Here is a 288,358-nt window from a genome sequence, read left to right as displayed (position 1 = left end):
TGATTCTGAAAAATAAAGTAAATTTGGGGATTCTGCTTACGTATGATGCATGATGATGGGTAGAAGAAGCAGAAAATAGAGGCTGTAGTTTAAAAAAAATCTCACATGATCCTTTAATTTGTTTGAATACTACTAGCCTGACAAATCTCAAGATGTGTAAAAGGATAATCCTGTGGTTTAAAAACTCTCTCATATAAGGTTTAGATCTGTAAAAGTTACCCTGAACAGACCAGAAAGAGAAAACCGTGTTTGCCACTTTTACTGTCACATGAACAGAAATGTCATTTGGTACAATGAGATAAGGAAAGAACAAACTGAGGGCTATCTGTTCCAGAATTTTTGCAAGTTAGCAACATTTCTCAGGCTAGACAGCCTCTTCCGGGTATAACTTTGTAATGTGCAAAACATTTTTGTATTTTTGCTCTATTTTTGTCTGGTATTTAAAAAACTGTGAAGTATAATGACTGCTGATGAAAGGGATGGACTGACAATTCTGAATACTAAAAGTAGAATGTAGCCACAGCAGCATGAAAGGCTAGCCACCCCAAGTACATGCCTGGGGTCTCTGTAGGTACTGGATAGATACTCAGAGTGGCTAACTCATCCCACCACTTGTGTTGTCATGGCTAACTTTATTTTTAGCACACTAGCAAGATGAGAGCTAGCTCAATCTGTCTCCTTGAGCTGGGAGATTCCCAGCTGCAAGTGTAGATATGCACATATGTAAGAGGAGCTGAAAGAAGAGCTTGGGTTGATTTCCATGGTCACTCAACTTGGTCTCTCATCTGCATTATCATTTAAAACTACCACTTTTCACCTTATGGACACAACTCAAAGAAATAGGTCATGTCTACACTACGAGGATTATAGGGGCATAGTTACAGCATCATAGCTATGCTGGCATAACCCCATTGCATAAATGCAGAACACTGTGGTAGAAGGGGTTTTTCTGTTAGTGTAGAAACACCACCTCCCTAAGTGGCAGCAGCTAGTTTGATGGAAACTACATCTATACTGAGTTAGGATGGCATAGCTATGGCAGTGGATTTTTCACACGCTGACTGCCATAGCTATGTTGACCTCAATTTTAAGTGTAGACCAAATCCTAGACTCCCAACTCATTTCTCAGAGTGCCACACTGCCAGTAAATAATAGTGACTTTCAGGCCCCTCTTTGTTGGTCAGGGTGTGAAAAATCCGAATCCCTGACCGACATAGATGTGTCTACGCTGGGGGTTAGGTTGTGTAGTGCGGCTTTGCCGCGGTTCGTCCCTCAGCGGGGCTGTGGGGTATCCCACCGCCTCGCTCTACCTCGCCGTCTGTCGGCTCTGCGGTCAGGGGGAATAACGCACACTCAGTTAGGGGCTCAGGCACTTGGAGCGGGGGCTGAGTCAACAGGCAAATGGCGGCCCAGGCCCTAGGTCAGGGCGGGGCAGCCAGCAGTCAGAGACTCAGGCCCTTAGGCAGGGGCTGAATCAGCAGTTCAATAGCAGCCCAGGCCCTACTTCAGGGCGGGGCAGCAAGCAAACAGTCAGGGACTCAGGCCCTTAAGCAGGGGCTGAGTCAATAGTTCTATAGCCTAATTGTCTTAGCCTCTCCAGGCCAGGAAAAGGACAAGGGGGAGCCTGTCACCCAAGGAGTGGGTGGCGGGGGTGGGGACGCAGGCCCTCCCTCTCCACTGCGTCCCAGCCCGGGGCCCTAGCAGTGGCAAAGACTCGCTGCTGTCAGTGGGGATCCTGGCCGCAACACATTGACATAGGTTCAGGCAGTGCTGCAGCTAGACTGGGGTCGGCTGCCCCCGGGTTACTTCCATAGGCAGCAGGTTTGTATAATTTTTGGTGGTGCCCCAAATGGTGGTGCACCCCGCTCCCACCCTGTAAGCCGATATAAAATGAAGCTACAATGCGTTGGCACCACAAGATTACAAGGGTCAATTAAAAGTGGAAAGTCAGAAGCAGCACTTGCCTGCTTCAATATACGGTATTATATTTTGTTGCACCTGTTGTGACAAAGTGGGAATGTTCTTAATGTTTTCTCTGAATATGCGTGGGTGCCTCAGTTTCCCCTGCAACGTGCCAACTGAAGGTGTTAGGGACAAAGAGAATAGGTGGCCTCCTTGTCCAGAAGAGACACAAAGGCCAGAGGAGGGAGTGTCAGTTTGGAGCTGGCTGGAGAAATGGGGAGAGGCCCAGAACTTGGGTTTGGGCTCCCCATCCCCTAAGATGGACCTGACTGAGAGGTCCTGTTTTCTGTACCTACAAGCTCTGTTTTAGACTGTGTTCCTGTTGTCTAATAAACCTTCTGTTTTATTGGCTGGCTGAGAGTCACGACTGACTGCAGAGTTGGGGTGCAGAGACCTCTGGTTGCCCCAGGACCTGCCTGGGCAGACTCGCTGCGGAAAGTGCACAGTGTGGAAGGGCATGCTGAATGCTCCGAGGTCAGACCCAGGATGGTGTAAGCTTCTTGCCCTGGAGACAGTATGCTCAGAGAAAGGAGGCTCCCCCAGAGTCCTGACTGTCTCTGAATGAGTAGTTCCAAAGCATCTCAGCATCTCCTTCCACACTGTACACTTCCCGGAAGTCTGCACAGGCACTGACACTCCCTCCTCTGGCCTTTGTCTCTTTTCCAGGCATTAGGAGGCCACATGATCTCTTTGTTCTCCAACACCTTCAGCTGGCGCCTTGCAGGAGAGCGGCCCAGGCCATCAGTTGCCTGGATACAGGGTTTCGGCCATTGTCTGTGCAGACAGCATCACACTGGCCCTTTAGGGCTCTACAACAATCACACCCCCTTATCCCACCATCTAGATCCTTGAGAAATGCATAGGGAAAACGGAGGCACCCACACAGTATTCAGAGAAAACATTAAGAACATTCCCACTTTGTAACACCTGTGTACTTTAAAGGGTGTAAAATAATCAAGTATTGTGCTAAACACAATGATACTCCAAACTGACCACCAAATTTAAGTTGCATGTTTTTCCCCTCAGGTGAGGGCTCTGGGGTGGGGCTGAGGATGAGAGGTTCACAGTGCAGGAGGGTGCTCAGGGTTGGGGTTCTGGGGGTGCAGGCTCTGGGGTGGGGCATGGCTGGGGATAAGGAACTTGGGGTGCAGACAGGCTGCCCCAGGGCTAGGGCCAGAAAGGACTCCCCCCACCACTAGCAGCAGCAAGCTCCAGGGGAGGGGCCCCTCCTCTCCCCCAGCCCCCCCAGCAGCACACTCACTCTGCACCACGGTCACTGCACATGCTCCTAGGACCACTCTCAGGTCCAGAAAGCCTACTCGCCTCCACTATGGTGGATACCGGGGGTGGGGCGGGTTGCCGTCATGTGTGGCCTCCTCTGCTGCTGCCCCTCACCATAGCCTCACTGGGGATGGGGGATGGGGCTGCCTCTTGCCCAGCGTGGGGCAGGAGTGGGGACTGCAGGGTGGTGGCTGGGGGGAGGGGGGAAAGGTTGTCACAAAATTCACCCAAGCCCCAGCTGCTCAGGTCTAGGAAGCCCCCCTCCCCCATCTCCCCTGTGGTGGATGGGTGGGAGGGGGGAACTGCTATCACATGTGGCTTCCTTCCTCCCCTGCTGCAGCCTGCTGCCCCTCACCCTAGCCTCACCAGGGATGGGGCTGCCCCTTGCCCAGCATTGGGCAGGAGTGGGGGCTGCGGCGGGGAGGGGGTGGATCACAGAGGCAAACCTCACCGAATCCCCAGCAGCTGCTCAGGTGAGTGAGGTCCACTCCAGATGTCCATCTCCTGGCCGGAAGTCCCCTTGGCGTCTCCTCCAGGTGAGCGCTGGGGGGCGGGCGAGAGGGCTCCCAAGCACGTGCATGCCTCCTCCCCACTCCTCTCTCCTTCTCCCCCTCCCTCTCCTGAGGTGCTCCAACAGTCTGCTGGCCGCTGCTCTCTATAGCCTTAGGCAGAAGCAGCACTAGGCAGCTGGCAGCACAAGCAAGGGAGAGAGACACGGGCTGTTTTTTTTCAGGCAGGGAAGCTCCGAGGCGGAGGAAGCGGGGGTGGAGGCTCCGGGACAGGGGGCAGGGCACGCTCCAGGCAGGGCCAGGGGAGAAACCCAGCTCCAAATATTGATGGAGCACAGCCCCCAGCCTTGAATATTCCTGGTGCTCGGGCACCTCGAGCCCATATAACCTGCCTCCCCTGGCTACTTCCACACTCCCCCTCGTAGGGTACCTGGGTCGTGCTAGCGTCCTCGGCTGTCTCAAACACCATTGGTTCCTCTGGGTACATGGCGAAGGGCAGGCTCGGCTCCTCCTCGGGGTAGCTGGCACGGGGCAGGCTCGACCAGTCCAGGGCCGGCTCCAGAACCCAGCGCGCCAAGCAGGCGCGTGGGGCGGCATTTTGTGGCAGGGCGGCATTTGGCTCCGGCGGACCTTCCGCAGTCATGCCTGCGGGAGGTCCACCGGAGCCCCGGGACGAGCGGACCTGCCGCAGGCGTGACTGCGGAGGTTCCCATCTTCCCACGACTCCGCTTGAGCTCCCGCAGGCATGACTGCGGCGGGTGCACTGGTCCCGCGGCTCGGACGGAGCTCCACCGGAGCCGCAGGACCACCCGCAGACACTTCTGCCCCGGCCGCAGGACCGGGGAAAGGCGGCACGGCGCCCCTGCTTGGGGCGGCGTAATTTCTAGAGCCGCCCCTGGACCAGTCCTCCTCGGGGTAGCGGGCACGAGGCAGGCTCGGCTGGCCAGGTGCGAGCTCAGGCCGGCTGCGGCCTGCTGCTGTCTCCCAAGAGGGAGCTCGGTCGCAGACGTCTGGTCTCTCCAGCGGCTGGTTCTCCACTGAGCTCTGCGGGTGAGCTTTTATACTTCTGGGTCTGCGCCGTGACCTCTGAGGGGTGGGTGCAGGACCCAGTGGCTCCGCCCATGTTGGTATTAGGGGAGGTCCGTCCCTCAGCGGGGCTGTGGGGTATCCCACCGCCTCGCTACAGGTTGGCATAGCTATGTTGATGGAATAATGCAGACTTAACTAGTGTTGTTTGGTTAGGTGATATGCCTACAACGATGGGAAAACCCTTTCTGTCAGTTTAGGTGGCATCTACACCATGGGGTTATGCTAGCATAGCTACGGCATCATCTCCATAGTGTAGACTTAACCTCAAGTCTGGTCTATGCTTAAAACATAGATCGACATAGCTATGGTTCTCAGCGGTGTGTGTGACATTCCCGAGTACCATAGCTATGTTGACCTAACCTTTGGTGTGGAATGCTTCTGTCGACCTAGCTTGCGTCACTTGAGGTAAAAAAACAAACCCTTTCAGCACTGTAGGCTGTGACTATGCTGTCAGTTTACAGCAGCATAACAGCAGCACCATAGCTAAGCCACTATAGCACGTGTAGTGTAGACACGGCCTCAGACACCAACAGTCTGGGTCACGTTTAAACCAGTTACTTAATAAATAAAAGTAATACAGGACAGCTCTTTACACACATTAACGAAACTTCACAACACCCCATAGGCTAGCAGGCATTGGTGTCTTTGTTTACACTTGCCTAAGGCCACACAGCAAGCAGTGAGAAAGCCTGGGTTTGGGCTTACCTGGCTCTAGGTCTGAGCTCAGTTCCTTAGAATGTGCTGCTTCTCAGACTTGAAAGGGATTTGTCAGTGAGATAGGGCATCTGAACCAGCTAGTGTGCCACTTACGTCATTTTTTAAATGTAAAAATTGTTAATTTAAAAAATAACGGGGCAAAAAAACCATGAGATTTATAGAGTTAATTTTGGGCCTGTTCTTGGAAATCCCTCCTGCTGAAGTCAGAGGAGCTATTTGTGTGACTCACGTGAATAAGGACTTCAGTAATGAGTCCTTATTTTTAAAAGAAGCCAGGAGGATTGGTCCATAGAAACTTGAAAACTCAGTGGTAAAATATCAAAGGCATCATTACAGGTGTTTGTTTTGAGGTCTTGATGGTTTATTTTAGTGCAAACTTATTCCTATTTTAAACATCTCTGAAAAATAATATTCAGGTGTCAGATTCATTACCCTCATCTCATACTAGCGTAAATCAGTAGTAACTCTGCAGAAGTCAATGGGCCTGCGCATTGGCTCCATTAAGGTACTGGCACAAGGCAGTCTTAGCAGGGGAATCCCCAGGTGGTATAGGACTAGCAGCCTCCTGTGTTACCCCTCTCTGCTCTCCCTGGTGTAGGGGGACACAGACAGAGCATCTTTGAGCTCCAGCTATCCTAGCTGTAGGAGTTGTCCTTGGGAACACTGGTAGCTCATAAACTAGTACAGCCCCTAGCCCGGGGATCAGCAACCTGTAGCACGTGGCTTGCCAGGGTAAGCACTTTGGTAGGCCGGGCCGGTTTGTTTACCTGCCGCGTTGTCCATAGGTTCGGCCAATTGTGGCTCCCACTGGCCACAGTTCGCCGCACCAGGCCAGTGAGGGCAGCAGGAAGCGGCTTGGGCCGAGGGATGTGCTGGTCGCCACTTTCCGCTGCTCCCATTGGCTTGGAGTGGCAAACCGTGGCCAGTGGGAGCTGCAATCGGTGAACTTGCGGACGCGGCAGGTAAACAAACCAGCCCAGCCCGCCAGAGTGCTTACCCTGGTGGGCCATGTGCCAAAGGTGGCCGATCCCTGCCCTAGTCCATCAAAGTTGCTCATGAGGACTGGATCAGCAGTGGGGGGAGGGGGTGTGGAATCAAAGGGGAAAGAGGACAGCTTTCTCTCCTCCCACCTCCCTTGAGCTCAGATGGATTCTACACAGCTGGTCCTGAGTTGATAGTGGTGTGAGATTAGAATCAGGCTCTTAATAGTGCTGCAGAGAAAGAACGTCAGCATTTAAGCCCAGAACAGATGTTCCCAGAAAGGACAAGTTTCTCACCATTAGAAATTCTAGATCAAAATTCTAGATTAAAAACAAATCTTATTTGGTTTGATAGTTAAGAAACATCAGACTAAACAAAGATTTTAAAGTTTTTAAATAGTTATTTTTCTTTTTTCATCTAGACAAGAACATGGAATGAACATGAGCAAGTTATGGAGATCCAATTTATGATCATAGAAAAACCAGGCGAGAACATATCCGAGCACCTATGCTGGGTTCCCTATTGTGAAGAATAATCTTTAAAAATCTGGTGTGTACTATGTTTTCAATTTATAAATTAAATGTATTTAAAATTTATGGACTCTGACTGCATGAGAAACTACTTCCCTAGACTTTAAGGCCAAATGTTTCCTTGGTTTTTTCCCCTCTGGGTAAAGTAACCCACATTTCTAATAAACATGGAAAGAACTTTCCAGATAAAGTCACTATTTTTATGTAAAGTACCCTCCAGACTCATTATAAAAATGTTTACAACCTAAATTGTGCAAGTATTTTGTAATTGTTAAACTTATATAACCTGTACTATGAAAAACAAATCAGCCTATTGTAACATGTACACCTCGACATCAATGAGCCACATACAGTAAGAGTTGCACTATAAAGGAAATTAGCACATAAAACTATGTGTTTCAGTTAAGCTGAGCCTCTAACATGAATCAAAGAAGCAAGAGAACACAGGGTTTCACTCTGCCATTAACTCTTCCCAATATATATATATATATATTCAGATTCCTAGAGGAAAGATCTAATCTATTTCAGAGTGTTTCTGTTCACCACTGCAGCTTCTTGGTGGCAGCACAGGAGCATTTGGGGAAATCAGAGGTATTAAAAGTTACAGTGAAGTTCAGTGAAATGCAGCAGTATGGATGTACACAACACTGAGAACACACATTTAGAGATTTTTCAAAACAATGTGGCCCTTATGGCAGTAGCATTTCCCCTAGGAGCAGGCATGAAATCTAGGGGTTTTATTTCAAATATTTGTATTCACATTGTTTCATGGACGTTTAATGCTTCAAGTGGTCAGTTATGGAACTGAAATAATACAAGATCTAGTCTTACCACAATATTTAAATTCCTGGAGTAAAAATTCCTTAGAAAGTCCACATCTAAGGTTATTTTAACTTTGTAATTTGCCCATCAAACCATCAATAAGCCTATGAAAAATGCAGACACAAATGCAAGAATATTCAGCTTTATTTGAGTTTACTCAAATACAGGTAATTTGGGGGTCACTTGTAGTTCTGTGTAACTTAGACGCTCAATCAATTACATGGAATGCTTACAAACACTGTGGAAGACAATGGAAAGGCAAACACATATGTTATAATTATTGGGATTGATCTTTATGTGAAGCATTTGTTAGTTTAATCTCTAGATGGTGCCAAATATGTATTTATATCTTTTCAGGTGATGAAATTTCTCTTCATGTAGATCCAAGCTTCACCTTTGTCAGAAAAACCTCTTTCCTCAGCTTTTGCCCGTGTGGCCTCAGCAAATTCACCCCCAATTTCCCTTGGCCAAGGTTCGCTGGGTGAGGCCTTTTGACCTCTTCAAAATCACTCCATGTTGGGTCATAAGAATTGCTCAGAATAACACAGGAAATCTGATTTAATGCCTTTCTCACATGACACTAAGCAGCACTAACCACTGAACAAAGCGTGAAAAACTGCAGCAATCCTATATTTGCAAGGGATAGGTTGTGAACTAATAGATCTTTTCCATCTCTAACTTCTATGATTCAATGACCATGTGGGCCACAAGGTTGGTTCTCACTCTCTGAAGCTTTGTCTTTTAGGTATATATTAAATGTTCCTTTAAAAAATAAAAAAAAGCAAGCTAGCTCACTAAATGAAACAAGTAGGTGAAGTCGTGCTGCATATGGTACTAGTAAAAACGTAATAATAAGAGTTGGCTACAGCCAAGCAGCCTTTGTATTACTTCTCTGGAGCTTAGAATATAGTCGAATGTAATTACCTGCTCTACTTCTTAACATTTTATGAGAAAAGTGTGTGTTTTAAAAAGTGATATTTCCATATAAAACATAAAACAAACAGGTCTGGGGTAGACAAAGGGCCTGATTCTGTTCCCATTGAAGTCAATGGCAAAACTTCCATTGGCATAAATGAGAGAAAACGCATGAAATAAAAGTGAATTTATCAATGTTCTTTTTTAATTTGGTGACTAGAGAATCAGGTTTTATTAATAAGGTTTCTCTAATTCATGGTTTCTCTATGTTTTTCCCCTACCCACAACCCCCAGATAACCCACTTTTTTCTTTTGTGATCACAAACCACCCTATATTTTCTTCTGCAACCCAATATGCCAGATTCTTGGATGTCTCTATCCCAGAATCTCTTGCATTGTTTCAGTCAAAAAAAATTAAAATATAAATACATTTAAAATGATCAATTTTTAAAAGTTCATTTTATCATAGATTGCCAAAGGAGAAATTTACATTCATACATTCTTATTGAAAAGGTCATGGACTGCACATTCGCTGGCACAATATATTAAAAAACCCTAATGACTGAAGCACTTTTCATTTGTAAAGTTATCTGTGCAAGCAAAAGGGGTGGAATGCCTCTTTCTTTCTTTGTGTAATAAATGGATGTTTAGATTTTATAGAGACATTGGTGATCCCTAAAAAAGTCTTCTGACCTGCACTGGGCTCATCATCCGAAAGGCTGAGAACAATAGCTCACGCTGAATTGTTTGTTTCTCTTAGCATGGGTCTTGCAAGGAAGGAACTTCTCCTGCCAGCCGCCTCACCTCATTAGTGATATGTTCCCAGCACATTGCTCTTTCTATATGATGATGGTATTTCTAGCATTTTTATTACATACATTTTCTTTGACCAGTTTGTAATTTCAGCGTTTTTTGAAAATATTTCTCATTACACCTAGACTAAAGGTTTCCGGGTTTCACTTTAAAGTCTTGAAAGGTAGAAAACATACAAACGCTCTCCCTCGCCTCTCCTTTCTTTAATCTTGCCACACTGCTTGTCAGTGTCATGGCCAGAAGTGAAACAAAGCTGAAAGTGAGAAGCATGCGGAGCCAGTCTCTACATGAACACTTGCTGAAAAATACTCCCCCAAATCATGCCTTGTTATACTTCAACCAGTGTGTGAAAGAGGCCTGATGTATCCATTTTGTGCCAGAAGAAATCTTATGTCAGTAACAATTCATCCTCTCATACTATTTTTATGTGAAATACATTTTCCACATGTTGTTTTGTCCTCTTGTTTATTTTCATGTGTTTACAGTCTCTAATAAACACCTACCTTTACCATACTGGAGTATGTCCCCCAGTTGTGCTAAGTTTTTCATTCCTAGTTCTTCTAGCCTGCTTTTCATCTACATAGTCACATGTCTTTAGAAGGAGATTAAAAACAGATCTTATTAAATTGACATAAAATGCAATAAAGCTGCACTAAATTGTTTATTCCTATCAAACTCAGTGTTTATTATCAAGGTTTGCTTATTGAGTCTCCGTGGGAGACTTACTTTTAAGCACGGAAGGCAGGATAAAATGTGGTCTGCTGCTCACAACAGGTGGCTGGAGATCAAGACTTCTGAGTTCTATTCACACTTCTGACACTGAATCTGCGTGACCTTAACCAACTCACTTACAGCCAGATTGTGCCACCATTATTCACTTTAGGTAGCACCCACTCCATGAGCAGTCCTATTGAAACCAACAGGACTAAAGGCCCAGTTCAGCAAAGCATTTAAACACATATTTAAGTACTGGGATGAATACAGATGGACTTCTGAATTGGGACCTAATTGCTGAATAAAATATTATTCAACACGTCAGAAAGGAAAATTCTAGGCTTTAATCTCTTCATGCATTAAATCTGTAAAATGGACATAATTAATACTTCATGAGGATTGCAAAATATCTTGAGAGCCTAGAATGAAATTGTATTGTATCTATTGTAATTGTAAACTTTTATTTTTAAGATCACGTGAATTCTGAAAATGGATGAGTATTCACGTAACACGCTGATGTACTGAAAGCATCTGGCTTGTCAATAGGACTATATTTCTTTCGACTTACAGCCTATGCTACTGCTTTCATCTTTGCAAGACTGACAACATCTTATACTACTTAATAGAAAGTGCATCACTTCTGACAACATCAACAGCTTTTTTGTTTACCCGGAAGTAGCAAATAAAACCTTCCCACGATAACAACCAAGATAATATCTGGGCAAATACTGCAAAAAAGTAAAGTATGAATAAAAACCATGAATTCATTTCAGAGATATTTGCAACCCATTTTTTGGTTTCCCGGACCGATTGTTTGTTTGCTAGAATGTGTTCAGAAAGCAAAAGGCTCATGAATACATGTGCAAATACTTTTGCAAATTAATGCTGGAAGCATTTGCAGAGTCCAGAGGACGCAGTGTTGTTTCGTAGTTAGAGTTCAGATCCAAGGCATATTTTAGGCTGGATAAAAGCCAGCTGTGATTTTTTAAGCATCTGTTCTGATAACGTTTATCAGCTTAAACTTAAATAGAACTGTGCATATGTAAGAAATTGCAGAATAATCATGTTTGTGGGAAAAACAAAAAGATCAAGTAATCATAAAGCTAAACTTGTTTTGAACGAGCACAAAACGTACCTATTGACAGATGGAGAAGTGATATGAAAATGAGAAACGAATCCATATGAATGAGAAAGATAACAAAGTTATAAATAGATCAGCCTAAACTAAGGGAAGCTGAAGCAGTGTGTTGTCCGTTGCTGGAGGTGACTGTGTGGTGACCATCCTGATGAGTGTCTTACTTTTGAGTAACTGATCACTACTTGCTGAGCATTGTGCCTTAATAAAGATTTGTTAGACCAATCTGCTGAGCAGTGAATTTCAGTCCCAACAGTTAGTGACAAGGGAATGAGGACTACCATACCCTGGGCTCTTCTAATCCAGGCTGACCCACTCCCCCAGTATGGGAACTGTATGCCCTTGGCCAGTCAGTTGGCCTTATCCTACTCTGATCAAGTCAACTGAGCTGAGAAACTAGGTGAAAAACAAATATATCAAGTTTCAGAGTAGCAGCCGTGTTAGTCTGTATCCGCAAAAAAAAAAAAAAAAACAAACAGGAGTACTTGTGGCACCTTAAAGACTAACAAATTTATTTAAGCATGAGCTTTCGTGAGCTACAGCTCACTTCTTCGGATGCATAGAATGGAACACACAGACAGGGGATATTTATACATACAGAGAACATGAAAAGGTGGAAGTATGCATACCAACATGCAGAGTCTAATGTGCCAGCATGTGCCAGCAATGCCCCTCTGCCATGTACATTGGCCAAACCGGTCAGTCTCTACGCAAAAGAATAAATGGACACAAATCTGACATCAGGAATCATAACATTCAAAAACCAGTGGGAGAACACTTCAACCTCTCTAACCACTCAGTGACAGACTTGAAGGTGGCAATTTTGCAACAAAAAAACTTCAAAAACAGACTCCAAAGAGAAACTGCTGAACTTGAATTAATATGCAAACTAGATACAATTAACTGTGGGTTAAACAAAGACTGGGAATGGTTGGGTCATTACACCAATTGAATCTATTTCCCGATGTTAAGTTCTCCTCACACCTTCTATGGGCCATCTTAATTATCACTTCAAAAAGTTTTTTTCCTCCTGCTAACGTAGCTCATCTCAATTGATTAGACTCTGCCTGTTGGTATGCATACTTCCACCTTTTCATGTTCTCTGTATGTATAAATATCCCCTGTCTGTGTGTTCCATTCTATGCATCCGAAGAAGTGAGCTGTAGCTCACGAAAGCTCATGCTTAAAGATATCAATATCAACCGAACACTGCATCTGGATAAAAAAATATTTTCTAAATAAAAGAACTCGCGCCCTTTAAATGCTCTGCTGTGATGCAAGCAGTGCAACTTCTTAATGGGCCACATAATAGGGAAAATGATTTATGCATCCCAAACCTATGGTCTTGCTTGCCAGCTCTGCAGATATTAGCATTTACTTACAGAACCCAGCCAAGTTTCTGTAGTAATTTTGTATGCAGGATTAGGAAAGGACCCTCATGAGAGACTTCTTACAGGTAGAGAACTCCTTAACTGCACACTGATTTAGTCAGTTCACTGCCAGCTTCCCACTGTTCATATCATATGGACTAGTTCTTGCTCATTTGTCCCAACCCTCCTTGTTCTTTGGCTTTCTGGAGTGCTCCCTGGTTTCTCAGCAGTCCTGCTTATTCCCTCAGCTCTCTCAGACACTGCCCAAACCAGTCCACTCTTTTCTGTTCCCATTGCTCTTCAAGCATCCCCCAGCCTCCCAGACATTTCTTGGAGATGATCTTTAATTCTACACTTTCATAGAGAAGTTCTTGTGGAAAAGCTCTTCTTGACCTGCTGCTCACAAACAGGGAAGAAATAGTAGAGGAAGCAATAGTGGATGGGAACCTGGGAGGCAGTGACCATGAGATGGTCAAGTTCAGGATCCTGACACAAGGAAGAAAGGACAGCAGTAGAACAGAGACCCTGGACTTCAGAAAAGCAGACTTCGACTCCCTCAGGGAACTGATGGGCAAGGTCCCCTGGGAGAATAACATGATGGGGAAAGGAGTCGAGGAAAGCTGGCTGTATTTTAAAGAATCCTTATTGAGGTTGCAGGAACAAACCATCCCAATGTGTAGGAAGAAAAGTAAATATGGCAGGCGACCAGCTTGGCTTAACAGCGAAATCCTTGCTCGTCTTAAACACAAAAAAACAGCTTACAAGAAGTGGAAGATTGGACAAATAACCAGGGAGGAGTATAAAAGTATTGCTCAGGCATGCAGGAGTGAAATTAGGAAGGCCAAATCACACTTGGAGTTGCAGCTAGCCGGAGATGTTAGGAGTAACAAGAAGGGTTTTTTCAGGTATGTTAGCAACAAGAAGAAAGTCAAGGAAAGTGTGGGCCCCTTGCTGAATGAGGGAGGGAACCTAGTGACAGAGGATGTGGAGAAAGCTAGTGTACTCAATGCTTTTTTTGCCTCTGTCTTCACAGACAAGGTCAGCTCCCAGACAGCTGCACTCTGCAGCACGGTATGGGGAGGAGGTGACCAGCTCTCTGTGGAGAAAGAAGTAGTTCGGGACTATTTAGAAAAGCTGGACGAGCACAAGTCCATGGGGCCGGATGCACTGCATCCGAGGGTGCTAAAGGAATTGGCCAATGAGATTGCAGAGCCATTGGCCATTATCTTTGAAAAATCATGGCAATCGGGGGAGGTCCCGGATGACTGGAAAAAAGCTAATGTAGTGCCCATCTTTAAAAAAGGGAAGAAGGAAGATCCAGGGAACTACAGGCCAGTCAGTCTCACCTCAGTCCCTGGAAAAATCATGGAACAGGTCCTCAAGGAATCAATTCTGAACCACTTAAAGGAGGGAAAAGTGATCAGGAACAGTCAGCATGGATTCACCAAGGGCAAGTCATGCCTGACTAACCTAATTGCCTTCTATGATGAGATAACCGGCTCTGTGGATGAGGGGAAAGCAGTGGATGTGCTATTTCTGGACTTTATCAAAAGCTTTTGATACAGTCTCCCACAGTATTCTTGCCAGCAAGTTAAAGAAGTATGGGCTGGATGAATGGACGGTAAGGTGGATAGAAAACTGGCTAGATGGTTGGGCTCAACGGGTAGTGATCAATGGTTCCATGTCTAGTTGGCAGCCGGTATCAAGTGGAGTGCCCCAAGGATCGGTGCTGGGGCCGGTTTTGTTCAATATCTTCATTAACGATCTGGAGGATGGTGTGGACTGCACCCTTAGCAAGTTTGCAGATGACACTAAACTGGGAGGAGTGGTTGATATGCTGGAGGGTAGGGATAGGATACAGAGGGACCTAGACAAATTAGAGGAGTGGGCCAAAAGAAATATGATGAGGTTCAACAAGGACAAGTGCAGAGTCCTGCACTTAGGACGGAAGAATCCCATGCACTGCTACAGACTAGGGACCGAATGGCTGGGCAGCAGTTCTGCAGAAAAGGACCTAGGGGTTACAGTGGACGAAAAGCTGAATATGAGTCAACAGTGTGCCCTTGTTGCCAGGAAGGCTAATGGCATTTTGGGTTGTATAAGTAGGGGCATTTCCAGCAGATCGAGGGACGTGATCATTCCCCTCTATTCAGCACGGGTGAGGCCTCATTTGGAGTACTGTGTCCAGTTTTGGGCCCCACACTACAAGAAGGATGTGGATAAATTGGAGAGAGTCCAGCGGAGGGCAACAAAAATGATTAGGGGGCTGGAGCACATGACTTATGAGGAGAGGCTGAGGGAACTGAGATTGTTTAGCCTGCAGAAGAGAAGAATGAGGGGGGATTTGATAGCTGCTTTCAACTACCTGAAACGGGGTTCCAAAGAGGATGGATCTAGACTGTTCTCAGTGGTAGAAGATGACAGAACAAGGAGTAATGGTCTCAAGTTGCAGTGGGGGAGGTTTAGGTTGGACATTAGGAAAAACTTTTTCACTAGTAGGGAGGTGAAGAACTGGAATGGGTTACTTAGGGAGGTGGTGGAATCTCCTTCCTTAGAGGTTTTTAAGGACAGGCTTGACAAAGCCCTGGCTGGGATGATTTAGTTGGGTTTGGTCCTGCTTTGAGCAGGGGGTTGGACTAGATGACCTCCTGAGGTCCCTTCCAACCCTGACATTCTATGATTCTATGAAAGAGACTGCTCGATATTACCAAGCAGAAAACCAGCTCCTGCACTATTACCAGAGAGAAAGAGAATGAATATATAGAAAATGAGTATGTGGTTTAAGCGTGAAGATCAAATTTTGTTCACATTTCCACCACAGTAAATGTGGAGTAAGTCCACTGCAAACATATTTTGATCTCAGTTCTACCACTGAAGTTAATGGAGTTACTCCAGCTTTACACTGACAGCAGTATTATGAATAATTTTGTTCTAGTAATGAGCAGAGCTGTGTGAAAGTCCGAGGTTTAAGTTCATGGGGGTTAGTCCACATTTTTTTCTCAGTTTCGCTTTGAGTTCATTTGACCTAACCCTGAAATTCAAAGTGGAAACTTGCCTGAACCTATTAAGGTCACTTTATTTTTTTTTTTAATTTGTACACTACTCAAAAAATGTGAGGCATTTTACAGAATAAGGAAATATCAGGTCCCTGCCCCAAAGAGATTACAGCCTAAATTTTAGGCACAAAAGTAAGGGGGGGAAGTGATAAGGTAAAACAAAACTAACAACATGATCACACACTTACCCCCTTTAAGCAGGTGCATATCTTAATGACTGTATTGCTTTCATTTATTTTAAGTCATTCCTTCTATAGTAAGGGGAAGGGTGCTTAAGGGAAGTGGCCAGATTTCCGTAAGTGCTCAGTGCCCATTGTTGTCAATTAGAACTGATGAACACTAAGCAATTTTGAAACACTGGTAACTCCATTATGTGCTTAGGCTGTTTAGTGCTCAGCCTTTTTGAAAAGCTGATGATGCTAGGTGCTGTGGCAGAAGAAGAGTTTTATTGGCTTTCCTCCACAAACCACAAAATAGCCTAGCTTCATTCATAAATTGGCCCAGGCTTGAGAAGTTCAGAGAATCTGGTTTGTGTTTTGAATCTGTAACAAAATCTCCAACCAGGGGGGTGGAATTAGGTTTTGTTTGTTTGCACAGCTCTATTAATGACTGTTAATTGTTGCGCACCAATCATACTAGGCTCTGTAAAGAACAATGAGGAGATAAGGCCCCCCCCTCTCAAATAATTTACAATATAAAGGCTCAGTTCTTCCTCCATTAATCATACTGAGCAATAACTTATTCCCCATGTTTAATTAAATAGCCCAGTCACAGAGTAAGTATTTGTAAAGATTGGGGATATGCCCCTACTTGTTAAAAATCCTGCACTTAAACATAGAAGAGATTCTATATTTTACAGATTTTATTTCTTTCCTGCTGTTATAGATGTTTTTGACTTATATTTCTGTAGCTTTAGTCCTGTAAAAAGGGTGGAACCAATTGCATAATTTCACTCACAATAATTGGATTAAATGCTGAGCTCTGGTGGCATCAGGGAAGAGCTTTACCTTTACTTTTGCTGCCCAAAAGTTGAGAGATGAAATATTATGCTGAAATGGTCACACAACTTACTAAACAATTTGTTGTATTTATAGACACAAAACAATGTCAGATAATGATAAAATACAGATGAGAAGTGAATGTTTTTGTTATGTTACAGTAAAGAAAACATGTTGTAGCGGGCTCAGTTGACCAAGATCTGGATCTCTAGTCTCCTGGCTCAGGATGTAAGTACCTGTACAGTAATGGAAGTTACTGGTATTCTGTGGCAGGTGAATCAGGCCCCTGGATGGTTTATTCATGAATCAAATATGACACTTCCAGTAGCTGGAGGTTAACAACATTCAGACATATGCAATCCAAAGAGTCCACGGGTCAGATTCCTTTGATTACATGTTTATGGAAAAAAAAATTTTTTTTTCAAAAACATGTACAATAAACATGTCATCTACTGTTAGGGATTTTATATATTTAAAATTTTGAATTTAAAAGTAACATCTGGTGTGTAATTAATACTTGTTAGTTGTCTTTATCAGTTGCCACAAATGGTGCTGGAACAATTTTTATAGTAGGGGTGCTGAGAGCCATTGAACCAAACTGTAAACCCTGTATATAATGGAAACCACATCAAGCCAGTGGGTGTGGCAGAACCCCTAGTTCCTGCACCCGTGACTGCCACAGATTTTTATAACAGCACTGGATGTACCACAATAGCTAAGATTGTTAATACACTATAAAGCCTTTGTGTGTGGGTGGGGGTGTGTGGGGGTGGATGGTCTCAAGCCTGTGTAAATGACCCCACTGGAGGGCAGCGCTGCGAGTGCTGTGCTACACCAGTCCCCTCGCTGTCTGGTACCACTTGGGATGCACCACACACTCAGCAGCAAGCAGCATAGGTGCTTCAAGCACTAGGCCTTGAAGGCTGTAGCCCTTGGTGGGTTTCCATAAATACTCATTGCAGCGGAATAACAAGGATTGCTTTACTAGCCCTGCCAGAAAGAAACATTGCAGATACCCCAGGCAAGATGACTTTAAATGATGAACCAACAGTTCCTAACTCAACCAGTAGGGCTACTTCAGAACAGGAGTATGAAGACAGCGCTCCTCAGGCCTAGTGCCAGTGATACACACTCCAAGCCACCCCTCTCCCACAGGCAATCATGCACTGCCCTGCAGATCCCCAGCCAGAGTCAAGTCCCATGTCTGGCACCTGTAGTCTCATTCAGCCCCCCTGTTTGCAGGCTACTCCTGACAGTCCATCAGCCATGGCTGCCAGTGGCTCCCTTGCAAGCAACAGGCTGCTTCCCATCTCTCAGCTCTTCAGTCCACGCTCCTAAACTGCTCAGCCTTTTTTCCCTCCAGTCAACTCCCAGGCTGCTATCTCTGACCTGTTGCTCCTGCTCACCAGCAGCCTACCCTGCATGTCTCCAGTTATGTGCTTCAGGAGGTGAGGGCAGCCCTGCCGCCTGCTTCTCTTGCTTTCCTCAAGCAGGTACTGAGGGAGGGTACTCCCTGCCCACCCCTAACCCTGGCCCTCTAGGGCTTGTCAGCGGGCCCCTGCCTCACAAACTTCCCCGGCTACCCTTGACACACCACGTGAGCTGGCTGCAAGACATCCAGTGGGTACGCCTCTGAACCACACCCAGACAACATCTGTACGTGCTTGTTCTGCATACCAGCCATTTCCTCACCCTCGTGTCCTATCCTGACACCAAGTGCTGGGACCAGCTACCACCTCAGGAGGGCAAGGACCCCCAGTAGGCCAGCCTGTATTCCTCTCTGGTTCCACAGCCCACAAGGGATGTTAGTTGGCAGCTCCTCCATGCAGCCGTGAGCACAGGTGTGTACCTGGCACGGTTCATGAATTCCCCCGACGGCTGTCCCTTTTGCAGCAAGGAGACCCTGGCACACGTCTACCTACGTAGGGTGTGTCAAGTTGCATCCACTCTTCCAGCTCCTCCAGAACCTCTCACTGAGCGTCTGTGCTTTTCCCCACACCTCCTGATCCTAGTACACCCCAGTCATGGCCCCACAAAGTCCAGGGGCCTCCTCATCAACCTCCTCCAGCTCTGGCCAAGAGAGGCCATCCATCTTACCAGGAGGAGGAAGCTGGATGAGGGGGTGGGGTGTTCTGCGACTATGGGGTCTATTCCCATTCCCTGGTTCAGTCACATCTCCAGGCACCATTCCTCTGGGCATTATCCACTGACTCCTTAGATGGCTTTGAGGAACAGTGGGTGCTGTCTGGGGTTCTCTGCTTGGTGCCCCTCTCTGGCTCCCTCATTTTTAACCTCTGACCTCACTCCAGCCCCTGTTTTTTCATGTGCTGTCCCAAGAACTTAATTGTAAACTGGGCTTTGTGGTTCCTCCCCCCCCCCCAGCTGAGGGGGCAGGGTCTTTAGTTATGGGAGGCCTAGACCACCTGTCCCAGTACTACAGATAGTACCAGCAGCCTCGAGCTCCCTCTTGAGAGGGGTTCCCCTCACCTCTGGCAGTACTTCCCTTTCTTATGCTGGAGAGAGATTACAGAACTCTCTGATGGCTGGGTTTTGCACGGGTGTGTGTCCGCGGGGGGAAGATGTGTAACACAATACCCAGTAAAAAGCCACCAGAATCATTTACACCTGGTTCAAATCCTCAGCTAACATGGAATAATTCTTTTCCACAAAATTGGTTTGGCTCATTTAATTTTGGTCCATTGGCTTCCCCTCCCCCTACATTTATAAAGTGCCCATCTTGTGCTACTTCACTACAGAATTACACAATTGACCTGCAGAGGATCATAGACAGATCAAAGAAACCACTTCCTCTCCCCACTGTCAACATGAATCTGCAAAAAGGAATGTTGACAGCAGCTTGTCATAACACCCAAACAAAAACAAGTTGAGCAAAAGTAACGGTCATAAGAAACATGGATTTGTTTCAGCAAACTACTTAAGCACATGCTTAACTTTGAGCATGTCAGTAGTCTCATTGACTTTAATGCGACCACTCACATGCTCAGAGTTAAGCAGGTGTGTAAGCTTTTCGCTGGATCAGGGCTTGAAGCTGTTAGTTATCATACTAACTGCACAAAGTTGTAATAGCCATTGATGAAGGAGCCAACTTTTCATTGTCTGGTAGGTACTCAGGTGCAAGATGCACAAGAAGGCCAGGTGCCACAAGGATGACACAGTATTGCCACCTCTCTCAAAGCATGTGATTTTTGCCCCCTTACTTTAGCAGCTCTCTTGATGTCAGGAAGAGTACCTGCACTCACATGATTTGGGAGGAGGTAACTGCATGCTCCTCTCATCCACTTCCAGCAACCACCTGATTCCCCTCTGCCTGTTTACAGAAGCTACCTGCTCTCCTCCTCCTCCCTGCTCCCAGGGGGTAGCTGCTTCCTGCCTCCTTCTCTGCCTCCAGCTCACCCTACTCATGGCTCCCTTGAGTTCCTTCTCCCCCTAGTCCTCTCGCTGCACTCCAGCCCCAGCTGGTACTGGCTATGTGGTTTCTTCCCTCCAGCTCCCAAGCACTCCTGCTTCTCTCCTCTCTCTTCCATCTCACTGACCCAGCCCAGGAAGGTGCCTGCAACCTAAATTCCATCCTCTCTCTCCCATAGCAACAAGATCTCCCTGCTTGCAACTTCCAGCCCTGACAGATACCTGCTACCTTCCCCTCCCTCCACCCCAAGCCACGATGACTCCCAATTTTCAGTTTCTGCTCTCCAGCGCTCTCCACCCTCACCACTTCCCATCAGCTCTGACAGGTCCCTACTACCCAGCTCCTTCCCTCCTCACTCTGGGTTCCAGGAAGGTACTTGCTGCCCTGAGCCCTCCCCACCTCCTGCTGCCACTTGCTCCTAACCCCTCAGAGCGTCTCCCCCACCCCATTCCCACCTGGTCCCCGCTGCCCCACCTCCCAAACTGCTCCTGCCATCCACTGGAGCCTTCTTGGAAGGGCCTGTTGGTACTGACATGCTCCCCCGCTCTCTGTATGCTTCTGGGAGTGACTAGCTGGCCTCTAGCTGGGAGTGACTAGGGGGCACCTGCCGGGCTGTAACCAGGTGGGGCAAGCAGCGCAGTGGGGGTTGGTTGGACCAGCCTCGTGCAGCGGTATGGTGGTGCTTGGTGGGGCCAGGCAGCCCCGCATGGCAGGGCTTGGGGTGGGAGCACTACTTCCACCCCCTGGTTCATCTCAGAGGGCCACCCAGCCTGTGTGGCTTAGGGGAGGTACAACCAAAAAAATCTGGGGGGCATGTGTGCCCCTGCCCCACACATCGCCTCTCGCAGGGGGTGCAAATATGCTTGCTGGCCCCAGGCAACCAAGTTAGTTATGGCTCTGCATCAAGGGGAACCACTGACCCCCCCCACACCCGATATACAGTAGAACGTCAGAGTTACAAACACCAGAGTTACAAACTGACTGGTCAACCACACACCTCATTTGGAACTGGAAGTACGCAGTCAGGCAGCACAGACAAAAAAAAAAGTGTACAGCACAGTACTGTGTTAAACAAGCTATTAAAAAATGAAGGGAACGTTAACAAAAAAAGATTTGATACGGTAAGGAAACTGTTTCTGTGCTTGTTTCATTTAAATCAAGCTGGTTAAAAGCAGCATTTTTCTTCTGCATTGTAAAGTGTCAAAGCTGTATTAAGTCACTGTTCAGTTGTAAACTTGAAAGACTAACCACAACGTTTTGTTCAGTGACGACCAACCTCCATTTCCAAGGTGTTCGTAACTCTGAGGTTCTACTGTAGTACCTCTGTTATCAGGGAGGGGCCCTTCCCCACTTGCTGGGACTGCATAACCAGCCCCCACTCTGACCCAGCTGAGCTGTAGACCACAAGAAAGGCAGAGCCAGGAAAGCCCAATCTTAGCAGGGTGGGGATTCCCGCCAGGAGAAACCCATATATGCTCTGGGGGAAGCCCCTGACACTGACTTTCCTAGCTGACTGACCAAGGGTTTTTTGCAGACCAGCAGGCTCAGGGACAGAAGCAGAGCCCACAGAAGATAGGGGGACACTAATTGTTTTTTTGGAGGGAAAGGGGTACCAGTAGCCATTGACATTTGGGAGGAGTGAAGTTTTGTGCAGCGCCGTGTGTAATGTGTTCCTCATCTCTAAGGGCTTGTGTATACAGGAAGTTCCTGGGGATGGTAAAACAAAATAGCTAGGCTGTGAATTTAAAGTACAATGGCTATTCTGTGCTAGCTCCCTATTTGGACACTCTTATTCCTCACTAAGAGTGCCCATGTGTGGTTCAGTATAATCCACTGCCAAAATGGATGAACCTAATCTATACAAGGGCATGGGCGGTGGCTATCATAGGCTGGGGAAAGCTGTGCCTTCCCAAGCAGCCAGGCATGGCCCCCACCCACACTCCACCCCCAGACCCCCTCCTGCTTCCCACTCTGGCCCACTCTTCCCAGTTCCTCTGTGCAGTGGCCCTGGCTCGGGCTGGCACTGGGGCCACAAGTACTGCCCACCCGCCTGCCTGACGCTCTTGGGCTGGGGCCATGCCACCCATCCTCCCAGCACTTCAGGGTTCAGGCTGCTCCAGGGCTGGGAGCACTAGCCTGGGGCGGTGGCCGGCGGCTGCAGTGGGGGGCTCTGGGCTGCGGTGGGGGGCTCTGGGCTGCGGTGGGGAGGTAGAAGGGGCTGGGCTAGTTAATGCAGAATAAGTGTCCTCATAGAGAGCTAGTATGGACTAGCTATTCTGCATTAGCTATTCCAGGCTTTATCCCCATGTAGCCAAGCCCTAATTGTCACACTTACGCACTGGGATGGGCAGGGGGAGTACAGAAGTAAAAAAAAAAAGAGACTAAAAACTACAATATAATATTTTGGTAAACAAAAGTCTCATTATTTTGAGGGGATCTCATTAATGATTATTGATCTTTTGAGGTTGGCATATTGGTGGCAGGAGGGAGGAAATATGGCTTTCCCCTTATAAGCGAATATGCCTCTTACTATATGGTGATATGGTGTAAATCAGGAATAGCGCCATTGAAATTCCTGGAGGTTATACTGTGTGATATTCAGTGATCACTTGGTGCATTGATTAAGGAGCTTGCAAGATAGCTGGTTTATTCTGTGTACGGTTTCAACCAGCTGTGCATAACACCACCACGAGCTTCAGAGCACCCTGCCCAGACTCTGGCTGGGAAACTTAGCCCTGAAAGGCACAATTCCCACTACCACACAATCCTATAAAACTCATGTGACAGGAGAATGAGATCTCTACATTTGAAATGCCTCATGGCAGTGACTGTTTTAATATTTGTCATGGTTACAGGCTACTTGCATTTCTGTCCCCTTTCTGATCTCCCTGTGTGCATGTGCTCAGGGGTTAGGTGTTCTGTGTCTTGGGGTGGGTTTTTTCTGTTCTCCCACTCTCAGACCAGGATCTGGGTACATCACCCCCTCTCTGCCAACCACTTGGTACTGTGCAGAGCCAACCTGACACCCACATTTCTTCCCTTCAGGAGCCAGTGACCAGAGCTATATTGTGATGAACAGCCTTCTGATAAGTATGTTTATTAGCAAAGGGAACAGAGCATTAGAGAAAATGATTTAAAACACAAACAGCCTACATGCATGTTTAGACTAATCTAATCTTACATTTTACCATGTGCTAAATTAGAGTTGGAGATGAGAAAGTGCTGCTAGATCCCTGGGTTCATCTCCCTTCATATGCAGAATATACAGCACCATAGAGAGGCTGATATCAAACGGAGAGTACTGGAAAAGGATTGAGTGGATTGGGAGTCTTGTTGCCTGGTTTCTAATCCTGGCTCTGCAATTAACCTGCTGTTTGACTTTTGACAAGTCACTTAACTTCTTTGTGCCTCTCTCTCTGTGTATAGAGCCTAGGCAATGGGACTCTAGGTATGGTCTGGCTGTCCCAGGACAAGCTTATAGGTTATATCAGCAGGGTGGGCAGAGAAGAGGAGAAAATAAAATAAGAGTTTCAGGTATTTTGATTGCAAATATTCAACTGCAAAGTCAAAGAAGTGGCTATAATAAGCATCTTTATCTAGCCCCTCCATATAGCAGCAAAAACTAGCTATCAAGCCATTGAAATCTCCAGTTGTCTTCATTCTAGTAAATGCTAATCTTACTGACTCGCAGGAGTTGGTATTTAAGTCAGATCTGTTGAGGAGAATGAATCTATAGTTACAGTTAACTCAATTGAATGTTTTCTTTTAAATCTAATAAGATCATGACAATTGGGTCATCTCTAGTGAAACTGATTAAATAAATGATTTTTTTAAGGTCAGTTCAAGTAGTCAGATGACTAGTGCACTAAAGAGATGGGAAATTTCTGGGGCTTTTGCATTTACCTCAACTTGTGAAAGCATTGCCCTTCTTGTCCTTTTGTATTCCCGTTTTCTATGAGATAATATATGACTCATTCCAACACTGACCAATAAGGACATCTGGATACTCCAGAGTGAGTACATCTGTTTATAAATGGTGATAAGAAGTTTGGACAGTAATAATACACACTTTTAATAAAGGTTTCTAAATATAATATGAGAGTTACTAGCCAAATATTAATTATTTAAATGTATTTGAGGTTGATCAACAATGTATGTTACTATACCAAATACAGCAGTACTACATCACATTAAATATGACTGTAGTAAGGAATTGTTTTTGTAGAGAAAATACAAGATAGAAACAGAACTAGATGTGAAGGGGTGGGTCTGTACGTCAAGAGTATTTACAAGGTCAGCAAGCTAAATTCTGATATTGGAGAATCTGGTGGTGAAATTCTTTGAATAAAATATGAGTGAAAAATAAAGTGGAAACAGCCATCTGATTGAATATTTCTTAGGCATGCATCACTATAGTAGTCAAGCAACCATGGACATCTGCTACAGAATATGAATGTTGGCAGACAGCAAGAACACAAAATTCCTGGACTAATTTCCATGGTGCTCTAAACCACAGGACATGGGGCTAATGGGAGAGTTTAATGGACCGTGATATCTGTTGAATAACAAATACATAGAAAAACATCTCTTCAAAAAAGTTTCTAAATCACTCAATAGGACCAGTTCTTTGTTCTGTCTATTACTTGAAACCTAAATCCTTCTTTTTATACTTAATAAAATCACTTTTGTTTATTAGTAAACCCAGAGTAAGTGGTTAATACTGTGCATATCTCTGTATCAGTGTTACAGAGGGCGAACAATTTATAAGTTTACGCTGTATAAGCTTTATACAGAGTAAAACGGATTTATTTGGGATTTGGATCCCATTGGTGGCTGGAGTCAAGTAACCTGCTGAGCAGTTTTTAGTTAAAAAGTCTGCAGCTTTGGGGGTGTAGACCAGATCTGAGTCTGTGTTGCAGCAGGCTAGCGCGTCTGGCTCAACAAGGCAGAGTTCTGGAGTCCCAAGCTGGCAGGGAAAATGGGCTCAGAGGTAGTCTTAGCACGTCAGGGGACAGTGCCAAGGGGGTCTCTGTGACCAAACCCGTCACAGATACGATGCTGATTAATGCCATATAAGTACTTAGGCAGGTTGATGTAAATATTCTTTACCCATGTGAGTAGTGTCATTGAAGTCATTTGCAATTATCACAGAATAAGCAGTACTCATGTAAGTATAGGCTTGCCAGGACAAGGTCAGTGTCAGTATTCTGAGCTGAGTTTTTTAGAGCGACAAGGTTGGTGGGGCTGGGGGGGTGGTATATTTTATTGGGCCCACTTCGGTTTCTCTGCTTGAAAGCTTGCCTCTTTCACTAACATAATTTCATCCAATAATAGATATTACCTCCCTCAGCTTGTCTCTCTAATGTCCTGGGACTAAGGTGACTGTATTTCCCAAAGGGATAACGGGACACCTCCAGCTGCTTGTCTGAGTGCCCCCTCTCCCACGTGAGGCTGTTGCCAGTCACTGGAACCCTGCCAGCCCCCAGCATGCTGGAACCCTGCCTCCCCACCAAGTCCTGACTCCCCCCCGCCCACTTTTGGAAAAAAAAGTTGGGACGGCCGGGACAGTGTTTAAAAAAAGGGACTGTCCCAGCCAAAACGGGACATATGGTCACCCTACCTGGGACGGACACAACACAATGTGTTTTAAACATTGAGCCTGACCCTGCAACTGCTCCATGCTCATAGCTCCCACTGAAGTCAATGGATGTTCAGCTTGCATAGCCACTGCAGCATCAAGCTTGCAACTTTTCATTGTTGCTGAATGGGATGTGGGTTCCTTGTTTTATTGTATTGTGTGGTTTTGATTTCTGAGTGCAGCTCCATTTCTCTGAACATAGGCTCATGCAACCAAGAAAAGCTTAATTTTGCATTCTTCTTTAGAACCATCTCTCTCAATTGTCACATGTTCGGAAAATGCCGATGCAGGGGCTCTTACAATTTTCTTCTATAGTTTTGATGGGGCATTCAGAAAGGTCTTTGCTTGGCAATACAGTAATATGAGAGTTCCCTTTTGGTGCAGTCCTGTTTATTGACAAAGAACGTACGAAGTCCAGCGTCCTTGAACACAGGAGGAACCAGAACAAAAAGAGAGAGTTTCTTTGCTTACAGCCCCAAGCCTCTTTAGCCAGCATCAGATTGAGAAGCCCCTTCACCCGTCAAACACCATGCTTGTCCGCATTGTATCTGTATCTATCTCAGTCTGTCTTGCTTCTGACTACACTTTCAGTCACTTCTTTACAGTCAAAATAAAGTCAACCTCAGTAAAAGGTCTGGTTTAGCCCACCCCATACTAACAAGGTTTAACCCAACCCACAACAATAATAATATGGGGCTAAGATTTGGCCACCCTATATGAGTGCACTAGAAGTGACTACAGGCTCAGTGACACTTTCCCCGGGGAACCTAGGCAGAAACAGCCATAATTTGGTTGCTAAAGCTCTGGGAGTTTTAGGAGGGAGACCAACAAACACTCCAGGCCCCAGAACACAACAGTGGGGAAGTAAAGACGTGTCTTAACATAATATTTAGCCAAATTACCATAACATCCCTGGATACTTAAGATACATAAAAATGGCTTCAGTGGGATTTTAACTACGAGCCCTAAAAGGCATAGTTTGTTATAATGTTTGCTAAAACAGTACAATACAGTAATTTAAAGCATTGCTTTTTAATGGGTTGTATTCAGTAAATCATATCCTAGTCCTTGGCCTTGTGTATACAAGAAAGTTGCACCAGTTCAACTAAACTGATTTTAGGTACAAGCTTCCTATGTAGGTGCTCTGAAATCATTTAACCCTTACTTAGGCTTTACTTTGTGTTGGTAAAATATGGAATTAAAGTACATCGATTATAAGCCAGGGTCAAACCAGTTGCACTGGTTTAACTAGATTAAGTTGAAATGGATTTACTTTAATTGATGCAATGTGTTTCATGTAGACAAGACCCTGGTGTTAGCTACCAGAAGATAGAGAAGATGGCTATAGTAAATGAACATTTACAGAGGGGAGTAATAATGATGCCCTTAAGGAACCAGTTGATGTTTAAAAGCCTGAAATTTACAGCTATAGGTAATTAATTCAAAGCTCGGAGTAAGTGCAGTTAGGGCAGGGTGAAATGAGCATCAGGAATAGGAGGGAGCTGGAGGAAGGTACAAATCATTGGGACCTAAAGCAAGAGGTAGGAGGCAACAGCAGAACAAAGGTTCTGCCAGAAAAAAAAGGACAGAATTGGCTCAGAGAGGAGTGGGGGATGTGGAAGAACAAGGGACCATGAAGGAGACAACAACTAATCAGGGCATCCGTTAAAAAGGCTTTGGCACCATCAGGAATGCTAAACATTTTGATCTCAGTCTCTCACTGCAGTAGTGAATAGGAATAAGGAGTGGTAAAATGTGACCTTTCCTAGACACAAAGGAATATCAACCTACATAGGGTTTATTAGAAAAAATATTAAATTAAACAAAATAAAACCAATATTCCCAGAAAAGTAGTTTCTTTGCAGTCTTGAGGTAATTTTTTTTGTATGAACTGCAAAGCAAAAATGAAAAGTGAGAGATTTCTATGCTGTAGTTTCTTAGCCATTTAGCACAGAAAAATATTTTAATTCCAGTTTTTCCTTGCAAAATCCTTTTGGTACCTAGAGAACTTTGTGTCTAACTGGATTTTCAGTTTGCTTCAGTTCACTTTTAAAATGGTGGATTCTGTTTCATTTCCAACATATGTTTAGTGCTTGTCTAGAGTGGGGAAATTTGTCCCCATGTAGATATAGCAGTGAAAATCCCTATTGTAGATCCACTGCTCTTGGACAAAATGGTGCTTGCTCTAGGCAAGTCGTGTTTGTGCATGCCACATTTTACTCTGGTGAGCATTATAGTTGGCACTAATAGCACCATCTATTGTTAAGGTTGCACAAAACTTTCCATTAGAAGAACCTGCTTTCAGTTATGTCTAACTTTGCCAAACGTTGACTGCATGTGCTGAAATTTTCTGTGCTGGGTGTATGCCTGAGGGTGAATGTTTTTGAAAAGTTTCACTAAAATGATTTATCATTTCTCAGACCAAGATTAGGGGGAAATACAATGTTGAGCAGGACTTTCAGCATGAGTGCCAGGGCAGGAGGGGGCAGCTGTGGTTTGATGCTAGGCACAGGAATTGAAAGCAAGGACACTGTCTCTCTTGTGCTTCTCCTGCTGCTGCTCAGGCAGCATGGATGCAATGGAAAAAACAGCCTCATTGAAATGCAGACACACGAGAAATCAAGGTGGGGCAGAAATGATGTGGGGAATGGGGAGAGGGGTTTGCAGAAACCAGTGGGAGGGTAGCAGCCAGCGAGCAAGGATCGGAGGGGTGAAAGAGCCAGTAGAGGGAGGGGGTTGGACAAGGGAAGGGGCAGGGGCAGGAGCCAGGGGATGGGAATTTGGATAGGAGAAGAGAAAAGGGAGAGGGAATCTGGTGCTGAGAAATGGGTGGTTGGAGAGGAACTGAGCAGGGAGGTTGTAGGAGGTGGACTGGGGACACACAGAAGCAAAGCAGGGACAGGAGGATAGGGACAGGGATCAGGAGCTGGGATGGGTCAGACAGATAGGAGGAGAAGGGGACAGATAGGGGCCACAGGGGCAGAATGGTCTATAACCACTGGAACAGATTCCCCAAATTTGAGTGAGTGGTGTAGCAACCTGGTGCATAGCGTCGCAGCATCACTACTCAGGTTTGGCCCAGCTGCCCCTCTGTCATGGAGAGCAGCACCCTGAACAGCCGAAAGAGGAGCAGCCAGTCCTGTCGGATTCACCCCAAGGCCAGTCCAGCCGCAGAGAGTGTACTGTATGACTGTTTATTGTTATTAATGAGAAGGTAGGGGCCCAGACATGTATGTTTGCCCGTGACAGGTTAATCCAGCCCTTCTGAGCTCACTCACAATTGCAACTGAAATCGATTGGCGTTATGCTTATAAAGTGCAATAAAAATGCTAAGTACTCTGGAATATCCTATTCTAGGGGTCTCAAACTGGACAATCAAAATTAGTGGACACATTTGCAGTGTTGATCTTCATCTCTCTGTGCTTCAGTTCCTCAGATATAAAACAGGAATAATCCACCTTGTAGATTCCCATCTCACAGGGAAGACCTTAATACTGGCATTTTGAATTCTTGCCTTTGCATCATGGGATTGCTTTTAAAGTAGTTTTTTGGATGTAATATATACATATGGGGCACACAGCACTGGGGAAAAAAATCCCCTACTATAGACAGAGCCTCAATCCTCCACCGTTGATAAGCATTTAACTGTCTTTGTCAGAAGGGTTCAACTATTTTTTTATACCACAGGAATCAGATAATGAGAAACTTTCATCTTATTTCTATAGAATCAAAACTGAGTGCAGGAATGACTAACTTTGGTGCTCACAGGAAGAAGTTATTTCATAACATGAATTTCTTTGGTATTTCTACAACTGGGGTGCCCATACTTCAATTTGCATAACATGGAGCCAACTGCAGCCACCTTTATCTAATACAGAGGCAAGGAGATCACAAGTCCCAGTATGCAATATGGCCTATCTGCTAATGCTCAGGTAGAGCACAGACCTGTATTCGCTGCAGCCCACACAGCTGTATTAAAGGTGAGAGAGGTCAAGGGCCACATTGTAAAACTGTTTGAGTTGCACTGCAGCAGCCTTTAATTTTCAAGAGACAAGGTGGGTGAAGTAATATCTTTTATTGGACCAACTTCTGTTGGTGAAAGAGACTTGCCTTCAAGCTTACACAGAGCTCTTCCTCAAGTCTGGGAAACACTCAGTTTTCAAGATCTTGTCCAGGAACATTTTGGAATTTAAATAAAATCAGCTCCATCACTACCTTGCAGCATTGCCAGCTCTTGCAATGTCTTTGTGAATCTTATGATTTTGATCACAATTTTCAGAGTCTTGCTGCAAATACAAAGAAAGGATGGCTAGAAACAACTTTTAAAACTTTATTTTAGATGGTCTAAGGCTGCGATGTTTGGATTTGGATCCAGATTAGGTTTCAATGGTGCCAAAATCTCAGGAGCTGTTTGAGTGGGTTTTTTCTCAGCAAATGGCAATGAAAGCTGCTGTCCCTGGGAGATTTTCACTATCTTGAGCCAAAATCTCTCAGATACTGTCCTCCCAAGATTTCTGCAACTAGATCTGAAAAACGGCTGCCTTCGAGTTTTGGTTTTGTCACAACCAGAGTTTCAAATCTGATAAACCCTTGTCCTTTCCCTTTGAAATTTGAAGTATTTGGATTTGAGATTCCAATTCTGGCTAGTCTCCAGGTTTACTGCAAAAGTTTTTTTGTTAGAAGTAAAAAAGTGAAAGAAGAAGAGAAAGAAGAGACAAGACTAAGATGGAAAATATCTTGTACAAACTTCCAGCTGTCTCTTGTACACAGTATTACTAGAGTATTTGACAAGGTAGCTAGAGATGAGTTTCAGAGTAGCAGCCGTGTTAGTCTGTATCCGCAAAAAGAACAGGAGCACTTGTGGCACCTTAGAGTAACAAATGTATTTGAGCATAAGCTTTTGTGGGCTACAGCCCACTTCTTCGGACGTGGGCTGTAGCCCACGAAAGCTTATGCTCAAATACATTTGTTAGTCTCTAAGGTGCCACAAGTACTCCTGTTCTTTCTAGAGATGAGTATGAGCCAGCTCCCCCAGATCCAAAATACCCCTGAGTTTTGGAGAATTCTGTTTGATCTGAACTAATTTACTGTGGTTTGAATCAAAATTCTGGGTCAAAGCACACCCAAATGTAGGTTGAGTCTTGAACTGTTTCTCAGCATGGGACCTTGGACCAACTCTGATATTAACAGTCACAGCCTGGAACCACTTGTACAATAAAGCTGATCTTATATTTACATATAGTCTTTAGTACACACGGATCTCAAAGCACTTTATATATTTTTCTAGCTGATTATACAAACCCTCTTCATCCACCAATAAAGTACAGCCACCGGCTATGAACAATGGCAACCGTTAATATTGCATTATGTTATGTTCACATCATACACACAGATAAAACAGAACAACGAATTCTTCTGGTAGGTTGCAATGTAGCATGACTTTATTTCTTAGAATCCTGGACCCTAGCCCACAGCAACCACAACAGAGAGACAGACATAGCTGACTGCTGCCTAAAGCAGATAGGCACAACTCAACTCACGTTGCTCACCTTGCTCCAGGCTGGCTCCTTCCAGCCTGCCCAAGCCCCAGACAGATACAGATCACATGGCTTTCCCAGAATTCCATAATCTGCAAACAGGACTCTTACAAATTAAAGTAATAGCTTATACTTTTAACACAGTGTTCAATACACCACACACTAAACTGAAACAACAAAAAATGTAGGTAGCAGAACGTAACTGTCTTACACAAGTTCAGAGAAGGGCTAAAAAAATCAGATCAGAGTAATTGGAACATGGATAAAACTAGTTGGAGGCAAAAGGTTCAGATCTCTAACAGTCAGACCATTGCATAATACCCTTGTACATGGCCATCATCTTGAGCTATATCCCATCATCTCCACTGAAGTTCTTTTAATGATAAATTGGTATTAATTGGTTGGAAACTGACTTATAGTGTCCGTGTAGAGGGGCAGACTCACCCCTGCAGCACCTCCTGCTAGTGACTTCTGGGAATTAGCTCGGTTCCAGCTCCGAAGCGCCCTCTGCAGGCCAGTGATCCACCTGTCCTCTGGCTCCCGTGTCCCTCCCTGGACCCGGTGCCCTTTTACCTGAGATGCTACCCCCTGGCAGTAACCCCTTTCTCTCTGGGTCTCCCCTCCCTGGGGAACCCCCACCCACTATACCCACCTTGCCTCAGTATATGGCTACTGCCAGTCATTGTCTAGCCCCACACCCTGGGGCAGACTGCAGTATCAGCCTACTCATCACTGGCAAGGAAAGTTTGGACCTGCTGCCTTGGCCTACCCCTGGGCTGCCCTCTGCAACCCCCAGTACCTGTTAGCCCAATGGTAGACCACAGCCTGGGGCTTCCCAGGCTGGAGCTCCCCAGCTCCTCTGCCTTTCCCCAGCCCTGTTTCACTCAGGTACCTTGTGTCTAGCTCCCTGCAGCCAGGCCCTTCTCCCTCTACAGCTAGAGAGAGACTTACTGGGCCTCTGGCTCACAGCCTCTTATAGGGGCCAGCTGGGCCTGATTGGAGCATGACCACAGCTGAGCCTACTTTCCCCAATCAGCCCAGGCTTCTTGCCCCAGCCACAGTCCTGTCCAGGGCTGGTTTAAACCCTTCAGGGCAGGAGCAGGGGACCACCCACCCTGCTACACACCTCCCACCTCAAGATCCCCTCCACCAGGGAGTGGGGTGTTGTTCTACCAGCCCAGCTTTCTCCTCAGCCGAGCCCGCAGGGAATCCCTTTCCTGCTGCAGGCTCTCTAGTGTTTGGAGCAGCCTGCTTCTTTCCTCTAGGGTTTGGGTTCCCCTGGTAGCCTTTTCAGCTCCCCCATGGGATCCCTGGTTTGTCTGGGGCCTCTCTGCCCCTGGCAGTCCCCTCTTTTGGGCCTGGGTCATCACCACCCCCTCCTTTGGGGCAGTCTCAGACCCAGTCTGGTCCTCCGGCCTCCCCCTCCTTCTCTGGGGACTAGGCCGCTTGTGCCCCTTGTGGCAGAGGCAGCACAGCCAGTGCTCACCTCAACCACCTCAGGGCTAGCCTGGGCCCTGCAAGTTCCATGAGGGCACTTCCTCTTTTGGTGCCCCAGTTCCCCACAGGCCCAACAAATTTGCAGCCCCCCTGTTGGCTTCACAGGGGGCACTCGAGTCTGTCCACCATGTTCCGGGTGGAGCCTCTCTACTCCAGTCCGGTAGGGGCACTCCCTTCTCAAGTGTCCCACTCGCCCACAGGCGAAACAGTTTTTAGGCCCCAGCACTGGCCTCCAGCCCAAGGTGCCTGGCCCCTGTTGAGGTCCATGTGCCCGCCCCCGCAGCAGCTGAAGCAGCCCTGCGAGCCAGGCCACACAGGCTCTCCAATAATAGTCCCGCATATCTCCACCGTCTGTTCCTCAACTTCCCAACTTGGGCAATTGTCCAACAGTCCTTGCCCTGGCCCCTTGTATCAGAGGCAGACTGCTATGCCCCCATTCTCCACCATGTGTAGAGGGGCGGACTCATCCCTGCGTGCCTCCTGCTGGTGACTTCTGGGAATTAGCTCGGTTCCAGCTCCAGAGCACCCTCTGCAGGCTGGTGATCCGCCTGTCCTCTGGCTCCCATGTCCCTCCCTGGACCCAGTGCCCTTTTACCTGAGGTGCTGCCCCCTGGCAGTAACCCCTTTCTCTCTGGGTCTCCCCTCCCTGGGGAACCCCCACCCACTATACCCACCTCGCCTCAGTATAAGACTACTGCTAGTCATCGTCTAGCCCCATGCCCTAGGGCAGACTGCAGTATCAGCCTACTCATCACTGGCAAGGAAGGTTTGGACCTGCTGCCTTTGCCTACCCCTGGGCTGCCCTCTGCAACCTCCAGTACCTGTTAGCCCAATGCTAGGCCACAGCCTGGGGCTTTCCAGGCTGGAGCTCCTCAGCCTTTCCCCAGCCCTGCTCCACTCAGGTACCTTGTGTCTAGCTCCCTGCAGCCAGGCCCTTCTCCCTCTACAGCTAGAGAGAGACTTACTGGGTCTCTGGCTCACAGCCTCCTTTAGGGGCCAGCTGGGCCTGACTGGAGCATGGCCACAGCTGAGCTTACTTTCCCCAATCAGCCCAGGCTTCTTGCCCGAGCCACAGCCCTGTCCTGGGCTGTTTTAAGTCCTTCAGGGTAGGAGCAGGGGACCACCCTGCTACAGTCCTCCACAGGACTTCTCACAGTGTAATAAATGGTATCACTTTTCAGTGTGATTGGTACCACCACAAGCAGGAGGGTCAGAAATGCAAATAGCTGTTCCAAAAGTCAGACAGTGTTATTGAACCTTTTTACACCAGGTCCGAATCTGGCGCTCTTGTAATATATCTCAAAGTGTATTCATAATAAGACATGCTCCTTACTTTATGAACTTTGGTGAGGCTGCCACAAATAGGTGGAGCTTACTTTCACTATTATTACAAAGTACCTGTTGATCAGCACATGGGACCATGTTTTGTTCAAAAGAAGAAGCCACTTCCTTTGACTTGCTTTATTTTTTTTTAACAAAGCAGAAACGATTTTTTGTTTTGCTTTGTTTTTGCAATTCCTCTTTTACTCCAGTGCCTGGCAACATTGTATGTGTACGTGCTTGTGAACAGCTCCTTCTGCTCATCATTTAGCTCTTTATTCTACTTTCTAGGTTGAGTTTGCCCAAACATATGAGCCTTAGGGCCTTCCTTGCCCTTGACAAAGGCATTCCCATACCATCTGACACATGGGTAACTTGTTTTGCTCCTGCACCTGTTGAAAGGAAAGCATTTCACAAACACAGGCTAAAACCACAATTTCATCTCTGCTCTCTCATCTTCATCTGATTTCTGATCTAAGGCACACTGCTCCATAACAGAGGTACTACAGAGCATAATGTTCACAGTGGCATTCAGCAAGCACAAAGGGGCATTTTCAGTAATCATTCATTGTGGAACTAAACAATACCATTAGCAGCATAGATCAAAGATTCATAGATTCCAAGGCTAGAAGGGACCATAGTGATCATTTAGTCTGACCTCCAGCCATCGAACACAAGCCATCGAACTTCCCCAAAATAATTCCTAGAGCATAGCTATTAGAAAAATACACAGCACGGATTTAAAAATTGTCAGTGATGGAGAATTCACTACAACTCTTGGTAAATTGTTCCAATGGCCATTTACATTCACTGTCAAAAATTTACCCTTATTTACAATCTGAATTTATCTAGCTTCAACTTCCAACCATTGGATCATGTTACATTTTTGCTAGATTGAAGAGCCGATTATTAAATATTTGGTCCCACTGCAATCAAGTCACCCCTTATCCTTTTTTTTTGTTAAGCTAAATAGATTGAGCTCTTTGAATCTATCACTGTAAGGCATGTTTTCTAATCCCTTAATCATTCTCATGGCTCTTCTCTGAACTCTCTACAATTTATCAACCTCCCTCTTCAATTGTGGATACCAGAATTGGACACAGGTTTCAGAGGGGTAGCCATGTTAGTCTGTATCCTTAAAAAGAACAGGAGTACTTATGGCACCTTACAGACTAACAAATGTATTTGAGCATAAGCTTTCGTGGGCTAAAACCCACTTCATCAGATGCATGCAGTGAAAAATACAGTAGGAAGACATATATACACAGAGGACATGAAAAAATGGGTGTTGCCATACTAACTATAACTAAAGTAATCAGTTAAGGTGGGATATTATCAGCAGAAGAAAAAAAATGTAGTGATAATCAGGATGGCCGATTTCCAACAGTTGACAAGAAGGTGCGAGTAACAATAGGGGAAAATTAGCATGGGGAAATAGGTTTTACTTTGTGTAATGGCCCATCCACTCCCTGTCTTTATTCAAGCCTAATTTAATGGTGTCAAGTTTGCAAATTAATTCCAATTCTGCAGTTTCTCATTGGAGTCTGTTTTTGAAGTTTTTTTGTTGGAGTATTGTGACTTTGAGGTCTGTTATCGAGTGACCAGGGAGGTTGAAGTGTTCTCCGATTGGTTTTTGAATGTTATAATTCTTGACATCTAATTTGTGTCCATTTATTCTTTTGCATAGAGACAGTCCAGTTTCACCAATGTACATGGCAGAGGGGCATTGCTGGCACATGATGGCATATATCACATTGGTAGATGTGCAGGTGAACAAGCCTCTGATAGTGTGGCTGATATGATTAGGTCTTAGATGGTGTCCCCTGAATAGATCCTGAACATAGTATTCCAGCAGTGGTTGCATCAGTGCCAAATACAGAGGTAAAATAACCTCTCTACTCCTACTCAAGATTCCCCTGTTTATGCATCCCAGGGTCTCATTAGTTCTTTTCATCACAGCACATTATTGGGAGCTCATGTTCAGCTGATTATACACCACGACCCACAAATCTTTTTCAGAGTCACTGCTTTCCAGGATAGAGTCCTCCATCCTGTAAGAATGGACTACATTCTTTGTTCCTAGATGTATATATTTACATTTAGCCCTATTAAAAATCATATTGTTTGCTTGCACCGTTTGCCAAATGATCCAGATCGCTCAGAGTCAGTGACTTGTCATCTTCATTATTTACAAACTTTTGTATCAACTTCAAATTTGCCAGTGATGATTTTATGGGTTTTTTTCAGCTCATTGATAAAAATGTTAAATAATGTAGGGCCAAGAACCAATCCCTACAGGACCCCACTGGAAACACACCCACTCAATGATGGCTCCCCATTTACAGTTACATTTAGCCAGTTTTTAATCCATTTAATGTGTGCCATGTTAATTTTATATCATTCTAGTTTTGTAATCAAAATGTTGTGTGGCACCTTCTCAAACACTTTACAGAAGTGTAAGTATATGACACCAACACTATTACTTTTATCAACTAAACTTGTAGTCTCATAAAAAAAAGATATCTAGTTAGTTTTACATGATCTATTTTCAATATACCCATGTTGATTTGCATTAATTTCATTACCCTCCTCTACGTCTTTATTAATTGAGTCTTGAATCAGTCACTCCACTATTTGCCCAGGATTGATGTCAGACTGACAGACCTATAATTACCCAGATCATCCTGTTTACCCTTTTTAAAAATTGGCACATTAGCTTTTTTCCAGTCTTCTGGAACTTCCCCAGTGTTCCAAGACTTATTGAAAATCATCACTAATGGTCCGTAATCTCCTCAATCAGCTCTTTTAAAACTCCTGGATGCAAGTTATCTGGACCTGCTAATTTAAATATGTCTGACTTTACAAGCTTTTGTTTAACATCCTGTTTAACATCAACATTGTTACAATTTCAGCAGGGCTTCCAGGTTTGTAGCAATCTTTTATTAAAAACATATTTTGTTATATTAGTTGTGCACAGAATAACTGAATTATAACAACGAAGAGTCCAGTGGCCCAAATAAATCTGTCTTTAAGGTGCCACCAGACTCCTCGTTGTTTTTGTGGATTCAGACTAACACGGCTACCCCAATACTTGAATTATAACAGGAAGGTTTCATATGTCAAGAAAGTTCCTACTATGAATTACCACTGCACAGTATCACACAATGAAAGGTATGCATTCTACAGAGAGCAAGAGAAATCATGCTGTCATTACTCGAAGTTTAATCTTGCAAGGTACCGAGCAACTTTTGTAAACTGCTGAGACACTTTGTCTCCCATTGACTTATGGAACCAAACCTTCTCTTTACTCCATCAGTGTTAACTGTCTGAGTAAGGAAAGCACAATTTATGCTGTGAAATGTGGGTGAAATCCCGGCTGTTTCAAAGTCAATGGCAAAACCCACATTGACTTCAGTGGCGCCAGAATTTCAACTTTTTGAAAACACATTATGTGAACGAAATATTAAGGCTTCACAATTAATCACTTGATAATCAGTAAGTGCCAAAGTTATGGTTTCAAGTGCACCTTAGCTCTGTTTCCTGATGGGTGTGTACAGTATAAAATAGACTTTTGTTATATAGTCACAGATTTCTTCTGAAATATAATCTAATAGATAATTTATTGTACAACATTCTTGTAATTTTTTATGCTTCTATTCTTACAGTATTTTCATTGCCATGTAAAGTGTCTCTCACATATTACAGCACTGTACAAATAAAAACAACAATATATTTACTGACAGAATTTGTATATGGTAAGTTTATTTCTCACTAAGATATGGGTTTTTCAGAATTTAGTCAGCAGTTAATCAACTACCAGCAGACTCTTTCTTAGATTCAATACCATGATGAGGCATTTAACTATAAAAACATCTTAGTTAGGAAGATGAAGTAAATGCCATATACACTGCAAATTTTCGATATTACTCTGAGCCGTAATATGTAACCTGCATTGTACTAATTTGTGTTGAATACCATTAGCTGTTCAGTTTTTATATAAATGACTCATGGATCCTGTCATAGACAGAGTAGTACTTGGTAGTAAAATATGTTACATGTAGGCATCTAAGTTTGTACATAAAATGATATATTGTATTTCAGAAGCGCTATGTGGAGCATGTAATTAACAACTGTATCATGCTGTATGTGCACAAAGGGGCAGAAATAAGGTTGCATTTGTAATCTTCACTTTGACATTTCATGACTCGAGTATTTATCATGCAACCGTAATGTTCTCTCCATGCAATTTTTTGTCTAAAATTTCCTGCTTTGCAGGGAGGATTTTAAAGACAAAGGACAGAAATAAGACAAACAAAGAGAAGAGTTTTACTTTTTTTAATTTCAGAGTTCTGCTGACTTGCCAAACATTCTAGAAGTGCAGTATTTTGCTCACCATCACACCAATGCCTGGCTCGCAGGCACCTTAGCATAGGCATGGGGGGAGATTTCTTCTTCTACAAACTTTCAGAGGTATGCAACTGTGGAAAGTGCTCTCCTCAGCTCTAAAGTTCCTAAGGTGCCTCAGGTTCCTAAGATGTCTCCCTTCAGCCTGCCTTATAAATGGTACAGGAATCCTCTTCCTTGCCCCTTAAAAGATATGCAGTTCCTAAAGACAGCATTCCTGAAGTGCCCTCAGAGCTCACACCTCAGCTTCTACCCACCTTATACAGTATGCAGCAGCTCCTCCAACCCCTCGTTCTTTTAATTTTCACTACACCGTTAAGTTAGCCACAACCCTGGGTGCAGTGAGACAGTGATTAATAAAGCAACAAGCCCAGCTCCAAATTATTTTGTATTATGGCAGCACCTAGAGAGCCAGGCCCTGTTGTGCTAGGTCCTATACAAAAGAACACAGAGACAGTTCCTGCCTCAAAAAGCTTACAGTCTAAATAGGCAAGTCAGACTAAGGCTACGGCTACACTTGCACTTCAAAGCGCTGCCGCAGCAGCGCTTTGAAGCGCTAAGTGTAGTCAAAGCGCCCGCGCTGGGAGAGAGCTCTCCCAGCGCTGTCCGTACTCCACCTCCCTGTGGGGAATAACGGACAGCGCTGGGAGCCGCGCTCCTAGCGCTGGGGCTTTGACCACACTGGCCCTTTGCAGCGCCGCAATTTGCAGCGCTGGAGAGGGTGTGTTTTCACACCCTGCTGCAGCGCTGCAAATTTGCTAGTGTAGCCATGGCCTAAGTGTGGGAAGGAAAATAGCCAGAGGTGCAGTGATTTACCCAAGCTCAAACAGCAGTTCAAGCAGAACAGCCAGGAATACATCCCAAGTCTCCTGACTTCCAGTCTAATGTATTAGCCACTAGACCAGGGGTAGGCAACCTATGGCACATGTGCCAAAGGTGGCACATGAACTGATTTTCAGTGGCACTCACACTGCCCAGGTCCTGGCCACCGGTCTGGGGGGCTCTGCATTTTAATTTAATTTTAAATGAAGCTTCTTAAACATTTTAAAAACCTTATTTATTTTACATACAACAACAGTTTAGTTATATATTATAGATTCATAGAAAGAGACCTTCTAAGAATGTTAAAATGTATTACCGGCACGTGAAACCTTAAATTAGAGTGAATAAATTAAAACTCGGCACAACACTTCTGAAAGGTTGCCGACCCCTGCACTAGACAATTCTGTCACTCATACATGCAAATGTTCTGCTCCTATGCAGAATAGAACTGTCAAATCAAAGTCAAATTTCCATTGGAACACAAAAGCACGTCCTATCTCTAAAGAGTGACCACGCATCACAGTTATTTATTCTGTGTGAACAGGCCAGTGGAGTGCCCACTTAGTGCTGTGAGAAGTTTCCTCTCCATTCGCACAGCCTCTGGCAGCCGCTTCTTTCTCTTTTCTCCAACATATTTTGCTGTCTGTTATTCTGAACATGCCTGTTGCTTTGGTCTGTTGATGACACACACTTCCTAAAATAATAAAATTAATACCCAGCATGTATCTAGCACTTTTCATCAGTTGTTTTCAAAGCGCTTTGCAAAGGGGTCAGGATTATTATCCCCAGTTTACAGTTGGGGAAACTGAAGCACTAATTAGCTTCACTATAATTAGGAGTAACCACAACTGAACTAGAATAACTGAAGGAAGTAGTATCAGAAGGGTAGCCGTGTTAGTCTGGATCTGTAAAAGCAGCAAAGAATCCTGTGGCACCTTATAGACTAACAGACGTTTTGCAGCATGAGCTTTCGTGGGTGAATACCCACTTCATCGGATGCAAGTGGTGGAAATTTCCAGGGGCAGGTATATATATGCAAGCAAGAAGCAAGCTAGAGATAACGAGGTTAGTTCAATCAGGAAGGATGAGGCCCTGTTCTAGCAGTTGAGGTGTGAAAACCAAGGGAGGAGAAACTGGTTCTGTAGTTGGCAAGCCATTCACAGTCTTTGTTTAATCCTGAGCTGATGGTGTCAAATTTGCAGATGAACTGAAGCTCAGCAGTTTCTCTTTGAAGTCTGGTCCTGAAGTTTTTTTGCTGCAGAATGGCCATCTTAAGATCTGCTATTGTGTGGCCAGGGAGGTTGAAGTGTTCTCCTTGAAGGAAGTAGGCTCATGTCAAGAAGGCTTACTTAGCAGATAAATCCTACTGAAACCCTATTTTGAAGACTTAAATGGGACTTAGGTAGTACACAAGTCTAGTGCTGATATTTCCACAGGCGTACATTTCACCGTAAGAATGGGAAGAGATGCTATGATCCCCTAATACTCGACAATTGGTCAGTATTTCCATTACAAATCCTCTTTCAGGAGTTTGCAATTTGCTAAAAATATTCTCCAGGCTCAAACTTGGCATGCAAAAATTCTCAGTCATTCATTTATGTTTATTAAATTTTTCAAAAATATTTTGACTGGGTTTTAACACATTTTCATTGTTCAATCCCCAGACATGTACTCAAAAAGGGGCAGATCCTCCAGAGAGCTTTGAGAGTTTATACCAGCTGAGAGTTTACTCAAAACTGTCTTCCTTAAGTTCAATGTTGTAGTTGAATAGGCTGTAAAAAAAGTTATTAACCTTCCATAACTGTTGTTCTTTGAAATGTGTTGCTCATTTCCATTCCCATGTAGGTGTGCGCATGCCATGTGCACTGCTGCCGGAAAGTTTTCCCTCGGTGTCATCTAATGGGTTGGCTCTGGTGCCCCCTGGAGTCATGCCCTCATAGCACCAATATAGAGGGCCCTGACAACCCGCCTCCACCTCAGTTCCTTTTTGCTGGCTAAGTCCAATGGGGGAAGGGTGGGGTTGGAATGGACATGAGCAACACATCTCGAAGAACAACATTAACGGAAGGTTAGTAACTGTTTTTTCTTCTTCAAGTGCTTGCTCATGTCCATGCAAATGTAGGTGACTCTCAAGCAGATGTAGGAGGATAGTTCAGAGTTCATTAATGAACAGACTGTAGCACTGCTCTGCCAAATCCAGCATAGTCTCTGGCCTGCTGAGTGATGGCATAGTGCAATGCAAAAATGTGGACTGGCAACCATGTAGCCACTCTACAGATGCCCCGGATTGGGACCTGTGCCAGGAATGCAGCTGAAGATGCATGTGGCCTTGTGGAATGTGTGGTTAGGGTTGGGACAGGGACCTTTGCTAGGTCATAGCATGTGCAGATACAAGAAGTGATCCACAATGAGATTCTCTGGGCTGATATTGAAAGACCTTTCATCCTGTCCACCACCGCCATAAAGAGTTGAGTAGTTTTCCAAAACGATTTAGTCCTTTTTATGTAGAAGTCAAGCACCCATCTGACATCTAGTGAGTGGGGTCTTGGTTTGACCATAGGCACTGACTCCATGGGTGCTTCAGGGCTGGAGCACCCATGGGGAAAAAATGGTGGGTGCTGAGCAGTGTTCCCGCTAATTTTTCCCACCCAGGTGCGGAATGAATTTTGTTATGTGCACCAATATGGAGGTGATGTGTGACAAATCATCTTTATATTGGTGCACATAACATTCATGTGGTGGGGGTGGGGTGACCAGACGTCCCAATTTTATTGGGACAGTCCCGATTTTAGGGGACTTGTCCCACGTCCTGACCTTACATTGGTCGGGACGTCTGGTCACCCTATATGAGGGGGACCGCGGCAAGCCGGTGTTGCCGGTGCCACTCACCTTTCCTCCCTGGGCCCTGGCGCAGCGCGCAGCTGAGCTCCCAGCACGGCGGCACCACCCCACAGGGCCCGCCGCCCGGCCGGCAGGAGTCTGCGGAGCACAGCCCTGCCCTGGACACACACACAGGCAGCGAGGAGGTCTCGCTCCGCTGTGTGCTGCAGCGGGGCGGGGCTTGTAGATGCGGGCAGCGGGCGCCGGGCAGAGAGCCCCCCCTGCCCCCTCCCCTCAACCTGACCTGACCCTAGAAAGGAGCCAGAGGGACTGGGAGGGACCTGCCTGCTGGATGCTTCCTGGGAGCCGCTCCAGGTAGGCACTGCTGGCTCACCTGGCCCCCTGGCAGGTCCCTCTGGGGGGGCTCCCCTTAGACCCACTGCCCTCAGCCCCCACCCTCATCTTGTTCCCTCAGCCTCCCCCGCAGTTCCCCCTGTATCCCCCCTCAATCCACTGCCCTCAGCCCCCTGACCCTGTTCGCTCTGCCTCCCCCACAGTCCCTTCCCTCCTCCCCGATCATCTCACCCCATGGATGTGGAAATCTGTCCCGGATTCCAGGCTGTCATTAGCCCCTGGGGCAAAAGATCAGCAGAGGTTTCCAAAGGGAAGTTTGCAGCCTTTGCTCAGACCCAAACATTTTCACTTAAATAAATAAATAAATAAATAAATAAATACCCAAACCCATCCTGACACCCATCAGCTCTGTCCAGATTTGCTGTTGTCCCTGTTGAGGCCAAAGTGGTTTGAAAAATTAAAAATCCATGACACCATTATGTTGCTTCCCCCTGTGTTGCTCGTTAATCTGATGGACCTGCCGATAATGAATAAAGATGAATGCCCTGGGAGCAATGTGTCAGGCAGACAGTTTGTCATAAGAACATAAGAACATAAGAAAGGCCGTACCGGGTCAGACCAAAGGTCCATCTAGCCCAGTATCTGTCTACCGACAGTGGCCAATGCCAGGTGCCCCTGAGGGAGTGAACCTAACAGGCAATGATCAAATGATCTCTCCTCTCATCCATCTCCATCTCCATCCTGACAGAGGCTAGGGACACCCATTCTTACCCATCCTGGCTAATAGCCATATGGACTTTAGCCACCATGAATTTATCCAGTCCTTTCCCTTTATGTTATTATAGTAGCCTTCACAACCTCCTCCTCAGGTAGGAGTTCCACAAGTTGACCTGTTGTGCTGAGTGAAAGAACTTCCTTTTATTTTTTTTTTGTTGCCTGCCTATTATTTTTTTATTTGGTGACCCCCTAGTCTTGTATTATGTGAATATAAAATTTCCTTTTCCCTTTTCCACTTTCTCAACTCATCATTTTTATATATATACTCTATCATGTCCCCCTTTTTCTCTTCTCTCCAAACTGAAGGACCTTCTCTAAACCCTAATCATTTTTAGTTGCTCTTTTCTGAACCTTTTTCTAGTGCTAATATTTTTTTTTGGAGGAGAGATCACATCACAGTACAGTATTCGAGATGTGGGCGGGATTGGATATATATATATATTATATATTCTCTTCTATTCTCTCTCCTATCCTCTTTTTCTATTCCCCCATTTTGTTTTTGCTTTTTGACCGCCTCACACCACTGCACGTCAAGTAGGAAAGTGAATGCTGAAGCCCTCACAAAATGCAGAGGCTTTTCTTAACCTGAGAACTGAAAAAGAGCCATATACCCTGCATGGGTTTGAAAGTGACAAGAGCCTAGCGACTGACCAGAGCAGCGCCAGGTTTGAAGTGAGAGGAGGGTCTGTGTCACGAAGTCTGCATTTCCACTGAGGACTCTTCCATCACCAGGGTAGCGCTGGTGCAGGTCTGCTGCCCGGCCCAGCAATGCCGAGAGGTGCCAGTGCCCACCCAACCCACTGCCCTCAGCCCCCACCCTGACCCTGTTCCCTCAGCCTCCCCCACAGTCCCCCCTGTACGTCCCACCCTGAACCCACTGCCCTCAGTCCCTGCCCCCATTCCAACAGCCTCCCCCACAGTCCCCCTGCTCCCCCAACCCACTGCCCTCAGCCTTGCCCTACCCCAAATCTCTTCTTCAGCCTCTCCCGTCATCCCACCCCCATCGCTCTCTGCTGTCCCACCCCCTCAACTTCCCCTCATTCCAGTCCTGCTCCCCTCTGTCTCATCCCCTCCAGACCCTGACCCTCTCCCCAACCCCCTGACCCTCCCCAGCCCAGCCCCATTGTCTCCCCCACCCCGCCCAACTCTACACAGCTCTCTACCCTGTCCCATTCATGCTCCCCTCAGCCCCTACCCTACTCCCCATCCCAGTCCTGTCCCATCCCCTCAGCCCCCATTTTTGTGATTCACACTGAATTGCCTTGTGCCACTGTCTAGTAGTAGAGGCACACAGTTCTCTGACATGCAGGTTTATAAAATTGTAGTTAATATACAGTTTAGAGCATAGCAATTTTAAAGCTCTGCATGTTCAGACCAACTGAGCTGAAAATTGTGATCTACAGTATTCAAAACTATTAAGATGTGGGCTGAAATAAAATCAGCATGAATTGCTCAACAATATCAATGGAATCAGCATTGCGCTGCTATATATTGTAAAACATTACAGTGAAATCTTGCAAGTATTACATAGAACGCCGCCTTGCCCAAGTGGTAACTAAGCATAACATCTTCCTGTTTCAACATTCTTAACTTGTATCCCATAGCTCCTAGAAGTTGTGTTTTTTTTCCGAACACTGAATGCTGCTAAGTTATGAGTTTTAACAGGTTTTTTTTCTTTTAAACCACAGCACTGAATGTTATTCTAAAATTGTTTTCCAAATGTGAAAGTTACTGTTTATCCCAGTTTATCCCCCACTGATGTTCATTGTGAAAAGTATTGTAGGTCTAATAATAATATTTGGCACTTTTGTAATTCACTGTCCAACATGTGTTTTGTGCCCTCCTCTGGTGGATTTTTAGAGGATAACTGTATAGCTACCAGCTAAAGTTATATCTTGAACTCAAGTAGTAGAAGCTCATGCTTTTAAGTCTGGATGACTCGGGTTCAATCTTTGGTGACTAGCTATGATGGAGGTTGCTACTCTTATAATCCCTTTAATCAGAGGTTCTGAATATGCTTTGTTGTAGGCAGAGCTAGCCTATAGTTAAGCAACTGAAAATTTAGAATGGGAAGTGTTGAAATGTTGGGAACGATTATAATTTTCCCAGTCTGGAACAAACATCCCATCTGAGGGATGGGGGTGGGGAGAGAGGAGAGTGAGACAGGACCAGGAAACTGGGACAAAGAATCCAGAGCGGTAGTGGGGGGCAGTTGAAATCAGATGAGGAGCTGCGGGGGGTTAGACAGCAAGAGGATAGACATAGACTGGAGGGGACGGGGAAGAAGGGTCTTTGACTACTAAAGACCACTCCGTTCAGGAGCCTGGAATAGACCCAGGATTCCTGAATTTCACAGTTCCTCTTCTGTCAGCAGCAGATATCTGTGAAACCCAGTGGCAAAAAAAGTGTCTCATCCCCCTATAGAGCTGATCTATCACATATAGGATGACAACCTACTGCCTCTGCCATCACTTACTCCATTAGCTCAAGTGGCAGAAGTCTGTGCAGTGGATCTAAAGGTTCATTGGCAGGGTTGGAGCCATGTGAGTTTCACGATGATTCCACAAGACAGAATTTCTGGGACAGTTCAGTTTTGATTTTTACAAAAAAACCTGGAGAAATGCATACAGAACTAGGGTGACCAGATGCCTAAATAGGGGAATCTCAAGCAGGAGTAGAGAGGTTATTTTATCTCTGTATTTGGCACTGGTGCAACCACTGCTGGAATACTGTGTCCAGTTCTGGTGTGCACAATTTAAGAAGGATATTGATAAATTGGAGAGTGTTCAGAGAAGAGTCACAAGACTGATTAAAGGATTATAAAACATGCCTTATAGTGATTGCCTCAAGGACCTCAATCTATTTAGCTTAACAAAAAGAAGGTTAAGAAGTGACTTGGTTATAGACTGTAAGTATCTACATGGGGAACAAATAGTTAATAATAGGCACTTCAGTCTAGCAGAGAAAGGTAGAGCATGAGCCAACAGTTGGAAGTTGCAGCTAGACAAATTCAGACTGGATATAAGGCATACCTTTTCAATGGTGAGAATAATTAACGATTAACAATATACTAAGAGTCATGGTGTTTTTCTAAAAGCTTTTTCTAAAAGCTATCCTCTAGGAATTATTTTGGGAAAGTTCTATGTCTGTGCTATACAGGCGGTGAGACCAGGTGATCACCGGATCCCTTCTGGCTTTATAATCTCAGAACTAGGTACATCAATTCACATGCAAAATTCTCATTGAATTCAATAGGTGTCCTTGCCCTGTGGCTTGTCGTGCGGGCTGCAGCAGGGGCCGTACAACCCCTCTCACAGCTTTCTAGGGCCCCCTCTCATGACTCCGTGCACCTGTGTCTGTCGTTGTCGTCCTCTCCGCCGTCCCGTCCCCCTGCTCGCCCAATTTATCCTGATATTTCACTCTTGCGAACTGGTCACCCTAGGTGGGGGTGGGGCCGAGGGATTCGTAGTGTGGGAGGCGGCTCAGGGCTGGGGCAGAGGGTTGGGGTGCAGAGGTGTGAAGGATCTGGCTGAGGCTGTGGGATCGGGGATGTGGCTGGGGATAAGGGGCTCAGGGCTGGGGCAGAGGCTTGGGGTGCAGTGGTGTGAAGGCTCTGGATGGGGGTGTGGGATCGGGGGTGTGGCTGGGGATAAGGGGCTCAGGGCTGGGGCAGAGGATTGGGTGCAGGGCGTGAGGGCTCCATGCAGACTCTGGGGTGGGGCCAGGGATGAGGGGCTCAGGGCTGGGGCAGAGGATTGGGTGCAGGGAGTGAGGGCTCTGTGCGGACACTGGGGTGGGGCTGGGGATGACGGGTTTGGGGTGAAGGAGGCTGGTCTGGAGCTATGGCGGGGAGAGAGGACTCCCCTAAGCGCTCTCTCCCCACAGCAGCACTTGGGTTGGGGGGAGGGGAGGAGCACTGGGCTCCAGGATAGGTACCCCTCTCCCAGCCCCAGCAGGTCTGAGCTGGGGGAGGGCTGCCTCGGCCACGCCTGGGTCTGGGCCAGGCTGCTCCAGGGTTGAGACAGACAGTGCTGCCCCAACCGCGCCTGGGTCCGGGCTGGGCCTGGGTTCAGGCTGGGCCAATCTGGCCACAGCTGGGCCCGATCCTGCTGCTCTGGCTGCACTGCCCCGGCCATGGCAGGTCTGGGCAAGCAGGCTGAGATGGGGCCAGGGGAGGGACGCCCTTCCCTTGGCAGGTTGGGGGCTGGGCCAGGTGGAGGCCGGGGGAGGGATGCCTCTCCCCCGGCTGGTTCCTGGGCAGTTTCCCTTAGAGCCTGCGTGGCGCTAAATAGGCTGCTGCACGGCTGTCCAGATTACAGGGAATTTAGGTGCTGAGCACCCACCGGCAGCCCCCGTATCAGCATCTCCTCCTCCCCCCAGCACCTCCTGCTCGCCGGTGGGCCCTGCCAATCAGCGACTCCCCCTCCTTCCCAGCACCTCCCACCTATTGCAATCTGTTGTTTCGTGGCATGCAGGAGGCTGGGGAGCGAGGGGCCGGAGTGAGAATGCGGTACGCTCGGGGGAGGGGACAGAATGGGGCAAGAAGAGGTGGGATGGGGGTATAGTGGGGGTGTGGCATTGAGGGAAGAAGTGGAGTGGGGGTGGGGCTTGGAGCAGAGCCAGGGGTCGATTACCCCCCGGCACAATGAAAAGTCGGTGCCTGTGGGTCTGACCATTGATCAGCCAGTCATTGAGATAAAGATAAACCTGAACCTTTTGCTTCCTAAAGATGGCTGTGACAAGTGCAGGCTGAATGGGAGCAGGGCAAACTGGTAGTGTACCTGGTTCACAATGAATCGGAGTGACCTTGGAAGACTGAGATATGAAAGTAAGTGTCCTTCAAGTTGAGGGTAGCATACCAGACCCCCTGGATCCAGGGAAGGGATAATGGAGGTCAAGTAGACCATGTGGAAATTCAGCTTCTTCATGAATCTGTTGAGGTTTCACACATCCAGGATGGGTCTGAACCACCATGGGCCTTCGGGATTAGGAAATAGTGGGAGTAGAATCCTCTGCCCCCTTAGCTCCAGAGGAACCTCCTCTACCACTTCCATTTGCAGTAGTGTTTGCACCTCCTAGATTAGAAGTTGCTTGTGAGAAGGGTCCCTGGGGAGGGAGGGTGGGAAGGAGAAGAAGAACTGAATTGCAGGGTATATCCTAGTCCTATCATGCATAGCACCCAGTGGTCTAAGATGATATGGGCCCACACCCAATAGAAGGGTGATAACCGGTTCACAAAAATTGGGGAAGGTGGATCCAGACACTGTCCTGGTATGCTGTCCTCAAGCATACCCTCAAAAGCTTTATTTAGACCCGTGGGCTGATGAGAACTGGGAAGGAGACCTCCTTATAGCTCCTGCCCTGCCTCTTATTGTAGTCTTGCTTTGACTGAGGCTGATAGAAATGGGGCAATGGTTGGGGCTTAACATTCTTCCTCATAGGAGCTGGTGTGTGCAACCCTAGGGATTTTCAGGTAGTCCTAGAGTCCTGTAAGCTATGGAGCTTTGAATCTGTTTGCTAAAAAGGGAGGTCCTGGGCAGTTTGCTGGACCTTGTAAGGGAGGGCCGAGGCCTGTAGCGATGAGCTTCTTTCCATGACCACAGTGGAAGCCACAGTTTGAGCAGCAGAGTCCGCTATGTCCAAGGCAACTTGAAAGGATGCTTTTGTCACCACTCTCCCTTCCTCTACTAGAGCCGAGAATTTGGCCCTGGACTCCTGTGGTAACAACTCTTTGAACTTGGACATCACGCCCCAAAAATTGAAGTAGTAGCAGCTCAGGAGCACCTGTTGGTTGGCAATCTGGAGTTGGAGCCCTCCCAGTAGAGTATACGTTCCTGCCTAGAGATCCAACTTTTTGGCATCTTTGGCCTTGGGGGAAGGTCCTTGCTGCCCTTGTCTCTCCCGTTTGTTGGCCGCTGACACCACTTGCGACCCCAGCGGAGGACAAATATATAAAAATTCGAACCCTTTTGTAGAGACAAAGTACTTATTCTCCATCCTCTTCGTTGTGGGTTGCAGCAAGGCTGGAGTCTTCCAGAGGGCCTCAATGAGTTCTAGAATGACATCATTCAGGGGCAATGCCACTCATGACAGACTGGAAGAGGCTGTGATATCCATCAAGGCATGGGAGGTTTCAGAGATATTCTCTGCCCAGACCCCTAGGCTTTGAGCAACTATTCTGAGGAGATCCTGGTGAGCCCCAGAATTGTCCCGAGAGGGCTCAATCAAGTCCCTGCTACTGTCTCATCAGGTGAGGAAGATGAAGATGCCTGCATGGGTACAAGGCCTTGTTCTCCCTTGGCCCTGGAAGGATCCTGCGGTATTGGGTTCTGGGGTCCCTTGCTGGGCCTTGTACCAGCTTGAGGTTTCTGCACCAAGGATGGTGGCGAGGGGAGTTCTACGCGCCAAAACAATAGAGAGTATGATCTCCTCCACTATAACTCCTCGACTGATTGAAATGCTTAGGGCTTCAAGAAGGGCCACATTGCACCAGCATTTGCCAGTGTGCTGGCCAGGCCATTGGCAGGAACCCTTGGCTCATGTCAGCCATCAGGTAATGGCAGTTGGATCAAAGCCGGCTCCTGTGGGAAGTATAAGACTCCCGTACTGGCCGGTACCAGAGAGCAGAGGAAGGCAACCGTCTCTGTGCCAATCATTGCTGGTTTCCCTTTTAAAGGCACCTGAGGCCTCTGTGCTGCAGGAGCTCTTGCTTCTGGTGCCAGTTCATGCCCAGGGGATGGCAGTCCCAGGTGTGATAGTAGCTTCTTTGCTGCCTCGATTGCCTCTGGCATAGATGGTAGTGCCAGAGCTGTATCCTGATGGTTTGGTCCCTTCCTGCGGCCAGACTCAGAGTCAAAGGTACTATACTGGCAGCTGTTGAGTTTGAGTGGCCTGGCATGGATCGCACTCTGCTGACTTCCCTGTCAGCAGCAGACCTTGGAGTTGGTGAGCGCCCCCCGTGCATCTTCTGCTGCCTCCTCCTCGGCACCGATGATTGGGAGCAGGCTGAGAGTCCCATTGAGGTGTGGACCTCCTCTGCACCGGAGATGCCTGATGGTGCTGAGAGTCCCAGGACACAGAAGAAGAGTCCTTTCTCGGTACCGGATGGGCAGAGCAGTGCTGTCTGTGCCTCAGAGAAACCAGAGAGCTTCTCACCAAGGTGGAGGTGCTCAGTGCCGAGTCAGCATGATTCAGCTCTGATGGGGGACGGAGAGCTGCCTCCATAAGAAGGAATTTGAGTTTTTGATCCCTGTCCTTGGTATGGGGCTTGAACTCCTTACAGATCCTGCAGTGTGCTGGTCAATGGGACTCTGAGGCAGCTAGAATGGGATCACTAATGGGCATGGGCTTGTGGCAAGCCACACACAGCTTAAACTCCAGGGACCCAGGCATGTCCTGATGCTGGATAAGGAGGAACCCCAATAAGCAGGGTTCCAATCTACTAAACAAACTAAATTCTAAATTCCAACCACTATAGCGAACTATATACAGGTACAGAAAACTAAAGTCCACTGAGAGAAATACTCGTGTGAATGCAAGGACAAGCTGAAGTTCCAGCAACCCTCACAGGCAGCAAAAAGGAACTGAGGAGGAGGCGGGTTGCAGGGCCATATATACCAGCGCTATGAGGGCGTGACTCCACAGGGCACCAAAACGAATCCAACAGATACCAATGAGGGAAAACTTTCTAACGTGTGCACACCTACACTGGAATGGACACGAGCAAGCAGTCGAAGAAGAACAGCGTTGACATCCTTTGTTTTTTTTTTCAAAATAAAAGATGGCTAAGATGTACAGATTTTAAAAGCCACTACAGGGCAAGCACAGTTATTTCCCAAAAAGTTGTTCATGTCAAGAACACGACACCATTTGCTGCTAAATGCCTGTCACACTGTGTAGTAAGTTAATACAGACTGCACACTTTTATTAGTACAAAGAATGGACCCTGGAGTGGTCTTGTGCTGTGAATGAATAGTCAGGAAAATTACTAACGTACTTGAATCCCTTGGAAGAACCTCAAACCCAATTGTATCTAAAGGGCATGCAAATGTGCGCGCACACACACCTTGCTTCTTCCATTTTTTCAGATTAAACCTGAGCTACTGATCCCGATTCTCTCTTCACACAGGTTTTGCATTGGTGTAACACTAGAGTTTTCTACTGACTCACAGTCCTCATGGCACCTCACAGCAGTGTCGGGGAATCAGAGAATTCTAGGAGCAATCACATTTAAGAGTGTGATTTAAGAACACAACTATCTGAAAATTCAGCATAAAGGCACAAATTACACCTTTAACTCACTTCATTGGTCTTCTAAGTACAGCACATGTCTCCAGTCATTGTCTTGCACAGCACACATGCAAGCAAAACCCAAGCACAGTGTTATAGATAATATATAGTTATTTTAGTCTTTCCTTACTTTGGAGAGTTTAGAGCATTAACAATACATGCTTGTGGTTTAGTGTTCTGGTATAAATCACTTCCTTAACTAGTGAGCAAGAATGAAATCTATTTCTTGTAATAAAAGAAAAAGGAGGTGGGGGGAGGAATGATGAAATCTTCAAAATATTCAGCTTGGGGAATTTGCTGGGTTTTTTCATTCCTTTCTCACAAATTGCAAACAAAGAACTGCATAAATGTTATTGTGCTAGAAAGAGAAGCCAGATGAAAGAGCATCGCCTTGTCTCACAAGGCTCTCTGCAGCATGAAGCGGAAGGGGAGTATGAAGAACCACTTACCTGTTTTCTCCAGCAAAAAGTATCTCACAGCTGACAAGTGATACAAAGGACCGTTTGGCTCTCTTTCAGTCACCACCCAGACAATGATGACTAGATTAGGAAAGGCAGAGCAGTCTTCGTTTTTGGTCTTCTCTCTCTGTTTCTGCTCGCTGCAAGGCACAGAAGGGTTTTTACTGAAGCACTAGAAGGGGACTTTTTCAGGGACTATTAGAAGAATATTACATTTAATAAATGTACCACTAATATAGCACAGGAGAAAGAGCTGAGACAAGAACTTCTCAACAGCCACCACCACCTCTTGGCCATCAGCCCCTGGTAAGCCAGCTCTCCTTGTCTTATTTTCTTACAGGTATTGTACTTTCAGAGACTGACTTTAGCAGTGCAAGTCAAAAAATGACTAAGTGGTTTTTTAAATAGGACCTTATCAGAAAAGCATCTCTAACTAACTAATTGTATTTTAGATTCCTTGGGAACAGACAGCAGTCCAGTTTTAATAAGATGGTATAGTGTCTATTTTCTGCAGAATGACTGTCTTTAAACAAGTTTTCTACTAGGCTGTACTGTAACCATCGTGATTAAGAGGTAAATGTACCTACAAAATTACTTATGTAACACTGCTTGAAAGTTTCATCTGCTGAATTTGCACAGGCTAGAATACATGGGATTTACCTAGAGCATTTCTCCCAGTTTGATCTTGGCTTGGAGGAGAGTGTGTGTGTGTGTGTGTGTGTGTGTGTGTGTGTGTGCGCGCGCGCTGTTCCACAATGCAAGTGAATTACTGTACAGCACTGCTCCTCCCAAGTAACCAGGAAAGTGTCAACTCTGATTTGCCATGTTTTCAAAATGTTTCAGGGAATTTTTAGTAGGCTTTGATAGCCTTCAGCACGATTCACCAGCTCTGCTCTGGAGAGGCTGTTGCTTTGGCAGAGCGGTGTGGTTAGTTTGCACAGTGCCTACCTTTGCTATGCCTAGCCACTGTTACACACACACCTACTCACTATTGATTGAATTGAGGCATCTACATGTGGAGTCATGCTAGCAGCAAGGGGAGAAGGTGCACTCTCCGAGTGGCAGTGGCAGCAGCAGCAGCAGGCATCCTGGCTGCAGAGGTGCTCCCCAGCAGCCCTCTGCAGCACCATTAGTAAGTGATAAGACCAGAAAACCAAACCACAAGTGTGACATGATAAAAAGATCTAATTTAATCCCACCAAAGTCAGGAAATGGGCACGTTCTGTGTATCATCTACCACACTGAGCTCACGTTTTGCTGCACAGACCCTCTGTGATGAGAGACAGTTTCTAAAGACACATGCTATTGTAAAGTCATTGTGCTTTGGCACAATGAGGGAGGTGAAGGGTGGAATTCAAGTTTAAAGATGCATTTCTCTGACATCGACTTCTTGTTTGGCTTTGGGCAAGTTTGTGTACCTCAGTTTCCCCATGTGGAAACTGGAAATAATACTTACCTACCTCAGAGGGATGCTGTGAGCATTATTATGTAACATGCCAGATAAATACTGAGGGGACAACATTTAAATATATAAAAAGACAGAAGAGAGAGAATAAAATGAAGGATAAATACAAACAAAATAGTGGCGCCTAAGAGTTCCCTGTTTAAAAGGAAAAAGATAAGGAAACAGAGCTAAAGCAAGAGAAGGAAACAAAGAAACAGCCCTTCTCCCACCCATGGAGGCACTCAGAAAGACGATTTATTTTTCATATTTATTTGTATTACAGTAGTGCTTAGAGATCCAGCTGAGATCCATTGTGCTAGGCATGCAGTGAGAGACAGTCTCTGGCCCAAAGACACTATGGTCATGAACACAGACAGGCCAAACCAATGCTGGGAGGAGATACAGACGCATAGGGCAGTGAAGTGACTCACTTCCACAAGGTCTGGAAACAGGTCAGTGGAAGAACCAAGAAAAGAACTTGGGTAGCAAGACCCCCCTTCCTGTGCCTTATACACTTGATTATGCTGCCTCCTGTTGCAGTAACAACAGTAAACAAAACAATATTAATGCCTCACATTTGCTCCCATAAAATTAGAGATGGGTGGAACTTACAAAACTAGGGTATGGATTTTACAACCTTCAGAGTTTGGGGTGCACGGTTCTGGAGTTTTGAGCTAGCACGCTACTAAGATAAAAGAGGTGTGAAAAATCTGGGTTCAGCTTCTGAACACCGCTGATCCAAAATTCAGGGTGGGAGGGGTTAGCTGTAGGTTTCAGTTCAATCCCCTCTCTGCCTACTGAGGACACAAGGAAAAATCACATGCGGTAGAAGATATTTTGTTCAACGACTGGTTTGCAATGTAGATCTTTCCAGTGGGCTTGGGACCCAATCAATTATTAAGAACCAAAAAAATACATATCCCCGCAGTATGGCAATTACAGTAATTATATTTTAGCAGCAATACATAAAGAATAGCAGCAGTGTGGAGCCATGACTTCTCATTACAGAGACCCTCACAATAAGCAGCTAGAAGGCAACTTTCTCAGTGTGCTGGTTAAAAGGCAGGTAAGGACCCATCCAATTTCAGCAGCATCTATTGTGAAAGGAAACCACAGCAAAAAAGAAGTAGTGCAAGGTTCATTTTATAATGTGTGCAAGTAAATAGCCTTACTTTTGTAGTGCAAACAAAGGAGACTGGCTGTAACCAACGTTTGAATTTGTCTCCAAACCTTTATGTGTTGGCAAAATGATACCAACTAGTTTTATTTGGCACCTAAAAGCATAGGTAGGAGCTACAGACTCCCAAGCCAACCTGGAACCCTGGTGTATTAGAGCAGCAAATGGGAAATCAGGAACTGTACTAAAGACAGAACAACATTATTGTCTTGGGGTGCTTAGGTGAGTAAGGACCACATTCAAACTGAGTGGAGAACTCAGGATCTGGACATATACACTCATCTCAGGAATAGTGTTGTTATAATCTATAGGTATTACAGTTTGTAATTATAAAAGGTTTTTAAACAACCACAAAAAATGTAGAGATATGGTTCTTCAAATGGATATTTTGATCCTTGCTCCCTTTTCTAGCACAAACTGTCAAAATGAAAGAAAGATATATTTTATTGACCTTTCCCGTCTAAATTTCCCCTCCTCTATCATGTAATTTTCTATCTGAATTCTACATCTCCCTCTCTATAAAGATACCATGTCTCATCCACCAAACGTGTTTAACAGGCAGCAACAATTTCTGACACACTGTGACACAACACCCCCTGCTATTGGTTTCCAAGCTAAAGAGTTTTGAAGAAAAAAATAAGTCACAGTCTTTGTTCAGAAAGTTACACTAGGAACTGAGTTTCCCAAATGACTAAACCTGCTCATCATGGCTCAGAATGTACTCAGTGTGTGGAAATTCGCTGTTCAAATGAGAACTCTCACTTCTTTTCGTATGAGAGTCTACTAAAGTACAAAGCCTAAGTAGTTTTGTTATCTGTCAAAACAGAGAGTGCACATTATTAGTAAGCTGCTAATGTCATGTCTTTTCTTCTGCCAAGGAGAAGTCCACAGAATGGCTGCCAGTGCTGCTACTGCTGCATCTCAGCTAACTGTCTTCACTTACAGCAATGAAAGCAGCTGCGACGTGTATAACCACCACTTTGCAGCGAAAGTAATTTTTTCATTCTTTTACACTGTCCTGCTGGTCTTTGGCTCTTGTGGAAACGTCCTTGCCCTTTATGTCACCTTCCACCGAGGGAAGAAAATCAACTCAACTGATCTCTACTTAATCAACCTTGCTGTGTCAGATGCCCTTTTCACACTTGCTCTGCCGGGAAGAATTGCTTACTACATCTTAGAATTCAACTGGCCTTTTGGAGACTGGTTCTGCAGGGTGACGGCATTCATCTTTTACATGAACACCTATGTGGGCATCTACTTTATGACATGTGTGAGTGTCGACCGCTACATCGCCGTGGTCCACACTCGACGGCTTGGCAGATTTAGGAAAGTGAGCCGAGTGAAATATATCTGCATACTGATATGGTTCATTGTGTTCCTGCAGACAATATCATTGCTCTTCAGGCCCATGACCAAGAAGATAGGAGATAAGCTGACCTGCATGGAATATTTCAACTTTGAAGAAATTCCTAAGCTGCCATTTATCCTTCTGGGCGCTTGCATGATTGGATTCTGCCTACCAGTGGGGATTATATTAGTTTGTTATGTGCAGATCAACCTAAAACTATGCAGAGCAGCCAAAGAAAACCCTCTGACGGATAAGAATGGGCACCACAGAAAGGCTTTCACAATCATACTGGTTGTGCTCCTTGCAGTTGTGATTTGCTTTAGTCCTTACCATTTAAATATCATTCAGTTCATGATCAGAAAGATACTGTACCAGCCATCTTGCTCAGCACAGAAAGCCTTCAAGATGTCTCTTCAAATCACAGTGGCTTTTATGAACATGAACTGTTGCATTGATCCAATAATTTATTTCTTTGCATTTAGAGGGTATAAGAGAAGACTCCTAAGACTATTTAAAACCAGTGGCTCAGCTCCATCCTCCTCCACTGGAAAGTCATATTCAGAAAGTAATAGCAACAGCCACAACCAAGGAGTTTGCTCATCTTCAGCTTAGCTATAAATTTTCAATGTGTCCATGTCTACTCAAAGCTCTTATCTTAAAATTACCCATTGTTGCACTGGAGAAATTCCATAGGTGGCAGCAAAGGTGGGAGCATAAGTATAGACAAGTTGCTGGTGTCTTTGCCACTGTATCATCTAACACTCGCCAGAACACAATGGCATGGTACTAAAACCACCAGCACCTCTTCCACACTTATATTCCCACCGTTCAATGGAGCTGACCCAGTGGCAGGAGAAGGGTGGAAGTCTTAAGGAAAGAGCTGGGTATCGACAAGGTCTTAGACCAAGATACATATTTTTACACACACACACACACACACACACACACACACACACACACACACACAGTATCAGAAGTCTGAGCAGTCATTTTATGATTTCTGAAACTTGTTATAACAACATGGTATTAGAAATTCATTACAATTTGAACATGTATTTCTTATAGAAGATTATGACTTGGAATTCAGTAGATGTACAAACAAATGGACAGAGTGAGATCCTCATCTTCTCAGTAGTCATTAAAATAAACAATTAAAACATATTCACAGCCCTTGGAAATGGCACACATAAAACTGTGCTTTATATAGGGCACAGCTTCTTGAAAATGGTAAAAAGTTTGTATGTTTGTTAAATCTGGAATGATGCTCTGAAATAGTAAATATCTGGGTATTAATCCAGTAAAATTAAAGTGATGAAGCAGTACTATGAAACAACTAATCACACCCAGTGTTTTACAGCTATTTGACATGAAGCCAGTCTTCCATTTTCCTGTCTTGTGATTGAAATTTTACTTATCAGCATCCACTGGACCCTGGGAGATGATTAAAATCAGTAGCAGGAATGTCCCTCTTTCAAAAGTCTGACCTCATCTGTATAATCCCAGAGTATCTACAATATATTTTAAAACTGAAACTGACTCAAAAATTTCTCAGATGATCTAGTGACTTGATATGTCTGTACTGTGGAAAAAGACAAAACAGAACTGCAACTGGCCACAACAATTCCTGTAACAAGTGAATGTAATCTAATAATTAGCAGTGGTGAGCTGCTAAAAAAAGAAGTTTGGACATGAGGGGAGCTAAATGTTTTCATTCTACTTTCGAATTTAAGATTGTAAATATATTTTGAAGATTAGGGGCTAAAGCATATGTTGGATTGTCAAGTGTGGAATATTTTAACAAAACTTAAAGGTTTTCAGAAAAAAATAGGTCCCTATTTCTGCCCGCATTCAAAATGGTCAAAAGCAGTTTCATTGTCTCAAGTTATTCTAGACAAACCATATGTGACAGGAGGTAACAGTGCAATACTCTGAAGAATGTAGATTTTATAAATTATTTGGGGTCATGGATTCATCAAAGATAGGCGCTCACCTTACAGAATACACAAAAAGAACTTTCCATTCCGTTTGGTGTAAAACTGGCCAGCTAATGTTGTTGGAAGCTATTTTAAGCTATAGATGTCTTTGCAAATGAGAGTCATGTCAGAGAAATAGAGACAAAGAGTTTATGGGTTACATATGGGTCTAGATGTATATAATCATTGACAGTAGAATAATAAAAATGTAGGTCTGGAAGTGACTTGGTGAGACCAGCCCACACTGAGGCAGGACTAAGTATACCTAGACCACCCTGACAGAAGTTTGTCTAACCTGTTCTTAAAAAACTCCAGTGATGGAGATTCCACAACCTCCTTAGTAACCTCTTCCAGTGCTTAACTATCCTTATAGTTGAAAGTTTTTCCTAATGTCTAACCTCAATCTCCCTTGCTACAGATTAAACAGATTACTTCTTGTCCAACCTTCAGTGGACATGGAGGACAACTGATCACTGTGCTCTTTATGACAGCCTTTTAACATATCTGAAGACTGTTATCAGGTCTCCGCTCAGTCTTCTTTTCCCAAGACTAAACTAATCCAGTTAAAATGCCCATTATGAGGATAAGCTCCCTAGAAAGACTTTGGCCCAATCTCAGAATCTGAACAAAGGAGGATAGGTAGTAGTGTATGCTTTGCACATTGCCTGTCTTTAACCTTTTTAAGGAGGAGAGTGATTGAGATCTTTGAAGTTCCTCCATAGAGTTAGTTTATGACTATTCTCCTGAGGAGTTGGAAAGGTAACATTACAATTTTTATCAAACATCAATATTTAAAAAATGTATATGTCTAGCTGCTTTTCAAGACTTTACATTAGAAATGTCAGATTCTGTATAAGATCCAGTGACTAAATTACTTTGGAAATCCATTCAAATAGTTGGGTACAACAGAGAGCACAAAACAATGTACACATTTTCTCTCATACACACACTATAAGAAACCTGAGGGATTAAAGAGTCTTAAAAATTCTTGGAAAACCTCACACACACTTTGCTTTGTCAAACAAGACTTTTGCCCCTTGATTCTTAGTGATGAGTAGTATAATATTCCCCCCCCCCCCAAAGAAGCCTTGCCTTTCAGACTGGCTCTGTTCTTCATTGCATTTTCTTCTTCAAATAAAAACTTTGTTTTGTGAATTGCAAACTTTATTTTTGCATGTAATAAAGCTTCCAGGTGCTCTTAAAACAATCTGTTGTTGGAACAGTAGTTAGATCTGGTGTCCACGTATTGCTCTTGCACAAAACCTCTCCTTAAAATGCACTTCTTCCACTGAACCTACTAAATTTAATCCCCTTAAATTAGAAACACGATTACACTTCTTTTTATAAAATTGCAATCAGCACCTAAGAGGATCATGATCTAAATGACAAACCAAACCAAACCGAGGTGATGATTACCCCATGCAAGGGGCACTCTCTATTCTCACTGAAGTCAACGGGAAGTGAAGCTAACAGCACCTTGCAAGACTAAGCCCTCAGCTCGTAAAATCAGTGAGGTAAGGACAGCACTTTCCTCTGTGTTTTGTACCTTACTGATGGAGTCATTGGAGTTTTGTTACAGCTGAATGCCCTGTTTTGGAGCGAACACTTACGAGATTACAACATACCTGTGATGGGTTGGGTCACAGAAACCCCCTTGGGACGGCCAACTGATGTGCTGGGGCTACCTCTGAGCCCGTTTTCCCTGCCAGCTTGGGACTTCAGTGCCCTGTCTTGTTGAGCCAGACACACTAGCCTGCTGCAAACACAGACTGAGGTCTAAACCATGTCCCCCACAAGCTGCAGGCTTAACTGAAAACAGTTTAAGAAGTGTTCTTGTGTCCAGCACCCAGATACCCAGTTCCCAATAGGGTTCAACCCTAAATAAATCCATTTTACTCTGTATAAAGCTTACACAGGATAAACTCAAATTGTTCACCCTCTATAACACTGATAGAGAGATATGCACAGCTGTTTGCTCCCCCAGGTATTAATACTTGCTCTGAGTTAATTACTAAGCAAAAGTAATTTTATTAAATATAAAAAGTGGGATTTAAGTGGTTCCAAGTAATAACAGACAGAACAAAGTAAATTACCAAGCAAAATAAAAAAACACACACGCAAGTCTAAGCCTAATACAGTAGGGAACTAAATGCAGGTAAATCTCACCCTCAGAGATGTTCCAATAAGCTTCTCACACAGACTAGACTCTTTTCTAGTCTGGGTGCAGCAATCACTCACACCCCCATAGTTACTGTCCTTTGTTCAAGTTTCTTTCAGGCATCTCTTTGGGGTGGAGAGGCTATCTCGTGAGCCAGCTGAAGACAAAATGGAGGGGTTTCCCTGGACTTTTATATTCTCTCTCTTGTGGGTGGAACCCCCTTTTTTTTCTCCTGTGCAGAATCACATCTACAAGATGGAGTTTGGAGTCACATGGGCCAGTCACATGTCCATGCATAACTCAGTTCTTTACAGGCCGACACCGTTGTTTACATGTTGGTTTGAATGTTCCCAGGAAAGCTCAGATGTGGATTGGTGTTTCCCAAAGTTCATTATCAGTTAAGTGTTTCTTGATTGGGCACTTACTGAGAATAATCCTTTCTCAAGAAGCTGACCAAATGCTTCACTGAGTCTACTTAGAATCAAAACATATTGAGATACAAGTCCATAGCAATATTAATAACTTCAACTACAAAAATGATACACACATACAGATAGCATAATCAAAACCAGCAAATCATAACCTTTCCATAGACACCTCACCTGACAACCTTTGTACAATATTTGCTGCAAATATATAACAGAGATTGCAACAACGATCTATATGGTCAGAGTTTATGTCAATTACGTCACAACACCTATTTATTATTTATTTCTGCCCCAAAGAGCTCAGATTCAAACAGACAAAAGGAAAGGGAGAGGATTTTTTTACCCCAGATGGGACATGACCCCACAATCTCTGGTTTAGGAAGCCAATGCCTTAGCCGTTAGGCCACTGGGGCTCTATACTATATATACTACATGTCAAGTGTTCAAGGTACTAAATTGGCAATATTAAATGACATAATGGTGTGATAACACAATTAATTGTCCTGTTGTATTGTAAATATAAAGATTATCCCAGGGTAATCACAATTTAATCCTAGGGCTTGATTCAAAGCTCACTGAAATCTATGGAAAGATTGGCTTTGGATCAGTTCCATAAATCATTCCGTTTTTAGACTGTAAAATACTCTGAGAAAGGGCACAAATTCCAGCTCTATTTAGATTGTACAAGCTTTGGGATGCATGCTGTGTCTTCCTTTTTCATTTGTAAAAATGTAACGCAGCACTGCCATGCTGGTCTGCTCTCAACAAATAACTAAGAAATAACTAAAGTACAAAAACACTTTGCTGAGAAGCAGTCAAGGTGGCTACACGCACAACATACCTGACACAAACCCAAGAAATGTTACACCATTCAACTGTACATATCCTCTACTCCACCCACAGACATACTTCTTACCATTACCACAACGACCGTAAACCAAAGAGCATGCAGCACCACCTTACCCCAGCCTCTCAATTCTGCAGACCTCCTGCACACTTCCGTTTACCAAACTACGCCCTTCCAGCACTAATAGTTGTAGATCTTTTGTATCTTGGAATAGGGTAGTTTGGTAGAGGACATGATGAAAAGCTGTCATCACTAGAGGTGTGTATTAATTTCCTATGGTGTCTACAAATGCCTTGTAGGGAACTCGACAAAGGACCCTGGGACCCTGGAGGTTGGTTCTGAACCTGTGCCACAAAAGTACAGCATCGTAGAAGTGTAGGGCTGGAAAGGAGCTTGAGAAGCCATCAAGTCCAGTCTCCTGTGCCGAGGCAGGACCAAGTAAACCTAGAACATCCCTGGCAGGTGTCTATCCAGCCTATTCTTAAAAACCTCTCTTGAAATTCCATAACCTCCCTTGAAGCCTATTCCAGAGCTTAATTACTCTTATAGTTAGTCAGTTTTCCTAAACCTAAATCTCTCTTGCTGCCAATTAAGCCCATTACTTCTTGTCCTACTCTCAGAAGATATGGAGAACAATTGATAACTGTCCTCTTTACACCAGCCTTTTACATATTTGAAGACTGTGACTCGGTTCACACTCAGTCTTCTTTTCTCAAGACTAAACAAAAACAGTTTTTGTAACTTTTCCTCGTAGACCACATTTTCTACACCTCTGATCATTTTTGTTGCTCTCCTCTAGCTATTCTATTTTATCTGACTCAAGTTATTTTATTGCTCTCATCGTTGGGGTATCTGAACACTTTCAGAAATGACTTAATCAATGTAGCTAACATCTGTTACTTGTGGTTTGTCCTTTCTCCCATCCTCTGCCTAGGAGGAAAAGTGTATGAGCTGATGGAAAAAAAGACATTATCCATCAGGAGCTGCATTTCTTTGACAACTAAAATCTCCTCTGTCAGAAGTTGAAGATAAAACTTCTTGTTGTAGAATAAAATTTGACAGAAGAATGCAGCTTTTATGATGTTATGCACTGGGTACTCAGGGTGCATACGTTTTCAGTGGTTGAATAACAGCAAAAAAAGGCATTTAATTTCTAACAATTTCTACTCAAAGACTACAGAGTGTACCAGATCTACTCAAGGTTCTTTTGTATGTCCATTTGTGTGCAGAGAGCCAAAGTTTTTTAGAATATATCAGTTGATAAAAAAGTGCAGGGAAAGGATCAACCTGACATGGACAAATTTCAGCAGCAGACCAAATTCAAACAGATCTTATTAAAAGTTTATGAAAAGAAATCAAACAAACAATACTTGGAAAATTGAAAGGGCATAAACGCTAACACTGGATGAGATTTCACACTGAAGGGCTACCTACATGTAAAGAAAAACAGGCATTTAAAATTATGACCCATGTTAAGCCCATCTCAGGACACAACCCTAACTAAGGAGCCACAGTAAATGCCTCTATAACAGGGGTCGGCAACCTTTCAGAAGCGGTGTGCCAAGTCTTCATTTATTCACTTTAAGGTTTTGTGTGCCGGTAATACATTTTAATGTTTTTTAGAAGGTCTCTATAAGTCTACATATTATATAACTAAACTAGAGTCGTATTGTATATTAAACAAGGTTTTCAAAATGCTTAAGAAGCTTCATTTAAAATTAAATTAAAATGTTGATTTTACGCTGCCGGCCTGCTGCTGGTCTGGGGTTCTGTTCACCTAGGCCGGCAGTGGGCTGAGTGGGGCCTGTGGCCGGGATCCCGGCTAGCAAAGTCCAGCAGCCAGAATCCCAGACCGGCAGCGGGCTGTGCGGGGCCTGGGGCCGGGACCCCAGACCGGCAGTGGGCTGAGTGGCTCAGCCCACTGCCACTCAGGGGTTCCATCCTCTGGCTCCTGCCAGCCAGGATCCCGGCTGCCGGACCCACTCAGCCCACTGCCGGTCTGGGGTCCCGGCTCTGCCCACATACAGCTAGAATGAGGGAGGGGGATCAGGGTTGGGGCAGGAGATTTGGGTGTGCGGCACTTACCTGGGCAGCTCCCATTTGGTGCGAGGGGTGCAGGTGGGAATGTGGGGTGTGTGTGCAGGAGCTCCCGTTTGGTGCTCAAGGTGGGGGTGGGGATATGTGGGGTGCAAGAGTCTGGATGTGGGGGGGCTGAGGATGTGGGAGGGTGCAAGAGTCAGGGCAGAGGATGGGGGCATGTGAGGGGGGTGCAGGTGTCAGGGCAGGGGTGGAGCTGGGTATCTGTGGGGGTGCCAGAGTCAGGGCTGGGGTCGTGGAGCGGGGGGGGGGGAAGGAGTCAAGCAGAGAGCTGGGTGTGTATGAGGGGGGGGGAGGGGTCAGGGCAGGGGCCTGGGGTGTGTGTGGGGCACAGGGCTCAGGGCATGGGCCTGAGGGGCGTGGGGGGAGGGTCAGGGCAGAGGGCTGGGTGGATGTGAGGGGGGTCAGGGCAGGGGGCTGGAGGGGATATGCCCCTATTCCACCCCCCCTTCTCCAAGGCCCTGCCCCCATTTCTTCTCTGCCTCCGCCAGGAGCAGCGAACACACTGACTCTGCTCCTTCCCAACCCCCTCCCTTGCAGCTGATCAGCTGGCAGGGAGGGAGGGTCAGGAACCCAGCACACTACAGGAAGAGGCAGGGGAGCCAGCAGGACCAAGCTTCTGCTCCCTGCCCCTGTGGAGGGGGCGGGGGGAGCAGAGGGTGGAGAAGAGTGGGCTGGGCCGGGCAGGATTTTTAATGGCACGCTGCTGCCTGCCGGGACTCCAGCAGGCAGCAGCATGCCATTAAAAATCAGCTTGCGTGCCGTCTTTGGCACACGTGCCATAGGTTGCCGACCCCTGCTCTATAATAATGAACTAAGAATTATGTTAAATACCTCCCTGAGTGAGGAGGGGTCAATTTCCTATGCCACACAATAGCAGTTCAGTGTCAGTTAAGTAAAAGACTCGGAGGTTTACATTTTGATACTTATATGGTAAATTTTTTGCATTCGAGTCATGTATCCTTCATATCCAGAAGTTATAGATTTCACATGGGAAAACAGAAAATATCTAATGAGGTACTTATCCAGTCTCCATCTGCATGGCAACTAAGCTCCTCCCAACCATTGAAATGCATAAATGAGACATCACCATCTCTCTCTCTCTTTCCCTCCCACTCCTTAGAAGAGAGATATTGATTAGTGTATGGATTTTGTGAATGAATTGGTAAGTTTTGTGTGTGTGTGTGTGTGTGTGTACGTAAAGAACTTAGTGGAGGAAAGCCAAGTTGAAGAAATGTGTTTTCCATTGAATTCTGACAGGTAATTGCTCCTCCGTGTCTCTTGTAGGAATGAGTCTCATGGTCCTTGCTGTGAAAGTTCTGTGTTTTGCTCTGTTGCAGTTGATCTTTATGGAGAAAAAGAACAAAACCTCCTTGTAGTTAGTGGTGCTAGATCAGAAGTGGGCAAACTACGACCTGTGGGCCATATCTGGCCCACAGGACCATCCTGCCTGGCCCTTGAGCTCCTGGCCGCTGCCAGTGCTCTGGGTGGCGGGGCTGCGAGCTCCTGCCAGGCGGTGTGGCTACCAAACATGCTGCTCTGAGCAGCATGGTAAGGGGGCAGGGTGTGGGGGGGTTGGATGAGGGGCAGGCGGTCCCGGGGAGCAGTTTAGGGGACAGGGAGCAGGGGGTGGTTGGATGGGGCAGAGGTTCGGGTAGAGGTCAGGGGACGGGGAACAGGGGTGGTTGGATAGGCGTGGGAGTCCCGGGGGGCCTGTCAGGGGGCGGGGGTGTGAATAGGGGTGGGGGCAACCAGGGGACTGGGAGCAGGGGGCGTTGGATACTGGGTGGAGTTCCCAGGGGGCGGTTAGGGGTGGGAGGGGCCCGGGAGGGGGCGGTCAGGGGACAAGGAGTTGCGGGGGTTGGATGGGGATGAGTTGGGGGGGATCTGAGGAATGAGGGGGAGAAGTGGGAGGGGGCAGACAAGGGCTGGGGGCCAGGCTGTTTGGGGAGACACAGCCTTCCCTACCCGGCCCTCCATATAGTTTTGGAACCCCGATGTGGCCCTCAGGCCAAAAAGTTTGTCCACCCCTGTGCTAGATCCTGCTGTGGACTTCAGGTAGTCCAGGAAGAGATTCAACCACCCCAAATAGCTCCTTGGAACATGTTTTGGTGGATAAGAGGGAACTCTTATCTATAATAGAGCCTCAACATAAACCTGTACAAAACCTTTGTATTTCAATTGGTCTGCTTCAGCCCAAGTGTTTTGTTTTTTTATTAAAAATGATCCTGTTTGCAAATTAATTTAAAACAACATAGTAAAGAGTATAAAATTTTTTAGGCACAATAAACTTTTTCTGTACTTCATTCGCCTCTATGTCATAATATACTAATAAAATGTGTACTCAGTTAACACATGAGCACAACAGTTATTCTGTGGAAATCTATTTCCTGCTATTCAGTTTTTATGCTAAGTATATTTACTAAGAATTGATTTAATTCCTTTTCTTATCAGCCACTATATGTAACTGAATCTCTTCTGCTTTTGCTCTGAGCCTGACATTTTTCAGTGCAAACATACCTTAAATTACCATCGAGATTCTGAGATTAGATATAGGATACCTGCATAGGGACGCATATAAAGGCACTCATACTAAAGCAGCACAGAGATAACATCTGAAGAACAATGTTCGGAATTTGTAAACCACAGGGTTATATGTATAGTGTGCATATATAAAACCTCCACACTTGCAGGGAAAAAATTAAGCTGTTTTAAAACAAGATACATACCGTACTTGTAGAGTCGAAATACTTGTGCCCAGCCACCCTACTCACTATGTGACTTTATAAGCTGCCAGTCTAATCCTCCACCGATAATTTTTACATTCCTATGCTGTGGTTTGACGGGGGTAAAGAGAAATTTCTTCTCTATAAGAATCCTTTCTGTAAAATCAGTACGAATGGAGCATTTTATTATCTTATTTGCAAAGGTTTGAAGCTATGTGTAAAGGTGAATGGGGAGTAGAAGGCTGAAAGAGCTAATTAAAACCTAATAGCTATCAGTTTACCTTTAAAACCTTGTTTCTTCTAGGTAGTGAACCTGAAATAGAAGTGCAACTATTATTTGTTGCCAGAACTAAGCCCTAAAACAGTATTGCCACCTAGTGGTCATGCTTGAATCTTTTAAGTAACAGCATAGTACAGTAGAATTATTTAACTGGAGAATGCAGGGTGCATTTTCTTTTACCATTTTTTAATTGCTAATTTATAGTTAATCATGGCAATCTGACAGAAAAATAGGTTCTTACCAAAACCATGATAACTACTTAGTATGAATTCAAAATATCTTAAACATGATTTTCATGGAGCAGACTGCAAAATTTACTTGTAAAGAACCCTGGTTTCATTTCAAGAAAATACCCCAATTATATCAACTTCATATTCTTATCCAGACAAGAATATAACAAAAAAAGTAAGAGTTTTAAAAGGCATGCCATCAACATGAAATCAAGTCAATGAAATAAAAAAAGAGAGAAAAAGTAGATTCAGATATTAGACCTTACACCTGCTAAATTTGTGATTTTACAACCGCTTTCCTTTTTTGGGGGGTTATAAATATTCCCCTATTGAAAATCTTCCTACAGAAAGTGATTTTTAAAGTTGATTTCTGTGACTCTGCTCCCAGGGCTCATTTTCTGGCCCCTCTGGCTGGCCTGGCTCTGCTCCCCAGCTCAGCTTGGGCCCCTAGTTTCTCCTTAGTTCGGCCCCACGCTGTCTGACCCAGGCAATTCCAGCTCACACGGCCAACACCACAAGGATCCCCCTTGTCTCCTGACTCTCTGATTAGCCTGCCCGCCCTGTCAATGAGACTGACCTCTCCCCATTGTTCCTGGGAACTGTCAGTCTCAGGGTCCTGATTTCCCACTGATCCCTTCCCCTTTCTTTCGGTACTAGGAGCTAGCCAACCAACTGAGCTAGCCAACCCCCACTGAGTTTTAGTGTCCCCTTACACAAGGGCCATCTCTCCCTGAAATTATATGGTAAGATCAAGCTAATCAATACCAGGTTTTTCTCTCTAGTGAACTGACAATTGATTTCTATTCATTTATCAAGGTAGGTACAAATACAAAAAAATATTGTGCATATTCACAGACAAACTAGATTGCCAAGTGCCAATCGTGGTTCCTAGTGCTGTAAAGTTTGGACACCTCTGATATATAGTTAAACATAAGTACAATAAATGCACACACACACTAAAAGAGAGAGGATTCCTGGAATGTATCTTTTTAATTTTCTTGTAACAAACCCATATTATAGCCACAATGAGACTTTCCAGAGTAATATACAGCATTATAACCACATGTAAGATGGCTGGGTATTTTGCCAAGTGTCTCAGCACTCCTAGGATGTATTTTGCTTGTTTTCGTACAAAAATAACTGCACATAATCTTTTGCTTAAATAATTAGTTCCTTAAGGCATCAATAGGCACTATATACCACAGCTATGTATATAAGAAGCTAAATATTACTGTAAATTTAATTATTTGAGAGGTAGTAATCTCTGTCCCCTATGCTGTGAGAGGAGGACATTTCTGAAAAGAGCTCCACCATATTGCACCTTAAAAGAAAGGGAAGACCCTGGGAACCTGCTGTTCCCACTCTAGAGTTCTGCAGCCATCTCATGGAAAGCTCTGTGCATTTCCCAAATACCATACGACAGTTAAAGATCTCACTCTGATAAATTAATCTGATCAACAGAAGCTTCATCATTAAAGAATGTTCTTAGCCTTAGTGAAATCTGTAATAGCAACCACTACTTGAGACTCTTAGTCTATATGTCTATACTGCAGCTGAGAGAAAGCCTCCCAGCCCGACTGGATGGACTCGTGCTAGCAGGACTCAAGTTGGTGCACTAACAGCAGCAGAATGGACATCGAGGCTTGGACTGCACTCAGGCTCCCAACCCACCCGACACCCTGGGTCTGAGCTCAGGTGGCTAGCCCATCTCTGCCAGAGCCATGTCCACCCTGCTATTTTTAGCATGCTAGCTCAAGTGAATCTAGTGCAAGTTTGCCTACCTGGGCTGGGACGCTCCCAGTTGCAGTGAAGACATATCCTCTGGGTGAGACTATGGCTTTAATAACGTCAATAACAATTTTGCCACTGACTTCAACAGGGCCCAGATTTCGTCCTTGCAGCCTTTCCCTATAGAAAACTGATTTGTATTCTGCTAAAGGGAAAGGGCAGACACTTTCTTTTGCCTCTTCAAAAAATGTCTGGAGTGCACTCCACATGGAAACCATATCATCTGTGACATTTAAAATTAGACTGGACAAAGCACTAGTAAATATGCTCTAAGGAACTATCTTGCACACACATGGAGATGGTCTACAGCAGGTGACCCAACAGATTATTTCTAGCTCTAATTTCTACAAGTCCCACTTTGCTGAATGAATCACCTTGCAAATTTCTTCAGTAGTGTCTGGGATCAAAAAGAAAAAAAAGTTTTTGTATGAAGACTATAGAAGACTGCAAGCATTTTAAGACAGGGGCCATGGGTGAAATCCTGGCTCCTTTGAAGTCAATGGGAGTTTTGCCGTTGACTTCAGTGAGGCTAGGATTTCATCCAATATGTTTGTACATTCTTAAGAGTGCCTACCACAATGGGCCTAGGCCTGAATGGTATCCAGGGACACCTGGATACCATTGCAATACAAAACAACAAAAATAAAATATTTAGACCTACAGAATATGAATCTGCAAATACTCTAGTAAAGTCCTGAATTGCACTCTAATTACATACTTGCACATTCTGAGTGTAAAATTTGTATGGAATCTGGATGCAGCTCTACTGGCCCTTGTTTCTATAGTAGGACAGTATCTGGAAGTGTATCTGTTATATTTAATGTTTTACTGGGTAATATATAAATAAATAATTATGTACATGGGTAACTGATTCTATCTGCAATTATTTATCACCCTCTATGGCCACCTATTATACCAGGGGTTGGCAACCTTTCAGAAGTGGTGTGCCGACGCTTCATTTATTCACTCTAATTTAAGGTTTCGTGTGCCAGTCATACATTTTAACGTTTTTAGAAGGTCTCTTTCTATAAGTCTATCATATATAACTAAACCATTGTTATAGTAAAGTTTTTAAAATGTTTAAGAAGCTTCATTTAAAATTAAATTAAAATGCAGAGCCCCCCCGGACCAGTTGCCAGGAGCCGAGCTGTGTGAGTGCCACTGAAAATCAGCTCACGTGCCGCCTTTGGCCATAGGTTGCCTACCCCTGTATTATACAATTATTCTGATCGTGATGGGGAGACTTTACACCTATTTTAAAATAAAAAAGTATGACCTCTTAGACGTATACTCCAAAAGTTTTAACTGAGCTTCAAATCATCATGCCATTTTTTAACAGATTCTTTTTAAGATTCCGGGGCTTCTCTTTTTGATCCAGTCAGTTTTGAGACTTAACTGACTCCAGACATCTCCTTAACCCATGCAGGAAAAATGCCAGTCATCTTTAAGTGAACAAAACAATCTTTCACTTAAAAATGCAGGAAGAGTCTACAAAAAGACTGTAGCTGTATGCAAATACCTCACGTTACAATGTTCACAAGCTAAAATAATGACCCACTCATTTCAAATCTCTTAATCAGTCCAATGGAAATTAAGACATGAGCAAAATAATCTGTATTATTATAAGTACATTATGTACCTAAATGTGAACAAAATCTGATGTTATTTTCTGTTCATTTTGCAGAATACAGTAGCTGCCATTTTTAGAAATCCCAATTATCCCCTCATTTTGATTTCTAAAACACAGTACTCCCTCCTCTTTCTCCCCTCTGTTCTCTTCTTTCCTTCCAACTTCTTACTCCTCCCACTTCATTCTCCCTGACATCTTCAGTCCTGTTTTCAATCATATATGTATAATACATACAGCATGCACATATACAAAATACATGCTACACATGTATATATGATACATTTAAGTGCAAAACTCAACTTAACTTTAATTATGGAGCCAGAATTGGCACCTCCATAATAACTGGCTTGATTTGTAGAGGTGCTGAGTATCCAGAAACTCCCAAGCTGGGGAGGCACAGAACTTCTGAAAAAGAGGTGAAATAGGTATATTTATCATTTCAAACTCTAAAACCCATTTCTTGCTCCCCTGCCATTAGACTCCTGTTGCCTTGACTCAATCCTTCCAAAGGCCAGGCTTACAGTCAGTGACTGACAGTAAGTGCATCCTCCCATAGTACACCGAGGGTGGTCCGGATCTATAACAGCAGAAAACTAAGACCAGACAGAACCAGAAGAATGGTCTTTTCCTCTGCCTGGTTTGTATTTTTCTTTTAAAGAAATGTATAGGCTGCTCAAAACACCAAAACTAACACGCAGCATACTAAACATTCCATCATGTTACCATGGAAACATGCCCAAATCAGATTAATGATGTCAGGTCTGATCTTATTGTAATCAGCAAATTCCCTTTTACTGCTTCCATTCAAGTATTTTTACACTGTCTGATCTGTAAAGTTATCTACACAATTTGTATAGTTTAAATTTATACCAGTCACTTAATGTAACCTGCAATACGCATGTAACAGTTCTGGTATCCTACATGAATTATGGTACTGAATTACAACTTTTATTTAAAAAAGATTTTGAGAGAGAGAAAATATTACAAACATTAATCAAACTTATTGATGAATGACATGTTAGTCCCATAATTCTTTATGGAAATGACATTACCCACCACATCTGAACATTTTCTCATTATTGTGATCAAAAATCAAAATACTGTAAAATAATGTAGAGTTACAGTTTTAGAGCAAAGAAACTGAGAAAAAGAATAGAATGATAATTTTTCCTGATAGGTAAATTTAGCTGTTTGCAGTAGTTTGAGTTGCTTCTGTAATTCCTAGTTATTAGGAATGATAATATGTCTAATACTGATTTAAAAAAGAAAGACACCAAATTTTTTAAAATAAAATTTGAGGATATCATATAACATATAGAGATAAAAGTTACTTTTAAAGAATAACCAGAACAGTAACCACCACTTTATTTGGGGATTTAGGAACAGTCAGTGCCATCCATTAACACTACTTTGAAACATCGCGTATAGTAGACATTTCTTCTCCTTGGCTTTTGCTCTTTATGAGTCTATCCAGCAGGTGGCTTTGATCCTCTTGCTGAAGTTTTTCTTCACAGGCAATCATCAGTGCTGCAGTAGGAAGTTGGTAGCTACATTAAGGTCATTATTTGAAGCTCTCAGAGCTTCCAAAGCATCTACCCTGGAAAATCCCATTTCCATAAGTCGTGCAACCTGTAAGAAAAATAGAAAATAACACCTTTAATCACAGTTTTATTCATTTTTCCTTTTAGAGTTATCATATAGCAGCAAAACTGTTCAGTTTATTACTGAACACTCTGTGAAATGGTATATCTTTTTTTTTTAAATATCAAATCACTTATCTGATATGGTGTGGTTGGATGAGCCAGAAAACATTACTGCAGTTGAGAAAATACAGTTTGCAATAGAACAGTAATTCCAGTGGTCAGTAGGTACTTGAGAAGCATCTTTCACATGCTACAATATAATTCTGATGGTTAACTTTTTGTCTGCATGCCAACTTTCTTTTATACATGTTGACTCAAACGGTACTGCATTTAAATCCAATTTAGTTTTATGTTATAACACAGTGTGCCAGACTCAATACCCAAATGGATAAATCATACCAATTTCAAGCTGGAGTAATTGTAAAACCTACATTTTTTAAATTGTGTTTAGTTATAAGTGAAAATCTAACTGATTTCTTCTGAAATAGTTTTATTTTTATCCAATCACAGCTGAACAGTAAATTAAAATTTTTGGCAAAATTCACCAAATGGTCATGGCAGCAGAAGCACTCACTATTACCCCCTTACTGGGGATAAGGCCTGAAACCAGACAGCATAGCCCCAGAAGTGGGCAGCCACGAGCAGGCTGGGAGATACTTTGTTTCTTCCTCCTCACTGGCAAGTCCCTATGAAGCCTGCAGTGAAGATTAAAACTGCCCTTCCCCAAAAAGAAACACAGAGAGAAGGGTAGATATCAATACAACTGCCTGTTCCCTCTAGGGCACAACAGCAAATACGCATTTTCCTGCGTCACAAGATTAATAGATTTCCAAGGGACATTGTGGTCCCTAGTCTGACCTCATGTATAACACAGGCCACAGAACTTCCCCAAAATAATTCCTTTTTAACTAGAGCATATTTTAACAAAAAAAATCCAATCTTGAATTAAAAATTGCCAGTGATAAAGAATCTACCATGACCCTTGGTAAGTTGTTCCAATAGTTAATTACCCCCATTTTAAATATTTATATCTTATTTCTAGTCTGAATTTGTCTTCTTTCAACTTCCAGCCATTGGATTTTGTTATACATTTCTGTTAGACTGAAGAGGTCTTTAACAAATATTTGTATATAGTCGCTGCTTAACTTTCTCTTTGTTAATCTAAATAGATGGTGCTCCTTGAATCTATTGTATCACCATCTAATCTTTTAATCATTCTTATGGCTCTTCTCTGAATCCCTCCAATTTATCAACCTCCTTCTTGAATTGTGAGCCCCAGAACTGCACACTGTATTTCAACAGCAGTCGCCCCCGTGCCAAATACAGAGGTAAAAATAACCTCTTTCCTCCTACTCGATATTCCCCTGCTTATGCATCCAACAATCACATCAAGCCCTTTTGGCCACTATGTTGCACTGGGAGCTCATGTTCAGCTGATTATCCACCGTGACTCCCCAATTTTTTCAGAGTTACTGCTTCCCAGGATAAAGACTCACCATCATGGTAGTACGGCCTACATTCTTTGTCCTAGATGTGTATTTTTACATTTAGCCATATGAAAAAGCAAATTATTTGCGTGTGCCCAGTTTACAAAGTTATCCAGACCTGTCCTCTTCATTACTGATCACTTCCCCAACCTTTATGCTGTCTGAAAACATTATCAGTGGTAATTTTATGTTTTCTTCAGGTCATTGATAGAAATGTTAAATAGTGTAAATAGAGTGAATATTGCATTTGTATCTGGAAATGCAGACTGTGCATATTCTGAACATAGTTTTGACTGGATGTTGGCAGTACTTTCAGTATTGTAACATTTATCCTGGATTTCAAAAATCTTTTTCTTGGATTTAATCTATGCATATATTACTAAAGGTTTTGAAAATTAATACATTGTCAGGTTGTCAAATAGGATACTGATAATTTTTGTGTGGGTTTCCCTTTTAAAGCCAACGTTTATGTCTCATCTTTATGGAAAGAATGAATTATGCTACTTTTGACATCTTTGCAACCATAGTCTCAACATCAACTAGATTTCCTAACCAGCGGCATCTAAAAGTCCCTGTGCAGGGAAAGGTGACCAGATAGCAAGTGTGAAAAATCAGGATACGTTTTTTCCCCCAAATGGGGGTGGGGATAGTTGTCTATATAAGAAAAACCCGTAATATTGATCAGGACGGAATAATATCAGGACGTCTGGTCACCCTAGATGGGGTTTACCAGGTCTTCGTGACCCCCTGCTGGAGCATCCACTGCTCTGCTACATCCACCCCAGGAAAAAGCTTTCTGAGAGGAAAAGGGCAACGATTATTATACCTCTGGGCATAGGTGCCAACTTTTACATTTCCCAGTAAGTGCTCCACCCACGCTCTGCCCCAAAGCCCTGCCCCCACCTCACCCCTTCCCCAAGATCCCGCCTTCTCTCCACCTCTTCCTGCCCCACTTCCCCGAGGCCCCACCCTCACTCCACCTCCCGCCCCAAGGCCCAGCCCTTGCTCTGCCTCTCCCGGCCCCGGTTCCACCACCTCCTTGAGGCCTTTGCCCGCCCACCACTCACTGCTCTCCGCCCTCCCCAAGCCATCAAACAGCTCGGAAGCACCCACAGAGTTGGTGCCTATGCCTCTGGGCTTGCTTGCTTAGAGAAGCATCCCAAGAGCAGCCATTTTGGGAACCACTGAGATCTGGTCCTCCAGCAACTAGAAGGGCAAGAGATCAGCAATAGCCAATCAAGGCCCAGCAGGTTGAAATAAAACAAGCTGCCTGCTACTACCAAGGCAGTTCTGAGCTGGAGCTTGTGGAGTGAGGAGAGATGCCTCCTAGGCCAACAGCCAAGGAACCAGGTCAGGTCAGGGCCTATTGCTGGCCATGGTCAGCGACAGGAATTCAGGGGGAACCTTGCTGATTTAATTCTGGAAAGGGAGTTAAACCCAAGCCGGGTAAAGAAACTATTTTATTTATAATGGCCCAGAAGGGTCAGGTACTTCTTCTATTTGAGTTTGTTGTGCCCCAGAAGGGGTTTGAACTGACCCGTCCAGAAGGCTAAGCCACGGAAGACCCACAGAGGCAGTCTGACAGCCTGCAGGAGGCACTGGGAGCTAAAGAAAGCAGCAGCACCATGTCCGGACACTGGGGAAGAGGGCACTAAAAACAGGTGAATGCAATACAACCAGTTCTTACTTTTTCATTGGAGATTGGTCCAATAGGCAGGATGAGAACATAGCAATTCCTGTCTTATGTTAATGAAACAGAACTGTATTTACTGAGTTTTATACTGCGCATGTGTAGCCATTCACAGCTGGCATAAAAATTGTATTGGTGTTATTTATGTGGCTTGATGTGTACACATGATGGAGTATGGAAACTGTAGAGGGCAAGCTCAGGTAAAGAGAATCAAAACTTCCATAATAACAGCTCCACCCATAATCAACATGAATAATACAAACTATTTGCCAGTCTCCATTTGTTTACCATATTTGAATAGTAAAACTAGCTGGTTGTTTTTTTAAAAAAAAGCTATATACAAAGCCAGAAATTCTAAAATAAATTTGCAGCTCTCATCCATAAACGCAATTGCATTAGTTCCATCTGTCTTCATGTTGTAACTGTCATTTAGTATTCTAGTTTGAGCTACCAACATATTAACTGTATAGAAGGTTACCACAGGTTACAGATTATGATAAATAGTACACGTAGCCAACCCCTCATCTGTTTAAATTATGTTTTAAAATACAAAAATATTTACCTGTTCCTCAGAAACTTCAGCAGGTGGAGGTGCCTCTTGCTCAGACTGGCCATTATCTTGATAATTTGCATTATGTCTACGACGTAAAGGAGGAAGGAATCGATTCCAGTTAATCACCCTGCCCTGAAACCAGATATTTATTATTAGTTCTTTAACCCAAAAAGGATATAAAAAACTCACAGTTTTGTATAAATTGTATTATGAGTTCAAACAATAACTTCTATAATATCATAGTCTTTAATGATTACAGTACTCAAAAGGGTATATTTTCTTGCTTTACTAATTAGTCAAAATGTTTCTGCTACATTAAGGAAACATATACTAATAAATAGGAGCTATTTGTCATATGTATTTCCTGTTGAAGCCTCCTGTTAGTGTTCCATATGTTTTGAAGGAGCTGCAACCCACTACCATGAAGGAGAGCAACTTTGAGTTCCGGTCTCTTGTTCCCCAAGTAAACAGAGGTTTGGCTGCTTCTGTTGCAACAGACATAAAACCTGATCTTTTTCTTGCTCTGTGTAGTTGACAGGAGTTCCATTCACTGACTGCAGTATCAAGCCCATAACGTCAAGATGCGTGAGCACTTTATATTACTTAACAGCAGCTCTGCTCACCAATTAAGGCTGGCATTGATAACTCTGAAGTCTAGTTCTCCCTAGGCAGAAGGATAGTGGCTGAAACATTGATCATCACAGATGGGAAAGGCAAAAAATGCAGGAGATTAAGGAGGAGGCAATGAGTGGATTTCTCAGGGCGCCAACAAAATCACAGAGGTAAACTCAGGATAAAGCCTACTGAGGATGTCTATGTAAAAGTTTTCTACAGCCATCACTGTACTAAGTGACTGTATGAATCTAACACCAGTTGAAATGACTTTGAAAACATCCTCCTCCTTGCCTAGATTTACTCTATTAAATATCATGTTTCACATTTTGGCACTGTTCCAAAGTAAATGCATTTTGTACAGAGTGTGTTACAGAAACAGAAATTTAATTTTATAATGTAAATGTAACCAAACCACAGAAAAAAGAACGGTAAGGTGCTTACTTTTTACAGTATAACAAATACATACAGTAATGTCAAGTGTTATTTACATAATTGCCCAGAGGTAACACTGATGTATCAGCAAAGTTTTTTTGATGGATTATGGGTAATATTAGAACTACTGCCCATGAAAAAAACATCTGTTCCTTTACAATCTGTTTTATGTGTTTTTTCCTGATGCTTCTGTGTCTATAAGGCAGCTTGTTAATCCCCCACTCCCTGTGTCTCCCTCTCTCCTCTCTCACTATTGTGGAAAGCATTCCTTCTTCCTTTCAGTTTGTATGGAATCTGGGTTTCCTTCCTGCAGCTGCTCTATTTTGGGCCTAGAATTCTTTCTCAGAAGACCTTCCTCTTAAAAAAAAGAGGGTTTTTTTTTCAGCTTTGCTTTTCTCTTTAAGCTTCTTTGGGCTCGGGCAATTAACTTAAAATGTAACTAGAATATTGCATTCATGCAGTTTTGTTTGTATTTATTTCCTTTAAAAGATCAAGGGGAAAAAAGACACCAGTGTGTTTAACTGAATGTATTTCAAGAAAAATTGATGTATTGAAGAAGGTTGTCTGTTCTATGACATTTTTCTTCTATGCACTGGAAATCATAAGGTATCAGACAGTCAAATAAATGTGCTAATTTCTAAATGTATTGGTCTATCTGATGATTGAAATAAGTGTAGCTGCCTTTCCTGCTGTACCTATAGCATTGTTAGTGAGTTCTTTATTCTGTTTGTCTATGAAATCTTCACAAGTACATGTTATTTGTCAACTGACACTACCAAGGGTCACCTTTTCCTCTCAGAAATGAGCCTTCTATTTGGCACCCGCAACACACAAAAACAAAGTGTTGTCAAGCTTTAAAAAAGCAGTTTCTATACTAACTATGCAGACCATCACTTTTGTACCAGACATCTTACTAAACTACGGATGCAGATAATATAGTAAGAACAGATTCAGGCAGATACCACAGTGACACATTTCCTAGAAATACCTACATCAGATCAGACAGATCAGATAAGTAATTTTTCACAGCTTTAAATTGCTTTTAAAACATTTCAATGGCCTTTGGATCTAGGAGCCATTACCCAGTATTCTTTATTTATTAATTATAGGGAATACCATAAATGCAGCAATAATATGATCAGACAAATCTGCAATGTGTTTAAGGTTTAGCACTGTATCAAAAGCTGAGAATTTAACTAAATCCAGTCCCAGAGCAGGTAGGATAAAAAAATCATCATGAAGTCAAGTAATCCCACATATACCAGTTTTTAAAAATAGACAAAAAGGGGGGGGAAAGACTACTGCCAAGCCTTGCCTTACAGGAAATCATTTTCAGACCCTCTCCCTGCATTCATACACAGTGTTATGGCAAATGTTAAACTGCAGTGTATTTTATGCCCTCTAACATACTTAATATGCAAATGTCCAGGTACACTTTAGAGGCATATCTGCACTAAGGTGGATTGAGCTGACTGAATGGAGCTTCTAATCTTTTTAAGGGTCATCTGTTTATTAGCATACAATTTCTATGCAAAAGGAGCATATTTCATGGTAGATTTGCAATTGGCCTCTCCGCCACTTTCACTGACAGTGACATCTACTCCAAGCTGTCTGGTGACATCCAAGCAGAGCTTGTGAATTGGCTATTTATTATGTGAACTTAATGAAAATTTAATGATAAATAAGGGAAACGTAAAGGTTTCAGAACAAGCAGTTCTAACCGTGCTACACCGCTCACGCCCAGAGTCAATCCCAACAACTTTTTGAGATCTCCCAAGTGTTTTGGACAATGGTGATCTCAAGACCGTCCCTAGGAAGATGTATACAAAATCTCCCCTGCCTTTCCCCATTCATGGCTCTCAAAAGTGGCTGCTGCTAGTGTTTGCAACAGGGGAGATGGGACTACCAGCTTGTCCCTCATTTCTTAGCTCTGGTTTTAGTGCTCAGATGGCAGTCATGAAAGAATTATTGGAAAGAAGGAAACTTTCCCTTTGACCTCCCTACTGGTACATCCTCTTCCTCCGAGAGTCCGTGGGATGGCTTTTTTCCCAATCTGGGTCTCAAAGCAGCAGAAAGTTTGTCACAGTGAGTAGGCAGGAAGTCGCCATCAGCATTCAAACACTGGTCCCTAGAATTGAACGCTATGAAGAGAGGAGCTGTAGAAGGTCTATTCCCTATGTCAGAAGCCACCCCCTTTCTCTTACGGTTGACCTGCATTATATAGAAACTGTTTTAACTAAGGACTAGCTTCTTAGGCCACAGCAGAGAAGACGATTAAATTGCATCACCACTAAAAATCAGTGTTAGGGCAGAAATGATCAAGTTGCTGACAGTGCCCTCCCTACCACTGTCTCGTAGCTGGGAGAGGTTTTGTCAAAGCCAGCAGGGGAAAGAAAACCGTTGGCCACTTTAAGGAATGCACACACCCTCCTCATGGCACTCAGCCTTCCTCATAGGTCTGAGGAGGGGAGCTCTTTGGCTGATTGGTTGGACAGAGAGATGCAGCAGAAGTTTAATGGCTCCACAAACAAGGGGAGGACTTATGAACCCTTCCTCATGCCCAGGGCACCATTCCTCACTGGGAATGAAAGCCCCCCTCCTTCTGCTCACTGGGATTAGAATAGGAGCAGGTTTGGGGGACTTGCTGTGGACATCGTGCTAGTTGCCCTTTGGGGGCTGGGAAGGAATTTTTTTCTCACTGCCAGATTGACCTGGGCAGTGTGGCTGGTTGGTTTTTTTCCTTTCTCTCAGCACCCCAGTGACCCAGTGGGTATATTAGGTTGTGAAATGTATTTGGTCACAACTTGGCAGGTACCCAATGCAGGTACTCTTTCAATCGGGGGTCCTGTTCCGTGATAAACTGGAATTGGAAGCAGGTTAGGAAAAGGCATCTCCTAGAGGAGGTAGGGAATGTGTTTGGGGCTCCAAATGGTTGGAACAGTAAGGAGACAATCCTCTAGATTGTCACAGGAGAGTGGTAGGGTCCCAGCAACAGTGATGGGAGCATATTAATGAGATGAGGGCTTACAGCATCCCTCCACAAGGTGGTACAGATTACAAATGAAGGATGACCTGCACAGGACAAGTCATTGCTGGATGGTTCCCAGATGTGTTACTTAATAAAGCTGTGATCTAGTTAAACCACTTTCCTGGTATCTGATCTTTCTGCAGTATACAAGACAATGCATGTTGCATATAAAAGACATACACACCTTTTTGTATAGACTCAGGTAGAGTCATTTATAGTAATGAACCTGTTTTGTGCCCTTATGTAAACAAGCAACCTTCTGACTGCATAGCCTACTAGCTCTCATTTAACCTTCTAATTCATACAATCCCCTTAGTCTCTTTTAGGGACGAGGACTGTATTACTTACTCAGATCTCTCTCTCTCTCTCACACACAGACACACACACACACACACACCCCCCAAAAAAGCACAAGCTTTTTACTCAGTGTTTGCAAAATCAAAAAAACCTGTATTTTGGGTAGCTACTAATTTTCAACTAAAGTAACTAAATAGCAATTAAACGTTTGTCAATCCCATTCACTTAGATAGAGAAAGAAAATGTATTTTAAAAGTTTTCTTCAAAGCTCTGTATGCTATCGCATGTGCCTGAATTAATGCCAACTTGCCATCTGTTTGCACAAACAGGAAACACCTCCTAATATCTGACCTCTACACCTTTTCTAAAGATGTAACCACATAGTGAGAGATGGAAAAAAGGAAACAGCTTTTGCATTTCATTTTTTAAATAACACACAGTCTGCCCCGTACTGATAATCTACACAATAGTAGATATTTTGGGCAGGGTCAGATATTCTGATTGTCCCAGTTGTTTTATGCAAGATTTTAAAAAAAAATTAAGGCATCTAATGTGCTAAAAGTAATGTCTCAAATACCTCCTTTCTGATAAAACTTCATACACATTTTCAATTCTACTACTACCTCATTCAAGGAGAGGATAATAATCCAGGGTGGGGGGAAAAGAGACTATATGCTTTACTACAGAGTGAAAGTTTTAATATTTCTTGTTTTAAGACAGATGTAAAAATAGTAGCATTAACTCTCGGTAAGAATTTTATATTGCCACCCATCATGGTATCTGATTACCTTCCATGAATAACAATAGCAAAGTTTCTGGTGAACTTCATGGAGTCTCTGGCACTTCTCTCATTTCAGGGTCAAAACTTTGCTTGGGATAGGATCTTAGTTTTGATTTTTTTGTACCCTAAGCCTGTAGAGATTTAGGGTACAAGGAAGTGTTAGTGTTGTGATTGTCATTCTTATGGTAAAAATGCTTTTTGAAAGAGGAAAGTTTTGCAGTGATTCCTAAAGATGGTCAGACTGAATTTGGCTGATCTCCTCCTCTTATCCCCTTTGGATAAGAATGCTTTGTCTCCAGTGCTCACATGCTTCATTCTGGGTTTTGTGATCAGTGTTGCCCCAGACAAATGCAACTGTCACACAGATTCATAGATCAACATTCGGTCTTTGATGTAGCTGGGGTTTGATCCATTGATTACTTTGAAAATTAGGACCAAGGCCTTTAAACTGGCTGGGAGCTAGTGAAGAGACTTGAGCACAGATCTGATATGCTCACAGTGGCCTAAGCCATGGAGAAAGTAGGTAGCCACATTCTGCAGCACCCTTGGAGTCTGTCCAGCATCTTCACACTCAACTCCAAATATGGTGAGTTACAGTAATCCAGACCAGAGGTGACAAATGCATGGACCACTGTGGCCAGGTCCTTGTCCAGGAAGAAGGGATGACTTTTCCTAGCAAGTTGGAGGTGAAAGAAGGCATTTTGGGGAACTGCTGCTTCCCAGTCATCCAAGCTCAGTGTGCAGTCAAACAGGACTTTGAGGCACTGCACCACTTTGACAAATGGGGGAAACAATATTTTGGCTATCTCGGAAAAGCATTTCTCTTTACAACCAGCATCATTTGGGTTTTGCCAGGGTTCAGTTTGAGCCAGCTCTTCTGCACCGAAGAGTTGATTTCCTGTATGCATTCTGACATCGTAACAGTGGCAATGATTGCATCAGTTGAGAATGAGACATAGTTGAGTGCCATTGGCATGCTGTTGGCAGCTGAGCCCACAGCATTTCATTCTCTGTGCCAGTGACCTCATATATATAGAAGAGAAGAGGTGACAGTATGGATCCCTGGGGGATCCTGCAGGTAAGGGCCTTTAAAGAAGAGGAGGAGGAGGAATTGCCTACCACCAACTCCTTGAATTCTGCTGGAGACAAATGATTGGAGTAACTGTAGATTGGAGTAACTGGGCCATCTACCTCTGCTACGTCAGCTAGATGGATCAGCAGCATCTTGTGGATTAATATGTCAAAGGCTGCTGATAGATGCAGCAGTATGCACAGGGAGATTTTGTGTGTCCAAGGTCATAAGGAGGTCATCTTTTAGTGCTACTAGATCTATCTCTGGTGATCTCTGCCCTGGTCTGAATCCTGAAATGTGAGGCAGCCAGGATGTTGACTGATGTCACATGTTGTTGAAGCTTGGTGGTTAGATATTTAACTTACCTCTACTCACTTCCTGTACACAAAACCTGTTCTTTTAACAGAAATAAAGACTGAGAAGAATCGAAAAAAGTAGATTCTACAATTGTGCTTTGAGGAGTAAATTTTGTAAGACACTACCAATGAAAATGTAAAACAAAATACATTGCAATAAACGTGTACAACTGTCGTGTGCATATAAAGGGCCTGTAAATGATTCAATGAATGGGTGCATTAGCCTTTCAGCTCTGGAAACCTAGATTCTAATTCTGTCTTAAGCTACAGATGGAAATAAACGTTGCAGTCTCATCCTGGATGCCCAGTGGTTCATATCAGAAAGATACCGCAAAATCTGATATGAATGGCAGTCTCTCCTCAAGAGAGGCATACAAGCAGAATAGCCAGGGGGTTGCAGGTCAGAATTAAGAGAGTTGTCTGGGGAAGCATGCATAGCACTTGCCTATACTGTGCTTCTTAAGCCAGTGCTATTACTGAGTTTTATATATAAAATCTGACACATTTTCCAGAAAAATATAAACTAGTTAAGTGACAGGAAATAGAAAAATACAGATAATATCCATACCCTATATAAAAAGCTTATTAACGGCTAACATAATTGCAGGGGTAACAGTTTTAGAAAGACAGTTACAGCATCATTTGATGCGGAAGTTCTTGATTCCTCTAACTATATTTCTATAAAAGGCAAAAGGCAAACTTAACTATTCTATCCCATCTAAATTCCAAATATTAACTTATTAAACACTGGGAACCTATACATATCTACTAAAACAAATGAGCAGCAAACACAACACTGTACAAGGCAGAAAATAAGCATTCCTAAATAAATCTGATGATGAAAAGGTTTAAACACTTCGCAAAAGAATGGCCATAAAAACCTAGCCATAAATTAAATCAAATTATCACCCATCAACATCGTGAGGCAAAACCCTGCAATTTGTTGAAAGTAAGAAGTGATTGGTGTGGCAGATGAGGAGCTGCTATGTAATAATTTTATGAATATTGTATGTGACCTAGTTATTGAGATAGACTGTATAGCTATACTTGGGTTAGTGGAATGTTTATCATAGGCCTATATTGCTTTAATTCAATGGGGGCTGTCACCTGGAACGGAAGACAGTGGCTCCCAGATAGGAACTGGGGAAAACTGTTAGATTTGAGGATTCTACATCCTATCTCCAGCAAAGTTGCAAGCCTTGTTTAGCCAATGTTGGAAGCTAACAGATCAAAAGGTTATAAACAGCTAAAAAGTTATTTGGTTCCAGCAAGGGCGTATCAAAGACTGAGCAAGATCTGAAGATAATCTCCCCAAAGCAGTGAGAGAGAACTGGTTTGTGAGTTAAGGGATCAGATTGTGCCATCCAGACCACAGAGGTTTTGGGGTGTCTAGTGGAATCTTACACCTACCAGGAGCCCCATGTGATAGATGGATAGACACCTGGTAAGCTAGACTTATGTAGAGAAACCAGGAGAGGTAGAGGTTCAGTAATCCTGGTAATTGTGACAACTGGCTACTAATTTAGAGTATTTTCTATGTACTATAGTAGCACCCACTAGTGCTTCTATACTTACAGGCTTGTCAGTTTCCATGAATAAGGTTTAGAAGAAAGAGTGAAGTCAGCAGCAGCCTCATTACCTGCATCAATACCCAGAAAATTTAATATTTTTAATTAATTAAGCACCTAAATATTTAAAACTATGAAAACGTGTCAATAAACTGTAATCAGAAAAGTGGGGCACACTGATCTGTAAAAATCACCATCTATGGACTTTGACACATTTGAACAAACAAGTAAGAAACACCTGAGTAAACTAAGTTATCTATGGTTGGGAACATTTTTATTTAATATGGTGCATTTTAGAAGCAAGCACAAAAGAAGCCAACCTCAGTAGCACCCAAAGAGTTTTCATACTTGGCAAGCTTTGAGTAGCAAGCCCCTTTTTGGAAAAAACTTCTGCTAAAAAGAGAGGTCAGGGAATAAATTTTTACACAGCTGGATAAGTAAGGAGGCAGCACCACTGGCCACACAAATTGATATTAACTACAGTTATTAGAATGTATAGTTTGCTCCTAAAGCCCTATATGTTACAGTACTCAATGCAATGATAGCATATGAAAAGGGTTAAAAGAATGAGTGCATGCCCCTCACCCAGGGTGGTTGTGAGCTACAGTATTTAAGGTTTTATTGCATGCTCAGCTTGGAGGCACCCAAGTGTTTTATTTGCACAGGATAGAATAAAGTCCTTCATGTGCTCTAGATTCCTCTGGAGATAGCTGGTGCATGCATTTGACTATCATCTTTTCAGTTATTGTTGCTGTAGGAAAGGCAGGCCCCAGGTGGTGAGTTTTGCATTTCTCTCTGAAAGTGGAGAGAAATGCAGTCACTCTTCCCCTCTGGAAGGTAGTTCCATAGTTTTGGCCCTGTAGCTGAGAAAGATTTGTCTCCTGCTCTCATAGGGTGACCAGATGTCCTGATTTTATAGGGACAGTCCCAATTTTTGGGTCTTTTTCTTATATAGGCTCCTATTACCTCCCACTTCCATCCTGATTTTTCACACTTGCTGTCTGGTCACCCTATGCTCTCATGAGCTTCATTCTTGAGGATGAAAGATTTGCAGTTCCTGCTGCTGCTGAGAGAAAGACACCAAAAAGGCCAAGAGGCTGGGTGAGTGAAGAGCACATTGAGGAGTGATACAATCAATGAGATGAGGCGTGGAGTGTTACTGTGCAGGGAGAGAATGAGAAAGTTTAAATTTAATACAGGAGGCAAAGTGAGAATCAGTGGAAGAATCTGAAGAGGAAATCACATGCAAGCAAGACAATCTTTGCATCAGGCTTTTGGAATGACTGAATTAAAACAAGATGGGTATCAGAGAGGATGAGATTACAATAACCAAGAAGGATTATAAACGAGGTGTGAAGAAGTTATTAGCTGTGGGATCAGATTTCAGAAAATCTGTAGAGAAGAAAGCAGCAAGATCTGTTAACACATGAATGTGCTGGAAGGAGAGACAGAAGACATGCTAAGGCGTGCAGGTCTGAATGGTAGGAAGGATGGCAGTCTTGTCCACAGTAATGCAAAAAAGTGAAGACGGAAAAGGGTTAAAGAGGGGAAATAATAAACCTGTTTTCAACCAAATTGCACTTGAACCTCAACATGCTGCACTGTGTGCTGAAAAAACAGTCCTTGTTCGCCAGCGCTTTAAAAGTCTCCAACTGCTCCCTGCAAGTTTTGTGCCTCCACTCTGCAGTTTTCTATCTCTTTGCTACACCTTATGTGCCTATTTCTGTGTTCAGAAACAGTGTCACCAGTGGCTGGTTGCAAGGCAGATGCTCCTCATCCAGCTATTTGCAGCTCAACCACCTGTCTGCTTGCAAGTTTTTCAGTGGGAAATGAAAGTCATATCCAGTCTCTGTTCAGAGGCTGATGTACAGATGTGGTAGCTCCTCCCCTCTTCCAACCAATGCTTTCACATGAGCCTGGTACCTAGCAAGAGGAACCTCAAGGGGCTGGAAAATGGAAGATATGTGGGAGGAGGAGACCTGAGAAAGGGAGGGAAAACAAAGCAAGAAGATGGAATAGCCATAGGAAAATCCCAGAACCCTTAAAATCCCAGAACCTACCTTGAATAGAGGGAGGAGAGAGGCTGAAGAGTTAGAGAAGCAGAAGCAACCACCCCTCCAATCCTAGAGCTCCAGAAGGCACCAGCCAATGGACCTAAAAGAACTTCCCATGCTTGCTGGTTCTGCAGACTGACTTTGTGGCAAGAGCAGGACACTCAGGGAAAGGAGGGAAAGGAAAAAGAGAATGAGAACCAGAGAGTAGCTGGGGAGAAGAAAGATCCAAAGAAGAACCAGAGATTAAAAAGTAAATGTGGGGTCCAAAGGGGACTCTGAGATATGGGAAAGACTGGGGATGGGGACAAAGAGACACTCAGATAACGGAAAAGAACACATGGGGGGGGGGACTGTGATGGGGAGTACAAGCCCCTGACTGTCCATGAGAGGACTGTCCCAACTAGCCCCACTCCGAGACACCTGGAGCATGCGTCAGGAATGGAAAGGGGAGCTAAAAGAAGAGGACTTAATTAAGTTAGAGGCTGACTAGGAAGGAGAGCAGACCTCCACTTCTCCCTCTATGAGAGAAACCTGGGACTCCTGGCCAGCTAGGCAAGCCGCCCTGCAAATAGGGAGACCAGGCCCAGGAAGACCGACTGAACAACTGCCTGTTTGAAGACAGGCCCTGGGTAAAAGGCCAGGGTCCCAGCGAAGACTTGCCAGATGAATCTCTTTTGAATTCCTTGTTTCCTGTTGTTTTTGGGACTTAAGAGGTGGACCTGGAGGGTGTTGTAGCCAGAAGGCTAAAGCTCCACAGCACTGGATCCATGAGAGGCAGTGGCTGCCTTGGAGACCCCAAGGCAGAGTGCATACTGCCATGTCAGTCACAAGCAGCATGAGAGAGATCCAGGGGAAAAGAATATCGACTCCTAGAGAAAAGAGGAACAGAAGAGAGAGACAGGACACCCTACTTAAAGAGTGAAGGGTAAAAATGGACAGGAAAACAAAGCAAAGTAGAAGAAAAAGTGGGAGAGAAAAGATAATAAAGAAATTGAAAGAAAGTAAAAAGCAGTAAGAGAACTTGTAGGCTAGTACATTTAATTTGTTTTCAAGAGTGTGAATATATAAAACAAAGTTTATATTAATCTTTCAGAATTTTGGTGAGGGAGGAAGCTAAAGAATTCTTCATCTATGGAGCAAGTTCACCAACAGCCAGCATTATGGGGGTGAAAAAACAAACAGAAAATGCTGTGGTAATTGTATAGAAAAGAAATAGCTAGCAACTGACATAGCACCAGTTGTTTAAGCACAGTAACCATAGTAACCAGCAACCAAGACAAGGCCAATCAATTAACTACCATAACAACTACAGTTTTTAAACAAATGGAACTGGATTCTCCAGACTGCTATATGCAGATACGAGTATCAATCTATCAGTAACAATTTATACCACCATTCAAAAGGAGGTACATCAGGTAGCAATCTTGATGATCCAAGCTCAAACCCTACTGTGGGTTCATTCTACTCCTCCAAATGTTCGAGTGTCCAAGAGTACAGAAGTTCTGTGAGTTATTCCACTGCACTCCATGTTACCCTGGATTTGGGGCATAACAAACCCCAAGAGAGAGAATGGGAAAGGAAATGGAAATTTTCAAAGAATAAATGGCCAGTGAACATAACTGTTTCCATAGAAAGTACTACAAGAAAATCCTGCTTTAAACAAACCATTGAACAATACAAGAGGAAAGAATAAGGAGTTGAGAAAATCTTTTACACTCCTAATTTTTGGGGTAGTAGAGAGTAATCAAACATATTTGCCAGCAGCTGAATACTTTTTTTCCCAGTCTCTTCCACTGTGATGTTCTCTTTTTTTCAGTTCTTCTACTCTCTTTTTTTCAATTTTTCTCTCTCTTCTCTTATTTTTTCTTCAGAGTTATTTTATTTTGGCCCCTTTGGTACTTACTCTACAGGCTACTGCATTATCCTGTTGTTCACTAATTTTTGCTTTGGCTCTTTCCCTTTTCCCTTCAGTTTATTATTCTTTGAGGTACTCAAACTTAAAGAAGAAAGATGAATTCAAACTCCCCCTTAAATCTATTCTAAATTTTGGGATTTAAAGTTGAACCTCTTCTCTTACCTAAATTGCAGTCTTATTGTGTTGGGTTGTCTCAACTTGCTGGGCTCATTACAACAGTTTCTGTATTTCTTCTAGAGAACTGAAGTATAGATTTGCTATGAAAAGTGATTATAAAATTGGTGCCTTCTTAGGGATAGATCATAGTCTGTCCTATTTGCTGGGGTAAGGGAAAGGGCATAAGGCAACACCTTACTCCGTCAATCTGGTACACCATATCTTCCTGCATGCAAAGGGAAATTGGCTACACCAAACTCCTGTGTTCCCCACCTTAGGCGAATGGGTGGGAATGGGCAGGTAGGGTCAAGAAGAGCATGGAGCCTTGACATGGTGATGTAGCTGTACTGGTATGTAGGGGTGAATATGCTGCAACAGGTCACACCTGTCACAGTTTACTGACTCCTGAAGCAACATGGAGATCAGGAGGGGGATTGAGAGTCCAGGAGTCAATCTTCCTCTTGGGCTGGTTTGGGGGCAGCATAACAATGTGCTTGCTCTAGACTACCTCACAAATTGGCATTCTCCCAGTGTGAATTCAGAGCCATATTTGCTAACTTTAATTTTTTTTTACATGTATTTGCTACCTTTTACTCCTTGGTAGTCCATCGATCCGATGATGACAAATCTGAGCAAATCATCTATTGTTGATCTCATGGTGTGCCCTCTGATGGCCAATTCTAGAGGTGCACATTTGGCTGCAGATGGTGCATGGGAAGTTCGCAGTAAGTGGGTTGTGCGCTGCTGATGCTCTGTGACGGCGTTCGCGTGCCTCTTGTAGATGCCGGCAGCGGTCTTCCTCAAAGGCGATGCAGGTATTTCTTACTGTTGCACGCCACTGTGTTCTGTCGCTGGCGGCGTCCTCAAGGTCCCTGGGTTTGATACTGCTATACTGCAGATTGGCTTTGATGGTGCCCTTGTAATGTTTTCGTGGATGACCTATATGCCGGATGCCCTGGGAGAGCTCACCATAGAGAAGCTGGCAGGGGATTCTGTTGGCATCCATGCGGCTGACATGACCGGTCCAACGTAGCTGTGACTTCATGATCATCATTTCGATGCTTGTCATCTGGGCTCTCTCGAGGACCTCAAGATTGGGCACTTTGTCTTGCCAGCGGATCTTCGTGATGTTGCAGAGGCAACGCATGTGGAATGCTTTGAGCTGCTTGATGTGACGCCTATATAGTGTCCATGTTTCGCACCCGTACAAAAGAGATGAAAGAACAGCAACTCTGTACACAAGCAGTTTTGTTGACATCTGGATGTTGTGGTGGTTTAAAACTTTGACACGCAGACAGCCAAGTGCCTGGCTTGCTTTGGATATTCGTGCGTTGATCTCATTAACCAGTGATCCATCACTGGATATGACACTACCCAGGTATTTAAAGTTCTCCACTACTTTAAGCTGAGTGCCATCAATGGAGATACTTGGGACAGAAGCATTTTGATCCAGGTACAGGTTGATGGAGAACTTCTGTCTTTCCGAGGCCGATAGTTAGACAGAAGAGTTGCGAGGTCTCAGCAAACTTGTTGACAATGTGCTGATGATCATTTTCAGTGTGAGCCATTAGGGCACAGTCGTCGGCAAAGAGTGCCTCAAGAAGGAGTTTCTGCACTGTCTTAGTCTTTGCATTCAGGCGACGGAGGTCAAAAAGTGAACCATCCTGCCAGTATTTCAAATATATACCTCGATCCAGATCTTTCATTGCATGGTTGAGGACGCATGCAAAGAACAGGTTAAATAAGACAGGAGCAAGAACACATCCTTGTTTCACGCCGTTGGTGATGTTGAAGGGGGCAGATGTGGCTCCATCAGACAATACTTTGCCTGTCATGCTGTACCTTTTACTACTGTCAACCTTACTGCTCTGGGAGAGTGAACCAGATTCTCTTATAGTTTGTACATCACAAGTAGAATTATTATCTAGGTTCTAACTGTAAGGCCACCTATACAACCCCACTGTCTTCAGATTACACACACAGTTATACCTGTGGAAACTCACTGAAGGCAACAGGTTTGCACAAGAGTAACAACATAATCCGAGGACAATGTTAGACCTCAATCTTCTATTTATTCAGGAAGTTTTAACAAGTTTACAAATCACTGCTATGTAAATATCAGAAACAACAATCATTAGAGCAATTAGCTTTTTTTCAGAGACATTATACAGGAATATAGCCATCAGATCTTTCTATTAAATAGGATGTTACTATATTACACAGCAAGAATCATTACAACACCCATGATATATTGTTTCTAGGGATTTTATTAAACTGAGTGAAATTGCTCTCTCACTCTCTTTCTCGAATTTATTTAGCAGATCAGGCATATCTATCAAATGTTAACATTCAAAAATATTGGTCAGATGTGCTTTTTTGTTGCAGGTTAAAATACTTTGGTTAGACATATTTTTAAACAGTCAAGTATTCTATCATGAATTGGATCATTTTTCATTTTTGCATCAGCCCATACTGGAATCTCTGAGCCCTGCTTTTGGTGATTTGACTGGCATCCAGTAAATTGTATGAGTCAAGAAAAACTGGTTACTAGCTTTGCATACCAGACCTTTCTAAAGTGTTGATAGATTAACACCATCGCCTTCCCTTCGTTGACTTTGCTGGGCATTCACTAATATAGCAATAAGGGACTCAAGGATATGAGTAGGGTATCGGTGAATGTGTCATGTGCATGATGAAGAGGTAAGCCAAAGGCTAACTGCCTTCTTATTTGACTGAAGTGCACCAATAACCTGGTAATGGGAACAGTGGTTGTAGTGGAAGTATAGGGCAAAGAAAAATTAAGATATGCTATTAAAATATGGTTCATTTCTGTTTTTTAAAAACTTTTTCAAAAACTATTTTTGGCATAAGGTGGATAATTCAGTGCATCCTTCCACAATAGAAAACAGTTCTTAGGAGAAGGACAGGACAAAACAACAGGGACACATTTTTTCACCTACTATTTTGAATGTATTTACTATTTCTTTTTAATTTTTTAAAATCCTTTTAAAAGTTCTCCTGATTATTTGGGTCATTTCTGCCTCCTCTTATTTCCCAGAAGTTTAGCTACCCCTTTTACAGCAGTTTGTGGCCAAACAGCCACTTTCAGTTTAGTTTCTATTACAACAACTAACTTTGGAGCATTGAACGGTTCCCAGTTTAGTTTTTACAATAAACACTAGGTTAAAAGTGATTGCTGGAAGGGCAGAGAAAAGGTCATTTGCAACTGTCTGGGTTGTACAACAAGACAATTTAATAAAATTGAAGTGAAGCTAATTGTGAAGAATAGAATTATGTTACCAGGAAGGTAAATGAGGGACTGACTCTAGAGCTGTTCTAAATTGCCTTAGGTAAAATTCATATAGTGTTAACACACGGTACAGGACAATCCCTCAGTACATTTCTGCAAAGGGAATCATAGAATCATAGAATATCAGGGTTGGAAGGGATCTCAGGAGGTCATCTAGTCCAACCCCTTGCTCAAAGCAAGACCTAATCCCCAACTAAATCATCCCAGCCAGGGCTTTGTCAAGCCTGACCTTAAAAACTTCTAAGGAAGGAGATTCCACCACCTCCCTAGGTAACCCATTCCAGTGCTTCACCACTTTCCTAGTGAAAAAGTTTTTCCTAATATCCACCCTAAACCTCCCCCACTGCAACTTGAGACCATTACTCCTTGTTCTGTCATCTGCTACCACTGAGAACAGTCTAGATCCATGCTCTTTGGAACCGCCTTTCAGGTAGTTGAAAGCAGCTATCAAATCCCGCCTCATTCTTCTCTTCTGCAGGCTAAATAATCCCAGTTCATAGAATCTCAGGGTTGGAAGGGACCTCAGGAGGTCATCTAGTCCAACCCCCTGCTCAAAGCAGGACCAAACCCAACTAAATCATCCCAGCCAGGGCTTTGTCAAGCCTGACCTTAAAAACCTCTAAGCCTCTCCTCATAAGTCATGTGCTCCAACTCCCTAATCATTTTAGTTGCCCTCCGCTGGACTCTTTCCAATTTTTCCACATCCTTCTTGTAGTGTGGGGCCCAAAACTGGACACAGTACTCCAGATGAGGCCTCACCAATGCCGAATAGAGGGGAATGATCACGTCCCTCGATCTGCTGGCAATGCTCCTACTTATACAGCCCAAAATGCCATTAGCCTTCTTGGCAACAAGGGCACACTGTTGACTCATATCCAGCTTCTTGTCCACTGTAACCCCTACGTCCTTTTCTGCAGAAAGACTAGCTTACCCAGGAGTCCTTTTCAACCCAAGCTGTGATTTTTATCTAGCATTTTATTTAGTGTATTCCCTCAGCTGAGTCATTCTTCTCCTTTTTAAATACAAAGATATCTCTGATATAAACTATCTTCCCTTGAAAATGATACCCAGAAATGCCAGGAGAGCTGAACCTCTCATGTTTTCCCCACATCTTCAGACTGATATCATCCTATTGACTAGGCTAAATTAAATTCAATAGTAGATATAAGAGAAGTCTATCAGTGTTTTCAACCCTATTGCAAACCACACTTTTAAAGCAACTAGTTTTAACCTTTTACATTAGCACATCTTGTTCATTCAGATCAGATCTTTCCCCTCCCTTCCTTTCCATACTAGCTCCACCCAGCATATAACATAGCAGCTGAATGTACTACTATATGGCTAAAATTCACAGGAATAAAATGCAATTCAGATCTCACACAGACGATTATTCATTCTCATGTAACTTGTAATTAAGTTACAGAAACCAGAGGTTCATATGGAGCCCACATGTTCAGCTGGCTTTACTAGACTGCCAATATATACTCTCTTGTATTTCTCCTAGGATCCTAATCAAGGCATCAGCTGCTTTATTTTACTGTCTTACAGGGACAAGTAGGTGAGTACCTGCCCTTGTCCACTCCATCAAAATTGAGAAAAATAAAGAGACTAACAATCTAATTTATAGGCAATAAAATGTAAGCACTAAAAGCAGTAACAGGAAAGCACTGTGGTTGACGTCTATAGGAAAAGTATAGATCGAGAATTTTGTGCGCTTTCATAAAGAAACAAACGTTGTGCAATATGGGTGATGTAATCCCTCCTATTTACCCATGCAAAACACTGAACTACAGAGCTGACTTCCAAACTCTCTGAAGAGGATAGTAACTTTTCTGACTGACAGCATGGTCTGGAGCATCAAGACATGCTGAGTTTTAATTGTGGCGTTGTCACACACCCTTGTCAGCCAGGCCTACTGGTCCAAGTAGTAGTGGTCAGAGGCCAGGAACAGCACCACAGGTCAGAGCTGTAGTCAGGAACCAAGAATCAGAGCCAAGGGTTACAGCCAGGGCCAGGAGAGCGAGCCAAGAGGCAGGTCCATCGGTAAGGCTGGCAGGGGAGTCCACCTTGTTGCATGGACATTTCCTGGAACTCCTTCTGGGCTTAAATACAGTGCATGGACCAATCTGGAGCCATGAAAGAAGCTGTCAGTACAGCCTCCTGAGGTAGTACTTCCTGTGGTCTTTATCTCTGTAGGATCATCTATGTGACAATGTACACAGGTCCAACATGGCTGCTGGGTAGCAGCACAGAGGTAATGGCCATCAAACAACCTGCAGTCCTGGGTTCTAGTCCCCGCATAACCTCACAACTGTGGGCTTTGTTAAATCACTTCACACCTCAGGCTCATTTTGCTACTGGTAAAACAGTGCGATGCCGCCTACCTACTCCTAAATTGCTTTGTGAAAATTAGTTCATGTCTTGTAATGAACTTTAATAACATAAAACCTACGTAAATGTTCACTAACATTACAGAAGTCTATGAAATAGTAATTACATAATTCCAATAGGGAATTTTTTTAAAAACAAAACTATACTTGTTCCTAAATTAGATACACAAATTATGATTAACCAAAACCACCTTCCCTCCATATTTCGATTACTCAGCATAATCATACACTTTAACAAATAATTTTATTTATACCTGCTGTTGTCTTTGCCGTCTCATCTGTGCAAACTGAGACATCATGATTTGACGATCCAGTAATTCCATTCTCTGCTGTCTCTGGATGTCCACTGTTGCTCCCATTCCTACTCGAATCTCGTTGGATGGTTCTGCAGATGAGAATATTGGTTCAAGAGTCCAAGAAAGTATCTTTGCCAGCCAGCTGGGAACACAAAGCACCTGATGAACTTTTAGCACACTACTGCTGTAGCACATCCCAGAAATCTGAAAGCAAAAGCAAAATGAAAAAAAAAATTACCACACAAAGCCTTAACTGGCTGACAGAGGTATGTTGTTCTTTCACTTTTTCAAGGCAAATTTCATCTGGTGTATTTAGCCAGAGTCTTCAGTGGAGAATCCATGCCTCAGTGAATACGGCTATAACACTATGAGATTTCTTCACCCTACACTTCCACTACAACCACCAACTATTAATTTTAAAAGTCTGCAGATTGCATTACTTGTGACTCAAGTGTATTTCTTGTTTACGAGTAAAGCCAAATACCAGCACAGTGACCTAGCTATAGGCAAAATTCAAATAGCTAAAGCTTTTCATCTCTGGTAAAGCACATTATCCTGGCTGGCCCTAAAGTGGATGTGGGGAGATAGGACCTTGATACCACAGTATTGTGAAGATTTTGGGCACTTGCTTTAAAAAACACCCAACAGTACCCCATGGCCCGTGCTCCACGTTAAATCCCTGGAGCTGGGGAATGTGAGCCAATCAGCATCCCTCCTGCCCCTCATGACCAATGGGTGTCAGAGCCTCCAAAAGGGGGAGGGAAAGGGGAGCTCCCTGGTGCCTCCCAGAGTCTCTCTCCCTCCCTTTCACCGCTGGCACCATCAAGTTCCCCAGCCTGTTGAGACAGGTGAATGGCATTTCTGCTTAACTCCCCACCCCTCACCCCCACACAGAGAAAAACTGATATAGTCAAGTTGAAGCTTTAACAGTGGGGATTTCATAGGGTCACATAACTAAAATGTTACCTGTTTCAGAGTACACAGACTGTTACTTAAAAAAAGACGGTTACTCACCTTTGTAACTGTTGTTCTTCGAGATGTGTTGCTCATATCCATTTCAATTAGGTGTGCGCGCGCCGCGTGCATGATCATCGGAAGATTTTTACCCAAGCAACACTCGGTGGGTCGGCTGAGGCACCCCCTGGAGTGGTGCCCTTATGGAGCCGGATATATGCCCCTGCCGACCCAGCGCCCCCTCAGTTCCTTCTTGCCGGTTACTCCGACAGTGGGGAAGGAGGGCAGGTTTGGAATGGATATGAGCAACACATCTCGAAGAACATCAGTTATAAAGGTGAGTAACCATCTTTTCTTCTTCGAGTGCTTGCTCATATCGATTCCAATTAGGTGACTCCCAAGCCTTACCTAGGCGGTGGGGTCGGCGTGAGATGTCGCGGAGTGAAGGACCGCTGAACCAAATGATGCATCATCCCTGGATTGCTGCACTATGGCATAGTGGGAAGCGAAGGGGTGCACGGATGACCAAGTCGCTGCCCTACAGATCTCATCTATGGGCACATGGGCCAGAAAGGCGGTGGACGAAGCTTGAGCCCGAGTAGAATGGGCAGTGAGGCGGGTAGTTGGGACACTAACCAAGCCATAGCACGCACGGATGCATGACATAACCCAAGACAAGATTCGGTGTGAGGAGACTGGGAGGCCCTTCATCTGGTCTGCCACTGCTACGAACAGCTGGGACGTCTTTCTAAAAGGTTTTGTTCGTTCAATGTAAAAGGCGAGAGCCCTACAAACATCTACGGAATGTAGCTATTGCTCTCGTCGTGAAGCGTGCGGCTTTGGAAAGAAGACTGGGAGGAAGATGTCTTGGTTGACATGGAAGGCAGACACCACCTTAGGGAGGAAGGCGGGGTATGGTCGCAGCTGTACCTTGTCCTTATGGAACACCGTATATGGTGGGTCCGCTGTGAGGGCCCAAAGTTCTGACACGTGCCTTGCCGATGTGATAGCGATGAGGAAAGCTGTTTTCCAGGAAAGGTACAGAAGCAAGCAAGTGGCCATCGGTTCAAAGGGGGCACCCATGAGTCTAGATAGGACCAGACTGAGGTCCCACGTAGGGGCCGGATGACGAACTTGTGGGTACAGATGTTCCAAACCTTTGAGGAACCTACTGACCCTAGGATTGGAGAAAACCGAGCACCCGTTCTCACCAGGGTGGAAGGCTGAAATCGCTGCTAGGTGTACCTTGATGGATGAGACAGCTAGGCCTTGCTGTTTCAGGGACCAGAGATACTCTAGAATGGTAGGTACTGGCACCTCCAGATGGACAGTATTGCTCTGGGCACACCAGCAGGAGAAGCGCTTCCATTTGACCAGGTATGTGGATCTGGCTTTCTGCTACCCAAGAGTACTTGCTGCACTGAACTGGAGCAACGCAGCTCAGATTGAGTTAGCCATACAGCATCCATGCTGTGAGATGGAGGGACTGCAGGTCTGGATGACATAACCTGCCGTGTTCCTGAGTTATCAGATCCGGCCACAACGATAGAGGAATTGGTTTGGTCACCAAAAGATCGAGGAGTGTGGTATACCAATGCTGTCCGGGGCACGCCGGAGCGATTAAGATTAAAAGGGCCTTGTCCCTGCGTAACTTGAGAAGGACCTTGTAGACCAATGGGAACGGAGGAAAGGCATAGAGCAGGTGGTCTTTCCATGGTATCAGGAAGGTGTCCAACAGGGAGCCCGGGCAGCGTCCCTGGAGAGAGAAGAACACCTGGCACTTCCGATTCTCGCGAGAGGCGAAGAGGTCTATGTGGGGAAACCCCCACTTCCGGAAAACAGAATGGATAACGTCTGGGCGAATCGACCACTTGGGAGCTAGGAAAGACCTGCTGAGGCGATCTGCCAAGGTGTTCTGGACTCTTGGGAGAAACGACGCCACCAGGTCGACTGAGTGGGCTATGCAAAATTCCCAGAGATTTATGGCTTCCTGACAGAGGAGGGATGACCGCGATCCACCTTGCTTGTTGATGTAAAACATGGCTGTTGTGTTGTCTGTGAAGATTGTGACACAATGGCCCTGAAGGTGTTCACTGAATACCTGACACGCCAGGCGTACTGCTCTCAGTTCCCTTATGTTGATGTGTAAGGTTATTTCTTGTGCAGACTAAAGACCTTGTGTGCGAAGGCCCGCGAGGTGAGCGCCCCAGCCCAGAGATGATGCATCCGAGGTCAGGGCTAGAGAGGACTGTGGGGCATGGAATGGCATCCTCCCGCAAACCAAGCTGGGGTTTAGCCACCAACCCAGAGAGGATAAGACCTCCGTCGGCACAGTGAGAATTGTGTCCAAACTGTCTCGGCCAGGACGGTACACTGACGAGAGCCATGTCTGTAGTGGACAGAGGCGTAGTCTGGCATGTCTGGTCACGAAAGTGCACGAGGCCATGTGGCCCAGAAGAGCAAGGCACGTGCTTGCTGTCGAGGTCGGGAAGCTTTGGAGACCATGAATAATGGTCATCATGGACTGGAAGCGGGCCCGTGGTAAGCACGCCCTGGCGAGATTCGAGTCCAGGATCGCCCCGATGAAGTCTATTCTCTGTGTAGGCTCCAGAGTGGTGCTGAGCAGCAGGCCCAGCTGCTTGAACAAGCTCATGACAAAACGAACATGAGACCACATCTGTAGCTTGGAACGACCTCGAATGAGCCAGTCGTCGAGGTATGGAAATACTTGTATCCGATGTCGCTGAAGCAAGGCCGCAACGACAGCCATACACTTTGTGAAGACTCTTGATGCTGTGGACAGGCCGAAGGGAAGGATGGTAAATTGGAAATGCTGCTGGTTGACTGCAAAGCGAAGGAATCGCCTGTGTGGCGGGTAAATCGCTATGTGGAAGTACGCGTCCTTCACGTTGAGGGCGGTGTTCCAGTCTCCATGATCCAGGGAAGGGATAATGGTCCCCAGGGAAACCATGCAGAACTTCAACTTTACCATGAATTTGTTGAGTCCGTGCAGGTCCAGGATGGGCCGTAGTCCCCCCTTTGCCTGGGAGATTAGGAAGTAACGGGAGTAAAAACCCCTGCCCCTCAAATCCTTTGGGGCCTCTTCCACCGCTCCGATAGCCAGGAGCACCTATATCTCCTGTAATAGGAGTTGCTTGTGAGAGGGGTCCCTGAAGAGGGATGGGGAGGCAGGGTGAGAAGGGGGGGGGGGCGAAACAAACTGAAGATGGTATCCAGTTTCCACCGTGCATAGGACCCAGCGATCTGACGTTATGCAGGACCACACAGAGAGGAAATAGGAAAGGTGGTTGAAGAAAGGCGGGAAAGGATCCTGCAAGGAGACTGGTGCTCCGTCCTCGGGCACACCTTCAAAAGTTTTGCTTGGGTCCTGCCGATGGTTTCTGGGGGCCCTGATTCTGGCCTGATTGAGGACCAGATTGTCTCCTCCTATTACCACGGCCAAGCCTTCTAGTGAAGTCTTGCTGCGGTCGAGGGTTAGGGTAGGTGCGCTGCGGCTGTGGCCGGAAGGGCCTATGTTGCGTCACTGGGGTACGCATGGCCAGTGAGCACATGATGGCCCAGTTGTCCTTCAGACTCTGAAGTCTGGGATCAGTTTTATCAGAGAATAGCCCCAGGCCATCAAAGAGCAGGTCTTGAATGGTCTGCTGCCGCTCCAGTGGAAGACTGGACACTTATAGCTATGAGATGAGGAGCATAGCCACGCCCGAGGCTAGAGTCCTAGCCGCCGAGTCCGCCACATCTAAAGACGCCTGTAGGGATGTCCTTGCCACTTTCTTGCCCTCTTCTAGCAAGGCCGCAAACTCCTCATTGGACTCCTGGGGAACCAACTCCTCGAACTTCCCCATCGAGCTCCAGGCTTTATAGTTATAACGGCTCAGGAGGGCCTGCTGGTTAGCTACCCTGAGCTGTAGACCACCAGCTGAATAAATCTTGCACCCGAATAAATCCAGGCGCCTAGCGTCCTTGGACTTAGGGCGGGCGCTTGCTGGACGTGTCTCTCCCTCTTGTTCACAGACTGTACCATGAGGGAGCAAGGTTGGGGGTGAACATACAAATATTCACAGTCCTTAGAGGGCACTATGTATTTCCTCTCCACCGCTCTGGCCATGGGAGGAATAGACGCTGGGGACTGCCAGATCGTATTGGCAGTAGCCTGGATGGCCCGAATGAAAGGAAGGGCGACACGTGTGGAGGCATCGGCCAATAAAATGTCCACCACTGGATCCTCAACTTCCACCACGTCCTCCACCTGGAGGTTCATGTTCTGTGCCACCCTACGTAGCAATTCCTGGTGTGCACGAAGATCTACAGGCGGTGGGCCACAGGAAGACGTGCCTGCTACGGCCTCGTCAGGCGAGGATGAGGAGGACACCTCCGGTACTAGCAGATCCTGGGGAAGGTCTGGTTGAGGAGGGTCCGGTTGCCCTGGGTCCCCCATGCTAGTGGCCTGGGCCCCCCATGCTAGTGGCCTGGGCCTGATCTGGTGGCAGGGCAGTTGCTTCTGAGGCTACTGTGGGAGGGCGGCTCACAGTGGCCTCAGGCATCCGAGGCTCTGAATGGGCAGATCGAGAAGCGCCTGAGGGGACACCTTGGGCTTGGTGGTATGCCCAAGGAGTCCAGAAGAACCATTGTGGGGGTCCCTGATCAAGATCCTGTCCTTCATCTTGCCCCTGGCTAGCACCATCAGCGTCATGGCCCTGGATGTGGTAGCCGCTCCCCGCTTGGGACGATGTCGAATTCAGTTGCAAAGGCCAAGGTGGGGCTGAACGCCCATGCAGCGTTGCACCATCCCACTCTGTCACTCCGCACCTGGGAGCTGGAGACCGGTGCCGGGATCTCGGGAGGTACCGCAATCGGGATCGGGACCGACGGTCATAACGGTGCCAGGAGGCCAATCTAGATCTCGACGAGGATCTACGGCCCGGGCGGTATCAGGAGCGGCTGCGAGACGATTGGTGCTGGGACTGGTGCCGGGAGCTGGATCGGTACCGATCGTACCGGGAAGGAGACCCGCGTGAGGCGGAGAGGCACCGCGAGTACGATCGGCACCGAGATGGGGATCGGTGCAGGGACTGCGAGCGGTGCCGAGTCCGGGATCATTGGTGGGATCGGGACCAAGATCGGTGCCGAGCTGTCTCACTCTGCGAGGTAAGTGGCATGAAGGCAGGTTTCCCCATGGATGGAACAGTCCACACCGGCGGTGCCGGGAGGTGAGACGGTCCAGGCTCAATCAGCGCGATCAGGTCGCAAGCGGTGGAGGTGGTCTCCAGAGTGGACGGCAGGCTGATCTCAACCACAGTGTGCACCAGGGAGCTTGTGTGCACCGGACTCAACGGCCCTTGCGGCACCGGAATCAACGGTGCCGAAATCGACGGTGCTGGAATAGGAGCCTTTGCAGGACGGTCCGTCCCGGGCTGTTGCTCCAATGGGGGCACAGGTGGTGTCTGCAACTGTACAGAAGCAGCCGGTGGTTTGTGCTGCTTCTTGGGCCGCGGAGACAGCAAACGATGTCGCGTCTGTACCGGGGCCGGAGACATCCGGTGCCGAGAGTTTTTGCTGGTGCCAGGTCGTTCTGATACCGGAGGCGTGCTTCGGACCGATGGCACCTGGTCTGCGCACGGTACCGAAGGCACCGGGCTAAGTGCCGCTTCCATTAGGAGTTGTTTTAACAGAAAGTCCCGCTCCTTTTTTGTTTGAGGCTTGAAGCCTTACAAATGAGACAATTATCTGGTTGATGGGATTCCCCCAGGCACTTCAGGCAGGAGTCGTGGGGGTCTCCCGTAGGCATCGGCTTGAGACAGGCCAAGAAAGGCTTGAAACCCAGAGACCTGGGTATGGGCCCTGGTATCAGGGAGGAGGGAAGGGGATAAACCCCGTTTCCTCCAAGCACTATCTACACTATATACAAAACTTACTATTAACTACACTATAACTACTAAAAACTATTAACAACTACACTAAACAACTATCTACAGTACAACGAGTAAAGCTAGGGACTTGGAGATCAGCTATGCCGCGCTCCACAGTTCCAACGACCTTCACGGGCAGTAAGAAGGAACTGAGGGGGCGCTGGGTCGGCAGGGACATATATCTGGCGCCATAAGGGCACCATTCCAGAGGGCGCCTCAGCTGACCCACCGAGTGTTGCTAGGGTAAAAATCTTCCGAAGATCGTGCACGCAGCGTGTGCACACCTAATTGGAATCAATATGAGCAAGAACTCGAAGAAGAATAATTAAATCTAGCAATTTTTCTAACAATTTTTTTTAAAGTTTATCAAAACCCTATTCATTTTTTAAATGGCAGCACTAGAGAGGTTAATGAGTCTAACCAGAAACATCCTCTTCCTAAGAGATTCCTTCTGTAATACCCTGTTAATGGGCCAGGTCCCTATTCCACTTTCAACAAAGTGCACAGCCTATAGGGTCCACATTTACCTACTCTCTGGAATTTTGCTTTATTGCTATCCCAAAACCAACACGAACTTCAGCCTATGTTTCATCTATAAGAATGGCTGTTTTTACGGTTTTCTCCAAGGTCACCTCTGTCCTAGCTCCTTACATCCCACTTGGCACTAACTCAGTGGTTCTCTAACTTTTGTACTAGTGACCCCTTTCACATAGCAAGCCTCTGAGTGTGACCCCTCTTATAAATGAAAAACATTTTTAATATATTTAACACCATTATAAATGTGGAGGCAAAGTGGGGTTTGGGGTGGAAGCTGATAGCTCATGGCCCCCCCATGTAATAACCTCACAACTCCCTGAGGGGCCCCGACCCCCAGTTTGAGAACCCCTGCACAAGTCATCATAATTGCCACCTTGAATTCTATTACAGGGCTTTAGCCCCTGCAGCTGAGATGACTCAACAGAAGAGGCCACATTCCTTCAGAGAGTCTTGGAGTCTGCATGACCCAAGAAGGGCACTGGGGTGTAGAGGGGTACAGAGATTTCTAGGGTTCACCAAAAGAATGTCATGTAAGGTCGCTAATGAAAGTCACCGGTCATCATAATCATTGTGAAATGTATGTATGGAGAATATGTGAAGAATTATGTATATATATTAAAGTTTATGTTCTCTAGGTCACAGTTAAAAACAGGTCACTCGTAGTCTGTCTTGAGACACATTCTTCTAGGCATCTGATAGGAGACACTTATCTCCCGGGGGGTGGGGGGGGGAACCACTGTGTAGTGTGTCCTACAAAAGGAGTCTACTAGCATTCTAAGATAAATGCTAATGAAGAGATGGTGGAGACTTCAGAAAAAATCTAACAGGAAGAAATAAACAGGTGATGGGGGGAACCTTATCTTGAGGTTAACATCAAAGGTCTGTTCTGGTATATTTAGAGGAGCAAAGAGACATCCTGGTATTCTTCATCTAGGAAGTAAATGCATGGTTTGCTTTATGAAAAAAGGGATCTCTACCCAATCTTGGTGGAAAACACTGGAGAGAAGTTTGGGTGAGAAACTTCTTTAGACTGGAGGATAACTTCTTAGTTAAATTTAGGCTTTAGAATATGCATTGTGGAATGTTGTTTTACATATAACCTTTTGTTCCCATCTCTCACTGCTTTTTATTTGAATCTCAATTTTTTCTTAAATATATTTCCTTTTGTTTTATATCTGAACTCAAGTGCTGTGCATATGACTTGGGCGGTGGTGTAAGGTAAACCCTGTAAACTGTGGTATAGTGTCCAAGTACCATCCTCCCTCCAAGAAGAGCATCTCCCTTTTCTCCACCTTTTGTCTCTTTTTCTAGTGCATTCTCAATGAAATTCTCATTCTCAATGGATGAACAATAGACATTTATGTAATCAGAAAAATGCCAACAAAGTTGATTCACATGTAGTTTTTTCTTTACTTGCAGCAATAAATTCTACATTCCATGCAAAGGTTAGTAGTGTCCAAGCAAGTAAATATTGAATGAATGTGGGGTGGTTATAATCCTTTAACATCCTTGTTGTGATGATCATGTTTACAGTTCTCTTCTGCCATCACTGGTCTCTTCCTGTCTCTGTCACACAGTGCTATCACAGGTTACTGCTTGTGGCATAACAGATCAGAAAGGCATGTCACAAACACTGACATTTGTGATGTCACAAATGCTGAAATGACTGTAATACTTCTCAGTGCATGAAGGGATGCGCATCATCTTGTTACCATCTGCCTGCAGAGTGAGGGAGTCTTACTGTACTCCTTAACACAACCAGCCTGATCACCACTTAGGCAGTCTAAGTGTATCTAGCCCCTGTTCACTGGATACTCATAGAAATCCCATATCCTGTGTTCCCAAAGGAATCAGAACTGGAAGGGACCTCGAGAGGTCATCTAGTCCAGTCCCCTGCACCATAACATGAGTCCCGCTCAACATTTTTCTTTACTATCCAGAACAACTAGTAGAAACTATTGAGCACTCATCTGTCCATTTTTAAAAAAGCATTGATTTTCAAAACAAGCTAGAACTTAAATGAGCTCAGCAAGTAACAGCATAATGTTACATCCGCAACAAGAACAAAAAACAAAGCAAATGATGACAGTTAAAGGAAAATATATATCAAGCTTGACAAATCCTGCAGTGTGACTAATGGTGTTTTAACCACAAACAGAATAATCTCCATGCCGATTTCAGATACAATCATAGCTCTGAGTCACTAACAGCACACAATCAAGGGACAGCATGTATAGTTTCAGTACCTTAAAATGTTTTTGTCTCAGATGGGAAAGAGTGCACCAAAGAGAGTTAGAAATAACTATCCTGACAAAATTTTATATAAATTTATATAATTTTTATAGTAAATGGTTATTACCATAATGTAAGATCTATACTAAACCACAGAACAAAAAGCACAGAGTGAAAGAGAAGACTAGTAGGTGAGGGAGCTAGAGGAAAAAGAGTGGAATATACCGCTTGTGTGTCCAAAATGTGTGTGTGTGTAACCTGTGACTAGCTTGGTCATTGGGTGTCATTTTCATGATGTTTTAACAGGTGGTTTTTATCCTGGCAGTTCCCATCTTCCTCCCTCCCCCAATCTGCAGATGGGGTACTGAGGCACAGAGAGGCTAAGTGACTTGCCCAAAGTCATACAGAAAGTCAGTGCCCCCACAACTGGGTCATCGTTCCTCCTGTGTCCAAAATATACTTCCTGGCAAATATAAAATTTGAAGGAAGAGTTCTCTGCAGCACAGTGAGCCTGCATAGTTGATCTGCAGGACACTAAAATGTCTCAAAAAGTATAAATGCATGGAAGAATGCATTCAACTGTGAAAAACACTGTTTAAATGTACACAGTTTTAATTCATCCTACCACTTCCATATTTGTTAATTTTTTCTTTAATGTCACTTCAGATCCGTTGTGATTTACTACTGCCGTTATATAGCTATTAGCTGGACGTGCACGCACCTTTTAACACATCATTCACTTAGTTCTAAAATATTTTTATGAAGTCTAACCTTTTGAGGAAGAGATTATTTGCATATTTCCAACAAACTCTTCAACAGTGGAATTAGGTACAGTGAATACATCTTGTGATGCAGCTTGGTTTAATGTCATGCCCACATTTTAATGTCACATATTTCCAAAGCACTTCCTCTTCAGCTGATTCACATGCAGAGTTTGGTTTGTATCATCTTAAAAACAAGACTTGAAAAAGTGTAGGTATAGAAATTTTGAGTGACTCTTTTTGTAAAAAAAGATTTTATTTTTGTTACTGACCTTTTGAGAATCTCTTGTGGTTAAGGTCTATTAATTTACCAGTAAATTATGTTAATTACAGCGCATTCAGTGATCAAACTGTATGTATCTGACATTAAACAATATACGTCTCATTGTTGAAAGGCTATTGCCCACATAGCAACAAGTATTCAGAAGTTTAAAAATTTTAAAAAGCAAAATCACTGTGCAAGTACTTGCTGGCAGTTCCTAAAACAAAACAAAAAACAGTAGGAACATAAAACATTTGGGATTTTGATCTGCCAAAGTAAAATTTATCTGGGTTGATTTACTTTCTGGTAGCTTGAACATCATCACTTACAATGTTTTCCAACACAATTTTAGGACCCACTTCTACAGCGTGCTGAGAGGACACTCGCCATGTTGCAAAATATTTGGCACACTGAAGATGTGGGGCCCTTGCTCTGAAAGGATCTTTTATTATTTATTATCTTTTACAATTTCTTAACTTTATGTCTTTCTGCTAGTCCTTAACATAAATTTCTAAATCCCTCCTCCCTACACACAAAGTCAACTACCTCCTAAGGCTTTCCCCCCAAACATTTGCCATTTAAGAAAAAGGAAATAGCTGTGGTTTCTTTTACATTCAGTAAAACAAACACAGACGCTTTAAGACGACATTCTACGTGACAGACATTTCTGTACTATTTTACTAAGTGAAATGTTTACAATTTAACTTGCTTTATGTGAAATCCATTTAAAAAGGAAAACTAAGAGAAATAAGCAATGGATAGACCAGTGTGGAAAGTTCTGCTCATGGAGAGTTTTTCGTATAATGGTCCTGCGTTCACATAGATTCAAAGATTTTAAGGCCAGAAAGGAACATTTAATGATGTACTATGACCTCCAGTATATCACAGATCAGAATTGCAACAGTAATTTGTGTATGACTAACGCATATCTTTCAAAAAGGCATCCAGTCTCGATTTGAAGAAGTCAAGAGATAGAGAATCTACCACTTTGCTTGGTATTTTGTTCCAGTGATTAATCACATTCAGTGTTACAAATGTGTGCCTTAATACTAATCTGAATTTGTCTGGATTTAACCTCCAGCCATTAAGTTAAAGAGCCCTTTATCTTCATGGGGAAAAAAATACCGGGTCCTACTTATACATCATAATCAAGTTGCTTCTCAGTCTTCTTTTTGATAAACTAAACTAATTGAGCTTTTTAAATTTGTGATTGTACGGCAGCCCTCAAATCATTTTTGTGTCTCTTTTGTTCAATATCCTTTCAAAAATGTGGACACCAGAACTAGTCACAGTATTCCAGTAACTGTCTCGTCAATGTCGTATACAGAGGTAAAAATCACCTCCCTACTACTCACTACTCCCCTTTTTATACATCCAAGTATTGTGTTAACCCTTTTTGCTATAGCATCATGCCACTATGACCCCCTAAACCTTTTTCAGAATCACTGCTTTCCAGGATATAGTTTCCCATTCTGTAAGTATGACCTGCATTCCTTGTTCCTAGATATATGACTTCACATTTAGCTATATTAAGAGCCATTTTGTTTGAATGGGCTGAGATTACCAAGCAAACCAAACAATCCATGTGACTGCCTGTCTCATCATTATTTACCACTCTGCCAATCTTTGTGACAGCCACTAATTTTATCAGCAGTGATTTTATATTTATTGACGAAAATGTTGAATAGCATCAAGCCTAATACCAGTATCCATGGATCCCCATAAGAAACCCGCAGATTTGATGATTCCCCATTGACAACTACATTCTGAGATCTATCAGTTAGCCGTCCTTAATCCACTTAACATGTGCTTTATTAAATTTGTATAATGCTGACATTTTAAGCTGAATATTGTGTGGCACTAAGTCAAAGGCCTGGCAAAAGTTAAAGTGTATTACATCTATGCAGTTGCCTTTATCAAATTTGTAATCTCAAAGAATGAAATCAGGTTTGTTTGACATGATCAATTTTCTATTAAACCAAGCTGATTAGCATTAATTATATTCCTATCTTTTAATTATTATCAAATTAATCGTGTATTATCTTTTCCATTATTTTGCCTGGAATTCACGTCAAGATAATTGACCTATAGTTACATCTTGATCATCTTTTTGTCCTTTTTTAATATCAGTACAACATTAGCACTTTTCCAATCTTCTGGAATTTTCCTGGTATTCAAAGATTTATTAAAAATTAACATCAGCAGGTCAAAGATTCCCTCAGCCAACTATTTTAGTACCTTGGGTTCCAGTTATCTTGGGCCTGCTGATTTAAAAATGTGTATCCCTTGCAAATGTTGTTTAACATCCTCCCTAGTCTAATGGAATAGGAAGTATTTCTTCATCCTCATGTGGTACGAGTACATCATCCTGCTACATCCCAAATACAGAACAGAAATATTTACTGAACGCACCTGCCTTTTTTGCATTATCATTAACAATTTTACCATCTCCATCTAATAACTGGCCTGTATCACAGCTAGGATTTATTTTGTTCCTAATACATGTCCCTTCCTTTCACCCTACCCTTTTTGCAGCCACTAACTTCCCAGACATCTGAGCTTGTTCTCTTCTGGAGACCATTCTCTTTGGAGTCCATTCTTTTTGGAATCCATTAATGTAACTCCTTTAGTGTATGGTGGGGTCACTATTGAAAGACCAAATGCAATCCCTGAGCTGAATGTACTGCCCCCACAGCACATTCATCCATTCGTAACCTGTATTTGAGACCAAAAGTGGTAGTTTAATTTAGATTTCTTCTATCGCAGCACAGAGCACTATCTGCATGCCTATTGGCCAAGCTTTCCTTACATAATAATTGGAGATATACCAATCTCCTAGAACTGGAAGGGACCTTGAAAGGTCATTGAGTCCAGCCCCCTGCCTTCACTAGCAGGACCAATTTTTGCCCCAGATCCCTAAGTGGCCCCCTCAAGGATTGAACTCACAACCCTGGGTTTAGCAGGCCAATGCTCAAACCACTGAGCTATCCCTCCCCGCAACATAAAATCTTGTTGTCTATTCAACACAGGTTTTTCTAAATACACATTTCTGTGGGCGCCTCATTTATGTTTTGATGTAATTACAACAGACATTTGATGACTAGAATGTGTTTCCTTGGGAGGTGAGACTGTATCTGTTGTCATCTGCCTTGTTTGCCCTTTTATCCTTTAGTCTTCCAATGATGACTTCCAACTCTAACACTCTCACTCTCTTTGTTGACTTTCCTCTCTCAAGTCGATAGACATCTTTCATATATAAAATATTTATAATGTATAAACCAGAAAAAATAACAAGACACTGGTACTGTAACAAAGCATGTGTGTGTATTTTAAGGTTGTGATGCCTTTCCTTCCCCATATCTGACTCTCTCAACTTTTTCCATGAACTATTATTCTATACATTTCTCCCTGATGTACTTCCCATTTGGTTATTCCACTTCCCCCAACACTCCCCTCATTTATTTTTTCATTTCCCTGACCTTTGATTTGCTTCCTCCTCTCACATCCAATTATTTCATACATTGTTTTCACTCATCACTTCCATTCCTCTGTTTGTGTTCAAAATGCTAAGTTACAAGTTCACTGCTCTAAAACTCTCCTAGGCAATACTTTCAGAGGCTGGAGATCACATAAATCACTCTTTACTGCTTAAAAACAGACGTTGCAATTTAGAAAAATACATAAGCAAGTGAGAGTAGATATTCTGACTTCAGTAGAACTACTCTCATGCTTAAAGTAACATATACAGTATTGCCAACCTCAGGCATTCAAAAATCATGAGATTCGCTAAAAATCATGGTCTTTTTAAAAATCGTAAATTTGAGGTTCTTTTCTGGTTTCTGAAGCTTTCAGATACACATTGTGTCAAGTATCAGAGGGGTAGCCGTGTTAGTCTGGTTCTGTAAAAGCAGCAAAGAATCCTGTGGCACCTTATAGACTAACAGACGTTTTGCAGCATGAGCTTTCGTGGGTGAATACCCACTTCTTCTTGCATCCGAAGAAGTGGGTATTCACCCACGAAAGCTCATGCTGCAAAACGTCTGTTAGTCTATAAGGTGCCACAGGATTCTTTGCTGCAGATACACATTGCTTCACATTTTCAAGCTTTTGTCCACAAGCATAAAGGCTAAAACTTACTTTAAAAAAAGAAAGAAAGCTAAGGTACTCATGCAATCCCCAGATTCCAGCAACTGGGGCTTTAACAACTACATAAAATATCGTAGACTCACGATAAAATTGCAAGAGCTGGCAACATTGCCTATGTGCTTAACTACTCTCCTGAATAAAAGCCAGAATAATATACACAAACAAAAAAAGGGGCTAGTGTACTGTACTGTTGCATATTGGCCTCCTTTAAACTTTAACAGAATGAAAGAATTGTGTGAAAATGAATCTGAATGTCAGAGCCCTAAATATGAATTTCCACATATGTATCTTTTCACACCTTTACTATACATAAATTAAATCTGCTGCCTCAGTTTTCAGTGCACTATCCACAGCGATATACAATACCATTTAACTTTGGAAAATAGAGCCAATATTGTGCCTTCTGTTACATCAGTATAACTCTAAAGTACTGAAGGCAAATGTTTGACAAATAGTTTCTAGAACATACCCTCATCCTGAGCTGCACCATTAAAGCCAATTCAGACTCCAACGCAAATTTTGTTTGGCTTCAGAAGTCAATGACAAAAAACATTATTAATGTATACTTTACTGTACATTTTGATAACCTAGGCCTATTGTTATTCAGCTGAAGCTTCTTTAATGACCTAAGCCTAAAAGGCTGCATAGAATACCGACCTAAATGCAAGTAGAATTATCTTAAGCATAAGTCCTAGAGAACGCCAGGAAAATTCATAGCTGCATGTGTTCTGATTTTGCACCAAGATACACATATATAACTAACTTTGAAATATTTGATTTCAGGGTGGGGAAGGATTTGGGGCAAGACTTACTTGTGGGGGTAGATTTAGTCTTTTAAATACACATTAAATAGCACAAACAGCCTAGTGTATTATTTTGTACCATAATCAGGCCTCCATTTTAGCAGTAGTTTTAGATTTGTTGAAGGCACATTGTAAGTACGTTCATGTCACTAGAAAGTACTAAAAATGTGTTTGAACCACACTTGGGAAAATAATTGCTCTTCTTATGGAGAGCATAAACAAGCAAGTATTCTTCAATTTTAATAAAACAAGCGTATTGAAAAACAGCATCTCCTTCCCTCCCAGGCTAAAAAGACATGCCTTAGGTATGTACTGTTCAAGGTGTTATTTCAAGCCATGACAAATTTTCAGTCTAAGGCTTGGTCTACACTTATGCCAGTATAACTATGTCACTCAGGGTATGTCTACACTATGGGATTATTCTGATTTTACAGAAACCGATTTTAGGAACAGATTGTATAAAGTCCACTGCACATGGCCATACAAAGCACATTAATTCGGCGGTGTGCGTCCATGTACTGAGGCTAGCGTCGATTTCTGGAGCATTGCATTGTGGGTAGCTATCCCATAGTTCCCAGTCTCCCCCGCCCATTGGAATTCTGGGTTGAGATCCCAGTGCCTGATGGGGCAAAAAACATTGTCACTGGTGGTTCTGGGTACATCTTCTCCCTCCCTCCGTGAAAGCAACGGCAGACAACTGTTTCGCACCCTTTTTCCTGGGTGAACTGTGCAGACGCCATACCATGGCAAGCATGGAGCCCGCTCAGCTCAAGACAGCAGTCATGGACATTGTAAACACCTCGCACATTCTTGTGCAGTTTATGCTGAACCAGGACCTGAAAAACCAGGCGAGTAGGAGGCGGCTATGGCAGCGCGGCGACGAGAGTGATGAGGACATGGACATGGACACAGAATTCTCTCAAACCGCGGGCCCCTGCGCTTTGGAGATCATGCTGTTAATGGGGCAGGTTCTAGCCATGGAACTCCGATTTTGGGCCCGGGAAACAAGCACAGATTGGTGGGACTGCACAGTGTTGCAGGTGTGGGACGATTCCCAGTGGCTGCGAAACTTTCGCATGCGTAAGGGCACTTTCATGGAACTTTGTGACTTGCTTTCCCCTGCCCAGAAGCGCCAGAAAACCAAGATGAGAGCAGCCCTCACAGTTCACAAGCGAGTGGCGATAGCCCTGTGGAAGCTTGCAACGCCAGACAGCTACCTGTCAGTCGGGAATCAATTTGGAGTGGGCAAATCTACTGTGGGGGCTGCTGTGATGCAAATAGCCAAAGCAATCACTGACCTGCTGCTACCAAAGGTAGTGACTCTGGGAAATGTGCAGGTAATAGTGGATGGCTTTGCTGCAATGGGATTCCCTAACTGTGGTGGGGAGATAGATGGAACTCATATCCCTATCTTGGCACCAGGGCAGCCAGTACGTAAACCGCAAGGGGTACTTTTCAATGGTGCTGCAAGCACTGGTGGATCACAAGGGACGTTTCACCAACATCAACGTGGGATGGCTGGGAAGGGTTCATGACGCTCGCGTCTTCAGGAACACTACTCTGTTTAAACGGCTGCAGCAAGGTATTTACTTCCCAGACCAGAGACTAACTTTGGGGATGTTGAAATGCCTGTCGTTATCCTGGGGGACCCAGCCTACCCCTTGATGCCATGGCTCATGAAGCCATACACAGGCAGCCTAGACAGTAGTCAGGAGCTGTTCAACTACAGGTTGAGCAAGTGCAGAATGGTGGTAGAATGTGCATTTGGACGTTTAAAGGGAGGCTGGTGCACATTACTGACTCGCTCAGATCTCAGCCAAACCAATATACCCATTGTTATTGCTGCTTGCTGTGTGCTCCACAATCTCTGTGAGAGTAAGGGAGAGACCTTTATGGTGGGGTGGGAGGCTGAGGCAAATCGCCTGGCCGCTGATTACGCACAGCCAGACACCAGGGTGATTAGAAGAGCACATCAGGAAGCGCTGCACATCAGAGAAGCTTTGAAAACCAGTTTCATGACTGGCCAGGGTATGGTGTGAAAGTTCTGTTTGTTTCTCTTTGATGAAAACCCGCCCCCTTGATTGACTCATTCCCTGTAAGCAACCCACCCTCCCCCTTCGATCACAGCTTGCTTTCTAAGGAAATAAAGTCACTATCATTTAAAAACCATGTATTCTTTATTAATTTATTATAAAAAGAGGGAGAGAACTGACAAGGTAACCCGGGTGGGATTTGGGAGGAGGATAGGAGGGAAGGAAAAAGCCACTAAAAAAGTTCAAAGTAATGACAGCCTTTTGCTTGGGCTGTCCACTGGGGTGAAGTGGGTGGGTCCACGGAGCCTCCACCCCCCCGCGTCCTTATACGTCTGGGTGAGGAGGCTATGGAACATGGTGAGGGGGGAGGGTGGTTATACAGGGGCTGCACCGGCACTCTGTGATCCTGCTGTCATTCCTGAAGCCATCCCGCCACCGCTGATCTTCCTGCTGACACCTCTGATCTCCCTGCCGCCATCTCTCATCTCGAGCATCCCTCCTGTCCTCACGTTCACTGGCATCTTTCCTGTATTTTGATACTGCGTCCTTCCACTCAGTCAGATGAGCTCTTTCATTGCGGGTCAATTCCATGATTTCAGTGAACATTTCGTCTCGCGTCCTTTTTTCCCTGCCACCTTATCTGAGATAGCCTTCGGGACGGAGGAGGGAGGCTTGAAAAATTTGCAGCTGCGGGAGGGAGGGAGGGAAAAAAAAGGAAGAGAAGATACATTTTACAGAACAATGCTTATACTCTTCCACGGTGAACAACACTATTCACATTACATAGCACATGTGATTTGAGTACAAGGTCGCATTTTGTATCTTAATACTGAGTGCCTGCGGCTTTGGTGTTAGAGATCACAGACGCAGGTCCGGGCAATAGAATTTGGCTTGCATGCAGCCATGGTAAGCCACTGTCTTTCGGCTTCTGCAGCCTTCATATATCCAGTGCCCTCCTTTCCCACATACCAAGCAAAGCCCATTGAGTGCTGCGGCTTTCCTGTTAACGTGCAGCAGCAGAAACCAAACTACCCCACCACATCCAATTCTCTGGGATGATCGCTTTACCCCTCCCCTCACCGCATGGCTGGTATCATGGAAGATCCCTACTAACCACCCCCACACCGCGTGGCTGGTATCAGGGAAGATCCCTGCTAGCCAAACGCGAAAGAGCTCAGCGCCAATCATCCTCCCTCCCTCCCCCCGCTTGGCTAACTGCAGGGAAGGATTTCTTTTCAGCCACAGGCAAACAGCCCAGTAGGAATGGCCACCTCTGTCCCCTTAATTAAATTCCCGTATTTCAACCAGGTTACCATGAACGATATCACTCTCCTGAGGATAACACAGCGAGATAAAGAACGGATGTTGCTTGAATGCCAGCAAACACCGGGACCATACGCTGCCAGGCTTTGTCATGCAATGATACCAGCTTACTTGCTACTAGCATGGTGTGCTCAAGTGTCCTACCATGGAGGACGGAATAAGGCTGCACTGCCCAGAAACCTTCTGGAAAGGCTTTTGGAGTACCTCCAGGAGAGCTTCATGGAGATGTCCCTGGAGGATTTCCACTCCATCCCCAGACGCGTTAACAGACTTTTCCAGTAGCTGTACTGGCCGCGAATGCATCTCAAGTCCTCAGGGCAAATTAATCATTAAAAAACGCTTGCTTTTAAACCATGTCTTATATTTACAAAGGTACACTCACCAGAGGTTCCTTCCATGGCTTCATGGTCTGGGATAACGCCTTGGGAGGGTTGGGAGGTTACTTCAGTCAGGTTGAGAAAAAGATCCTGGCTGTTGGGGAGAATGGAGTGCTGTGTGCTCTCTGCAAGCTCGTCCTCCTCATCTTCCCCGTCCACAGAATCCTCAGGTATGGCTGAGATTACCCGCTCCTCCGAATCCACGGTCAGGGGTGGGGTAATGGTGGCGGACCCCCCTAGAACTACATGCAGCTCAGCGTAGAAGCAGCATGTTTGCGGCCCTGCCCCAGACCTTCCGTTTGCTTCTTTGGTTTTCTGGTAGGCTTGTCTGAGCACCTTAACTTTCACGCGGCACTGTAGTGAGTCCCTATTGTGGCCTCTCTCCATCATGCCCTTGGAGACTTTTTCAAATGTTTTGGCATTTCGTCTTTTGGAATGTAGTTCAGCTAGCACGGAATCTTCTCCCCATATAGCGATCAGATCCAGTACCTCCCGTACAGTCCATGCTGGTGCTCTTTTTCGATTCTCTGACTGCATAGTTATGGTTACTTATGCTGATGAGCTCTGCATGGTCACTTGTGCTGATCAACTCTCCACGCTGGGCAAACAGGAAATGAAATTCAAAAGTTCATGGGGCTTTTCCTGTCTACTTGGCCAGTGCATCCAAGTTCAGATTGCTGTCCAGAGCAGTCACAATGCTGCACTGTGGGATAGCTCCCGGAGGCCAATACCGTCAAATTGCGGCCACACTAACCTTAATCCGAAATGGCAATACTGATTTCAGCGCTACTCCCCTCGTCGGGGAGGAGTACAGATATTGATATTAAGAGCCCTTTATATCGAAATAAAGGGCTTCGTTGTGTGGACGGGTGCAGGGTTAATTCGGTTTAACGCTGCTAAATTCAAAATAAACTCGTCGTGTAGACCAGGCCTCAGAGGTATGGATTTCTCACACCCCTGAGAGACGTAGTTATACCGAACCTAATCCGCATGCTCTCCCCTTGGTGCAGGTAACATCTTCACTAAGCACTACAGCAGCGCAGCTGCAGTGCTGCAAGCATAGACAAGCCCTTAGTAAGGTTTATGCTTTCATCTTCAGTGCAAGGGAAACTGCATTACATCATAGTCAAACTATTTTGAGAACTAACCATTCCCCAGATCTCTTCAAATAATTAGTTTGATCATTTCATTCTTACTACCACAGTAAGAAGTCTCAAAACATGAAAGCACTGATTAAATGTTTTGCTTCTCACCCTTCCCAGTCTCCTCCAAGAAGGAGGGACCAACCACTAAAGTGAATGCCACTAGAAAAAGAAGCCTTGGTGCACTCGTTACTAAATAAACAGAAAAACCAACCCAACACCCATCCCTAAATATGTAATCATTTTTATTTGTAGTCCATGCAAAAGAATACTATTAACGCAATGTCAAGGTTGAGAAATCAAGCATTCAGAAGTCAGGAAATGCAGAGTTAAGGTAGAACATTCTACCTTAATTCTGTCCCCTTGTGCTGATGTCTTAAAATACAGCTTTTATATCATTTTCCCAAAACATACAATATATAGTACAATGCAAATATAAGATTGTATAAGAACGTTCAATTTAGTAAATTATAATAGAGTACACACAGACTTCAGAGTAGGTTTGGTTTTTAAGCCTCAATGATATCTACAAAGCAAGTCAAATTTCAAGGAAATTCAGTACTTTTAAAGTTAAGAATGTTGAAAACTAAATGCCCCAGAGTCTGAGACAGTACCCAATTTGGTGATGGCCTAGAGAAGACTCAGACTATCCCAGATACTGAGATGAATGTAGTAAGCAAACTTTCTATTTAGAAAGCAAACTACTATGAAATTGACACACGTTACACTGGGTGAAAGACAGACAGACATTTCAACACTCACACCACAAAAAGGGAAGAGGCTCTAACAGACTCAATTTTCAGCTAAATACAACCCCTTGCAACATAGATAGCAGAAACCTTGATATGTGGAACTGTGTGACGATAATGTTATGTATATGTACAGAGGGAACGCCACGTTGCAGTTGGGAAATCTCATCTGTTGGTACCAACCTGAGTTTAGCTCTTGACGCAGTTATGGTGTAGCTAATATTGAGTGAGCCTTGACATGCCCCTCATATTTCAATCCTGCAAGAGTATAACAATGAGAAATATAAACTGACAGCCAATCAGAAATGTACTTCTTCAGAGAGAAGCTGATTTTCACTTGTTTAATGCAGCATATAAGTAGACAGGCCATTTTAAGAAGCAGTACTTGTTTACAAAAAGAAAGAACGAACGAACCTTTTTGTTTCCAGGCTTAACTAGGTTGGGCAGTGAGATTAGATAAACCAGTTGAGAAGACTGTTCATTGAAAGTAAATGTAACAAAGACAAAAGTCCATGTTCTAACGTTAAAAGTTAGAGTATGGTGTATCACCTGTATAGCTTGCAGCTGCCTGTTTTGATGATATAAATTGCTACCAGAAATATGTCTATCCATATAAAACAGTTTGAACTTACACAAATCTGGAGGCTCAAAAGGGGCTTTCTTCAATTTTGTGGAAAACATTTATTACCCCCACAACATCTAAAGCTTTGGCTACACTGCCACTTTACAGCGTTGAAACTTTCTCGCTCAGGGGTGTGAAAAAACACCCCCCTGAGTGATGCAAGTTTCAGCGCTGTAAAGTGGCAGTGTAGACAATTCACAGCACTGGGACCTACTTACCTCATGGGGGTGGGTTTTTTTAAAGCGCTAGGAGAGCTCTCTCCTAGTGCTGGTCCTGCAACTACACAACCACATTAAAGTGCTGCTGTGGCAGAGCTTTAATGTTGGCAGTGAAGACATACCCTAAGTATTTCTTTTTTGGATGCACCAAATGTATTACACCCCTGACAAAGCCAATTACAAGAAACTACGTTAAAAAGTAGGTGCCTAAGTTATTGAAAGATTAGCATTATATGTTAATTTTTACATCAACACTGTATACGTGTTTACAATACTTTTTTCCTATATCGTACTGTTTGCAGAGAAACTTCCATGAAACTTGTTAGTAACATTCTTTACACCACATTCTGTCCTCTCAATAACTGAAAAGACCAGGCACATACTGGTATACAAGAGATGTGAGTAGGATTCTGTATTTTAATAGTAATTACAAGCAATGGTACTGAGAAATACCTATTTTGATCTTGTAGAGTAAAAAAGTAGCCTCTAATGTGTATTCTACACCGATACAAATTCAACAATCCAGAAAGATGTACTTGAAGCCAAGCTAGAAACAGGATTTTTTCCCCCTTCGATTCTGATGATAGAATGTATACCCAACTCGCAGATACTACACCAAATCCGTCATTCTGCTATTAAAGATGTTGGGAGCAATTCAACTTCATGCTACAAACTTTCCAAAATTTTCCAATAACTATACATGCCGTATCCATAGATATATTTGTAGATATGTGTATTTTTGTCACTACTGGGTCCCCTCAAACTAGTCAGTAGCCACTGAGAAGGGACACAGGAGGAGGAACAACTCGAAGTTGTATTACTTCCAGTTTGTCTTTTTTTGCGCAGAAACCTAACAGTTTTGCAGGGAATGGTGGTGCAGAGAGGAATATCCTCCCGACTCAAGCTCAAGTATGAAGAGCTTCAATCAAATAATATCCAGACAGGGCAAGGAGAGGAAGAAACAGAGTTGCATAGGTAGCGCTACTCTCACATGGAAAGAGGGAAACTTGTGTGTGTGAAGTGCACCTGCGCTTGTAGCTCTTTGGGGGCTGACCTGGCCCAGAGTGAGAAATTTCCCTTAGAAGGGAACTAGCTCATCAGTTTTGCTTGGTAACTTACATATGTATCTCATCAGTCACCATTTAGTTGAATGGACTCATTTGGTTTTGTAATTGATCTTTAACTTGTAAAAGAGAACTTAATTGGCCTAAACAAAATATATGAGAACTTGACAACTATTCAGAAATGAAGCAGAACACATGTTGATGCTTGATAAGAGCAGAATTTCAACAAGAGCCAGATTTCAAAATGACACTATGCTCAGGCATTTGGGCACCTAATTTGTCTTTTTAATTAACACAATGGGCACTTAAGTACAGTAACTGTGTGCAAATGATCAGTTACACATCTAACTGGCTGTCAAGACTATGGACTCAAATACATGACATTTTCAATGTGCAAGTCTCCATGCACAGTTCTGAAAATCTGGCCCAAATTGACTAATCAATTACAGAAAATCAAGAGTAGTACAATTGTCACAAACACACAAATATATAGTTTGCCAAATCAAAAATATTAAATACCTTGCAGAAATATCCAAACAGATGTTATAAAATGTTTTTGCAGTGTTAAATGGTGAAATATGAACCACTATAAATGCAGACTTTACATTTAACGTAATAACATTTTACTCTCCAGTGTTTTTCTGAGCTGCAAAATTACCACTTTTCCCTCTCTCTCTTTTTTTTTTTTTAAGAAAAAAAAGGAAGCAACTGCCTATATTTAGAGAAGTGATGGTTATGTTATGCAAGAGACATCTGGAATACAGGAGATGTATTTTTTTTCTGAATTACAACACTGATCTTCTGATCAGTCCTTCAGCTGACAACACAGGCAAAGCATGTCGCGCATAAGTTTGTACTAATGACTTGTTTCAGAGCTATAAACCAGGTGTTGACTTAAAATGATATGAAAAATTAAATGATATTTTGAAGCGTTTATTCTAACAGTGAAAATTCAGTTCTGTCCTATCAACTTGCTACCAATGAAAATCAGACTTGATCAACTTACATTTAAAAAAAAACATTTTGTTTCTGAAAAAGAATTGAAGCAAAACACACAAGTACATTTTATTACAGATATCTCAGTTTAGAGAAACTGTACAATTTTGAAAATGAATATTCTGGTAAGTATTACATCATGTATTCTAAAAAACCAAAAACCAAACAGGCATGACTGTGCAAACACATTGCCCTACGGTCCAGTAGATAACGTGTCAAATCCAGCTTCCCTTTCCTCACCCTGAACACCCGTGCCAAAGGAAGGGCTATAGAAAGAGCCTCTGTAGTAACAGGAAGACAGCTTTAGTCACAGCTCCTTACTCAGGCGCTCAGGGTGGGGCTGATCTCCAGAATTCAGAAGCTTTGGTTTGTTAGTTACTCTTTTTGCTTATGTTACCTTGTTTTTAGTTACATTTATAAAAATATTGAACTGCTGAACAGATTTAGCTGCCTGTAGCTGCATTTTGTTTCTGCTCAGTCATCCTACCAGCTCACAGTATAATTTAGAATAGGCTTTGGAAATGGTTACATGATTATTGGGCTGTGGAAATGATACCTGGCTCGTCTTATATGTTTAGGCCTGTGCTTACCTATCTCCTGAAAGTTCTAGTCGATAGGACCTACCTGTGAGCATAAGTCATTGCCAAATTTCTGATCTACGAACAAAAGGCGTAATTCAAAATGTTCATGCCGAGAACGTGAGCATGCTATTCATGTTCAAAATTAGGTGGTCTAATGCTGAGCTGCTTTGAGAGAGGTGCCAACTTTGACTGAGTCATAAGAGCCATTTCACAGAACCAGCATTTTAACAGCAGAAAGCTGTGTCATTCCTAAAGAAATTTCGAGGACATACAAAGTTTAAAGGAAGAATCTCAGTGTCTCACTTCTGGGAGCACAGGATGATCAGAAAAAATATTTTAAGAAGCATCTTGATTGCAATGTAAACTGTATCATCATTTAAAAGTGTCCCAGTGTTAACAGCTAAAGTGAAGAGGATTAACAGAGGGGCAGACTGCACACCTCATTGAGCTAAGGGGGGGAAACTTATTTCACACCTTTCTTACTGCTACTATATGGTGACATATTTTACACACATTCTACAAGGAAGGCAAAACATGAATTTACATCATTACAATGAAAAGGCTAGAGAACTGAATATTAAAATGAAAGCCTGCAGTCTCTCAAAAACAGATAACAATAAAATACTTGGGTGAATAAATATAAACAAATACTTTATTAGAATTAACATTTCTACTGTATTGTAAATATTAATCATGATGTGTCTAAAGCTACACACACTGCACTAAAATGAGAAAATGATGCCAACCTGCAAATTTTAGCCAAGACAGTCTGGTTACTCTTTATAAAGAAGACACTTCTATTGTCAATGTGTCTTTAGCATCAGTCTAGCCAGTGTCTTAGGACTTCTGAATTTAATACTAGAATTTTAATTTCCATTATTGTTCATAATTTGCTGCTGCTCAGAAACTGGATAATTCGCACAAATATGTTTAGTAAAAATAAAAAACCTCCATGCTTTTACAATAGATACAAGGTTATTTTTAGAGCATCAATAGGTTGGAACATAAATTTATCAAAGTGCTCTAAAACATCACACACCATTTTTTAAACGGTATACTTACCAGTCCACTTACGGCTACAATCCAGATGTAGGAACCAGAGGTTACGAGCTGGAGGATACAAGAGTAATGATTTTAATATGGGTATTAGTATTCACACAGATGTTGTTTTCTGATTTACTATCCCCTAGTATTATGGTAGGACTTGTGTCTATCTCCTCAAAGTAAACAGTCAGAGTCATCCATTTTTGCATGAATTAAGTTCCATAATAGCAGTGGCACACTCCAGAAATAAAAGGGATGGAAAAAGCAGGCAGAATCTGACAGCTGTTCTTTTCCCACAATACTATACATTTTATTTTCATTTATCATTATTAAGTTCAACATAATGCTTTGCAGGAAGTCAGTTTATAAGCTACAGAGAAAAACAAGTTTGAAAGACAGATTTAAACAAAGGAAGTGACTCAGCAGCTCAGAGGGAGCAGGAAAGGAGTCCCAAATAAAGGAGGCAACATAAGTTAAAGGAGCAACTCTTAATTGTGTAGTCATGGAGGTGGCCAAAGTGGAAGTCAAGTTTTAAGAAATGAAGTTACTCCACCCCTCTCCACCCAAGAGAGGGGATCCATTATTTGAATTAAGGTATAGGTATTTAGTCACCTGGAAAAGGTCAGCCTCAGTGCAAGGAAAGGGCTGAAAACCAGACTGAAATTGGTAAAGGAGGTTGTTCTGTGAGAGGTAGCCAGAATGAGGCCACTTTCTCCAGAATCTGTCTGCAAAAAGGGTGACTTGAGATGAGATCATAATTCATGAGTGAAGAAAGGGCAAATGAGTGCTCGTCACTCTTAGCATGGCAATAGCAGTTGTGAATGCAACAGGGAAAGTTCAAGTGAAGTCAGAGTGGTTGGCAGCAGCAGTGATCTATTTGTTAGGAAACTAAGGTAAGAAAGCAAAAGCCAGTGATTAAGATGGGAAAAGACAGAGATGTTTTTTTCATATGGTTTTGATGGAGGCAGAAGAGAGAAGCAGATAAGGTTTCAGAGGGATCAAGGCAGAATGCGGTGCTTGAGCAGAATGAAGAAAAACCCTCCAAGTGCTCAAGGACAGACAGGACGGAGGAAGGATTGTTAGAGAAGTGGACATGAGTCAGTATTCTGAAACTGGCCTATTCATCCCAAAACACACTTAACCATGTATTATACATTTACTGGTACTTTCCATTGGTAGTTTGAGATATTTTTAAGTATTCTAGAATGTGTATAAATAGGCATCATTTCTTATAAATGTGCAAGTCTCCTGTTACATAAATCACCCATTCATTTTTAGAACTTTTTGTGGCTACTATATTCATCTATTGAACACTTAATATTTTCTCATTAATTTTCCTCTTTTTATGCTTTTGATATTATGTTCCACATAAGTTTAATGTCAGATTCTCATTGATAAATTACCAATTTTATTTGTCAAATGGTAATGCTGTGTATGAAAATAAAATATTGCTATCAAAATCTTTAATCAACCAGATTCTTGCTGCTGTCAAACACTGGCAGAATCTTGTTGTGAAGTTACATTAAAGTTATATATATTCTTTTCTGCTTTGCATGGCAGGAAACAAGGAAATAAGAAAAATTCAGTTAATGTCACATCAATACAGTGGCTGAGCTATCAGGATTTTTGTTAAAGTAAAAAAGATTAAGCAAAATAAGAGATATTTCATAACTTAGACTTTACACCTTTTTCTGGGGAATGACAGAAATAGAAGTTAATGAAATAGCAGTAATCTTGCATACTGGCTCATTTCATCCTACTACATACAGTAGGTCACTGGCAATAAAAAATCCCTATTGTAAAGTTTTGTCCCCCATGTTTTAAGTGATGTTATAAGGCCTGAGGGCCCAGATTATCTGAGGTATTTAGGCATTGATATGTTCACTTTTGCAATGCCTAACTGATTTAGAAGACTAAATCTCATTGTCTGCGATGCTGGAAGAAACACAGGAGCCAATGGATGTAGTTTAATTAGGCAGCAAATTTATTTAGGTAAAATATCTGGGAATAGCCAGCAATAAATTGTAGTGTATAAGTCATCATTATTTCTTTAATCATTTCCATGTGTTTGGGAGGGCTGCTGTCAGACCTCCTTTCCAACCTGGGCCCGCCAGCCCTCCCCTTGTATGAGGATTAAGGGAGCAGGAAAAAAAGGGGGATTGGCCCACTCTGATTCTATGTTTAGGAGGGTAGGTGTTGCCAACCCAACCCTAGTCAGAGAAGTCTTCTCTGAAACTGCCCGGAGTACAACGCCCTCCCTCTCTGGTCACCTGGAAAGGCAGTGCCGACCTCCTCACCTGGTCCAGCCACTTCCTGATCTCTCCAGGTAAACCTTCTCCTTCCTCCATCTCTGGCACCAGTTGCAGAGGGCAACAACCCCTTTTCTTCTAGCCAATTGAACAAACAGTTCAATTGGCACATACAGTTGCAGTGAACATATTTTCAAAAGTGATTTAGGCATTTAGGAGCCTAAATCCCATCGACTGTCAATGGGATTTTGGCTCTTAAGAGCCTAAAACTGTTTTTAAAATGAGATTTAAGCTCCTAAGCAATGTTGAGAGCGGCAACACCTAAACACCTTTAAAATGTGGGCCTAGAGTGAAATGTATGGGTGGAAATATTACAAAATTAGCTGGAGGGCATGCAAAATTATAAACTGCTACACTGCTAATTCAATGAAAGGTGAACAAGGAAGCGCATACTGTACCTGTAAACCCAGTATATAGACCAATGTCTTGTTTGTGATGGGAAATTGGCCTAATATTTGTGTCACTTGCATCCTTGGAATGGAGCAAAAAAATGGTACAAACAGAGCAAATACAGGACCCAAGCTGTGAAAGAAAAAAATAACAACGTAGACAGTAATTAGAAATGATTTCAAAAGGTCCCAATTAATAAATTAATTCCAAATAACTTAATACCTATCCTAATTTCTTAAATACAAAAATGACAATTGCATTATGTAGGTTACTTTCCCCAACATTTAGTTGGGCTTTTTATACTGTCATTCTTTTTTCTTTTTTCCTTATTTGTCAAACTAGCAACAAGGACATTTTATTTGGCAAAATACACACTTTGCCTTAAAGATATTATATATGGTTTGAGGACTGATCCTGCTCATATTGCCATTATTCATGTAGCACCCAAAGTGTAATATGTGCTTTACAGACAAAGATACAGACATGGTCCTGCCCTAAAAAAACACAGTCAAAATAGATCAATGATAAGGGATGGAGTGATGGAGGCATCAGCAAATAATTGAACAGTGCATCTTCCACAGCATGGGAGAGGCAGAAGCAAAAGAAACCACACACCTTCCTGTATGTAGGGTGGGCTGAGGGAAAGAGACACAAAATTTTCACTCAGTTCGCCCACAAGGGGCACGGGCCGAACTTTTATATAGATCACGAACAGGAAGGAAAATAACACCACCTTACTCCAGGGCAAAGATGCTTTTTTGCTCCAAACAGGTGAGTGGCAGGTAAAGAGTTATATGGCACAAGAGAAAGAGGAGCACAGTGCATTCTCCAGGGCTGCCCTGTTATCCATAACTCAAAGTGCCTACAGAGTCTGTAAACCCTAAAAGGTAAATCTCTGGCAAATAGTCCTGACTACCCAGCTTTGCTGCTTCATGTTGCCAAGCGCTCTGTGGAGCATGGAAGCTCTTAAAGATAACCTGATCCCTGCTTCCCAAAACTTACTAAACTTGTCCAATATAGAAAGAAAATCTACACAAATTACCCGACTAAAACTTCACTGGGCTGAAGTTAAGGTTGAAAATACATATCTGTAACTTAAGGGTAAAAAGAAACTTTAAAAAAATGTAGTTAAAAAACCAGTAGCAACTAGAAAGTCAGGATTTTTAGAGTTAAGCTGGATCTTGTAGGAAACAAGCTTTGGAACTGTTTAATAAATACTTTTAATATTTTGGAACTTTTAATAAATACAACCATGTTAAATAAGTAGACAGGAATACCCACAGGCTTGCTGAATTATAATCAAAGCTCCTATTTCTGCAGACCCTCCCAAAGAGAACTCTGACTGTACACAATGGGAGTTCTATAAGCAGAGCAGCAGCAGAGTCAGGACCCAAATAACTTGTTGAGATGCTCACTCCACTTTCATTTCACTTATTAGGTTAATAATGGTGGAAATGTATTTATGAGTTAAACTACTATGAGCAACCAACACAGAAGATTCAATATATATGGTCCAAATACAATTTTTGTGCTCGCTCAAAGAATTGTGGCTATGACTATTTCCTTTGGTTTATGCTCTACCCGCTAAAGACCCCCCCTCTTTCATCCTCTTTGGAGGTTTCAGTTCTTTAGGCTTTGGCTACACTTGCATTTCAAAGCGCTGCCGCGGCAGCGCTTTGAAGCGCTAAGTGTAGTCAAAGCGCCAGCGCTGGGAGAAAACTCTCCCAGCACTGTCCGTACTCCACTTCCCTGTGGGGAATAACGGACAGCGCTGGGAGCGCGGCTCCCAGCGCTGGGGCTTTGACTACACTGGCGCTTTGTAGCGCCGCAATTTGCAGCGCTGCAGAGGGTGTGTTTTCACACCCTGCTGCAGCGCTGCAAATTTGTAAGTGTAGCCAAGCCCTTAGTTTGGTTACAGGGGATAAAAGAATAAGGCAATTTTTAACATCTTCTATTTTATGCATATGATAAAAATACATTATCTAAAATTTTAACTAAAGGACAGATGCTGAGCAAAATAGATTGATCAATTTTACACATACTCTCTCACATATAAAGAAAATATATCCATATAAACACAATATACAACATCCTAACAGAAATCTGAATTGTTTAAGTTGTAAGAAATCAAAAGTGGGACTAAAGGTGTAACATGTATAAAGACTCATTCTACATGACTGCTTGCATAAATTCCATTGGATCCAATGTACCCTGCAGCACATCAGGTATAAGAAAGGAGAGGGAAAAAAAGAAGAGTCCTTCCCTTTCTCTGTCAAAACCACTCCCTGCCAATAGTTCATCAAAATTTGTTTTGTCTTATCACTGTCAAAGAAAAGAGTAATTTGGATACCTAATTTAGGAACATAGGCTCAAGAACGGAAGCAACAGTTCCCTTCTCCAAAATTTCTTTCTTCAGTACAAAAATATTGTATGGAAATACATTGTGTGCTTCACCCAGACTTGAGAATAAGCGTATCCTGTACCCTTGGAAAATTACTTCTCTGCTTCACCCTAGGAGTAACAAAATACCTTTGTAGGGCAGTAGCTAAGGAACAATCCAAATAGACATATCCTGCGAATCAGAATCTATGCACCCTCTTTATTAACATGACTGATAAGATTTTTAGTGATACGTCATAAATCACTGTCTACTTTAAACTTCTGAAAAGAACTTCTGCAGAAACATTGTGTATGCAAAGGTGTGGGCAAGATATTTTCCAGTTCTGGTTAAAAGGTCTAGAAACTTCATTTATTTATTAGCTTTCAATACAACTATGTAAAGTTTTATTTTTAAAATGTACAGATTTTTATTCTTCTTTGTTGTATTTTAACAATGTTTCTGGCGTCTCGGCCTCAGTTAACTCTGCTACCTTGCACTTCTTCAGTAAAATTTATTCACAGAATCATAGAATATCAGGGTTGGAAGAGACCTCAGGAGGTCATCTAGTCCAAGCCCCTGCTCAAAGCAGGACCAGCACCAACTAAATCATCCCAGCCAGGGCTTTGTCAAGCCGGGCCTTAAAAACGTCTAAGGATGGCGATTCCTCCACCTCCCTAGGTAACCCATTCCAGTGCTTCACCACCCTTCTAGTGAAATAGTGTTTCTAATATCCAACTTAGACCTCCCACACTGCAACTTGAGACTATTACTCCTTGTTCTTATTCTCTCTTTATATCCATATAATAAACTATATCAAATCACACAATACATAATATAAACTAGAATATGTTACACAAACATTTAAAAAATTACAGTACAGTCTTGATTTAAGTTTCAATAATATCTACAAAATAAGCCAACCTGGAAGAAAATCAGTTTATTCATTTTAAAGTTATAAATGCATAAAGTTGACAGTCTGCAAACTTGAGGCTGTTCAACAATTCTAAGATGCTGTAATTTAGAATAATCAGAACAACATAAGAATGGCCATACTGGGTCAGGCTAATGGTCCATCCAGCCTAGTATCCTTTCTTCTGACAGTGGCCAATGTCAGGTGCTTCAAAGGGAATGAACAGAACAGGGCAATTAACCAAGTGATCCATCCCCTTGTCATCTAGGACCAGCATCTGGCAGTCAGAAGCTTAGAGACACCCAGAGCATGGGGTTACATCCCTGATCATCCTAATAGTCACTGATGGACCTATGAACGTATCTATTTCTTTTTTGAACTGTTATAGTTTGGGCCTTCATAACATCTTCTGGCAACGAGTTCCATAAGGTTGACTGTGTGTTGAATGAAGAAGTATTTCCTTAGGTTTGTTTCAAACCTGATGCCTATTAATTTCATTGGGTGGCCCCTGGTTCTTGTGTTTCATGAAGGGGTAAATAACACTTCCTTATTCATTTTCTCCACACCATTCATGATTTTATAGCCCTCTATCAGATTCTCCCTTAGTTGTCTCTTTTCCAAACTGAATAGTCTGAGACTTTTTAATCTCTCCTCAGATTAAAGCTGTTCCATATCCTTAATCATTTTTGTTATCCTTCTCTTTTCTATCTCTAATATATCTTTTGTGAAATGGGGCAACCAGAACTGCACACAGTATTCAAGGTACTTTGCTTAAGAGCTTTTGGTGAGCATCCTTGTCAAAATACTTCTGAAAGTCTAAGTACACTATGTCCATTAGATCACCCAGTCCATCTATTTGCTGACCCCCTCAAAGAATTCTAATAGATTGGTGAGGCATGAGTTCCCTTACAAAAGCTGTGTTGACTCTTCCACAACAAATTGTGTTCATCTGTGTGTCTAATACTTCTGTTCTTTACTACAGTTTCAGCCAATTTGCCTGGTACTGAAATTAGGCTTACAAGCTTGTAATTGCCAGGATCACCTCTGGAGCCTTTTTAAAAAATTGTCATCTCATTCGCTATCCTCCAGTCATCTGGTATAGAGAGACTGATTTAAGTGATAGGTTACATACTACAGTCAGAAGTTCTCCAATTTCATATTTGAGTTCCTTCAGAACTCTTGGATGAATACCATCTGCTCCTGGTGACTTATTACTATTCAATTTATCAATTTGTTCCAAAACCACCTCCTCTGACACCTCAATCTGGGACAGTTCCTTAGATTTGTCACCTAAGTAGAATGACTCAGGTGTGGGAATCTCCCTCACATCCTCTACAGTGAAGACTGATGCAAATAGTTCATTTAGCTTCTTTGCAATAGCCTCATTTTCCTTGAGTACTCCTTTGGAAACTTAATTGTTCAGTGGCCCCACTGTTTGGCAAGCTCCCTGTTTCTGATGTACTTAAAAAAATTGTTGTTAGTTTTTGAGACTTTTGCTCACTGCTCTTCAAATTCTCTTCTGGATTGCCTAATTATATTTTATATTTGACTTGCCAGAGTTTATGCTTTTTTCTATTTTTCTTAGTAGGATCTGACTTCCAATTTTTAAAGGGTGCCTTTGTGCCTCTAACCAGTTCTTTTACTCTGCTAGCCATGGTGACATTTTTTTCGTCTTCTATGCTTTTTTAACTTGGGGTACACATTTAATTTAAGCCACTAATATAGTGTTTTTTTAAAAGTTTCCATGCAGCCTGTAGGCATTTCACTCTTGTGACTGTTCCTTTTAATTTCCATTTAACTAGCCTCATTTTTCTGCAGTTCCCTTTCTGAAATTAAATGCTGCTATGGTGGGCTTCTTTGGTATTTCCCCCGCAACAAGGATGTTAAATTTACTCATATTATGGTAACTATTACAAAGCAGTTCAGCTACATTCACCTCTTGGACCAGATCCTGTGTTCCATTTAGGATTAAATAAAGAATTGCCTCTCCCCTTGTGGGTTCCAGGATTAATGGTGTCTAGACACTTTATCTCTGCATCCTGTTTTGAGGTGACATGTGCCCAGTCAATATGTGGATAGCTGAAATCCCATATTATTATTATTATTGATTTTTTTATTTTTAAAGCCTCTCTAATCTCCCTGAGCATTTTGCAGTCACTGTCACCATCCTGGCCAGGTGGTCGGTAATATATCCCTACTGCTATATTCTTATTATGAGAGCAAGGAGTTACTATCCATAGAGATTCTATGGTACAGTTTGATTCATTTAAGATTTTTATTATATTTGACTCTATGTTCTCTTTCACATATAATGCCGCTCCCCCATGAGCACAACTTACTTTGTCATTCCTATACATTTTGTACCCCACTGATTGTCATCATTACACCAAGCTTCTATGATGCCTATTATATCAATATCCTCATTTAATACCATGCACTCAAGTTCACGCATTTTAGTATTTAGACTTGTAGCATTTGTAAGCAAGCATTTATAAAATGTGTCACTTTTTAACTGACTGCTTTCATGTGGTGTAATTGAATGAGATTCTTTTTCATTTGACTGCTTTTCTTCATTTCCTACATGTATTTTATCAACTTCTATCCTCTCCTCTTTATTAGGATATAGAGAATCCCTGTTAATAGATCCTCCCCTATGGGAATGTCTGTCCAAACCCAGACAGCTCCTCTGTACCTGTCAGCTTTTTCAAAAAAAAAAAAAAAAACCAAACAAACAAAAAAAACCCCACATGCCTTTCAATTTGCCAACTTTTTCTTTATATTTTACGTCTTATTATCTAAGGAATCCATAATCACAACAAGATAATGGAGTATACATTCATACAGCCATCATAAAATTGCATTCAAAAGTAGTATTATCAGAACATATATAACTTCCAAATGTTCTCTGACCTGTGAAATTATAATTCCCTGCATTTTGAGCAAATAACTTCACAGTTTGCCAAAACTGTAGTGTACTTTTCAGGTTTTATTCCTTCTGTACTAAATAATGACTCAAAACACACACACGCTTTACAATTAAGAGTGCACTTAAGAAGGGAAATTACAGAAAGGAATTTCCCATGACCACTACTGCATTTTAACACAGATAGTAAACATTAAAAGTTTTCTTAAATGTTAATACCCACTGCAAACTGCAATAAAGAAACAGAAAATGTCATCTGAAGATCAGGCCAGTGACACATCTAATCTAGTATCCTGTGTCTGACGATGGCCAGATTCCAGATAACTGAGAGGATGATGCAAGAAACGTGAAAGTAGACAATCAATTATTGGTGATAGCAATCAATATGTTAGCAACTGGTTTATGCCCTGAAAGATTTGTGGCAATGCCCCTTAAAAATCATAATTAATGTAACTGCAGATGAGATGCTCTCCTTGTCCTTATGTCTCTTTCTTTTTTTTAATATTACTAAAATGTTGGTCTGAATATCTTGAGGCACTGAGTTCCACAGGCTAATTATCCATTGTGTTAAAAATATTTCCTCTTATCAGTTTTAAATTTGCTTCATTCCAATTTCATTTGCCATGCTTATTTTTTTATACTAGAGCTTCTGATTTACTTTCTTTACACCACCATTATGTTCTGTACTTTTATCATGCCCAGTTTTATTAATTTCTAACTCCACTCTGTAACACTAGTTTTATGTCAGATTAATTCCACTGAAATTCAGTGGAGTTACCTCAACCTAATCCAGTGCAATAGAGAGTAGAATCAACCCTCCTACGCTCAACTGTTCAATTCCTGATAACAGACACAATAGCTAATATCAATCCATTAGAAGATCTACAGCAAACTCGTTTTTTTTTAAACTTTTGCCTCAACAGCAAATGTAGTTTTCACATGATACCATAACTGACTACCTCAATATTTCTTCACTCTAGTTGCCATTAGAGTTTAGCAACCAACTATTGCATTGTTTGTCTTTTTGGTTAAGTAATACATGTTTACTTTAAATAGAGAGGATGATCTTCACAGCAATGTGAGACTGAAAAGGCCTATTCACTCATCTCATTAACAATGATGGATTGGTTCCTACATTTTTGAGTGCCTTGGCCAGCTCCATTTCAAATGTTCAAAACACAGATGTTACAGAATTTCATTGGGAGGCTACTCCCCATTGTTAGAACTTCTGATATTTACTCTAAAACTTTATTTTATTTAGTTTCAATCCATACCTCCTACTTATACCCATTTGGACTTTACATGGGTTCTGACTGAATTTCAGTTTCTCAGAGGAGCAAAATCCTAACATTGTGAACAGCTCAGTACAAATAGAGACCAATACAGAAATCGTTTAAACTCACTGTGAATCAGGAGTATCAAACTCATTTTGTGCAAAGGGACATATTCTGCACTTTTAATTAAGTTATATGGTTTGGGCATACATTTAGGATTATACACTTCCATTGATCTACAGCTGTTCTTCCAAAGATGTCAATGGGAGTCGAGCACATGAATCAAAGGTTGAATATGGTATTTATATCTGCCTAAGGCCCGGATCCTGACATTTATAACACACAAGTAGATGTCTGTGTCCACTTCAATCCTTACAGGGACAACAATCCACCCACACCTTGTAAATTACAGGACTGGATCCTAAAACTTTGATTTAAAGTAATTGTTCAATAAGGTATTATCCCAGTCAATATCACTCAGTGGGAAAACATGCTCTCCTTTAGGACCACTGCTGTTTCTGGCCTTTCCTTCTCCTTCTTCACCATCTTCATTTTCTTTCTCTCTTTTCTGACTTTGTGGCCTGGTCTACACTAGGCGTTTAAACCGGTTTTAGGAGCGTAAAACCGATTTAACGCCACACCCGTCCACACTAGGAGGCACCTTATATCGATTTTAAAGGCTCTTTAAATCGGTTTCTGTACTCCTCCCCGACGAGAGGAGTAGCGCTAATATCGGGATTAACATATCGGAATAGGGTTAGTGTGGCCGCAAATCGACAGTATTGGCCTCCGGGCGGTATCCCACAGTGCACCACTGTGACCGCTCTGGACAGCATTCTGAACTCTGATGCACTGGCCAGGTAGACAGGAAAAGCCCCACGAACTTTTGAAATTTATTTCCTGCTTCCCCAGCGTGGAGAGCTCATCAGCACAGGTGACCACGCACAGCTCATCAGCACAGTTAACAATGCAGTCTCCTGAGAATCGAAAAAGAGCCCCAGCATGGACTGCACGGGAGGTACTGGATCTGATCGCTATATGGGGAGAGGATTCAGTGCTAACAGAACTGCGTTCCAAAAGACGAAATGAAAAAGTATTTGAAAGAATTTCTAAGGCTATGACGGATAAAGGCCACAGCAGGGACTCAGTGCAGTGCAGAGTGAAAGTTAAGGAGCTCAGACAAGCCTACCAGAAAACCAAAGAAGCAAACGGAAGGTCCGGGGCAGGTCGAAAAACATGCCGCTTCTATGCTGAGCTGCATGCAATTTTAGGGGGCTGCGCCACAAGTACCCCACCCCTGACCGTGGATTCCGAGGTGGGGGTTGTAATCTCTGCCATGTCTGAGGATTATGCAGGGGAAGATGAAGATGAAGAAGAGGAGACGACCTAGCAGAGAGCACACAGCACTCCGTGAGCCCCAGCAGCCAGGAGCTTTTTCTCACCCTGACGGAATTACCCTCCTCCCAGCTCTCCCAAGCAACTATCCCAGACAATGACGCTATGGAAGGGACCTCTGGTGAGTGTACCTTTGCAAATAGCAAACATTGTTTTTTAAGCAAGCGTTTTTTAATGATTGATTTGCCCTGAGGACTTGGGATGCATTCGCAGACAGTATAGTTACTTAGAAAAGTTTGTTAACATGTCCGGGGATTGAGAGGAAATCCTCCAGAGACATCTCGATGAAGCGCTCCTGTAGGTACTCCAGAAGCCTTTGCAGAAGGTTTCTGGGCAAGGCAGCCTTGTTCCGCCCACCATGGTAGGACACTTTACCACGCCATGCATGTAGCAAGTAATCAGGTATCATTGCATGGCAAAGCATAGCAGCGTATGGTCCCGGTGATTGCTGGCATTCAAGAAGCATCCGTTCTTTATCTCACTGTGTTATCCTCAGCAAAGTGATATCATTCAGGATAACCTGGTTAAAAATCAGGAATTTAAGTAAGGGGGATGGCCATTTTCCTACTGGGTTCGTGGACTGCAGCAGCTTAAAAAAAATCCTTTCCTGCACGTAGCCAAGCGGGGGGAGGGGAGGAGTGAAATGCCGATGATCTTTTTTGTGTTTGGCCAGCGGGGATCTTCCCCAAGCTACCAGCCACGCAGTGGGTGGGGGGGTGGGAAGGGTGTTGATTAGCAGGGAGCTAGCGTGGTATTAGCCATGCGTTGGGGGGAGGGGTAAATCACTACAGAATCCGAAAGACAGTGGCTTACCATGGCCGCATGCAAGCTGAATTCTGATGCCTGGACCTGTGTCTGTGAGATCTGTAACTCCAGAGCTGCAGGCACTCAGTATTAAGATGAAAAATGCGACCTTGTAGGGAAATCACATGTGCTATGTAAGGTGAATAGTGCTTTTCACTGTGAAAGAGTATAACCATTGTTCTGTAAAATGTATCTTTTTAAATATTTCTCTCCCTCATGCAGCTGCAAATTTTTCAAGTGTCCCTCCTCCATCCCAAAGGCTAGCACAGATAAGGCGGAGGAAAAAGAAGACGCGAGATGAAATGTTCTCGGATATTATGGAAGTTACACGCAATGAAAGAGCTCATCTGAATGAGTGGAAGGACGTGGTATCAAATTACAGGAAAGATGCCAGTGAACGTGAGGACAGGAGGGACACCCGAGATGAGAGGTGGCGGCAGGAAGACCGGCAGGAAAATCAGCGGTGGCGGCAGGAAGATCAGCGGTGGCGGGATGCAACTCTGGGGCTGCTGCGTGATCAAACTGACATGCTCCGGCGTCTGGTGGAGCTTCAGGAACGGCAGCAGGATCACAGAGTGCCGCTGCAGCCCCTGTATAACCACCCTCAACCCTCACGATGTTCCACATCCTCCTCACCCAGATGTGTAAGAACGCGTGGGGGGAGGCTCCGTGCACCCGCCCACTCCACCCCCATGGACAGCCCAACCAGAAGGATGTCGTTACTGTGAAATTTTTTTAATGGCCTTCTCCATCCCTCCTATCCTCCTCCCAAACCACACCCTTACTTCTCTCCCTCTTTTTATAATGAATTAATAAAGAATTCATGATTTTTAAATGAGAGTGACTTTATTTGCATAAGTAAGCTGTACTCGAAGGGGGAGGGGGAGTTGCTTACAGGGAATGAGTCAATCAAGGGGATTGGGTGTTCATCAACAAACACAGCAGTCACACTGTACCCTGGCCATTGATGAAGCTTGTTTTCAAAGCTTCTCTGATGCGCACCGCTTCCTGGTGTGCTCTTCTAATCTCCCTGGTGTCTGACTGCGCGTAATCAGCGGCCAGGTGATTTGCCTCAGCCTCCCACCCCGCCATAAAGGTCTCACCCTTACTCTCACAGAGATTGTGGAGAATACAGCAAGCAGCAATAACATAGGGGACATTGGTTTGGCTGAGGTCTGAGCGAGTCAGTAACGTGCGCCAGCGCGCCTTTAAACGGCCAAATGCACATTCCACCATCATTCTGCACTTGCTCAGCCTGTAATTGAACAGATCCTGACCACTGTCCAGGCTGCCTGTGTATGGCTTCATGAGCCATGGCATCAAGGGGTAGGCTGGGTCCCCCAGGATAACGACAGGCATTTCAACATCCCCAACTGTTATTTTCTGGTCTGGGAAGTAATTCCCTTGCTGCAGCCGTTTAAACAGAGTAGTGCTTCTGAAGACGCGAGCGTCATGAACCCTCCCTGGCCATCCCACGTGGATGTTTGTGAAACGTCCCTTGTGATCCACCAGTGCTTGCAGCACCATTGAAAAGTACCCCTTCCGGTTTACGTACTGGGTGCCCTGGTGCTCCGGTGCCAAGATAGGGATATGGGTTCCATCTATCGCCCCCACACAGTTAGGGAATCCCAGTGCAGCAAAGCCATCCACTATGGCCTGCATGTTTCCCAGAGTCACAACCTTTCGTAGCAGCAGCTTAGTGATTGCTTTGGCTACTTGCATCACAGCAGCCCCCACAGTAGATTTTCCAACTCCAAATTGATTCCCGACTGACCGGTAGCTGTCTGGCATTGCAAGCTTCCACAGGGCTATCACCACTCGCTTCTCTACTGTGAGGGCTGCTCTCATCTTGGTATTCTAGCGCTTCAGGGCAGGGGAAAGCAAGTCACAAAGTTCCATGAAAGTGCCCCTACGCATGCGAAAGTTTCGCAGCCACTGGGAATCGTCCCACACCTGCAACACAATGCGGTCCCACCAGTCAGTGCTTATTTCCCAGGCCCAAAATTGGCGTTCAATGGATAGAATCTGCCCCATTACCATCAGGATCTCCAAAGCGCAGGGGCCCGCGGTTTGAGAGAATTCTGTGTCCACGTCCTCATCACTGTCATCGCCGCGCTGCCGTATCCGTCTCCTCCTCGCCTCGGTTTGAAGGTCCTGGTTCATCATATACTGCACGAGAGTGCGCAAGGTGTTTAAAACATCCACGATTGCGGTATTGAGCTGAGCAGGGTCCATGCTTGCTGTGCTATGGCATCTGCACAGTTCACCAAGCAAAAAAAGGCGCGAAACGGTTGTCTTCTGCTTTCAGGGAGGGAGGGGTGAGGCTGTACTCAGAACCACCCACGACAATGATTTTTGCCCCATCAGGCACTGGGATCTCAACCCGGAAATTCCAACGGGCGGGGGAGGCTGCGGGAACTATGGGATAGCTACAGGATAGCTACTCACAGTGCAACGCTCCAGAAATCGACGCTAGCCTCGGACCGTGGACGCACACCATCGATTTAATGTGTTTAGTGTGGCCGCGCGCAATCGATTTTATACAATCTGTTTTGCTAAACCGGTTTATGTAAATTCGGAATAATCCCGTAGTGTAGACGTACCCTGTGTCTCTCCTTTCTTCCCTCTACATTTCCTTTCCTGCAGTAATTCGTAAACCCCCTCCCAAGTGGATTCACTCACAGCCGCTACCCCACTCTATCCACAAAATAATCAGCTATAAAATAATTTATGCTGACCTTTCAGGTGTCATCATTAGACTTTAGAGTCAATACCACAATCAGATAAATTGGGAGTTTGGGGGGAGGGTGGGAGAGTGGTTGTGAATTTCTCAAAGCCAAAGTTTCAGACTATCTACAAACTTGAATTTATGTTCTGTTCAGATTTGGATCATTACCTTTCCAGCCATGGGGGCTAGAAACTTACATTTTCAAAAAAGTGAAAACTTAGAATATGAATATGAACAGAACAAACTTTGAACATGCCACATGGATAACATATCCAGGCCACAGATCTACTGTAACACAATGTTCTACATTTACACGCTCATCACTTAGACAAGTACATTCAATTTCAGTACACTCATTGCAAAACAAACATAGCAAAGGTTTAGAAAAAAGCAATATGTTATACGTGTTATGTTATTGGTGTTATATATTAAAAAAAATGGAAAGGAGGGTTTTCATAGCCTAAAAGTTTAAAGTGATGGACCTATTTTGTCTGGAACACAGGGAAACAAAAGGAGATTCTGTAATGCAGAGATGTATAAACTATGAGCTGATATAGAAAAGATCAGTTAGGCACTCCTACCTATCCTTTTCTTCAAGAGAAAAAGACAATACTCAAAATTAAAAAAAATTAAAACAGCTGAAAATTAAATACTTTTAAAATTAGCAAATGTCAGTGCAAAGTTTGGGAAAAGAGATCTGGTTTTACAACTGATAAAGTAAAGATTAGGGAGCTGATCCTGCAGAGGTACATCTGCAAAAATTTCCCCTGTAGTTAATGGAAGTTTTGTGGGAGTAAAGTTTGCAGAAATAACCCTTAAGTGATTTCACTTGGAATAACCCATTATACTACTGTTATTACTAACTACTACACATTTTTCTTTAGTACATACAGTACAGACCCGTTTACACACAGATGTTGGGAGTCAAGCCGTAACGACCACATGTTAACAGACTGCGGGTTAAGAGGGCCATGCTGAAATATCTTAATATCTCTATATATACACACGTATAATCATCTAGGATTACATATGTATTCGCAGCATCTCAAATACTGCAGGCCTATCTGTTAATGGCGCTTTGCAAGACTATAAATTCAAATGTGTAATCTAATAAAAAGATTACTACTACTACACAGGGGTGAAAGTAACTCAGGACACTTACCGGTACGGGGCGGGGGTGGCTCGGGCCCCCGGAAGGGGCAGGGCCCAGGGTGAAAGGGGCAGGGCTAGGGTCAGCATCCCCCAGCCAGCCCTTCCAGACTGCCTGGTCTGTGCCGCCTGGGGTTCCTGTGGCGATTTAAAGGGCCTGGGGCTCCAGATGCCATTGCTGCAGTAGCAGCGTCCAGAGCCCCGGACCCTTTTAAATAACTGGCCCGGGGGCAGCTGCTCCCTTTGCCCCTGCCCCCCGTCGGTGGCCAAGTGGGGGGCCAAAGGGGCAAGGACCTTAAAGCGCAGCAGGATCCTTTGCCGCAGCAGCGCTTTAAAGTTGCTGCCCCTTCCCCCCCGTCAGCAGTAAAGACATACAACACGTTTTCGCTCCCCACTTCCAGTCGATTTCTATGTCAGTGAGTTAGTGAGCAAATCTGTAGCACTACATAGCAAGTTCTTGTACCATGTGTCAAGGAGTCTCGCCTGTTAAATAGGTAGCATTGGGAGGCATGACACTACCACGCATTAAGCAGATTTGTGCGTAAACAGGTCTGTCCTGTACTGTTTAGAGAGTGCCATGCAGAAACATAAGCTAAAACAACATTCATGGCAATTAAATTTATTTGGGCTTGAGAGCAAGAGCCCTGAGAAAACTGCCGTTAGTGCAAAATGCAACACTACGCATCCTAAGTAACACACGTTACCAAGAGCAAATCACCTCAATGCTCTGCTCTCTGCTGACTGCCCACAAAGCCCCAGGTTAAGCTTAAGGGGTCAGTCCTTATTCTGAAAACGTTAAACAGAACCCAGAAAACCTAAAGACTAGCTCACCCACTGGGATCCTCAGGATAATGAAACTGTTCCCAGAAGAGTGAAGCTCACCTATACACGAGATAGGAATCACTCAGGAGCTGGCCCCAGACTATATAACTCTTCCTCAAAGAAGAGGACCTGATCTTGAGAGGAAGGATTGCCCTACAGTTATGGCCCTAGACTAGGACTCAGGAGACCTGGGTTCTATTCCTGTCTCTACCACAAACTCCATGTGTGACCTTGGGCAAATCACTTCATAGCTCTGTGCCTCAGTTCTCTCTGCAAAAAGGTGATAATGATACTTCCCCTACCTCACAGAGGCACTGTGAGGATAAATTCACTAATGCTTGTGAGGTGCTCAAATATTAAAATGATTAGGCCTTTATGTCAGTAGGTAGACAGAAGTATCACAACTGCTCAAAATACAGTGTATTTCTTAGATCTTGCCTTCCCTAAGAACACATAAGCACATTAGCTTACATGCAACCCTCCTACATACCAAAACCCTCAAACAAACAAGCAACCTACAATGATGATTTGGGAAATCTGTCTGTACAACTTACGAATTCTGTCTGAGCTCTCTGTATGCATCTTTATCAGACTGCAAACTGGGAGCTGGCTATCTTCTCCATTGTCTCTATACCTCCATGTTGCACAGAAATTCCAAGGGGTAGTGGTACAGGGCTATCAATACAGAATGTCATTAAACTTGAACCATTTTCTGAATGCTCTAGAATGGTGAGGAAACTGAGGCAGGGAACGTGCGTAGGGTTTATTTTTGTATAGATCTATGTTTTTTTCGTGCTATTGAAGAGCAATGGTGGTCTGTGTGTTATGTGTTACAACCATCACATGCCCCTTTCAAGACTTAACCTGTGGATTCAGAACATCCACACAGCTGGAGTTCTGGGAAAGGATGTCTCAGCTCAGGGAAAGCCTCATGGGTCAACACTAGCGACGGGAGCTAGGCAACTGGACTGCAAGGTTTCAGTTTTTAGGAGGATCTGCACCCTAAGAGTATGCCTAGAGTCCCCAAGACAGTGGGAGTGCCCGGACTTGGCTCAGACTCCAAAGGCTTAAAGCACACGGGATCCAGCGGTTGAATTCCCTCACAGCAGCCTAGTGAGCGGCCACAAAAGGGTGCTCGACCAGGTCTGTGATACTTATGCGTACAAATGGAGATGAAACTCTGGAACTGGCAGTCAGATACTGCAGTGATAGGAGTGGCATAATAACAGAAACCAAGTAGTGAAGAACTCCAGCAGAGTTCCTCCAACCCAACAATTATCACACTGCCACATTGTGCTAGCTGGGGACCCTGGATAAGCTTTCTGTGTGGCCCAAGAAAGTACATTCTAGTAATCCAATTTATCAAAGCTATGCATGACGGTATCAGATCAGGTGTGAGAAAGGGAAGGGGGCATTTTGGTGACATTTTCAATGGCAAAAGCAACCTTGAAAAGGATGACAGTTAATAATCTAATTCTTTTGATATTATTATTTATCCTGCACTGGGACCCACTGTACTAAGAAGCTGTACAAACGCAGGACAAAAAGACAGTCAGCCCTTGCTCAAGTATCACACCCAGACTTCATATTTAGACATTTCTGATGGTGTACTAAGTATTTTTACTGCTGGGCACAGAATAGAGTGGCAGTATTGCTTTGTCTAGTCACGTGTAATTTGTATAATTTCCCTTCAAACATTAGTTTCTCTCTCAATTCCTCATAGAAATTAATTCTACTCTATAGTAAAGCATGTAATGACGCAGCTTAACTCCTCCATCCCCGCCTTCACAAAGAAAAAGAAAAAAGATATACCATCCCAAAGCTTTCTGAATCTGGTGCTGGAACAGAAATACACCACAAGGGCCTGATCTAATGAGGTGCTGATAGGCCTAACCAACTACTCAGCTCCATGGATCTGAGGGGGCTCAGCATCACTGAGGAGGCATTCAGTATCTTAAAGGATCAGACCTTTTAGTAATCTACTTCCTAATTAAGCCTACTCACTCAGATTTTAAAACCAGGTCACTCAACCAGGCCACTAAACACAGCCCAGTTTTTGCAGAACTGATCAGTAGGAGTTTCTGGGGGAAATCCCAGGTAATTCTCGATTACAGTCGTAAAAGCAAGTGACAGGATTTTCCATCCGTCATTGATCTCAATAACCTTGTTAGCAAGTAGATGATTTAGCTATTTGAAAAAAAAAAAAGTTATACCAGGTGACAATAGCTTATCATAAAATTCTGAAACACCATTCCTTTCATTTTTCCTAATGTGTTCCAATAAAGCCAACCTTTTTGGGATCAGTTTAAAATTTTTTACAATTTAATTATTTGTGGCACTTTTGACATGAGTATCTTATACCTGTGCTGTTATTTATTATTTGTATTGCAGTAGTGATCAAAGTACAATAAGCGCTCTGCAAACTTAATGAGAAGACACAGTCCCTAGAATGACTAGAATACTTACTCTACTACAGTGGTTTTCAAACTGCGGGTCATGACCCAGTACTGGGTCGCATACTGTAAGGCACTGGGTCGTGGCAGCTCTGATCAGCACTGCCGACCGGGCCATTGAAAGTCCCATCGGCGGTGTTGCCCGGCTAAGGCAGGCTAGTCCCTACCTGTTCCGACACCGCGCTGCACCCCGGAAGCAGCCAGCACCAGGTCCAGCTCCTAGACAGGGGAACCACAAGGCTCCACACACTGCCCCCGCCCCGAGCACCGTCTCCTGGCCAATGGGAGCTGGGGGTGGCAGTGCCTGCAGGCGAGAGCCATGTGGAGACACTTGCGTACCTCCGCCTAGGAGCTGGACCTGCTGCTGGCCACTTCCGGGGTGCAGCGCGGTCTGCGATGCCAAGACAGGCAGGAAGCCTGCCGTAGCACCCCTGCTGTGCCGCTGACCAGGAGGCCGCCCGAGATAAGCCCATTCCCCAATCCTTAGCCCCCCACCAAACCTGGAGCCCCTTCCTGCACCACAAACCCCTCATCCCCAGCCCCACCCCAGAGCCTGCACCCCCAGACCAGAGCCCTGACCCCCTCCCACACCCCCAGCTCTGAGCCCCCCCTCAAACCCAGAATCCCCTCCTGCACCCCAAACCCCTCATCCCCAGCTCCGTTGGTCATGAGCATCAACAATTTTCTTCAATTGAAAAAAAGTTTGAAAACTACTGCTCTACTACATGCAGTGTTGTAGCCGTGTCGGTCCCAGGATATTAGAGAGACAACGTGGGAGAGGTAATATCTTTTACTGGACCAACTTCTGTTGATGAGAGAGACAAGCTTTCAAGATACACCTGAAGAAGAGCTCTGTGTAGCTTGAAAGATTGTGTTTCTCACCAACAGAAGTTGGCCCAATAAAGGCTATTTCCTCACCCACCTTGTCAACTCTACTATAGACAGTTTCAAAGAATATCTTTCTAAAAATCTGCTCTCTATGATCTCGAAGCACTGATAGTATGAACATGGACCACTGAGAGTACTACTTTTATATAGTACCTATCACCATGTCATTTAGTTGAATAATCTGCAAAACATTTTTAAATAAGCACTGATTCTTAAGTACAGAGCTCTTTGCCACACACAAATTTAAAATGCATTCATTCTTTTGAAAGTAACATGAAAAGTTTTTCTTTCTGGAATTTTCAGCTGGTTAAAGGTTCAACTAAGCAAAAGTCTTGGTAAAGTCCCTTCTATGGAAGTTAGTGATACATAACTTCTAGGGGCTTTTTGTTTCTAGTTAATCTCTTTTTTGAACAGATTAATTTAAAAAGAAGCAGAAAGACACCTCAAACAGAGAGGTGCTTTCACTTCCCTTAAAAACTCAGGTAGCGAATCAACATCAGAGTACAGAAAAAATACTTCAGGCACAAGGGGGGAAAAAATATCACCACTCCATAAAAGGACAGTCTCACGTAATCACTCCTAAAAACAATGAGCAAAAGGGAAACATTCATAGTTAAGCTACACTGCCCTATACAATTACTGCACAGAGGATCTAAAAGGCCAGTGATATGTAAGTACTAAAAAATAATTTGCTGTTTTAATTGAAATACAACAAACAGTTCCAGGAAGTTAATGTATTCTTGTATTGTATTGTACTGAATTTTTTCATGTGGCTGGATGGATATATTCTTTCTGGGTGGGAGAGAGAAATGTCAACAGGAGAAATTCTATGCCACTAAAACAGTTTACTCAGGCAAGTTACAATAGAGAGACTATCAGTTACTTTTTAATCCAGGTACCAATTCATCTTTGGGTTCAATGATAAACAAGTTGAATTAAAATGTTTTATTTATAATATAGCCTTTTGAAAAACAAAATGCAAAAGTTCATTGCTGCATTAGGATGGAGTTTTTGCAAAATAATGTAATTTAAATCATATCAGTGTAGAGATTAATGTGGAAGAAAATATTTTTCAGTAAATATTTCAATGTGTCAAACAAAGACTTCATATTTCTAAGTTAAAATCTCTCTCTCTCTCTCTGTGCATGTCACTCAATGAACCTGGTAAGATACTTCAATAGTTTGAGAGTTTCTGAAAGCACACTTGTACTGCGGCAGCAGATAGCCTGGAAATATTTGTGATATTACAAGCTATGAAACAATCTTTAGACTATTTTCAACCCAACTGCTTCTTAATCAAAACTTTACTCATACTTAAAAACAATATAGTAATGATAATTTGCCAGGATGCATGTAAGAATTTCTCCTTCATCTTTTGACATGTACTGTCTTTTCAAAGCTTTTTCTGAATAGTTGCTCCTTTTTCCAAAATGCAATTGCTTACACTTTTTGCCCCAAAATATCTTCATATGCTGAAGTTAATGCAATGTTACCGGCTATTTGATTTTTAAAAATATCCCCTACTGATAAGACTGATAATTTTTTATACTGCAGTGGAACATTAAAAAAAACATTAAAAAAATAACATTTTTCAAATTTAGCAACTCTTAATTCTCATTTAACTTTTCAAACAAAACAAAGACAACCCATAGATCTTTAAGCACATGGACAGTAAAAAGATCAGAAAAGGTGAGCTTTGGTAGCTATATGGATTATTAACCCAACAGGTCATATTGCTATTACTTTAATCTGCTCTCTTTGAATGGAGCGACTGAATGCTTCTCGATAACTGTTTTTAACAGCCAGTCATTACAGTTATGTAGCTTTTAATAAATAAAACAGATTAAACAGATACTGCACCAGGCCAGGTTTCACATCAATAATGTATTAATTATAAGGCAGAGCACTTTCAGTGCTAAAGCACAAGTTGCCATTTGAAATGTTACTTGATTTTAGGAGTGTTATTTTAAATGGTTCAGAGTTTTTCAAATGCTACATTTTTTGGTTCTTCCCTTATTCAGTTTAAAAATTTTAAGTGAAAGGAGTTTAGTTGTCTCAACATCAGCTTGGTCTAAGCACTAAATCGTCCTAACAACTATAGATGTTACACGAGAGGACTCACACATTTTTCATAACCCACATAGACCACATGCAGAGAGAGAAATTCGTTAAGTGTACACCTCTCCCATTCAGCCAGACCACACACACTACCCTCCCTTTATTCACAGTCGCAGAGCGCCACTTGTTTACATGCTAAAGTAATATTACAGAAGTATTTAATATATATTTAAAGCTGTCTTAATCCAATATAATTACTGAAAACAAGGCGCGCCAACACCATGTAACCAGCTAGCTCTTTGTGGAACAGCAAATGATTCACCAGTTTGGGAGCCTCTGTTACACTTTGCAACAGATAAATTACTATGCCTTTATTGCCCACTGTCCCCACTACTACAGGCATCTTTCCTGCAACAACAAAATGGGATGTGCGTATGAGAAACCACTTGGGCTTGTGTTCTTTCTCCCTTACTCACACTTTCTCTCTCCCCCTTCCCCAGACAATGCCAGGACTTTTCAGACTTTTAAAAATCTTTTGTGCACTAGTGGTTTGTAAGTCACCTTTGGAAGTTGAAATGAAATTTATTTCCTTTCCAACATGTTTTTTGTCCATCACTCATTTATCATTGTAGAGTGGCAAATGAATGCTGGGCAGACAAATCTTACATATTTATTTTAAAGAACAAAAAAAACTAAGCAAAGATTTGGATTTTATTTCTAAACATAAAAGGGAAATGACCAATAACTAGGCAGTAGACATTGACGTCCTACTGCACTTTCATTAGCTTGTTGAACAAGCAGTACTTCTGTTCTTCCCCTTTTGTTTACACTAATTGTATTGAAGTTTCTATTACTTTAGAATGCAAAAGACTGTCATAAAGACTGTCATAAAACATTATCCAAAGTACAGTTAAAATAATCTCCCCAGGAAATAAACATGATAAATTTCCTACAAAAACACCAACTCAGCCATTTCGCACATCCTGAGTACTGTTAAGCATTAAAAAATATAATAAATTAAAATTTTAAATATAGAAAAACAGGAACAGAAGACACTACAGTACATATTTCCAAGAGAGCAGAGTTATCTTTACTATGGTAACCCTAACTTTTGCATTTTCTTACTTTTTATTTTAACTGTGCAACATTAGTGTTCTGTTAACATAGTGTTTTGCATTTATTTCCTAGATGCATTTTAAGAGAAACAACTCCCAAATAATCTGCATGAATGTGCACTCCTTGGAAGCACATTTGCAACAGATAAATTACTATGCCTTTATTGCCCACTGCAATAAAGCAAAACATATATCTTGTAACTAGTGTACTGGTGCTCTTTATGTGTGTACTTTTTCAATGGCACTATTAATTAATGTGTACTTCAAGGAGCATATGCTCTATCTATGCTTTGGTGTATTGCTTACAATATCTGCGCTGGCGCCTCTGTTGAAAGGATAGGTCCAGGGACTGGCCTCAAAACTCCCTCATAAAACGCAGGGTACAAGGCCCAAAAGGTGGCTATGGACCTGCTTACCATGCCCAGGTAGCAACTTAGGGATTCACTCCTCAGTCAGAGGTCAAATTTCACTGGATCTAGACATACCACTGTATTTTGGGCACAGCTCAACAGCCCTGAGAAATATGAAATCAATATAATATATTAAAAACACCACATAAGAAGGCTGGGGTGTTAAAAAGAGGCAGGATAGTCTAGGGCAAGCCTTCCTGCAGCCTCTCAATCTGTTCTGAAACCTTGCACATTTTCCAAGCTGCTAATGCACACCAATCTCTCTCCTAAAATGTTCTCTTGCACTCATTTAGCACGCAAATTTCTAACATTCATAACTTTGTTAAAACTAATATATCAGCAAAAATGGCTGATAAAAAAAGATGGCTGAGGCTAAAATGGGGCGTGAGGTGAGAGTCCCTCAGCCTAGGTTGGAGAAGGAAAGAAGAAATGAAATCCATCATGTTGACAAAGGTTAAATAAATATACTCAAACCTTTCATATTATTTCTTCTCTGTCTTCAATATAATGCTAAGCCTGCCACCAGATCCCAAAACTTTTCTCTCAACTTTTCCTGCAACTTAAGTCACCCTTGCAAGAAGTAGACAAAGGAAATTTCATAAGGATAAGAGCAATACATTAATTAAAACAAAAAAACAAACAAAAATCCCACAGCACTACAGTGTCTAATCATGCTCCATACTGAAAAAGGTCTGACAAATCTCAAACCACAGATCATTGGAGTCAAGCTAACAGAGAATTTGGTGGCTGGACTCTCCCTTCCTCTCACCCGCCTTCTATTCTCTTTTTAACCAATTATAAAATAAATTATTATTATTCCTTGCCTTTTTGTTAAAGAAATATCACGTGTGCCATACTAGAATAAATAAACCAGCCTTATATACAGAGTAAATAACAATTGTCTTTCCACTCTTATAATGCTTGCTCTCCTCCAAACAATAAAAATTATAAAGACAAAACGATGCACAGATCACTTCAATTTGTGGATAAAGTTTTATATGTGGTTGTAGCCATTTACACATGCCATACCCTGGTGAGAAGATAGGTAGTAGATTATTTTCATTAATCCATATTATAGCAAAAGGAGAGAACAAAAAGAAAAATTCAGTCAGCTAGGCCAGTATGGGGGAGAAATAGTTGCATCTCTTGTATACAGTCCAAATGTATACAATCTAATGCCCCAATCCTGCAAATACTTACACATATATTTAATATTATGCACATGAACAATTCCACTAAATTTAACAGGACTACATGCATGTGTATAGTTAATAATTTGCATAAGTGCTTGCAGGATCAGGGATTTTGATTTACAAACTTCTCAAGGCAGAAGTCATGGCTTTTTTAAATACAGAAATAGCACAATGGAGACCTTATCCTGGCCAGGACCTCTGGGTGCTACAATAGAAATATAGAACAAAATATTATATTACCATTTAGTAACAACTGTCTAATTAAATGAAAGAGTGCTAATGTTATGCTAATATTTGAAAAGGGCAAGCAGGATGACCTGAGTCATAGGCTGGTGAGTTTGACATCAATCCTGGGCAAAATAATGGAAAAGCTGATATGAGATTCAATTAATAATGAATTGAAGGATATTAATATAATGAATGCCAGTCAACATGGTTTTATGGAAAATAGTGCTTGTCAAATAAACTGGATTTCAGTCTGGGATGAATGAAGGTAACTGCACAGATATCATATACTTAAGCCTTGTCTACATTACAGGCGCTACAGCAGCATAGCTAAGGCACTGTAGTGTGGATGCTTCCTACAGTGAAAGGAGGGACTTTTCCATCGCTGTAAGTAATTCTTGCACTCTTCTACTGACCTAACCTTGGCTATGCTGGGGGTTAGATCTGCTCACACCCCAGAGTGATGTAGGTCTGTCAATCTAAATTTTAAGTGAAGACCAGGCCTTCTACTTTTGTAAGGCATCTTAGTACGGCATGGCATTCTAATTAAAATATTAACACTATACAACATCAATAAAGCGCTCATTAAATAGATTAAGACCTGGCTAATTGACAGATCTCAAAAAGTAGCTTTTTAATATCATCAAATGGCGGATCTTCTAATGGGTTTCTACAGGGATCAGTTCTAGGTCTGATGCTAGTGAACATTTTTACCAGTGATCTTGAAATAAATGCAGACTCACTGCTGATAAAATTTACAGATGACACTCATACAGAGCGATGTGGATAATTTGGCAAACTGGACCCAATCAGACATAATGTATTTTAATACAGCCAAATGTAAGGTCATATATCTAGGAACAAGGAATACAGGGCCATACCTACAGAACGGGGAGGGGGGGGGGGCTGCAGAGTCGGCGATTGCATTAGGCGACCCTAGACGGTTGCCTAGGGCGCCAGGATTCGGGCGGCGTTTTGTGCGCTCCCCACGGGGTGCATGGGAGCTTCCGGTTCCGCTCCTGTTGCACCGCCGAAGAAGGACCTTCTGCCGACGTGCCGCGGAAAACAGCGGCAGGCAATTGAACAGCTCAATGACTGCCGCTGTTGCCTGCGGCATTTCGGCGGAAGGTCCTTCTTCGGCGGCACGATGGGAGTGGAACTAGAAGCTCCCGCGCCCCGTGGGGAGCGCACAAAATGCCGCCTCCCGAATTCTGCCTAGGGCGCCAGAAACTCTGGCGCCGCTCCTGGGGGGCTGTATCCTGGAAAGCAGTGATTCTGAAAAGGAATTAGGGCTCATAGTGGACAAGCAACTCAACATGATCTCCCAGTGTGATTTTGTGGCAAAAAGGGTTAATTCAACATTGGATGGATAAGTAAGGGAGTAATTAGGGAGGTGATTTTTACCTCTTTATACAGCAATTGTGAAACCAACATTGGAATACTGTGTCCAAATCTGATGTCCATATTTTTAAAAGGATATTGAAAAATTGGAGAGGGTGCAGAAAAGAGTAAAAAATGATTTGAGGGCTGCCTTACAGTCACAGACTTAAAAAGCTCAATCTGTTTAGTTTCTCAAAGAGAAGACTGAGAAGTGACTTGATTATGGTGCGTAAGTATCTTCAGGGGGAGAAAATAAGGAACTAAAGGGCTCTTTAATCTAGTGGAGAAACGCATAACAAAAATCAATGGCTGGAAGTTAAATCCAGACAAATTTAAATTAGAAATAAGGCACCCATTTTTAAAGAGCAAGGGAGAGTAATCACTGGAACAAAATACTAAACAAAGTGGTGGATTCTCCATCTCCTGAAATCTTCAAACCAAGAATGGATGCCTTTTTGGCAGGCCTTTGGAGTTGTGCTCCGTCTCCGCTCCAGCTCCAGGCAAAAACATGCAGCTCCACTGCTCCGGAGCTGCTCCACACTCCAGTTCTGGGCTCTGCTCCAAAGCCCTGCTTTTTGGAATATATGCTTTAGGGCTTGGCTACACTTGCAGGTGTGCAGTGCTGGGAGTTACAGCTGTCTTTGTACAGCTGTGTAGGGAAAGCGCTGGAGTGTGGCCACACTGACAGCTACCAGCGCTGCAGTGTGGCCACATTTGCAGCATTTGCAGCGGTGTTGGGAGTGGTGCATTATGGGCAGCTATCCCAGCGTTCAAGTGGCTGCAACGTGCTTTTCAAAAGAGCGGGGTGGGGTGGAGTGTGACAGGGAGCGTGGGGGAGAGAGAGAGGGTGGATTTTTGGAGCCGACACTATCAGCTTCCTGCCTTGCAAATTTTGACCACTTCCCCGACCCCTCATTCACTCTTAAATGCAAATAGCCTGCAGACCAGATAAGCAGCTGCTCCGACCGACTCCCTTCTCCCCCTCCCCCCATGCTGTTTCTCTCCTCAGGCAAACACTAGGCTGTGGACATTCATCCCACTGCCTGCCTCATTCACAGCAAACAGTAGCTGTGTTTGTTTTTTAGATAAGCAGCTCCGGGAGCCCCGAGTTCACAACAAAACAAAGAGAGGCATCATAACAAAACAAAGAGAGTTCTTTAGTTAAAAGCATTATGGGAAAATTCCAGAGGTCAGTTACAGCGTAGTAAGATTAATCACTGTTTACACTGGCACCCCAGCGCTGCAGCACCAGCGCTGCAGTCGTTATTCCCCAGGCAGACGTGGAGTACAGCCAGCGCTGTAGTCAAACACAAGTTATTGTGATCAATACAGAGGTAACTGGTATAATTCTATGGCCCGTGTTATACAGGAAGTTATAATACATTATTAAATGTTCCTTTCTGGACTTAAAATCTATTAATCTATGAATCAATGCAATCAAATTATTTGCAGCCCACAATGCACCCGCATTTACCCATTCTCATGTATTGTCTCATTCAGACAAAACTAAAAATCAAAACAACCATATCACTATAACTTTCTTCACTATACTGGAAAAAGAATATGACTTCCAGTAGCATGAAATATCAATTTTGTATTCTAGGAATTGTGAAAGTGTGTTCTAAAGTGCTAACTTAATAGTTATGTTTTTCAAACCTCTACATTAAATTAACTTGACAAGAAAAGCATGATAAAAATTGAGAATCGTCAGTTCATGCAGGTGTAACACTGACAAACAATTAAAGTTATATTCACATTTATCAGCCTAATACGCAGAGCAAGGAAGCAAACCATTGATATGTCAAGGGCATCAAAGTGGTTGCTGAAATTCCCTGATACAGTTTTCTTGATACATCTTTCTAATAAGGTACAACACAGTTTGTAAAACCACAGTTCATTTCTATAATTTTCTTTAAAATTAAGCACAGGGAAGCAGTATTTCAACATAGGTGACATGAGGGGGACATTTGGTTTAACAATATAATAAAGTAAAAGCATTCCAGTAGCAGTTGCTGAAGGCTGCTTAAAGACATATTGTGATTCATGACAGACAAAAAGAACAGAAGTACTTGTGGCACCTTAGAGACTAACAAATTTATTTGAGCATAAGCTTTCATAGGCTACAGCCCACTTCTTCAGATGCATAGACTGGAACATATAGTAAGGAGATATATATACATACAGAACATGAAAAGGTGGAAATAGCCATATCAACTCTAAGAGGCTAAGTAATTAAGATGAGCTATGATCAGCAGGAGGAAAAAAAACTTTTGTAGTGATAATCAAGATGGGCCATTGCAGACAGTTGACAAGAGGTGTTAGATTCAACCTGTGTAATGACATGGCTGAGTCATTACACAGATTGAATCTATTTCCCCATGTTAAGTATCCTCACACCTCTTGTCAACTGTCTGCAATGGCTCATCTTGATTATCACTACAAAAGTTTTTTTCCTCCTGCTGATTATAGCTCATCTTAATTATTTAGCCTCTTAGAGTTGATATGGCTACTTCCACCTTTTCATGTTCTGTATGTATATATATCTCCTTACTATATGTTCCATTCTATGCATCTGATGAAGTGGGCTGTAGCCTATGAAAGCTTATGCTCAAATAAATTTGTTAGTCTCTAAGGTGCCACAAGTACTTCTGTTCTTTTTGCGAATACAGACTAACACGGCTGCTACTCTGAAATATGACAGACAAAGTCATTGGGGTAAATCACCAATTCAGTGCACAGTGCTGAATTGAACCAGTGGCTCAATGGGAGCACAGTGCAGTCATACCAAGGTGTGGGAGTCAAGTAACTGTTTAATTAAGCTGAGGCTTGGAACACTGAAGAAGTGATCTGCTCCACTTTTGGTCAGGCAAGAACACGTAGAACACTACTGCCCTTTTCTACCACCTAGTGGATTGTGATAGAGGTTTTGGAGAAGGAGTCATGTACTCTAGTCACATAATGAACTAAGCAATAATGATTACTGCCAAGAAACAAACAGACAGCAGCCTGGATATCAAGGAACAGGGAAAGATCACTCTTGGACTAATTAATAATACTGTAGACACCTTCCTCTAGGAAGTAAGTTTCTCCTTAATGGTTGCCAGTCCAGTGTTAGCAAGAAAAGGCAAGACCAATCCAGCCAAGATTCTCTCTCTGTATATCTATGTTTTTATACCAGGCACATCAGCCTGATATCTGAGCAATAACAGAGTACTAACAGCTTCAGTTCAGCATAAGAATGCTAGTAATATTACGCTGTAACATAGCAACAGAAGTCACATATTTATATTTCAATTTATATTTTAATAAAGGCTACAGATACAATTTATGAACGTCTACTCTTGCTTAGCAAAAACAATATTTTCACTAAACTACTATGTTTTTTCTATATTGCAGTTATATGTATTTGCATAGTATGTACTCTGTATATTAGAAATAGTTATACATTTGTTTTAGGCTGGACTCTTCATTTTTTATTATTATATCAAGAGTACAAATCCCACAATTCCTCAAGAAGTAGTAATGTCTAGTTACCTGAGGGAGAGCTGGGTGGAAGAGGGGTACCATAGTGAATGGTCAAGATGTGGCCAGAAAAGATCAAATACAAGAGACGGAAATAAGAAACACCCATTTCCTGTATTTAAATGCTTATAGAAGCACCCAGGAGATTAGATGAGATTAGATTAGACTGATATAATATTCCCTTGTTGCAAAAAATAATCTAACGTCAAGAGGAGAGAAGAAGTAGGAAATTCTCACGAAGATAAATGCATTATTAAATGACCACTCACACCATGCCAAAATGCTCTGAATGATCCATAACCAATTCAAATAAAATTATAGTCAGAAATATAATTATACAGCAATTCTTAGCAAGTGCTTTTTCATAACCAAACAACTAATGTCTGTAAATTTTGCTTTCATGAACACTAAATAATGGACATTACTTTACACCAGGTTTTCCTATTCAAAGCTTACTTTGAAGCTTACTTACACAAATTCAAATTAGGCTCTCCACTGAAAGCATGAAGAAGCTATTACTTCAAGTTTATCACTTGAAAAGGCTCAGCAATCTCTAGGCTCAAACAAGGCAAACTAAATCCCAGAAAAGCTGTAGCCAAGTGTCTTAACCAAGATATAAAAATCCATTTCAGATTTTAATTCCAACCCAGAATGAAGTATTCTGATCTCTGATATCTGGTACGTATTTTATGATGAATCTTCAAGAAAAAGCTGCCACTGCTTACCTGTAATATTTATCAGTACCAGCTGTCTGACCATTCTCTCTCACATAGTCTTCTGTAATAGTACAACTATGGAGCTGATATATTACCTGGAAGAGTCTGTCTCAAAGATGATCTAGCTTAATACAACTACCCTGACATTAGGCACTATATGCAGATGTTTATAGCTTAATTTAAGATCTGAAATACGTGATCCACACATCTACAGATTTATTCTTTACGCAGAACTGTATAAACTGCTGCTAATCGAGCCAGGACTCAGTGACCAGACTAATACTATGATACAGTATGTACTATAAGTAAACGGAATTGTGACCAACTTGAAATAAAAAGGACATTCAGAGTGAAGAATATCAATCTTTTAATTCTTATGCATCTTAATGGAAACTGTACATTGTAAAACTAATAATCTGGAACATTTTAGAAATGTGTTCTGATATTTTCTATATAATGTATTTATTCAGACACAGAAGTCTGAAATTGTTTTTAAATGTTGTGTACTGAATAATACCTCAAAAGGGACACACAATACCTCCAAAGCACTTGCAACCCCTCCCACCTTGGTATTGTCCGCAAACTTTATAAGTGTACTCTCTATGCCATTATCTACATCACTAATGAAAATACTGAACAGTACTGGAGCCCAGGACCAATCCCTGTGGGACCCCACTCGTTATGCCCTTCCAGCTTGACGGTGAATCACTGATGATCACTCTCTGGGAACGGTTTCTCAGTCTTGAACAGTCTGCCCCGCGAGGTCACACTGGCTTCTCAACAAAAGAGCTGTCTCAGCTACTGGAAGCCAGCCAGGACAGAGCTTGTGAAAGTTCTAACACCGCTAGCAACACTACCCCCCATAAATCAATTATATCCTGTGGCCAAGGCATTCGTAGGCCCCAATAGCCAACCTTGAGTGGCTACAAAGAAAGTGCAAAGGAGACTGTGGTCTTTATGACTAACTTTCAAACCCTTCTATTATTATTATTATTACACTGAGAAAAGTGTGCTATGCACTTCATTGAAATGGAGACAGGCACCGTTCTTCAAGTTCTTTTAAACTAAATTCAGGCATGACACATGGGGGTTATAGACTGACAAAAAGGGGGAAAGGAGAGGAAAGAAATGAGCTATAATAATCAGATCACTCATGAGTAATGAGTAAAGCATGTTCACATAAAGGTGGCTCCATTACATTAGAATTGTTTTGTTTTTTTTAAATCTCACTAGCAATAGCCTCAAAATGCAAACCAATCTTCTAGTGCTTTACACAATGAAATCTGCTTTAAAAAACTGAGCTAAAATGTCATGCATAATTTCACTAAGTAAAAACTAACGAGGAACATAGCAAAAGTACACACATATTTTAAGGGTAGTGGTACCAAGGAAGGAGAGGAATTATTTTGTGTGGTACACTTAGGTGTACTTAGGTGGAACAAGAAAACTTTAAGAAAATTTAGTCTGCATGGCAAGAGAAAATTCTTGTGGAACAGTCTCTCAAAGGGAAATGGTGGAAGCCCCATCACTTAGGGCATTTACAATTAGACTAAACAAAGCACTAGAAAAGCATCATAGGGCACATTCTGCATTCACAAGGAGATGAACTGAATGATGTTATAGGTGTTTTGCATCTCTAATTTCTATAATTCTATTACATTAGCTTTTATATTTATAGGCCCCGAAAATCAAGAGTTGCAGACTTTGAGTCCCAAAGGCCTGCTAGGTCAATCATGTCCTCTCATATTTTTAAAAATATATTTAAAGCTATTCTGAATTTGCTGTATTCCCATTTAGTCAACAAGTATGATATATTATACCTAGATTACACACCTGTTCCAAGAACCACTGAAAAGCGGCTTCAGTAAGTAACCACTTGAAATCAACTATACTTGGACTATGTCGCAGAAAACAACCTTTTCATTCTAGAGTTAAATGAGTTTGGAAGGTTTCAGTTCAATTGTTATAGGCCTAATGTTGTTAAGGCCTGGTCTCTATGAATTAAGTTCTAGTTACATGCTAAAATAAGTCACAAATTTAATATCACTGCCAGAACCTCTTAGCAAATTAAAAAGGAACAAAAAACAAATAAAAACTCCCTAAAATTCACAAAAACAACTTTAAAAAGGTTTCTGTAGTTATCTGACCTTTGGTGACTTCACACGATTATGTGCCATTTTACTTTTAAACAAAACTGAGGGCTTTTTTTCCCCCAGGCTTCTTTAAAAGTTCTCTCTCTAACCTCAAACATTTATTTTCTACAAAAAGATATTCTTCTAACCCAGAAATTCCCCAATTCACCCAAGTTTTGCTTTCTGCATGGTTTTGTTTTCTTTGATCAAAGCAAGAGAGCTGAACTTTTTTTAAACCACCTTAAAAAAATTATTTCATCATAATCAAGTTTCGTTTCAGGTTTTACAGTGTTGGCTGATGCAAGATCAGTTGGCTGCTGCTATGGGGAAGAACTTTGTCTATATTTATTAAAAAATGTTCCCTTTTGTTTTTTTTTGTTTTTTGTAGAGCTATGGCATTTCCTCCCGAAACACCAGTTGTGAAAATGGTCACCGTCACCACAGCTTTTACAACTCCTCAGACAAACTCCTGCGACCTGTATGAACATCAAAATACAGCAAGGATCTTACTGCCTGTGTTTTACAGCTTTATTTTAATTCTTGGTGTGTTTGGAAATGGACTTGCCCTCGTTGTCATTTTTAAAAACAGAAAAAAAATCAACTCTACTACCCTCTATTCCACAAATCTTGTCCTCTCAGACATTCTTTTTACTACTGCCTTGCCTACACGAATAGCATACTATGCACTAGGATTTCATTGGCCATTTGGAGAAACACTTTGCAGACTAACTGCTCTCATATTTTATATCAACACATACGCAGGTGTAAACTTTATGACTTGCTTGAGTATTGACAGGTTTTTTGCCGTAGTCCACCCTTTTCGATACAACAAAATCAGAAGAATTAAACATGCCAAGTATATTTGTATATTTGTCTGGTTTCTTGTATTTAGCCAAACACTTCCATTGCTCATACAGTCCATGTCAAACGAGGAAAGAGAAAGGACTACATGCATGGAATATCCAAACTTTGAAAAAATTCCACATCTACCGTGGATACTTCTTGCTGCCTGTTTAATAGGGTACATCATTCCCCTTGGAATTATACTATTTTGTTATTCTCAAATTAGTTGCAAACTTTTTCAAACTGCTAAGGAAAACCCATTAACTGAAAAATCAGGGATAAACAAAAAGGCCATCAACACAATCATTTTTGTAATTGTCGTGTTTGTCATCTGTTTTACTCCTTATCACATTGCAATTATCCAACACATGATCAAGAAGCTTCAATATAATCCTTTGTGCAGTGAACAGCAAACCTTCCAGAAGTCCCTCCATTACACTGTGTTTCTGATGAATTTTAACTGCTGCATGGATCCTTTCATCTATTTCTTTGCATGTAAAGGATACAAGAGGAGGATAATGAAAATACTGAAACGTCAAGTTAGTATATCAGTTTCAAGTGCCGTCAGGTCAGCTCATGAAGAAAGCTCACGTGAGATGGGAGAAACACACATGACTATACTTTCAAAACCTTCAAATGGAAAGTTATAAACTGAAAATACACATTCCAATAATGCAAGTTTAAAAATACTGGGCCTACAGTAAATACTGTTTATGCTTCCGTGCAGCAAATTAAGTAAGATTGTTTCACAGTATCTTAGGAAATCAAAGGTGATGTTGGACTAAAAAATAAATGGTCATGTGAAAGCATGAAAACTCAAAATTAGTATTTTCCAAGCTGAATCACTTTGACCTGGCTTCATGAATTTTCTAGGAGATTTCCACCACTGAGTATGACCTGCACCTTTCCATTGCTGGATTTTAGGAAAGCTTGATTCACACTATCTACTAGTTCTCTGAGAAAGGAATAAACTAAAAAAAGCTAATAGCTCAGAGTGACTAAAAACCAACATCTGAAAAGAGGTAAACATCTGACTGAACTCCAATTTAAGCACTCTTGACTAATATGGTGTGTTGTGTGCACTGGACTTATAGGGCAATGGTAAAGACATAAAACAAAGAAAATAACTTTGAAGGAAAATAAAATGTACATTTTTCATGGATAATTATAAACGTGTAATTTAGAACCTTTTGGAGGCAGGGTTGGATTACAGTATTCAGAACATGAACATCTTATCTAAATTTATCATGGATAACTTTGTGAGAATACAAGTGAAAAAGAGTTAAGGTCCTGTTAGTTTGTAAAATTTTGCATGTGTAAGTAAATCTAAAGAACAAAGAGAGCATTGTTTCCCAAAACTACCCAAAGGTCTTCCAGGTTCCTGCTAAAGTCACAGGTTGCAATAACAATAAGATAAAAGATTCTAGAAATGGGAAGAAATGTTTATAATTGAAATCACCACAATGTGTAAAATTTGTTCATTTTAATGAGAGGAGTGACTGCCTCTTCTTGGACACTGTTTATGTGGAGGGTTACTAAATGAAAACAGCAGAAGAAGGAGCAAGCTTCACCATCCTGGTTGCTGCTGCCCACACCATCTTCTGGGATGCATCACACCACCACGGGGCCTTCATCGTTCTGAACCAGAAACATGCCTTGACAAGACCAAGCCATAGTGGGAACAGATGACACCATTATCAGAGGTGCTGGAACAACTTTTCTAGTGGGGGTGCTGAGAGCCATTGACTCAAACTGTAAACCCTGTATAATGGAAACTACTTCAAGCCCGAGGGTGCTGCAGCACTCCCAACACCCTTAGTTCCAGCACCTATGACCACTTTCCTATACGCTCACATCTGCCCTCACCTTTCCCACCCCAGAACTGGCTGACTCCTGAACACCACCTAGGATGCCAGTCTTTGGTTCCTGCCATCATACCCTTCCTAATGTGTCATGTTCTTTCCCACCTTATTTCTCCCTTTTTTCTATTTCTCGTCTTCTGTCTAATGAGACTCTGCCTTAGCTGGGCAACACAACTTTGCCACACTACTGTGAACAAGAAAGGCAAGCTAAAAACAATGCCAGATCTCAGAGTGGCAATAAGACCATGTGCTGTGCCTGTGTTTCCCCAGCAGTGAGGTTGCAATTGAAAGTCATCACCAGAGAAAGAAGTTACATTTTCTATCTTTGTTATTCTTTATATGTGAGTTCACCATGTTTTCCCTTAAAGGAACCAGGACCATACTTGAACAGCACAGCAGCAGCAGCTCAGGACCAACTAAAGTAACTTTTTGCTCATTTCTCCACAAAAAAGTGCAGTTAATACCATCTTTCATAGTATCTAAAGACTACCAACCGGAGATTTCCAACCATAAAGGACACTATACAGCTGAAATGGAACAAGGAAAACTGTTACAATGAAAGACTTACTTCACTGTTTAAGTTGTAAATGCTTCCACTGTTTTTTCTTCTTTTCCTGTCTTTTTATTAAAAAAGTTAAAAATGTTTAATGGTAGCTGTTAAAATGGCAGTAAGTCAGCAATAACTTGTCACTAAACAGTTAAGTGTGATTTTACGTTGTAACAGGAAACATGGGTTTTATTAACATCTTATTCCTGTTGGGCATGTGACACCCCCTTACCGCTACGGATTCCATACTATTAATGTCTATCTTTCTACTTAAGGCATGCATTTGGTCTAGTTTTAGATTGTAAGACCCTCAGAGCAAGACATTTCTCTATATTTGTGTTCATTACATTTTACAGGCAAACAGTGTGTCACCATATAAGCAATCACTTATGTATATCTCTATTTTTTTAACAAATAAAATAAAATCACAAATTAGTATTAAAATATTAACTCCCTCTTTTCTCTCTGTTCTCACATCTATCATTCTGTTATTTTTAAATCTAAATATATATTTTAAAACTAAACAAATAACTTCATGTCAAAATGCTAGTTTTCCTTGAGTAAGGACTGCAGCACTGGTCCAATTACATAATAGTTTATTTAAGAAAAGTCTTATATAATGTGCCCCTTAACTCTTTTTTCCTTATTTTAATACATTTTCTCAAATATTTAATGAGACACCATCTTTCCATAAAATAAAGATCTAGCACTGAATTACATGGTCTATTAAAATACCTACTTTAAACTTAATTTCCTGGTGTCATTTTACTGTGAGTAACAACTGATTGTTTTAATGATTTCTCACATAGTAATTTAATGCATTATGTAAAAAAGGTTATAATTAGTTCGAATGCAGACTAGATTCAGATGAGAAGCAGCACCCAATGTGTAGACCTTGAAGTCAAATTGAAATATAATATACTTGGAGAAAAATCTTCCAGTGTTCTCTATTAGGTTCTTCTCTAGCACCCACCCATCACTTTAGTATCTGAATATGCCCCCAAACAAACTGGAAATAAGAAAGAGCTCAAGAGGTGGATGAGAATTCTTCCTCCTCCTCCCCAAGAGGTTGCAAGAATATTTTTTAGTGTGTGCATGCAAGAGCTACTCCTCTTCCTCTTTTCTTACATGTTGCTGATGTTGTGGAAAGGCAAAGCTAAAGGAGTGAATTTCATACTCATTATAAAGGCAGTAAGGTCTGTGGTCATCCTTACCTCCTCTGGTCTTAGTCTTGGGCCAGATGCCAAGAAGGCTTTGTTTCCCCAGCGTCACAAGAAAAATTTGTTGGTAGTTTCTTCTTTTCTGTAGGGCGTAACTTGGAAGAAAGTTGTGTTTCCTTAGCAAGAAGCATCGCTCTTTTAAGTGGTCTAGTTAAACATCTGGAGGGCCTTAAAATCACATTTGTCATCTTTAAATGTACCTAATGTCCTATGGGGAGTCAATGTAGCAAGCAGAGCACAAGGGTGATGTGTTCTTAACAGCCATTGCTGCTGAGATGGGCTGCTGTGTTTTGGATTAGGTAGAGCTTTAACAGTAGTGTACTAATTCCTAAATACAGTGAGCTGTAGTAATCTAGTCTGGAAGCGGCAAAGGCATGGATCACAACAGAAAGCAAGGGGTGTAAGCCTTATTTCCAGCCACAGATGGCAAGCTTAACTCTGTGCATGTCCAGAAAGAATGAGGAGCCCAAGAGAATTCCCACAGAACAAAGCTATTTGGTAATCTGAGGGCAGACTCCTTCAAAAATGTAAGATGCTACATTGTTTTCCAGGTCTTCAAAAGGCATCCCTCGTTCCATCAAAATCATCTCTGTCTTGATTTGGTTTAGCTTCAGACAGCTGCCTTTCTTTCACTTGCTAATCTTGGCCAGGCACCAGAATAGTTATGTAACATTGCTATCAGCACTGCAAATAAAATAGAGCTTGGTATCATGTGCATATTGCTGACTGTTGAGACAATGTCTCATGACCTCTCCTAGCAGCTTCACTATAGAAAGAACAAGATAAGTGATCAAATAGAGTCTGGCAAGTGGTCTGTTGGAGACAAGACGTTGCCCATCATATTCATAATGTGGCCTGAAAGGAAGGATCTCACCCAGTGCAGGAGTAATCATATTAACCCTTGCTATGTCTCCAAACAGAACAATATACTGTGGTCAGTTTATCAAATGCTGCAGAAAGAACTATTATTATGAGAAGCATACATCCTCCACTGTAATTTCCATTGCATGTTGCTATCTGAAAACTTGACTATGCCACTAAACTCAAATCCTGATACTCCTCTCATGTTGGTGAGAATCAGGAGTAATTCTAGTTTCATACCAGTATAAATGAGAAAAGAATAAAGCCATATGTATGTATTGGCATAATAAGATATTTTATATGATTCACTTCATTAATGTAATAAATGTCATCTTTAATTACTCTTAACCATGATTTAGATTATAATCAAGTTACTAGTAATCAGAATTGTAATTCTACAAACTGTTAATGACTTATTTTTTGTTACAGGTAAAAACATTACTGTAATTCATTTAAACTAGGGTTGCTAAATTCTATCTTCATTTGGACTTTCCTCTAAGGTCTTTATGGAAAAAAACAGATGTTAATCAATGTTCAGTTTTAAATGAATTATCTGGGTTTAGGGGAGTCTTTATTGGATAACTTACATGATTTATAAGAGTTGCTAAGAATACAACAGCAGTGAGATGCGGTCTGTGTTTCGAAATTGTTTCTCAGAACAGCACAAAGATTTTCACAACATCACCCCTACAATCTCTAGCCTGATTAACCCCTCGCCTTTGGAAGTGCTGGGTATGAGTTACTGTCTGTTTCACCATCTACTGGTCCATTGCTGGCGGCTGAACCTTCACTCACTTCGCAGTCACAGAGGCCAGACAGAGGGCATTTTGATGGGAAATAATATTGTGTAGCAGCAGCAGGCCATATTACAAACTGAGGAGGGGGGCTACAAAATATTACTCCGCAAGAGGAACAGACAGAACCCTTGTCACTTGTTTACTGTAATCTTTTTTTTGTTTAGCATCCTACTATTGAGGAATTTGGGGAGGGAGCAGGATTCAGGCAGGTAGCATACTCTTTTGGAGACAGTTTCTAAGGATTTAGAGAGGAGAGAAAAGAGAAAAAAAAGTGACATTGCCGGCACGCTGCAGAGTGTGGGGAACTGAAGAGTGAACCCCCAAAGTCTCAGGAGGTATCAGAAGGCAGCAGACAGCCCTCTGAAGTTGTCTGGAAAAGAAATGGTTTCAAGAAAAGAGTAAAAAAGTAAACAGTTTCCAATGCCTGTTTGGAACAAGGAAGAGAATAGCACCCAACATACAGTAATTCATGATTTTGACACCTCATATAGAAGGTGAACAAGCAATTTTAGTAGTATTTCACTTTGTGGTTTTGTGTGTCTAACTCTGGATGATAATCAAAACCCCAAACATCACACAGCTCCACTAACTATAAATCTATTAGAGTTACAAAAATAGTGTGTGTAACTGAAATAATGATTGTGACCAACTGGTGTGACTACCTGGGTTAATGTATGCAACAATTAGTTCAGCCTAATCTTTTGAAAGAATTGGAGTCATACAGGGATCTACTGTCCTGTTTAATAACTTACATTTTGCTTCTGCTGTAAATCACTCTGCTTATCCACTATGATAATTCAGTGGTTTAAATTTTAACAGCAGAGAGGCACTTCCCCACTCCTGCATCTCCCCCGGCTCTCCACTTCCTCAAAAAATGAGCATGAGAGGAGAGAACAAACTTGACTAACTAAAACATTTTTAGATGTAAGTGTTTACCTGGAATAATACACCAATACACAATATTTTGCCTTCAGTTGATGAACTTGTACTCTAATTTTTGCAGAAAAATTGTGGGAAAAGATGATCATTAGCTTGATTTTTTTCTTCAAATTAGAATTCCTTTTTTAAAAGTTCATTTACGTGAAGACAAAGAGTTTTCCCTTAAGGCTGTGTATCATCTTTCCATAACACTTCTGTTTCCTCACAAACTGGAGGTCATGCATCATTACAACGGAACATGACAGCTAGGAATATGAGACTTGCCATGCCAGATCAGGGCATCTAGTCTGCTATCCTGCTTTAAATAGTAGTAAGTACTAAATGATTCAAAGGAAGATGAGAGATGCCTCATACTATAGCAATGTGCCCATAGGAGTATTTTCTTCCTAATCCCAAGTAGTTCTTCATTCATTCATATCCTAAGGCATAAGCATTGATATAGCTATTGTAGCTAGCTATATGTGAGAAAAACAGAACATGGACATACAATTTTCCCCCAAGGAGTTCAGACACAAATTTAATTAACACATTTTTTAACAAGCATCATCAGCATGGAAGCATGTCCTCTGGAATGGTGGGCAAAGCATGAAGGGGCATACAAATGTTTAGGATATCTGGCAAATAAATACCTTGCAATGACGGCTACAAAAGTGCCATGCAAATGCCTGTTCTTACTTTCTGGTGACATTGTAAATAAGAAGAGGGAAGCATTATGTCCTGTAAATTTGAACAAACTTGTTTGTCTTAGCAATTGGCTGAACAAGAAGTAGGACTGAGTGGACTTGTAGGCTCTGAAGTTTTACATTGTTCTGTCTTTGAGTGCAGTTATGTAACAAAAAAAATCTAAATTGTAAATTACACTTTCACGACAAAAAGATTGCACTACAGTACTTGTATGAGGTGAATTAAAAATACAATTTCTTTTGTTTACAAATATTTGCATTGTAAAAATGATAATAATATACACTTTGATTTCAATTACACAAAATACAATATATATGAAAATGTAGAAAAACATCCAAAATATTTAATAAATTTCAATTGGCGTTCTATTGTTTAACAGTGCGAATAATCGCAATTAATTTTTTTGAGTTAGTTAATCACATGAGTTAACTGCGAGTAATCAACAGCCATAGTTCAAATAATTTCTTCCAGTATATACCACTTGGCATTTGCTAACAATAAATTTAATCCATCATTCTGCCCATTCACTTAACTTTCTTAAGTTCCTCACAATCTTCTCTTTCAACAACTAAATACTTTTGTCAACTTGAAATTCTGCTACCTTACTGTTCACTCCTTTTCCAGATCACTAATAAATATACTGAACAGCACACATCTCATTACAGTTCATCGGTGCAATCACCTGTTAACCTTTTGCCAGGCTGAATAATAGACTATTTATTCCTACTCTGCATTTAAGAAGACACTAGTACAGAGTGAAGCAACAGGAAGACATCTTTTTGGTAAGCTGTGTCACTAAACAGATACGCTCTTGTGTTTTGTACAATCTGGCACTTTATCATGATGTATCATCACTTTATCATCCTACATACAAGTTGGTACTTATTACCCATATAAGACTCATTGATCTGTAATTTGCAGGATCGTCATAGAGCATTTTTGCAACATAATGTATTTGTCTATCCTTGAGTCCTCCAATACAATAAATTATATTTTATGCATTATTTTTGGTAGCTCAGTCACTCCATTCTTAAAATATATTCGTAACTCTTGGATTAATACAATCCTGTCCTCAATACTTACTACATTATAACCAATTTCATTTTATGGTAATACGGAATATCTCCTTGAAAACTCTGAACTACCGTTCATAAAGATAATTTACAAATTTGATGCTACAAAGTCGTGTTCCTATTAAAGTTGTTTTTGTACAATGTGGGTTTGGTTTTACAGTTACTGGTATAGTTGCAATGGAAAATTAACAGCTTTTTTGTAGCACCATCAGTTTTTTCAAATCAAATATCTTCTCTCTCTTTTTTTTTTTTTAATCTGTGACAGTAACTTTTGTTTTTAAGCCAGCAACTAACAGCTCTGTGGTCCCAGAGACTGTTGCAACGAAATCACTTGGCTCTTCTGCAACATCAAACAAGAAAGGTAAGGATGTTGCAGAGCAGCTCGGTGATTTCTTTGCAACTGTCTTCATCATAAAAGTCCATCCCAGAGCTATTCTTTGTAGTCAGATATCAAAATAGAAGATGTTTGAACAAAGTGATGACTTCTCAAAAAGTGTGTGTTCATTTTTATCACAAATATAACTGTGCACATAAAAACAAATCAAGCAAAAAAAAATGAACAAAATGAATACTAAAAAGCCTTGTTACTTACACATACACTGAGGCCTGGTCTACACTACGAGTTTATCTCGAATTTAGCAGCGTTAAACCGAATTAACCCTGCACCCGTCCACACAACGAAGCCCTTTATTTCGATATAAAGGGCTTTTAATATCAATATCTGTACTCCTCCCCAATGAGGGAAGTAGCGCTGAAATCAGATTGCCATTTAGAATTAGGGTTAGTGTGGCCGCAATTCAACGGTATTGGCCTCTGGGATCTATCCCACAGTACATCATTGTGACCACTCTGGACAGCAATCTGAACTCGGATGCACTGGCCAGGTAGACAGGAAAAGCCCCGTGAACTTTTGAATTTCATTTCCTGTTTGCCCAGCGTGGAGAGCTGATCAGCACAGGTGACCATGCAGTCCCAGAATCAAAAAAGAGTTCCAGCATGGACCGTATGGGAGATACTGAATCTGATCTCTGTATGGGGAGATGAATCTGTTCTATCAGAACTCCGTTCCAATAGACGAAATGCCAAAACATTTGAAAAAATCTCCAAGGCCATGATGGACAGAGGCCACAACAGGGACTCAACACAGTGCTGCATGAAACTTAAGAAGCTGAGACAAGCATACCAGAAAGCCAAAGAATCAAATGGACGCTCACGGAGGGAGGGGCGACTGATGACTGTAGCTATGCCACAGTTCCCACACTCGCCGAAAACCACTGAATTCTTGGCTGAGCTCCCAAAGCCTGAAGGGTCAAAAACATTGTCGTGGGTGGTTCAAGGTATATGTCGTCGTCCCCCGTCCCCCCCCCCCGTGAAAGCAAAGGGAAAAAAATCGTTTCTCGCCTTTTTTCAATGTCACCGTATGTCTACTGGATGCTGCTGGCAGACATGGTGCTGCAGCTACACAGCAGCATCTCCTTCCCTTCCCTTGCGCATAGCAGACGGTACAGTAGGACTGGCATCCGTCATCATCATCCTGTGAGTGCTCCTGGCTGGCCTTGGTGAGGTCGTCTGGGGGCGCCTGGACAAAAATGGGAATGTCTAATGGAGATTCAGTCCTGCCTGGAATATTGTGGCAGCTGGAGGCTTCTGCCTCAGGCTGCTCTCCCCAGTCAGCAGCACCGTGCGGTCGCGCCTACCTTAGCCTACCCCTTGCTACCAGGGCTCACAATCAGATACTTAGACCTCTACATTTTGCTGCAAATAAAAAAATTAAGCTGCCGTTTAGAACTGTCCCCCAACATACATATCCTGGGACATTTTGTATTTTACCAGTGTCAACCAAAGGCCCACACACAAATGGAGATTCAGTCCTGTCTGTGCTTCTATCCTAGTGTTTGTCACAGATTCCCATTTTCAGCTATAGGCTGAGTAAGTGCAGAATGGTGGCTCACTCTACTTTGCTATAAACCAACCGCCCTCCCCTCCCCTCTTTGATCTCTGCTTGCAGAAGCAATAAAGTCAGTGTTGTTTCTTATTCATGCATTCTTTATTACTTCATCACACAAATTGGGGCATAACTGCCACAGTAGCCCAGGAGGTTGGGGGAAGAGGGAAGCAACGGGTGGGGTTGGTGCAGGGGCACCCCCTAGAATGGCGTGCAGCTCATCATTTCTGCAGGATCTCTAGGGCTCTGACCCAGAGCGGCCATTTGCCTCTCTGGTTCTTTAGTAGGCTTGCCTGATATTCTAGGCAGGACTGACTCTCCATTAGACAAAACTTAAAGAAGAGAAGGACCTGGGGAGTCATTCCCATTTTTGTCCATGCGCCCCCGACCAACCTCACCGAGGCCGGCCAGGAGCATCTGTGACGATGCGGTTCTGGCGGGACCCAACTGAGAGTGCCAAATCAGGACCAATTGCTCAAACAGGGCAGTCACAGCCCTAGGCTGGGGTTTTTCCACCTCTAAGGCAAACCAAACCAGCTAGACAAAGAGGACTTCGGTCTTACCCCACTGGCTCACCACAAGTCACACAAGCAATTTCCTTAGACACTCCAGTCTCCCAGTATCACCACCAGTGCACTCGTCCTGGGGATGAATGGTTATGAAAACCAACACCCCAATAAAATAAAAAGGTTCTCTCGATCCCAAAGGACCAAGCCCCAGACCCAGGTCAATATACACATCAGATCTTACCCACAAATCACGCTGTTGCCAATCCTTTAGAATCTAAATCTAAAAGTTTATTTACAAAGGGAAAAAGGTAGAGAAGAGAGGTAGAATTGGTTAAATGGAATCAATTACATACAGTAATGGCAAAGTTCTTAGTTCAGGCTTGTAGCAGTGATGGAGTAAACTGCAGGTTCAAATCAAGTCTCTGGAGTACACCGCCGCTGGGATGGGTCCATCAGTCCTTTGTGCAGAGCTTCAGCTTGTAGCAAAGTCCCTCCAGAGGTAAGAAGCAGGGAGGAGACAAGATGGAGAAGACAAGATGGAGATGATGCATCAGCCTTATATAGGCTTTTCCAGATGTAAGAACCTCTTTGTCCTTACTGTGGAAAATTACAGCAACATGGAGTCTGGAGTCACATGGGCCAGTCCCTGCATACTTCACTGAGTCATAAGGCGTGTTTCCCTTCTCTCCATGGGTCAATTGTGTAGCTGATGGTCCTTAATGGGCCATCAAGCAGGCTAAGCAGAGCTAACACCACCTTGTCTGGGATATCACCCAGAAGCACATCACCAACTTGAAATACAGACAGTATAGAGCCAATATACATAACTTCAACTAAAAATGATACATGCACACAGACAGCATAATCATAACCAGCAACCCATAACCTGGTCTTAGACACCTTATATGACCCCCTTTACCTAGGATTTGGTGCCACTACAGGACCTTGGTTGCAACCCATGTTCTATATGGTCCCAATTTATATCAATAACGTCACAGCATCCATGACAACAGCAGACGGTACAGTATGACTGGTAACCATCTTTGCTAACTTGCAAAAGGCAAGGGGATGCTGGCGTGTAGCACTGCAGTACCGCATCTGTTAGCGACATCCAGTAGACATACGGTGACAGTGAAAAAAGGCTGAACGGGCTCCATGGTTGCCATGCTATGGCGTCTGCCCGGGCAATCCAGGGAAAAGGGCATGAAATGATTGTCTGTCGTTGCTTTCACGGAGGGAGGATTGACTGACGACATTTACCCATAACCACCCACAACAAATTTTTGGCCCCATCAGGCATTGGGATCTCAACCCAGAATTCCAAAGGCCGGGGGAGACTGTGGGAGCTATGGGATAGCTACCAACAGTGCAACGCTCCGGAAGTCTACACTAGCCTCGGTACATGGACGCACGCCACCAAATTAATGTGCTTTGTGTGTGGCCGCGTGCCCTTAACTTTATATAATGTTTCCAAAAATCGGTTTCTGTAAAATCGGAATAATCCCGTACTGTAGACATACCCTAAGTCTGCAAATTCCCTTCCTGATCAGTAGTTTAAAGACTTGAAGGACAGGTTCCAAATTTTTTAGTAGTCTACTGCAGTGGTCTCCAAAGTGGGGTGCACAAGACGATCCACTGGGGGGCCCAGCAGGAGGAGCGCCGCCAGAGGGAGGGCGGAAGGGCGGCCGGAGGAGGGAGGGAACGAGCGAGCGGGGAAGCTGCCCCGCCCCCGCGCAGGCAGGGCCACCCCGGGGCCCTGGCCTGCAGCTCTAAAGCCCCTTTCGGAAAGTGGCCCTGAGTCCTCTGGCCCTTTATTAATTATTTGCAGCTAATATGTGCAATCTCAATTTAGCTGGCTAGAGAGAAGCGGCGCTTTGAAGGGGAAAGCGTCGCTGGCTGTGCGGCTGCCCTGTAGCTCTCTCAAGGTGATGCAAACAAAATAGTAGTGACAACTCTTATTAGGACTTTTTTATTTTTTGGCCAAAAGCTTTGTAATAAATTGGCTCCTTGAAAGAGAAGAAAAGCTTTCTGGCAAGAGTGTCTTTTCACTTTGGGGAATGGTAAGGAGGGCATCTCTTTTTCACTTGCTGTTGTAGTGGATTTCTAGAAGGCCATATTTTCAGTCCAACTGGGGGTTAGTTGCAAGGAGACTAGCTTTTCTTGGTAGTAGCAAGCCTGGAGACAAGAAGCCTGGGCTGATTGCGGAAAGTAGGCTCAGCTGTGGCCATGCCCCAATCAGGCCCAGCTGGCCCCTATAAGAGGCTGTGAGCCGGAAGCCTAAACAGTCTTTCTCTAGCTGTAGAGGGAGATGGGCCTGGCTGTAGGGAGCTGGACACAGGGTACCTGAGTGGAGCAGGGCTGGGGAAAGGCAGAGGAGCTGGGGAGCTCCAGCCTGGAAAGCCCCAAGCTGTGGCCTAGCGAAGGGCTAACAGGTACTGGGGGTTGCAGAGGGCAGCCCGGGGTAGGCCAAGGCAGCAGGTCCAAACCCAACCTTGCCAATGATGAGTGGCTGATACTGCAGTCTGCCCCAGGGCATGGGGGCTAGATAATGACTAGCAGTAGCCTTATACTGAGGCAAGGTGGGAATAGTGGGTAGGGGTTCCCCAGGGAGGGGAGACCCTAAGACTGAGGGGTTACTGCCAGGGGGCAGCACCCCAGGTAAGAGGGCACTGGGGTCCTGGGAAGGACATGGGGGGTCAGAGGACAGGCAGATCACTGGCTTGCAGAAGGTGCTCCAGAGCTGGAACGAGCTAATTCCCAGGCCTCACCAGCAGGAGGTGCCGCAGGGGTGAGTCCGCTTGTCTATAGGGCACATAACAAAATTCATTCTGCAGGGATGTAAAAAATTAGACAGAACATTGGACTTAATGTACTTAAGGGCTGAGTAGTACAAATACATACACTTCTGGGTGAACATCTGGGTCTGGGGGTGTATTATATGCTGGAGGCTGTTTGTGAGCAGTCCAGTTGGAGGCTACAGCAGCAAGGCATTGTAAAGGGCAGGAGTGACACAGCTACCCATCAGTCTGGATAGTGCCCCAGTATGTCACAGTGATCACTCTCCTTTTAGTTTTATCACATAATATGAGAACAAAAACTATGACATTCAAGATTAAAAATTAAATTCAGACTCTAAGAGCATTAATATTTCTATGGGTACATCTATGCCAATCCGGGCAGTGATCGCTCTATCGTAGTGTAGATGCAATAAATTGATCCCAGATCGCTCTGACATCGACTCCTGTACTCCACTGTGGCGAGAGGCGGAAGTGGAGTTGACGGGGGAGCGGTGGCAGTCAACCCCATGCCGTGAGGACGTGAGGTAAGTCAACCTAAGATATGTCGACTTCAGCTACGGTTGCATATCTTAGGTATATCCCCTCACCAGTGTAGACTAGGCCAAAATATTATAGTTAATTTGTGACTTTTTTGTTCCAAAGGAGAGAAAAAACAGCATGGATAGATTTTTTTTTTTTAAATTGAAATGAATGATAGAACCTTTAACAATATTTGTAATTCTGTAATATTGACAATCAAACCTCACATTTCATGACATAACCTAATTCCCTGTGAGAAACAGAAATTCTCTTCACTCTCTGCAATGTGCAGCACTGCACAACTGTTTAATCTGGCTAGGTGCATAATGAGGATTTTTCACGTTTCTGAGAGTTTGGAAGTGCCTGCATCTTGCTATGGCGCGTTAAACAGACTACTCCACTGGTCTGTTATACTGGATAGTGGTCAGTAGATGGCAACATTTATGTGATCATTACTCTAGTCTTTCACTGCATGGGAAAAATTTTCACTGAGCTGAATGAAATACCCTTAGACATATGCTATGTTCTATTAAGCATACTTTGTTTTACTAAATTGAGATTGCACATATTAGCTGCAAATAATTAATAAAGTCCTTTAACTTCCTCTCACCAATGTAATAAATAGTCCAGTTTTTTGGTTTTTCTTTTAAAATATGGGCTTAGTTTGCTGAAGCAAGCAGAGCACTTATCCAGGGCCTCACACCATTGGGGAGACTGCAAAGTTAGGTTCCCCAGGCTTTGGCTTCAGTCCCGGGTAGTGAGACTTGATGCTCCTGACTCCAGACCCATGTGTCAGGACTTTAGCTTTCTAACCTGGGCCCAAGCAAGTCTAACGCTGGTCATGCTTGGTGGACCACTCACCGTCTCCCAGGGTTGAGAACCACTGTTGTAGTGCATGGTGATGTGAGCCACTAAAATGCTAGAACTTCCAAGACCAACAGTGTAGCACAGAAGGCAGAGAGGGTGCATCTCGGTGTAAATGGCAGTACAGAGTGTAAGAAAGGGGTGAAGCACTCTCATATTCCATTTAATGCTGGACATGCCTAGTGATGTGTGAGCATGGGAAGGTCACTGTGACAGTCATACTAGCATCCCAGTAACTCTAAAGACTATTTGAAACTTTCATACTTTCTCTGTTAAAAACTGTGCATGGACTAGCCTACCCAAGCTAGCTAGAATCCAGCTAGCACAGGTAACGATACCAGTGAAGACAGTGCAGCGCAGACTTCAGAGCCGGCTAGCGAGCAGAGAGTACCCAGGGTCTGTGCCAGGCTGGTACTACCTGAGGCTTGCATGCCACTGTTTTCACTGCTATTGTTACCCTCTCTAGCTAGCTGGATTCAGGCTAGCTCAGGTGGGCTAGCCTGTGCAGATCTTTTGCTGTGAAGACATACCCTTAGATTTTTAGAACCAGGAGAGGCAATTATGTTTATCTACTCAAGCCTCCAACATCGCACAGCAAAACAAAAAAGGGATCCTTCTAGCAGCAACTGCACCTCTCCTCAGATGGTACTGTGAGCTCTGGTACCTTGCTGCAACTAATCTCTGGATCAGCACATGTACACCTAACACAGTGAGAGTCATCAGAGTTAGCAGGAGTGTATGAAGAGGGATAATGATACAGCATTTTACTGAACATAATACAGAAATTAGCAGATTATTTTAGAGAGATGTCGGGGTTGACTTAGTCCCTGTGGCAATTGCTAACTCTAGGGAGGCAAAATTAAGGTTGTGTGCAAGTGTGGTGTGGGAGACATTACCTTAAATCTATATTTCCTAGTTTTCAGAGATTTAAGTATAGGTGCATTTCACATGCTACAAAGGTACAAGGCACTGCCAGTCAATCTTGAATCTGCATTACATTTTTGAGCAGTGAATACCTGTACATACTTCAGCAAACTAAGCCCATATTTTAAAATAAAAACTAAAAAACTAGACTATATATTACATTACATTGGTGAGAGGAAGTTAGAAGATTTTATTAATGATTTGCAGCTAATATGTGCAATCTCAATTTAGTAAAACAAAGTATGCTTAATAGAACACAGTATATGTCTGAGGGTGTTTCATTCAGCTCAGTGAAAATTTTTCCCATGCAGTGAAAGACTAGAGTAATGATCACATAAATGCTGCCATCTACTGACCACTATCCAGTATAACAGACCAGTGGAGTAGTCTAACGCGCCATAGCAAGATGCAGGCACTTCCGAACTCTCAGAAAAAGTGAAATACCCATTATGCACCTAGCCAGTTTGAACAGTTGCACAGTGCTGCAGAAAGTGAAGAGAATTTCTGTTTCTCACAGGGAATTAGGTTACGTCATGAAATGTGAGGTGTGACTAACAATATTTGTAATTCTGTAATAATATTGGCAAAGGTTCTAACATCATTCATTTCAATTAATCTATCCATGCTGTTTTTTCTCTCCTTTGGAACAAAAAAGTCACAAATTAACTATAATATATAGAAATATTAATGCTCTTATAGTCTGAAATTAATTTTAATCTTTAATTTCATAGTTTTATCACATGAGAATTAGACTAAGAGTGATCACTGTGACATATGTTTACATTAGTAACACAATTTTATATTTTATTCTCGTAACTCCAGACATAGAAATAATACGCACAAACAAATAGGATGAACACACTCAGTAGATCATAAGCTTTGTAATGATACCTTACAAGAGACCTTTTGCATAAAGCAGGGATTGGCCATCTTTGGCACGCAGCCCGCCAGGGTAAGCACCCTGGCAGGTCAGGCTGGTTTGTTTACCTGCCATGTCCACAGGTTCGGCCAATCGTGGCTCCCACTAGCCACAGTTGGCTGCTCCAGGCCAGTGGGAGCCACAAAACTGTGGCTAGTGGGAGCCACGATCGGCCGAACCTGTGGACATGGCAGGTAAACAAACCGTCCCGGCCCGCCAGAGTGCTTACCCTGGTGGGCCGCGGGCCAAAGGTTGCCAATCCCTGGCATAAAGTTAAACAATATTTACACTCAAGCATATTTCCATAGACATATACAAAATGCAATATCACACCTTCCTCCTGAACTTACTGCCGGACTCTTGGACACTGTCCACTGCGGAGGCAGTACATGTAAAATTCCAGTTTGTCTCTGGTTACACACCCTCTCTGTACCTTTAAACCCTGTGATGTCATTCATAGGTGTCCTAGCAAAGTTCTGGGTTCCTGTCGCTGGGTGCCTGAAAACGTATTGGGGTGCAGTATTGCACTGCAACCATGCCTCCCTCTGGAATCTTTGTGTTGGACCCCACCCCCCTGTGAAGCTTCCCAAATGCAAAGTTTTCCTTCTTCCAGCCTTGGAGACAGTGTTATCTCTCACAATGGTAGCAGGAACAGCTTTTTTTTTTTCCAATGGAGTGCTTTGGACTGGTAAGATTCCCTCGGTTACCCCACTCTCTGGTCCCCAAAGTTCAGCTGGGTGGACTCTCCCTTCTAGGAGATCTGACCCTCAGTCTTCCCTACAAATCTGATTTACAGGTGAGGGGTCTGGGGAAAAGCCCCCCTACAAAAGGTGAGCAGACCCTCCTGTCCCCCATCACCTTCTGTCTGGACTTCCCTCTCTGGGCTCCCCTCTGAGGCAGACAATCCTGTTTCCCCCCAAAAAAGGGAAACTGACCCTGATCCAGCTGTGGGCTCATAGCTACCAGCTATGACAGACCCTTCACTAGCCAGCAAACCCCAACCCCCTTAACTCAGGTTAGGCTTGCTTCCAGCTACAGACTCCTTGGTGGTTCCCACCACAGCAGTCACCAAGACCCCAACTTCCATTTCCAGGATACATGTCTCTGTGCACCCCAGGGTAGGACCTGTCCCCTACTGACCTGCAACCTCCTGGCAGTCAACAGCTGGGAAGGCCTCCCTGTTACAAGGTGGAACATCCCCCTCCACAGGGAGATGATCACAGGAAGAGCAGGCTGTATCCAGTCCTTCCCACAGGGACCTGTCTTGAGCCCCGGGGCTACAGGAACTGGTTACGACCATCCCTGCCCCCAAAGCTGCATTCTCCATTGCTACAGAGGAATTTAAAGAAACATTCTCCTATTTCCCCAGCAGCAAATGTGACTTCAGCCCCCCCCTGGGGCTTTTAGCACAAGATTCCTTCTTGATGCTAACAAACCCTAAGACAGATTCTGCCACATCAAAAAAATCATTTCCTAGTAGAAACAGTGCAAAATTGTGTGTGACTGCTGCAACAGTCAGTTTAGCCTCCAAATCACCAGTTTCCATGTGTACCTCAGCTAAATGTGCAAGGACTTTATAACTCCCACCAATTCTAATTCTGCCATTTTTCCTGGTAACAAATCCTTCGCCTGGATCAGGTGCCTCCTGACCACAGAAATTTCTGCATACATGTCTCTCCATCCTTGGAGCACTTTGCCATTAAGCTTAACAGCATGCATATGCTCACTGCTTGGTTGTGTAGAAGCAACCTTTACAAATCCTGTGTTGAAAGAGGCAGCTCTGACCTCTGAGAAGCAGCAGCTTCATTAATTACCTGCTGCCTGTTCCCACTCAGCGAAGGACATTTATTCCTCAGGTGCTCAGTGGACTTACAATGATAGCACCTTCTGGGCTCCTCTGCTTGTACAGTAGACATGGGATGAGTAATAGGGAGATGGGGAGGTGAACACCCAGCCTCCTTTTTTCCCCAGGGGTAAAATGGTGATTTTGCTTTCCATCAACCCTGTATCCTCTGGCAGTGGTTTATGTTTAATTGCAGCTTGTGACTGCTCCTAAGAGTCTGCAAACCCAGCTAATTCCCCCACTGCATTCATCTTTTTGTCCCACAAATACTGTTTTACTTCACCACTGCACAAATTCAGGAACTTTTCCTGAGTAACCAAATCACACATTTCTTCAGAGCTTGTAATGCCTTTTCCCCTCACCCACTTGCCTAACAAATCTCTCATTTCATTTACATAAGCCACATTACTCAATCCAGATCCCCTCTTAAGACTCTTGAATTTAACACTGTAGGTTTCAGGTATAATCTGAAACTGTTTCAAAACCAGTTCCTTAAATTTACCATAGTGTGAAGCATCATGAATAGGTATCTTACTGAATATGTCCAGAACTCTCCCCATCAATTTTGCAACTTAAGTAGTCATTTTTTGATCTTCAGGAATTGCATGGAGAGTGCAGTCTCTCAAAGGTGACCAAATATTCGGCAATATCACTGGATTCATCATAGTGTGGACATAACTGCTCCCACTTATGGATTTTTGGGGAAGTAGAGCCAGCTGCTGAAGGGTTTTGTCTCTTCCACTCCGTTACAGCCAGTTCATGCTTCTAGTATCAGAGGGGTAGCCGTGTTAGTCTGGATCTGTAAAAAGCAACAATGAGTCCTATGGCACCTTAAAGACTAACAGATGTATTGGAGCATAAGCTTTCATGGGTCAGATGAAGTGGGTATTCACCCACGAAAGCTTATGCTCCAATACATCTGTTAGTCTTTAAGGTGCCACAGGACTCATTGTTGCTTCATGCGTCTCAATTTGGGCCTGCATTTCTCTTAACTGCAGGGCAGCTTTTGGTGCTTCAATTTCTTTGTCTTTTAGGTCCAGGGCTTGCTGGTGAGCAGCTTTTTGTGCTTCAATTTGAGCCTGTTTCTGGGCCTCCATGGTTTCCCTGACTGCAGCTGCTTCTTTGAGCCTCATTTCTGCCTGCCACATTTGAAACTCAAGGTCCTTTTCTTCTGCTTCCAGTCTGGACAGCTCTAGTTTTGTAGCTACCTCACTGGTAGTCATTTTCCTGCTTTCCTGAGCTTATTTCCCTCACCCGAAATAAACAGAAAATAATAAACCAGTACCCACTTTGTCTGTTCTCCAACAACCACACTGAAAACTCACTACCAGTGTCTCAAAGCAATCAGCTGTGCACAGATCCTGTTTGACTAAGCCACCGTGACAGGTTTGGTCACAGAGACCCCCTTGGGACTGTCACCTGATGTGCTGAAACTATCTCTGAGCCCATTTTCCCTGTCAGTCTGGGACTCCAGAACTCTGATTTGTTGAGCCAGACATGCAAACCTGCTGCAACACAGACCCAGGGTCTGAACTATGTCCCCAAAGCTGCAGGCTTTAACTGAAAACCACTCAGCAGGTACCCGTTTCCAATGCCCAGCTCCCAATGGGATCCAAACCCCCAAATAAATCTGTTTTATTCTGTATAAAGCTTATACAGGGTAAACTCAAAGTGTCCACCCTCTATAACACTGATAGAGAGATGCACAGCTGTTTGCTCCCCAAATATTAATCACTTACTGAGGGTTCAATAATAAACAAAAATGATTTTAAGAAAAAAAAGTAGGATTTAAGTGGTTTCAAGTAATAACAGACAGAACAAAGTAAGTTACCAAGCAAAATAAAACAAAACATGCAAGTCTAAGCTTAATACATTAAGAAACTCAATACTGGTAAATCTCACCCTCAGAGATGGTCCAATAAGCTTTCACAGACTAGACTCCTTCCTAGCCTGGAACCAATCCTTTCCCCTGATACAGGTTAGTGTAAGTTCAAGCTCAGGTGGTAACTAGGGAATTTCTCATGACTGCAGCCCCTTTTATTCTGTTCCACCCCCTTTTATAGCTGTGGCACAAGGCGGGAATCTTTTGTCTCTCTGGATCCCAATTCTTCCTTCTAAATGGAAAAGCACCAGGTTTAAGATGGATTCCAGTTCAGGTGACATGATCACATGTCACTGTAAGACCTCCTTCATAGCCTAGTAGCTGGAAGTCACATACATAGGAAGGCTTGCAGGTAAACAAACCCATTCACAGTTCATGGATTCTGAAGCACCCTTAATGGCTTCCACTTAACATGTTTACATTAGTAATACAAGTTTATATCTTATTCTCATAACTCCAGACATAGAAATACATGCAAACAAATAGGATGAACACACTCAGTAGATCATAAGCTTTGTAATGATACCTTACAAGAGACCTTTTGCATAAAGCATATTTCAGTTACATTATATTTACACTCATAAGCATATTTCCATAAACATATATGGAGTGCAATGTCACAGTAACCCCCATTTATTCTGAAACAAGAGTGACCAGATGGGGATGTATTCCGGAATCCCCAGGGCAAAGATAAAAAAGTGTTTACATATGGGAAGTTCTTGAGGATTTATTTGGAGAAGGCCAAGTAGACAAGTGCAGGTTGGTCTTAGGTAGCTCATGTTCACTAAACTAAATTTTATTCTAAGCCATGTCTACATTAATTTTTCAGAATATTGTTGAATAAACCATTCTGGAATACATCCCCATCTGGTCACTCGTTTCAGAATAAATGGAGGTTACTTATCTGTAACTAGATGTACTTCAAGATGTGTGGTCCCTATCTGTATTCCACGTGTAGGTATGCATGTGTGCCATGTGCCCGAATCTGGAGAGTTTTAACAAGCAATGTCCCTCCATATGCTCCAGACAAAGGGCATAAGACACAGTGAGGGCTGAGACCACTCCAGCTCCTGTTCTTACCATGAAGCCAATAGGCTACGAAGCAGAGAGGGCGGAGGGCTAATAGCGGAATACAGACAGGGACTACACATCTCAGAGAACCTCCAGTTACAGGTAAGTAACCTCTATTTCTTAAAATGTCTATCCCTATGTGTATGCCACACATGGGTGACTGACAACCAGTGTTCAAACCTGAAGCAGGTCTGAGGATGTCAGCAGTAAAGGTGCTCAGCCCGCCGCCACTCTGGGGTTTCAGCTGCTGGCTCCTGCCAGCTGGGGTCACAGCCCGCTGCTAGTCTGGGGTTCCCTCCCCCAGGCCAGCAGCAGGCACTGAGTGGGACTGGTGGCGGGACCCCAGCTGGCAAGGAGCCAGCAGCAGGAACCCCCAGAGTGGCGGCGGGCTGAGCAGCTCAGACCGCCCCACGTGCCATCAAAAATCGGATCGCGTGCAACCTTTGGCACATGTGCTGTAGGTTGCCGGCCGCTGTCTTAGGATAAAGCTATCACAACACGAGATCAAACAGGCTATAAAAATATGAATTCCAGCAAGGCCCCTGAGATGGTTGCCTTTCCAGCAGATTTCTATAGAACACTTTGTAATCTGCTATTGTCTATTCTTTGGGAGACATACTTTATGCACTCACCCCTTATGGTAGCTATCAGAGCTTCCCAAAGATGGTAACTGAGGTAAATGGGTGTTTATTTTCTTGTATAAAGTTAGAGATGACTGAATCAACTGTGGAACAAAACTTTGCATCTTTTAGTAATAGAGTGCTCAGATTCCACCTAGAAGAGCAGTTCTCATATTGTGGGTTGGGACCCCAAAGTGGGTCATGACCCCATTTTAATGGGGCCACTAGGGCTGTCAGACTTGCTGGGGCCTGGGATCAAAGGCGAAACTCAAGCCCCCCCGGCCAGGGAAAGAATGTCTACAATGTCTTTTAAAAAATTCAGAATTACCTCCCCTTGGACTGTAAATACTTTTTAGAATTAACATTTTTGAGTTGAAACAGCCTTCAAGAATGTATTGTCCTTTGTGATCAGACCAAGACTGTATATATTGAAAGTCATATTTTTATGAGTTAAAATGGATGTGCCTCTGCTCTTAGAATTCAATGATGAATGACACTCAACACCTAACACATTATCTTGATTCTATTGGCATATATTTCTGCTACATGAGTTTCCTGAAATAAAGCTAGTTGGCACTTTTTTTATGAGATGTTTCAGGATTTTAATTCTTTTAAAAGGCTGATTAAATCCTCTTACATTCCAGGAGCACACTCTAAGAAAATTCATGGCAAAGTTTTAAATGATATATTAAGACATGTAACCTAATTCTAAAGAGATGAATTTTCCCACTGATATTGTAAAATCACATCTCTAGGGTACCATCTGTATTTATACATATTAGATACTGGTTAGTTTTAAATGAATGTATGCCTTCATTTAAGCCTCTAAGAATGTCAGGTACAAAAAGACATAGTTAAATATCATGTGTCTTCCAAAGTTTATTTGTAATAGAAAACAAAAAATTAGACTTAAAATATATTTGCATGTAGAGATGTTTAGATAATATATGAAGGGGAGGAGCGGATGGAACTGAAGGCATCTGAATGTGCCCACATTGGCTTGTTTTAAGTCAAATATTACCCTGTAAATATTACTGGGTATTCTAGAACATGCATAATATATTTCTACCTACAGAAATTGGTATGTATTCATAAAGACTCATGACATGTAAATTTACAACTGATTTGGTAAATAAAATAGTATAAAATCTAAATATGAAAAATACAATTTAAAAAAAAATCTTAATAGTATGTTAAATGCCCTGCACAAAATTGAATAACGAGTGCTATTTAAGATTTAGGTTATAGTCTACTTTGTGTCAAGAGTATTGATTGTTCCAAGGGACTTGTGGTTACCGTGACAGAACTAGCAAAGATATTCTGTCTAGCAGTGCAAGTTGTGATGATTAGTGCAGATAATACTTCAGCCAGTAGATGGTGCTATATACCCCAGAAAAACGTTAAACTATTACTCAATGCATTGCAGAGCTATACAGTTTTTATTGCTCAATTCCAAAGGAGATCAACAGAAGAGTTCAGCCTAACTGATTATCTGTTAGGAGCTGGATGATTATAAGCCAATGTTACCGTATCTATAAGAATACATAGAAAAACAAACTTATTTTTAAACTTGAAGTATGCTTTTTAAGATGATAAAATCATTGCTATTTTTCGTCAAACCTGGTCTTTCAGGTGTCTGCCAAGCTACAGATGGATTTTTACAAACTCTTGTGGAGCCTAATATATCCATAGTGAAGGTGGATAGGTACTTGATGCTCTTTTCTAGTTCTCTCCACTCCCAAAGCAGAATGCAGGTGGAAAGTAGAAACACGTACAGCTGACATGCTCAGAAATCTGCCAAAGGTAGAACTCAAACTCCCAGTCGGAGAGTATGGTTCACGTTCAAAGGCTGGAGGATATTGCCCTTGGCTATTCAGTGACTCTCATGTGTATCTCTTGCGTGCCACAGATAAGCGGTCCTATAAAGCAAATCACACTCCGGTTCATCATCCAAACTTAAGCCACCCTGGAGATACAACATTCAACTCAAATAACTTTTGAAATATTACTTCCCCAAAGGAGCAGAGGATGCTGGACAACTGCAGACTTGAACCCTAACTGTGTGGTATCAGTTTGGGGTGGATCAGGGCAACAGTTTGAGCCCCAGCTGTATGCAAAAGACCTGTAAGAACTGTAAAATGTCTATGTGATTTTTGTAAGGGGCACTCTATCTTCCTTGCTCAAACCACCCCAAATTTAACCACTAACCCCATGCCTATCCCAAGCCCTAATGAGGCACAGCGAATTTCAAGATGATCTGAACATGCATGTGCGTTACAATTAGGGTGACCAGATCACAAGAGTGAAATATCAGGACACACTGGGTGAGCGGGGGGAAGAAGAGGACGACAGGCACAGGTGCACGGAGTCATGAGAGGGGGTCCTAGGAAGCTGCAAGAGAGGTTGTATGGCCCCTGCAGCAGCCCGCACCACAAGCCACAGGGCAAGGACACCTATTGAATTCAATGAGAATTTTGCATGTGAATTGATGTACCTAGTTCTGAGATTATAAAGCCAGAAGGGATCCGGTGATCACCTGGTCTCACCGCCTGTATAGCACAGACATAGAACTTTCCCAAAATAATTCCTAGAGGATAGCTTTTAGAAAAAGCTTTTAGAAAAACACCATGACCCTTAGTATATTGTTAATCATTAATTACTCTCACCATTGAAAAGGTATGCCTTATATCCAGTCTGAATTTGTCTAGCTGCAACTTCCAACTGTTGGCTCATGCTCTACCTTTCTCTGCTAGACCGAAGTGCCCATTATTAATTATTTGTTCCCCATGTAGATACTTACAGTCTATAACCAAGTCACTTCTTAACCTTCTTTTTGTTAAGCTAAATAGATTGAGGTCCTTGAGGCGATCACTATAAGGCATGTTTTATAATCCTTTAATCAGTCTTGTGACTCTTCTCTGAACACTCTCCAATTTATCAATATCCTTCTTAAATTGTGCACACCAGAACTGGACACAGTATTCCAGCAGTGGTTGCACCAGTGCCAAATACAGAGATAAAATAACCTCTCTACTCCTGCTTGAGATTCCCCTATTTAGGCATCTGGTCACCCTAGTTCTGTATGCATTTCTCCAGGTTTTTTTGTAAAAATCAAAACTGAACTGTCCCAGAAATTGTCTTGTGGAATCATCATGAAACTCGCATGGCTCCAACCCTGCCAATGAATCTTTAGATCCACTGCACAGACTTCTGCCACTTGAGCTAATGGAGTAAGTGATGGCAGAGGCAGTAGGTTGTCATCCTATATGTGATAGATCAGCTCTATAGGGGGATGAGACACTTTTTTTGCCACTGGGTTTCACAGATATCTGCTGCTGACAGAAGAGGAACTGTGAAATTCAGGAATCCTGGGTCTATTCCAGGCTCCTGAACGGAGTGCTCTCTAGTAGTCAAAGACCCTTCTTCCCTGTCCCCTCCAGACTCTATGTCTATCCTATTGCTGTCTAACTCCCTCCAGAGCCTCATCTGATTTCAACGGCCCCCCACTACCGCTCTGGATTCTTTGTCCCAGTTTCCTGGTCCTGTCTCACTCTCCTCTCTCCCCACCCCCATCTCTCAGATGGGATGTTTGTTCCAGACTGGCAAAATTATAAGGCTTCTCAACATTTCAACACTTCCCATTCTAAATTTTCAGTTGCTTAACTATAGGCTAGCTCTGCCTACAACAAAGCATATTCAGAACCTCTGATTAAAGGGATTATAAGTGTAGCAACCTCCATCATAGCTAGTCACCAAAGATTGAACCCGAGTCATCCAGACTTAAAAGCATGAGCTTCTACTACTTGAGTTCAAGATATAACTCCCTTAGCTGGTAGCTATACAGTTATCCTCTAAAAATCCACCAGAGGAGGGCACAAAACACATGTTGGACAATGAATTACAAAAGTGCCAAATATTATTATTAGACCTGCAATACTTTTCACAATGAACATCAGCGGGGGATAAACTGGGAGTTTAAGAATATTTGGAAAACAATTTTAGAATAACATTCAGTGCTGTGGTTTAAAAGAAAAAAAACCTGTTAAAACTCATAACTTAGCAGCATTCAGTGTTCGGAAAAAAAACACAACTTCTAGGAGCTATGGGATACAAGTTAAGAATGTTGAAACAGGAAGATGTTATGCTTAGTTACCACTTGGGCAAGGCGGCGTTCTATGTAATACTTGCAAGATTTCACTGTAATGTTTTACAATATATAGCAGCGCAATGCTGATTCCATTGATATTGTTGAGCAATTCATGCTGATTTTATTTCAGCCCACATCTTAATAGTTTTGAATACTGTAGATCACAATTTTCAGCTCAATTGGTCTGAACATGCAGAGCTTTAAAACTGCTATGCTCTAAACTGTATATTAACTACAATTTTATAAACCTGCATGTCAGAGAACTGTGTGCCACTACTACTAGACAGTGGCACAAGGCAATTCAGTGTAAATCACAGAAATGTAGGACTGGAAGGGACATCAACAGGTCATCTAGTCAAACTCCTGCACTAAGGCAGGACTGAGTAATAACAACTAGACCATCCTTGACAGATGTTTGTCTAACCTCGTAAAAAACTCCAATGACTGCTATTCCATTACCTAGAGAGGTTATTTGTCCAGTGCTTAACTACCTTTACAGTTAGGAAGTTTTTCCTAATGTCTAACCTAAATCTCCCTTGCTACAATTTAAGCCCATTACTTCTTTTTCCTGCATGTCCTGAGTGGGAAGGGGGTAGGTCCAGGCAGTGAGATTGGGGGGAGGGAGGTTGAGGGAGTCGATGGGTGTGTGGGGATGGACCGGGGGAAGCAGGATGGAGGAATTGAGAGGGACAGGACTGGGATGGGGGGAGTAGGGTAGGGGCTGAGGGGAGCATGAATGGGACAGGGTAGAGAGCTGTGTAGAGTGGGGCGGGGCAGGGGAGACAATGGGGCTGGGCTGGGGAGGGTCAGGGGTTGGGGAGAGGGTCAGGGTCTGGAGGGGATGAGACAGATGGAAGCAGGACTGGAATGAGGGGAAGTTGAGGGGTGGGACAGCAGGGGGAGCGATGGGGGTGGGATGCCGGGGGAGGCTGAAGAAGAGATTTGGGGTAGGGCAAGGCTGAGGGCAGTGGGTTGGGGGAGCAGGGGGACTGTGGGGGAGGCTGTTGGAATGGGGGCAGGGACTGAGGGCAGTGGGTTCGGGGTGGGAGGTACAGGGGGGACTGCGGGGGAGGCTGAGGGAACAGGGTCAGGGTGGGGCTGAGGGCAGTGGGTTGGGTGGGCACTGGCACCTCTCAGCATTGCTGGGCCGGGCGGCAGACCTGCACCAGCGCTACCCTGGTGATGGAAGAGTCCTCAGTGGAAATGCAGACTTCATGACACAGACCCTCCTCTCACTTCAAACCTGGCGCTGCTCTGGTCAGTCGCTAGGCTCTTGTCACTTTCAAACCCATGCAGGGTATCTGGCTCTTTTTCAGTTCTCAGGTTAAGAAAAACCCAGGGGCTAACGACAGCCTGGAATCCGGGACAGATTTCCACATCCATGGGGTGAGATGATCGGGGGGAGGGAAGGGACAGTGGGGGAGGCAGAGGGAACAGGGTCAGGGGGGCTGAGGGCAGTGGATTGAGGGTGGGGGTACAGGGGGGACTGCGGGGGAGGCTGAGGGAACAAGGTCAGGATGGGGGCTGAGGGCAGTGGGTCTAAGGGGAGCCCCCCCAGAGGGACCTGCCAGGGGGCCAGGTGAGCCCAGCAGTGCCTACCTGGAGCGGCTCCCAGGAAGCATCCAGCAGGCAGATCCCTCCCAGTCCCTCTGGCTCCTTTCTAGGGTCAGGTCGGGTCGAGGGGGCTCTCTGCCTTGCGCCCGCTGCCCGCATCTACAAGCCCCGCTCTGCCGCAGCATGCAACGGAGCGAGACCTCCTCGCTGCCTCTCTGTGTGCCCGGGGCAGGGCTGTGCTCTGCAGGCTCCTGCCGGCCGGGCGGCGGGCCCTGTGGGGTGGCGCCGCTGCACCGGGAGCTCAGCTGCGCGCTGCGCCAGGGCCCAGGGAGGAAAGGTGAGTGGCACCGGCGGCGCCGGCTTGCCGCGGTCCCTCTCATATAGGGTGACCAGACGTCCCGACCAGTGTACGGTCAGGACGCGGGACAAGTCCCTTAAAATCGGGACGTCTGGTCACCCTAGTTACAATGCACTTAGAAAAATCAACTGTTAAACAGTAAACTAATCTCAACCTCAACTACAGTGGTGCTTACCACCCCACTATCATATAAACTTAAACAGAATTCAGGTTAAGTTTTCAACAAGTAAAGGCTGTGGTTAGTGCCCAACAAAGGCATGTGAACTCACCCACAACAAGGTTGGTAACAGTTAACAGATTGGGATATTGGAGAGAGGCGTTTCCTACACAGTTGAAGAACTGCCCTGAGTAAGAAGTTTGAGTCCCCCTTTCTTTCTGGTGGTAAACTAAGAGAGAAGGAAAACATGCAAGATACAGCTTGTTTCCTACGAAGCTGTGGATAATTCCTCTCTCTGAAGATGTAGGGCTCTCTGTATCCCCTGTGAAGTTCACACAGTGCAACAAACAGGCCAGGTGACTAACCCATTATGTAACTACTCCTCTTTTACTATGCTAGGAATACAGCAGCATGACAGGGAGAGAAAGAAACTAACCACAAGTTGCTTCCTGTTACCAGATTTGCCTGTTACTTTGGGGTATGCTCATTTATTCCATTTACTCTTCGGGCGGGGAGGGGGGATCTGTAATTCTATCAGTGTACTGCTTGTGTCACTTGTTTTCATATGGAGCTCTACTCCCTTCTGCAAGTCCCCTCCCAATGGAGCTATCCTCCAGGACTTAGGTTCCCTAGGGCTGGGGTTCTCCAGCCCCAGAACCAGATGAACATGACCGAACACATACACACACACACACACACACACACTAACAGAGCAAGTCTGAGCGGACTGGGTCAATCAGCACTTTCAAGCTGCCTCCCCTTATATGCCTCTGGGCTCCATGGACTGGGTCAAGCAGCACTTTCAAGCTGTCACCCTTATGTGTCACAGATTCAGCACGTCCCTATCCCCACTCTCACATCACAATTGTACTGGCAGTAACCTACTTGATGAGCAAACCCCACAGTATTTTGAGCGCTGCAGGGATCTTTAGCTTAGGTAAAAGAAGCGTTGCTGTAGAGTGAATGAGGGAAGCTAAAAACACAAAAGAGTAAAGTTCAGAAAGACAGAACAACCAGCTTAACCATAAAAGTTATTTATTGAATAATAACATAACATACATTATTAAAGGCTAATATCTAAGGTAGAAAGGAAAACAGAGCGAGAGAGAGAGAGAAAGAAGGGGGATCTCACCCACTCCACAAGGCTTGAACTCGTGATGGTGGTAGCTCAGGATCCTGAGTGTTGGAGACAGGCAGAGCCCCCAGCACGGTCAGTCAGGAGAAGATGGACTCCCAGTGGAACTGATGCATAGTTTGGATCTAAGCATCAGAACACTTACTGGAGGGTGAGTAGGGATTTTTGTAGAGAAAATACAATGGTTCAAGGGAGAACACTAGATTTGTTTATAGGTAAACTGATGACTCAAGGGTTTTCTTTAGGCTAGACAATAGAGGCTGATCGCTCTTGGCTATGGGTGGTGTTCTCTTCCAGGGAGCTCACAATGCAAGTAGGCTGCTTCAGTATTTTGGATATCTATTAAGGATTCATTACTAGAATTGGTCTGATAACTGCTGAGCTGGGTGTGGGCAGGCATAGGTTCATTAACATCTGGAGCAGAGATTCCCACGATGCAGTGCATCCCTGCTTTTCTGGGCCCAGAGTTCAGTGCTGTTCTCTGTTCTCCATTCTGTATGCAAATTGACATGTCTCCCTGTCCCATCTTTCATGCAGATGAGGCTAGGGGAGTTGTCTCTGTTCTTCATTCTGTATGCTAATGGAGAGGTCTTAATTTTGTCACCCTTGTCAGGAGAGGTCTAGGTGTGTCTCCCAATGCCCTTCACTGCTCTCTGCAAGTTTTTTTTTCCTCTGATGGGTTTTGGTTTAAGCAGAGGCTGGTTGGGGAAGGGTGTCTTTCATGAGTCAGGCTGGATACTGCACCCTGGTTCCCCAAGAACACAGAGCTGACTGGTATCATTCCTTCCAGTGAGAATGATGGCATAAAGACACCCACAACAAGACCATATTCTTCCCTCCCAGTAATTTCACAATCACGACGACAAGGGAAACAAGATTGAGTAGGGACCTGATAAGTCTTCAAATATGTAAAAGGCTGTTTTAAGATGACCGAGACCAACTGTTCTCCATGTCCACTGAAGGTAGAACAGAAAATAATAGGCTTAATCTGCAGCAAGGGTTATTGAGGTTAAATATTAGGAAAAACTTTCTAACTATAAGGATGGATAAGTACTGGAATAGGCTTCCAAGGGAGGTTGTGAAATCCCCATCATTGGATGTTTTTAAGAACAGGTTGAACAAACATTTGTCAGGAAAGGTCTAGGTATACCTAGTCCAACCTCAAAGCAGAGGCTGGACTTGATGCCTTGCATTTCTATGATTCCATGAAACACATAATAATGGGAATTTATTTTAATAGGAGCTGGAAGTAGGGGTAGGCAGCCAAAGGATGTGATTCTTCTCTTCTTGTTGACAAGACAGTGGACCAAAAGAAGGAACCAAAACCACATAATTCCCACAACAGAAGCAGAACCTCTGGGGGCTAAAACATAGCCATCAACCTTCTCACTCTTAGCACATCACCACATTTAGGGTATGTCTTCACTGCAAAGTTAACCTGGAAGATTGGGTGCTCAGATCAGGTTGCCACACTAACTTAGCCCAGGTCTGAACAGCCACACCGCAAAGCCATACCAAAGTAACTGTGTCTTCACTGGTGCTGCACTCTTCTAGGGCTCACTAGGGTTTCTGGGGGCATATCCCATGGTGCCTGGTGCTGCAGTAAACTGAGCCACTCTGATTTTTTCCCAGAGAACTGTGGGAGAATTAGTCTGTCCTGAGTACATGCAGGGAATTAAGGGAAGGCATTGGAGAACTATCAGCACTTGAGTTGTTTTGCCTACATCCTCACTACAAAGTGGGCTGGTTACCAGTCCAAATTATAGCAGCACCTGGATTTTAGTTCCTCTCCCAGGATGGACCAAGAAGCTGAGTTGAAAGCACCACTAATCTCAGGTTAGAGCAGGGGTAGGCAAACTATGGCACGCGTACCAGAGGCGGCACACAAGCTGATTTTCAGTGGCACTCACACTGCCTGGGTCCTGGCCACCCGTCCGGGCGGCTCTGCATTTTAATTTAATTTTAAATGAAGATTCTTAAACATTTTAAAAACCTTATTTACTTTACATACAACAATAGTTTAGTTATATATTATAGACTTCTAGAAAGAGACCTTCTAAAAACATTAAAATGTATTACTGGCACGTGAAACCTTAAATTAGAGTGAATAAATGAAGACTTGGCACACCACTTCTGAAAGGTTGCCGACCCCTGGGTTAGAGGCTTGTATGTGTCAACAGGACCCAGGTTAGAGAAAACACCCAGACATAGCTAACATAGGAAACCTGAGCCAAGATGTCAGTCACTACCCTCCAACAAAGTCACTATCACAAGAGATGCCAATTAAATCCCACCCCTTTAACCTTCTCTTGGCACTGTGGCAGAGAGGAAGAAGATAACCTGAGACAAGGTCTCTACACCCTTCACTGGTAGTCTAATGAGACAACTACATGGCATCTTCAACTTCATCTCTTGTTCACCAGGAGAGAGCAAGGCCTGCCATTTTCCTCTAACATGAACAGCAACATGAGGGAGCTCACTGCACAGCATCCCTCCCATCACACAGCTAAACACACAGCTGTTTTCCATCCAGAGCCAGAATTAATTCTGTACTTGTTTTGCTAAGAATTGCATTCATTTTCCATTTGTTTATATGGTGTACTGTATGTTATTTCTCAAGTAATAAAGTTTCCTTTTGGGGGAAAGGAGGAGGAGCTTGGCACCCTGGATACTCTCTTCCATGAGTTCTGCATAGGATCTATAGCAGCATAATGAATGCCAGAGACCAAGAAAAAGCATTTCAGGGAACTTTCACTCAGTCTGAAGATATCACACAGGTGATTCACTCCACTGTAAGTGAACTCTGGTATTTTAACATTGTTGGACTACAACACCAACCGCCACCTTGCAACCCTTAAAACATTAGTTTCTTAAGATGTTTAACCTTTTAGGATTAAGCAGTGTCTTAAAAGATATAATTTTATGAGCAATCATCACAAAGTCATTTTTGAACAAAAGCTGCAGCATCCTGGGAAGCTGGGATGGGTTAGGTGTCTGGGGTGTTGGACTGGCTAGAGTTTAATGCTTGTTTCATTTGGAATAACTTTGAAATTATCACATGCGTAGCTCAAAATGAGTTCCTCTAAACTAGTTCCATACTAAATGGTTAAAGATATTTCACTCTCTGACTATACAACCATGCACACTGATGCGAGTGATGTAAATACCTATCCACTAAATTCAGACTGAGGCCAACAACCCATTTTCATAGAGAAGTGACAGGATTCTAGGTCGCTAATAAAACACAGTGGTGCAAATTAGGACTTTCATTCTACTTCACTAAGGCCCAAATCCTGCAGGTCTGGCTTGATCCTTACTTCTGAGAAACTCCCACTGACCTTATTGAGAGATTTGCTAGAATAAAGACTGAGAAAGAACTACAGAATTTTTCACTATATGATGAATGTCACTGTCATACATACAATAACTGCCAAATATCTAAATATATACAAAAAAATTCCAAACAGATTTTATCTGGCCCTGATAAAGTAGTATAATTTGCATGGGACATACTAAAGGGCTCATAACATTACATTTTAAATTTGATTTAAAAAAAAAAAAACAGATGTCAGTTCTTTGGAAATACTGATGTTTCCCTTCATGTGTCTTATTAAAAAAAATTGATCTCCAGGTATAAAAATAGTTTATACTGGTTTTCTGGTAAGCACTCAGATGATGGATATTTAGTATTATTTTAGAAAGCTATTACGATATTAAAGCACAATTACTTTGCCAACAAGAAAATATAGATATAGACACAATAAGAAATGCGTACAAGTGATTCAAGCTTTCTGTTTCAAATGTAATGAGTTTCTTTCATTTTCAGGCTGACTACCAGTTCAAAACAATGCAAGTACAATGGGGATTTCCACAAGAGGAGATTATGGTCTGTGCAAAATGTTAAAACTCTATTTATCAGAAACTTCCTTTTAACCAAAACTTAGTTATTTTCCTCATGCAAATAATGTATTCAATAAACATTAGACAAATATTTTTTATATTCCCAAAACACTTCAACCAAAGTATTATATATTCTCTACAAAGAAACTGATTTTGAAGACAGATTATAAAAGCATACCTGCTGAAAAATGTTAGAATTCTGTCAGCCGACAAACCTGGCAAGTTAAAGGACATGATCTGTCTACATACAAATTAACAAAAATATTTAAAATACATATAAACCAATATGAGAACCCAGAGCTGGTTTCATTACGTCATCATTTCCTGACTATGCAGGAGCGTTTCTATTTTAGTAAGTTGAAGCTGTACAGACAGAAGCAAGTCTAAACCTTCTGCAGATCTGAGGGTACAAAACAAGCATCACTGAAGTAACTTTATAGTGCATAAAGGTAAGTAATGTTTGATCAATTATTTTCATGTTGAGCATAAAAGTAACTTAGATGTCAATATTTATTATTAAGATTGATGTCCTTCTTTAAAAATATGAATTATTCTACAACTAATAAAAGGAAGCTTAATTCCACTCCTAATAAGGACTTTAAATAACAGCTGCATTGTATGATTGTAAATTCAAACAAACAGATTTTGTTTAAACACATGCAGTCACATACATAAGACGTTTGCTCAGTACTTTAAAAATTAATTGAACCCTTCCCATATGTAATAGCATCAACATGGATTTTTACTTAAGTAGTTTATATAGTAAAATGATTTGCGTATATTGAATGGGCAAATATGCTGGACCTTGCTGATTACCATAAATACACCCAAACTACAGAAGATCTATGCAGATATTTGATGGAGGCAAAGAGTGTTAACAAAAGAAAAATGTATATGTCAACAACCCCAAAAACTGAGCAATCGTTCCAATAGTAGTTTAGCTCTTCATAAACAAAAAAACAAGTGTACTAGCTCTCAGTCAAAATCAGGAAGAACCAATTCTGCATTTGTCCTGAAAGTCCCATAAACAGCATTCAGGTGAGCTTATGATCTTTATTAGTTGTTCAGACACCACCCACAATTTAAAAATAAATATATATATATTATATATTTTTATATAAATTAAATTAAATAAATGAATGACAATACCTGTATGGATCAGCAACAGGAAAATCTTTTCACAATACACTTTAATGATTAGTGGAGGTATTTAGGGTATCAATTGGACATTTGGAAACCAGTGCCCCCTTTAAGACCTTTTGATAAATCCACTAATTCAATTTAAACAGCTAAATATTCCCATCACTAAATATAGTAACAGGGACAAAATTCTCAGCTCAGATGCACACAATGAAGATCTACATATGCTGCACTCTCATTGGTATTAATGGATAGCCATGCATGCTGCAATTGCTTGATTTCAGTCATAGTTGCATTTATTTATACATCAAACCTCTCCCCTCCATCCCCAATATACCTAGATATTTTTTGCCTGTGTAGCATCTACATGCCAGAGTCCTGACACCCATTTTAAACCAAATAAGGTTGGGAATTAGGTCTTCAACAACAATTAAAAAAAACCCAAACCCCTCATTGTTACAATATGTTCCCTCATTTACATGTCTCAGAATGGTACATCTAATAAACTGACTAGACCCTACAAGTAAGCTACAGGCTACAAGCAACATGGAGTCTGGATGAGCAGATTTATGCATATACTACTATTGTACACTGCAATCATATTTATAAAATTGTTGTAGGAGCGCAGAAGTAATACATTTATATCACAAGCATTTAATCACTACAGAGAGAAATCTAAAACCCATAAAGAGAAAGAAGGAATGAAAAGTTTGAGGATACATACTGCCTAAAACAATGTTCTCTAGGTAGAAAAATGACTGTATTGGATATGGTGACAAATGTAACTGTTGCTGGGGGTGTTGGGGTTGGTTTTTGGGGGGGGGGAGAAGAAGGTCAGTTTCCAAACTTGTTTGAATATTTCCCATAATTCTAATTCATATTTATACTTATGGTATTTTATTAACAAAATTTGTTATACTTTTTTGTAACTTCTTAGGAAAAAATATCTTTATGAAAACATGATCAAAATTGAACTGATTGTTAGATAAGATTTCATCACTATGCTGCACATTAACAGAATCCCACTTTTGGGATGTGTCCCATTCTTCCTTTGATGTGCCTCAATATCTTTTAAAAATATTACTTTTAATTTGACCCATCCTCTGGGCTGACCACTTCAGAGCATTTCTGAAACTCCCTCCAAATCTCCTTCCTTGTCACTACAATACACTACATAATTTTTCCATTCCAAGTGCAATAGTCCATTTTACTTTACTGCCCTTACACTAACATTTTCACTTTAATGACTAAATCCTCCTCAGAGAATCAGCAGAATTTTGTATAAATGAGAAAACTTCATTGAGACCAAGAGTATAGGGTTAGACACTTATGACAAAGAGGCTGTACTAATGAAATAAACTACAGTTCCATTATAGAGAACAACAAAAAGCAAGAGATAAAACCTCACATTTCAAGACAAAAGTTAACTCTAACTGACAGGGATTAGGAAGAAATTTTTCATACAGACAGGTCATGCCATTATTGTTCAATACAGGAGTATTCTCCTCAAAAGCATCTGTAACTGGCCATTTTCAGCCAGAATACTGGACTAAACAAACCACGGGTCTAATCTGGAAGCTCTGCATTAGTAAGTAAAGTAGATGGCAGACATTACAGTGAAAAGATAAAAAAAATACAGAGAGTAACAGTGAACTAAATTACTCTTTAAATGCTTTCTTCACTTACAAGCCTAAAATGGAAAATGTCCTTTCGTCATTTACAAGCCTAAAATGTACACACACACACACACACACACACCCACCCCACGGGTATTGGGGGAGGAATAAAGTAGTTGTGATCCCACTCCTCCTCCTCCCCCCCCTCCCCCGAAGTGCCAGGAGGCTGGGTTAAGAGTCGAGTAATAGAGAACCCACCACATACAAAGCAGCCAGGAGGCTGCAGGAACACTAGAACATATTCTTCTTTCCTTTCAGGAACTACGAAGCTGGGGGAGGGGTACAGTAGCACAGGCACACTGGCAACCACCAAGAGGCTAAGGAAGTCAAATAGTAGACCACTGCACCAAAGTAGGGTGGAGAAAGAAAGCTTCTTGTTCTCTTTCAGCAGCTGAGGTAGCAGGATGAAACTTCAGTTTTCAAAACACTTATGACAAAGAGGCTGATACAAAAAATGCCAACCCTTTGCCCAGCAGCTTCTCACAAGGACACTGTTGTGAAATTTGTGTGGTTCATTCTCCATTGCGAATTTTTGTATTAAAATAAAAGTTATAAATGTAGTCCTCTCACTAGTATGTACACCTCTACCTCGATATAACGCTGTCCTGGGGAGCCAAAAAATCTTACCGCGTTATAGGTGAAACTGTGTTATATTGAACTTGCTTTGATCCACCGGAGTGCGCAGAGCTGCCCCCCCCCCTTTCCCCCCGGAGCACTGCTTTACCACGTTATATCCGAATTTGTGTTATATCAGGTGGCGTTATATCAAGAGAGCGGTGTATCTGGCAAAAAAATTTCAAGCCCTGGGTATGGATACTATACTTAGAGTCTAAGTAGGTATTAAGATACCTTTTTCTTCTTTTCATGCCTTTCATATGCAACACTGTACATATGTTCTATTGGGAACAGTTTGTACCTGAGATTCACAACTGATATTTTTCCTTGTGTATAGGAACTACACTAAATTTCATGTTTTTTTATTCTTTTTATTACTCAGTTTTAGTTATGTTTAAAACAAATATACTGTCGAGGAGTATATTCTTTAGAAAAGGCTACTTACAAAATTTAAGGACAAGTAGAAGAGTTCTGTTTAATTTGCAACTATTTAAAACAGCAAACTTCGGATACTGTAAGCTCATGAGAGCAGGGACTGTCTTTTTGTTCTGTTTTTGTATAGTGCTTAGCACAGTGGGTCAGGGTCCCTGCCTGGGACTGCTAGATGCTACAATAATACAAACAAACTAAAGGCCAAACATAGCTACATTCAGCAATCCCTGACTTCACATTTTTCATTATATTTAGGAAATCCTTTTACAAGACACATTTTTATTTAGTTATTTAAAAAAACACAACTATAATTTTAATTTTAATTATTAAATAACACATCACTCCCTACAAGTTTGATATTATATGTAATCTCTTTGGGGTAGACATTATGTTGATAGACAAAGTAAGCCTAGCATGTTTTGGGAGTTACAAAAATAAAAATGTATTTTTATTTCTTGACTGCAATTATTTTTAAATGTGTTTTAAAAATAATTGTGGTCAAGAAATAAGAACTACCTGTTTTGCTTCTATACAAATTTCCAACTCTAATTTTGATTGTAATTTCATTTCTCATTATTAACTTCATTTGTTTTTAGGGATCATGTTTTAAGAGGAGAAAAAAATGAATAAATACAATCATAGTCAAAACATTATGCACCCAGAAGAGTACAGGATTGCATCACTTGTCTTTTACAGTTTTATATTCATAATTGGATTGCTAGTGAACATCACTGCACTATGGGTCTTCAGCTGCACCACCAAGAAAAGAACAACTATAACAGTCTATATGATGAATGTCGCATTACTTGACTTAATTTTTATATTTTCCGTACCTTTTCGGATAACCTACTATGCAAAAGAAGCTTGGCCATTTGGAGATATATTCTGTCGGATTCTTGGTGCTTTCACTGTGTTTTATCCAAGCATTGCTCTGTGGCTGCTTGCTTTTATAAGTGTTGATAGATATATGGCTATTGTCCAGCCCAAACACGTCAAAGAACTTAGGAATACAAGGAAAGCTCTGCTAGCTTGCATTGGTATCTGGATAATGACCCTTGCATCAACATCCCCTTTGCTATTTTTATATTCGGATCCAGATAAAGCCTCAAATTTTACTACCTGCATGAAGATGCTCGATATCATCCATCTAAAGGAAGTCAATATGTTAAATTTTTCTCGTTTGATTTTTTTTTTCTTGATTCCCCTGTTTATCATGATTGGATGCTATCTAGTCATTATTTACCATTTTGTCCATGGCAGGACTTCCAAACTGAAACCCAAAGCTAAGGAAAGATCCATAAAAATTATAGTTACTTTGATAGTGCAAGTGCTTGTCTGCTTTGTGCCCTTCCACATTTGTTTTGCCTTCCTGATGCTGCAAGACGAAGACCAGAGTTACAATCCATGGGCAGCCTTTACCACCTTTCTCATGAATCTCAGTACGTGCTTAGATGTTATTCTGTACTATATTGTTTCTAAACAATTTCAGGCTAGAGTTATCAGTGTCATGCTTTATCGCAACTATCTTCGAAGCGTGCGCAGGAAGAGTTTTCGATCTGGGAGTTTACGGTCACTAAGTAATATAAACAGTGAAATGATATAAACAACAACATTAGAAGATACTTATAATGGGGCCAAGTGACTTTCACTGAAGTTTGACATTTCAACTTGGTTGTATTCAAGAATGCTCTGGAGTTGGCAATATTGGGACACATTAGATCTGTGGAAGCAGCAAAGAATCCTGTGGCACCTTATAGACTAACAGATGTTTTGCAGCATGAGCTCTGTGAATAATACCCCCTTTTCTTGAGCATGCAGGAAATTTCCAGGGGCAGGTGTGTATATATAAGCAAGCAAGAAGCAAGCTAGAGATAAGCTAGACCATTAGATCTGTGGTAGCATAACTGTGGGACAAGCGGAATACCAAAAAGACTTAAAATATTAATGTTTCATCAATGTGTTTTACATTTTTCTCAGTAAATCCAGGAGAACTAAAATATTCATGATCTACCATCTGGGTGTAGCAGGCAAATAAATATATTGTCCATGATGTACTGCCTCTCAATCAAATGTAAATATTTCCAGGTGTAAAAAAGTCAATGTACATGCTAGTGTATATACAATTTAAATAAAGCACATGCAGAATGTCAGTGTGACCACTAGTTAACATATCTGCTTATATATGATGCATTAAGATTTTATATTTCCATGCCAGATAGTATATGAAATCAAAGAATCTATTATATTCATAAGTTCAGCTTTTTCCAGGAGAACAAAAACATGAACTGAAGAGAAAGTTTAACTGATATTTACATTTGGTTTACATAAAATCTCTTTTATGTAGCAGTATTTTGACACCCTAAAATTAATGAAATTCTGTAATCATAAATAAAAAGTACACTGAATAATAGAAGAGATAAATTATTCAAATTGTTAATTACTTCCTGTAAGCGTAATATACAACATTACTAATGTCTGGAATACCCCAAAGCGTAAACAGATAGTATATACTTTGTTCCTGAATAATGGATTTAGTTTATACAGACATACAAACAGTGTACGTCCCACCTCTAATCTTTCCGAATACTGACACACTACAAGACTTACAATAGCTAACCTTAGAAAGTCTAACAAAAACACATTTTTTAAGTAGGCTAACTACAGTATAACTTTCCACATGCTTATGAGAACGTCTAATGTTTTTTCCATGAGATATACTAAGGATCAGAAACCGAAAGCCCTTACATTTGACATTAGAAAACAGTGACTATAAAATCTTTTCTTAATACCAAAGATCATGCAGTATATGGAAACCCCTGACTATGTAAGGTTGACCACACTAAAGCATAAACCTAAATGCAAATACTCAGTTAGCCATCTAGTTTTCTATGTTCTTTTTATTATACAAATCTCAAAACTTATTTGAAACTGAGCTCCTGAAGAATCTTAACTTTTAAATACTTCACTCTTCAGATATGAAATGCAATACATATAGACATACTGTCCTATAAAACAAGAGTTTTGAAATGTGAACTAATGGAGTACCTTCCAGTATGAAATGCATAGTTTTGCATATTTTAAAAAGTGAGTTACAGTAACATTAGTTTTGTGCTTTCAGCAGCATAGCTAGCACTTAAAAGAATATGAAATCAAAACAAATATTCAGGAACACTGTACTGGGTAAAGCTTAAAAGATGCCAGCACTGCAAGGTAACTCCTTTCAGTTACTCCAAGACAGAGAAAAAGACAATGTTGTGAAATTGAAAGTTATCACAAAGTGGAAGTGTAATAGTAAAAATATTTCAACTCTACTATAGGTCATATTTGGAAAATAGTGTAATACAAATGAATATTCATACCAAGAACATTTACATTTTATGTAAAAAAGGATATACTGCATTTGAAGGGTTACATCAGTAGGTCATTTTACTCAAATCTGTGCTAAGTAATCCCTTGAAATCGTATCTAAGACAAAGCCAAGCCCATTAAGAACTACTTACAATCCAGAAGGCAAACTGCTGATGGTGATGCCAAATGCATACTGCACAACTTCTACAAGGAGAAGATCAAACAAAGCTGACAGCATCCAGCAGCCCAATAAAAAGGACTGAAAAGGAACAAACAAAACAGATAGGTCCCAAACATGAATTAATTAATTTAACTGGAGCTAGTTAATTCTATAAGATTAAACATATGGATCACATAAAGCTCTAATGTTTAAAGTTGAAAAAGTCTATTTTATAGTTCAATTAAGCTAAGTTTATTTCCTTGGACATTACAGTACGATTTTACAACACAAGTTTACCAGACCAGTCTTTCTCATCTTAAAGAACTATAAAGAATTGGATTGTTCACTAAAATTCACTTTCATGGACCACATAAAACTTGCTGTAGCCTACCAACATTTTTTCTTAGCTTGAGCCATTACTTATTAAATGAAAAAAGCTAAAAATGTTCTTTGGTTATTCAATTGTGATTTATGGGTAAAAATCACAATTAAAATACATTTTGATTAATGGAAATAAAATCTCAATTAAGAGTAAACCTTAACATAATATTTAAAATCAAACATGCCATTTAATAAAATTGGTTAGCATACATGGTATGAAACAAAGTATCTATCCAAAAAGACTACAACAATATAAATATCTGACAATATTGCCAGAGGATTTAACAATCATTGTGAGTATTGAAAATGGTAGAAGTGACACTTACTGAAAATTTTCGGCTGCCATATCTTCTTTCAAATATCCTGAAGTTATAAATGAGCAAGCTACTGCAGAATGTATCTTTCAGATCAAGACATACTGTTCTCCCAAATACAAGTCTCCAAATCTAGAATATAAAAGCACCAAGATATTTAATTCTCTCCCATCCTTCACAGAAATTCTTCAGGGGATTTGTGTTTAGGTTTAACATAATACAAAAGAGGAGGAAACATTTAGTGACAATATTCAGAGTAAATACAGTGGTCCACATATATCTGTAATCATTTTTCTAAAGTGATTAGTAGATATTAGAAAGTTTGTTTAACAAAATAAAACATTTCCAAGTAAGATTTTCTTTTTTAAACTATCTTACCATTCAAATCAAATCAACTCATCTTCAATAGTTCATATTTACAAATACTAATATACCGTGCTTTCCACAGATACTTGCATATAGCAGTGCTGATAACAGAAAAAGATGGTTCCTTTCAACAGGGAACTGCTACCATTAACCATTTTTCAGCAGCATAAAGAAAAAGTGATTTTAGGACTCCCTTTATGATGAACTCTAAAGCCAAAGTTAAACAAAATATGGGTTTGCCCTTACTGTTTCTTTATAATGTAAAAAAATTTCTTTATTCTGCTTATTCTTATATTTGAACTATCAGAAACATCAGGTCCTCTTTTTACATAGGACCTTAACGAGATATTTGGAAGACCTGAATAGTGATATTACATGAAGCCGTAATCTGAGCTGCTGGGATGAAGCTCTCCCTCCCCACAACTGAATATACAGAGGCCATGTCTATAATTCAGGGACTATAGCAGCATATCTATGGCATAGCATAAATGCAACCAACAGCGATGGAAGAGGGGTTTCCATTGCTGTAGAAACTTTCCCTCCCCAAGTTCTTTCATCAACCTAGTTGCATTTAAACTAAGGGTTATGTTGGTATAGCTATGGCTATGTGAATTTTTCTAACCCCTGACCGCTGTAGCTATGTCAACCTAAATTTTAAGTGCAGACCAGGCTAAAAACAGCAATGGCATAAGGAATCTTATCAGCTTGTTCTATGAACAACACAAAATTATTCCTATTCACATCAAAAGATCATATACTATTAAATGTGTTTGGCCATGTCTACACTAGCGAGCTTACAGGTGCACAGATGTACCAATGCAGCTGCGCTGCTGTAAGATCTCTCGTGTACCTGGTCTATGCTGACAGAAGAGAGCTCTCTCGTTGACATAATAAAACCCTCTCAGCAATCAGCAGTAGCTATGTTGGCGGGAGATGCTCTCCTGGCAACATAGTGCTGTGCACACTACCCTTTATGCCAGCAAAAATTATGTTGCTGGGGAGGGAGGGGGGAGTTCACGCCCCTGAGCGACACACGTTTTGCCGACATAAGTGGTAGCGTTAGACATGGCTCAAGTTATACAAGGCTCACACTTCTCCTCTGTTGAAAGACAGATGATGAAATAATATCAGGGTCCCAGCAGAAGGAAATGAGAGCTACTCTGATGGTTTGTTTTAGCAGAAGTGAAAAAAATCTCTCATGGGTGGTGATATGGCCTAAATGGGAGTAGTGATGGTAACAAATTGGTGATTTAAGGGCTTGCCTACATAGGAAGTTAGCACAGCAGCTAACTGACTAGCCAGGACACTCTTATTCTGAACTAACGTGCCTTTGTGCAGTTTAGCTAAACAATTGTGCTTTAAATTCACACCCTGTCTTATTTTGAACTAACTTCCCAAGTAAACAAGCCCAGAGTCCGAGACAATGGGGGGGGGGGAGAAAACTACAGGAGAAATACACTGGGGAATCAAGGAGGACAGAGTTAATATATAGAAATCCCCTCCCCCTTCTATATAAATGAATTAAAATTTACCTGAAAATCCTCTTTTACAGCTTGTAGGTTATACGTGAAGAACTTCTGATAATGTTGGAAGAGCAGAGTCAATAGAACCGACAGGGCACTTGGGACTAATAAAAGACTCTTTGACAGAGGTGCTTTATCTTTAAAAAAAAAAAGAAAAGAAAAGAACAAAAACCTCAGAGGGAGAGACCTCAGATTTAAAAAGCAACTTAATAAAACAAATGAAAGGAGGCTGAAATAGCACTGGAATCAACATGAAAGTTCATAAGATGTCACAATAACCTATAATGACAAATGTTGATGGGAAAAGGTACATAAGGGAGACAGAAAGATTGTAGTAGTCCAAACAAAAGGCCTGCTGATATAATTCAAGGACTGTGTTAAGATCATGCTTAGTAAACAAAAAACGTGGACAGGAAATAAATGAACCAAAACTGGTTTGTCAGAAACTAGACCTAAACGGTGGCCAACATAATGAGGGGAAGGGCTATTCCACCCATCATTCCTTTATGAGGTCATTAAAGAAAGAGACTTTGGGAGAAAATCTGGCTACTGGAGCAAGTTTCACCATCATGGTTACCACCCTGGCCCTTCTTAATCCTGGTCCTGAAAGATGTTCTGATTGGACCCAGACCAGAAAGAAGGACCACAATGATACCGTCCCCTCTACCAGCTCCAGCTCTATCCCAAACACCATGTGGGATGTGCAAGTTTCTCTGTCTTCTCCATACTCCATGTATCCTTTTCCTTCCCCACCTAATTTATTTTCTTTCCTCTCTCTCTCCTTTAGTCTTCTGATTAATAAGAATCTAGCTTAGCTGCCTAACACTGTATATTCTGAAAGCCTATAGCCAGAAGAGGCAGCTAAAAGCAATGTCCTAAATAGGTTGATGCTGGAGTGAGTTTGTCATATCTCTGAATGGCTGAAAAGATCATGTCCTGTGCCTGTGTTTTTCCAGCAGTGAGGTTGCAAGTGAGAGTCACCACCAGACACAGAAGGTGCATTTTCTCTCTGCTGTTCTTTTCTCTCCCCTTTTGTGCACATTTGTCTTGATTTGTCTTCTAGGAAATGGGATCAGACATTAACACCATCACTGCCAATGAAGGCTCCAGCCCAGCTCTGCTAATTTTTTCTCTTTTCCCCCAAAGGATGTCTTTATTAGCATCTTTAATACCATCCAAGAGACTGTCAAACAAGGTTTTTTCCCCCTTCTAAATATTCTTGTCAGCTGAAGGAAAAGGGAACAAGGGATGTTGTTAAAATGAAAGTCTTATTTAATACTTTACATATCCAGTGCTTTAACTGTTTTTCCTTCTTTTCTGTATCTTTAATAAAGATTTCTAATGGTTTGTTTGCTATGGTACTAAGCAAGTTGAGGATTCTGTATACCAAACCCCATACCTTGTTTAACACTGTTTAACACTGGACAATGACAGGATCTTTGACTCTTTGGGCCTATATATTCCAAATAAATTAATACTACAATAGTTACTTGCCACTTGTACTTTTACTAATCTCTCCCCGAACTAGTAATTCAAAGATTATTAAACCATTGTGCCAATGTGTCTACAACAATCCCATTCTATGTATTTATCTGCCTAACAAGCAATATGAAACACATCTTCCTATTTCACCATGTATAATCCACAAGTAGGACAGACATTTTGTTGTTGTTTGAAGCAGACACAGAGTGTTTTATTTTTGCACTTTACCATTGTTTACAGAAATTATATAAAATATTTCATTCTAATAAAAAATCCCATTATAAATGCATTAAAAAGGGAATTGATATTATAATTACCCAAAAACATCCTAACACAGAGTTAAGGTTGCCCATTAGTGCCTCATGCCTTTCCAGAACGGAGAGTGGCCGACCTTTTGAAAATTAGCAAAAGACTTAAAGTACCCCCACAACACAAACTTAATTCTGGCTACCATAAGCTGGCAATAGCCACTGGGTTAAATAAGGGTGATGCACAGGTTAAGCTACCAAGAGAAGTGGAGGAAGCAACTGTGTTAAATTAAAAAGACAACAAAAGGTTGGAGGCAGTACAGATGAGAGTTCTTCAAAACATGGCAGGTGTAAAATGGAATGATTTTTAAGACAAACCAACAAGCACAGTAGGAGTGAAATCAGAGTACAGGACTGGCTATAAATCTAAAAGATTATGATGATGCAGAGACTGCTGAAAACAACAGGTGATGGAATGTCAAAGAAAATAATGCAAACATAACCAAGATCAGTCTGACCTACTACACTGCAGGACATCAACCAGGCTGGGTTTAATGAAGGAACAAGCCATGGACAGGAATGAATGGTGACGATGTACTACTTTGTATCTGCAAAGATGATCTGCGATGAAAGAGAGTGAGTGAGTCAGCGAGCAAGTGCAGAGGTTCACAAGAGTAAAGGGAAAATTATATATAGCAAGTCTGAGGTGGTTTGTGTGGAGTGGGCACAGTGTTTGAGTGTGGGCAGCTCCTGTCTGTTACCCCTGACCTAAACTCAAGTTTTGCTCAAGCAAAGAAGTGTTGTTCAACTTTATCCTACAGTGCTCACATGTTCCATTCTCTGGGTGTTCTGTAGCATCTGCAACAGTACATTGCTAATATGTGGTTAGGACAAAATTAAGGATGCACTGTGGAGTGTACTGTAACTTTTCATTTTTTGGTTTTCAGAGGTTTAAGCTTAGCCCTCTCCACATTCTGGAAGGACATGAGGTACCACTAGGCAACCTTAACTCTGTTAATGAAGGTTTGGGGCATTTAATTTCCTTCGTTTTAAAAAAAGGTTTCTCAGCACCTTCCCACATACTACAGCCCAGCTCTTCCCCTCCATTGCCTCTGCCTCTTCAGCAAGGATTACCCCACCCACAGAATGCACTGGCTGCATGGCCATCTCTTCCGTGCTTTTGCATCATCTCCTTGTCTCCCATTTCTCTGTATGTCCACCACACACTAGTTCTTCCCCCTCAACCATCCTCTCCAGGAAGAGGCAGGCGACAGCACAGGGTGTGCAGGTTGAAGAGCTCTGGGGAGGATTCAAGAAAGGCACAAGGACTAGCATGAAGTCAGTGGGGACATTTTTGGTGGGAGAGGCGTGGATATGGGGACTTTTGGGGGACAGAGGTGAACCTCAACAACTCCTACTGCACAACTCGGACCCCCTCCTACTCACCCCAGATTCCACTGCTCTGACCCCTCACATATTATCTTCAACTGCTCAGACTCCCCCAGCACTACCTTGACTCCTCTAATATTCCCTTCATCGTGTCATTGATCGGACCACCCCCACCCCACTTAGAACCCTCCATACATGCACCAGCTCCACACTCCTACTTGACCTACCCATCCCTGGTAAATTTAGAGGGGTCATGGGGCTGTGAGGAGTGCATCTACCAGCTAGAGGCAGGAAGGAACAGGAGAGTGGAGCATGGTCTCTAGTCCAAATCAGGGCCTAGTGTCCGGAAACAAGGTTGTACACATCCAATTGAGGCACAAGAGGCTCACAGAGGTGTGAAGGGAACATTCAGTGAGCTATTCTCAGCCAAATGAGAACACATGATGGAGATGGATACAGCCTGAAACAATAAATCTGAGACATTTCAATTGTTCCCATTCGTCTCAGTGGGCATTGTCATTCCCCTTCCATTGGGCTTTTAGTATCCTGGCTCACACATGCAGGGCAGATAGAAGGGCTCAGACCACCTCCCTTACAGAAGGGCAGGGCCAAATCTCAGCTCACACACAGAGGGTAAAGATCCCCCAGATCTTGGTTCATACATGTGGGATCTCTGCCCTTCCCAGGGCTGGGGATTGATGTTGCCCCATTCCACTCCACCATCACCCTCCTCCGATCCCCAACCACTGCCCTGAGAGATGGGGCTGTGAATGGGAGGAATCTCCCACCCACTGCGAGGCCCAGCCAGGACAAGGGGAATGAGGCAGAGAAGGTGTGGGAGAGAAAGCCTTCAAATGGAAGGAATAAGGCCCCTATAAAATTACTAAATAAGAGAGGAGGGAGAAAGAATAGACCAATATGCTCTGAAAAATGTCTGGTATGTCTGTGAGAATGCCCCAAGCTACAACACCTGCTGCACACTAGAAAGGTGCATATCTAAAAAGAGAGTATGGTGATGAGTGGGGAGAAAGATAGTACAGACCAGTGGTTCTCAACTGGGGGTCCACAACCCCCTGGGGGTCTGCGAGCCCTTTCAAGGGGGCTGCGGGACTCCCCCACGGATGAAGCCTGGATCCCCGGTGCCGCCCTTACCTCCCCCCACAGGGCTGAAGCCGGGAGGCATGGGGCTGAAGCCTCGATCCCCAGTGCCCCTATGGGGCTGAAACCGGGAGATGTGAGGCTGAATCTCAGAGCCCCGAGCCCTGGTGCTCTCTGTGGGGCAGAAGCCCTGAGCCCATGGACAGAGTTGGGAACATGGAGGGCATTCCCCTCCCAAACTGCAGCGCAAGTGCAGGGCAGTCCAGGGGCAGCTCCACACCTCCCCACCCCGCGGTCAGGTCAGAGGCAGGAAGCTGGAGCAGGACAGTGCGGGACAGCTGCTGCTCCTGCTGGTGCACCAGGCTGAAGCTGCTCCTCAGTTCCCAGCCCCCTTTGCTCCTGCAGAGGCAGCCAGTAAGAGCCCCCCAGATGGGGAAACCCAGCTCCGTGGCTGGCAGACCCCTCTGGGAACAGGGACCGCAAGGGAATCCTCCCAGCACACAGCCCCTAATGCCCCTTCTCCCTACACTCTGTGCTACCCCCATGCCTGCACACATCTTCTAGCTACCTGCCTCCCTGCACCCTGAGCTACCCTCCTCCCTGCACCCTAAGCTGTTTTCAAACTTTCTGAGCTAAGCTCCTCACCTTTGAGTTATAATTTTTGGTTGCATGCCCTCCCCCCAACCCAGGCAGTCTGGGTGGCCTTCTGAGTTGAGTCTCAGGGTGGAGGTGGCACTCCCTTTCTGGACCCCACCATATGGAGGTGGCTTGAGCCCCGCTGGCCCCAGCCCCCCCAAAATAGAAGTCAAACTACGCCTCTGCCCTAAGCCCCTGCCCCCAAGGGCCTCCCCGCCCCTGCCATGGAGTTTTTATAGTATGTCGGGGGGGCCTTGGAGAGAAAAAGGTTGAGAACCCCTGGTACAGATGATCTCCTTCCTCTGCACAGGTAGCACACATGGAGAAAAAATATTTACATTAAGCACATAAATCCAGAATAGTTCTAAAATGAACCTCGAGGAATGGAAGAACCCCAAATTATATGCAATCTGTTCCACTGTACTGCATATATGTGACTACTATCAACAGCATGGTTTTTCCTATATCCTTTAGTCATGAACTTCATATATAGCCTTTGAGTGTCAGCCAGTTGGTGATATTATTAAGTGTTGTTGCATGTTACTTATGTTGGCTGCAGGTGAAACCTGATACAGCTCCTCCTCCACTTGGCATCAGAGATTTAAGAGAGAGCTTATTTATAAATTATTCTATCAATATTAATTCTACTTTATTACAAATATGACTTCTTAACTTACTAACACTGATCTTTCATACTAGCTTTTTTCATTATGGGGTTTCCGCTGAAGTATCTTGTAGTGGCCACTGTCAGAAAAAGAACAGTGTTCTCTTTTCCTGCCAATCATTTTAATTTGAGAAGAGAGAAGGAAAAGAGAGAAAACATCATGCAAAAGAACATAGTGAAACAGATTTTGTGTCACAGGGAGATACAAACAATATCTTATTCTTAAAAATACGTTGTAATGTGAAACAGTAAGCTATGCACCCCAGAAAGTTACTGAAATTCAAAAGCAAGGATCAAACATGTACAACAACTATTAATCAGAATGGAAGACATTCCTTAACCATTACCCAAAAACACCCACCTATTATTTTGATACTAGTGAGCTAATCTTTATCAATGAATACTTAGATTACTTTATGAGTTTAAAAACATTAGAAAAGTTCTCAAAACCCGTAACAATTTATGGTTAAGTTGATGTTACCAAATATCTAGGTAACAACTGATAGATAGCTGGCTGGACAGTAGTTAAAGGTGGTCTCCCAATGTGATTTATATTTTTCCTGTAATGATTTGATATTTGTCTTTGAATTTCAATAATTTTGAGTTTAAAACAAATTTTAACACCTTTTCACAGTTCAATGTAATATGTAGTGCAGAAAGGAACCAAAAACTCTCAAGAGAGAAGTAGTTTCCATAATGGCCAACTATTTTTATAATGAAGTTAATGCACATTAAGTATTTTACTATCAAATGACTATGCCCTTGAATGTGTCACAAAAGTAACTTTCAGAATGTGTTTATTATCTGCATGAAGCGTAGCTAAATATTTTTACTAATGCTCTGCATTTAGGTTTCACTTCAGACTTTTCAAACCTTACCATAGAGGAAACAAGCATTTAGTTATTTTTATAGATGTCACAAAGTGAAAAAACCACAGTAGCAACTAACCCGTAAATGTGACAGGCACCCACAGGGAAAGTCACATGAATAACAGTAACCTCAGTTCTCTTGTCAAGTCCTCAAAATGTCATCATTGCCTGTCCAAGTAAACTATTAAGAAAGACAAACACTTCTGGATTAACCATTTTACAAGTTTACTGAAAATGTTAGCGAACCAGCTGGACAGTGGCAGTATATATTGCCCTGCCATTTAGCAGCATGTGGGTTTATAACCAAATATCCTTGTCATAGGGCATGCCTGACTGGAATGCCTTCGAGTGGCAGACCATGCCATGACAAGCATGCCTACCTCAGTTTCCCTCCTTCAGAGTCCCCAAGTACAAATATTGTCCTTGTAGGGGTCATTTATTATGAAGTCCCATGCACATATATCATAACAAAAGTCCCACAACCATAGTCCAGATTTCCACCAGCATATTCCAAACAGTATATGCAACATACAGCCCCAGCATCCCTCACCACACCCCAACTCTCTAGTGCAGCTCTCCTCTGTCCTTGCACCAGGAGAGCTACCACAGCCCTTCCAACTTAAACCCCACAGCCTCTCTGCTGGGAGATCATCCTTGCCAAGGGAGCATCTCTCACTCACCACTATTCTTCCGGGTCCAGCTCTCCAGCCCTGGACTGACAGCAAATAAGTGCCACTGCTACTCCCTGTCTTCAGCCCTCTCTGGCCCTTGGCTCCAGTTCTCTAGTTTACAGAGCTAGCCTGCATCTCCCTCTGCTACTGCTTCTGCCTTCAGCCCTCTCCAGCTCTCTGGCCTGGGGATGCGAACCAGCAAATGGCTCTTGCTGGTCTGCCTTGAGCCTTCTCCCAGGTCCCAAAAATATAGTCTTCTAGTCAATTCCTCCCTCTTACAAGGGAAGGCCTGCAGAGAGCTTTCTGCACTTGCCAGCTTATCCCACAGACCTGCTCTAGTCTTCTGACTGACTCAGCAGGACACTCTCTCGCTGGACCTCTCCCCAAACTTCTATAGCCCCTCAGTACTGCCCTGCCTTCTTAACTGGCCAAATGTGAGCACCTGCCCTGGCATAGGGTAGCCGGACCTAATTCATTTACTGGGAGCAGACAACCTGTGACAGTCCTTAACGTTGACTGCTTAGAGGAAATTGGTGAAGCAACAGTATCAGGCCTGGTCTACACTACAAAGTTAAGTCGATGCAAGTCGCCTGGCATTGAACTATTTGTCTCCAGCCAACATAAGTGTCACATTACAGCAATATAGTAAAACCACCTCCCCAAACGGTGTAAAGCCATGACTGACCTACTTTGCTTGATGTAGTGTGAGTGTAGACATCGCATGACCTGTGTCGACCCTAGCGGTCTTCCAGCAGCTATCCCACAATGTCCCATTCCCTGTGACTGACTTCTCTGGACACAATTTTAAACTCTATCGGCCTGGAGTCACAGAGGCCAGAAGCCACCCACACCTTGAAAACCCCAAGTGTTTTTGCAACACCTTTTCTTGACTGCCTAGCTCAGCAAGCACACCTAGCAGCTCATTTATGTTGTGTGCACCTACTCAATTGACTATACTGCCTCCACACACAGAGAGAGGAACCACATGTTCTCCTGCCTGGAGTAGACAGGAAACACTGAATTTCCTGGGCCTGTGGAGAGAAGAGGCTGTGCAGGCATAGCCACAGGCCAGCTGCAGAAATGTAGACATCTATGAGTAGATTGCCTGCATCTCCCATGCGAAGGAATATGACAGGAATCATCAGCAGCAATGCTACATGCAAGCGAAAAAACTTTGGGAGGAATAACACAAGGCCAGGGAGCACAACAATAGATATGATGCTGCACCACAGACCTGCCACTTTTACAACCAATTACTTGTCAAACTTGGTGGAGACCTGTAGCGAGTCCGTGTGGCTCCCCTCCTGCCCAGCAGAGGGCGCTCCCTCCCAGAAGCCCAGCTGGGCTTGGCCACCACTTCCTGTCCCCGCCCCCCGGAAGTCAAGGGGCGGGACAGGAAGTAGAAAAGGAGAACGCCAGAGCTCAGTCAGGAGCCAGCCACCGCCGCGAGCAGACGTGCTGGCGGGAGCTCCAGACTGGGAACCCTCCAGGACCCGAGGCAGCGATCCGGACTGGCCCCCACTGCCCCGCGCCCAGTACGATGAGGAACCCGCGGAACTTCCCCGGGATCGGAACCCGGAGCAGCCGCTAGGACTTCCTCCCGCCCGGTACGAGGAGGAGCCACCGCCGCCGCTTCCGCCCTGCTGTTATCCGGAGGAGCCATCGGAGGCAGCCGGGCCGGACTTCCCGCAGGAGTTGCCGGACCTGCCCCCAAGCCCTGGTCCTGCAGATCCCATGCCGATGGACTGGTCCGAACTCCCGGCGACCGAGGAGCAGGTACCCATAGAGGGGGAAATGGACTGTAGCCCGGGGATAGCCGACCCCTGTCAGGCTATAGGCACCGAGGTGCCCATGTCGGTGTGTTTCGGTCAGGACCCCACTGACCAGCGGCCGTGCTAGCCGCTAATAGGGCCCCGGGCTGGGACACAGTGGAGTGGATGGGCCTGTGTCCCCCCTGCCACCCCACTCACGGGTGGCAGTCTCCCCCTCACCCCAACGCAGACAGACGCCTGCACTAACCTGAGTGGCTGTTGTTGCTCAGCTCCTGACGTCAGGACCTGAGCCCTAAACTGAACTGCTGTAGTAAACTGTTGGTACCCCGCCCCCTGATCCAGAGGGCCTGGGTTTTATATTGAACTGGTGTTGCCCAGCTCCTGCTGTAAGGATCTGGGCGTAGAACTGCTATTGTGCTGCCCCGCCCTAATTGAGGGCCTGATAGACTGTGTGCCTTGTGTTCGTCCCCTGCCTGAGGGTCTGAACCTGGACCTTATTGAGACTGATTGCTGTTATCCAGCCCCCTGCTCCAGAGGGCCTGGGCTTATTGGAACTGATTGCTGTTACCCAAGCCCCTGCTCCAGAGGGCCTGGGCTTATTGGGACTGATTGCTGTTACCCAAGCCCCCCCTGCTCCAGAGGGCCTGGGCTTATTGGAACTGATTGCTGTTACCCAAGCCCCTGCTCCAGAGGGCCTGGGCTTATTGGGACTGATTGCTGTTACCCAAGCCCCCCCTGCTCCAGAGGGCCTGGGCTTATTGGAACTGATTGCTGTTACCCAAGCCCCTGCTCCAGAGGGCCTGGGCTTATTGGGACTGATTGCTGTTACCCAAGCCCCCCCTGCTCCAGAGGGCCTGGGCTTATTGGAACTGATTGCTGTTACCCAAGCCCCTGCTCCAGAGGGCCTGGGCTTATTGGGACTGATTGCTGTTACCCAAGCCCCCCCTGCTCCAGAGGGCCTGGGCTTATTGGAACTGATTGCTGTTACCCAAGCCCCTGCTCCAGAGGGCCTGGGCTTATTGGGACTGATTGCTGTTACCCAAGCCCCCCCTGCTCCAGAGGGCCTGGGCTTATATTGAACTATCGTTATTCAGCCCCACCCCGATCCAGAGGGCCTGAGAACGTGAGACGGTGCTATCCCTGATTTCGTGCCGTCCCACCAGTTAGAGGGGACAAGAAGCGAGTCGGTGTGGCTCCCCTCCCGCCAGCCGGAGAGTTGAGCCCTGACCAACAGCTTACAAGACCCCTACAATACCATACAGATTCTAGATACCTCAGAGGAGCAGCATGACACCCCTGCCAGGAACAGCAAGGATGAGGAGGAAGGGGACAAGGAGGATGTGGCAGGGAACCCCAGTCATGCCATGAGCCAGTGTCTGTTCAAGACACCGCCGAAGTCTAAACAGACCCATCACACCAAGATGGATAAAGGGGAAGGGAATTCCCATGTGACTGTAAATCCATGGGACAACGGTCTGTTTTTATCAGCAGCTTCTGGCATGGCATCTTTGACCTGTGATGCCACATGGTATGTTGTGGGGAGTAGTGAGCAGCGAACACGGAGTTATCCAAAGACTGCAATGGTGGAAAGTCTGGGACTTTTGATCCTGTACGTCAACCAGGGTCTGCAGCATTTGGAATTGCTGTCTGAGAAGAACCTTCATGTCCCTCTTGTATTTTCTACTGCTTGTCCTGCTAGCACTGCCTTTTTCCTGTCCTCTGTTGTTCTCCACGCTGTCGGTCATATTGGCCCTGGTAGCCCTTGGTTCATTGTCTGCTGCAGTATTGGCTTGCAGACCATGTAATTCCTAGTCCTGATGCTCCAATACGTCTGTTAGTCTATAAGGTACCACAGGACTCTTTGCTGCTTTTACAGATCCAGACTAACACGGCTGCCCCTCTGATACTTGATTCCTAGTCCTCTTCTTTCTCCCCATCAGAGTCAGATGTTCTGCGGGCATACATGGGACACCCCCATCACTCCACTCCAGGGGACAGCAAGGAAAACCACAGCTTCACATACACAGACCTGTGAGAACCACGATTGAGAAAACAAATGTAGTCCGTTGTGGCTACACATAACACCAAACAGACATAAACCCTTACTTTCTAATTTGAAAATTTTCACTCTGTTAAATTATGCTAAAAATTCGTATAACATTGCATGTGGGGTTTTTTGCACATGGATTTTCTACACTGATTTTCTCTACTCCAAGTTTTATTTTGTGGATAATCAAATTATCTTTATTAGTTCACAACATATATTGCAGAATGCATAGTGATTGTCAAGGCAAACAGCTAAATGCACAGCAAGCACCACAGAATTCATAGAAACGCCCAAAGCTCCAGGCCCAACAGAATATATACCAGCAGACAAAGCCTCACAAATACATATTGTAGATTACACCAGACAAACAAATCCATCAAAGCAGCAGAGAACATTACTGTGGCTGACTGTTAAAAATGCTCTTTCAAAGCCTGTCTCAACCACATAGCTCCATGTTGGGCTCCTGTAACAGCACTTGTGTCTGGCTGTTCAAAGTCACACCCTCAACCTCCAGGCTGGTGGCAGCTTTTCCCCCTTGTGTCCTGCATAATATCTGAGGCAAACAGGCAGCTATAGTCACTGGGCTGTTCTTCTCAGTGAAATCCAGTCTAGTCAGTAAGCACTGCCAGTGTCCCTTCAGCCTACCAAAAGCACATTCAACTGTCATCCTGCACCTGCTAAGCCAGTAGTTGAATCTTTCTTTGCAGCTGTCGAGGTAGCCAGTATCCAGCTTCATGAACCAGGGGAACAAGCGATACGCCTGATGCCTCAAAATCACTATTGGCATTTCAGTATTGCCAATGATAATCTGCTGGTCAGGAAAGAACGTCTCTGGTTGCAGCTTTCCGAACCGTCCTGTGTTCTTAAAGATGGGAATGGCATGCGTCTTCCCTGATCAGCCCACACTGTTATCAGTTAAGCATCCCCAGTGATCCACCGATGCTTGCATGACCATAGAAGAGTAGCCCCTCTGTGACAAGGTGGGCTAATGCCAAAATAAGGATGTGTGCGCCATCTATCACCCCACCGCAGTTCAGGAACCCCATGTGATGGGTTGGATCACAGAAACCCCCTGGGAGCTGCCACCTGATGTGCTCCTTCTGTTACTACTGCTACTTCTGCCCCTGCTTTCAGCTTAGGACTTCAGTGCCCTGCCTGGTTTGAGCCAGACTCGTTAGCCTGCTGCAAACCCAGACCCAGGTCTGAATCATGTCCCCTAACTGCTGCAGGTTTACCTGAAAGCAGCTAACAGAAGTGTTCTTGTCTTTAACACTCAAATGCCCAACTCCCAATGGGGTCTAAACCCAAATAAATCCATTTTACCCTGTATAAAGCTTATGCAGGGTAAACTCATAAATTGTTCGCCCTCTATAACACTGATAGAGAGATATGCACAGCTGTTTGCCCACCCAGGTATTAACACATACTCTGAGTTAATTAATAAGTAAAAAGTGATTTTATTAAATACAGAAAGTAGGATTTAAGTGGTTCCAAGTAGTAATAGACAGAACAAAGCAAGTTACCAAGCAAAAGAAACTAAAACACGCAACTCTGTGTCTAATCAAACTGAATACAGATTAGATCCTCACCAGTTCCAGAATGCTCCCTTTTACATACTAATCTCCTTTTAGCCTGGGTCCAGCAATCACTCACACCCCTTGCAGTCACTGTCCTTTGTTCCAGTTTCTTTCAGGTATCCTGGGAGGTGGAGAGGCTCTCTCTTTAGCCAGCTAAAGACAAAATGGAGGGGTCTCCCACAGGCTTAAATAGACTTTCTCTTGTGGGTGGAGACCCCCTCCCCTCTCCTATGCAAAGTCCAGCTCCAAGATGGAGTTTTGGAGTCACCTGGGCAAGTCACATGTCCATGCATGACTGAGTTCCTTACCAGCCAAGCCACATTCCTGGGAAAGCCCAGATGTGTATTGGTGTCTCCAAGTTCATTGTTGGCTTAAGTGTTTCTGGATTGGGCACTTACTGAGAATAGTCTTTTCTCAGGAAGCTGACCAACTGCTTCACTTCAGCCTACTTAGAATCAAACAAGTATGCAGCCAATATTCATAACTTTAAATACAAAAATGATACGTGCATACAAATAGGATTAATAGATTCAGTAGTTCATAACCTTTACAGAGATATGTTACATGGCATATGTAGTATAAAACACATTCTAGTTATGTTATATATATACACACACACATATATTCATATGCATATTTCCATAAAGCCTTATGGGAGTGTAGCGAGTCGGTGTGGTTCCCCTCCGGTCCAGCAGAGGGAGCTCCTTGCCAGACGCCCAAGTGGGCTGAGACACCACTTCCTGTCCCCGCCCCCCGGAAGTCAAGGGGCGGGACAGGAAGTATAAAAGGAAGACGCCAGAGCTCAGTCTGGAGCCAGCAGCCGCCGGGAGCAGACGTGCCGCCGGGAGCTCCTGACCGGGAGCCTTCTAGGAACCAAGGCAGCTGCCCAGACTGGCCTCCGCTTCCCCGCGCCCACTACGAGGAGGAGCCGCCAGAGCCGCCCCGTGACAGGTACTGGGACCACCCGCCGGACCGCCCCTGCGCCCCCCCCCGAAGAGGAGCCGCCGGGGCTTCCCCGGCCCTGCTTCCCGGAGGAACCGCCGGAGCAGGCCTGGCCGGACTTTCCGGAGGCACTACCAGACCTCCCCCCAAGCCCGGACCCGGAGGAGCCGAGGACCTTTGGCTGGCCCGAACCGGGTACAAGTGTGCAGGTAGGCCCCGAGGGGGATATGGAGTGTAGCCCGGGGATAGCCGACCCCTGTCAGGCTACGGACATTGAGGTGCCCATGTCAGTGTGTTGCGGTCAGGACCCCACTGACCAGCGGCCGTGAGAGCCGCTAATAGGGCCCCGGGCTGGAACACAGTGGAGTGGGCGGGCCTGTGTTCCCCCTGCCACCCCATTCACGGGTGGCAGTCTCCCCCTCACCCCAGCGCTCAGGCTTAGGCTTACCTGAACTACTGCTCAGCCCTGCCTAAGGGTCTGAGCCCTCTGTTTGTTGCTGCCCCGCCCTGAACTAGGGCCTGGGCCTATATTGACTTTGCTGTTGCCCAGCCCCTGCTCCAGAGGCCTGGGCTTATATATTGACTTTGCTGCTGCCCAGCCCCTGCTCCAGAGGCCTGGGCCTATATTGACGTTGCTGCTGCCCAGCCCCTGCTCCAGAGGCCTGGGCCTATATTGACTTTGCTGCGGCCCAGCCCCTGCTCCAGAGGCCTGGGCCTATATTGACTTTGCCGTCGCCCCGCCTCTGCTCCAGAGGCCGGGGCTTACATTGCCCTTGCTATTGTCCAGCCCCTGCTAGAAGGGTCTGGGCCCAAGGACGGTTGTCCTGCTGCCCGCCCTGACCGAGGGCCGGGGCGTATACGTATTGACTGTGTGCCTTGAGGTCAGCCCCTGCCTGAGGGTCGGAACCCCTGCAACCTTCGCGAGACTGATTGCCGCCCAGCCCCTGCTCCAGAGGGCCCGAGGCGTAGGGTTGAGCTAACCCCGGATTCTTGTCGCCCACCTTTAGAGGGGACAAGGAGCGAGTCGGTGTGGTTCCCCTCCGGGTCTGCAGGAGGGTTGAGCCCCGACTCGCCAGATTACAGGGAGGTACCGTCACACCCCTGCAAATCCATCCATTATATCCTGCACACTGCCAAGACTCACAGTCCTGCATAGCGGGAGATGATTAGCAGCCTTACACACTTCCATGACAGCAGCCCCCAATGTAGATTTTCCAACTCCAAAATTATTTCTCAAGCCTGGTCTACACTAGGCGTTTAAATCGGTTTTAGGAGCGTAAAACCGATTTAACGCCACAACCGTCCACACTAGGAGGCACCTTATCGATTTTAATGGCTCTTTAAACCGGTTTCTGTACTCCTCCCTAACGAGAGGAGTAGCGCTAGTATCGGTATTACCATATCGGATTAGGGTTAGTGTGGCCGCTGATCGACGGTATTGGCCTCCGGGCGGTATCCCACAGTGCACCACTGACCGCTCTGGACAGCAATCTGAACTCGGATGCAGTGGGCAGGTAGACAGGAAAAACCCCGCGAACTTTTGAATATTTCCTGTTTGCCCAGCATGGAGCTCCGATCAGCACGTGTGGCGATGCAGTTAAAAATCAAAATAAAGAAAGAGCTCCCGCATGGACCATGCGGACGTGATCGCTGTAAGGGCAGGCAAATCTGTTCTATCAGCGCTCCGTTACAGAAGACGAAATTCAAAATCATTTTTTTAAAATCTCCAGACAGACGCCATAGCAGGGGCTCAGCGCACTGCTGCGTGACAAGCGTAATGGAAAGCCAAAGAATCAAATGGACGCTCATGGACTGGAGGACTCAAGCTATCCCACAGTTCCTGCAGTCTCCGAAAAGCATTTGCATTCTTGGCTGAGCTCCAAATGCTTCTAGGGTCAAACACCGTGTCCGCGGTGGGTCAGGGCATAGCTTGGCAATTTACGCACCGCCCCACCCACCCCCAGAAGTGAAAGGGAAAACAATCCTCTCTTGACTCTTTTACATGTCACCCTATCTTTAGTGAATGCTGCAGATAGACCCGATGCTGCAGCACTCAACATCAACATCCTTGCTCCCCCCCCGCCATGGGTGGCTGATGGTACAATATGACTGGTACCCGTCCTCATCATCAGCCTATTGGCACATGGGGCAGTGGAAAAGGACTGGTAACCATGCCGACTAGCATCAGTTAGGTCAATCAAGGGCGCCTGGCCCTAATTTTTCCTGGCAGATGGTGCAGTATGGCTGATAACCATCGTCGTCATAGCAACAGGGGGCTGAGCTCCTTCAGCCCCCACCCTTCATGTGTAAAGAAAAGATTCAATTGCCCCTGGACTAGCAGAGGGATGCTGGGCTCCTCTCCTCCACACTCCTTACTGTCCTGTCTGGACTATCATAGCAGCTGGAGGCTGCCTTCCACTCATTTCTCACTAAGAAGTCACTGTCTTATTCCTGCATTCTTTATTACTTCATCACACAAGTGGGGGGACAATGCTACAGTAGCCCAGGAAGGCTGGGGGAAGAATGGAATCAACAGGTGGGGTTGTTGCAGGAGCACCCCCTGTGAATAGCATACAGCTCATAATTTCTGCAGGATCTGACACAGAGCAGCTGTGCTCTCTGATACAGTGGTTCTCTAGTACACTTGCCCATATTCTAGGCAGGACTGATTCTATTTTTAGATACCGAAAAGGAGGGATTGACTCTGGGAGTCATTCCCAATTTTGGCTTTTGCGCCCCTGGCTAAGAGCAGCCAGGGGCACTTATGACAGCAACAGATGGAGCAGTGCAAAAGGACTGGTAACCATGCCCATCTTTTTACCAATTTATGGATTGGTAGATGGTGCAGTATGGCTGATAACCATCTCTGCTGTCATGCAAAAGCAAAAGCATGCTGCTGTGTAGCGCTGCTGAATCGCCTCTGTCAGCGGCATCTAGTACACATACGGTGACAGTCACAAAAGGCAAAACAGGCTCCATGATTGCCATGCTATGGCATCTGCCAGGGCAATCCAGGGAAAAAAGGCGCGAAATGCTTGTCTGCCGTTGCTTTCCCAGAGGAAGGAGTGACTGACGACATTTACCCAGAACCACCCGCGACAATGATTTTTGCCCCATCAGGCACTGGGATCTCAACCCGGAAATGCCAAGGGGCGGGGGAGGCTGCGGGAACTATGGGATAGCTACGGGATAGCTACCCACAGTGCAACGCTCCAGAAATCGACGCTAACCTCGGACCATGGACGCACACCACCGATTTAATATGTTTAGTGTGGCCGCGCGCACTCGATTTTATAAAATCTGTTTTACAAAACCGGTTTATGCAAATTCGGAATAGTCCCGTAGTGTAGACGTACCCTCAGAGTGGTAGCAATGTGGCATTGCATGCTTCCAGACTGCTATCGCCACTTGCCTCTCCACAGTCAGTGCAGCTCTCATTCTGATGTCCCTGCACTGGAGGGCTGGGGCAAGCTTGTCACACAGATTCAGGAATGTGGCTTTTCGCATCTGAAAGTTCTGAAGCCAATACTTGTCATCCCAAACCTGTATTACAATGTGATCCCACTAGTCAGTGCTCATTTCTCAAGCCTAGAAGCTGTGCTCCACCATCTGCAACAGCTCCTTGAATAACACTAGCACTCTTGAATTGTTCTTTGCTATGTCCCTCAGCAAACTATCTTCAAAGAAACGCTCATGAACCTGGCTGTTGCAGTACTTCTTGCAGGTCTGCAAATACTGTAGGATCATACATCTTTTATTTGCAGCACTCTTGAGAATAGTGCAGAGCTACATGAGCGCCATACCCCTATCAGCGGCCAAAAAGCCCCACATGGGTGTGTGAGATTTTTTTAAAAACAGCATGAAAATTATGGAATATGGATTCCATTATAGGATAGAGGAAGTTGCATGCTGAGAACTTGACCCTTAGCTCCTAGGGATCCCTGGGCGAGTCGTTACTAACCCACACAACAATGCAAAAATGTCCCAAAAGGTATTGCACTGGATGGTGACATGTGGCACACTGAGATATCTATCCATGGTCCACTGCACTTTGCACACAAACATTCCTGGTGATTACACACAGCTCCAATGCAAGCAGCCAAGTATGTACACACCTGAGTGGTATACAAACTGCAGCAGCTTAAACCAATGTAACTTCCATCAACCAACGTTCGTAGTGTAGACACGGCCTATGACTCAATTCTGCTGTTCCTATGGCATGCCACCGCTCTCTCAGCCAGTAAGTCCATCAATTAGGGCTAATGTCAATTACTAAGAAAATCCATGTACTTTTTCTTCCAACCCACCAGTAAAAGTTAAACAAAAAAGAAATGTGAAGCAACGAATTTAAGGCTAAAAATAAAACAAAAACAACATCCCCCTCCCCAAGAATCTGGTCTAGACAGCGGCTCTGCATTCCATCTAAATAAACAAGTATATCTGGGAGTCAAGGTCTCCCAAATACAGAAGTAAGGTATGGCACTAAGGCTAGTATTCGAAGAAGGTGGTATAGAATGCTTTTTGCCATTTGAATGTCCAGGATGCAAGCAGGGGCAGCGAGTTATATTCTTTTGTGGTGCCCGGGCTCCAGGAATATTCAGGGCTAGGGGCCCTGCTCCACCAATGTTTGGAGCCAGGTCTCTCCCCCAGCCCTGCCCGGAGCATCCCCCAGCCCCCGGAGCATCCCTGCCTGATTGAAAGCGGGTGGCTGCCTTGATGCTCTGCGCTGCTCTCCCTCACCTGCATTACAAGCCGCTGCTGCCTAAGGCTAGGCTACAGCACAAGAGCAGCACCAGTGGCAGGCTGATGCAGCTGGCTGCTGCTGCACCTGAGGAGGGGTAGGAAGCGCACACATGATTGGCAGACTTCCCTTTCCCCGGCACCCACTGTGAAGCGACACCGAGGGTGCTTCAGCCAAGAGATGTCTGGACCTCACTCATCTGAGCAGTTTCTGGGGCTTTGGTGAGTGTCTGACCCTGGGATCGCGCCCCATCTCCCCGCAGCCAACACTCCTGCCCCATGCTGGGCAAGGGGCAGCCCCATCCCCCGTGAGGCTACAATGAGAGGCAGCAGGGGAGGAGGCCACATATGATGGCAGCCCCCTACAACCCAGCACCCACCTACCCACCCCAGGGGAGGCAAGGGGGCTTCCTGGACCTGAGCAGCTGGGGCTTGTGAGTGTCGTTACACCCTGTGCCCCCCCCGGACCCCCTTCACAGCCACCACTCTTGACCCACTCTGCGCAAGGGGCAGCCCCATCCCCCATGAGGTGCAGCAGCAGGGGAGGAGGCCACAAGTGATGGCAGCCCCCCACCACCACCGACCACAAGGGAGACAAGGGGACTTCCTAGACCTGAGAAGGGCCCTAGAAGCACGTGGAATGACAGCGGTGCGAGGTGAGTGTGCTGCTGGGGGAGGGGGTCCCTCCTCCAGAGCTCACTGATGCCATCGGGGAGAGGGTTGGGGGGGGGGTCCTCTTCTTTGGCCCTAGCCCTGGGGCAGCCTGTCTAACCCCCAAGCTCCTCATCCCTGGCCCCACCCCAGAGCCCGCACCCCCAGCCAAAGCCCATATCCCCTGCACCCCAACCCTCAGCTCCAACCCTGAGCCCCCTTCTGCACTGTGAACCTCTCATCCCCAGCCCCACCCCAGAGCCCTCACCTGAGGGGAAAAAACACACGCAACATAAATTTGGCGGTCAGTTTTGGGTGTGATCATGTTTAGCACAATACTTGATTATTTCACACCCTTTAAATTATATAATTGGTTATATATGGTACAACAAAATATAATATATTGAAGCAGACGAGTGCTGCTTCTGACTTTCCACTTTTATTTCACCCTTGTAATCTTATGGCACCAGCACGTTGTAGCTTCATTTTATCCCAGCAACAAATTCTTGATTTGTAGGACCAGTAATAATCAACAATGGGTAAATTCTTAATAAAGTTACCCAGAGAAAAAGAAGAAAAGGATAATTCATCAAGTGACGGCTTGAGTTCAATACCCAGCTTTCAAACTGAAGTTATACAAAAGAAAGATGCAGCAAATATACAAGATAAGAAAAGGAGTTTTCAGCAATCTTGGCTATCAAGATTTATGTGGCTGGAGTACAATAGTGAATTAGACAGAGCTTTTTGCTCAGTCTGCAAAAACTGTCCTGAAAAGAAGATCTTAATATTTTCTACAAAGGCCGAACCAACGTTTATTTCATCCGGATTTCAAGATTGGAGACATGCATTGCATGGTTTTACATCACACAAAAATCCTGCTGTCACAAGGCAGCGGTAATGAAGTATGCTGCTCTGCAATCGCAGATAAATGTTTCTGCACTAATGACAGCCAGTTACAGAAAAGAATCACAGTCAGCTAGGAATGGACTACACAAAATTTTTAACAGTGTTCAGTACCTACCTCAACAAGGAATAGCATTACATGGACATAATGAGAGTGATTCAAATTTGATGCAGCTCTTGTTGCTACGCAGTACGGATTCAAAGGAACTGAGACAGTGGCTTAGTCGCCGCACAACATACAAATGGCTGTCACATGGGGTTATTAATGAAATAATATAAATGATGGCAATGATGGCACTAAGACAAATTGTGCAAAAGATAAAGTCTTCAAAGTTTTATGCCACTGTAATGATGAGATTACCAATTTGTCAAGAAAAGAACAAGTAAGTTTTTCTTTAAGGTTCTTTTCTAGTGAAAGCTGGGAGATTTATGAGGAGTTTATTGGGTTTTACCAAACTGACACAATGGATGCTGCTTCTCTTTTCAAAATTGTGGAAGATACATTTCTCAGGTGTGATTTGCGCTTTTCTGATTGCCAGGGGCAGTGTTACGACGGAGCCAGTAATGTGCCTGGCAAATTTACAGGGGTCCAAGCCAGAGTGAAGGATCAAGAGCTGAGAGTAGAATCTGTGCATTGTACTGCACATTCCCTTAACCTTGCCACGCAGGATGCCCTGCATAATATTCAAGAATGTCGTGTTATGTTTTCGATGGTGAAAGATCTCATCAATGTCTTCAGGGAGTCACCAAAGCGTATGACAGCATTCAGAAAGTTTCAGAGTGAAAGGGAGCCTTCTTTACAATCACTGTGCCCAACAAGATGGACACTAAGGATCAGTAGCATTAAATCACTGCTCCACAGCTACGAGGCCATGATGAACTGCCTAGATGAATTTAGTGGCTCTTCCGATGAATTTGGCTCAAAACGTAGTGGATTCTCAAAGCAACTTCAATCTTTTTCAATGTACTTTACACTAACAGTTCTTGTGAAAGCCATAGCTCCTGTAGAAGAAGCTAATGCAAAAATGCAAAGCCCAAATAGGTCATTGGCAAGCATTATGAAGAAAGTCGGCCTGTTGCAAGAGGTGTTGAGCAGGATGTGCACCGACTCATCATACAAGCACTGCTGGGAAAGAACAGCAGTGAAGGCAAGAAATCTTTATTTAGATGATCCAACACTCCCGAGAAAACGCAAGCTACTGAGATGGCTCAACCATGGAAGCCTTCCTCACACCTTCAGTGACCCCAAAGAGTATTTTCATCAAATATATGTCAGGGTCATTGATGCTTGCAAAGTTGCCTTTGAACAGAGGTCTTCAACAGAAAGCTTTACATTCGCAGTAAAATTGGAGAAGCATGTAACTGATATAGCAAATGGCTCAAAACAGGACATTGTCCCAACAGAAATATTGAATGATATTTGAAGATCGAGAAATTGCCAGCTTAATGTGGTGAGCGAAGTGAAGCAATTTCTGAAACAAAACGAAGGCTTGAGTGGCATATTGTAAGAAGTTACAGTTCTCTTGAAATTATTCTACACAATTCTGACTACAACCTGCACCGCTGAGCGACCATTCAGTTGCCTACGCAGACTGAAAAATTATTTGCGAATGACAATGGGACAAGAATGTCTAAATCACTTGGCATTTCTGCACATTCATAAGAACTCTACCTCTGAATTGGACATTGCAAGTCTCCTGGATGACTTCATTTCAAGAACCAAACAATGACAAAAAGTATTTGCTGCCTCCTGAAGAACATCGCAAAAGAAGAGGCTATATTTGTTTTAATTTTAGAAAGTATTTGCTTTTGAAGGGTAATGATCCAAGAGTGCTTGGTTGTTTCCGTATTCAAAAGAGAATTAATAAAATTGATATTCTTAGTTAAATATTTTTTCTTAGGATCGTGATATTGTGCAATAAAGGGAAACTGTTAAATGCTTACAGTTTCCAGTCCATTTTTACATTATTTTAAAAAATATATATAGGCTTACAAGGTGGAAGGGAGCGGCTTAGACCCATTCTGGGCACCACCAAAAATTATACAAACCTGCTGCCCCTGTTAATGCAAGGGTAACCTTTGGTCCAATTCATTTTGGCCCAGAAAATATTACAAACATCAGAGATGATGCTCAAAGGTCTTGAGGCACAATAGCACTCCCACAGTCCCACTCAAATGATAATTCCTTCAAATGTCAGGTCGCAGCAGCATTTTAGTCATGGCTTACACACTGAGATGAGGAAGGAGAAACTGCAGCCAAATATTTGATAGGATCACTAAACATATGCTTCCCGGAAATGAATGGGCTATTCAGAGAGCATCTTTCTCTCTTTTTTTCAAGCAGAAAGATAAATTTCCACTCACCACCTCTCTGCTCCCAACTGCAATTTAAATGCAACACAAAAAACATCCATGTTACTATTCCAGAAGACAGTCACACACCGTACAATTCAGTATAGGAAATTCCACTGGTCTCTACCTCATAATGGAAACTATTTTAAAAAATTTAGTTGCCACTTCCTTTAATAGTCATTTTTATCCATTTTTATATTTAAACTGTGAAAATTTTTACACAATTACAATGAATCACAGAGAAATTATCACACTTTACTCATTAAAAGTTCCATGATATTCTAACTCTCCCCAAGCAGCACAAGTTTAATTAGCTACCATATGCTTGGGGTTCTCATTAGGACTGTGGGAGAAAGAGAAAGCACTGAAAGTTTTCATTGGAATTAATCTATTTTTCTAGTCTCCCTAAAACAAAAGTCTTAAAGTATTTCATTTCTGAGTAAAATTTAAACACACACATGCACACTCACTAACTAGGGACATAAATCAAAGTATTTCTACCAAAAACAAAAGAAACTGTGGAATAAGCAGTGAAGCACTGAAGTCTGCATGAAAGGCTCCAGTTCAGAATAAGTCCACTGAATTTTACACTACTCTAAGCATCAGGGCCCTACCTGTCACAAAAAATAGTAAGAGAGCTTTGTTGACCCACACTGGATCAATGAAATATTCCACTAGTCAGACAGAAATATAGTTCCAGGATCCGGTTCAGAACTGAAATTACTCAGAGATGACTAATGACTTTCCAGAATTTGTTCAAGCCAGCAGCAGTGTCCTCCTATTATTAAAGGGATGGAATGAAAAATAAAAGACATAATTCCCACTGACCCTGCAAAAACTAAACCTACCACTGCCACAAAACATTACCTGGCCAACTGAAATACCCAGGTTCATAAAGTGACTCCTGCTCCCAGTTAGTTCCTTAGCTCCAGGCATAGAGTATAGTCACACTACAAGAATACAGGTGCTGCTGGTGTCACCACTTTACAGCATATTTTGAGGACTGATTCATTGGCAAATGCAAACAGTGAGAAGTGACACAGTTGCAACAGGTTTTTTCAGCAAAAATTTGGGAATTAACTATAAATGTGGGGAGCAGTATAGTGACCTAATGGTTAACATTTGCACTATCAAGTCAAACATCTAGATTACATCCTGCTCTTGTGTTCCCCAGGTCAGAAGGGCTTGGGAGTAGAGCTGTCTGAAATTTGGGGATTTTGGTTCACAGGGAATTTCAGAATTTAATAATATGCTTTCATTCCAATTTTGGAACAAAAGCAAATTTACCAAAAATGTCCTGGAAAACCAGATATCCCCAAACTTTTCATTTAAGAAACACTGAAATATTCTGTTCCTGAAATCCGAAACAGATATTCTTGACCATTTCAGGGCTGTTAGTCACTCAGGGTATGGCTACACTTACGGTTTGCAGCGCTGGTAGTTTGCAGCGCTGGTCATCCAGCTGTGTAGGAGCAGCGCTGGTGTGTGGCCACACTCACAGCTACCAGCGCTGGTGTGTGGCCACATTTGCAGTATTAGCAGCGCTGTTGGGAGTGCTGCATTATGGGCAGCTATCCCAGCATTCAAGTGCAACAACGTGCTTTTCAAAAGAGGGGGGTGGAGGGTGGTGTACTGTGACAGGGAGCGGGGAAGATAGAGAGAGTGGATTTTTGGAGCCAACACTGTGTGTTAGCTTCCTGGATTGGAAAAATCACAAAATGTTCATGAGCCCTTAGTCTTAACTCTTAATTGCAAACAGCCTGCCTCCAACACGGACTCCCCGCTGTTTCACTCACTCCCTGTGGTGTACTGTGACAGGGAGCGGGGAAGAGAGAGATTGGAAAAATCACAAAATGTTTGCGAACCCTGCATCCAACGCTGTTTCCTGCCTCTCATTTGATCGTTCACAGCCAGGTACAGATAGCTCCTGTTTGCTGTGATCAGTGTTTGTTCTTAGATAAGCAGTTCAACGGAGCTCCGATCGGCTCCGTTCTGTTTCATTCACTCTCCCTGCCTGCCTCTCATTTGATTGTTTACAGCCAGGTACAGATGATCACAGCAAACAGGAGCTCTGTTTGTTCGGAGCTCCGATCGGAGCTCGTTCACAACAAAACAAAGAGAGGCTGCATAACAAAACAAAGAGAGTAATTTATAAAAGCATTCTGGGATACACCTTATACCCTGGAGGCCAATCACAGCGCTGGTGTGTGGCCACACTTGATGACCAGCGCTGCAGCACCAGGGCTGGAATCCTTATTCCCCATGCCGAGTGAGGTGTACGGCCAGCGCTGCAGCCAGGGAGTTGCAGCGCTGGAAGTGCCCTGCAGGTGTGGCCACTTACTAATTGCAGCACTGGTGGAGGCTTTCCAGCGCTGCAAATCGCCAGTGTAGCCATACCCTCAGTAGCAGAGGTGGAACTGACAGCAATATCAATTTCAGAGCTGGCAGGCTCCCTTAATCCTAGCAGCTCCCAAAGTCTCCACTCCAGCCAGAGATCCCAGGGCTGCTGCTGTAGTGCAGGGAGTCTACCAGCCTCCAGCATCCTGGCTCCCACCAGGGACCTATAGGCTGGCAGAGTTTCTGCAATGGTGTGAGGAGCCTGTCAGCCGGAGGAGTCGACCCTGGAACACAGACAGGTTTCCAACAGAAACCTGCCTATGTTTTTGTGAAAGTTTTGTCAAATTTGTAACAGATCTGGCAAAACATTTTATTATAACTATGGATACGATTTTGTCACAGTAAAATTAGGCAAAATTCACAGAACAGTCGTGGTAAAAATGTACATAACCAGGGTATGGTCAGGGCGACAAAAAAATGTGTAACGATTTAACAATAAAGTATTACAGTGTAACGAAGACGCATTGACACTGACCCACAGGTTGGGTGGCCTGCTGAGATGAGTCAGAGGGTGGAGGTGGCACTCCCTCCCCGAGCCCTGCCTCCTGGGGCTGAAGCCCGAATGGGGATGAAGCCAAAGCCAAAGCACTCATGGACATCTCTTAAAGATACGGAATCCAGGACCTCCATGAGAAAATCATATTCATAACTATAACAAAACAGGCATTTTCCAGCTATAATATGTTTCATTGGAAAATTTCTGACCAGCTCTACTTGGGAGTGCTGCAGAGGCAACAGATTTGGCTCCTGAAGAGGTGATCATTTTTATCTATTCTTAAAAAGATACTGCCAATCTTAGAAGCAAGTCCCCTCCCATTTGTTCCTTGTTTAGAAAGTTGTAGACTACAACTAAGGCTACCAAGTGGCAAGATTAAATTGGTAAGGAGCTGAGGAAGGCACCATTTAAAAAAGAAAAAGAACCCTCAGCATTTTGTTTTTAAAGAAATTTTTTTCAATGGCAAATGGAACAGAGCTAAATTCAGCCAACACACAAACTCATCTAGCCATCCCCCTCTTTGTCTCCAACCACGGAACATATAATTTTCTTACTATTTGCGTGCACTGCAGGAAACGTGGGGTCTAACATGTTCCACACTAGCTTCCTGGTACTACTGAACAAAATATGAAGTAATATTAAACCAAGGAATAATCTGATGTTTTAGGTTTAGGAGGATTTTATTATTTGCATAGCTGCCTGTCAGTATGCATACTACCCTATAGCTTTGTGTGTGTTGTGCAAGTAGCAAAACACTGTGTCAGCTCCCTGCCTTGCAAGTTCCGACCCCTTCCCCAACCCCTCTCTCATTCACTAAATGCAAATAGCCTTCTTTGTTTTTTTCCCTCGCAGACCAGATAAGCAGCTGCTCCAAAACGGATCCCCCCCTCCCGCCCACCGTGCTGCTTCTCTCCTCAAGCAAACACTAGCTGTGGACATTCCAAAGGGATCCCCCTGCCTGCCTCATTCACTGCAAACAGTAGCTGTGTTTGTTTTTTAGATAAGCAGCTCTGGGAGCCCTGAGTTCACAACAAAACAAAGAGAAGCATCACAACAAAACAAAGAGTGTTATCTTTACTTAAAAGCATTATGGGAAGGTTCTGGAGGTCAGTTACAGCGTAGTAAGATTAATCACTGTTTATACAGGCACCCCAGCGCTGTTCTCTTTATTCCTCTCGTCGAGGTGGGAGTACATGCAGAGCTGTAGCCAGGGAGATACAGCGCTGTATGTGCCTTGCCAGTGTGGACGGGGAGTAAGTTACAGCGCTGTAAAGCCACCACCAGCGTTGTAACTCTCAAGTGTAGCCAAGCCCTGAGAAATAAAGCACCTGGAAAAGACTTTGGGTGTAGTAGTGGATCCTTTGTGGGGAAGGGCCAGAACCTTACAGTGTGGTTCTTAGAACATTTTCTCGTCTCCTATCTACACAAGAAAATGATTGTAAAGAACTGGTATAATACTGTAGGTTCTCTAGACCAACCAGAACAGCCATGTTACCAAACTATTACAACCCTAGTCTTTTTATGGCCATGCGTACACTTGGAATTAAAAAAAAAAAAAAATCCTATCAGTGATAACTCTGAACTAGAGAAGGCTTCAGCAGCTCCTGGCATTTCTACCACAGTGCCTATGCCACAAGCTGTTAGAACCTTTACTGTACTAGAGAGGTCACCGATGTGAATTTTTTTCTCTAAAAATTCCAATTGTATCCATGGCCATAAAAAAAAAAACACACGTGGTAACATAATTTGGTACAATAGTAATACACGGTTTAGTCTCATCTACACAGGCAACTCCAAATCATTAGGGAACTACCACATTCCTAAACTGACAGAATTTGTAGTGTGGATTTTCCTTTAATATGTCAATAGCGTCACAGGCATAACATTCCATTTTTGGTTCAGAATGCCTTTTCATTCTAACCCCGTTTTCATTCCCTTCCTACTTTCCCAGAAAGTTAGTTATGAGTCTAACATATTCTCAGTCCAAGATTATTTTAGCTTTAGAAAGTCAGAAGGAATTTTATTCATCAAATTTAAAGTTATTCACCCATATGAGTGTTTTCACTAGCTGATGCACTTCTCATGTGCTCTTTAAAAATGTTTTTACTTCATCAAATAATTAACAGCTGTGCATTAAAAACCTTCAGCATTGAAGTATTGGTTAAAGATAACTATTTTTTGCTTTAGTTGATTTCAAACAGAAATTTAACCTTATATTGTGACAAATGCAAGAACATCACCATCAGCAATCACAAGCATTGAATAGTTTTTTGTAAAGCCTTGTCTACTGTAGACAGCTATACTGGTAAAGATTTCTAGAGGAGACTCAGCTTACAACAAAATAGTTGTTTTGCTACGCCCTCAAATGACAAGATACATCACAAAAAACTTTCTTTGACATTATAAACTGCACCTATAATAGGGCTTTTGCTGGCATAGCTATGTCAGTTAGAAGTGTGATTTCTTTCACACTCCTAACCAACTATGCCAGCAAAACTTAAGTGTAAACCAATCCTAAATCAATAGTCTAACATGTACACCATCTTAGAAAAACATATGTGCATAGTATTTCTCTTAATTTAACTCAGATTAGGAAGTACATAAAACGCATGTGTGCATGTATATACACATATGCATACAAAGAAGGTGTGTGTGTAGGTGCATACACACACACACACAGTCTATCTAAAAGGCTCTCCTTGTCTGCCCTCTATCTGTGATTTGCAACTTCTATTTTTTCAATAAGTAAAGCAGTAATAGAATCAGCACGGAGAAAAAATTTCCCTATACCCTGCAATGCCAGTTACTGAGCCTATATATTCTGTACTTTGAAACAACTGCAATACTTATCTGCTCACACTACGGGTTTGTCTTCACTACAAAATCTGAGTATGGTTTAATGTGGTTGTAAAGAATACAGTTAGATGACACAGTCGTGACCATAATTTGTTCTGGTCTACACTGAGCATAATGTCATAATCCACATTGTGTCAGCTAACCAAACTCTTTACTGTCATTTTTAAACACAGTTAATTTTTTGTAATGTACATTAGCTCTGAGATTGTGTTCAATGTCTATAGAAATTTGTTTAAAATAACACATCAACTTGATGTGGTGTTGTAGCAGTTTTGGTGCCAGAATATTAAGAGAGACAAGGTGGGTGAGGCAGTATCTTTTCTTGGACCAGCTTCTGTTGGTGAAAGAGACAAGCTTCCGAGAAAAGCTCTGTTTAAGTTCATAAGCTTGTCTCTCTCACCAACAGAAGCTGGTCCAATAAAAGATATTACCTCACCCACCTTGTCTCACTAACATCAACTTGACATCTAGTCACTTTAAAAAAGTTAGTAGTTACAAAGACTACATTCATGCCTAAATTACCCTGCCAATTACACTAATTTTTATAATATTTTCCTATTTTCAAAAAGATTTTTCTATTCCTTATTACATGAAAGACCCACACAAACAACAGGGGAATTTGCCTAGGCAGGGCAATGGACTCTTTATTGGTGGACTCTTGAACCCGTGTACAGTCAGTTGCAATACTGGAAATAGCTGATATTTCACAGGAGGAAACTGTGGAACCAATTGTACAAAGTGCAGTCAAATGCAGAGTGAAACTGAAAGACCTGCCCCCTCTAATGTCATAGAATCATAGAACTGGAAGGGCCTTCAAGAGGTCATCTAATCCAGTCCTCTGCACTCAAGGCAGGACTAAGTATTATCTAGACCAGGGGTCGGTAACCTTTCAGAAGTGGTGTGCCGAGTCTTCATTTATTCACTCTAATTTAAGGTTTCGCATGCCAGTAATACATTTTAACATTTTTAGAAGGTCTCTTTCTATAAGTCTATAATATATAACTAAACTATTGTTGTATGTAAAGTAAATAAGGTTTTTAAAATGGTTAAGAAGCTTCATTTAAAATTAAATTAAAATGCAGAGGTCCCTGGACTGGTGGCCAGGACCCGGGCAGTGTGAGTGCCACTGAAAATCAGCTCGCGTGCCGCCTTCGGCACCCATGCCATAGGTTGCCTACCCCTGAAGACCATCCCTGATAGGTATTTGTCCAACCTGCTCTTAAAAATCCCCAATGATGGAGATTCAATTTATTCCAGTGCTTAACCATCCTGACAGTTAAGAAGTTTTTCCTCATGTCCAATCTAAACTGTCCTTGCTGCAATTTAAGCCCATTGCTTCTTGTCCTATCCTCAGAGGTTAAGAGCAGCAATTTTTATCTCTCCTCCTTTTAACAACCTTTTATGTCCCCTCTCAGTCATCTCTTCTCCAGGCTAAACAAATCCAATTTTTTTCAATCTTCCTTCATAGGTCATGTTTTCTAGACCTTTAATCATTTTTGTTGCTCTTCTCTGGACTTTCTCCAATTTGTTCATATCTTTGCTGAAATGCGGCACCCAAAATTGGGCACAATACTCCAGTTGAGGCCTAATCAGCACTGAGTAGAGCAGAAGAATTACTTCTCCCAGAATGAAGTTTGGTTTTTTTGCAAGAGCGTTACACTGTTGACTCATATTTAGCTTGTGATCCACTATGATCCCCAGATCTCTTTCCACAGTACTCCTTCCTAGATAGTCATTGCCCATTTTGTATGTGTGCAACTGATTGCTCCTTCCTACATGGAGTACTTTGCATTTATCCTTATTGAATTTTATCCTATTTACTTCAGACCATTTCTCCAGTTTGTCCAGATCATTTTGAATTTTAATCCTATCTTCTAAAGCACTTGCAACCCATCCCAGCTTGGTATCGTCCACAAATTTTATAAGTGTACTCTGTATGCCATTATCTAAATCATTGATGAAGATAATGAAAAGAACCGGATCCAGAACCAATCCCGGCGGGACCCCACTCATTATGCCCTTCCAGCATGACTGTGAACCACTGATGATTACTCTCTGGGAACAATTTTCCAACCAGTTATGCACCCACCTTTGACTAACTTCATTTAGATTGTATTTCCCTAGTTTGTTTATGAGAAGGTCATGAGACAATATAAAAAACCTTACTAAAGTCAAGATATACCACCTCTACCACTTCCCCTGTATCCACAAGGCTTGTCAAAGAAAGCTATCAGATTGGTTTGACATGATTTGTTCTTGACAAATCCATGCTCACTGTTATTTATCAGCTTATTATCTTCTAGATGTTTGCAAATTGATTGCTTAATTATTTGCTCCATTATCTTTCTGGGTACAGAAGTTAAGATGACTGGTCTGTAATTCCCCAGGTTGTCCTTATTTCCCCTTTTTAATAGATTAGCCCTATATTTGCCCTGTCCAGTCTTCTGGAATCTCTCCGATCTTCCATGAGTTTTCAAAGATAATTGCTAATGGCTCAGCTATCTCCTCAGTCAGCTCCTTGTCAACTCTGAACAACAGTAAGTTACTTTATTTGCAGAAATACTTTTTTCTTTTACATTCCCTTTACATACAGCTAAGTTTACAAAAGCAGTTTACAACCAGCTTGTCTGGCATATATAGATCCAGGCTAAACCATGGTTCACATAGTTCAGTGCTTTGAGCATTGACCTAAGGTTATGAGTTCAATCCTCAATGGGGGCATTTAGGGATCTAGGGCAAAAATCTGTCTGAGGATTGGTCCTGTTTTGAGCTGGGGGTTGGACTAGATGACCGCCTGAGGTCCCTGCCAACCCTGATATTCTATGATTCAGTGTTTTAAGATCACATCAATACTAGCTGGGAACTATTTTTCCTGTCATAGGAGTTACCCTGGTACAGATGGTCGGTAACACACAATTAACTTCAGGAGAGAGAAGGGAAAACGGAGACCTGAACAAGCACAATTAAACCGAACTGTGCTCCGCTTTCAAAGCGGTGGCTCTGAGGGGCGGGGAGGCTGTTTCCATCCACGTTTGGTTGTGCCGAGAGGGGAACCACGCGTGACCGCGCACACGGCGTGAAACCCGGCTCCCGTGACAAGACGCAGAGCGGCGAGGCGAGGCTCCCTCGCTAGAGTCCCAGAGGCTCCCGCCTTCCCGGGGCGGGGGGGGGAGGCTCGCGGCGCCCCCGCGAACGCGGACACTGCGGCGCCCCCGCCCCAGCAGCCCCCGCCCCCGAGAGAGGGCGCCGCCAGCGCCCCGGGCCCGCCCCCCTGGCCAGGGGCTCCCGATACTTACACAGCCCGTTGGAGCCGGTGCTGGGGAACATGGTCCCCAGCCTTGGCGCGGAGCGGCGCCCGGCCCGGCCCGCCGGGGAGTCTCCCGAGAAGCCCCAGGAGGCCGGAGCCAGCCCGAGGAGGCTCGGCGGGGCCCGGGGACGAGCTGTAAGGCGGCCGGGATGGGCCAAACCGGGCCGTCCGTGAAACCCCGGCGCCCTCTACCGGTCCCGCCGCCTCCCTGCAGACAGCCCCAGGCGGAGAGCGCGGGAGCCGCCAGCGCCCCCACCCTGGCCGACGCTCGCGCCCTGCTCCGCAGCCGCCCCACTGCGCGCTCACTGGTGACTCGCCCCTGCCCTGGGGCTAGTTACCCCCTTACTAACCACTGACCTTCCCCTGCCCACGCCTAGCGAGGACCTATGTCCCCGCTGCGGCCCCTGCCATCGCACGCCCCTGCCGTAGTGCTGTGGGCACCGTTTGTTTGGGCGGGGGGCGGCTGCTTTAGGAGGCTCAGCTAAGCTGCCTGTAACTGTACTTAACATATTAGACAACAGATTTGTACACGGACTAAGGCCCCATCCTGCAAAGACTGCACAGGTGCTTAACTTAATGCACTGTGACTAGCCCTACTGAAATCAAATTAAGTTCTCACAGGATCAGAGCCTGAAGGTGGAAAGATATTTACATATTGAATAGGCCTCTTTTAAACTTAAAAAGACAGTAATTGGTAAGAGCATAAATTGTTGTACTTTAAAAGAGGAAGTAAATTGTTCATGGTGCCACCCTGCTAATTTCATTATTCGGGTTTTCATAAATGAAAAAAAGGATGCAATAATACCCTTTGTAATTTCATCATTCATGCCCGTCACCCCAACCGGGGTATGGGCCGCCAACAACAGATCTCCATAGTCTTCTATCCTGGGCCATTCGCTCTAGCTGGTTCCAGGTATAGCCCATTTTTTTGCTATCAACCTGAAGGTCGCGTCGCCAGGTAATTTACCACATGACATTTGTTTTTTAAAAATCAGTTCCCCATTCAAATGCCTGTAATAAATAGAAAATACTGAATAAAACTGTACTTGCTTTATCACTTCAATAACTAAACAGTGGATAGTTTTTGTCTGTAATTGCAACCATGCGCATGTACATTTGAATGTGGGACTTTATGTGGTATGCCCAGGCATCTTCCCTGTTTTAGTTTGCTGACGGCAAAGCAGAATTGTACAAAAGTCCTGCTGTCTGTCATCAAACACACTGAGTTATATTCTGGTGTTCATGCTTCCCTTTATAATAAACATACAAATTAAATCTTTGGCCTATCAGCCTTAACAGCCTTTTCATAGTATTGTAAGTAAGTGAGGAAAAAAATGTTTCACAGTTAGCTTTGAAAAATTAGAGGACAAAGATGATAATACAGGCATAAATAGGAATCGTTGTTGTTGTTGTTGATGATAGAGGCTGACGCATCAAGCCAAATCTGTTACTTCCATAATGGACACAAATAATCTGATGACGTTTGTCATAAACAGATAGTTAAGGGTTAAGGTCTCTTTTACCTGTAAAGGGTTAACAAGCTCAGTAACCTGACGGACACCTGACCAGAGGACCAATCAAGGGACAAGATAATTTCAAATCTCTGTGGAAGGAAGTCTTTGTTTGTGTTCTTTGTTTTGGGGGTTGTTCTCTCTTTGGATCTAAGAGGGGCCAGACATATATCCAGGCTCTCCAAGCTTCCTGAAGTATTTTCTTCTATTCAGTATAGTGAGTATTAGAAAGGCGGATTAGTCTTATAATAATTTCTGTATTTGCAAATGTGTGTTTGCTGGAGAAATATCTTTATTTCTGTTGGCTGTTACTTTTGATTATTCTGAGAAAGGGGGTGGGGAAGTCCCTCTAGGTTTATAAGCTAGACCCTGTAATATTTTCATCCTGGTGTTACAGAGATAGTGTTACTTTCTTTCATAGAATCATAGAATTCAAGATCAGAAGGGACCATTATGATCATCTAGTCTGACCTCCTGCAAGATGCAGGCCACATAAGCCAATCCACCCACTCCTGAACTAATTCTCTCCCTTGACTCTGCTGTTGAATGCTCCAAATCATGATTTAAAGACTTCAAGTAGCAGATAATCCACCAGCAAGTGACCCCTGCCCCATGCTTCGGAGGAAGGCGAGAAACCTCCAGGGCCACTGCCAATCTACCCTGGAGGAAAATTCCTTCCCGACCCCAAATATGGCGATCAGCTGAACCCCGAGCATGTGGGCAAGACTCTCCAGCCAGACCCTCTGGAAAAGGCTAACAATATCCCAACATTGATCCTTTGTACTAATTACCAGTGTGGCACGTTATTGACCTATTGACTAAACCCGTTATCCTATCATACCATCCCCTCCATAAACTTATCCAGCTTAATCTTAAAGTCATGGAGGTCCTTCGCCCCCACTGTTTCCCTCGGTAGGCTGTTCCAGAATTGCACTCCTCTGATGGTTAGAAACCTTCGTCTAATTTCAAGCCTAAATTTCCTGACTGACAATTTATATCCGTTTGTCCTCGTGTCCACATTAGCACTGAGCTGAAATAATTCCTCTCCTTCCCTGGTATTTATCCCTCTGATATATTTAAAGAATGCAATCATATCTCCTCTTATCCTTCTTTTGGTTAAGGAAAACAAACCGAGCTCCTCAAGTCTCCTTTCATACGACAGACCTTCCATTCCTCGGATCATTCTAGTGGCCCTTCTTTGTACCCGTTCCAGTTTGAATTCATCCTTCTTAAACATGGGGAGACCAAAACTGCACACACTACTCCAAATGAGGTCTCACCAACGCCTTATATAAAACGGGACTAGCACCTCCTTATCTCTACTAGAAATACCTCGCCTAATGCATCCCAAGACCGCATTAGCTTTTTTAACAGCCACATCACATTGCCTACTCATAGTCATCCTACGATCAACCAGGACTCCTAGGTCCTTCTCCTCCTCCGTTACTTCCAACTGGTGCGTCCCCAGTTTATAACTAAAATTCTTGTTAGTCATCCCTAAATGCATAACCTTACACTTCTCATTATTGAATTTCATCCTGTTACTAATACTCCAGTTTACAAGGTCATCCAAATCTCCCTGGAGGATATCCCGATCCTTTTCCGAATTGGCAATACCTCCCAACTTGGTGTCATCCGCAAACTTTATCAGCCCACTCCTACTTTTGGTTCCGAGGTCAGCGATAAATAGATTAAATAAAATCGGACCCAAAACCAAACCTTGAGGAACTCCACTGGTAACCCCCCTCCAACCCGACAGATCACCCTTCAATACGACCCTCTGCAGTCTCCCCTTTAACCAGCTCCTTATCCACCTCTGGATTTTCATTTTGATCCCCATCTTTTCCAATTTAACCAGTAATTCCTCATGCGGTACCGTATCAAATGCCTTACTGAAATCAAGATATATTAGATCCACCGCATTTCCCTTGTCTAAAAAATCTGTTACTTTCTCAAAGAAGGAGATCAGGTTGGTTTGGCACGATCTACCTTTCGTAAAACCATGCTGTAATTTGTCCCAGTTGCCATCGGCCTCAAGGTCCGTAACCACTCTCTCCTTTAAAAATTTTTCCATGACTTTGCATACTACAGATGTTAAACTAACAGGCCTGTAGTTACCTGGGTCACTTTTTTTCCCCTTCTTGAATATAGGAACTATATTAGCTAATCTCCAGTCAAACGGTACAACCCCCGAGTTTAGAGATTTATTAAAAATCATCGCTAACGGGCTTGCAATTTCACTCGCCAATTCCCTTAATATTCTAGGATGAAGACTATCCAGGCCCCCTGATTTACTTCCGTTAAGCTGTTCAAGTTTGGCTTCTACCTCAGATACCATAATGTCTACCCCCATATCTTCATTCCCGTCAGTCCCTCTACCACTATTCCTTAGCCCTTCATTAGCCTCATTAAAGACCGAGGCAAAATATTCGTTTAGATATTGTGCCATGCCAAGATTATCCCTAATCTCCACTCCGTTTAAAGTTTTAAGCGGTCCCACTTCTTCCTTCTTGGTTTTCTTCCTATTTATATGGCTAAAAAACCTTTTGCTATTGGTTTTAATCCCCTTCGTGAGGTCCATCTCCACCCGGCTCTTTGCCTTTCTCACTGCTTCCCTACACCCTCTGACCTCAATAAGGTAGGTTTCTTTGCTGATCCCTCCCATTTTCCAGTCCTTGTACGCTTTCTGTTTTTTCTTAATCACCCCTCTGAGACGCTTGCTCATCCAGCTCGGTCTAAAACTGCTACCTACAAACCGTTTTCCCTTTCTCGGGATACAGGCCTCTGACAGCTCCTGCAACTTCAACCTGAAGTAACCCCAGGCGTCTTCCGCCTTTAGATCCCTAAATATGTTAGTCCAATCCACTTCCCTAACTAGTCGCCTTAATTTAGTAAAGTTAGCCCTTTTGAAATCGTAAACCTTAGTCTCAGATGCAATTTCGTTTATCCTTCCATTTATTTTGAAACGAATTAGCTCATGATCACTTGAGCCAAGGTTGTCCCCTACAACTATTTCCTCAACAAGGTCCTCGTTACTCACCAAAATCAGATCTAAAATGGCATCCCCCTTGTCGGTTCAGCAACTACTTGATGAAGGAATTCATCAGCTATCACGTCTAGGAAAAGCTGAGCCCTATTATTATTACTAGCATTTGTTTCCCAATCTATATCTGGGAAGTTAAAGTCTCCCATGATCATACAGTTCCTATTAGTATTTACCTCCTTAAAAACATTAAAGAGCTCTCTATCCATATCCAGGCTAGATCCCGGCGGTCTATAGCACACCCCAATCACTATCCCAGGGGACGCTCTAGTAGTTTTCTTCCCCAATGTCACCATTGCCCAAACAGACTCCGTATTATCCATTGCATTGCTAGTTATTTCATTACATTTCACCTCATTATTGACATACAATGCTACTCCCCCACCTTTACCTTTGTTTCGGTCTTTCCTAAACAGCACATACCCTTCCATACCTGTACTCCAGTCATGGCTACCGTTCCACCATGTTTCGGTTATTCCTACGATATCCGGTTTCAATTCTCGGACCAGGAGCTCCAGTTCCTCCATTTTGTTACCTAAGCTTCTCGCATTGGTGAGCAAACATCCTAATTTTTGCTGTTTGGCTCCTCTCACCCTTTTCACCCAACTTGGTAGGGACACAGTACTACCAGTATGACCTGTCGGTCTAGTATCCGTCCCCCCCCTCTTCCTTATACCTAACCCTCCCCCTCTGGCTATATCTGTTGTTATCCTGTTGTTCTCACTCTCAATGTATAAATTTGGCGTGGAGAGTACCTGGACCTCTCCCAACCGTCTCCCCCCAATGTCTAGTTTAAAGCTCTTTTAATCAGATGAGCCAGCCTCCCTCCTAGAATTCTACTTCCTTCCCTACTTAGGTGGAGCCCATCCCGTGAGAACAGTTCTCTGTCCCTGAAAGCCTCCCAGTGCCCATACATCCCAAAGCCCTCCTTGTAACACCACTCCCTCAGCCAACTATTTATCGTCTCGATCTTGTCACCCCTTTGACACCCTTCCCTAGGGACAGGTAGAATCCCACTGAAGATCACCTGAGCCTCAATTTCCTTGAGCGTCTTACCCAACCTGGCATAGTCTCCCTTGATCCTCTCTAGCGAGAATCTAGCTGTGTCATTCGTTCCTACATGAAGGATGATCAACGGGTTCTTACCTGCTCCTCTTAGGATCCTTTTCAACCTCAGGTCCACATCCCGTATTTTAGTGCCCGGTAGACAGCACACCCTTCTGTTCTCTGGATCGGCCCTGGTCACAGGCCTGTCCAACCTTCTCAGTATAGAATCCCCAATCAGATAGACCTGCCTTTGCCTGGGGACAGTGCGGTCCTCTAACCTATCCTCCGTCCCCCCTGGTTGCAAGCTCCTTCCATTCCTATCATCCCTTTCTTTCTTTTTAAAAAAAATATTTCCTTTTAAGAACCTGATTGATTTCTTCCCTTGTTTGGAACCTCGGGGGGGGGGGGGGGAGGTGAATCCCTTTTTGTTTTGATTCAAGGAGTTTGAATCAAGGTGATCTCTCCCGACGGCTAAGGGAGGGGGAGGTGGGGGAATGGGCTATTTTTCTTTGTGTTAAGATCCAAGGAGTTTGGATCGGTGTACCCCGGGAAAGTTTTGGGGGAACAGGGAGTGTGCTAGACACTGGAATTTCTAGCTGGTGGCAGCATAACCAGATCTAAACTAGGATTTAAGTTTAGTGGAGCCCATGCAGGGCCCCATCTTCTGGACGCTAAAGTTCCAAGTGGGGAATAAACCTATGACAAAGTTGTTTACTAAATACACTGCAAAATGCTGTTGTCCTTATTTCTTGTGTTGCTAAATGTACTGGAACTAAGAGGTAGTATATCTAATAAATTGTTTGATTTCAGCAGAATTGTATTTTTACAGCTGAGAATCTTTACATCCCTAAGCTGAACTAATTGTTCTTTCAACTATCTTTTTCAGTTCTTCTGATTTGCAGTATAAAAAGTGCAGCAATCTGCATGGAACTTGGAAGGAGGAGCACAAGTTGCAGAAGGGAAAAGTTTGGAGGAGGTACCAGAACTTCATTCTATATCAGGGGTAGGCAACCTATGGCACGTGTGCCAAAGGCGGCACGCGAGCTGATTTTCAGTGGCACTCACATTGCCCAGGTCCTGGCCACCGGTCCGGGGGGCTCTGCATTTTAATTTAATTTTAAATGAAGCTTCGTAAACATTTTTAAAACCTTATTTACTTTACATACAACAATAGTTTAGTTATATTTTATAAACTTCTAGAAAGAGACCTTCTAAAAACATTAAAATTTATTACTTGCACTCGAAACCTTAAATTAGAGTGAATAAATGAAGACTCAGCACACCACTTCTGAAAGGTTGCTGACCCCTGTTCTATATGCACATGGTTGAAACATTAGCTGTGGTTGCAGCATCTCTGCAAATACAGGGTCAGTTTCCTTTTACAAGCATGGAGCTTTTTCTTGTTATTACCCAGCACATGGTACATGAAACAGGAGGGTTCATGAAGAATTACTTAACCTTTACATCATCCTGAGAATTATGCAGATTAGTAGTCACAGACACTGAAGAAATACAGAAAAAAAATAGATTTTTAAAATTGAGACTATTTCACTGCACCCATAAAGGACAAGATTATTAATATATAGGTTTGGGTTTTCCATTATAATGCTTCATCCTTGATGCACATTCTAAAAGAAAATATTTTCTTTAATTCTGTCACTCAAGGTGAATCTTATTAAAATAATAGAGTTTAAATTAACATTTTAATTGTCTCATATGAAGCTGAGGCAATTACAACACTGCAGACTTTGGTAACCAATTTCATTCAGACTTGGTATTAAAAAAAAAGCTGACATTTTTATGACCCCAAGATTGAATGAAGTTGCCAAGCAGCTGTGGAAATACTACTATTGTTAAATAATGACCTAGGCCCATTCTAACATAAAGAAGTTATTGTAACTGGATGGATTCTAGTCAGACTTTTCTATTGGTTACAGTCTGCCATATTGTAATTTTCAGAGGCTGGCGAGTACGGTAAGTTAGGATATGTCTACACTGCAAATAAAAACCCACAGTTCATTGCAGTGTAGACTTCCAGGCTTGAGCTGCAGCCTGAGCTCTGAGCCCCTCCCACCTTGCATTGTCCTAAAACTGGGCTCCAGCCTGAGCTGGGAAGTCTACACTGCAATTAAACAGCCCCTTAGGGTTGCAGAGCTCAGGCTGAGTCAGCTGGCCTGGGTCAGCCATGATTGTGCAGTATAGATATATATCCTTAGTGGCCTGAGAACAAGACTTGTGCTATGTTCAATATATACAATACATATCAGACCGATGAAGATGGTAGAAAGGGAGCAAGAAAGTGTGGGTTTGTGTGCTCAACAAAAATGGAAACCTTTGTGTTACATTAGCATACCACTAGACAGCACTGAGAATGGATCTCGTTTGGTACAGCACAAAATACCCACTAATCAAAAACTTAAAAAGTTTCAAGATAATATATTTTCAAATACTGCCAAATTTAGAAATTTAAACTATAATATTAGATACATTCCTTAAATTTTCCTATAAGATACTGAACCTAGCTGTAAATAACTGAAGTTTGAAAGCAGTCGTGGAATGGCTCTGTAAAAATTTAAAGACTGTGGGTCTTATGCTGCCAAAATATTGTAAAATAACCTTAACGAAAATGAGATTAAATCCTGAAATCTTCTGCAATACCTGTGTGGAATGAGGTAGAGATAACTACCTTGCTGCACTAAGAAAAAACATCTGTTTTTATTTCTCTGTAAGGAATTGCAATATGAAGGGACAAGAGAAACTCCAATTTGGGGCTTACAGATCTGGTAGCAGAGACTACAGGTTCAGTTTTGAAGGTTCCCCTAGACTGTTGATCCTGCGAGGTGGGCGTGTGGAGAGAAACTTTTCTTTCACCAGACAATTTTAATGTGTGGCAAGTGATTCTTAACATTCAGTTCAAAAATTGGATGGAAATTAATACTATTACATCTCTGAAGGATTTAAGCATGTGTTTTGTTGAATAGGAATGGATGTAGGCAAGTACTTAAGTGATTTGCTGATTGGGGCCTTATTTATTATAATCTACAAGCAAAATGAAATAGAATTAGTAATGGTGCTGGCACATAACATACCAAACTCCTCCACAGTGGTCAATATTGCCATCTCTAAAGCTAGAGACTACCAGGTGTCACAAGTTGCCTTTTGACCTATTTACCATTATTTAAGGTTATTGCGTAATTCTATAAACATATTACTGAATCTTTAAAATATGTTATAGCACACTTGTATGAAAAATGTTGAAGCAGCAAAGAATCCTGTGGCACCTTATAGACTAACAGACGTTTTGCAGCATGAGCTTTCGTGGGTGAATACCCACTTCTTCGGATGCAAGTAGTTGCATCCGAAGAAGTGGGTATTCACCCACGAAAGCTCATGCTGCAAAACGTCTGTTAGTCTATAAGGTGCCACAGGATTCTTTGCTGCTTCTACAGAACCAGACTAACACGGCTATCCCTCTGATATATGAAAAATGTTGTATTTCTGAATTATTATGCCATCCTTTTTTGGCTTTAGATCAGTAGATATAAGAAGCACATTTTGTTACATATATGCTGTAAAATAATTCTGTGGAAGTTTCCTTACGGAAATACAGTGGATACTAAATTATTTCACCTGAAACTGGAAGAGGACTATCTTTTGAGGGCTATACTTGTATAGTTAAAGCAGCACAGTCTTCCGTGTGGCCAGAGTTATAGTGACTTTCTACCAGCATATCTATTCCCATATGGGAAAGGGAGTAACTATACTAGTATGTTTCAGTTTAAAAAAAAAAAAATCCCTAACCAACGTAGTTATACCGGTAACATTTTCAAGTGTAGACCAGGCCGTAGAGGTAATTTAGTCTTTGCATGCAGCTACCCTGGTGATGGGAGACTATTAAAAGCCTATGTAGATATTGTGTCTCTCTTGAGTTTTGTGGTTGTCAAGGCTGATACCCCACTCCGGCATTTTGAGTGCAGAAGGCGGGGGCCCACAAGGATTCTAAAAAATAATACTGGCCACTTCAGGCTTGTATTAAACTCCCACGGTTATAGCTTCTCTCTGACCTTGGATGGGTAGATGCTGCCACCACCCAAGTGCAGAATGCCTTTGAGCACCCAGGAAGGCACACTTGGGAATTCTTTCCTGAGGGGTACCCCACAAGCCCTTTCACCACCATCCCCCTCTGGGGAATAGCTGAGAAAGAAAAAAAATCAGCTGCTAATTAAACAAGATGTGCACAAACCTCTTAAGACACAAAAATCCAATCCTGTTCTTAAAAAAGGTAAATTTTATTAATAAAAAAAATACATCTGAGAACTCAGCTATTGCTAGATTTTAAAAAAGAGCAACTACAAGGATTAAGCACCAAGAATAACTTTCTTGAGGTCCAGTTTAAAGGTTACAAGAAAAACAAAAGCATCTGGGGTTAACACAGAGAAACCCACAAGCCATAAAGAAATAAAAGGAATAAACCTAATTGTGTTTTCCTAGACATTTCCTGATCTACTTACATATCTGGGGTTTTAAATGAGTAGTTTCTAGATATGATACGGATGATTTTTTCATACCTGGCCCAAGCTTCTCACAGCATAACTGCTCTGTCCCTTTTCTTTGGGAGAACAACCACAGACAAACAAAATGGACTCTTGTTTCAATTTTTAAAAGTTCTAGCCTTCCCATTGGCAATTTTGGCTAGGTATCCACTCATTTCCTTTTACCTATGCGTAGCAGTGAGATTTTTTAACGCTTTACAAGTAGAGCAATTAGAGAACATCTACTAAGAGGGATTTTATAGCTACTGGCTGGCTGGGTGTCCATAAAAGGGAGCTAATCCCACCCTTCATTTATCACAGTGGTCTTGTATGATCACTAGTCATATGAATTATGCAGATATTCTGCATTATTTAAGTGTAAAGTATTGTCCACTTTTGGAATTAAATTAGGTGGCTGAAATTATTGGACTTAACACTTCTCTTGGAACTGATCCCAGAATAGGAAAGCTAGTACTTATCTGCTAAGCCACTCAGTACAAGCTTAAAGGGGTTTGTCACTGCCCAAGTGTCAGTTTAAATTTCCTCATTTATGTATTATATTTAGGTAGTGTGAACAATATGGTAGATTCAGAACAAACATTTAAATTACCTTTTCCCAAAAAAATTTAATTAGGAATTATATTGTTAACCATTCTAACATGGCTAGCTGAACGTTTTCTAGCTTGTTTTTCCCTTACATATGCAATGTTTTTTAACCAAATGTAAACACTAAGGCACCTAAGCTCTAAGGGCCAGAAGCTACCCTTGCTATACATCACAGAGGATAAAAAGAAAAAGAGTAAAGCAAGGTGGAAATGCCCCCAAAGGTCTCTGTGCTAACACCACATGATTGGAGCTGTGTGGAGGTGGGGGAATATTTGTGCAGGTGAATGGCATGAGCAGCTGTCTTGAATCCCACAATTCCCTCCAAGAACAGCAAATTTCTGAGAAGAAATCCATGCCAGAGCTAATGCTTCAAAAAGCATCATCACCTCCCACTATGGTTTCATTCCCCGTTGGAAAAGGTGTGAGAAGAAAGAATGTATTGTATAACTGCAGGGCAGAAACCCCTAGTAATTCAGCTTGCTCCCAGGAAATTGTAGGAAATTAGGGGAAAACATTAAAGGCAGGCTCTCTGCATGGATGTTCACTGGGTGGGAGTCAAGCAGAGGACAACAATTCCGATCACTTGTCCGCAGGCAGCTAAGCTTCAAATTGTGTTGCCCAGCAAGGAAATATAGTTGTCTCCATGTCTGAGCTGTGGTATCATTCTCTCAGAGAAATTGAATGGAAATGTTATTGCTGCTGTAATTGTCTAAAGCAAAGGTTCTCAGTGTGGTGTTCAAACTAAAACTCCAGTGCAAAATCCTAATAGTGATCTCATATGGTTTATGTCAGCTATCTAACAGATCAACACATCTGACTGACACACATTCTATGCATTTGGGGCATTGTTTTGCCTTACCAGGGAGGAGAGGTCAGTGTTTAGGTTTTACATTAGAGTGCAAGTTTGATAAAGTTGGGGTAGATATTGCTTAAGTATCTGTTGGAGATGACAGAAAGCCTTATGGAGCATTGGCAGGTGTTTTTTATAGTGTTGTGGGAAACATGAAGGGAGAAAAGTATGCACAAGTTTTCCCCTTAAGTTCTTATTTTTGTGCTTGTAAAGTTCTGCATAGAAGTGCTGTGCCCTGCCACAACCTTTACTGTCACTAAACATGGCTTTTGTTGGTTAATTTCCTGATTTTTTTTTTATTTATGAAGCTTTGGTATAGCTCGGTGGATAACTCCTCAGAGTCAGGGAGAAAGGGAGCTGCGCCTGCCTGGGGATCAGAGGGAGAAACTACTACAGACACTTCTGACTATGTCAACCCTCCTGAAATGTGTGAGAGGCTGTGGCCTGCCTCAGTAAATTCTCAGTGTGTCTATAACATTTTGTTACCATTTAAAACAAGAGCACCAAGAACAACCCTCCAAGTTTAGCAATGACAACATAACCTCTTAGTTGGAGGGAACATCACTCACTTCCTGAAACACTCTGTAGTTTCTCATGGACTTCTAGAAACTGGATACAGCCACGAGCAGCTAAAGCTTGCCTGCTTTACACCAGCAGCTCTGCCTATGCGCTCCCCTTTCCTGTGAGCTCCCTACCTCCAACCTCTCAATATAAAGTACACTTCTCCACATGCCAATGTGGGGCACTTGCAAGTGTGATGGCCAGCACCAGGGATTGAAGCTACGATTTCCAAAGCTAAAAGTCATTATAGCTTGTGCTAAAGAGTCTGGGTCTCAAGCAGAGAGCTAGCTCAGACTTGTATATAGCCTCTGTGTATTAGGTACAAAGGGGAATACAACTTACATTGAACAGTGGCTTAAACAAGCAAAATCTGTGACAATGACTGAAATGTGTATTTTGGTGTTTCACAGATTTCTCATAGTTTTTAAGTAAAAACCTGTTTTAAAGTGATCTTCTCACTGTACAAATCATATACAACTATACCATCTTTCCACACAGATCAGCAGCAGGATCTGAAGCCTTTGACCTTCATATCCTTAGCTTAGATCCTTATTATTTTTGAGATACGGAAGTATTTGCTGGTAGACCAGCCACTGGAGGAGGACTTGATACATATGTGTAACTCACTGTTAAAAACTATTTACTAGTCAGTAGTAGAATATCGGTGACAGGAATCCTAAATACTATTCCTGGCTGTGGGAGTGGAGGGTGGTTTTATAGACCTGGTCTACATTACAAACTTAGGTCAACAGAAGCCACCTTACATCGACCTAATAATATATGTGTCTATCAGGTCCCTTCCACCGACATAGCTCGACTGTTACATCGACTTAATTACTCCACCTTTTTACCCACACAATCTACAGCACTCTGCCTGTATATCCTACCAAGAATTGAAGGCATAACCAGGCTAATTTAGGCACCCTCTTCCAAGGGCTCAGAGCATAAGGCACCCACCCTGACCCACAAAGCTCGGGGAGAAACCTGGTCAATTTTAAGTACCCAACCCTGCCCATGGGGCTCAAGACTCTGCGGGACCTTTTCCCAGTGAAAGAGCCTTACACAGCTGTGCTCTAAACATCTATTTATGAGCAATACACATGTCAAGCAAATCTATTATGCTCACCACTCCCAATATACAGACACATTTCACCTGATAGCCAGTCAGGATCCACACATCTTACACAGAGGAGTAAGAATTCTAGCAGCTGATGTTGAACTGCAATTCAGAGATGGTTCCCAAAGAATATTGTTTTTCATTTACATTATACAGGTAAAGCTAGCTACCTCCTTCAAATTTACTAAACCTATCAGATTATCCCACACCCCTAAGTAACAACAAAATGTAACCAATTACACACTGACTCCTATGTATCCTCCTTTCTGCCTACATTTTTTACACTTTATCTTTCATGCTCAAATTGTAACTTATTTATGACCTTATTGTTTGTGTCAACAAAGTCGCTGGTCAAAGCTTATCTTATCTATTTTACCATTTGTTGGGTCTCTCTGTATTCTCCCTAAAACTTTCCAGCACCTGGGTGGCTCTACTTTACAACCCTGGGTGTTATATCTCTTGTTAGGGGCATTCCTCAGATGAGGGTGTCTTAGCAGCAACAGAGCATTTTTTTTCTTAATTTCAGTGGTGAAATCCTTGAGTTTTACCCAAGGTTGGTCAAGGCTAGTTGTTAAGTCCTAGGCCTATAACCTCCATGAGAGGCATAGCACTTAATTCGATGTTAATGGGTCGACAGAGAAGCAGTGTACACAGAGTGTTGTATAAACCAACTGAATTGGCCTCCAGGACGTGTCCCACAATGCTCCACTGTGATCGCTCTGGTGATCATTTTCAACTCGTCTGTACAGCAGCCAGGTATATAGGAAACAGCCCCTCCCCTGTTAAAGCCTTGGGAACTTTTGAATTCCAATTTCCTGTTTGATCAGTGTGGAGAGCTCGCCAGCCCAGGTGATCATGGCAACTCAACACCCCAAATGCACTCCAGCCTGGAGTACACAGGAGGATCTTATTGGTCTGTGGGGAGAAGAGTCTATGCAGGCAAAGCTCCAAGCCAGCTAGAGAAATGTTGACATATACAAGAAGATTGCATGGGGCATGGGGGAAAAAGGCCACACCCAGGACACTCAGCAGTGCTGCATGAGAATCAAGGAACTTCGGCAGGCATACCAGAAAGCAAGGGTGGTGAACAGTCGTTCTGGGTCTGCACTACAGATATGCCGCTTCTACAATGAGCTGCATGCAATTCTCAGCGGCAACGCTACCACAAAGCATGGATACCTCACAGGAGTTGGAGTCCTGGGCCACCTCAGGCAACAACAAGGAGGTGGTTTTGGAGGAGGAGGAGAATGGGAGACTGGCGAGAGGGGGATCCATTCCCCCCAAGAGCCAGGAGCTATTTTTAACCCAGAGTAGTCCAGCCAGTTGCAGGACAGCATCATGGCCAAGCGTGATGCTGTGGAAGGCACTCTGGTGAGTATGAAATTCCAGTCAAACTGTAGGGGTTACATGCTCTTATATTTGATTGTTTAATATGAAGAAAAAGTGAGGTACAGTGGTTATCTGATTCCCAGTGGCTGCTCCAGCTATGCAGAGGGTGTCCCTTGGAAAAGACTGTTAATGTGCACAGGAATGGCCCAGGAGTCCTCCATGGAGATCTCCAGGAAACTTTCATGGAGGTACTCTGCAATCCTTTGCAGAAGGTTTCTGAGGAGGGTATCACGGTAAGACAGTTTCCCACACCACTCCAGTATTAATTCTGCTGGCATCACCGCAGTACACATCATAGCAGCATAAGAACCAGGTCTGTACCCAGACACAGGAGACTGATATCACATAGGGTCACCTAGGGGAAATGGTGGTAATTTTCACTACAAGTGCACATACCGCAAATAATAGAGCATGTGATTCCCCCACCCATGGTGATTTCTGGGTCCGTCAACCATGGTTTCTCTAACATGGCGGTGGCTTGGGTGGCAGGTATCAGCATTGACCTAAGAATCTGCAAGTCCAGGGTGACTACTACCAGCAGCGTTAAGGGAAGGCAGGGGTCCTTCATTCTCCTGCAGCTGCAACACACACAGCCTGGAGTCACCTCAGACAAAGACTGCACTTTGGGAGCCTCAATGCTGGTCTCCGGTCTCTGCTCACTGTCCTTGTTGTTAAGGGGAGGGGGCATTGTCCACCTGCCCACCTGTGCTCTCAACACAGGCTGCCCACAAATTGCAGCACAAGGCCCATCACCCATGCCACTGAGCCATACGCACCAGGGCTGGAAGAGCAAACCGGTTCATTTAATAGCTAGAGATTCTGATTATGTTCTGGCTTGCACTTCAGTGGAATAAAGGGAGTGATTTTTAAATAGCAACTGTGGTTGCCTTGTGCTCTGCATGCCTTATAGTGGAAATCTTGGCCTTCAATTCATCCTACACACTGGTGGAGAGACTTTCCCAGGTTAGAAGACGGAAAAACCAAACGTGTGATGACCTGTTCAACGACATAATGAACACCTCTGGGACAGCGGATACGGAGCAAAAAGCTTGGAGGATTTCACTGTCTGAAGACATGAACATGGAGAGCAGGAGAGCAGCCTAGGAGCATGAGCGTGGCACACAGGATGAGAGGCTGCAGATTATGAAGGAGCAATCAGACATGTTGAGGTGTCTGGCTGAGGTTCGGGAGAAACAGCTTAAGGCTAGACTCCCTCTGCAGCCCCTGCAGAACAGCTGCAAACATCACTGTAATCCCCCTCCCCTAAAAGTTCCAGGAGGCGGGGGAGGAAGTGCAGTATCCCTTTCACTCAATACCACGGGAGGATACTAAGAACAAAAGGTGGCCATTGGATGACCTTGGATGGGCAAGACTACTGTGCTTTTACAGACAAGCTAACTTGGTTTCTCCCCTCTCAGTTTTATCACACCATATGTCCAATTTTTAAAAAATTGTCTTGGTCTTTCCATTTCTTTGTTTGTGCAATACAAATCAATGTTTTGAGAATGAAATACTCTTTATTCCTAGCGTAGAGAGTTAAGGGGGCGAGGGGAGGGACAGGGAAACTGATGCAATGGGAGGATGTTATGGGAAGGCACAATTCAGATAAGCAGCGCACATTACTGCAGGTCATTAATGAAAGGGGTTTTCAAAGCCTCCCGGAGATGCAGTGCTCCTCACTGGACTCTTCTTATTGCCCTGGTATCTGGCTGCTCAAAATTAGCAGACAACTTATCTGACTCCACGCCCCACCCCAGTGGAAACCTCTCTTCCTTTGCCTCACAGATACTATGGAGCACACAGCAGGCACCGATAACAATGGAGATATTGGTTTTACTGAGGTCAAACCTCGTAAGCAAACTGCGCCAGTGACCCTTTAAACATCCAAAGGCACATTCCACCACCATTCTGCACTTGCTCAGCCTATTGTTGAACAACTCTTTACTACTGTCCAGGTATCTGGTATACAGCTCGATGAGCAAGGGGTCTCTCAGGATCACTATTGGCATTTCAATGTCGTCAGTAGTTATTTTGCAATCGGAAAAGAAAGTCCCTTCTTGCAGCTTTCTGAACAGACCTGTGTTCTTAAATATGTGCGTGTCATGCACCTTTCCCAACCATCCCACATTGATGTCAGTGAAACACCCTGGGTGATCTGCCAGCGCTTGCAACACCATTGAAAAGTATCCCTTTTGATTTAAGTACTCTTTGGCAAGATGTTTTGGTGCCAAGATAGGGATATGCATGCCATCTATCGTCCCACTGCAGTTAGGGAACCCCATCACGGCAAAACCATCCACTATGTCCTACACATTGCCGAGAATCACTACCCTTCTTAGCAGAAGTCATTTAATGGCCCTACGCACTTTGATAATAACAGCTCCTATGGTGGATTTACTAACTCCAAAATGATTCCCCACTGACTAGTAGCAGCATTGCAAGCTTCCACACAGCAATTGTCACTTGCTTCTCCATTGTCAGAGCAGGTCTCATTTTAATGTTTCTGTGCTTCAGGGCTGGGGAAAGCTCTGCACACAGTTCCTGGAAAGTGGCCTTCCGCATTCGAAAGTTCTACAGCCACTGCTCATCATCCCATAGCTGCATAACGATGCAATCCCACCAGTCAGTGCTTGTTTCTCAGGATCAGAAATGCCAGCAGCAACCGGGAATTGTTTTGTTCTATCGCTTGCAGCCGGGCTGCTTGAAGGACATTGCAGTGTTCCATGTTGCAGCTCCTGTCTCAACTTTGGAAATACTGCAGGATAAGGCATGAAGTGTTTGTAATGCTCACAACAAAAGTGCACAGCTGAGCACAGTCCATGCTTCTTAGGCTTTGGCATACGCGTGGCTAAGCCAGCCTTTTGAAAAAAGGCGTGAAAAAGTATGGGCTGTTTGCCGTTGAAACCAGTGGAGGGAGTGAGGGAGAAAACTGCTTCATGAGAGGTCAAAGCCATGTTCCCATTTCCCCCTGCGACAATGTTTTGGTCCCATGAGGCATTGCAAACCCTTCCCAAAACCCCCTGAGGCTAGCTACACTATGGGATAGCTACCCATGGTGCACTGCTCTGTGCATTGATGTACTCCACCGACACAATGGTGTGGACACACGCGACTCACTTAATTACTGCAGTGTCTGGATGTTGATTTAAATTATTTTGACTTAACTTTGTAGTGTAGACATGCCCTATAGTGATTAGTGTGTGGACTAGTGGAAAACATTGGGGTTTGTCATGTTAGAGATTTGGCTATTGTGTCTCCGGTGTGGTTTAATAAAGTCTTTGCTACTTTATTTTAAAAAGGGGGACAGGGGAGTGTTCATTACCTCTTCCCTGCCTGTCTCCTATGTTTGGGGTTTATGGCTGTAGTCAATAACGGTAGTGAATTGCTTGGGAATTTAAATAGCACTTAGAACACATCAGGCTTGAAGTCCAGGTCTGCTCTTTCCAAGCTCTGGGAGAGCTTTCTCTCTCTCTCTGCCTCCCCCAGAAGTGAATGACACTTTAACACTTCACAGATTTGTCATGAAATTAAAATTGGTGGGATCAGCCTGAAGTGACAAATGTCTGAAATGCGAGATGTGTATTTTGGTGTTTTGCACCATAAGTTACAAATTTATAATCGTTTTTAAGTACACCACCACCTGTTTTTAAAAGTGTTTCATTATGGCTAAAAAGTTATAAAATACATTAGAGACACTCCAAATGTATAACTGATATACGAGAATCAAAACATAGGGAACAACACTATGGCCAAAGGACATGTCCCAGATTGTTTTAAGTTTCTTGCAAAAGGGCTGCAATTAAAGTGACACAATTCAGTGAAAACAATTCATGCCAAAAGGGATGATTTTTCAGCTCTTACTATTATTTCTGTATCAATTCATTTTATATCGTATCACCATGAAAAATTCAAATATTGCTCAAAGTTTACAATCTATGTTTTGATTTGTTTTATTATTTTATTCCTATTTCCCCTTCCATTCAATAGAAAATAGCCTGGTAGGGCTAGAAAGTATCTACACTTGTGCCATTCACTCATATCTACATTAAGTCACAAAGTATGATTTTGTGCATACATGTATGTGGGCTTGGTTTAAAGTTTATTGGGGAATACCCGCATTCTGCCACTGCAGTTCTACAGAACAAGGAGAACAATATTTCCACCAAAAGAAAGACAAGTGGCCATATAGTTAAAAACTTTGATAAAGCGACATGTGCAATAGTTTTTGTTGTGGATCTGATGGAATTTCAGTGTACTTTTAGAGGCAATTACTGACGAAGAGTACTGTCATCTTCCTCTTCACTTAATATGTGTGCAGAATGATCCAGAAGATTGTCAGTATGTACATTGCCATAATGTACCGATATTTTTTTAATCAGTAGATCACTGTATGATGCCCAGACTACTGTATCTCTTTCAGGAGTCTGATTTGTCTTGCGTACCCCAAAACTTACTTAAAAACGACTTACTTAGTACAGTACTCAAAATGAAACAAAAATACAGAAGTGTCACAGCATACTATTACTGAAAAATTGCTTACTTTCTCATTTTTACCATATAATTATAAAATAAATCAATTGGAATATAAATATTATACTTACTGTACATTTCAGTGTATAGTATACAGAGCAATATAAATAAATCATTGTATGAAATTTTAGTTTGTACTGACTTCACTAGTGCTTTTTATGTAGCCTGTTGTAAAACTAGGCAAATAGCTAGATGAGTTGATGTACCCCGTGGAAGATCTCTGTGTACCCCCATGGGTACATGTACCCCTGGTCAAGAACCACTGACATACCTAAAAAGTACAGATTAGAAAAAGATGGTATGAAGAGAACAACTCCATCTTCTCATTAGGGATCAGAGACTAGCAATCTATCAGTCTGAATTTATTCCCATTGGTACCTTCATGATCTAGCATAGGTGTCAAATTACCGGAGACAGCTATTAGGAAATTAGGTACTTTCATGATCTAACATAGGTGTCAAAGTACCAGGTGTCAAATTACCAGTGACAACTGTTAGAAAATTGAGGCATACAAATAATTTGTACAGTTTAGTGTTTGGTGTTTATTAAAATTACATTTATGCTTGCTAGATTTTTGGTATCTTCTTCCTGTATTCTGTAGGTTTTTTTGTTTGTTCTAATAGCTAGCTGTATACAGAATGTGCTATCATGGAAAGTTATCTGTGGCTCTTCTTCCCTTTCACTGATATAAGAAGATTCCAGGATTATCACTCTGTAGCCTAGAATGCCTGTACAGTCAGTGTGAAGTGATGAAAACAGCTCCAAGCATGGCTGAGAAATCTTTTTGTTTAGAATATCACCACATTCAATTATCTCTGGGACTGTGGTCTATTACCATCCGATTTTTAAGTTCTCAACCATTTTGACTTAACAAAGTACACCTATGAGGTGAACAGCTACAGTATGGCAGTTATCTATGCCATGCCAACAGTCCTAGACCATTGTGATATCAAAGGAAACTCAACCAATCATCCACAGCTAATTTGCATGCGATAATTTCATTGATCGTATGAAGGAGAGTGCACAGATCATGGATTACGTGGCCCAACTGCCACACCTTTGTGACAGTACAGGCTTTCAGCTAGTAGTAGTCGTATAAAGCTATACAATTGTAGTTCCTTCTTGGAAAACGGGGTTACAATTTTCATTCTCCCCTTGCCTGCACACAGAGACAACCCTACATGTTCAGTCTCCTGATTTAAGAAAATGTATGTTTATTATTCCTTTGTGCCCCAACGGCACGATGCTTTTGGGTGTGTAGCATAGTCATAGTTCCAATAAATCCAAAATGTTATAAGGTTTAGGCAGCCATTACTACTGTGTGCTGTTAGCTTAGTGGGTTTTCTTTTCATTTCAAGGATGAAGCAGTGGGGGGTGATTTTTTTTCTGTCTGTAGCTGTCATATAAATATTTGATCATTAAATTTACCAAGACCAGTGACTGGTTGTCATTTCCATTATCTTCAGTGGACACTGAGGTCTTCAGCATTGCACCGGAGGCATATATCACATGACATGATTGAATCCATAAGTAAATATTTGTTTTAATAATATTTGTTTTAAATCTGACAGTTCCCTGGAAAAGCTCATGGATAAATAGTACGCTTCATGTAGTATGTGCTTAATAAAGACACTCCTATGGCATTTACAAGAGAGGTATGTATGTCTCCAGGAAATGAACATTCATGTGGTTTCTATTTTCTCTAAAACATTTTAAAAGACCCAAGGAAATTAAATGCAAACAATTATGTTAATGCATTAACATATTGGAGGATAATACAGTGATAAGTATTAGCCAGAATGGATTTGTCAAGAACAAATCATGTCAAACCAACCTAATTTCCTTCTCTGACGGGGTTGCTGACCTACTGGATGGGAGCTTAAGAGAAGTAATGGGCTTAATCTGCAGCAAGGGAGATTTAGGATAGATATTAGGAAAAACTTTCTAGCTATAAGGATAGTTAAGCACTGGAACAGTTACCAAGGGAAGTTGTGGAATCCCTGTCACTGGAGGTTTTTAAGAATAGGTTAGATAAAGGATAGGGGTGATATAGATATGCTAGATGACCTCCTGAGGTCCCTTCAGCTCTAAATTTTCATGATTAACATTGAGTAGTTTAAAAAAAATAAATCAGGAAATGAAAAAGTTAAGAATCTTAAAACATCCATCAAGGACTAGATAAACATAATACATCTTGATTTTAGTAAAGCTTTTGACACTCCTATATGACATTCTCATAAGTAAACTAGGGAAATGAGGTCCAGATGAAATTACTAGAAGATGGGTGCCTGTAGCGGGGTAAGCACCTGATCTGACCCTGGAGGGGTTGGAAAAACCCTCCAGGGGGCTGGGGCTGGCTGATTGGGGAAAGTGACTGCAGCTGGGGCCACACCCCAAACTAAGTAACTGGGCCTTATAAGGAGGTCAGGGAAGCCAGAAGCAGCAGTCTCTCTCTGACTGGAGAGAGAGAGAGACAGGCCTGGCTGCTGAGGAACTCACCCAGGGGACCTAGAGTGAGGCAGGGCTGGGGAAAGGCCTTAGGAGCTGGGAAGCCCTAGGCCAGCAACTCCCCAGGCTGTAGGGCCTAGTTCTAGGCCCACCTAGGTATTGGGCTTGCAGAGGGGTAGCCTGAGGGTGGGTAAAGGCAGCCAGTCCATACCCCTTTGCCTGTGATGAGTGGCTTATACTGCAGTCTTCCCCAGTGAACAGGGGCTAAATGGAGACTGGGCAGTAGCGGAGACTGGGCAGTAGCCAAGACTGAGGTGAAGTGGGGATAGTGGGTGGGGGTTCCTCTGGGAGAGGGACACCCAGAACTGTGGGGTTACTGCCCAGGGGCAGCACCCCAGATAACAGGGCACTGGGTCCTGGGAGGGACATGGGGGCCAGAGTGAGGTAAGGTGGATCACTGGCCTGCAGAGGGCACTCCAAGGCTCGGAGAACTAATTCCTGGAAGTTATCAGCAGGAGGTGCTGCAGGTGTGAGTCCGCACCTCTACAGTGCCCATCTAAGTGAACAGCCATACTGAGAGTCGTTCACTGTCAAACTGGGAGGATGTATCTGGTGGGATCCTGGGTCCAATACTATTCAGTATTTTCAATACTTGGATAATGGAGTGAAAAGCACACCTAAATAACCTTTTGCTGATGACCCCACTCTGGGAGGGGTTGCAAGCACTTTGGAAAACAGGAATAGAATTCAAAGTGGCCTTGATAAATTGGGGAATTGATCTGAAAACTACTAGATTACATTCAGTAAAGACAAGTGTAAAGTACTACATATAGGAAAACAAATCAAATGCACAAATACAAAGTGGATAATAAATGACTAGGCAGCAGTTCTTCTAGAAAGGATTTGGGGGTTATAGCAGATGATGAGTTGGCTGTGAGCCAACAATGTAATGCAGTTGTGAAAAAAGGCAAATATAATTGTGGAATATATTAACAGGAAGGTCATATGTAAGACACAGAAGGCAATTGTTCCAATCTACTCAGCACTGGTGGGGCCTCAGCTACAGTACTGTGTCCAGTTTTGGGTGCCACACTTAAGAAAGGGGTGGACAAATTGGAGGGAATCCAAAGGAGAGCGATAAAAGGTTTAGAAAACCTGAACTATGAGGAAAAGTTTAAAAAAAATGGGCATGTTTCTTCTTGAGAAGAACCCTTTCCAGAGGGTCAACACCATCTCTAAGTATGATGCCTATCTGATGCCCCAAGTCGATGAGCTTCTCCATCAACTAGAAGAGGCCCATTACATCACTACCCTAGATCTGACCAAGGGCTATTGCCAGATTGCACTGGAACTGGGGTCAAAGGAGAAAACTGCCTTCGCCACACCCAGTGGGCTTTACCACTTCACTAGAATGTCCTTCAGCCTTCATGGAGCCCCGTGACCTTCCAGCCTCTGATGGATTGTCTGCTGCAGCCCCACATCAAGTACGCCACAGCCTCTCCCAACACCACTGGAAAGACCACCTAAACTGGGTAACAGCCATCCTGAGGACCCTCCAGGCAGCAGGCCTGACCACAAACCCAAAGAAGTGTCAGATCTAGTGGCAGGAGACCACGTACCTCAGGTACACCCTCGGGCCACGTCAGGTGAGCCCCCTGATGGGAAGGGTCCAAGCTATATGAGACCACATGACTCCAACCACCAAGAAGCAGGTGCAACAATTCCTGAGGTTGGTCGGGTATGATTGCAACTTCATACCCGACTTCGCCACAGGTGTTGCTCCCTTGACCAAGCTGCTTACCAAGGACCAGACACAATGCATATGGTGGTCCCCCAACTGCACAGAGGCATTCCAAATGTTGAAGGACCATCTATACCGAGAACACGTGTTGTATAACCCTGACTTCACCCACAGCTTCGTCATCCAAATGGACACCTCCATGGTGGGACTGGGCATGGTCCTCTCCCAAAACATCAATGAGGAGGAGCACAACTACTCAGTCATTGAAAAAGAGGCCCTAGCAGTCAAGTGGGCCATGAAGGCCCTTGGCTACTACCTCCTGGGAGGCCCCTTCGTTGTGGTGATGGACCATGTACCCCTAAAATGTCTCCAGCACATGAAAGATACCAACACCCAGCTAATGCGGTGGTACTTTGCCCTCCAACCTTTTACCTTCACGATGCACCATTGGGCTGATAAGGAACACACAAATGCAAACGCATTGTGGGAAGGAGACCTGACCAGCCCCAATGATTGGGCGCTGAATTTGATCGGGGAGGGGTGTAGCAAGGGGGAGTCAAGGGAGGCTCTAGGTATTTTGCTGCTCCAAGCACGGCAGGCAGGCTGCCTTCAGAGGCTTGCCTGCGGGAGGTCCCCAGTCCCGTGGATTCGGCGGCACGCCTGCGGGAGGTCCCTGGTCCCGCAGATTCGGTGGCGCACCTGCGGGAGGTCCGCCGAAGCCGCGGGACCAGCGGACCTTCCGCAGGCATGCCGCCGAAGGCAACCTGCCTGCCGCCCTCATGGCAACCGGCAGAGCGCCCCCCGTGGCTTGCCGCCCCAGGCACACACTTGGCGTGCTGGTGCCTGGAGCCGCCCCTCGGGGGAGTAGCCTCCCTCAGAATCTGACGGGGAGGATCCCCTGCCCACTCCCTGGTGGACAGAGCCAGGACACCCATGCCTGCTCCACTGGAAGCGGGGTGGTGGGACAGGAAGTATAAAAAGTGGGCCCTGCATCTCAGTTGGACTGGAGCTACCGAAGGAGACAGACGTCTGTCGCACGCTGCTGGGGCTGGAGCCTAAAGAGGATCCCTGCAATGCTGAGGATTTGCCACAATTGCCAGAGTCGCTGGCCAACCAGGGCGCTGAGGAGCTGCTGGGACTGCCGCTGGCTATCTACCCTGGAGAGAAAGAGGACACTCATACCAAATGAAGGTGTCATAGGCAGTATCTCAAGGACACTAGACTATAGTCTGGTTGGGTTGTGGCCACTGTTAAGGCCCTGGTCTGGGACCCAGTGGAGTAGGGTGGGCCTGGGTTCCCCTACTCCCTGCTGCCAACTCTACCCCTGAAGTGGCAGCCTCCCCATTTTAGGCAAAAGGGCTGCGTTTGTCTGCTGTCTGCCAGAGCTAAGATGTCAGACTGTTTGGCGCTTCACCCTGCCTGAGGGCCTGAGCCTTTAGACTGTATGGCACTCTGCCTCGCCTGAGGGCCTGAGCTTGTTGCTCTGTCTTGCCTGAGGCCAGAGCCCTGGATTACTTGCTGCCTGACCCTGCTTAGAGGACCAGGCCCTCTGAGATTGCTAATCCCCCAGTAAACCTTGTCTTGCCAGAGAGCAAGGGGGCATGGCCTCCCTGCGAGAATGACGGGGGAGGGACAGCCACACATGCCTACACTACTGTATACGGCAGTGAAACATGAAGTCTGAGGAAGGATGAAGAGTGGCAGATGGAAGTTTTTTATTCTGATAGTCTTCATCTGCTGCTCCATATTAAGTGGTTGGACAAGATAAAAAATGAGGTTATTTGTAACCAAAACCAGCAACCTCCACCCCCTGCACTGGTTTGGTTTCAGAGGCTTTCTTGATAAGGACATATTAGGATGGAAGACCAACAAATTATGAAGTGTGTTTACCAAGGAATGTCACTGCATAGCTGGTAATCAAGTGGTCAACAAAAGTTTCAGTGGCACAATAAGATTGCCAGTGATGGAAAAACTATATGTCCAGATAAACCACCTTAAGGTCCTCACCAGAGATCAATCTGGGTGGCACTTGATCTGCAAGGAGGTATATGTCCCTTTGGATTTGCCATGAGGGTTATGTCATATTTTGATTCGTTTTAAATGTGACAATTTACAAGAGAGAAAATATTTCCATTTATTTCCCTATGGGTTTGCTAAAAGATTTAAATGCAGTTAGTCTTTCCACAAAGGCGTGTATTGAGATTACAAAAACTAACGACTTGGATATATTCATGTAAGAAACTTGGACATTTAATGAACTACCCAAAGTGTCTAAGTCACTTTTGAAAACGGGACTTAGCCATTTTCGATCACACAAGCCTTGCAATGCTGGAGCACAGAAATACCAAAATATCTTTAAAAATCTGGCTTGTACCTCTGTTGGCAGAAAGAAGATAGATTAGATTAATTTTTAGTTCTGATCATAAGCACCAACATTCAAGTTACTGATTTCTACTTAGGGACAAATGCCACATTCCTTGCAATCCTCTTTCCACCAAACTCCTCTTGAGTCCAGTGGGAATTTTGGGTTTATAAATAACACAGAATCATGTCCTTAGTGTTTGCTTTATTTTAGCAGAACATGTAGTACAAATTTACATAGGTTTCTAGAGAAAAGACTAATACGAGATAATGCTTTCATTTTGTAAAGATGCTGATGTAAATTATTATTCAGTTGATGATTTGATTGACAAAATATATTATTATTATATTTCAATACATCATGTTAACAATGCAAACTGGGATAAAATAATCCCAATTTCCAATTTTACATGTGTCAGAGTTACTGTTAATAATGATATGTCATTAAAATACTGTCATTTTGGAAGAATGTAGGGTATGGACCTGTAAGGTGCTCAGCACCCACAATTCCAGTTGAAAGCAATGGAAGATAAGGATGCTCAGAACACTCCAGAGAAGCTCAGCACTTCACAGGATTAGGCATTTTGGAATAGGATTGTAAGAAATTTTATTCTACATGATTTTAAATTGTTTTGACTTTTTATTTTTGGACAGCATGTGATGATAGTCATTACTATAATCTAAAAATGTTCTATGAGCTACAGCCTTTACATTTTTACACAAAGTAATGGATTCTGAGGTTGAAATTCTTCCCCTTCCCATGCAAACCTGTAATCAGACTTCATATAGGAAACTCCATACTGACTGGTCGGAAGGAATTCTACACAGACCATCAGCAGTTGCTATGTTAAGCTTATGGCTTGGAAAAGCTGCTGCTTTATGTGTTCTCCGCACACATGAGCTATGGGTCATTGAATCCAGGATCCCCACACTCACCCATCTACCTTAGATACATCACAATCCTCTTTTCGATGACAGCATTATTTGGAGCTGGCGTAGAATATCCCTCTGTGGTGTGCTGGCAATTGAACCTCCCTCTGCATGGCTATTTTGCCCATGTCTATCCTCATGTAGCACAATGGTAAGTGGTATGGGTTGTCTGGACAGTCTTGTTCAAGCTTCCATGCTGGAGTGAATTTCACCCTAAATAAGCACTAATTAAGGTAGGCAGAGCATACTTTTGAAGACAAATATCAAAGATGAGTCATGGAAAATGCTGATTGAAATGTAAAGCTCATTTGTGATATTTTCGCCAACTCCTCTCTTGTCCTACATCAAGTTCTTCTCTTACCATGCCTAAATACAGACTAAAGCAGGACAAAATTTCAGAGTTGGGTTTTGGCAAAATGCATTGGTGGCATCTGTTTGAGTATAATGAAAACCCCTGACCCTCTTGCTCCTGTGACACAGGCATCCATGTTCTACACTCAATACAAAGTTAAAACATTCTGTACATTTATATGTAAGCAAAATGAGTTTTCATTCTAGTTTCCAATGGATGGCTCTCCACAGAACAAAAATACTTGAATTCCCTCTAACTGACACCCTTGCAGTTTCAGAAAGATCAAGGATTGCTTGCTCATGGAGACTGAACTATTCTCTTTCCACAATACATGTTTTTTTTCCCAGTCATTGAGGAAGTATGTTGGTCAGTGCAGCGTGCCTATGCTGTACCCTTTCTTTGGATAAACAGAGGATTAGATTTGAACTTCTCTTGAGTAGTAATTTCCCTTGACACTTTAAAAATGTATTTAAAAATATGGCACTGACTTCCACTGTTATATGCACAGTTAAATGAAGACAAGGAAACTCACAAGAACTCATATTTTCCCACATAGCATTCAGAAAAATACTTTGTGCCGTTTTTGCTCTTTGGGATATAGTGTGTATTTTTAGACTAATTCCTCATGCTTTCATTTAGGAAAAAAATGTAATGTGAACTACATATGGTGAGTAATGCACATTTAAAAAAATTCCCTGGAATTTTAATAGATTTTGCAGCAGTTCAGTCATATTAGGCTTTCAAGTATAATACAAAACTTAGAAGCACAGTGACATATCAGATGATTTAATATAGCTGAGGCTTTTGGCAGATAATGCATCCAGTAAAGTATCTTAGAATGATAGATCCCAGTTTCTAACAGGTTCTGGTTATAATCAAATTATTTAAAACTCTAGGTTATTTTAAGGGCATGCATTTAAGTAAACCACTTGATATAAATTGGAAAGCACGTAAAAGATACTCAAAACCCCTACAAAAGTAGATTATTAAAATATATAAAATATTGTACAATATCCTGACAAATTTAGCATATTTTACTATAAAAGTGTTTTAGGGCCAGGTTCTGTCAGCCTTACTCACAATGAGTAGTATCCTTATTCCCTGAATAATTCCACCGAAATCAGTGGGACTCAGTGAGAAATAAAGCCCTAATCTTGCAGACTAGTGTACATGCTTAATTTTAAGCATGAGTAGACAGAGTTCACTAGGAATATTCTTGTGCTGTTGGTTAAGCATGTGTACAAGGACTAGGGGCTAATAAGGGTGGCAGAATCTGATCCATAGAAAACGTACATTGTTGTACCATAAAAAGTAGGTTCTAAAATCCTCTTTAACTATATGCTGTCAAACATCAGAGGGGTAGCCGTGTTAGTCTGGATCTGTAAAAGCAGCAAAGAGTCCTGTGGCACCTTATAGACTAACAGATGTATTGGAGCATGAGCTTTCGTGGGTGAATACCCACTTCGTCGGATGCATGCATATCCGACAAAGTGGGTATTCACCCACGAAAGCTCATGCTCCTATACATCTGTTAGTCTATAAGGTGCCACAGGATTCTTTGCTGCTATAACTACATGACAGCTGGACAGAAGTATATTTTTATGTATATGTTTATTGTTCTAAATGTTTATAATTTTGTAAAAGGAATCTGGAAGGTAGGTCTAACTATAGTGGATGTTGATTCAAATCTGAGGGAAATCCCGTTGTTAGAAGTACGACTGCAGAAAGTTCTACCAGACTTCTACTTAGGTATATAGTCTATGTTAACATAAATTCCTTCAAGCTGACAACCTTCATCAGCACCTTTAAATCTGGTTCTAATGCTCATCTTCTAACCAGAGAACCCTGGACAGAGCCCACTGCTCATCGATAGCATCCAGGGAGCCCGTGGATGCAGCCCTGAGGAACTGTGCCCAGTGACGTGACTTCACGGAGGAACGTAAAGAGGCTCCACAGTTGCAGAGCACCTGCTGGTCCAACATTCTTCTCCTGTTTTGATGGACAGTCACCTTGGCTATCGCCAGGAGGAGGTTGACAAGGAGGACTCACAACTTTTGTGGCCACAGATGAGGTGTGCGAATATCAGGAGATGCGGGGAGAAGTGCAGCCAGAACCTGAGGGGAAGGTTCTGGAGGGCTGGAAAAAGGGCTGCAACCTGGTGCACTCAAGGTAGATTAATTTATCCTTACAACACCCCTGTGAGGTAGGTAAGTGTTCATATCCTCTGCTGAAGCAGAGGTGTAATGACTTGCCCATAGCCACACAATGAGTCATTGGCGGAGCCAGGATTACCACAGACAACTTCCTCGCTCTCAATTCTGTGCACCTTCCTGAAGAGGTGCTTGCCTCCCAAACATGTAATTATATATATATATATATATATATATATATATATGTCACCTTTAATTGTTTCAGTATCTTTATTTATGATCTGATTCTCTCTTTCTTAACCCATTGTGCCTTTCATTGGAACATCACCTGTTTGTGCTTTACAAGGGAGCTCAAGGGGGAACTTTTTATCTGCATGATCATGAAGTCTCCTCCAAGAAAGGTGTTAACTAAGCTCTTATGCAATCTAGAAGACAAAATAATGAATAATATTAGTGAAGGTGCATTTGTACACGTGGACAGGGACAATGAAATAACACACGTGAGCTGGACATAAATATGCTATAATTTAGGAGATGAGTTATTAAGGGAGAGGAAATTATAGTTGTCTGTTTATACTCACCCAGGAGGATAGCTTGCTTAAACAAAACATGCTCTGACATAATTGTAAGAAACTTGGACATTTAATGAATGGAATACTTTTATAGAAAAGGTAAGAGGAAGTTAGATCTGTACTTGGTTTTTGGAGGCAGAAGACCAGATTCTCAGTTGGTGCAGCTCTGATGAACTTAATGGAGATATTCTGAATTAAAGCATCTGCGGATCTGGCTCAGAGTTTTTCCTGTAGACATATCACTATGAAGATGATGTTTACAGGCTGGGGAAGAATACATGGGTCTAAAGCAAACTTTCTTAACTATCATGAAGGCAGTTAGGAAGCAGAGAAAAGAAAAAGTTACCTGTGTAACCAAAGTCTGCTCTTCATTTCAGGCATCTAATTTATTTTCTGTCTTCTCTCTTGTAAACTTCTAATAAATACACAGTTTTGGTTTTATCGAACCTGAATTGAATATTGTGTGGTCTAGCCTGGTTAACTTAATTGCTGATGCTCTTGAAAGGATCTTGTCTCTGTCCTCTCTGGAGATGCGGAGGAAAGGACAAATACTAGCCTGGATATTACTTGTGGACACAAAGAAGGGTGGCGGGTCTTTTTTTGCCTATAACAGTGCCAAAGAAGGACCGGTCAGCACAGCTGTGAGAATAAGACGGCTAACCTATCTGAAAGTACAGAGCACAATTGCATAACACTGTTCAGATTCATTTCAGCTATCAGCTGACAGCCTGTTTATGACCTGTCCTCAACTCCACTTACAACCACTGTATTGGCTGGCTGATTCTAAAGGTTAACTACAGTCCCAAGGAGATCAATAAGATACAGTAAGACTGATTTTTTTTTCTATTGCCCTGCACCTTATATAGATAATTTGTACCATTGCAAAGTAAGTGTAAAATCATAGGCGTAGTTTGACTGCTATATTTGGGAGAGGCAGGGCCAAGCATGGGCATGCTCATGCACACATGTGCATGCTGAAGCCAGTTTCCTTGGCTCACTGGCTCTCTTCCCCCCACCTGGAGTGGTACCTGGGCTGCAGGTGCTGGGGGTGAGGGGATGGAACAATTTAATGGGGGAGTGGGAACCCCAGCTGCTGCTGCTGCTGGCGGCCACTCCAGCACCAACTGCTGCAGCCACCTCCCGGCTGGGGCTGGGGCTCGGGCTGTTGCAGAGGGGATGCCACATGTAGGGCTTCTGCTTTCCCCCACCCATTCCCCTGTCCCCTTCTCTTTGCCCTGCCCTATCCCACTGTCTCCTTCCCACAGCTCCTACCCCTTACAGGCATTCACCGTTGTACAGCAAATAGGCGGGCACTGGGACCCAGGAGGCAGTGACCGGAGTGCAGGGGAAAAGCTGCTCTATGCTTGGGGGGGCGAGGGGAGGAGGCACAGCTTGGGAAGGACAGAGCCCCTCTTCTGGACAGGCCAAGCAGAGCAAGCCCTTCAGGGCAGCTCAGTGCACACAGAAATGTGGGGGAGTGGCATGTGACCCCGCGTGATATCCACCATGCTGTGCCTGAACCCCCCCCAAACTACACCTATGTGTAAAATGCTACTAAATCTGAATGGTAGTGTAATGCTGGCGTAAGTGACTGCAGCAGGTAAAGGGCAGTGGAGTCAGGCCCAACTCAGTTATTGCCAACACCAAGTGTTCAAAAATCATGAGTCAGGCTCCTCAGAATAATGAGGTCTTAAAAATCATGATTTTTGTAGATGAACCATTTTGGGGGATCAGGGCTAGATATTTTACTCTTTTTAAAAATGAAAGAGACAGTCATGTGATCTCTCAATGCCAGCAGCTGGAGCTTTAAGGAAGACACCAAACATCATGTGTCCTGCGATAAAATTGCAAGAGTTTGCAACACTGCACTATAGCCAAACTACTTTCTCACCATTAAGTCTCCAACTCAGGACTGAGGCAGACAGGAAAAGCAGGGAAGGGAAGCATGCACTTATCTGCTACTGCCTGTCTGAACCTGTTCTATGGTTGAAGGGCTTCTTTCTCTAGAGCTGTCAATCTTTGAGCAATTAATTCTTTAAGTATTTTGGGCCTGATTCTGAACTCTCACTAGTGTTAGAGGAGAATCAAGCCTTTTAATTTAACATTACACCAATAAAAACTGTTAGTTTATCTGAGTCCTCTGAAATTTGACTTTTCATTCTGTTGTGCACAGTCCACCTGGGCTTGATTCCATTAATATCATCATCTTGCTCGCCCAGTACCATAGCCATGTCTGCTTCCTCTTTTAAGTGCATCACATTCAAGACGTGACAATTTGCACAACTCCACCCTTTCTAAGCTCTTTCCTCATCTCCTCCTCTACTCTCCCCAGCATAATTCCCTACATTCCACACGGTCTTCTCTCATGATTACTCCCTTTGTCTCTTTTCCTGTCTTGACTCTGCCTTCTTTAATTGCATTACTGTATACTTGGAACAAGCACAGCCTCCTACGTAATATTCACTAAGCATCCTCCCTCTCCTCTTTCAAAAAACTGCTGTGGAACCATCTGTTCCATGAATCATTCCGGCTACAATGCTGCAGCCCATCTGTTTGTTCTGCATTATACTAACTTTGGCTTTTGGACAGCAATGGCCTGGTCTAAAGCCCACAGAAGTCAATGGTAATCTCTCTTTACTGACTTCAATGGGCTTTGGTTCAGGCCGTGAGATCTTAGGCGTAGCGATGCCATTATTTGTTTGACACTTTTCCCATTCACAGTGTGATTTACTGATAGATCTACAATGCTCATAAAAATGCCATCCAGGCAGAAATTAAGCATTTTTATTTCTAAAACAGGTTTCATCCAATGATGACTTATCTTATACCTCAATGCCCCCTCTGCTTAATAACTTACCAGTAATTCCCTTAACATTTTCCCCAAATTGTATAGACAAATTTGGTCCTTTTCAGGGCACACTCCTTACCTGTCTCTTTTGTGGGCTTAAGGTGACAAAAGCTTATCTACAAATGGGTGAAATAACCATTCTTTGTGTGACATCTGATTGTGGAGTAATAAACCCAGGAAGTTTGCCTTTCGTCCAACAACTTAAGTCTATATTGCCAACAAGACACTGATAAAAATGTCCCGCCTAAAAGCTGGATTTTCTCTGTATATCAAGAAATTAACAGTCTCTGAGTAGCCTACACACCACGCAGAAGCAAGATTCCTGGCCCAGTGTCTAAGTCACAGAGTTGGGCTAGCAGGGCTCATGCTAGCACTCTAAAAATAGCTATATAGACAGCACTTTGAAGTCGTGTCTTGGGCTGGAGCTCAGGCTCTGAAGTCCATCCCTATTCCTCAGCTCCAGCCCAAGACACAACTTCAAAGTGCTGTCTATACAGCTATTTTTAGAGTGTTATCAGGCCAACTCTATTGACCTGGGCTGTGACACTCACTTCCATGGGCTGTCTACACATACAAGAACTCTCATTTGAAAGCCAGTGATGCCTACAAAAAGGACAATAAAATAGTTTTATGTAAAACCAGGTCAAGCCCCCAAAACAGTGCATTCTCTGGTTTTCCGGGATGCCTGGTTATCCTATCTATTTAAACAAATGGAAATTGTGTTGTTCATTCTTAGTAGTGCAAATGGGATGTGAGCATGGTGGAGAAGAGTTGGTTAATTTTTTGGAGGCAAGGGTAGAATGGAAAAGGAATCAGTAATTTTTCAAAGACCTGGCAAAAAATGCTAGAGTTGGCCCTAACTATGTCAAACTTATATAATTATACTTTGTTACTGTTTGATGAATTTGCCCTTTTGAAAGCCTAAAGTCATAAATCCTATGCTCATTCACCTGGTTCGCTGCAGCTCTATGATTTTAAAACCAAGTGCAATAGACTTGAATAAATGGACTAAATCCAGCCTTCAGGTTCATTTTAGTATTTAGGAAAGTGAAATGTTTGTCTTGTAAATCTTGACTTTCAGTAAGCTGAATGTGTTTCCGTGTTTATGAGTTGCCAGGAAACTATTAGGTTCAAACTACTGCAGCAGGACTGTTAACTAGAAGTCAGAATTTCCCTTATGCTGCTCCATTTATGTTTAAATCCATGTTTAAATATTTTGCTTATTTTTCTGTTAAGATCCTTCATATTTATGTGATTTGTTTGTTCTTTCCTAGCCCCTAAGTATTGTTAAACAAGAATCAGACAAGATTGTTAAATAGATACTCTAGAGTAGTTTTACACTGCTTTTTCTGCCATGCCTCACTGATTCCTTAAGTCTATTAAAAGATACATTCTTTTTTAAAACCAGGTTAAAGATGTACTTTTTTGTGTTCTTTTCACTGCTAAGTGACTTTATAAGCAGGTTACTTCTTTTGGTCAGTAATCTGAAGAAGAATGTAAGCAGAAAAGAATCTATGATAAGAACAATAAAAGGAGTGTTTACTCTAAGAAATAAGTCTGAAGTAGTTTGAGCAAGAGGCTTACAAGCTAAAGGAGGAGAAGAAAAGTTAACTTTATGGGTGGATTCAATCAGAATTAAGATATAGGAACCTGTCAGAAAAGATTGACAATTTTCAAAGATAAAAAGTTATCACAAACTTACAACATAATAAGTCTGGAGATGTAAATAAGGTCTAAAGAAAGAGAAATGGAAATATCCTTTAATAAGAACCAGGAAGTGACAAAGCTAGGGAAAAAAATTGCAAGATGTGTTGTATCCCAACATAGATCAGTTGTGATTTCACAAACTCAGCAGATGCTTTTACTGAGGTTAAGATTTAATAAGACTTTGTGAGAAGAAAATAACATGATTGGAATGTTGGCTGAGCTAGCAAGAGAGTTATTGTGCAGTTGTTTGATAATTTATGCCACTTATTTGAACATGACCTGTGGTTAATGGAACTTTAAGGACTGTGGGCTTGATTCTCTACTGCCTAACATCGTGTGTAGTCATTTGCACCAGTGAAAATAAATACAGAGTGGATGTAAAAGTAATATTTAGATTTGATTGCATTTTACACTCAATTTGCACAGGAACAAGTGCCTACATAAGGAGCAAAGTAATGAAGAATCAAGTCCTGTGCCAGATTCAGTGGTACACAATGTAGCCATCAATGTGAGGTTTATGGCTGATTTATTACAGATTCTTTGCATCACTGCAGAGGCACAAACCAGCTGGAGTATATCAGAGAGAATCTGGTGCTCTCTGTCTGGCTACAGTACCTTTAAAATATGGAACATTATTGTCAGAGGGCGTGGTTCCCTCACTCTGGATTTCTCTCTGCAAACAGTTCATAGAATCATAGAAGATCAGGGTTGGAAGAGACCTCAGGAGGTCATATAGTCCAACCCCCTGCTCAAAGCAGGACCAACCCCAACCAAATCATCTCATCCAGGGCTTTGGAGATTCCACCACTTCCCTAGGTAACACATTCCAGTGCTTCACCACCCTTCTAGTGAAATAGTTTTTCCTAATATCCAACCTAGACCTCCTCCACTGCACTTGAGACCATTGCTCCTTGTTCTGTCATCTGCCACCACTGAGAACAGCTTAGCTCCATCCTCTTTGGAACCCCCCTTCAGGTAGTTGAAGGCTGCTATCAAATCCCCTCTCGCTCTTCTCTTCTGCAGACTAAATAAGCCTAGTTCCCTCAGCCTCTCCTCATAAGTCATGTGGCACAACCCCCTAATAATTTTTGTTGTCTTCAGCTGGACTCTCTCCAATTTGTCCACATTCTTTCTGTCATGGGGGCCCCAAAACTGAATGCAATACTCCAGATGTGGCCTCACCAGTGCTGAATAGAGGAGAATAATCACTTCCCTCGATCTGCTGGCAATGCTCCTACTAATGCAGCCCAATATGCCGTTAGCCTTCTTGGCAACAAGGGCACACTGCTGACTCATATCCAGCTTCTCATCCACTGTAACTGCTGCTTAGCCAGTCGGTCCCCAGCCTGTAGCAGTTCATGGGATTCTTCCGTCCTAAGTGCAGGACTCTGCACTTGTCCTTGTTGAACCTCATCAGATTTCTTTTGGCTCAATCCTCCAATTTGTCTAGGTCACTCTGGACCCTATCCCTACTATCCAGCATATCTACCTCTCCCCCAATCTGAGTGTCATCTGCGAACTTGCTGAGGGTGCAATATATCCCATCATCCAGATCGTTAATGAAAATATTGAACAAAACTGGCCCAGGACTGACCCCTGGGGCACTCCGCTTGATATTGGCTGCCAGCTAGACATTGAGCCATTGATCACTACCCTTTGAGCCCGACAATGCAGCCAGCTTTCTATCCACCTTATAGTCCATTAATCCAATCCATACTTTTTTAACTTGCTGGCAAGAATACTGTGGGAGACCATATCAAAAGCTTGGCTAAAGTCAAGATATATCATGTCCACCGCTTTCCCCATATCCACAGAGCCAGTTATCTCATCAGAGAAGGCAATCAGGTTGGTCTCACACAGAACTCGTGGCAAGTTCAACAACTGCTTTATTTTATAGTGTAAATATAACTGAACAAGTTCCCCACAGCTTGAGGTTCTTATGTTATCCCTAGACACAGAATGAGAAATCTCTCTTAGATCCTGGGCTTCTCTGGCCCTTTCTCTCTCTTTTCCTGTCGTTTTATGGCACAGCAGCCTCAGCATAGAAGTTTGTGACCGCCATTTACCATAGTTTTTTGCGTAGCAAAAATGTATAGTCTCTCACCCAGTCTTGTATCCTTAGAAAAATGAAGTCATGATTTTGTAATGCCACCACACTTTCTTGATACTCTCATCAGTCCTTTCAGACTCTGTTTTTTCACCTTGAGGCATCTCAGTTCTTCATAAATATTTTTTCTGTGTAATTCTCCTTGCATTGCCACAGCAGATGCTCAACTGTTTCTTGGGCTTTGCATGTGTTGCACAGCCCGTCTTTTTGCTGGTTTAGTAAACCAGTATGTTACCGCTCAGGTCACAGTGTCCTGTTAGCACTCAAAATATAGTTACTTCACTTCTTCTATCATAGCTGTCCAAGTTTAGGACATATTCATAGAACCTTTGTCCTTTTTCTGTCTTTGGTCCATAGTTCTTGACATTCCTTCTAAAGTTCTCTCTTAACCAAACTTTTGAAGTTTGCTATTTACTCTGAGGAATCTGTATCTACCTCTTCATTTTTTAAGACATTTTTCACTGCTTTATCTGCCATTTCCTTGCCTGGTATACCAACAGTTGCCGGAATCCACACTGTACTATATGTATACCTAATTGTACTATCTTTGTAGTTAAGAACTATATTTCATTGATTAAGTCATTCCTCCTTTCCAAGGCTCTCTTTCTAATCGCCATTATACCCAATAAAGAGTCAGATAAGATAGCAGTCATAGTTGGGTGTACATCCCTTATCCAAGTAAGTGCCAGCAGTACACTCATCAATTAGGCTGTCATAATGGCTTCAAAATTGGATAATCTCAGAGCTCTTAACTCCAAATTCAGGAATACAAAAGGCTGTTCCCACTCCACCTGTGTTGTCAACTCTAGAGCCATCAGTATAGATTTGGCAATGCTAACCTCATTTGCCATGTATAAACTCAAATCTTAGTCTTTTCTTTGTTTTCTTATATAATACCATATCCACAACTGGAGAGAGAACCATCCAGCTATAGTTTGATTTCCCAGGACTAAAGATTTTAATGTCTTCCAGGCCTTCCTTTTTACCCACCTTTTGACTCTATTAGCATCTGGGAGTTTTTTGCACCCAGTTATTTCTTGTATACGTAATTCCCAACAGTCCTCGTATATTCGTTTAGTACACTTATCTTGACTATTTCCATTAACCTTAGCCCAAAAGGTTAAATGCAACAATTTCACCATTAAATTTATAAGCACGTCTCCTGTTGCTACCTGCAGCACATACAACAGAGTCATAATACTTGCACCACATGCAATAGGCAGAGCTTGGCTTGGATCAGCCCTAATTTTGTTAGTGTTGATTTAGAAGCTGAATTAAAGGCTTGTCATCCATAATCTATAACTGGTTTTATTAATGCCCTATACAACATCAACACGTATTTATCTGTATCCCAATTGTTTCCAGCAATACTTTTTAAGCAGATGCATCCTATCTTTACATTTGGTCTTGATATTATATACAGGACCCTTTGAAGTTAGTTTGTTATCAAACATAACTCCTAAGAATGTAAAATTTTTCACCTGTATTTTTTCTGTATAAAGATATCAGTTCCATTCTTCCTCATCTTCTGTTTTGTTAAGATCATTCCCTTTGTTTTAGCATGTGAGAACTTAAATCCTCAAGAATCTCCCCATTCTGAAATCGCTGTGAGGACCTCATTGATTCTCTCCACAGCTATTTTAAGTCTGCTCTATTTGGCCCATATAGCACTGTTGTCCATAAATAGAGTAATACCTATTCCTCCCTGTATATTATCTCTAGGAGATCATTAATCATAATGTTTAACAGGGTTGGGCTGATCACACTCATCGGTGGACTGCCATTAGTAAGTTTATAAATATTCAAGAAAGCCGCCCCCACCCTGACTTGTATGGTTCTATCACTTAAGAAGTCTCCTATCCATGAGAACATTCTTCCCCATATTCCAGTTGTAGCTAGTTTATGCAGCAAACCTTCCCTCCATAGCATGTCATATGCTTTTTCAATAACCAAAAACACAGCTATCATAAACTCTGTTCCTCATGGTCTTTTTTTGTATTTGTTTGTAATTTTACAATATAATCAACTGTGCATCTTCCTTTCCTGAAACCACTTTGGAAAAAATGAAATTATAAACTGTGTACAATTATGCTACTACTCTTGCATTTATCATTCTTTCCATAATTTTTCCCTACACACAATGCAAGGGCAATAGGTCTATATGCATCAAGTTTTGTGCATATTTTGCTAGGCTTTCCTATTGGTAAAACCACCACTCGCTTACATTCTGTCGGTAACAGTCTTTCTCCCATACATTATTACATACATTTCAATAAAACTCCTACATTCCCTTCCATCAGGTGCTTAAGCATTGCATTACATATGCTATTTTTATTTTTATATATATATGGCTTTTTAGAGTTCCTGTATGCTGAAATTTCCATTCAGTCCATCATCTTTAAATTCTACCCAGTCATGTAAGAGCTTAGAATTTTCTTCAGCAAACATTCTTTAACTCTATACTTTGATTTGTATCACTAACAACTTTTTGGAACTCATGCTAAAATGTCCACTTTTAAGTTAGAACTTTCAACTTTATCATTAGGATAAATTTGTTTTTACTCTATATCCCATTCTTTTTAACTTGTTATATATCTAGAACGTTGTTCATTTTCCCACAATACTTTCTCTAACTCTGTTTCTTTGCCTTTTTGTATAATTCTTTGTTCCCTTGCTTTCAGGGGCGGCTCTAGACATTTTGCCGCCCCAAGCACGGCGGCATGCCATGGGGAGCGCTCTGCTGGTCGCCGGTCCCGCGGCTCCAGGGGACCTCCCGCAAGCGTGCCTGCGAAGGGTCCGCTGGTCCCGCAGCTTCGGTGGAGCCGCAGGACCAGCGGACCCTCCGCAGGCACACCTGCGGGAGGTCCACCGGAGCCCTGCCTGCCACCCTCCTGGCGACCGGCAGAGTGCCCCCCGCAGCATGCCACCCCAAGCCTGCGCTTGGCTTGCTGGGGCCTGGAGCCGCCCCTGCCTGCTTTACATCTTGTATAGTTAATTAAGTCCTTGCTGTTCATTATATGTTTTGCTTGTGTATATGCATTATTTCATTCTTTAATTGCTGCTTTACTGTGTTCATTTCACCAGGGAACTGGATTTCTGATTTTGAGGCAATTTGATGTCTTACATAAAGCTACTAAATTGGTTGCCACTACAGTTCCCTTTCAATCATGAAATTGCTGTAGATTATCACTTAATACAATTGGTACTTAGGTACTCAGCACACTTACTCTGAAAGAGTCCCCAGTTTTCTTTTCTAAGGCTCCAGGTAGGAATTCCTTCAATGTTTTCAACATTACCTTGGCCTTGATATATAGTTAGCTCAGGGAAGTAATTACTTCCCATTTCATCTCCTTTATAGATTTCCCAGCTGCATTTACTTGCTATATTGCTTATTGCAGTTCCCATATCTAAACATGAAAAGATTCTATCCTCCAAATTTAACTTTTTTTTTTTTTAAACCTAGTAGGAGTTGCAGTATTGAGCAATACCAGGTTTTGCATGTCAATGAACTGTTCCAGGCATTTGCCATTATAATCAGTTTTCCTGCTTCCCCATGATTCTTTATGGCTATCAACAGCTCCACAAATAATACAGGGGCCTTAACTAACTCTTCCAATTCTAGATTATCTAGTATTTTTAGATGGATTGTAAACATTATAGATTCATATAAAGGTGCTATTATTCTGTAGCAGAAGCTCAACAATAGTGTAATCAGAACTTAAGTTCTGTATATATAAACTTAATTACATTAACATAAATGTAAACACCACATACACACTCCCCCTCCTCTTATTTCTCTGAAATGTCTGATTGTATCACACCCTGGGAGTCTAAACATAAGTTTTCTCACTAACCATGTTTCTTGTACACCTATCACATCAGGTTTGCTTTCCGTTTCAAAAAACAGTTTTCTTTAATTCCTGACCATGTGTTATTAAACAATGCATGTTCCAGCAAAAAATATTAGAACCATGTTGTTTAAACTACTTTACTATCTTCAATTAAAATTGTATGAATGCAGTCTAAAAAAAAAGACTGCTTGGGTGCAAATGCTTTTTTGTTGTTTGTTATAAATTTATTTTCGGTCTTTTTCCCTATCTGTAAAGTGCAATTAATCACTTCTGTCATAAATGCTATACATTTCTCTTTGATTACAAGTGGTACCTCTTCATCTATTACCCTTATATTATCTTTCTTGCATTGATCTGCATGTTGTTATATCACTATCTCTTCCTTCACAGTCATTTTCCTCCACATTCCACTGAATATTTTTTGGTAGCTTCCACATAGGATACTTTATGGATAGTTTAAATTGTCTGCATCTCCCTCGCTCATTCTGCTGTTACATACCCTTTGTATGTTGCACTGTGCTTATTCCCACAATTACTGCATTTTAGTTCTGTTTTTTCCATACCGTTCTCATACACATATTCTCCACTTTTACCACAACTCATTTCCCCCTTTCACACAGCTGTGACATGCCCAAACCTTTGACACTTATAATATCTCACAGGGCCCAAGCTATATGGCTTAACCCAAAAGAGTTAATATCCTGTATTAACCCTATCAGGTAGCATCAGGCCTTTAAATGTTACTCAGGCAGCTGAGGATGGGCTGCCTTCTTCCCCTCCTCTTAATTAGTTGCTTAACAAATAGCACTTGGTCCTCACTTATACTCCTTTTAGTTTTATCCTCAGTCATGCCTTGTGGAACCCCCCATACATTACCCCTCTTGCTTCTATCATAAATTTCTGGTCTGGTAAATTACTTTTATTTTACCTAAACATGTAGTTTTAAGAAGTTTCTCAGTCTGTTACTTATGCACATACATTCTACTAATCTCTATACTGCATTCTTTTAGCTTTTAATATATCTCCAATACTTTACCTAATCCACTCTGCCTTTTTCAAGGGATTAACATTTCCTAGCTTTACATCTTCAGCTAGTGGTTTGATAATTATAAGACACTGATCCTTTTCTTTACTCTTTTTTCCATCCCTGTCCGCTCCCTCTTCTTCAGATATTTCTGTTTTTCCCTTCTTCCTAATCTGAAGCCACTCCTTCTTCCTCATTTTCCAATGTAACTTACAAACTGAGAGGGAAAGGTTGGATTTCCAACTCTGTTCAGCCACTGAGCTCTAAACCCTAGCTCTCACCCTACACAGCCAGGCTGGGCTACTTCCTCTTCCTATTTGTGTCTTCTTTTAGCTGTACTCAGCTGATAAATTGAGCCACCTTGTTAATTGTTCACTCTTTAACCAAATCTCCCTCTTTTGCCCTATCTGGGACACTTATTAAACGTCCAGAGTGGTGACTAGGCTACTCACACCTTGTTACAATTAACCAGAGTTCAAAGTACTTGTCAGTTTGAAAAATAGAAGTAGCTGTGCTTGGTTGTGGACTGAACCTAAGAATGAAGCTCTGGGGTGAAGATTGTAGTCAATAACTTCATTTCTCTAGCAGAATGGAATTTTATACAGTAAGGGTAAAGCTTATCTGGTAATAAAGGTAATAATTGGAGATATACCAATCTCCTAGAACTGGAAGGGACCTCAAAAAGTCATCGAGTCCAGCTCCCTGCCTTCACTAGCAGGACCAATTTTTGCCCTAGATCCCTAAGTGGCCTCCTCAAGGATTGAACTCACAAGCCTGGGTTTAAGCAGGCCCATGCTCAAACCACTGAACTATCCCTCCCCTGAGCAGTAGACAGAGCTTTCTTGGGGGCTGGTCTGATACCGTGGAAATTAATTCTTCCTGGACCATCACAAACCTCATCACAGTCTGCTTTAAATGCAAAACACATTTCTTTTACCTTGCCTTCTTTAACATAAATTACAGCAACATATGTAGCTGTGTATGCTCCCTGGTGTGTTTATTCCTTGGTTCAGATATTTTACAAAGTCCTTAAGAAAGCAAATTGTCAAGTTTTCTATTCTTAGTTATCTGGACCCTAAGTTATTGTTATTAGTGGACTACTAGTGTGGATAACTTTTTTTTTTGTCTCATTTTTAATCATAATATGCTATACAGCACATAGTGGAAAAAATTTGGAAATCTGGTGTAAATATCACCATCTGACATAAACTGCTCAGAAAAATGGCTATTCTAGAGCTAGTGATGGCAACTTTTAGTTATAAGAACACCAGATTAGAAAGGCTTCTGGTTCCTTCATATACTTTTTATTACAGGGATGGATTTTTTAAAGTAAGATTGAATGGCATTATGTAAGCAGAGAGCTTTTGTACGGGCTATTATTAGTTCTGAAATTTTCACCTTTGTTTTTTAAGAAGGATGATGGACTTCTTCTCTTTTACTCAGTACCTACAGTAAAGTCATGTAGATTTTAACTTCCTCTTTATGAATTTCTAAATTTATATCGAAAGAACAGTGGTTTTCCTCTGCTTACCACTGCTATTTTCATAGCAGTGTATCTTTGAATAATTCCACAAATGCCTTATAACTATTAAATACTTGTTTTCTTTTCAATGTTCATGATTCAGATATGTGGTAACATGAATTACTGTACACTTTAGTATGCACTAGAGTTTTTAATGGTAATTTATCTATTTAATCTTAATAACTAAGCACTAGATTGTGACATTACATTCTGTCCAGTGTATAGGGCAGTATGTTTTTGTGCTTTCTCTGAGGCAGCTGTGGAGGAAGATTATGACACAGGGAGTCATCCTCCCCACAGGTCTTTCAACTGCTTCAGGAAGGGAGTAAACTGAGTCAGGTATAGACCCAGCTCAGTTGTGGCAGCTGCTGGCATAGCTATTTTGCTGGGTGCATGGGGGTGGCAGAACCAATACTCTGCCTACTTTCATTCTCTCTCAACATGAATGAGGGGACAGGGGAGGAAAGTAATGGCTCTGTGGAGATTGCTTCCCCAATTGCACTGCTATGCATGATGCCAGGCCATGATTTGGCCCTAAACAAAAGTCACTTTTGCAGCTCTTACTTATGTGGGTTTTCTAGTGATTTCAGTGAGGTTACTTGTGTGAATACAATTATTGTTAGGAAGGTTTGCAGAATCTAGGCTCTAGTTGGCTGTTAAATCATTGCTACTTTACAGACATACAAATGCTTTAAAGGAAGTGTAAAGTTCTCTTATTTCTGGGGAGAATGGTTTTTTTTGGGGGGAGGGGGGAACTAGCATACAGTCAATTAAAAGTACACAGTGGTCCTTTTAAAACATTTCAAAAATAGTTTTTAAATATGGAATCAACAAAATAATAGCAAGAGGATAAAACAGCAGTCAAAGCCTAAAACAACAGAAATTAAAGCAACTTAGCAACCAGGATGAACAACAGAGGTATATCAAAAGCATACTTTATACATTATTTTATATCCAGTAGATTTTTCTGAGTCTGACAATCTCAATTAGGTAAGTAGTACAAATGACAACCAGCTGAAATGGAATGGAGGGAATCATAGTAAGCATGTATCAGTGCATTACATAGTAGTAGTAGTTTATTAATATTAAACATGTGGCAAAAGGTCTCAACTAAGTCAGAGCCCGTTTGTGGTAGGCATTGTACAAACATGTAGTGTATGACAGTCAAAGCATGTTCTTCTTTCTTGTGGAGAAACATAACTAGAATCTGTATGTGAGAAACTTGGTTCTTCTTTGCCAGCAAATATCTGTGCTGAATCAGGTATTCTGCCATGAAACTGAGATCCAGGATCTTCTGGACACATTACAGTGTAAACATTGCCACACTACCACATCTCAGTAGAGTGCTGATTTGTCCTGTCTTATTTTCAAACATACTGTCACTTTTTTCCAGTCCAAGCCCCTGAAACTATACACAAAATGCCTGTGAAGCCGCAGGAGACTTTGTGAAGTTATCATGTCAAAGAGATTGCTACCTCCGATGAAAGAAGGTAGTAGCTGTAAATTGTAAGTGTATAATCAAACATAGGCTGTGATGATGGATTTGTAATCCTAAGGGCTGCTCTGAATTGTACTACCTGTGGTGGTCTGATAGATACCTGCGCAGCAGCTTGGGAGTAGGCAAAGTGCCATGTACTCCATCTTGCCACTGATGTGCTGCCTCCTACATGGAGGTGGGGACAGCAGGTGATTTAAAGTCAGGTACACCATCTCTATACCACTCAAAGATTCCCCCCCTCAGGAGAATCTTCATTGGTATCTTTAGGGCAGCTTTACAGCTGCTTTGAGCAGTTGAGGATCTGGCCATATATTTAAAAACAAGGACTTAGTGTAAAAAGTCTCAACTCTTTGTAAGAACTTAATTAACAAAGGTAAAAGAGTAGAGGATTTTTCGACAGTCTTTTTGGAAGTAGATACAAGGATTAATAACCATGAATTAATATTCTATTAATAAAATGTGCACAGCAGCATATCCATTTGAATGGACACTTCACAGAGATTTTTAAACAACACTTTCCTTCCCCTGAGGAATGTATAACCTAAATAAGATTCCAAACCAGCAAGTCTTACATGTGTACTTAACTTTACACACATGAGCAGATCCCTTGAAGTCTGTGGGACTACTCTCTTATGGAAAGGTAAGCACGTATGTAAGGCTTTACAGGAGAAAGGCCAAAATTATACAAATGGAAAGTAACAGACAAAAGAAAGAGGTAGGGAAAGAAGGTATGAGTGTTAAAGCAAATAAAGATAATATGAGTAATTATAATATCATATAAGATAATAAATCTCTACATTAGGGCTGTCAATTAATTGCAGTTAACTCATGAGATTAACTCAAAAATTAATCATGATTAATGCCAGTTTTAATTGCACTGTTAAACAATAGAATACCAATTGAAATTTATTAAATATTTTTGGATGTTTTTCTACATTTTCAAATATATTGACTTAAATTACAACACAATACAAAGTGTGCAGTGCTCACTTTATATTATCATTTTTACAGTGCAAATATTTGTAATAAACAAAAGAAATACTTTTCAATTAATCTCATACAAGTACCGTAGTACAATCTCTTTACCATGAAAGTGCAGTTTACAAATGTAGATTTTTTTTGTTACATAACTGCACTCTAAAACAAAACAATGTAAAACTTTAGAGCCTACAACTCCACTCAGTCCTACTTCTTATTCAGCCAACAGCTAAGACAAACAAGTTTGTTTACATTTATGGGAGATAATGCTGCCTGCTTATTTGCATTGTCACCTGAAAGTGAGAACAAGCATTCACATGGCACTTTTGTAGCCAGCATTGCACGGTATTTACATGCTAGATATGCTAAACATTCGTATGCCCGTTCATGCTTCAGCCACCATTCCAGAGGACGTGCTTTCATGCTGATGACACTCATTAAAAAGTAATGCGTTAATTAAATCTGAGAGTGAACTTCTTGGGGCAGAATTGTATGTCTCCTGTTCTATTTTACTCAAATTCTACTATGCATTTCATTTTATAGCAGTCTCAGATGATGACCCAGCATGTGTTGTTCGTTTTAAGACCACTTTCACTGCAGATTTCACAAAATGCAAAGAGGGTACCAATGTGAGAATTCTAAAGATAACTACACACTCAACCCAAGGTTTAAGAATCTGACGTGCCTTCCAAAATCTGAGCGGGACTAGGTGTGGAGCATGCTTTCAGAAGTCTTAAAAGAGAAATACTCCGATGCAGAAACTATAGAACCCGAACCACCAAAAAAGAAAAATCAACCTTCTGCTGGTGGCATCTAACTCAAATGATGAAAGTGAACATGCATTGGTCTGTACTGCTTTGGATCGTTATCGAGCAGAACCTGTCATCAGCATGGATGCATGTCCTCTGGAATGGTGGCTGAAGCATGAAGGGACATAAGAATCTTTAGTGCATCTGGCACGTAAATATCTTGCAACACCGGCTACAACAATGCTGTGAAAATGCCTGTTCTCACTTTCAGATGACATTGTAAACAAGAAGCAGGCAGCATTATCTCCTGCAAATGTAAACAAACTTGTTTGTCTGAGTGACTGGCTGGACAAGTAGTAGTACTGAGTGGACTTGTAGGCTCTAAAGTTTTACATTGTTTTATTTTTAAATGCAGGGTTTTTTTGTACATAATTCTACATTTGTAAGTTCAACTTTTGTGATAAAGGATTGCACTACAGTACTTATATGAGGTGAACTGAAAAATATTTTGTTTTAAGAGCAAATATTTGCAATCAAAAATAAAGTGAGCACTGTACACTTTGTTGTAATTGAAATCAATATATTTTAAAATGTAGAAAACATCAAATATTTAAATGGTATTCTATTTTACAATGCAATTAATTTTTTTAATCGCTTGACAACCCTTCTCTACATAATAAAGTGGATGAACTGGATAATATTAAATTTATTAAACATCTGCATGTCGTGATCCTGCTAGGTAGTGCCTAAAAGGGACACTTGGAACCGTCTTGGTCCTGACAAGATGATACTAGAGAACTGATTTTTATTTTGTGAAAATACTTCCAAGGGGGGAACCCCAAACCTATAAATGTTAATATTGCAAGAGTTGTGCTAGTGGTTTGTGACTACCGGAGAGGAAGGAGCAATATCTTCCAGTGACAAGTATGGTAGCTGGAATATTCACCTTTGTCCACATCCGTCCCTCCACACCATTCTGTTTTGTTGCGAGCACATTTTTTCCATTTCTGGCCAGAGTTCTGGGATCAGCCCAGAACGTTTTCGGTCTGCCCAGTGATCTCTTGTGGTCTCTGGGGATCCAGTCACTGATGTGGGTTGTTCACCTATTGTCGTGCCTGTGGACTACATGACCTGCAAATCTTTGCTTTGCATCATACATCATCTGCAGTACATTGATGGAACATTCAAGTATTAAAATGTTGTTATTCCATCATCTGGGGTCAGGTCTGTCATGATGACTGGTGTATCTCACAGCTAAGAGTGCCAAACTCATGTGAGACTGTCAGAAACCAGGCAGAAACCTAGACTGGTATATTCTATCATTAGATTTTGCCAAGCAAGTAACAAAAGTGTTCTCCTGGATCACTATATTAGTTTTACCATGGAGTCACTGACAATCCCCTTATGCTCTCTAGCTTCTCTTTACCTCCCAGACAAACCGCACTTTATGATGAAAGGTTATTAAAACCAAAATTCACCACATATTAGTTTTTTCCAATCTCAAGGGATCGGTCAAAACCCAGGTCACTAGGTGCTCAGGATCTTCCCAAAAACAATGCTATAGCCAATTCCTTTAGTAATAAATCCTTAATTTTAGTTTAGCTAAGAAACAGAAATGAGTTATTAAAAGGTTAAAGCAGATAAAATACATTACAGTTGGGTCAGAGTTTGTAGTCCAAATGATAGCCGAGGTGTAGTAGTCTGACGGTCTCTTCAGGTATGTCTACACTACCCGCTGGATCGGCAGGCAGTGGATCCAGTGGAGGGTCTAGTTGAGACATGATAAATCGACCCGAGAGCTCTCCTGTCGACTCCTGTACTCCACTGTTGCGAGAGGCGCAAGCAGAGTTGACGAGGTCAGTTGACTCCCCTCAGTGAAGACTCCGTGGTGAGTAGGTCTAAGTACGTCAACTTCAACTACGTTATTCACATAGCTGAAGTTGCGTAAGTTAGATTGATTCCCCAACCCCCACCCCCAGTGTAGACCAGGCCAAGTCTCTTCATAAATTCCACAGTGCTTCTCAAAACTGGTGTTTGGGGACCTCTGTTTGTTATCTGGAACACTCTCTGACAGCATTCAGATGAATCAGAGATAAAGAATCACTCCCAGGATCCAGTATTTTATAGACCTTGCTCACAGGAAGACAAGCTGACAGGCACCTTCATCCCAGGATGAGGTCTGATAGGTAGCCAGTGCCGACAGTCTGTGGGTTTCCATTGTTGCTTTGAAGTTAGCATTTTGAGTCTTTGACCTTGGGTCACCACATCAAGGATCACTTGCTTTGAAATCAACATTCTACTTCCCATGCATACACAAGTAATTCAGTTACAATGATATGCATAATACCATTGCCAGCTATTCATTACAATAGAAATAGATAATTGAAAGCAATACAGGTACCATTTATTTGGTTTTTAGGAAGTCCACACATCAAGCAAATTGTTATTCTGCTAACACAAGTCTTTGATCTAATTAAGCATAGGGTACACATATACAATACAAATTAACAAGTTACAGATATGTGAAAACAATAGCACTAACAGTACTTTGAACTATTCCAACAGACAAGTAAATTGGCTTGACACCACTGCAATGCCTCTTGGCATTCTTTTGATTCCTATCAACGTGAGTGAATTGGTACACTTAACACTTGAGGTTGTGACCTGAACCAGCCACGTATTATCACCTAGGCCAACAAGGCCTAGGCCTAGGGTGGCAAATTTGCAGGGGCAGCAAATTTGCTCATGTCACCTCCCCAACTCTGCCCCTTCCCCAAATCGCTGGCCCGCCTCCTCCCCCAGGTGCGCCGCACTTCCCTCCTTCCACCTCTCTCCCAGGCTTGCCACACGAAAGCACTGGGAAGGGGGGAGAAGCAAGTAGCGGCGCGCTCGGAGGAGGAGGAGGAGGAGGACCAGAGGTAAGCTGGGGCCTGCGGGTGCGGGGAGTAACCTGGGGGGGCTGGGAACTGCTCCCCGCCCCAGCTCACCTCTGCTCCACTGCCGCCATCCCCCAAGTGCACCGCAACTCCCCTTCTCCTCCCTCCCTCCCTCCCAGGCTTGCCGCGGGGGAGCGGAGGTGAGCGGGCGTGGGGGGGGGGGCACAATTTTTTGAGGGCCTAGGGGTGGCAAATTTGTTAATCTGCCATTGACCTGAACTAGCCAGATACCAGCCTTACAGAGCTGGTAACATGTTTATAGAGCATCACAATATCATGCAAACATCCACCATCTTTGTTTGTCTGGGGATAGCATTACGGTCCACCATCTGCTTATCATCTTTGATGCAATCCATCCATCACTTCCTTGGCTTTCCTCAGTGTCTCTTTCCTACCACCCTCTCCTCCCTTGTTATCTTCACCAGGTCCTCTTCATTTATCCTCTATCTGTGCCCAAACCAGCAAAGTCGCAATTCCTGTATTTTGTCAAGCACGTTATGAATGTCCATGCTATTGCTTTCCTTCTGGAACGCTTCATCAAACTCTTTTTATTGTGCAAAGACATCTCATTTTGAACACCTGTAGGTGCTGAATATGCCATCCCTCTACTACCCATGCTTCTGTACCACACAGCATTGTGGGGGTGGGGGCACTCCTGTTCTATATAATTGGGCTTTCAGTCTCACTGGCATATGCTTGTCATACACCACCCCTCAGATGTTAATCCACACTCTTCCAGCACTCACCAGTGTGGATTGTATTTCATGTTCAAACTCACCATGTTTAGTATTAAAAATGCCAGGATTATTCTGCAGGTTTAACTGGAAAGATATCAAAGATCTGAAGAGGTGAAAAAGCAGCTCCACCCTAGCATCTAAACCCTGGGATCACCAGACAGCCACTTGGCTGAACTCGGGACTGGAAATTTCCTTGATGTTGAGCGGAAAATATTCCTCTTTCCAGGGCTGCAACAAGTTTCACTAGTTTGCAGGGAGAAATGTACTTCTTTGTCTCACTGTAAATATAATACCCTTGGCCTGACATTGATACACAGCCATCTTTGAGGCATGTGATATCGTTAAACAGCACATTGCAACACTGTAGAGCCATTTAGGACAGGGTGTGAAAAGTATCTTACCAACTAAGGCCCTGTCTGTATTCAAAGTTACACTTTAAAGTTTAACTTTAAATTTGTTTAAAATCTGATTAACTTAAACTGGTAGAAAACTTTGTGTGGATACTCTTAATTCAATTTAAACCTAGTGTGACGGGTTCTCCCCAAGGTGCCACTGAGGCCCCTTCACCCACCAACCTGGGCTCCCTTTACACTGCACTGCTGTGACCAGCCTACACTTTCACCAGCACATATACAGGTAGGGACACACCTAGACGCTGTGATCAGTGCTGCATGGGAAGGTTCCAGCTAGGGAGTGTAAACTCAAAAGTATACCATCTTGTGCTGCACAGAGAACTGTACAGCATAAACTCATGAAATTTTCCCCCTCCCTCAATGTGGAGAGGAATATACAACAGCTTTCTGCCATGAGTTATGACTCCCACACACTAGTTTTAAACAAAGCAAAACCAAGTTTATTAACTACAAAAGATGGATTTTAAGTGATTATAAGGGATAGCAAACAGATCAAAGCAGATTACCTAGCAAATAAACAAAAATGCAATCTAAGTTTAATATACTAAAGAGATTGGATATGAATAGCAGATCATCACCCTAAGTAATGATACAAGCAGGCTGCAAATTCTTAAGGGGCAAGATGCACTTGCTTACAGCTTGGAATCACAAGGTGTTCCATTCACAGGCTAAAAATCTCTGTAACCTGGGTCCAGCACTTCCCCCAGTTCAGTCTTTGTTTCTCAGGTGTTTTCAGGAGTCTTTTTGGGTGGGGAGTCAGTGAAGAACCCTGATGATGTCACTCCCTATTTTATATAGCTTTTGCATATGGCAGGAACCCTTTGTTTCAAAGCTTGGTTCTCAGGCCAGACAGTGGAAAAACAATGATATCCCAAGATGGAGTCCAGCACCAGGTGACCTGGGCACATGTCCCTGTAGTGTCACAGTAGCCATTATTCGGAGGCTGTCTGCAGCATCCTCAGGAAGGCCTCCAGGTGGGAGATAAGCTTCTTCTCCTATTGTTTTCTCCAATGGCCCTTCCCCACCCAGCTTTTCAGAATTAAAGCATATTATCTAGTGGGTGTTCCTCAGGTGTAAACACATTTGTAGCACAGATACATAGTCAATATTACTAACTTCATATACAAAATTGATACATACATACAAATAAGATAATCATATTCAGCAGATCATAACCTTTCCAATGACACCTCATATGACTTATCTTGCATAAAATACGTTATGTATATGTCAATCATATTATAATATCACTGTGAAGAATATGATTCTGTTTAACTCTAATTATATGGGAGTGGGTTTAAAATGAATTGAGTGAAACAAAATCCATAAATAATTGATTTAAAATAATTTAAGAGCATCCATACAAGGTTTTGCACTAGTTTAACTAAGCTGGTTTAAAATCATCTTGTTAGTTAAACCAGAAAAGGTCTATGGGACAAATCCTGCTCACCTTACATGAATAACCCTACAGAAATTAATGGCTCTGCTTTTATATATAGGAGAGCAGGTTTTTACCCTAACATTGTGGGAGGAATTTAGGTAGGAAGTAAATATGAATTTGAGCCATGATGCTAGAATTAAACTTATTCTGAAAAAGTGCCATAATTCTCTTATGAATTAGTGAAAAGACAGGAAATTAACTATACTGTATCACACTAAAATTATGCTTGGAATTTATTTACATAGATCGACTATAATTATCCCATTGGAATTTGATCAGGACATGAGAGTTAACACCTCTGCACTTGTGAAAAAAAAAATCCAGTACATCAGTCTAAACTAGATCAGTATGGAAGCATTTTGTTTTGTTTATATAAATATTAGCATACTTGCACTGAATATTATGAACTATGTTAAAAAAATAGGCTTTTAGAATTGTATCTAGATGTGTAGTAAGATTACTAATAAATTACATGTATTTAATCAGTGCTTAAAATTCTATTAGCAGAATGACAATAGATTTAAGATTTAAAAATAAAGTTCCATTAAAACTAGTGACATTAGTGAAGTAGAGGGGTGTGTGTGTGTGTATATATAAAAGGTGTATGAAAGACAATGATGTGCTGCTAGTATTTTAATTAGTGACTTGCATTAATTCCTCCCACCCCTTAACAGGCGACATATCCTGCTTCCCAGGGTTGTGAATTCTCACAAAGGTAAGAGTAAGGCCCCATCTACACTGGCAAGTTTGTGCGCAGTAAAGCAGCTTTGTGTGCTGTAACTCCCGACATGTACACACTGAGACCATTGCTGCACACAGGCTAGCCACATAGGGTTCAGGGTGGCAGCTGCAGGATTGGAGAAGACCCTCCCTTGATTCCCTGCTCACCCTCAGTGGCAAGATATCTTCCTTAACGATCATCTCCTGTGGAAAGTGTGGGGATTATCAGGCCCACCCTACAGTGCTGGCTCTCCCCAAGTGCCCAAGAGCCACATGCCCAGTGTACAGCAGGGTCCAGGAACAGTGATTTACCCTGCCCCTATGGCTACTCACCATTTTGGGGGTCTCATGGCTGATGTGTACTTGCCTGGGGTCAGCCAGTTAGTGACAGGTGTAGGTTACTGGCTGTGTTTTAAAGCACTGAAACAGTGTTATCTGTGTTGCAAACAATACTGCTTCTGTAAATGGTTGCATTTCAACTTCACAGAGATGATCTTGGGAGCACAGCCTCCCTCTTTGTTATCAGTGGCAGAACGGTTGCGAAGAATTAGGAAGCGTCCAAGAAAAACTAGGGAGGACTTTATGCGTGAGGTTATGATGCACTCCACTGCTGAGAAAAAGGAATTGAAGGAGTGGCGGGAAAGCGAGAAGAGAAAGGAGAATGCAGCACACCAGAAAGAAGCCACGGAGCGGCTCTTAACAGTTACGTAGCGCCAAGAGGACACGCTCCAGGTGATACTAGCTTTTCAAACCGAGAAGCTCCACGACCACCCTCCCCTGCAGCCGCTGTCGCAAAACTCTTTCCCATACGCCCCCGTCACACCGCCAACACACTCTTATCAACCTCCTGGCTCCACTCTCTACCTGCAGCATTCCACTCCTCCCTCCTCACAGTCCAGCAGTGTGGACTCCCAATACCCACTGCACTCAACACCCATCCATCTGCAGTTTGGCCATGATGAAATACAACACCCGCTGCATTGTACTCCAAAGGAGAAGGTTGGATATGATCCCTGGACATACACAAATCTGTAGCCATCCTGGGACCCCACCTCCTCTTGAGACCTTCCATTCCCTCATCTCCCTCCCTGCTGATGAATTTTTTCATTTGACTCTCTCCTCTGGTTATTGTCTTTCAGTAAAATCATTGTGTTTGTTTGAAAGCCATCTTTATTCTATTAAGTGAAAGCAAAAGGAGCACTGCAAAGCAACATACAATTATGTTAAGGCCCCTTCTTGCATCATGTGCACCAATCACCTCCTAGCACTGCAATCCCGAGCATAGCAACAAATATTAGTGGCTTTCAGCTTCAAATTGCTGCCTCAAAGCATCCCTCATCCTTATGGCCCCGCGCTGTGCCCCTCTAATAGTCCTGGTCTCTGGCTGTTCAAACTCTGCAGTCCAGCCCTGAGTGAAGCTTTCATCCTTCCCTTCACAAATATTATAGCACATACAGCACACGGCTATAAGCATAGGAATATTGTCATCGGCCATGTCCAGCTTCCCATACAGGCATTGCCAGCAAACTTTTATATTGCCAAATGCACACTCCACAGTCATTCTGCACTTGCTCAGCCAGTTGTTGAACCACTCCTTGCTGCTGTCAAGTTGCCCTGTGTATGGCTTCATGAGCCACGGCATTAAGTGGTAGACGGGGTCTCCCAGGATCACAATGAGCATTTTGACTTCCCCTACAGCTTCTTGAACAGGCCAGTGTTCTGAAAGATGCGTGTGTCATGCACCTTTCCAGATCAGCCTGTGTTAATGTCTGTGAAATGCCCAGAGTGATCCAAAAGCAGCTGGAGAAATACCCCTTGGGATTAATGTACTTGGTGGCTAGGTGGTCTGGTGCCAGAATTGGAATGTGCGTGCCATCTATCGCACCTCTGCAGTTAGGGAAGCCCATTTGTGCAAAGCCATCCACGATCTCACGCATGTTGCCCAGAGTCACGGTCTTTCGGAGCAGGATGCGATTAGTGGCCCTGCACACTTCCATCAACACGACTCCAAAGGTAGACTTTCCCACTCTGAACTGGTTAGCGACTGAACGGTAGCTTTCTGGAGTAGCCACTTTCCACAGTGCAATCATCACCTGCTTCTCCAGTGACAGGGCAGCTCTCACTCTCGTGTCCTTGCGCCGCAGAGCTGGGGCAAGCTCATCATACAGTCCTATGAATGTGGCTTTCCTCATGCGAAAGTTCTGCAGCCACTGCTCAGCATCCCAGACGTGCATCACGATGTGATCCCACCACTCAGTGCTTGTTTCCTGAGCCCAAAGCGGCATTCCACTGTGGTCAGCACCTCCGTGAATGCCACAAGCATTCTCGTGTCATAGCTACTACGTGTGACGAGATCAGTGTCGCACTCCTCTTGCCCTAATAGTTGCCTCCTTACTCTTCCACTGATCTAGCATTGACCAGATCTCTGTCCATTTTTAAGCTTTGGTGACTATTGGTTTGACAGCCTTTTCCTTTTTCATAGATTTATAGATTTTTTTTAAGGCCAAAAGGGACTACTGTGATAATCTAGTCTGGCTTCCTGCATAACAGAGACCTTACAATTTAACAACAGTAGAACCTCAGAATTACAAACTGACCAGCCAACCACGCACCTCATTTGGAACCAGAAGTACAGAATCAGGAAGCAGCAGACACAAAAACCAAAGCAAACAAAAATATGCATTACAGTACTGTTAAACATAAACTATTAAAAAAAAAGGAAAAGCAGTATTTTTCTTTTACAATCTGCATAGTAAAGTATCAAAGCTTTTGAAACTTTTGAAAGAACAAACATAACTTTTTGTTCAGAGTTACAAACATTTCAGAGTTACGAACAATCTCCATTCCCAAGGTGTATAACTCGGAGGTTTTACTGTAAGTGATTCCTTCATCCATCCTATAACTTTTGGTTGAGCTACAGCATATATTTTACAAAGATATCCAATCTTCATTTAAAGACATCAAGTGATAGAGAATCTACTATATCCCTAAGTAAATTATTCTAGCTGTTAGTGTTAGCTGCCCTCACAGTAACAGATGTGTGCCTTATTTCTAGTCAGAATTTGTCTATCTTCAGCTTTCAGCCACTTGATCTTGTTATGCCTTTGCTTGCTAGTATTAGAAATCTTCTCTTCAGATAAGTATTTATAGACCATGATGAAGTTACCTCTTAACCTTTTCTTTGTTAAACTAAATAGGTTGATCATCTTCAGTCTGTCACTGTAAGGCAGGATTTCCAGACCCTGAATGGTTCTTGTAGCCCTTTTTTGAACCCTCTCCATTTTGTCAACACTATTTTTAAAGTATGGACACCAGAAGTGGACAGTGTATTCCATTAATGGTCTCAATAATGCCATATATAGTAGCAATAACCCTACACTATTTCTACTCAACATTCCCCTGCTTATACATCCAAGAATCGCACCATGATCCCACGTCCTTGTGTGAGTCATTGCTTTCCAAAATACAGTGACCCATACTATAAGTGAGATCTATATTGTTTGGTTTTAGATGAATGACTTTTAATTTAGCTTAAAAAATGTTGTTTAATTGAGACCAGTTTACTATGAACTCCACATTGCTCTGCAGAACTGATTTGTTCTTATATTTACTACTCCAATTTTTGTGTCATCTGCAAATTTTTATCAGCAATGATTTTATATTTTCTTCATTGATAAAGATGCTTAATAGCATTGGGTCAAGAACCAATCCTTGTTAGAATTTTCACTGATATCTTTAGCTTCCCTTATCAATTTTCTGTATTTCATGACAACTACATTTATAATGATTGCTATCAACTTCCTCCTTTTCCCATTTGCTTTATATATTTGCTTTCACTTCTCTTCTTAACCAGGACTGATTTTTAACTGGCAAAGGTATCTTTTATGATTGTGGAATGGTGATTTGAGGAGTGGGGTCACCTAGTAAGCTTTTTTAAAACAATTCCTAATTATCATTCACATTGGGAGGAAAATTTTAAATAAAAATCTATTTTGTTTATACCTGTTTTCAGTTTTAGGAAACTGACCCTATTAAAGAAAGTACCAAGTATACATATTGCTTGTTGGGACCTTATTCTGTTTACATAAAACAAATATAATTAGGTTGTTATCCCTTGCACTAACTTTTAATTCAGTAATCAATTCATCTTGATCTATCAGAATGAGGTCTACTATAGAATTTCCCTGGGTAAAGTCAAAGTGTAATATTGCTTGTGTTAGAAAATCTCTAATTTTAAAAAATTCCAAGCAAGTCTTTCTAGTGACAGCATGAAATCTCCTTCATTTGTTCCCATGATAACCCAATTTTAGTTTCTAGTCACTATAGATATATGTTTAAAAAGCTGTTCATCCTATTCTCTAGTCTGAGTTGGGAGGTCTATGACAGACTCTCACTGGTACTCCATGTTGTGATTTTGTCAGCTGGAACAGGACTGAACTGTCAAGTACTCTAAAGTAAGGAATGGTATTTTTTATTTAGAATGCCACTCCCTTTCTTCCCATTCTATCCTTCCTAAATAGGGTGTAGCTAGTGATTTTAACATTCTAATTATGTGAATCCTCCCACCATATTTCACTAATACCTACGTTGGTCAATTTCTTTTAATAAATTAGCATTTCTAATTCCTCTTGTTTATTGCCCAAGCTTCAAGCATTTGTACACAGGCATTAGAAAGGACTAGATCCACCAAGAAACTTGTAGGTGCTTAAACCCTGTGTTAGGTGCCATAAGTACTCCTGCTCTTTTTACAAAATCTCTGTTCATCTGCTGCCTAATCCTATGGGTGCCTAAACTCACTCAGTGCCTACTTTTTCAGGGTAAAAGCTCCCTTTGTGCCTCACTTTCAGCCTCTGGGCTTGCATACTGCTGCCTCACTTTGGGTATTCAGATGCTTATCTTCCGCCTGAGCCCAACCCAGTTTATAAACCAGGGAAGATAGGCAGAAGAGCGTATATCCCACATGTGGGACCTGATCTAGTAGGCATGCTCTGAACATGCCTAACTGGTTCAGACCCCATTCAAAAATGTATCCAAAAGAGGAAATAGGGCTGTCAACCTCAGAACTTTTAGCCCAGCTGGGGTGTGGGAGATCCAAGTTCAATATACCCCTCTGCCTGATGAGGAGAACGGACACACCCTGGTAAAATCCTACCTTTCAGGAGGGTACCCTAAACCACTGAGCTATGGGATATTCTGATGTGGTGCTCTATCAGTCTCTACATTTAAAGCTGTTCCACTTTTGCTAAATAATCATTGGAACAGGGGGGCTGGACCCTAAGTCTCCTGCTTCCCATGGATGCCCTGACCACAAGACTATAAAATAATTCTCACTCACTCTGACCCAATTACTATTTAATTTTGGAATCCAAAAGTGGAACAGTTTCCACAGGAGAGGTGGAACACACATACATGCATCAGAGTATCCTATAGCCCATAGGTGCTGACTTCATAGGTGCTGTGGGGCTGGAGCACACACATGGAAAAATTAGTAGGTGCTCTGCACCCACCTGTAGCCAACCCCTCCCCCCCACCAGTGCTTCCTGCCCACTGCTTAACAGCTGTTCAGTGGTGCTTAGGACTTTCCAGGAGGGCGGGGGAGGAGTGGGGATGTGGCACGCTCAGGGGAGGAGGAGATAAAGAGGCAGGGCAGGTGCAGTGACTTGGGGGAAGGGGGTGGAATTGGGGTGGGGTTGGGTTGAGCAGAGCACCGCACCCCACCCCACCCCACCCATGGAGCAGAGGGGAAGTCAGTGCCTATGCTATAGTACATTTGTGAAGACAGTCACCTAACAGGTGGGAGACACTTCTGCAAATCCTGTCTCCCCAGCAAGCAGAGAGGGGGAATCAAATCTGGGACTCTCACATAAAAGTTCTTACCTATGGACTGAAAGCTATAAGTTTGGTGGAATCTATATCACTTCCTTCTCTGGTGTTTCCTGCACAAAGCAAATTAGATTCCTAAACTATCTGACTCCAGCAGAGGGGTTCCCGGCTGTGGATTGCAAGAACAGATATGTGCTTCCCTGCCATCCAAACTTAGATGTTTAACTCTATGAGGAGGCAGCATTTTGGACATGCCCCTTTCACCAAATGCACACATGCACAACCTGCCCATGGGACAGGTAATCATAGATGCTGCATTGAGTGCAACAAACTGGATAGTCCCCACTCCAGTTGCTGGACTTCTGCCTGCATTCTCTTTTTACTCCTGTAGTGTGTTCCTTTGTTGACTTTTTTTTTATCTGGGTGTTTTTGGCCTTAAGTTTAAAGAACATTAAGTGTATCTAGCCCACCCTCAGTAGCCTGCCCCTTGGTTAAGCATTGATAGTTAAAGGGCTTAGGGATGAAAGTCTCATTTAGAAGCTTTCAGCCTAGCCTAGGAGACTGCTAGGCTCAGTGCACGGTCCCCAAACGGACCACACAGTATATTTCAGTCAAGCAGCAAGCACACTACAAACACACTACAGACAATGAACTTACCCCAAGAGTCATGTAATCACTCCTCCTTCACCTGGAGAACTCCCTCACAAAACTCCTGTTAGATTTAGCTGCTCCTGTTCGTTAGCTCCTCTGGTAGTTTAGGAGGGAGCTTTTTAATGTCCTGGTCTTCCTGAATATCCCCAGCCCCTGGTTAAGGGTGGATGGTGCTAAAGGGCTTAGGGATCCCATTGCTGTTCTGGTAACTTTCTAGGTATCCAATCCCCAAGTCTCTTTATAAATCTGGACCAAGATCCTTTACTTTGATAGTACCTTGAGGCTGAATTATGTTTGTGTATTTGTACTGTCTTTGTCCCTTAACCTCTGCTGCCTTCCTGCATATTTCTGCCTCAGTGACACTGAATATTATGAGTAGCTGTATGTTTGTGGTGCCCAAAGGTCCCAATGAAGAACAGGGATCACATGCATTATGTGCTGTACAATCATATGCTCTGTGACCCGAAGAATTTATAGACTTGTTTTCAAATCCCAGATTATATTTTTGTCTCTCGTGGCTACACCACTGAATTGTTCTTTTCATGTGTGAAGTGTAAATGATCTAACTCTGTAAAATGTTTTTACAGTTTGTGTGAAAAATGCTCTGATCCTTTAAGCACTTACTCACAGAAGTAACTTTATTCACATGACTAATTCCATTGAGTTCAGTAGGACTAGTTATATGAGAATAGTCCCACAGTGGAAATTCACTGGGACAATTCACCTGAAAAAATGAATTTACCTATACCAGTTTGTAGGGTTAGGCACTAAAGTCTCAGTCCTGCAAACATACATGTATATAACTTTACTTAGCTAAACTTTCTACCAGTATGACTCAAGCATTACAGAGAAGCAAAGTAAAAACACTGGAAAAAATAATGATGTTTAATCAGAATGTATGTGTATGATTATTGATGCTTGATAATGAACGAAAGAGACTGATTTTTCAAATCTGCTATGAAACTTAATTGCTGTTGTTGTTTTGAATAACTTTTTAAAATGCCTTCCTAGGTTAAGTATTTACATTGATAAAAATTAAAAGCACATATTTAAATATCAAAATGATCTATTTTAATTCACAAAATAACATTAAGGAAGCAAGGCGCTGCAGTTGGCTGTAGTTAACACAGCGCTGCAGTTGGCATCTAGTGTAAATTGTGGCTGTTTACTTGTCTCCTCTCCAGCCATGCTAGTAGCATGATTAATACCTCACTACAGCAAGACTCCTAAACTGAGCACACAAACTGGAAAGGTGGGAAAGTTTGGCCCTGGACACACTGGTCTGAGCCCAACTGCAGCTAGGATGTGGGGAGCATCTCACTTTGCAGTGGTGGACATAAAATAGCTGATGCTATCAACTGCAGGAAGGACAGGTCCAGTCCAGGGCATACTTCTCAACCTGCCAGATGCAGGCTGGCTCCCCAATGTGACAAAGACCCAAAATGAGGTGCAATTAATTTTTTTGGTGTAGATAATTCTATCACAACATCTTCATGGCTCCTTATAGTCTGATGTAAATAATTCTCAACCATAAAAGTGAGCAGGACCAGCCGGTGTGTAACGGCGGGGTTCATACAATTAGTGACACCCCTTTGAGTGAGGACAGGGAAATTGGGAGGTCAAAGCTGCTGTGCGC

General features: G+C 43.0%; 4 protein-coding genes and 1 long non-coding RNA gene across 8 annotated transcripts; 4 read left to right on the top strand and 1 right to left on the bottom strand.

Annotated features, from left to right (window-relative positions):
- Positions 1 to 52,183: 52,183 nt before the first annotated feature.
- Positions 52,184 to 59,361, top strand: LOC120393223 (G-protein coupled receptor 183-like). 2 transcript variants are annotated; one of them, XM_039517862.1, is made up of 2 exons: positions 52,184 to 52,541; positions 55,738 to 59,361. In XM_039517862.1, the coding sequence occupies exon 2, from the start codon at positions 55,749 to 55,751 to the stop codon at positions 56,814 to 56,816; it is 1,068 nt and encodes a 355-aa protein (XP_039373796.1). In that variant the 5' UTR covers positions 52,184 to 52,541; positions 55,738 to 55,748; the 3' UTR covers positions 56,817 to 59,361. The 2 variants fall into 2 exon arrangements, with proteins under 2 accessions (XP_039373796.1, XP_039373748.1); XM_039517814.1 differs by having other exon boundaries at positions 55,735 to 59,361.
- A 10,489-nt stretch (positions 59,362 to 69,850) lies between these two features.
- UBAC2 (UBA domain containing 2) lies at positions 69,851 to 228,155 on the bottom strand. 2 transcript variants are annotated; one of them, XM_039537449.1, is made up of 9 exons: positions 227,967 to 228,155; positions 196,890 to 197,017; positions 195,004 to 195,123; positions 194,289 to 194,395; positions 122,486 to 122,609; positions 119,797 to 119,844; positions 93,963 to 94,208; positions 75,744 to 75,866; positions 69,851 to 71,990 (listed from the first exon to the last, which is right to left on the bottom strand). In XM_039537449.1, exons 1-9 carry the CDS (start codon positions 227,995 to 227,997, stop codon positions 71,883 to 71,885), a joined length of 1,035 nt encoding a protein of 344 aa, XP_039393383.1. In that variant the 5' UTR covers positions 227,998 to 228,155; the 3' UTR covers positions 69,851 to 71,882. The 2 variants fall into 2 exon arrangements, with proteins under 2 accessions (XP_039393383.1, XP_039393389.1); XM_039537455.1 differs by lacking the exon at positions 227,967 to 228,155 and adding an exon at positions 199,129 to 199,162.
- LOC120404597 (G-protein coupled receptor 183-like) lies at positions 140,776 to 158,563 on the top strand. 2 transcript variants are annotated; one of them, XM_039537436.1, is made up of 3 exons: positions 140,786 to 140,873; positions 145,518 to 145,591; positions 153,343 to 158,563. In XM_039537436.1, exons 2-3 carry the CDS (start codon positions 145,554 to 145,556, stop codon positions 154,445 to 154,447), a joined length of 1,143 nt encoding a protein of 380 aa, XP_039393370.1. In that variant the 5' UTR covers positions 140,786 to 140,873; positions 145,518 to 145,553; the 3' UTR covers positions 154,448 to 158,563. The 2 variants fall into 2 exon arrangements, with proteins under 2 accessions (XP_039393375.1, XP_039393370.1); XM_039537441.1 differs by lacking the exon at positions 145,518 to 145,591 and having other exon boundaries at positions 140,776 to 140,873.
- Positions 187,259 to 193,056, top strand: GPR18 (G protein-coupled receptor 18). The gene is made up of 3 exons (XM_039537463.1): positions 187,259 to 187,374; positions 191,385 to 192,506; positions 192,677 to 193,056. The coding sequence occupies exon 2, from the start codon at positions 191,411 to 191,413 to the stop codon at positions 192,389 to 192,391; it is 981 nt and encodes a 326-aa protein (XP_039393397.1). The 5' UTR covers positions 187,259 to 187,374; positions 191,385 to 191,410; the 3' UTR covers positions 192,392 to 192,506; positions 192,677 to 193,056.
- Positions 228,156 to 228,898: 743 nt separating the features above from the next.
- On the top strand, positions 228,899 to 236,484 carry LOC120404625. The gene is made up of 3 exons (XR_005598078.1): positions 228,899 to 228,935; positions 234,465 to 234,554; positions 236,309 to 236,484. It is a non-coding gene; the product is annotated as an uncharacterized LOC120404625 (long non-coding RNA).
- Positions 236,485 to 288,358: the final 51,874 nt, after the last annotated feature.

The sequence above is a fragment of the Mauremys reevesii genome, linkage group 1 (assembly GCF_016161935.1).
Source record: "Mauremys reevesii isolate NIE-2019 linkage group 1, ASM1616193v1, whole genome shotgun sequence".
NCBI lineage: Eukaryota > Metazoa > Chordata > Testudines > Geoemydidae > Mauremys > Mauremys reevesii.
This window is presented reverse-complemented; position numbering and strand designations above follow the sequence as displayed.

Coding starts and splice junctions, on each gene's coding strand:
- LOC120393223 (XM_039517862.1), top strand. CDS start 55,749: ATGGCTGCCAGTGCTGCTACTGCTGCATCTCAGCTAACTGTCTTCACT.
- LOC120404597 (XM_039537436.1), top strand. CDS start 145,554: ATGCTTCCTACAGTGAAAGGAGGGACTTTTCCATCGCT. Junction 145,592..153,342: donor GGAGGGACTTTTCCATCGCT/GTAAGTAATTCT, acceptor TGTTTTTTGTAG/AGCTATGGCATTTCCTCCCG.
- GPR18 (XM_039537463.1), top strand. CDS start 191,411: ATGAATAAATACAATCATAGTCAAAACATTATGCACCCAGAAGAGTAC.
- UBAC2 (XM_039537449.1), bottom strand. CDS start 227,997: ATGTTCCCCAGCACCGGCTCCAACGGGCTGT. Junction 195,124..196,889: donor CTGTAAAAGAGGATTTTCAG/GTAAATTTTAAT, acceptor TTTATATTCTAG/ATTTGGAGACTTGTATTTGG. Junction 119,845..122,485: donor TCTATATACTGGGTTTACAG/GTACAGTATGCG, acceptor TGTATCCTCCAG/CTCGTAACCTCTGGTTCCTA.